Source organism: Streptopelia decaocto (assembly GCF_964273445.1).
Source record: "Streptopelia decaocto genome assembly, chromosome: Z".
Taxonomy (NCBI): Eukaryota; Metazoa; Chordata; class Aves; order Columbiformes; family Columbidae; genus Streptopelia; species Streptopelia decaocto.
The window spans coordinates 60649880-60938237 of NC_138657.1; the positions used below are offsets into that span (position 1 = coordinate 60649880).

Here is a 288358-nt window from a genome sequence, read left to right on the forward strand (position 1 = left end):
TTTTTGGAGGCTTTTTTTCTCAAATTACATTTGTTTATTGATCTACATTACAACGTAGATCAACGTAGATTGCAGAGACAGTAGGGTTAGCACAATAAGGAGAGCTTTGTGTCATGGCATGGGGCAAGGGACAGGAATCTGTTAAGCAAATATTTCTGCTAAAATTTGTGTTAGGAGAGAAAGCGTGAAGGACTGGTTTGGCATACAGCTGTTACAAGCTGAATGAATTTACTTCATCAGTAAAATAAGCAGAGTAGATGTCCATCTGCTGCATACACAACTGGCTAGAATGTTAGAGGGCATCCCCCATGAGGAGCTAAACAATCTATGTAATGTAAATGTTCACATTTCAGTAGCATCTACACTGACCACAGTTTTGCACAACATAAGGCGCATGTCTGAGATTCTTAGCACAGTTTGGGTTGAAATAATGCAGAGAAAATGTCTGGTGACATGAGCCTGGTTACACATCTTCTGCTTATTTATACACACAGATAGGGACACAGGTGAACCACAGGGATTTCCTGAGGATACCCAGATTCACCCTACCTAGCTTCAGATGCTCAGATGCCCAAGTCACAAGTCTAGCTGTCTTAACTCACTGTGGAGTTAGTGGAGAGAGAGAAGGAGGAACCCCCAGAGACCAATTCAGATTTGGATTTAAATCGCTCTCAATAGGTCCCTCTCTACACTGACTATAGAAGGATTCTAGAATAACTGAGCACCAAATGTAGATGCTCTGGTTAAATGGATGAATATAGATGCTATTTCTGTCAGCGTCCTAGTAGTCCTGATATTTGTAGGATCCACAGCAAGTCTAGATTCAGCTCTGCATTTGGTATTTCAAGGGAACAGCATATTTTTCCCTAGTTACTCAAGCACTGATATATCAGTCAGCAGCATGTCGCTGTGTTTGCTGATAATCTCAAGACCTCTTTCCTGACAGTGCTGACAGAGGAGTACGTGGTGTAGATTTTCAGGCTGTACTAGCTAGAGAGAACAGTACTTACAAACAGTTTATTAACTCCACTTGCATTAGGTATTTACACAGAGGGTGTTTACTGGCTGTCTTGGATGGAGTTGTTATGGCAAGTGGTTGCTAGGAGGCAGGAATGGATTAATCCTAAACAGAAATAACATGACATGCAAGTACACTGTCCTCTGAAAAAAAGCCCAAGATATCCAGCTAACCAGACCAAACCTGATGGAGATACTACAGAAAATTTGAAAGTGTAACACTGGGAATGTGTAGATCAAGGCTGCAGGATCCTGGATTTTTGCTTCTAGTTTTGATGATGCAATGCAAAAAACAAAGATAATGCTGCCCTGGATAACGTTGCAAAGAACAAATGGAGATTCTGTGACATCTACCAGACTGACTAGTGAAACATGGTACATTGGCAGGACTTAATGTGTTGGCCCTAGGAACATGTATTTCCCCTTTTGATAAATGCTATAACCAGTGTCAAACAAAAGGCTAAGGTATCCTCCTTGGAAACATGCACTATGTTTTCTCTGTTATTCTTAGAGATTTTGTAAGGAACATTTATAATGAGGAAGTATGTGAAATTTCTGCAAAACAGCCTTTTCATAGCATAAATATTCTCAGAGGTAATTTTTTGAGGGTTTTTTTGATGGGGTTGTTTGGGCGGAGGTGTTGGTTTGTTTATTTCTTAAAGGGGATCTAAAGTGCTGGAGAGCAGGCCACTCCATCAGGGATTGGAAGGCACTTTCACCCTCTTTTCCACCATTTAGTTGAATTAAGAGGGACTTCTAGAAACCTTTCCTCATCTAGCATGTTTGTGATGGGAAATAGTATTTCACTGACCACAGAGGGTGCTCTTTGCTATTGTTGAAAATAAAAAGAAGCCTTGTGCAGTAGGTAGTAGAACGTACATGGAGCTACTGGAGAGAGTTCAGAGAAGGGCCATGAAGGTGATTAAGGGATTAGAGCATCTCTTCTATGAGGAAAGGCTGAGAGCTGGGGCTGTTAAGGCTGGAGAAGAGAAGGATCAGGGAGTGATCTCACTGATGTCTATAAAAATCTGAAGGAAGGATGTAAAGAAGATGGAGCCAGACTCTTTCCAGAGTCACCCAGTGACAGAACCAGAGGCAATGGGCACAAACTGAAACACAGGAGGTTCCATCAGAACATGAGGAAACAGTGAAGTGTTTTACTGTGCTGGTGACTGAGCTAAGGAACAGGTTCCCGAGAGAGGTGGTAAAGTCTCCAGCCTTGGAGACTTTAATAGCCATCTGGACATGGTCCTGGGCATCTGGTGACCTGCTTGAGCAGAAGGTTGAACCAGGTGGCCTCCAGAGGTCCTTTCCAAACTCAGTCATTCTGAAATTCTGTGTATGTGGGCCTGGAGAGCATCTATGGATTTGTAATTGTTGAAGCTCAAGGGAAGGAAGCTGCCCTTGCACGTGTGAGAGATTGACAGCTGGGACATGGTAGCCCTGGCTGTACATACAGACTGGTGGACAAGATGCTGGAAAGCAGCTCTGCAGAGAGGGATCTGGGGGTTCTGGTTGATGTCAAGTTGAACATGAGCCAACAGTGTGTCCTGGCAGCCAAGAGGGCAACCGCGTCCTGCGTGCATCCAGCACAGCATTGCCAGCCAGGCAGGGAGGTGAGTGTCCCGCTCTGCTCTGCACTGGTGTGGCCTCACCTGGAGCACTGTGTGCAGTTCTGGGTGCCACAGCATCAAAAGGATATAAAGCTACTGCAGAGTGTCCAGAGGAGGGCCATTATGTTGGTGAAGGGTTTGTAGAGGAAGCCGTATGAGGAGCAGCTAAAGTCACTTGGTTTGTTCAGCCTGGAGAAGAGGAGACTGAGAGGAGATCTCATGGTGGCTACAGCTTCCTTACAAGGGAGGAGGACAGGCAGGCGCTGATCTCTTCTCTTTAGTGACCAGCTGAGGGAATGGCAGGAAGATGTGCCAGGGGAGGTTTAGGTTGGACATTAGGAAAAGGTTCTTCCCCCAGAGGATGGTGGAGCACTGGAACAGGCTCCCCACGGAGGTGTCACAGCCTCAAGCCTGACAGCATTGACGAAGAGACTGGACAACACCTTCAGACACATGGTGTGAACTGTGGGTTGTCACGTGCAGGGACAGGAGTTGGACTCGATCCTAGTGGATCCTTTCCAACTCAGGACATTCTGTGATTCTGTTATTGTATGTTAGTGGGAAAGAGATAACTTCCAGCTTATCCTTGGATGTCGCTGTCCTTGCAAATTCTTGTTATCACACACGGTAGCATCAGCTCTTGCAGGAGGACCAAGTTGAGCCACATGCCTGCTACACAAGAGGAATAGCTGAGAAAAATTGTTTCACTGTTACCAATGTTGGGTTATTTGTTTGCACTACCATGAGCCAGCTTTCTTTGGCTTCTTTCCAACTTTGGGACCCAGCTGCCAGCGAGCTGGTTTGGGTTCTGCAGATCATTTGTTTTCTTTTTATTTTAAATGTTGCAGACCCAGAAGGTTAAAAAACGTAAAGGAGAAAACAAATTCAATAGCAATAATTCATAACAGTTAAGTAGAATAAGAATTTCTTTCATATGTGGGATGTTCATAACGAAGTGTGTTTGGTAAACACCTGGCCTATATCCTCCTATTGCACCATGCTTGAAAGAAATCCTGTGCTGCTCCTCTTTCTCAAAAGAAGAAGGCTGTGATCCAGGACACGTACCACTAAGGAGTCCTGCTGGCTTTTGCAAAGTACCCTAGATCCTTTCCATAGCCTTTCCCTTGCAAATTCATCAGATAAATAAGCCATAATTCTGCTTATTTGATGGGAAAAAGTTTTCATAAAACTTTCAAATAAGTTGAGATTCTATTTGTTTAGACTCAACAGGAGAAAAGAGGTCATGTGAAAATGACCTAGGGCTAAATCATTTTTGGGGCCCTTGTATGAGAGAGCAACAGTCTTCTTACTGAGCAGAAGCAGAATAAATGTGGTAAAAGATCTCATGCATATGGATGAAATAATTCTAGAAGTGTTGGACCCAAACAGTCCTGGCAAAACACAACTGCACTTTTGCAGTCAGTTGCTCTCAGAAGTTACAGTTTTTGTGCACCTCAATCATGGCTTTTGTCAGGCATTGGAACAGGTGGCCCAGGTAAGTGGTGGAGTCACTCTCCCTAGAGGTGTTTAAAAAGTTTTTAGATGAGGTTTTTAGGGACATGGCTTAGTGCTAGAGTTAGGTTATGTTTGGACTCAATGATGCTGAGGGTCTCTTCCAACTGAGATGATTCTATGGTCTACATCCCTTGCAATAACAGGATCTTTCCTGCATCATGCAAATGCCACATCCCAAGTTGTATCCAAAGACCTACACAAACAGTTGCGGTAGGGCTCCCTAATACAGAAAGGCTGTTTGAAGAGTAGGCAGAAAATCACAGAATCACAGAATGTCAGGGATTGGAAGGGACCTCAAAAGATCATCTAGTCCAATCCCCCTGCTGGAGCAGGAACACTTAGATGAGGTTACACAGGAATGTGTCCAGATGGGTTTTGAATGTCTCCAGAGAAGGAGACTCCACAACCCCCCTGGGCAGCCTGTGAAATGAAAATGTTATATGGTCCAGAGTCCTCTGTTTTCAAACTCTATCTTTTTTATATACAGAACATGGCAAATATGGTCTCTGTGTATGAACTGAGAACTGTAAAGCTACCGGGGTTTGTGTAGCGTAAATGCTTCCTGATGGTATTTTAAAGCACATGGAGGCAGCCTTAAAATAATATAGCCACTCAAGAAGTTCTTTAAATAGCTCAGGAAGTATGATGAACTCTGAGTCTGCCAGTGACAACACAGGAAAAGGAAAGCCAGAGATTAAATAAGACTTTGGTAGCAGGAATGATGGTGGGATAATTTATTTTTGCAGAGGTTATCACATGCTTGACTCTCATAGAGGTAGACTCTCACTAATAAAGAGGAGATTCTACCTTGATGAGTTACGTTCTTCTAATATGGAGCTGTTTCTGTGGTAACAGATAGAAGACACATTTACCTTGGTTTTGATGGCTTACTGCATGTGCATCTTTAATAGTATTTTTCCAGAGAAAGAAGAAGAAAATGAACAGTGATTTGTAGGAAACAGACAACATAGGAACATTGTTTGTCCTGCTGTCTTACATGAACACACTGACAAAATAAAACTTGGTAAAAAGATAATTCTGGCTACTTTTTAAAGAAGTTTCCCTTACACACTCAGAGCTTTGAGCTCCAATGTCCTTCTTATGCTGGGTAGAAAAACTCTTGCTATCAGACACCATATTTAATTATAGTCCTATAAATAGAACAGTATTCCATATTATGGGGGGAAAAAGCCTTATTCTTATTAGTAGTACATTGTTGCTATTAACGACTGCAGACTCCAGATCCCTCTCCTTTGTCTGTTGATTTATGTGGGTGTTGCCTCACAGAATTAGCTGATAATCTCATTATAGCTAATCCTGTTTGCTCCTTCTGCAAAACAATCTTGCCATGACTGGCAGAGCTCCCTTTTCCTCCTATTTCTCTTTTCCCTTAGTTATTTTCAGAGACATTCTCTAGAACACGTGGACTTTCAGGGTGAACGTTTATCCTGTTTACTAGCTATAATTCCAGCCTAATCAAATTCACCTCTCTGCCCTATCCCTTTCAATAGATATTTTCTTTGAGCCAAACAGCATATGAATATTAGCTGTAGCTCTTTCATGTTCAGTTCACATAACTGCACTATTCTGAAGCAATTAAAGCTTCTCAAATGACATTTTGGGTTTACATTATCTTTTAGGCCTTTGAAAAGTGATATCCATTACAAGGCTTCTTTTGGGGCAACAAAGTAAAGAAGACTCATAAAACTGAATATATTTTTGGTAACTGGATGCTAAGATGTTTAATAAGGTAGATTCACTTAATCCTGGATATTTCTAAAGTATTACTAATCACAAGTATATTTTTGGTGACCAGCAGCTCTTGATGAGGTTACTAAAAGTAACTAAGGGTTGTTGAGGAGAATACAAGAATTAGAACCATACACATAGTAAAGAAAGGTGAGAAGCAAAACCACATCTACCTATTTACCTTCTTAAGTGCTCATTGTATTCAACAATAGCATATCTGATTTGATGTGGATTTGCATAGATACACTTTGTATTTAGTGCTTGTGAAACATGCTAAAGAAAATGAAGACTTCATGACTATTTGTATGACCTAGGCAGTGAATAAATACAGAAAATAAATAAAATAAAATAAAATAAAATAAAATAAAATAAAATAAAATAAAATAAAATAAAATAAAATAGACAGTGAATAAACGCCACGCTTCCCCTGCAGTTACATCAGACAGTATTTCCAGGCTGAGACAAACCAAAATATCCTTCAGGAAAGGTCTGAATATAATACTTGCGTCCCTGCACTGTTCGGCAGCTCTGCTTCTCTGCATGTGAGGAGCAAGATGTCTTAGGTAACAGCTAACAGGAGACAGACTTACCTGCCTTTTCCCTAAGTTAGTGCTTTTAGCATCAACCTCATAGTTGTTACCTGCCCTGTGATGAAACAACATGCTGTCACCTCTGTTAGCAGCATGCCTGTGATAACGTTTATTACCCAAGACTGGCAAACCAGGAAATTTAACATTTTGAGGTGTTAGTGTTTTATCTACTTTTCTATTTGAAGCTAGTAGGACTTGTTGACTCCTCTTCATATTTATAATCGCTCTTGTGCCTTTAAACAGTAAAAGCTTATACTATCTGCTCAGGTTTTCCGGCCCACTCAACAAAACTGCACTTTTTTATTCATTAATATTGGGTTGTATTTATCTCAAGAATATAAAACCAGTAGAGACAACAGAGAGATTCTTTCTGAAGAAACTTTCATTTGGTCAGGCAATAAATTATCTGGTCTTCCACTGAAGTCTTTGAAATTGTTTGACAGTTCCAATACAGAAGTACTGGAGGTAGGTGAGCATCTTCTGCAATAGCAACATTCTTTTTTTTTTCTCCAGTCTCGAGCACCTACGAGCTGGGTAAACGTGCGGCTGCAGAAGTCGTTGCCCATTTTACACAGGGAACAGGATTAAGTAGTTCTGAGTTGTTTTCATGTTGAAAAATACATGAATAGAAATAGACCAAATATGATGTTGTAAATATAGAAAATCTGAAAAGTAACACTGTTATTTTAGGATTTATAACATACTTTTCTTGTGTAATGCATCTGTTTTGCAGATGGTATCTATTGTTCTTGAAAACCATTTTGCATACTTGAGAGAAAACAAGTTTCACTCACCATTGTGTTTGGGTTTAGACAGAGGATTTAGAACACAGAAGGCACAGGTTTACCATTATGCTTGGCTGCATATGACCAAACTAATAAATGTAGATATTCGAAGTATGTATGAAAGTGTTTGGGGTTGTGCTATGCAGGGACAAGAGTTGGACTCGATCATCCTTGTGGGTCCCTTTCAGCTTAGGACATTCTATGATTCTATGACATTCTATGATTCCTGAGATTATTTTAATCAGATATTCTTATTCTGGAATTATGATTTTCAAAAGTAAAGAAGATATTTCAGTACACCCTGTTTAGCACAACAGATTTTGGAGGTAATGAAGGCTCACGAATTCCCTAATGACTTCTTTCATACAATTGTAAAATCTATAATATAGCTAGTTATACTGTAATTCTTCATCTACACTGAATGGGGAAAGAATTATTGGGGAAAGAACTGTTCCATTTTGATTCAGCCCAGAAAAAAGTAGATAAGATTTTGAGGCATTTAATAAGAATAGTTCCACTCAAAAAATCTTACCTTCAAACTTTTGGACCAAAAAGTGTGATATAAGACTACTTACAGCTTTAACACTATGTATGTTTTAGGCATATTGGTCATGAGAAAATAATTTCAGCCTAGTTATACAAGCTGCAGTTTTGTTATTAAACAGCATCTCAAGATCCCCTGCTCAGAGCTGCCATGCAAGGCAATGAGTGTTTTTTATTCCTTATGATTATTTTGTATGCAGAAATATCCTGAGGCTTTGATCAGGATCTACTGAACACACAAGCCTCACCAGGAAAATTTTCAGTCTAAATAGGAAAGATCATCCAGTTGTGACAATGCAGAATCTCACTGAGAGAGAAGAGAAAAGGTCTCAGCACAGCCTCCAAAGTCACAGTAACTTATGAGGACCATTAAGTGCCTGTGTATTAGGGCCCATATTTCAGTACAAATTCACCAGTAAGAACTTCCACAGCAGAGTCAGTTGCCATGCAGCTGTCTAGCTGCTTAAAATCTTTGTGCTTGTCTTCCTGCATTTAACATTTCTGAAGTTTCTACTGTTAGGCCTCTGCATTTGGCTTCATTCAGAAGTCAGACAGCAAGAGTGGGTCCCTGTAAGTGGAAGAATTTGTTTTAAAACCTTACTCCAAATTATTTAAAGAAGAAAGAATTTAAATCTAGTCCTGCCATCTCCCATTTGAGCACTCTAGTCACTGCACTTGAAAGCAAATAATTTAGGCTGCTAGATATTTTAGGCTGTTCAAGTTTTTCTGCTTCTCATAAAATGCTGAAATACTGCTTGGAGCACAGACAGGAATCCCAGTGCTCCAGAATAGTGTCCTAAACATCAAGAGACAGAAACAGTTCTATTTTTATAGCCCAAAGACTATTTCAATAATTTATATGAAGAGGGATAACATGGAGAAATTTTGCCCCATTTGACATAAGAAAGATCTGCTCTCAAATTTGAACCAGAGGAGATGTCAGGTCACAGGTTGTGTGCTTTAATTAACAGGCTATTAAGTTATTAATGGAGGCCATTTTTCCTTGAGAACAGCTGATCTGGCTACAAATGGATCCAGCTGAGAAGCTGATGAGCAGAAACAGGAGGAACACATACACAGACTCCCCCATCATGTGATGGGAAACATGTCCTACTAGATGGTACCAGTGTGGGGAGAAGGGAGATTGTGACCCATGTAAGTACACATCCTCTTATTGTTTCCCTCTTGGTCAGCTCTAAGCAGATTCACTACTCCTAGGTCTGTGTGTTGGCTTCTGGGCCTCCAGTTCTTAGGTCTGTTGTAGGCAAAATACGTTGGATGTTCAACCAAAGCCCGTTATTTCTGTCTAAGTGAAGAAGTTACACATTCTCAATTATGAGACTTGTAGTATTCACCATCAGTGATGTTCTCAGAGATTAACAGCTTCGGATGTATGTAAAACTGAGCCCAGACCTGATTTCCATGCTAGTGTCTTGCACTTTACAAGGTCTCTTTTACTCTACTCATCTCTGGCCCTATGGAAATGATTCTTAAGCTAGAGGTAACAGATTTGCAATCAAGTATATCCTGTGGTTGTATTAATGTGTAATAATTTACAATAAGAATCCATTAGAAATGCATCTATTAAAATGGCACAGGAAGTGTCCCAAGTACTTATCCATTTCAGAATTTTCATCAGTTTCACTTGTTTCTCCCCTTTAAAATCTGAGAGCTTTTGAAGTGCAGAGCATCATCAGAGAATATTCCCTGGGTACTTCAGGATGTTGGCATGTGAGGTAAAGGCTTTTTCAGACAGCTGCTCTTCCTTCTGCTGCCCTCTAGCTAATGCCAGACTGTTTATCTCATGTCTGTTCACTTGTACCTGTAGGAGTCTTGCAAAACTCCGCACAGTTGGGCAGACTGGGGAAGGAGACAAAGAAACACTTGTATATCCTCTCCAATTCAAGCCTGGGAGACAAACACATAGAGATACTCTCTATGTGTAACTTTGGGGTATAACTTGGTTTAGGCTGCTGAGAGCTCTGTAGGGGGACTTTGTAAAGTCTTCTCTACCCCACAGAATCATTATTGGTTTTGAGATGACGACTCAACAGAGCATTTCAGAATAGAGCTATGTTTTAATTCTATTCTCAAATCCACCTGTGTTCAACAAAAAAACCCTAATTATACACTTGAATTAAAACTTGCTTATATAATTTGCTGAATCAGTCCTCTACAGGCAGCCTTCTTTTTATTCACAGTGTTTTACTTCCTACTTCATTGTAGCTGTGATCCTGGTATCTCAACAGCAGGAAAGTATGGCCCTGAGGCTGTGCCCTAGTATTACAAACAATGGAATTTGAGATAAAAACATTCTGAGGAGAAATTCTAAGTCATGGTTTCCTTTTAATAGTTAAACTGGACCTGCAGTGGCAATACCATCCTGCAGATATGCACAATCAGACATAGATATATAGATATACACAGAGAAAGGGCATTCATGCTGTTATTACTTAAAAGGACACATAGGGTTTTTTTTGCTTTACGGGAATTCCCACAGACTTCTAGACGCGACATTGATGAGAGCATGCTGTCTCTTGCCTAAACAATTTCAACTGATTTTATTAAGAAAAAGAAATCTTGGAATAACATCTGCTTTAAAAGATGATTTCTTTCTTATTCTGACATAATAAGTGCTGACAGAAAAGAGCATAGATATATATCTTCTGTGAGATGTCTCAAAGTCTCTGACAGCTGCATTCAGTGCTGTATTTGGGCTGTGATTTTCAAAAGAGTGCAAGGATGTAGGTACTCACATTCTGTGTGAGTTGGGGCGTTTGTTCTTTAGGTGCCTTTGAAGCTTAGACGTAACATTTGCTGCAAGAAATACTCTTTGCTGAACAGTAATCTTTGCTAGACATACGAGTAACACTGTTACCCAGGCTAGGAGCACTCCAAACAAATATAGAATGACATGCACATGATATCCTTGCTAATAAAGTTTGTGAAATCTATGCTGGTTTACTCAGACAAGGAAATCAACAGTGTCATGGAAATAAACTTTATAGTGAGTGGTGCCATGGCCATGGAAAGAGAGGTATTATACCCAGGTGGTCTATAAGGGCTTATCGTACCAGCAAGGGTGCTGGAAGAAGGTCAAGGAAGAGGATATTGTATCTCCACTGATATATTGTCAACCCACTGAAATGATATTCTCAACTTTTGTAAGGTTTGAAAGCAAACAGGAGCATACTGTCTCAATCTCAAGCTGGTAGAACATCGAGTACATTAGGGATGAAGAAATGTGCTCCCAGCAAAGAAATACTTAACAACATAAAAGATTAACTCTGTGCTGATTGTGATAGTAGTTTTCAAGAATCCTGCAAAGTGTAGCAGCAAAGTAGTGGTGGATGGCTGCAATACTGAAGTAGAAAAGGAAGATGTGGAAGACAGTGAGAGGCATCTTAATGTTTATCATGTAACAATTAACAACTCTACATGAGATTAATTTGTTTTGTCAAAGGTAAAGATACAGTTGGATAACACAGAAAGTTTCTTAATAAAAATGTTCTCAAGCATATCCATTTGTCTACAAAAGTGGCTCCTACTAATGAGATTCCATGTTTTGTCTCAAGATGCAAACCAAAGATTGGAAGCATAAGAGCTGATCATAGAGTGATAGCATGAAAGTGATAAGAAAATTCAATAGACAAGTTACAGATACAACACAACATTCTGGACGTATATGAAAAATAGGCTAGAATAAGTAGGCTTCAGGAGACATCATGACAGACTGATGTCTGTCCTCCAAGTAGGAAGAACAGTTCATGGGAATGTAAATGGAGACAGACATGCAACAGGGAGAATATAGCTTCCACGTTGGTCTCATGCTGCATGTGATAAGCTCAAAAAAAGACCTAAAAGATTGTAGGACCATGCAGAATTTGGTCGACCAAATGGAGCAAGAGGAAAATGCATATATGTGGGAGTATTTTATGAGAGCTACAACACAGGGAGACAAGAAGACCAACTGTAAATGTGATAAAGGAGAAAATGTAAGAATGCAGTTAAGGACAGAGGAAGGGAGATATTTGAGCTAATGTTACATATAGCTGAGCTGTTTGTAGGAGAGAAATTTATAAGAGATTTAAGAGGCATTTTGAACTCTCAGCAACAATGAAGAACAAAGTGTTGGGAATTTTAGAACTGGCTTATTGAAACCAGAAAAATGATGGAAAGGACTTTGTGGGATGGTAGGATTAGATAGCTTAAAGACTGTGCAAACTGACTGTGTTGGACTGAGAATAGCATTTCTCCAGCATTTTTAAAGAAGCATTGAAGTAGACAGTAATAAGTATCACAAAACTTCCTGCTCATTACAGTTTATAAATTCCTGTTTGTGACATTTTTTATACCCAGCCCTTACACAGAAGAGATAACAGCTGAATAGCAATGTAGTTGCTGGAAAATAGGAGTGGGAGTAGACAGAAAGATTGACTCCATGTCTTCTTAATGTGTCCTGGGAGTCATAGCACACTTATAAAATTTGCTGGAGAGACTGAAATTAGATGAACTTCACCAGTCCTTCTGATGTGACTAATAATTTTGGTGACTACAGAAGAAAGAAAGCATGATACACAGGATAATTGGAGACTTGAAGGAAGTAGAAAGAAAAATGGGACTTGAGATAAAGATAAAACCAACTATGAGCTTTAACCTGACAAGAGGATTTTAGACCAGCTTCTCTAGCAGCTGTTAACTGTAAATATCAAAACTTTGGTCACTGAATTAACTCAGAGCATTGACAATCAGAATATCAGTGAGAACACTGATATTACGGCAAATCTGAGGAGGTAAATGTGTGTTCCTTTATTTTAAAATCAGAAAAACAGAATTTAGGACATACTAGACCATTGTCATGTATTTCGTTTTTTGCAGAAGTGACACTTGGTCACTTACTAAAAAGACAGAGAAAGAAACTAAATAACTTCAGAAATAAAATGCTGCTAAAGGATGTGTGGGTAAGATTTAATTAGGAATGATGAGGGGTCAATAAACAACACAACTAGTTGTCTAATCCCCATAGCTTCTGAGGGCTAAGTGTGTCTTCAGAGTGATACAAGACAGCCCAAGAAGCATGTGGGGAAGGCCCTTCCACTGCTGCTTGAGGCTGGTCAATCAAAGTGAAGTGGAAACAGTAAGTTGAAACTATGTTCTTAATGTCTGTGATGAGCTATGCAAAAAAAACCCCCATGCTCTAACAGAAAGGGTTTTGGGTAAACTGAGAAACAATGGGTCCTTATGTTCTCTGAAACTGTGGATGAAGCAAGTAAATAGGAATGAATGGACCATCAGCAGGGACTTGTGCTTTGCAGGCATAGCCACACACAGTAAGAGACAGTCATATAACAGATAGAGACATCATTATTATGGTCTGCCAAATGATAAGCAAACCAAATTTTAAGCCATCATCACCGTTTACAACATTCCTGAGTTCATTCATCTGGATCTCAAAATAAACAAAAGATGACCATCATATTGTAAGAGGTTCAACTTCAGCTTAAGCAAAAGTTTGAACATATTCGTTAAGTCCAAAAAGATGTGGAGAATGTCCAGCTGCCACTGATGCCAATGCCTCTGAGGTGACAGTGAAGTTGCGTTGTAGGTGCTTATGATGCACACTGTACTGCAGGACTGGCCACACACAATATTGAAAGTAACAACAAAAACTGAAATGTAGCTTACTGCTCATTTATAATATGGTGCAGAAGATGCACAAGGAGATAATATGTCCAGAATTATCAAGCAGGCTGTGGATTGCAAGACAGATTTAATGGCCATTATGGAAGAAAAATCTTTCCCACTTATTTTCTGGAGACTCTATCTTTTTTTCCTAAGTATTTGAAAATGCACCCACTGCTGCCCTGGAATACACAGTTGTGAATAATAATGCTCCTGATTCTTGCATTTAAAACATTATCCCCGGAGCCAAACAATACCTCTGCAGCAATTTGAACTATTACAGAAGCAGTTACATTGTGGCTTTCCTCATACAACAGCGCCACATTCCCGAAATCAGGACATATAGGTTTTTTTTTTTCCTTGAAGAGTGTGTCTAAGTCCTGGATGCTCATGCTTGAGGATGCTCCCCAATGTATCTAAAGCAGGTACACATAAGTTGTTGTTGTCCACTCTAACACAGCTAACCACCAGCAATTCCCGAACTCTTATTCCATGTGATTTCATGGAACCACAAAGGGAGCACCACCTTTGGAGAGAAGGGTATTTTCCTTCTGTGAGTGATTTTATTAAAAAAATTATTTCTAACTAGCAGTTTTCTTCTAAGTTCTATCTACAACTGATAACAGAAATAAAAGATACATCAATGCCTTCTGGGAAGATTTGGTAGAACAGAGAGAAGATAAATTATTTTACAAATACCCTCCAGATTTGAAGACAGAGTACAGCAAATGTGACCTTACAAGCTGAAATGAATTTGAAGCTAAATCTGTATTTTAAGAATACAAAAACAACTTAGAGTGAGTCACTGGAGAGGCAAAAGTAACCACAAAGTTTGTGCACAGTCTATACAGTGAGAGTGACATGGTTTCTAAAACCTTCAATTTTTGTTGGTTTAGGGGAACTAAACACATCCTTTAAACAAAACGTTTTATTTTTGCAAAGTTCATGCTTTGAAAAAATGAAAAAATTACTGAAGACAATAACTCTTCAGTGCTGTAATCATAACAACTGTGGGAAGGGTATATACTTCTGAAAAGCTTACACACAGGTCACCCTGGAAATGAGTATCTGAACCACGGACCTGGCCTGAAAATTATTAGTTGAAGAGAAATAATACTTTTTGGTACAGTTGCTTTTATAGTTCAGAGAATCTCCTCTGGATGGATTTCAAGATACAGTATGACAGAGAAGATACAATTTTATTAATTTCATAAAAATTAGGATCCTAGTTTTTGCCACATAATGTTGAGCTCTAGTGTGGCCACAGGCTTGCTATCTAGACTTATCTTCAAGAAATCACTAAAATTTCTCTTCATGCAACTTTTTTTACCTACTGAGAACACATCACGCCTCTTTCACAAGTGGAAAGTCTGTATAAATTTTTCTCAACAACTCACCATGACAGAGTGAACTGCAGCTTATGTTTCAGCATTTTTTATTGAGAATATTCTGAATATGTATTGTGTTTTCATTGCCACAGGTAGTTAAAAGTCTAATAGTATCTCTCTTCTGTATAGACTGAAAAATTGTTACTTAAAGTGTCCTATGCATTTGGCTCAGAACTCTGCATACTTGAGGCAAATAATTCCTTAAGTAGTGTGTGTGACAGAGGCACTGTATGTCTTTTGCACCTGTCTGTGAAAGCCAAGTCACTTTGTAGAAAGGCTTCAAGTCTCATCCAGCAGCAAAAAGACTGCAGGAGCCTGAATCCTTAATGCAGTAATTGACGCACTTTCATGGACTAACGGAAACTCAGGTTCTGGTCCTATTTAAAGGGCCATTTATGTGAAAGAGTACCTGGATTCAGTTCTTGGAGCAAGGGTTAGAATTCAGATCTCCCCTTCTCTTCAGAAGTACCCAACTTAACATACTTTAAATGTCATTCTTATAATCTTCCCCTGTTTTAGTAGGAATCTGGATTAATCTGTGTCATTCGTATTTTGTATTTGCTCTCTCTAGGCATCTTTTGCAATGAGAACACTGATGTAAGGCAGTTCCCTGCACCTGAAGATCAGAGAATCAGTTATGAAAGCCAAATGCACAAGGGCGAGGCAATGTGTGACTTTGAAGTACCTAACCAAGAAGCAGATATTGGAAGCCAGGCTTTCCAAAAATTTGTTCAAAGACTTTTCTAGCCTCAGGTCTGTTTATGTCAGTAGGCATCTGAAAATAGCTTACAGCATCTGGAACAGAGTAATTTCCTGCAAACTAATATTCAAAATTGTAAACCTCCACTCATGTAATGTTACTACATGTATGGCCTTCTTGCTTGTAAAGTACTATGTGTTAAGGATAAGACTGAAAAAGATACAGATGCTGTTTAGAGCACGGGAGGAAATATGCTGAAATAGCTCATTATTTGGCTATTATCTATGTAATGCAGGGGCCAAAAATGTTGAAAACAGATTATTTTTCCCTGTGTATATTGACAAAGAAGAGGTTACCCAAGGTTTTCTATGCATTTGGCTCAAGGATGCTGCAATATGAGAACATGTGATTTGTTAGGGAAATCCTATGTGACTCTTCTACAGCAGCTAACCAAGTAAACAAGAAGTGAGCTGGAACTTTCTGTACAAGGACTTTTACTGGAATTGTTCAGAAGCTTTTGAATATACTCAGGTTTCCTTGGGAGGTTCCCTCTGTGTTAGATCTGTTGCTGCAGGCATCATCAGTCAAACAAATTAACTTTGAACAACTTAAGATTTTGGACTTCAGAAAAGGTTTTTCACCCCTTTAGAAGTTCATGGTCATTGTAGTGGTTTCTATGTGAGTTGATAGGCTTTTAAAAATATGGCCTATACTTCTATGTTTTTATAGGAAAGAAATAGCATAAACAGAAATTAATTAACCTTTGACCATAACAATCTTGCTGATAATCTTAATGTATAATATGAGTATCTTTACAAGGCCACAGTTCACCTTTGTGCATATATCCACGTGTGGGTTTTCAGACATTGAAGGTGGCATCTATCTATGTCATTAAATCTAAAATAATTCAAAACTTCCTTTCTCATTCTAAGCTTTCATCTATGAAAACCACCAGTGTAATTCTTTTCTTGACTCTAATGGAAAGTATATGGACACCCCTGAATGATGAAAGCATCAAGTCCATCATGATCAAATTACACCCCTCAAAAGTCAATGGCAAATTCTTCTTATAAGTTCAAATGAAGACAACATGAAGAGTGTGATTATTGCTGAAAAAGTTAACTGAGCAAAGCACCTCAGCTCATTATTATAAATTATTTTTAGCCCTCATTCGGCACTGATATTTCCAGAGGTACATTAAGATCTGCACAGTTTCTGTAACAGAATTTGGACATTGATTTTTTAAATTATTTAAAAATTTCACTTCTTCTAATATGAAAGTGTTTGTGTGTATTTATTGGTGGTATACATTTGTGTATATTTACCCCTCTCTTTTTCCCTGTCTGTTTCTTCTCACTTAGTTTTCTTGTGCAAGCACTTCCATATAATTTCAGAGGCGGGATCTGTACTCTGAACTGTTGGTTTGCGCTTGCAGAAACAAATATGAATGGTGGGCTCCTTTACCTTTAAAATTCATCTCCTTGACTTTACACTGACTATGCCTGTTGGGTTATGCTCAGTGACAGGAACACAGTAATATTTTATGCCAAAATCTGGGAACTACTGGGTTTGCAAAGCCCTGTCCATTGTCCTCAGAGTAATCCTCCATTTCCACCTTAACCACCCCATGATTTCCATTAGTTTCCAATAAAGAAATTGCCTGTGAAAATTATTTCTCATGCCATATATACTGACACTTCTAATTTGTTTGAGTGAAGAACAAAAAATCCCCAAACTCCAACCTCTTCAAAAATGCATACTTATCCAAGATTTATTTGTAAATGCACACCAGACACTGATATCTACATTTTCAGGTTTGTTGCCTCCTCTTTAGGCTGTAGTGGTAACCATTCAGGATTAAAGTGAAACGTCACCTTGGACACTGAGCAACTCAGTTCTCAGTTCAGTACTCAGTAGTTATACTTTATATCTAGGATATTTCTAAGATGCATGTCTCCTGTCATTTTGGGTAGTTTTATAGGAACCTTCCAAGCAGTATTTCTTCTCCTACCCCTATTTCACTTGAGCAACTAACAAAATGCAGGCTATTGTAGAGGATTCCCATTCAGAGAATGCAGCAGTGACAGAGTCAGACCTTTTGTGAGGTATTTTAGTTTACTGGCAAAGAACCTAATAACCCTGTAACCTTGGGTACTCTGGGCTCTAAGAGCTGGAGTCTCTTTCACTACTCATAATTCCCTCTTTCAGCCAGCAGTCTCAGGAGCTGTCATCTAACTTTCTCAGGTGCTCATCACAAGTGCTTCTGCACTGACATCTGTTTTTTTCCACGCTACTTGCTCTTCCCGCTCATTTATTTGTCTGTTGGCTATACAGACCTTCACAAATATATACTAGAAGAGTCCTCCTACAAACCTTTGGGGTAGGAAAACATATCTTAGTTGAAGTCAGTTTCTGCTCTTTTCTACAAAATAACAGTAGACTCACACTTTCCCTGGACTATTTTTGTTTTCAGTTGTGCTATTCTGAAGTGGTGGGAAACTGGACAAATGTCTTAGAGATGCTGGGACACCCCAAGACAGTGCTGTGGCTTCACCTGGAAATAGCATAGCCTATTACGTCTTTATATGTCTTTTGTAAATCTGTGAGATCAGTGCTGAAGGATGTGCTTTGTAGGGATTCCAAGCTCTTGTCATCAAAATCATGTCAATATAATCACACTCAAAAGAGCACTGAGGAAGCAGAGACTGCTGATGGCTAAGGTAGCTCTACACATTTTCTTTTCTCTAGGTCTGAATCTGCACATCTTCTCTTGCTTTTCACAAGCCATCAGCACCTCAGGTTTTGCTGGGTGAATGAGTCACACAAAAAGAGTGTAACGGAGGTCCTCTTCTGCTCATGGAACATCACAGATTCTTCACTATCTAAGTAATTTTGTATTATTTTAGATGCTATATATTCATTCTTCTGAAGCAATTAAGCTCAAACAGGAGATTGTGAAGGTCACAAAAACCGCAGACTGTAAAGGTAAAATTTTGTGGAATATATTCCCTTGACAGAGTTAATTATTGCCTCACTTTCTGAGGACTGTAGAACCAAATTGAATACTTTTATTATAATAATTTTTAAAAATATGAAAAATGTACCAGGATGGAACTAAAGGAAATCTAACTTTGTAAATAAAGGAACACGCACAATTTAGATAGTGATTGTTCACAGATTGGTCAGCAATTAATACTAATGTACTAAGATTATTCAAGAGATGCCCAATGTTGTTTCTCTTTTGCCTAAAAAAGAGGATTTCAAGGACAAAATCCTTCCTTCAGAAAAAGCAAAATACATTGACCTTGAAACTTGAAAAAATTATTCAGTGCTCCATTAATTTCAGAAGTAAAATTGTAAAATCACAAATTATGTATTAATTACATTTGTTTGCAAGAGCAAGCATTAACACACATCTTTTAAACATCATTAATTGGCTTTTAGAAATAAAATTATGGGGGGGAAGAATGAGTCATAGTGGTAAAGAATCAATCTTTCTAATGATCATGTCATTAAAGTTATCCCCTCAGCTCCATTCATCTTTTTTCAGGAGAAGGTTTGTAAGGGCATAGGTCATACTATAGAGAGTTCAATTCTTTTCTCACTAAAACTGACAGCACATGTTTGCATAGACTTGATCTGTTCCTGCATCCATCAAAGACAAGGGATTCATACTCACTTTGCTGAGCCAGGTTTGATATTAAACATTTATGCTAGTAAATATGTAGCTGTTTTATGTCCCTTAACAAAATGTAACAGTTACATAGCTTTATCTTTCCAGATTGCTGGAAGCAGCAAATGACTAGCTAAACACAAAGATAACCCTTCCTCTCTAATCTTGAGAGTCCTATGCTTCCCATTTGTTTCCAGTACAGAGATTTCCTGTGAAAGATATTTCTCTGTACAGAGCTGCAATTAGAGGAGAAAATTTAAGGCATCTCTGTGAGGATATTTAGCGGGTTGGTTCTGCAGCTTGTGGTTTATCTCAAAAGGTAGGAGCAGTGTCACGTTCAGTCAATGACTGCCGCAATATGAAATGAGGGCTAGCTCTCCAGAAATTTCTGTGACACTTGGGGCCCCAGAGGGTAGTCCTCTGCAATAAAGTGCATGAGTATCCCTTTAGCCAGCTTCAGAATAATAAAAGGAAAGAGCAATAGAAAGGGGAAGAACAAAAAGGAAAAAGCAAAAACAAGGAGAGAGAGAAAGAGAGAAAGAAGCAACAGCATTTGTAGAGCCATAGCAAGACATTTTTTGGTGTTTGAGGTAATACTGTACCCCAGACTTTCTCTTCTCAAACTGAAGTGCTTGCTCCTGGGTTGGTCTGAGACTGTGCTGAGTAGTTCCTATTGGAAGCACACCTTATTCTTGTTCTTCCTCTTACCAGCTCTGGGAACCCATCCCACAGGTGAGCTGGTACAAATTCCCCCTGAAGCCTTTGGTAAACTCTCTCTTTCTGTAGCCAGAGCCAGCTGCACTACCAGGACAGACTTCACACCCATGTGAAATAGTAACAGCCAGCCTGCAGTCTCTCTGGCAACCACTTCTTGAAAAAAAACAGTCATTTATGCAACCACCTGTGGAGCATATAAATTTATCTCCTAATCCGAGATTCTCATTCTGGAGCTGTGGACATGGAGGCAGTGAGATACCTGCTTTCGTATCACTGCGGGACAGTGCTGCTCTGTACTCCCAGCTCAAACCAGTAGCATCAGTCCCTGCTTCCTGAGAGTCGCATTTTCTCACTGCTGCTGAGCTCTGGTCGGCACTCACTAATGGCTACTGTAGCTCCTGCCTCCTTCAGATGTGGAAGGTCTGGGGTAAATTTTTACCACTTGGACACTAAAGAAAAACCTGTCACTGGCATAGCTGATGTTAAAGTGTAGAAGGAGTGGAAACTTCAGCAAGTCTTTCTGTCAAGGCTTTCTTGTGTGGGTTTCTCTGTGGCAGAGATCAGGCCATTCTGGAATAGAGCAACATAACGAGTTGTGTTCCTCTGAAGTCTGGGAAAGTGATAGGATTGCACAAGATGGGTCAAGTCTGCTGCCTGTAATAAGGCACAGGGTGAACCATTGTGTGACTGTCATAGGTAAATACAAGTGTCTTTCCAACTTCTTCAACAAGTCTAAGTATTCTGTGTGAAAAATACATGGCTTCTGCACCTGAATACACAAAAAAATGCATACCCTGGAATGGGGACCAGAAGTTTGAACTTCCCCCTCCCTGCCCAGACACTATTGTTTGCACAATCACCTTCACTTCTGCTCCAGCTTTTTCTGCCCCTCTAGTTTCACTTTTGTGTTTTTTTACCGGATGTCCATGCTTCAAAAGCAGAGTGGACAGTGCCCTCTAGCCTGATGAGGTGGTCAGAGCACCCTGTGGAAATGGGGAACGTCCTCCGGAGCACCCTTACTCATTGCACCCAAGCTCTTCCACTTCCCAAGCAAACCTTTAACTGCCATTGTAGCTGGAGGTGATATTTTCACCAACATCTGATGGCATCTGTTGTTTCTCTCATGTGACTTCAGAGGGAGAAAGTTCTCTGGTGTTTACATCCAAAAGAGGATTTCAGGCCACAAAGGCCATTTGAGGAGGCCTGAGGACTGTGACTAGGTAGCACAAGACGTAACACAGAAGACTGATGTTAGTGTCATCATCTCCAAAGCCAGGAGAGACTCCATCTAAATGCAACTCTACACAGTGTGTATATTCTACATTTTAAAGGTCAAGAGAGTTTTCCTTGGCGTCGGTCTTGCTAATTACATGCATAAGAAGAAAGACTACATGTAAGGCCAGGGGTCTGGAACAAGGTATGGTGAAACTTGTGCCTGTGTATTAAAAGATGGGAGACAACAATACCTCGGTTTACAGAGCTGTGTAGGAAAGCAAAACTGAAAAAAAGAAATAGGACAACAGGAATTTCCTTTTGGCTAGAACAAGTGCCCTGTGCTCAGCAGGTTGCTTCCTGTGAGCCTTTTCCCCTGTTCACTAGATGTCTCTAAGGATCTGTAATTATATATTTTAAGTTCAGCAAAGACTGTATCTGGGTTTTGATTTTTTGAGTTCTCAATTTTCCTTTAAATGAAGGAGAACTAGCAACCTAACCAAAGTGTGAGTGCTGCAATGCCCATAACTTGCACATGTTCCTCTCCAGGCTGCATTCCACAGCAGCACCATGCATAAAACAGGGAAGACGCACAGGCTGAAGAGGCATTCAGCACTTGAAACTTCCAAAAGCCAGCATGCCAGAACCAAACACCTTTACTGGGGCTTCAGTGAAGTACTTCTAAAATTGGAACTAGGACCCTAAAAAAGGCTTCCTGAATATATGTTATCCTAAAGGCAGGTACTCCTCCCAGGAAAGGTAGTTTCTGTGTTCCAGGGGGTACCCAAATTACTTGGTTATAGAGGTTTGTGGAAGATGAACATTACTCTAGTGCTGAGATATGGGGTCACAAAGAGCAGAGTCCAGATGATCTTTGCAATGGCACAGCTCTGCTCCCTCAATTGTGTCTATGTTGCTTCAGACAATGGACAAAAGGCAAGTTCCCTGTTTTCCTCAGGTCCCTACTGTAAGTTCATCCCGGCTATTGCAAGTGTGCTTGAGTCCCTGGCCATGCCTGAAATACTCCAGTCTAGTGGCTAAGGCACATAACTGAAGGCTGAACTCATCACTTCTCCCAGTCTAAGGATAGCCTAGAGCCCAGGACTGTAGTTTGACACACGGCAGGAGTGCTCCTTCAACTTTTGCCCTCAGCTATTTATTCCAGACCTATAGTCCTTCAACTTTTGCCCTTGGCTGTTTATTCCTGTTTATTCCTACCTCCTACCAGCCTTCCAGTGGCTCAATGTTTGTCTTCAGTGTAATTCACAGCAGCAGAACTATTCAGTTAAAAATACCTTGAGGGAATTTTAATTAAAAAAAAAAAAAAAAAAAAAAGAATTGTTTCCTTGATCTGTCTTACTGTGTGGAGGTATGCAAAGATTTATGCTACAATGCAGTAGAGGATCATAGGGGAAGCAATACAATGGATGCTGGAGTTCATACTGCTGTCAGAAAAAGTACCTGCCAAACCCTAATCTAGGCCCATAGATGTGTTAACTCAGCCTGTGCCTCCTGCATTCACAGTGTCTGCCTCAAGAACGTGCTTTGCAGCCTCCCTGGTGAGCTATGCTTCAGAACAGGGAGCACCGAACACAGACAAATGTGAATCAGTTGTAGCTCAGTGGTGACAAATGGGATTCTATAACACAGGGATGGTTTTTCTCCACATCTTAGGTGACCCAAGCGGGGAAGGAAGTTGACCAGACATCCAGCTTGACAAAGATGGGGAACAGGACAGAGCATGCTCAGTCGCACAATTTTCAGCATGTATGTATTATACATTTCTGGTACCCCCAGTGCTGTCTGCACATGTTCCTTAGAAGTGTTCTAAAGAAAATAGTTTTCTGCCTGAATAAGCTTAATCTTACAGCCTTGATGCTACAACAAATCATTCCCTGGGTGGGCAGCTCCTTTGCTTTACTAGCGATGTGCAGAGGCAGATTGAGATTGCAACCAATCTGCAAACTAGTGAAAGCAACGGTGCTTGTTATACCAGAAGGGAGGACCTAAGGATGTACGCAGATATGTAATTGAGTACTAGGTTAGGATCTTACATCATTGGTAGAGATGTTTTTGTATAAAAAGAAAAACACAATGGAGGACGAAAATAGGTCCCCCTTGATGGAAACTCCTGGAACAGTTACAGAATTTGCCACAATATTTAACGTAGTGTAACCACCTACTTTTATGAAAGCGTCTTTCAGCCTGACTTTCAAATGTGGGGGGACTGTCTTCTTCACTAGAATTAGAATTTCTGTTCACGTACAAATACAAACCTCTTAATAGCCTGCAAGAGAACTGTGTTTAACCAGGGCAACTGAGACACATTAAACAATAATATTTCTGAAGTCAGGCCCAGAAAGGATAAAATTGCTTCTAATACATTGATTTTGCTGTTGTGTCTTCAGTATATACCTTAAGGTATTTGCACATTATTTAATGCTATAGTAACCCAAACTCTGATACACTGTGCTGAGCAGTACTGAAACCCACATCTGAAAAATTACATGGAAAGACTGACAAGATGATTGCCATGAACCATGCAAATATAGATCTTCATACTCTCCTGAAAAGCATTTGTTACATATCCCCACCTCCTCTCTGGCAGAGCTGTCTTTGTCTTGCTACTTCATGCTGATGCATAGAAATTTTGTTCCAAACAGTGAATGGGCTTACAGCTCAGTCCAAGGATAGTATGGGAGAAGGCATATTCCTCTCCCTGGATATGGTTCAGCAGAGGGAGAGGGTGTTGCTGCCTGGAAACTTTGTGAAGGGAGAATTTGAAAATTCTAGCCACTTATTCAGGGTTTGCTGAAGCTAGCAGCTCAGCTGAGCTACATGAATTCTGGTTGAATGGCTCCTGTTGATGTAGAGATCAGCTCTGGAGTGCATGCAAAGTTCATAACAGCTTAGGGTGCTTCAAATTCATCTGACATTCATCAGACATGTTCAGACCATGTACCAGAGCACAGAAAATCTGAAGCATCAACTTCCTAAGCTTTGTCGTACAGGGTATATTTCTTTGTGGGATTCATAGAAATAGAGAAAGCATAGCAATATTTAGCTGATAAATTGGTGAGCATAAAGATAGGACTAACAGGAATAGCACTGCACTGGAAACAGAGCCAACACCACAGTGACAAGAATTACTAAATAAGGAGCACAGCTGAAAGTTGCACAGAGCAAGGCAGTATGTTTGAATGTAATAAACGGATGTTGGGGAACCAGTGGAGGGCCTTGCGATATTAAGAGTTTATGAATGTCTGAGATACTCTCAGTATCTTCTGTTTGCAGATTTCCATGCTTCTATGGCTATTACGAATCTAAATTAGCTTCTGATTCTCATAAATCCTATTTTTTGTGATGTAATTAGGCCTTGCGACTACTGTGCAAAGTAAGCCTCTTAAATTTCATACCCATAAATCAGACTTAGTTCTAGGACTGGTTCCACCAATCCTTCCACAGTTAGTAAGATTGTTACCATTTGTTGGTGTTTCTTCAGAAATGTATATTTAGCTTCATTTCTTTCCAACAACTATGTCGTATCTTATTTCACTGACTTGAAGTCTGACCTCTCATGCTACTGTATGAGACTCAGCAGTGAGATGCATCCAACATGATTAAGCATGTGCTGAACTTTACACCGCCAGTATAATCAACTGCAGGATGGCACAAATGCTTAGACTGGGGAGGAATCAGTTTACAGCATGTACGTTGTTTCAGCAGAGTAACTTCAGCAGTACATCCCTTCTTGGGCATTATTTCACAAGTAGCCACTGTAGACGTTTGTAACTGAGGAATTAAGACTCATCTGAATGAAGTATGAATGGAAATGCCTGTATGTGAAAGCATCAGAAGATGCACTAGAGCAAGGGTGGAAAGAATAAGCATTAATCGACATGATGGACATGAACATGAACAACAGCAGTCAAATGAAGGAATGGTGAAAAGTACAGTTTTTTACATCCAGCCCACAAGATAAGACCAAAAATTCAGTCCCCTTGCTCTGATAAAGCCACTAGTCACAAAAAAAAATACACAAAACCATGCTCTGACAACAGACAGTAGCCATAAAGATGGCAAAATGAGGGAATAAGGCAATGGGCAGAAATTTTTCCAAAGATTCCTGGAGGATAAGGCAAGCAAGGTTATGAAGCAACATCATTGCCTAACAATCGCTTGGCTCAGGCAAATATAAAAATGTGTTCAAAAAAATGGTTTGTTGTTGCCAGTGAAGAGAGATACAACACACTTACTGAGGACTCAGCAGTTTGTGCCCCTTGTCCTCTGCCCTACGCACAAATAACCTTGGTCAGACCATTTGGAGAGGAAGATCTTGACACTTGGCAGTGTGTGGCAATGAGATCCACCTGCTAGCGCATGGGAAAAGCTTTACCTTCAGTGCTGACCATAAGGGTCTTATTACTGGTAGTGCATCCAGACATCCAGTATTTCCACACCGTGTATTTTCGAGGCATTTTATGTAGAATTTTTCCAGTGAAAGGAATGCAAGTGTCTTCAATTTAATTATTTTTGGCAAGTAAGGTTTTTCTTTCCATTTCTTTTTAAATTCAAAGCACTATCTAAGTTAGCACAGGTCAGTAAATCAAAGTCCTTAATTGCTTCTCCCTGCAAACACAAAAACCACAGTAGACCATATGGTTTCCCTGTTCACAAGGGAGACCAAGGAATTTTTTGAAGCCATTTAGCAATATATTGCCAACATGTCACTGGGTTTACAGGCATAGGTCCCTAATGATGGAGAAAATTCTCTGTATTTGAAAAAGATTAATTACAAAGAGTTTATAGCTCTGGGGTCAGTGTACTAATTTCCAAGAACAGCTCTGTGCCAGCTTAACAACACAGGGATGCTTCCACTGAGACCTCATAGGAAAGAGCTGTTGCTTTGTGAGTGCACCAAAACACACGCACTATCCATGGTACGCAACGTTATTCTTGGCATGAACAGAGGCAACTCCGGCTCTTATCTCAGCCAGTGTGAGTTTTCTTATTGGCTTTCCTGAATACTTTTGTTCAGACCCAAATTTGCTTTGTTGGTTGTATTATACAATAACCTTTTTTTAAAGAAAGCAAGAATAGATAGTCCATAAAAAAGAATCACTGTCAGACCTTTGCTGGTAATATTATGTATTTACAATGTATGGTGTTTGTAAATGCTGGTAGATGTACTACCTCACACATTTCTGCTTAAACTGTATGGTTTGTAAAATGTGCACACAACTTCTCAGAAAAGGAAGTTTTTTAATATTCTTTATTGGCTGGAGAAAAGCTGGTGCCAAATACAACTGTGAAATGGGAAACAATGCACAAAGGAAAAGTTCCAGAACATCAACACATCCGTTTCTTTCCTCTGCCATAAATAACCAACACACCCTTAAATACAAGACTAAATGGCTCCAGGAAACTCTCATTAACGAAAATGTTCTAGTTGGGCTTCTCACTTTCATTTGGAATTTACACGCTCCAAGAAGTTTTTTCTCACCTAGACAGCAGATATGTTGTTCTCTAAGTAATACTAAGCTCTGAGAGAAACTAAGATAAACTAAAACTAGCCTACTATCTGGAGACACTTAAACCTTCCTCTCTCACTGTCCAAAAAATTAATGTTGAAAGGCGCATCCCTGCTGCTATTAAAATCAATGACAAAATACAACACTGAGAGTATAAAGGCACAGTGTGTGTTCCAGCATCTGTCCTTCAGTTTTCTGGAAACTAGAGATAAGGCAGGAAACAAAATAAATGGCCTGCATATATGTACTATGTTCAGATAAGTTTCATTATAAAGTATAGCAGCTATTATATTTTATAAGAAAAGTCTCATGATGGGACAGGATGCATAGATAGCGTATTTTCTGCAGATCAGAAGTTGTAGGGTAATTAGACCAGTCATTTGTCTAGAGGATACTTATAATAAATTAGCATATTTCACTGTATAAAAAAGATTTAACTGATACCAACCATCTGTAGCTTTATCACGTTAAAATTTGTCCTATACAGACTTGTCTTAGCATCAGATCTAGAAGTTTCTTAACTTCCAACTGACTCATTAGAATTTGAGTCATTAGTACAATATCAAAACCTTAACATAACTTCAGAAACTACCTCTACCTCTGATTTCTCCTGGCAGTTCCTTCTAATTTCACAATCACATTTTTCAAATAAAAAAATACAAACCCACACTTCTTTCCCCAGTTCCTGTATGGAGTGCCTGTGAGTTACAGGGAAAATGCCTTGCTAGTTAAAAAGAGAAAAGAACAAAATCTACTATAACTTGATTTCATCATATAGAAAATGAGACAGATCTTCCAAAATTACTCATGGTACACATGGTACAGGGTTTTCTGACAAGTGAGATGCCTATGAGCCATTACTAAATATGAAAAAACATGAGCTGTAGAAAAAAAAATGTTCTACAATTTCATTTAACATTTTCAAGGCCTTGGAAAGAAAGTCCTTCTGTAGCTTTCATGGCTGGAAACCTGCATTTGTGCATCTGTCATCCATGGCACAGGTGCAAGTCGCATCCTTCTGAGCCTGGGATGCAGACTCTAGGGAGGGCACCAGGCTGCAATTTATGAGATTTAGAAACAGAAAGGCAGAGGCAGTCCTCCCTTGGATGGGTCATGTACCATGAAAGGGTCATGTTCTCCCCAGCCTTCTGGTGGTATGGATACTCCCAGTTTCATTGTGATTTGCCAGCTGTTGCACAGAAAGAGGGCAGGAGGGCTTCTGGGCTAGAATGGGAACAGGGTACTAAATGCAAACAGTCTTAGGCAGCTGACATACCAAACCTCTTGGTCCTTGGAATGAAGTCCAGACCACAAAATTAGTGATCCAGCAGACATTGCCAGTGGAGCAAGATTTGGGACTGTGAAGAGCTGACTGATGTGCTGGAAAGGTAAATGCTTAAACCTAGTGGATAGAAGACCCTAAAAGAACTCCCTTAAAGTCCGCCTGTCCTTGGAGTTTTAATGTGCATCAGGAGAAAACTTCAGCTTCTGCTTGGAATTCACCACCAAGGGCTTCTCTCCAAATGCTGTTTAAAAAAACCCATACAAACCAAAACAAACAGCCTTTTTTGCCAAGAATAGTATGTGTATAAGGAGACGACCCTTTCTCTTGAGAAGGTGACACAGGTCAACACATGGACAACTCTCAGGGTACAAGGCCTGAAGTCAAGCATGCTCTTGAGCCAGAAGATATCTGAATTTACATTCATATGCATGACCTAAACACAGGTTCACGCATCTCTTGCTGGCCTACTGAAGATTCAATGCTCTTTGCACAAGCAATAACACTGGAAAGGGAAGGAAATTCTGGAAGGTTTCTTCTCTACAAAATTGCTTGTATTCACTTACTCTAATCAGAGAATGTGCAGGATGGCAGGAGACTCTGGCTTTGGGAACCTGAAATAATCTACTTAGCCAAGATGGTGCACAAGTCTGGCCCAGGACCTTCATACAAGTATTTGCAGTTCTTTATCATCTAGGTTCTGAGAAAAACAATCTACAGTAACTTGGAAAACCACTATAGCAAAATGTTGGCAGAAAAATGCAAGGAAAACTGAACAGTTACTTTTTCTCCCCATTCTGCTGTGGTTTACTGGGGAACAAAAGAGGAGCCACAGGCTTTCCAACACTTCTGATTTTATGGGCCTCGTGGTATATATTTTTTTAATTGCTGGCCTCTTGAGGCCGTGGGATTGTGGGGATTTCGAGTTTAATTTAAAAGAGAGGCTGGCATGTAGTTGTTGTGGCTTGGAAGAAATGTTGGAGGTCAAGTCTCACATTTCAAAAAACAGAGGCAAATACAAAAATAAAATTTACCAAAAATCTTACGGATTTGGAGGGCCAGCCCCACTGCTTCAAACCCTGGAGGGCTGGCAGCACTGGAGGTATTTAAAATACGTTTCTAGGAAGGATATTTGACTCGTGTCACAGAGAGAACCTGAAACGATCAGGTCAGATCCGTGACTTCATCCACCCCCGCAGCACGTTCTCAACAGCCCACTGGGGACTCATAGGAACCATCGGTCACTGGAGGATCTGCCACAACTTAGTCCCCATGACACCTCGGCAACACAGCTAAAGGCGAGCGTCAGACTGAAAGCCTGGATGGCTTCGGCCCGGTGAAACCAGGACTACCGGCGGCGCTTCTCCGGCGGAGCGCGGTCCCCGCAGCAGGGCCGACCCGTGCCCCGCCGGGCTGCTGCGGCGCCCCGGGGCCAGGGTCGGGGGTGGTGGCAGCGGGCGGTGCGCGGCGCAGGCTCCTCCCGCGGGCAGCCCGCCAGCCCCCTCTCCTCTATCCCTCCCCCCCTCCCTCCCGCCCCGGCTCCATCCCTCCTTCCTGTCGGCGCTGCGCACTGCTGCCGGCCGGAGCTGGGCCGCCCGGGACCGCGCCGCGGGAGCCCCGCGCACCCCCCGCGGCATGAGGCTGCCGCAGGGCACGGTCAGGCGGCGGCGGGTGAGTGCCGGGCCCCGGGCCGGGCGGCTTCTCTGAGGGCGGCCCCGCGGTAGGGCTCCGCTCGCACCTGGGAGGGGAGCGGCCGGGGGGGCCGAGATGAGAGATGCACCCTCCATCCCTCCCTCTGACCGTCCCGGGGAGGTGCCGGCGAGGAGGGGCGAAGGGGCGTTGACAGCTTCGCCAGCACCCGGCGGGGCCGCAGGGGGTTTCCAAGCCCCCTGCCTGGCTCCATGCTTTCCTGCTGCCGCGGGCGCTGCGGCTCGGGGCTCGGCCGGGGGGAGAACAGGCGGCGGCTCTGGGGGCGCGGCCAGGGGTCGCAGCCGGTGCGGGCGCGGAGCGCGGCAGCCTCCCCCGGGGTCACGGGGGAGAGACCGGCGGCTCTGCTCTGCTGCTGCCTGGAGCCTGCGGCTTAAATACAGGCTGCGTTTTGTCAACAGCTCATTCTGGCCGGCAGGTTGGTTGGTGCAACGACTGAACAGCGGGTAAATAATATGTATGCCTATTTTTCTGCCTTTTTTTTTTCTTTTTTTTTTTTTAATAAGTAGCACCCTTCCAAAAAAGGAGAGCTTGGGATACAAATCTGGAGCCCCTTTTGCGTTTGAGGAGCATCCAGACATGCTGTGAACCTTGCAGCATGCCAGTTGTGCAGACACACCAGTGCAGTGACAGCTTGCCGTGTCTGCTTTGAGTGATTGAATTTCTAATGTGTTTAGAGAGTGCGTTTAAAAAAGATCTCTCTAAGCTTCTGAGGTAGTTCTGGAAAGAACGTCATTCCCTTGTTAAAATTCAGCATGTATAAGTAAATTTGAACTGGGCATATGGTGCTGGCATTTTGTGTGTTGCTTTAGTAGGAACTGGTGATATATGTGGTTGGTTTGTTTTTTATTTGTAATCGGTGGTGCATGACGGGGAACTTTGCTATAAATGGGAGTAAAGCTTTGGATAGATTTTACACTATCTTCTAGTGCCAGGGAGAGTTAGGCTGGGAGCTGTTGTTTAGGAATTGTCACTCTGATTCTTTTCCACAGACTTTCACACTTGAAATCTCCATTGCAAAAATAGTCAAATATTCATATTCCGTAACAAAGCTTGTGGTGTCCTGTCAAATTCCCTTAAATGAAACATGGGCATTCGGTAGCTTTCTGCTGTATTTGAAACCCAGCTTGTGACCTGAGTAAGGCAGCCTGACTTAACCTTGACATCTCACCTGGAAGTCCATTCTGCCCTTTTTTTTTTTTTTCCCCTCATTATAAAAGAATTCTTTAAATTTTTCTTAAGCCCTTGGTTCGACTCCACAGCATGAATCCAAATTGTTAATCAGACTTAGCAGCTGTGGGGAAGATTAAAGTCCATGCCATGCCATGTTTCCTCTCAAATCAAAATGTGTCAATGCTGGCTGAGGCAGTAGATCCATCACCACACATGTGATTTTTATATAAAGCTTTGCACATCCTGTAGGGAAGAATGCATGAATGCCTTGATCTGCAGAAAATCTGTCCTTGTGCTTAACTTCTTTGTCATTGTACGGTGTGTGGTTTTGGTGATAAAGGTAAGCTTTGATTTCTGTACGGTTTTAGTAATAAAGGTAAACATGCATAGAGGTCTCCTGGATCAGTCCCTAGTGTGAATCAAGATCAGGAAAAAAATATGTTTGATCAGGGGAAGGATTAGGATGTGGAAGAGACAGAAGCAAATGCTGGGAGTGTATCCACAGGATAAGTAGTACCATATCTGCAGTTGGCTGTTATTGCTCAGCATCAGTTGCCTGCCATTAGCTGGATGGGGAACTGCAGGTCACTTCTGAGAGGTGTGCTGAGGCTACTAGGAAAAGACAGTGCAGTATCAGTAGGCTGCAAAGCTATACAACTAAACTGCAAAATGTTGCAGAAGTCCACAACTGGAAAGCGTAAAAATCACTAACTTGGCGCTGGTTTGGAGTATAGCTTTTAGGCAGTCAGTATATCACCTGATTTTGTTTGATTTTGCTTTCTGTTTACTTAGTCTTCCCATCGTTTCATCTTATCACTATTTCACCAATTCAAACTTTTATCAGTGTTATTAAGTGATAACAGTTTCCATTGTGCACTCTCCAAAGATATCGCTTTAGTCACTTAGAACAACCAGTGGCAAGCACTATCTATGAGTTAGATTGTGCAAAATCCTTTTACAGGTCTGCTGAGGAAAGGGACAGGCTTAACCTTTAGATGAGGGCATTCTTGCAAACTTGCTGAAAGTGGGAAGAGCCATATGAGTGGAGATGCTTTCCAAGAAAGAAAGAGAAACATATATTCACAGGTGGCAAATCTGCTGCTGCTACTTTAGCAGGTCATTCATGGAGCTTTAATTTTCAAGTGCTTGGTGAGTATGATCTATGGCTATAAGGTCATATCTGTTTCAACATCATGCGGCTCAGGGCTTTAGTAAATATTAAGAAAAAACCTAAATTCTGAATTTATTGAAATGCATAGATAATGCTAGAACTGATGCTTTAAATCTATTAGAACAACTCTTTAAGAGCATGAATATTAGACTGTTTAATCCAGTGGTGACTGACAGCAAGGTTTGTGCCTTTGGAGAAGATGTATTTAAACTGGCTATGTTGGTAAATATTCCACATGAAAGGTGAAATTGTATCTCAAAAAGAAAGTGTCTGGCAGTCTTAAACAATAAAGATATTTATAAATACTGAGTCTGTCTTGCAGAGTGCAGTGCATCACGAGGCTGATGCAGATGTATTATGTTTTTCTGCAAATGACTCAACAAATGATGTGACCAGGTAGATGAGATTCTTTTCCACTTCTGCTATACGCTAATGCTCAGAGGAATGCAAAGAACACTAAATTCAGCAGTTCCTGTTGTGTTGATATGTTGGTTGGATAAAAGCAAAATTGTCTGATACAGTTTTAAATGATGGTTGCTATTGTCTTGTAATGAGCTTATTAAGCTGTTGAAAGTCAGCTTTTGGATAATGGAAGGGAAAACAGAAGAAATAGTGAAACTTCTCGGAGTTAGTTTTGTTCCATGTTCAATAACACACATTGATCTAGAGCACAGTTAAAATAGAAACACCAGGATGTTAGATTCAGACTGATGCTGAAACATAGAGGTGATTCAAGTGAAGGGATATTAATTAGCAGTACAAGGAAAGGTCTGATGAGGGGAGGTTAAAGTTAGGTGGAAGAGTTGAGAATTTGAACCAGATACTGGTGACTCTCTGAGAGGGGATACTGTTGCGCTGAATCAGACATCGAGTAGCATGCAGGGAGACATGGAGAAAGAGGTATGAAAGACAGTTTTAGTCCTGTTCCCATAATTCGCTAGAATTAGTTGAAATGATTTCATATTTTGCTGAGTCTTTTCCTCTGAGATTTAGTAATGAATCCGTTTTGACTGTTAGCCATCACATTTCTGTCTAAAAATAGGAGAAATAAATTACTTCTAGATAAGGCTTGAGAGGTGATTGTACTCTGTGCCACAAGGCTGGTTGATGTATCTCATTCCATAAACATTTTAATGTAAAATATATGAACAAACCTTGGGAGCAGGACCTAAAGCGTGTGGTCCCTCGATTCCAGTGAGTGCCCTCTCACAAAGACATGGAGTCTCGTGCTGATTCAGTGGTTTCTTAAACCTCAGGGAGAAATGCCATCTACAGAAAGGCTGGAGAAGTCTCTGTCCTAAGTTGTCTGTTACTTTGGATAGCCTCTGGCCTGGTCAGAGGTCTTTCCCATACCCTACCAAGTGCTGCAGTGGCTGCCTTAGAAAAGGGAGCACCACTGCTGCTTTCTTTTTCTGTGTCTTTTAAACAAAAGTGATTGCTGCTGCTTTTTCTGGAGAACCTGATTCTGTGGTTCTGCACACATTTTATCAGCAGACATAGAGTAGGGAAACAGTTGCTTTGTGAATCTTGAGTGTATAAGCATCAGACAGGTGTTGTTGCCTTGTCAAAGATGAGACTCTGTATTTATGCATGCTGATGCCTACAAAATTTATCATTACCGGTCTTTTTTTCTTTTTTTTTTTTTTTGTCTTCCTTCCCCCCCCCCTTCTTTTTTCCTACTAATACTTAGTTGCAGCTAAATGGGATTTTGAAACATTTGGTTTAGGTTTAGGCAGATTGTTTTTTGTAGATATTTAAATGCCTTCAGGGATCTCTTCCAGAATCCTACAGATCTCTTCCAGAGTCATTAGCATGGCAATGATGGGGGCCACATAAATTCCTAGATGGCCAGAGGCGTTTTCTTCCCTGCCTTTTGCGGGGTGGAGGGGCAGCTAGAATACCGATCACCAGCAAACAGCAGGGGTTCCTGTGTTCTTTGCCTGCCTTACTTAAGTGACTTATAAACTAGCAGATATTAATTAGAATGAGTGATATCTGGAGGTTCTGACCCTGAGAAGAATTGCCAGGGACTGTTTTTCATATGCACCAACAGATTGTTGCTGATCATCACTGTCACTCTTCCCTGGAAAATTTGCAGTCCCTGAATTTGTGGGAGCCCCCTGCTGTGTGTCTGTAAAGTCCTTGCACTTCCTGCAAGTGCCAGGGGCTCTCAGCAGGGACTTTTGCCACTTTACTGCTCTCTGCCTTTCCGTGCTGCAGTCTCTTGGAATCACCCCTCGTAGTGGGTTTCACTGCAAAGAGAGAACGCCTAAACTAAAAATAACTCCTAACCCATCGGCATGAATGTTGGTCAGGGTGTATGGTTTTGCAGGGCATATGTCTCCCGACCTTTCCATGCACGGTCTGGAGCTGGCATTGGAGTGAGGTCAAAGACTGTTGCTACAACAAAAGCAGCTTTCCCTTATCCCACAGGCAGAGAACTGCTGAGTTGTCAGCTGTTGAGTCCAAATTATGCCTTTTACCTCAGGGAGCACAAGTTATAAAAGCACGTGCCATGGAGACAAGAACAGCACTCCAGCAATTCCCTGCTCCTTGTACCTCACTTCCTACCCTGCCAAAATTGAGACCCACAGCACAGCCCGCAGCAGGGAATGGGAAGCCTGTGTTGCCAGCTTGGTGTTAGGGGAGTATTTGGGAGCAGGACATCTTCCCCCCTTTCTTGGGCTGGGTGTTGTCAGGGAATAGAGTCTCCTTTCTCACCTGTAAACCCAGCAATTTAGAATCAGCTCCTGCAAAACTAAGGAGCACAGCCTTTCAGCCAGACTTGGCCTCCTGAAATTTCCTGAAGTCCTAAATAGCTAAAGTAGCACTTTCTTTGACTTACTTTTATGCTGCAGCGTTTTCCTCACCAGCCAAAGAGTTTCACTGATATAGTAACATTGATTAGAGAATTATTGTGAGTTTTTGACTTTTGTGGGGGGATGTTTCTATATTGATGAGCAATGTTATACCAGTGTTCTTTCCCAGTATAGCTTACTGCATTTTAATCATCAGTCAAAAGCACTTTCTTTTGGAACATACATATATTCCTAAAATAGAGGTATATATTTTTGCTTGCTGCATACCTATAGCTGCACTGGTAATAGTGTTGTAATATTGACTGAACCTTCATTGCTTCCTATCAAGGTAGCCTGGTAATTTGTAGTGCATGATCATGACATTTCAATAAAGCAATGTATTTGTATGATTTCTTTAGGTGATAGACACTGTCTGAAAAGTATGCTGGAATGCTTCTTATGCTTACATAATTTTGTCATTATTGCACAAGCTCCTTGTAGGTATAATAAAATTACAAGTAATGGGTGGTTCAAGGTGGTTTACACTGTCAGTCTGGCTCAGAAATGGTCCATGTTTTCCTTCTGGTCCTCAACCATCCATCTAAGCTAGTTTTGCTCCTTGAATAAGTCAATTACTTCCCTCCAAGAGGAAATGTAGGGTCGTTGACTAGTGAGCATGGTTAAAAGTTTGTTTTGGATGGTGTGGGTATGGCCTATGGCAAATTTGGCTAGCATGGTGAGCTGGCTTTGTGCCCTCAAATGCCCCCTACGTTATACCCTTGGGCATACCATACATTTCAGCCCAAAGCTTTAAAAACTATGTTCTCTTCATTTCAAGTGCTGTGAACATAGAAGCACAGAAAAAGCTGTTTTGGAGCCAGATGGTGACATGGGCCACTTGCTGCAGAGTGGTCTAATCCAGACTTGGGCATGTGGGTCCCAAACAGGGTGAAGTTCAGCCCATCTGCAGCATTTAGGTTGGGGTGAAGATATCTCCATGTTGCAGTCCACCAGGGTGGTTTGAGCATCTCTGATATTCATGCTTTCTGTAACTTTACAATCAGCATTTCTAATTACTGTCATGTTTGAGAGTTCACAGCACATCCCATTGTATCTTGGAGACCCCAGAGGAGAAGGTGATTTGCACAAGTGGGAGATGAGGCACAGCTCTGCCCAGTGTGGGGCTGGCCTGGGCAGGCGGTTGCCTTTTGGGGCTGTCTGGTGGTATCTGCCTTAGCCTGGCAGCCCTTCTCTGTTCCAAACAGGGCTTACTTGGTCCCCCAGAAGCTCGTGTGCCAAGACAGCCATGCTGCTCATCATGTGATGTAACCCTGTTTCTATGGATGACCATGGATTTGCCCGTCTTGGACTGGGTGATCTAATGGCCTCTTGCAACTATAAAATCAGTGAGGACAGAGCTTCAAAGTATCTTTCTCAAATAATTGATCTTAATATTACTGCAGGGCAAAAATGCCGCTTAAATCAAATGAACTTCAGAAGAAAATTATAGTGGTCAGTATTATAGGTGGGGCTTCTGCAGACTCTGAAGCCCAAAGGTCAATGTAAGTTATAATACAGCTAATTTTTACAATATTTCGTTATTTGGATCAAGTTCAGCACTTGTGGCAAAAGAGATGTTTGACCTCTGAGGTTTTACAGCTCACTCTGAAGCTAAAACCAAGACGATAAGCTTTTAATCTTTAATCCTAGGCAGAGAGAGGGGGAGAGAGGAAAAACAAACAAACAAAAAAACCAAAAAAGCCCAAAACAAAACAAAAACAACCAAAAAAAAGCTGAAAAGAGCCCCCCAAATGCGATTTATTTCTATCACAGAAGTTAGTGTTGTCTTATATGCGACAAGCACTAAAGTACTGTGTGTATGAGGTGGACATAAACATCAAACTCTTCTACTTTTGCTACATTTTCTGATGGTTCTGAGGATAATAATATCTGTTCCCTAGAGTCCACCTGTTCCTCTTCCTTTTCCCCTCCTTCCCCATGGTCCCTACTCTTCCAAAGGTCATGGCTATGAGAAATCTTTAGTGCACAGGTCTCCAGGCACGTAACTCATAATTCATCTGCTCGAACAGCATTGTCATGATTCCCAATATAGAAAAGCATCTCCTCCAAATTAAATGCAATTTGCCTGTTTCTTTTTCAAAATGTTAGGAAATTTTTGAAAGAAGATATTTTTGACCAAATGTTGCCTCATGTTTCAAATGACAGGATCAGTCTGGATGTAAATCCAGCAAGCCAAATGGCCCTTATTTTAAATCCTACCTCAAAATCTGTAGTTTATCCCATGTATATTGTCTTCTTTCACCATTAAAATGTATATTAATGTGAGATCTGTGCAAGACTTATGTCAGTCTAGACTGACGTTGGTGTAATGTGAACCCAGGACTTTAATCTGGGTAGACTTGTATTGAGCCCACATTTAGAACTTTTTTAGGAATGCATACAGTCTTATTTTTTACTTCGATCAGTTCACCCCATTCTTGAAGAGCTTTACCAATACTTAATTAGCTTTTCTTTTCACGGTATGCACTTTTCAGTGGAGGTCTACTAAATGGTATTGACTCTTGTATCTCATACATTTTGCATTATATTTAAATCCTTTTTCTGTGTAGGTAATTGAGAGCTGTGATCAAGTAACCTTATTGAACTAAATGGTTGCATTGTTTTAGGCTTTGCATCAATGGATGATTTCTCAGACTCAAACTGCTCTAAGTAATCGCTTAGTTCTGTGTATAAATCGACTTTGTACTGGATTAAACCATTTCCACTGCTAGTGGATAGCTTGTTTTTCTCTTGTACTGTTTGATCAAGAGCTTTTGTGAGGTAGCCTTACCTGTACAGAATAAGTTGTGAGGACTCTTATTTTCAGTATCTTTTGTGTATTTATTTACTTGAACTGTGGGAACTGAAACTTTGAATATTTCCAGTTGCTTTCCCATATTTCAACTAATGAGTGGTGCAGCTGGCATTAGTATGAGAAGAATGTATCATTGAAAACATTAGATTCTTGTGTATTATCCTTTTGTCCTGCTGTATGCATGCTTGTTAATCAGTAGGTAACCCTGGGTTGGAGTTGGGGCAGTGATTGCTGCAGAGAAATTGCAGCAAGCACTCAGCATTACAATAGGTGCCTGTAGAATTATGCCACTAATAGGCTTTCAGAAAAATAGCCTTGATTTTCTTCTCTATATACTTAAACAAGGAAAGTATGTTTTTACTTTCACATATTTTCTGAGCGATCCTCCAGTGTAGCATTCTTCCTGATGGATTATATATGAATCTTTTAACTTCAGGTACCTAATGTGACTGCCCAGTTCTGCATTTGGCTCTCCCATACTGAAGGCTAAGGACCGAGCCTGTCACAGGCTCCTGCAGCTGGGCTTCTGCCAACCCAACAGTGCAAATGTGAGTTTATGCATACCTTTATTCATAAGATAGGATTAGTCATACTTAGGTGTTTGCAAATTCAAGGGCAATATGTGTATATATGTGGTTACTGAGGCTTATTATCTTTCATAAATCAGCAGTCACAAGCAGCACTCCACAGCTTTGGAATACCTTCTTGTCAGAAGGCACAGGTGATCTTATGACGTATTGAGGGGCATCTTTCAGGGGACTTGAGAAATAAGATGAACGAGATGCTGCAATCTAAACTCAGATATTTGATTAACTGATCACTTTAATAAGAATTTAGCAGGTATTGATAATAATCACCTTCAGTTGATCTTTTTAAGTAATGTGCATTTGTTTTTACCATCTTTAATTATACTTGATTGGTTTTTGGTTTGGTTTTTATTTTCTTATTTTGAAAAAAAGATACTTGTCACTTGCATTCTTAATATGTATATCTACCTCGGATTTTTTCATGTCTTCTTCCACAGCTTAAAAATACTTTCTGCAGATAGTATTCTAAAGTCAAATATTTATGTCCGTGAGGCATATGCATTATTATCTAAATATGTTCTGCAAATATGATCATTGTACAGATCCAGTGTATAGCTCTTTAATATGGAAAACTGGGAAAAGCAGAGTATTCTCCAAAGATGTTTGAGGTGGTGTTATTTTTAAATGCTATGTTCTAATGACTTGCCTTTGGGTTGAGGTAGGTTGGCAAAAGCTTTTGTAGAAGAGGATTTCACACACACACACACACACACACACACACACACACAAAAGATGTTTACATTAGAGGTTTTGCAGGTCTCTGGATTTAGACAGGTAAACTTATAAGAACATGCTTGACCTTGTGAGTCATGCACTGTGTATCTGGATGGACCTGATTAGATGCATAAAGAGCAGAAATTTTCCTAAGGAACATATTACTGGAAAAGAAATGCAAAACGAACTGAAGCAGAACACACCATTCCTATAAAGTACACCGAAAGCTCAGCTGTCCAATTAACTCTCTCATCTCTGCAGTTAGGTTTCCCCTCACCCTAGCCTTCTCCCCGCCTGCCTGGGCACCTCAATCTGCAGCTACCAGAGAGACCACTGAGAATTGTCGCACGTCTCTTGTTCCCACAGTCAGACTTGCTCAGCACTTTGGAAACAATAGCTGCTTCATTGCTGAGTCGTGAAACAGAAAGTTAAATATATCAGCAGCAATGCATGAAAAATGCGATGAACAGCCTTCTGTGGGAAGAGATTTTTCCATGCCAGTGTGTAGGTATACAGGATTTGTTGGTGGTAGAAACTAGTAAGTAAGAAATCCTTCTTTTGTACATCATCTGCCAGAGCAATACTGTGAGAAGTGAACCGTGAGATTTACTAATAATAGCAGGAAGGAAGAACCCTGTTAAACAGAGATAGCAAAGTTGGAATGACTTGTGAGTGTAAATTCCAAGGTTATTTTTCCCCCGCCACAGCCTTTTTTATAGTCACCCTTGAGAAGAGAAAGGAAAAAAAAAAAAGGACCTTCAGGAGAAGAATCTTGCTTTCAAGAGAGCATTGACAGAGAAGAGGCAGATGCAAGTTACAAATGATGTAGTGTTGGTCATGTGAAAATGATGCAAAGATGTGAGATGAAGTGCAGTTGTGGCTTTGAAAATTTCTGTTTTGTGTTCTTATTCTAAGTGTGAATCACGTCAGGAGAGACTTATGGAACTGACTCACTGTATGTCCTATTAGTAGCAGTCGCAATTTTCTATGAGCTGCTTTCAGTTTTAAATGAGGAGAGGCATTGTTAGCCTTACAGGCACTGCTGTCTCAGCACTTGCTGATGGATTATTTACAGGGACTCAATTCACTGCTTTTGCTAAGTTCTAAAGGGAAAGACAGAAAAGCATTGCTTTATTTCACGGCAATAAAAATGATACATATGGGTACTAGCCATCTTACATATTTTAAAATGTTCAGCTCTTCATTGCTTTTCTCCTTTTTCTGAGAATTTTAATGGCACAAAGTATGCTCAAGTGTTTTATCCCCCTGCAAAGTACTTCATAGCAGTATTTTCCATTCTGAGACCCTCCATTAAACAGTTGAAGAGCTGCTAGCTTATTTACATCATGCAAAATCAAGAAATATTCTAAGATCCAACCAACAGACAAGATGGAAACTTCTCATTTTGACTATTATGAGCAAATTCAGGATTTTTTTTAGTATCTTTTTCACTCTCATGGGCTGAGATCTCAATCTGTTTGAACCAGATTTGAAGTCATTTAGCAGAACCTGAAAACAACATTTTAACTTTTCTATACAATTTGTTTTATAACAATGTTCTTCCTAAACTGAGTATTCAGCCTGAGATATTTGAAATTGAAAGGCAGGTGTTAATTTAATTGTAAGACAACTACATCTTGTGCCTTTGGCAGTGCTGTCAGTGATTTCAGTTAGGGCAATGCAGTTAAGGAAGTGCTACCTGCTTGTAATGCTGGGGATAACATGCAGGAGTACACTAGAACTAGGCTGGTGAGGCTGTCTCTATTTTGGGGGTGTGAAAGTCTATTAGAGGGGTGGAAAGGATAACATGAATGAATCAGTTCATGTTGAGGCACTGAGTTGCTAGCTCTGCTGCTATGAGAAAGGATCCACAACTGGACCATAAGTCCCTTGCAGGGACCTGGAGACCTTTGTGAGAGGAGCAGAGTGGACAAAGGGGAGCAGTATTGGCTTCAGACAGCTGGATTAGGTCTGCCTGTACGTCTTTCGGGTCCATGACTCCCACGAAGTCTGTGATCAGCAAGAGAATGAGATGGTGCCGATACCATGAGCAGGTATGCATGTGGGAGAGAGAGTGAGTCTCAGTTTCCAGTAGCTGTGCCCGTGTACATGCATGCACAAGTGCAAGAGTTAATATTTATTCTTCATATCCTGGCAATGGTCTCTCTTGGGTCTCCAAAAGTTAATTAGGAAAGAGACCAGCTCTGATGCATATCAGCTGTAGAAGACAATATTTCTGTTTCTGAGTACTTAGGATTAATTCCTACGTTTTGCCTCCTTAAAAGGAGGATATGCATGTATATGCATACATGAAAGGCTGGAGGGGAATTATGTACAACTAAAACAGTATGTGAAAGAAATAAATGCCAACTGCTATGTAATTGTGCATGGACAGACTTGTTCTGATAATTTCATACTATATTGTAGACCTTCCTTCTTTGGAGAAGTTGGAAGGGGATGGCAACACATGAGCATTCTCTTGGGAATGGAGCAGAGAAAAAAGCATTTGCTCATTGCAGTGGAAGGGTAGCCTATTCATGATAACATGCTGCAGTATGTCTTCATGTGACATGTCTGGTACTTACTAAGAGTGGAAATACAGCTTTTAAAGTCTCAAGAAAGATTAATACAATAATAATTTATCAGAAAATATAGATCTGTAGTTTCAGGAACTGCCCATTCCCTCGATTACTAAAAAATCAATTTATTTCTCGTAAGTGACTTTCATTCCTTACATTCACTCTAAAAGGATATTGCATAACTGTTGCTAGTTATTCTCAATATATTATTTAATGTGAAAGCCACATTTCAGTATTTGATCTATTTATATGTTGTTTGTACACATGAAGACAGACTTTCTTTGGACTTAGTTCATTGTACCTTAAAAATAATTTGAATACCACAGGTTTTATTGTAAACAATGAAGGATTCCAACCCTCAGGTCATTGCCGGTTGTTCAAAAAAGCACACTTGGGATTGCTTCAGTGATTATCAGTGTTCTCTTATAAAACTAAATAGGCTTTTCCTGTGATGGAAAGAAGATTAAAGGTCACATAGTTCAAAATAAGTTTTTGGACATTGCCAGATTAAGGAAAATAAACTCTTTCATTAATAAGGTCAACTTCTTTAATGTTTATTAGTTCATAAGGACATAAGAGCTGAAGAGAACTGGCAGGGACAGAATTATGTAGATAATATTACTTTTCTGAGGAACAGCGATTTCTTTCTGCAGCCCTTTTGGTAAAGTCCGAGTGATGTGGTCGAGCCCTTGAGCCTCACGTTGAGGTTCACACAGTTGACAATGTGGGCAAATGGTGTTTTCCTCTGAAGATATGCTTCCTTGAGAACTACACAGAGACTGACAGTACCCCCTAAAAATGAAATGTACTTTGGAATAGTTTGTGTTTTATTTCAGTTATGTGTCAGCAACATTCAGCAAGCACTGAAGAAGCGGGAGACCTCTTTGTAATTTCATTTGATTCTAGGTTTATGGACTGCAAAAAATGTGCGTATATTTGTTTCTATGATTTGTACCTGTATTGAGTATTGAAAAGGCATGGTGTTTAGCCACAGCATTCATGATGCAGTGTTTTTTATAAATGCAAAGTAGTTGGACTCGTGTGCCTTTGCTCGGTGTACTTGTTCCATACTACTCTGTGAAGTGCAAGAATTCAAGGAAGTGTGTCAACCATGAGGTCACCAAATTCAAGCATATCAGGAAATGTGTGTAGTTGTATCAGATTTACGCAAATACGTAAGTTTAATCCTTTGTCTTACGCAGTATTAATTTGCCAGTTGTAGTAAGTATCAAGAAAATTTTTGAATGGGTTAAAATACTAGTGTATTTTGCGGCTCTGAGCCGTTTCCTTCCCCTGCACAGCACAATAGCCTAAATTTCTCTTTTGGCTGGTAGCGTCCCTTAACCTTCACCCCTTTGCTTTTTCCTTTGTTCAGATGATTAGGTGTTTTCCATCTGCACCTCTACAGGAGAAGATTCTGTGCTTGTTAATTTGCCCTGACTTCCTAAGGATGTTGGGCTTATCTGATAATACTTTGTCTGTCCTCTTACCCCTGGAATAACCTTTGAACATGCTGCCCAGGTTCAGTTCACTCAGAATGAGGAGGTGACATCCAGCATACTGCGTCCTTACAAGCTGGATGAAACTCTGCAGCTGGATAGAAAGACCCCACCGAGGAAATAGCTGCACAGTGAAGTCAACCTTTACTCGACTGCAATCCAGGCCTCTCTAGCATGCCTTCTCTGATGTCTAATAAGGCTTAGGGAGTAATCTGTAATAGCATTTGCCTAATATGTAACAACGATAAATTGTGAACAGGCTTGCAGATATTCCAAAACATATTTAATCTGGTTTTGGTAGTAGTAGGATTCACTGTGTTTCTCAGAATAGTTTGTTTTCTCTGGTTACCATCTGGACAGCAGTATTATGTTCCTAGTAGTGATGAATGTGCTTGTATCTAACCACATGCTTGGTGGCTAATTGATATGGGCAAAGACTTCCAGACTCGGAATTAGACACTCAATTTTCTTTTGTCAGTGTCTTTGTTCTTCCAAAAATCTCATGCTAGGAACATCAGATGCAATGACCATGGTGTACCCTGGGCAATGTGTGGCAAATGACTCCAGTAGGACTAACAATTTGCAAACTTGCGTATGATTTAGCTGAAAACAGGCATAATTCAGTGAAAACAAAAGGCAAAGTGTGCAAAATGCATTTTTAGCTTGGAAAAACAAACTAACAAACAACAAAAGTCATCTGATAAGTTCAATTTTAATTGTGGTAAAAATTAATCATAATTTACTACAGCATCTCTGCTTCATTCTGCCCTTTCATTCCACTGCTCTGCCTCTTCAGTATCACTGTGCCTCTTTTTTATCTCCAGCCCAGCTGTCCCAGCAGGCATATTCTTCCCAATTCTCTCTATAAACCACCTGGCATGTTCTTGTTTGATAGGTTGTTCTTTGTTTAACATGAGTAACCTGAAGGAATCTTCCATTGTACTTTCCAAATCCTTCTCAAAATTGATTCCGTTTCTATGATTAAACTAATTGACATCTACTTCTTCTGTATGAGGGGACGCCTAAGAGTCTCAGTTTCTTTCTGTGTGCATATGTGTATTGTGCTCTCTAACAGGGACAAAATGCTTTCATAATATCACCCTTGAATGACCTCAAACCTTTCTGATCCCTGTCCTGTGTGTAGTCTTCATCCATCACCCTCCCGAAGTCAAGAAATCCCATGCAAAGAGATTTCTCTCATCTCTTTGCCAGGTGAGGGTGCTTCTCATGCTCATCGCTACCTGGAAGTATCCACCAGCTTTCCCAGTCTGCAGCTTGATTATTTACATTTCCATAATGTTTAACAGTCCTGGGATTAGAAGAAAGGAAGAACTGGAAATACTGGAAAACAGTTGCAGCTGCATATTGGCCTTAGACTCTGAGCCAGGTGAAATATTTACTCCAGCTAGGGTGCACCTTTACTGTCGTTGGTAACACTTTTGGCGAAAATGGTTGCCTTTGTAGATGGCGCTTGTGACCAGGAACTTTGAAAACGAATTTGTGAAAGTGTCGATCCTTGTGTTGAGCTTGTGTGTTGTGTCCTGACATCTCACTTCACCTTGCAGAGCAGAAGCAGGCTGAGGTGGGGGCCAGGTAACTGTGGTGGCTTCCCAGCATCTCAGAGGTGGTGCTGCTGTTTGGCAGCTAGAGGAAGCAGTGAGGAGGGAATGTTTCTCCTCGTGCTTAACAGGAAAAAAATAAAACAAAACGAAATTTGTCTCAAAGGACTGAAATTTTGGCCTTGTGCACCCCTGCCCATTTACTATACGATGTCTTGACACCTTGTATTTGTTTCCTTTTCCTCCGCTGCAGATTAGGAGAGTGCAGATAGGCAACTTGAATTATTTTATCAGCTTCCGGAAAGAGAAATAGCAGATCCTTAAATTAATTCCTCAGAACCGGGGAAAGCCGGATTCCCAAATGGGATTCAGCCTTCATTTATAAACGAGTTTTAGTGATTCATGTCCTGTGAATCTTTTATAACGTGGAATGTTGCCATGTTATAAAACAGAGAGGGAAAGCCTGAATTTAGATTACCAAAGAGAGATTTTTGTCTCAACTTTGGAAATTTTTTTGAGGAGGTGGAAGAATGTACTGTATTGAAAAACAGCCAGACCCCCTCAAATGAATCTTATTAATTCTACTTTCATTTCTTTTTATTACTCAGTTAGCTTTAAAGTCAAAGACTGAAGGCTATGGGATCAGCAAAGCTGTTCGAAAGAAAGCCAGTTCATCTTCTGTTTCTGTGTTTGTTGTCTTTACTGTCAGCTGTATTGGCATTTTGCTTGGTTTCCCAGAAATGTGTACTTCTGGCATGGTCTTTCAGATAGGGGATTTTTTTGGAAGCTTTCTGTTGGCAATAGTAGGATATGTAATGTGATGTATTCATTTTTAGCTGGATATAGGCGTGTTTGCTTTCACGTTGAGGGTTAAATTAGTATCTTTGGGCAGAGACAAGTAAAATGAGTGTTTTCCACCTGCTAAGCAGCATAATTTTTCTTCCATCAATAAGGTTTTGATCTAGGCACATGCTTAGCACCTGCTTTTCTGACTGGCTGTATTTGGCATGATGGCTGTTCATTATTGCAAAAAATAGAGCCTGCTGTCAGTCTCTAGAATTTTTTGGTGGTGTGCTTTGGTGTCGTTTCCTTGAGACCTTTTATTGTTCTATTTGCTGGTAAATTATTATGACTATACCCTTAACTGTGGAGAAACAAACAAGTTGTAACTTGAGAAAATTTGTCAACAAACAGATTTCTTCTACTATGATTAATACATATGTTTTTACTGGTTTCATGCTTTCATTTCGTATTCTCCACTTACAGTTTCTCTAAACTTTTTGTATAAGCTACCTTTTTAACCGTTTCTTTTCTGGTATCTGCTTGTGGAGTGCAAAAAAAAAAAAAAAAATATCATAAAAAATGTGGCCACTGATCCTCAATTCATAGATTATTTATTCATTAGAGCCAAACCTGGAAGTTTGTGATTGTCAGATCAGATTGCAGGCAGAAAGCAGGCCAGAAAGAGTTTTGATTTTTTAATCTGTTTTGTTTGTTTGTTTTCAAAGTGGTTTCCATGCACTTGACAATGAAATACATTGAGCGACCAGAAAACTCAAAAGTAGAACAGAGCTTTGGAGAACTTCTATGCTCAGAGAACTGAGCTGTTACAACTAAGAAAATGCTTTTTTTTTTTTTTTTTTTCTTCCTTTGATGATAACTGAGCATTTGGTCAGCTATGCTTTAAAAAAAGATACGCAGAACCAGTTGAGCCAAGAAATACATAATATGAAACACAGTCAGTAGGAGAGATACCAGCTATCTGTTTTTCTCTTTGAGAGGTTAAGTCTAAAGAGACTGGTAATGTCATAGGATGTCAGTGTCAAACAGCTGGTGCTGCCCTCGTTTTCTCACCTTGTCACAGAACCTTTAACCTTTTTTACAGCTGTGAAGGTTTTGAAGGAAAGCAGTCCACAGATATTTTCCCAGGTGCACTTTAATGTCTCAAACATACTTTTCCTTTCTTCTCTATCTGATCATCCATAGGTGCACTATGTATCAAAATGTCTTTAAATATAATCTAAAAATGCACAGTTGGTATTCAGCTGTTTTAAATAAGGGCCACCCTCCTTTAGCTTCAGTGATTAAGAATCTGAACCTAATTGTTCCTTCATGAGTTTATCTGCATAAAATACACTTCAAAGTTACTTCTTCCTAACCACAGGCACAGGGATAGTTCCTCTGCACAACATAAAGCCCTGAGCAAAGCCAGGACATCTCCATGTACTGTGACTTCCAGCAGTTAATGTGGAATCCTGCACTTAGTTGCAGCTCTTAAATACAGGTACACATATCTTGAAGCCTGCTGTGCCTTTGCTCTTGGTATGTGTCAATGATTTTTGGATAAATACACAATGATGTTCCTTAGCATAGATTTATGGGAGGCTTTTTCCTTATTTTAAAATTTTAAAGTGAAAGAACTTTTGGGGCAAGATCTTTAAGATTAATTTGCTGTGCAAATATACTCATGCTAAGTCAGGAGGTTTGCAGTCCGTTTGAGGATGAGATTGGAGTCTGAAGTACTAGATAAACAGCTACGTGGCAGCTTTATACAGTAGTATCCGGGGCTGGAGCACACGCTGTAATTGAGTCAACAAGGTCTGAATGTTGACAGAAAAGCAAATATAGCATGGACTGTGTAAACACGTGCCACGCATAGGTTTGCCTTAGAAAAGTTCCTTCATTGTGCGTTGTAATTCTCAGGCCGCAGGGAACAGAAATATTTCAAAACCAAGGATGCAGCAGATTTGGTCCACAGAGAAATAGTAATCCCAGAAAATACCAGAAATCTAGAAACAGACTGAGAAAGGGTAAAAAACATACGGAGTTTTTAAGGGAGTAGCTAGTAGAGACCTGGTATCAGCCACCTTCTATGTAAGAGGTTGCTGCAAGGCAGAAGATAAACCATTCTTTGTCTGCTGAAGATAGGACAAAGTAATGTGCTTAAAATGGAGCAAGAGATAGTTGTATAGCACATTGGGAACACTAATAATAGTCCCAGTGAAGTGACACAAATAGATTGCCCAGGGAAATGAGGTTGTTATGGGATGTGCTATTGCTCGTGTTTTTTAAGCTGAATGTGTTAAAAATGCGTTACTTGCAGTTGCTCTTTCTGGAGGAGACAATGGGCTGATCCCTCTTTGTCTCATTTAAAAAAAATATTTACAATGTAAAGACATTTACACTTCGTAGCAGCTACTCTTGTTACATTCCAGCTAGGCCTGGTCAAGGTTCTGCCTTCCTCTGACAACATTGAGCTTTCTTGTCCTAAAAAAGTATCTCTGACTCTTACATTGTCCTATCCATTTTAAGAGAATATCTGCCTAGAGGATAACGTGCTTTCATATCTATCCAGGGTAAAGAAAAACCTCCATGCCGTGTTTGAATGAGCCTTGGAACTGATTGAAGGCAGCTTTCATCCGAAGAAAGTGAACTTCGTATTTATAATTACTTGAATTATTTTGTAACTTTATGATTAAAATAAGCCTATAAACGGGGATATTTTCTTCTGACTAATGACATTTAATTATGCAACATGAGGCTTCAAATTGCCAACTTTTCAGCAAGCTATAAAATGTGTATAAGAAGACAGAGTCAGGGAGTCTACGTTTCTTACGAAAGATTGTGGTTTACAAGACACTCATCATGCTCTGCATGAGAATACATAGGTTCACTTCAATGCCTGACTCTGAAACAGAAATTAAAACCATGCTTGAGTTAGGAGAATTTGGTATGACTCAAATTTCTTGTAATTCACAGCTATGATGTTACTCTTAAAACTTCTGCAGTACGGGGGACTACTCAGTAAGCTATATATTGGAAGAGTATGCAGACAACCAGAAGATTTTCTTGAAACACGTGTAGTTGCTGAATCAACCTTGTAAATCTGGCATGAGCCAACAGATTTTGCACAATCCTGTACAGATAATGTGTTTAGAAAGTGAGAGGCTTGGGATTTAATTAACTTCACAATGCAGGGTTTTTTTTCCTTCTAGTGGCACCAGTGCTTTCCTTTTTTCCTTTATTTCCTTGGCTTCTGATAGGTGATAGGGGACTGTCAACTAATTTTGATTTAAAAATTGAGATTTTGATTTGGGTTTTTTCTACAAACCAGAAATGGCCTTTGAAGAAGTACTGAAAACAAACATATAATTGACAAGTACATTCACAGTTAGAAAATGGTCATTTTATTCTTGTAACTTCCAGGTCTGCCTGAGTGGTCTTCATGTTTTTTATGAAGTTAGAGGTTTGTAAGCAAAGTTTAAAGCTGGAGGTAACATCCCATATTTTCATTAGTAACGTGGACAAATACTATATAAACACACTGAGTGACACCAAAACGCAGTGGGGGGATCCTGGGGTAGATATTATTATATTTTATGTGCTGGTGGGTTCTTGATGAACATGGATTTGTCAGACTTCTTTCTTGATTTGGCCTCTAACAAGTTACATGGCATGGATATTGCAGTTTAGGGATATATAAAAAGAACTGAATGTGTGTTGGGGTAGTATAGCTTAAATCAGTATGTTTTTAGTGAGGTCTTCAGGTAGCTTGAGAACATGGTGAAAATAAAATAATTGTTAAGTTTTAAGGGTGTTTCTTCCCTGCAGATTTAACACTGACCTTTACCATTTCTCAGGTCCTGTGCTGCCTGTGCCTTTCCCTCATTCTGTTTATTGCAGACCTAGAGAAAAAAAGTGGCTGCTTGTGAACAACTCAGGATTATTTGACATAGTGCTGAAATGTTTGTCCTTGCACAGAGGAGATTGGTGAGAGCCAGAACAGCATTTTGGGCATTCCCAGATGTCCCCCGAGAGAGAATTCCTTAAAAAAGAATAATAAAAAATATACAGTTGTATTGCAGGGAAGAGGGAGCATACTCCTGGTGTCACAGAGGACTTCAGTGAATAGATTTTTCTTTAAAAATTTCAGAGGCTTTTAGGCAAGGTCTGTTATCTGACAGTGATGTCGTCTAGCTTCAGAAGAGACTTCTAAGACAAGGTCAGGAGTCTTTCCACTGGAGATGTGGAAGAAGTAGCCTGGACAAAATGTTTTGAGTTCTACAAAACTGCTCTGTAGGAGGGGCTGGCTCAGCTGTATTCTTACATGAAGATGTCCCTTCTGCTGTTGTTCACCAAGGGAAGGCCTTTTGCTATCTGGAAGTGATGGTCTCTGGGAGGGTGCTCAAGCCCTCAGAGCTTTCAGGTGGCAGGGAAACAATGCACCAGGGATTGACTGGGCTTTAAGACAAGCTTTCCTGCAGTTTTCTTTTTGAGAACAAAAGTTGATGGTGGCTGATATGTGGGAACTGAATGTGTTTCCCAGATCCTGTTGAACAGTTGAACTTCTCTTTGGAAAACATGTAACCCATTAATCTTCAAATAACACATTAAATGGAGTATTCTAGATAATTCTCACCTTAAGATTAATATTTATAGCAACAAGTGTCTTTCAGTAGAGAAATGCCTCTTTTTTTTTTTTTTTTCCCCTCTAGAAATTATTACTTAACACCATATTGAACCTCTGATCCTGGGTGATCAGATCTGGTTCTGCAGTGTCTTGAGCATCCCGTAACTTCAAGGAGGAGCAAATGTGAGCAGAGGAGAGAGGAAAACAGATGTACTGTCCCCTTGAACCCATATCCAAAACAGAAGACATTTCCATTCATGGTACACAGGACGCTTTGGGAATGTGACATTTAATCTAAGTTGAAGTGACCTGTTCTAGGGGAATACCCTGCCGTGTCTTTTCTCTTCTGGAATCATAGAATCATAGAACAGTTTGGGTTGGAAGGGACCTCTAAAGCTCATCTAGTCCAACCACCCCTGCAATGAAAAGGGACATTTTCAAACAGATCAGGTTGCTCAGAGCCCCATCCAGCCTGCCCTTGAATGTCTCCAGGGATGAGGCATCTACCACCTCTCTGGGCAACCTGTTCCAGTGTTTCACCACCCTCATTGTAAAAAATTTCTTCCGCATGTCTAACCTGAATCTCTCTTCCTTTAAAACCATTACACTTCGTCCTGTCATAACAGGACCTGCTTAAAAGTCTGTCCCCATCTTTCTTAGAGGCCCCTTTTAAATACTGAATGGCCGCAATAAGGTCTCCCTGGAACCTTCTCTTCTCCAGGCTGAACAACCCCAACTCTCTCAGCCTGTACTCACAGCAGAGCTGTTCATTTCTGATCATTTCTGTGGCTCCTCTGGCCCCCTCTCCAACAGGTCCATGTGTTTCCTGTGCTGAGGGCTCCAGATCTGGACACCGGACTCCAGGTAAGGACTCAGGTAGTCCTGCAGGAGGCCTGTGGATAACTGGGTTTTACATGTCTTGATTTTTGAGGTTATCTTTGAAACACCTCTCTGAAAACATGTTAATCAAGGAGTGGTTGGGGCAGTGAAAAGGTTTATTTGCCAGACAAAGAAAGGGAAGGAGTTGCTATGCCTGGGAGCAGTACTGAAGAGGAAAAACAAATGGAACAAGAAGTGGTGTTTGCAGAGTATCAGCTCTGGAATTTCAAAGGGTTTTTTTGTTTTTGTTTTTAATTTTAGATCTGACTAGCTTGTTGGAAGATGACATTTATTCCTGCCTGAAGCTGCTGTTCTGAAAACAACAGTTGAAGAATGTGGAAGAATTCAAGCCTCCGCTGCCTTTTAGTACTAGCTATTTTATGTTTAAGCTTAATATATAGCCAAGAGATAGGTAAGTTTATTGCAATGCAGTTCACTAGTTACTTTTTTTTGTATCTTCTGCCCTGACAGCATTTATGTTGCTTTCCTACGATTTGTATGTTCTAAGACTGTCACCTTTGTGGTCCTACACCATCCTAGAGATGGAGGTACTACCAGTCCTGGTCTCTGCTTTCCAGCAACCAGTGGCATCTGGTAAACCAGTGCGAAGTTGGCACAATGCAACTGTGATAGTCTGCATATGCAGTTGATGTAAATGTCCACATTGAGACCTTCTTGCTGTGTGTCCGGTATCTGCAACAATTTCACACATTATCTTCAATTGCCCTTCTGTCATTAATTGCCTTCTATGTGAGACAACAGAGGAGAGCAAAAAACTCATTAAGTTTATCATCAAAGCTTGTGGTTTTGCCATTGGCCCAAAGCCTGCTTATTAGGCTAGGCTCGGAATGGCTGTTGTGGAAAGAGACAGCTGCCTGTGTCATTGGACACAAGTATAAACCCAGATTTTAGGTACTTCTAGAAATCTGACAGTCTGTGGTTGTCTGTAATCAGGCACACAAATAATTCAACAGTTTTAAAATAGTGGCCAGACATGCATGCAATGAAAATATAAAAAGAATGGCTCTAGATGTGAACAGCAGCAGGTGTTTTACAGTTGGTAATTTTTGACCTGCAGTTTGTGTCTGTATTTCTTACATGACTTCAGGTTCTCTGGGGCACTCTCAGAATTTAAAATGCGTAACGCACAATTTACGTAAAATGATCTGTACTTGGGATGTCTCGTCTAAAGGAAGACATGGACAAACTGACTTTTGCTACACTACCAAGTAAGTCTGCTGTATACCTGATTGAAAACTGCCTAATTGTGATGAAAGTGTACTTATTCCTCAGTCACTGCCCATGGAATTTGTGATGCTGTTGTTTCCGAGCATCTCCCCATCAGTTTTCCTTGGGTGGTGCTCCCTCCAGGCACTGTTAGCTCAGGCAATGGCAGGGTTTCTGGCAAAGTCTTGTTTCATGCTAACAATTCTGCCAAAATCTCCTGCTTGGTCTCTTCAAAGGGCTGGAAGAGCTCATTTACTCAGACTTCATTTACTCAGACTTCTCTGTGTGTCTGCCTAGCCCTTGCTCAGAGTTTTCATGAGGGACATCTTCATACCAGGTTCAATCCAAAAGGAAATTATAGTTGGAACAACTGAATCCTGATGCTACGGGCCAAAGTGGTAGAATATATGACATAAGTGTTGAGATTCACATGTGGAAAAACATGAAAAATCTCTTGGTGGCTGTCTTACAGCCTTTATAAATTTTAAGCTGTCTGGAGAACACAGTATTAGAGGAAACATAAGCATTATTCCACAACTACAATAGCTTTCTCGAAGTGAAAGCAAGTTGAAAATTTTGAGAAAAGTTAAAAAAGTTGAATCTTCAGTGTGTTTTTCACTAATGAGAACTACATGTGCAATTCCCCATGCTGTGGGTCTGCCAAATACTTATCATGTGCTAGGGATGAGTTCAAATCCTTTTTGCATCTCAATCCTGCCCCCAATCCAGATATTAGTACTGTCTTTTTTCCTGTAAATTCTGCAGTCAGCCTAGACTTGTCCTTGGGGTCCCGGGGCTTGGCTGCACTTCTTCCACCTACATGTTTGATTTTCTGCATCTAGTTATTCCTCCTGCATTGCCAGATATCATTTCTACACAAAAGAAAACCAAAACACATTTGTGTGACATTGCAGCCAGGGTTCAAGAATGTAGAGTTCATGAGGTACTGCCCTCTAAACAAGAACAGTTGTGTAGCTGCTGCTGTTTCTCCTTAGCAAAGCAGAACAGGCTTTGGTCCCTGAAGCAGAGAGGCTGAGGACTGAGCTTAATGCAGATCTCCCTGAGGGAAAGAGATTTTGTTTTTCAGTTACCCAAACATCCTCTAATAATATCTCAGTACAGAAGAGGAATAGCCTTTCTGAGCACTCAAGTCTCAGCTGGCCTCCACTAGCCCAGAGTCTTGCATGAATCTTAAAAGTTCAGCCCAAGCTCTTGACTCCGGTTGATGTGAGCTCCAGGATCTTGTTCCAGTTCATAAGTGAGTAACTCCCTCAGCAGGAAGTCTGGCATTGTTCTCTTTGCTTGCCTTCCTCCCATCATTCCCCCAAGAGGAAGGTCTGGATTTTTCCAAACTTTTTGCCTTTCTAGTTGCACATCAGTGATAATGAGCAAAGGGACTTGACCCATCCATTATTGTTTCCTGTATGTATCTATGACCTGCAGACAAACACCAGATCACATTGTGCTGAGCACTGCACAAACAATATGCACAGCCTGTATTTCCATCTGGGATCTTAGCAGTTCTCTCTACTGCCCTCAGCGCTTTCCCTGTGAGCTGAGCAGCAGAAGGGAGCTAAAAGATTTGCTCTGAGATGGGGACACAAATGGATGAACCTGCTCTTTGCACCCGTATGCCATCAGTTTGAGAAGTAATGGAGGGAGAGAGAGTCAGGAAACATAAGGGGAGGGGGAGGTACTTTTGGATTAATTTGCTTATTTTGAAATATTGATTCATGGTGACTAAAGGTTTCAAAAATGTGTCTTTTGGTTAAAAAGTCAATTTTTCAGTTCAAGGCTTAACACCTAGCTAGCTGCATTATACAACTGCTACACAGGGAATGCCTGTTAATCTGATACTAACCAAAGCCTATGAAAGTCTTACTGCTTCACAGACTTGCCATGGAGCTCTGTTATATTACAGAGAATTTGTGTTTTATTAGTGTCCTAGGAACAGGACTTAGCTTGCCTTAGCTTCCTTCAGCTGAAATATCTGCTTAATCCTCTCTGTCTTTTCAGTGACCTTCCGCCTTCAATGTGTTTTAAAACTAAGGAGAAAAGGGTTGAGATTCCAGTCCCAGAGAGCTCCACCACGGTGACAATAACCACGAACAGCATTTCTGGAACTCCTTTGACTACCAAAGAATTTGAAATTCAGAAGAAGGACATCTGTATGTATGAGGTTTTATGTGTGTATGTAAGGCCTTTATACAGTGATTAACAATGCTCCAGAATTGTATATACTTGAAGTTTTCTTTAGTAGTGTTCCTGTATGTAGAATATTTGTGTGCTGAGTCCATATGAATCTGCCATACCTAACAGGTTGTTTTCTCTCCCCTTCAGGGGAAAGAAAACGCCTCTATCCATAGATCATAGCAATCAAGAGCAGAATATGAGGAAAAAAACAAAGTTCAACACTGTTACATCTTCCTCTGCTTGTTTGTTCATAATTGTAAGTTAGGAAGGATTTGTAAATAAGTTCCTAATCTACATACCCAAATACCTGCATCAAGCATAAAGTGCATTAGCTCAGACCTGACCCAGTAAAGGAAGAATGAACTTCTTAGTGCCTGTTCTCCAACTTTAAATGCTGAACTGCTGCAGAATTAAGTAGTTTATTTTTGGAGTATCACAAAATTTTAAGGGCAGCTATGTCACTCCTGACAGGATCATGTTTTCTTAATATATGCACAACTTACCCATTCTGTTCAAAAGTATATGAAACTGAGCAAACGCACTTATGCTTGAGAGGTAGGCTGCATTATATTGCAGTCATAGATAAATTTGACTTTTCCGCACTTCCTTCCTCCCAAGGGATGAAGTTGTAAGCTGAAGACAGTGTTGGCACCATCTGCTATACTTGCTCATAATTTCTTCTTTGGTTTCAGTTTTCCTGGTTATTTCTTTAGTGTAGTGCAGTCAAAATCTAAAGTCAGTAGCACTTCTTATCCGTGGCTCAGTGTTCTCTTCAGCTGAGAGCAGCTCAAGAACTTTAACTAAACTGAACTCAAAAATATGTGGGCAACACACTGGCTTCTTCAGCATCTTGCTGATGTTGGGCAGGGTGGGTCTCTCTGGTTCTGGTTATCACAGGTAGTGTGTTGACCGTGCTTTGCAGGCTTTCAGAGCCTTGGCCAGACCAAAGTTGCATAAATCACACATTTTAAAACTAGAATTTATCCTGCACCAGGCCCAATTAACTGCCATAACCCTTGTACTACCATAACCCTTGCCTGGTACTCAGGCTCTTTCTTGCTTCACCATGACCCATTCATAGAAGAGATGCTTCTGTTTAAGCTCCGTGTCCTGTCGTCATCACCATGTCATGCCTTTGATATTTCTTGTAGCGTAAAATCACATTCCTCATGTTTTTCTTCAGAGGCACATGTGAGCTTCTTCCACCCTGTGCTTCTGCTTTCCTTTCTCCCTACTCTAGCTTCTGTTGCATGTCCCCTTTTTCCTGCTGGTTGCCAAGCCCCAGTTCTTCCTTTGGGAGATTTTCCATCATCCTCCCTAGATGTGTTCTCATGTACACTTCAAAGACTGATGCCATGTTTCCTTTAGCCCTGCAGCACTGAATGAAGATTGTGAAAGATATGTCTTCCTTACTATGCATTATGGAGAGTCATATTCGTGATCAGTTACTCACACATCTGCATGTTGATGTGTTAGAAGAAAATGCTACCTGATGACTCACTAGCACCTGTCCTTTCCTGGGAACTTTCATGTTCAAGTAATGACAGAGCCTATCTTATTCTAATTACAGAGGTTGAATTACATGTTTGCATGGCTATTAGCCAGTTGAGAGCAGAGACATGTGGCTGTTAAACACCTGCAGGGCTGGTATTGCTGACTAATGACTTGGATGTGGCTTTTTTCCCTCTCTCCTTTTCAAGCATTTGTTCCTCTCACTCCACGCATTCTTAGTTTAACACCTGACTTTTCAACTTCCACGTTAAATCTGAAGTGGAGTGATAATGGATCAGTCTTCCCGTATGGACTGGATGCCTTTTGGCAGATTCAGATACTTCGTAAAGAAGCAATGGAAAAAGTCACACAAGTAAGTCCTTTACTTTGTTTATGAAAAACATATGTATGATGTGTGCCCTTGGTAATATTCTGGGAGGTGATTTGAAGGAAGCTGAGAATAATGAAGATAGTAGAGCTTTGCAGAACCTGAGTGTAGTCATGCTTCTGGTAGGTAATTGCTTGTTAAGTTTCGAAGTTTTGAAGACAGTGGCCACCATACTGTCAGTACTTAGTCACAGGTATGTGTTTGTTGTTGTTGGTTTGGCTTTTGTTTGTTTGTTATTTTGTTTGGGGTTTTGTGGGTTTTTGTTGTTGTTGTTTTGGTCTGTTTTGCGTACATGTGTTTAAATTAGTACAGGTTTTGCATGTTTGGGATTTTTGGGGGGTCTTTTTGGGGGTTTTTGTTTGGTTTTTGCTTTTTGTTTTTGTTTGGGTTTGGTTGTTTGGTTGTTTTGTTTTGATTTTAATTAGTATTTGCATATGACTTTGGCAGATATTTTACACCATTATCTCTGCTTTGCTTTTACAACAGTGTCTGAAGTCTTAGTGATCTTTGAATGTTCAGTTTTTTGGGTTTTTTTTTTGGCAATAACAGTTATTTCAGGCTAATTTATAGCTCTGTCCTCTAAGTTTTAGGAATGGAGAAGAGGTAATATGTGTGGCCTGGGACTAATACTGGGAGAGGCCCAGGCTACTGCATTGCAATATTTACCTTTTCAAATGCTTGGCGAGTTTCCTGCTCTCCTTCAAATGTCTGCCCTCTGGTATTTCTGGCTGGCAGTCTACCTGGCTGGTGGCATCTTAGGCTTCTGTCCAAGTAGATTCACAACACAACTAAGTTAGGTGGGACATTCCTAATATGTATTAGGATTTTGTGTTTTACTTCACTTAATTTGCCATTCTGTTGACACCTGGAAGATGGTAACTAATTGCTAACAGGTGTTCATAAACTCTCTCTTTTTTGGGGGAAAACTTTGTAGGTAACTTACTATTCAAAACTGACTCATGAAGACATCATTCTTTCTTGGAACTGGACATCAGATATGCCTTTGGAGTGTACATCGCATTATGTGAAGATTCGCTGCTATATTAATATAACACAGTTTGTTGGCCCCAAGGATTGGAGTGACTGGAGCCCTGTAGCAGAGGTGCCTGGTATGTTTGTTCCCTTGCCACCATGTGGACTTTGATTGCTTTATGAAAAGTAAGCCAAAATCAGAGGGAAAACATTAGGCAGCAATGGGCTGCTGTTTCTAGTTGTGTTTTGATGAGAGAAATAATGCAATCCTTAGTTAATGAAACCTAGTAAACATTGACTTGTATGCATTGGAGTGCTCCTAAGTCACATTTCAGCTGATCAGCAACATGTTTATGGCAAATTGTTCATGTGAGGATTTTTTGGTTTTATTTTCTGTTCTTTCTTCTCTGCTAGGAAAAGATACTGAGCCCCATGGGAGTGGAGTGTTTCCTGAGGACACTGTGGTGGCAGTAGGTTCAGATGTGACAATTTGTTGTGTCCATGAAGAAGGACAGCAGATACAACGGATGACTTATGGACCAGAAATATACCCAATGATACATCTGAGCAGTCGGAGCAGTGCAATCAGAGTACTAAATGCCAGTGCTTCAGATACCAGTGGGACAAATGTAGTGTGCATACTGTCTGGAGATGAGATGGATGGAACTGTCTTGTTTGTAGGATGTATGTACTGTTATGTTTACTAACCTTAGGAAAGTCAAAATCATTTTGACACTTTTTTGGTTCTGGTAGGAAACAAATAATATTGTGTCCTTTTTCCCCTGGTCTTTGTTTTCTGAGGATGAACTGGGATTGAACTTGTTTGATTTCACTGTAGAAACTCTATCCCAGGGGTGTCAAATTCATTTTCACCAGGGGCCACATCAGACTCGCGGTTGCCTTCAAAGGGTCGAACGTAATTTTAGGTCTGTATAAAAGTAGGAGTAGTTACACTTAATACAGTCCAAAAATTACATTCGGCCCTTTGAAGGCAACCATGAGTCTCATGTGGCCCCCAGTTGACACCCCTGCTCTAGCGCATGGAGAAGACACCAAGACTTTGAGAATGAGGAGATATCCTTGTAAATCCCCTTCTCTGAGAACCTGGTCCAGTGCTTCACTCCTTGATCTTTTTATCTAAGGCACTTCTTCATGATCTGGAATACTTAGTAGCTTATTTCCATATGAAGATTCATCCTTGGTCTCTTTCACTTTAGGTTTACATCTGTTCTAGTTTGGTCCATGACAAGGTGAGAGTAAGGGCAAGTGAAAACATCGATTTAGCAACCAGTCAGACGAAGACAATAAAACAGTTAAAGTAACAACAGGTGCTCACCAGGGCAGTAGCTCCCTTGGAACTGATCACAGCAAAGGAACCCAGCTGACAGCTCCTCTTTCCTGGAAAATCTTCTAAACATTCTTTGAGTATTTTCTTTAAAGATACTGAATAACTGTGTATCTTCTCTGTGTTATCATACCAGCCCCAGAAATCTCTTCCAGATACAGATGCCTCTTAAACTACTGGAAGTACTTGGTTCTTCTTTCATATAAAGGGTCACTTCAGAGCTTTGCTTGGTTTCCTCACGGGGGTTTGTTGAGTTATCATCTTCCGATAGCTGCCCATTAGAATCCTGTTCCCCATTACAAATGCCTGCCTTTGAACTTAGGGTCCTTGGGGCTGAGGAGACGAGAGGAGAGGAGACTGGGATTACTTTGAAAGTGTGTACCTGACTCCAGACTGTGCCTCCTGTCACAGACTTTCTGTATTAAGTGTGTGATAGCAAATGAAAAACAACATTCAACCTTTTACAGCTTCTCAGTGAGATGCCATTTTTACATTGTTTGTGCAGTATTTTTTTTTTGTGGGAGAATCTTATAGGTAACTAAGTCAGTGGTTCATGAACAAAGGCTGTGATAATCCTATAAGTTTTTCCCATACAGTGGTTTTTGAAGAGCTGGGATCTAGTGAAGTCTATTCCTGATAGGGCTGCTTCTTTTGGTACCTACTTAGTGGGAGGGGAGAGAACTTGTCATGATGCTTTTGCTTACAAGAGGCATTTGGAGAAGAAAAGGTAGAGGAAGTAAATATGGATGCACACCACCTTGGTTAAGTCTAGGTCTGGCATATAAGTGTTCTTTTTGGTCTGCTGCTCATAGTCTGAACAAAGCCTGCCAATGTTGCCTCTTCTGTTAGTGCCCCTTCTCTAGGGCAGCTGTGTGGATATTTTTGTATTACCTCTTGGAGAACAGTGTATCAGACTGGAAATAAGTTCCCTGCTTAGTTTTGCCTTAGCATGGTTACCCTCTCTGTTGGGAACACTGCCCATCTTCTTCAGGAAGGCTTTCAACACTGTTCTACTATGGGAGCAAAGAAAAAGCTTTACGAACAAGCTTTACAAGAAAAAGATGGGCACTTTCAAAGCAATGGTGAAGAGAACAAGCCATTCAGGCCTTGCTTTAACTTTAAAATTCAGCATGAAATTCGTGCTAAAGGCAACATCTCCTTGACATGACTTGCTTGGACGATTCAAAGAGGTGGTGGGGCTGGCATGTCAGAAAATGTGATGCACGGCTGACAGCATTCCTATGTTGCTCAGCGGCTAAACTGATGCTCAGAATTTTGTAAGTGTTTGGCAGAGTTTCAGTGAAACACTTCCAGGTCAGAGCCTGGAGTTTGTGAACATATCTGCATGTGATTTACCAAATTACCCACTGAGTTAGAAGCCTAGAGTCAAATGTTAGTCAGATGGGGTTGACAACAATTATCCATCTGTTTTATTGGGGGTTTTTTAAAGCATATTACTTATATGGTTGGAGCGTAACTATTACCATGTATTTGTGAGACATGCAGTCTAGACCCAGGAGAAGGAATGGTGATGCTTTCAGGAAGCTGATGACCCACTAGGATGCCGAAACATTGGCTAACTGTTTTGGCTTTCTTTCGTGCCACAGATGCCCCTGATATTCCCCAAAACCTCAGCTGTGAAACATCCAACTTCCTGATAATAAAATGCACCTGGAAACCAGGCAGACCCAGTGGACTATATGGAAAACGAAGAACAAAATACAGTTTATTTGAAAGGTAAAACAATTCAGCCCTAAAAGGAGTAAAAGGGTAGAACTGGAATACGTCTATCGCTGTCTGTGACTTACTGCCCTATGCCTATTTAAATGAGATAGCCTCCATATTTACAGCCTAAAATACTTTTCAAGAGTTTTTGGAGAACCCTTGTTTAGCTCTGCAAAATTCCAATTGGGGTTAAGGATGACTTTTCCCAAAGATTTATGCCATCATGGACTCATGACAAAATAAAGGCCTTAGTGTGTCAGGCTACTGCCAACATGTAGATAAGACCACTATGAAAATACAGGGAGATAGTAGGAGTCATTCACTTTTTTTTTTTTTTTTTTTTTTATATGCAACCTGTTTCTGATCATCTGTCAGCCATTTACTGAGCTTCTGCTATGCCGAATGACAGAAACTCGCTGAGAAACAAACATAAGACAGGGCATGGGGCATTTCCCAAATGCTACTAGGGAAAATAGCAACATACCCATTCTCTTCCCAGCATTAAAACCTAGCTAGTGCTGACCAGGCGAAGTGCATGTTACCTGGAAAACACTGAAAGAGATTAATAACACTGGCATCATCCACAGAAAAATTGAAGACTGGTGTCCCACCAGTTTGTCTTGCATCACAGGCCATGTGAAACCTTACAAACTAAAAGCCATTGTTTTCGAATAGCACTTGCAAATGGGATTCTTTGGTGATTATGGTTAGAAGTTAGTGAGGAGTTAACAAGATTCCCGTGGCAAGGAGGCTCCCCTGTAATGCCAAAGGAGCAGTCAGGGAAAGGAGCCAGGAAAGGCCTGAGTCACACAAATTGATGGGAAATGGAGTCTCATGGTGGCTTTGAAGCAAGTCAGAGGCAATGAGGATTTAGTTATGGTCACAGATGTCATCCACGATGCTAGTGCTAAAAAAGTCATTGGGAAGGGTGCAAAGAGGTGGACAAAACAGAGCAGGTATTCAAAGGAATTGAGCTCCAGTCACTGGCTGCCCATATTCAGCTCATAAACGAGGACGTAGTTCAGACTTGTTTTGCTCAGCCCAAAGCTGTGAGAAGATTAATGTGATGTATTTCAGGGTAAATATTCTCATCCTTGTTCTCAGCCCACACCGAGCTATTGAAATAGGGAGTGTGGTGTGGAGAGAGCTCAAAACTCAACTAAAACACAATAAAAATGCCTGAAGGAAGAAGTTAAACTTCTGCTACTCAGTGAGAGATTTACACAGATTGTACTTAAAGCAGCTTCTATATACATGCATATATACAGAAACACAGTTTAGATTTTACCCCTAATGATGCAGCTCTGGTCTTGGCCATTAACAGACTGGCTCTCCTGCTTTTGATTTAAAACCAGCCAAGACTAGTGGATGTATCCCAGGTAACAAACCTTAGTTTGGATTTGGCAGGGCTGACAGAAAGACGTAATGTGTGTCACATTTCCCAGTTCAGAAAGCAATTAAGAACACTATTTAAATGCAAATGTATGCTGATCCGAACAAAGATACTTTAAATCAGAATCTTAGTTGTGACTTGTGAGGTGGTTTTACAGGACCTACCTGTTTTCCAGGCTTTTGAGAAGTGAGAGGATGGAAATGTTATGCTAGTGGAAGAGGAGAGTTTCACGTGAGAACAGGGCAAGTCATGACTGATGCCACTTTAACCTGTGTTGTGGTGTTAGCTATGCCTCTGCAATCAAATCACTCTGTAAGCCATGTGTCAGCGAAACCATCATTCTTTACTGTGTTTTTGGTCTAGACTTCTGACTGTTGCTAAAAATAGTTCAAAAATTAAGTTGTTCCCCTGCCATTTTACTTTGTAGAATATCTGGTAAAAATGTTTCATGCGAAGTCAATGAAATGAACAGAGAGCGTGTCTGTGGCTTTCCAGTACTGGCTGATCAAAAAACCTACGATTTCATATTAGGCGTCTCCAATCCTATTGGGCAAACAGAGTCATCGCTCATGGTTGATTTAACTCAAAGAGGTAAGACTTAAGATCTATGAAGGCAGACAGATATATTTACTGCATCCTAGCCATTTGTTTGTTTTGGGTTTGAAGAACTCTGACATGGTAAACTTGTCATTATTTTGCTTTACTGTCACCAGTATTTCGCTGCATTCAATAATTTGAACTTGAAAAGAAAATAGGTTAAGACATGTCCTGAGGCAATGATTAGGTGTACAGGGAGATGCCAGTTCTTAGCAGCAATCCTACCAGTTTGGATACACAGCTGTACGGCTAAATGCTACTTGTGATGTAATAATTATCCAGTTACTCTTTATGTATTACTTCATATTCTATTACACATCAATAATTAAAAATTTAGGTGCATAAAAGCCATGATCATCTGCTGTCACAGTTTGTGGAAAGAAATAACTTCTTTCATTAGACCTTCAGTTTAAACAAGGAAAGGGAGAAGATGACCACCTTTCTAGTGCTGTCTTCCCTGCCAGTTTTTTTTTTTTTTCTCTGATTGGTATGAATAGTAGTAATGAATATTATTGAAAAATTATGTGAAGGGACTTCTGGTGAGGGAGGGGTCATTTAGGAGCCCTACCCTGTCCTAGTCTGCAGATTTCAAGTTCCAACTTAAAAAGTTCCCAGAAGGTGAGCAAAATCAAGTGCATTTCATCCATCACTGTGGTCATCTGAAATAGCTCCTGTTTCACTTTTTTGATAAAGTAAGGAGAAATGTTTTTCTGTGTTTTGAACTTGTTATCACACTTGCCAGTACGCTCTGCCGTAAGTAAATCTGTTTACAGAGAAGACCATCAGGAATGAGACTGCTTGCGGATACCTTCCCAGCACCAGCTGTCCTAGTTGCTGATCAGATCACTTATTTATCCGTATGATTCTCCTTGATCTTTTAAATTATGATTTTTCTGAACTAAAGTGAATGTTTTTTTCTTAGAACTGAAGGTTTTTTCTTTATTTTTCAAGTTCATCCAAAAACTCCAGAAAAGTTAACTGTTTCTGGGAACAGCTCTACAAGCATCCGTCTGCACTGGTTTATAAATGGCAGCTTTGCTGAGATCAGGCTTTTGTGTCAAATTGAAATTAGCAGTGGTCACTCTGAGCGAAAACTGGTAAGTATTACTTTTGATGGAATTTTTTTTTTTTTTTTCGGCTCAAATGTTGGTCTTTTTCATTGAACTAATCACATTTTAAGGTTTTTTTTTTTTTCTGTAAGAGTTTCATTCTGGTCCTCTTATTAAATGATTAATGCAGTAATGACTAGAAGTTCATCTACTAAAATCATAAAAGTTCTGCTCATCTCTGTTGTTGCCTGCTTTCTCTTTTTTTGGGTTGGTTTTAAAGAATTTTGAGGAAAGTCAAATTACCCATCATGTTATTTGGTACTTGGGGAAGGTGCAAAGTGCTTTATGCTGACCCTTTAGGTAACAGTCCTTGAGCTTTGTCCTTCCTGGTGCAAACTTCATTAGAACATGCTTCTTCCAGGATGAGTTTCTGCCCTGCAGACTTCCACAGTGGCTGTTTCAGATTGTCTGTTGCAGTCTGTAGTTGAACTTTTTTTTTTTTTTTCCCTCAGAGAACAGTTCATTTGCTTACTGTCAGCAATTGACTTGCATGTGGCTGTAATACGGAGCTGCTAAGCCTTCTTGAACGTCAGTGATGCAGAGAGGTTAGGGAAGGATTCTCCCACTGAGTGTATCAGTAGGAAATCCCGAGAGAGAACCTCTGGAGCAAGGTGGTATTTCTGAGTGGGGTTCAGATTTTCCAGCATAAGGCTTCCAGCTGCTGCCTAGCTTTGGTACTCAGTATCATGGGCTGGAGCTGCATATTTACTCTGCTGACTGTCAGAGGACCTTAGGATACTATGATAATTTAGACACCAGCATCAGATAACTGAGTGTAGGTGGTGGGAAAATATCTTCATCTTCCGTATTGCCTAACTTAGTGAGGGGTGTCATGTGTCCCTGGGGAAGCCTGATGGCAGAACTGCATATTCATTTGGCTTGAGATTTACTCCCAAATTCTTTGTTTCAGCATTCAGAGGGAGTATCTCAGAACAGCTTGGGTAGACTCAATTACCAGGTCTTGGTGCACAGAGCCTGCATTTGTAATTTGGGCACAGTAACCTCAGAAGCTGCTTTTTTACAACACTTGTTTGATTTTCAGTAGTGTTCTATTACCCATTGTGTTTAATTGCCTGTTGGACAGATTTGTTGGGCACAGCCTTGAATGAAGTCACTAAAGCCACAGAAGTGATGCAGCCAAGACTGAAGATAATAATTATATATATTGTCTCTAAAATAATAGGGTAGAAGTTATTGCATGGTCTATAAGAGTATTTTTTAAATACTTTCAAAGCACTTTAAGGGTGTGGAAGCTTTAAGCATTTCTGTTTCTTCCATAATGATGTGTTCAGTAGTACCCAGAGATTAGGTACTGCAAAGAAAATCAGAGATATCTTTGGAATTTACGGGAGAAGGGTCTGGCTTTTAGATGTGCATAACAGTTCTGACCGATGCGCTGTGTTGGATTTTGGTGTATAGTCTGAGATACCGTCACCTGCAGTTGTCTGCATTTCTCTGCTCCCAGCAGTTACTGCTTCTGGAGCAGTCAGCAGGGGAAACAAGCACCCGAGCATCACCCATCCCCAGCTCAGTTAGCTTAAACTACTAAAAGAGCAGGTTTTCACAGTTCTATCTAGCCAGAGTTCTGCCACTCTAAGCTTGGGGCACAGATTTGCTTATGAGCTCTGCTACCAGCTCAGCCATCTGGGGCAGCGGGAGATGGAATGGTCTTATGCTGCCAAAGCAGTCTGATTCACTGCACCTGTATAAGAGCCTGCAGATACAGATACTTTGAAATGCCACAGACAGCCTGGTAGAAGCTTCGAAGCCTTGTTATGTTGTCTCTGGTTGCTTAATAAAAAACCTCTGAGAGTTTGCTGTAATAAACGAAAGTAGCTGTGAAATTGTTATGGGGTTTACATGGCATTTTGAGGATGTTTTCAGAAGCTTTTTCATCCGTATGAGAGATTGTTTGCTATTTTTTTTGTATTTTTCAAGTTGTCATTTGGCTTTAGAAATGCACAATTAATTGCATTTTAAAGTCACTTGGAGTCCAGTTTTTGGCAGCTGTGGTGCACATGTGTTATAATTAGTTTCAGTAAAAAATATTCCCAAGCTTAGGGTTTCTTTCAGTAATCATGAAACCAAAATACTACCTAGACTCACACCATTTTAGGAATAATAGGAGAGACTAGTCCTGTTATAAGAGCTGTGAACAGAGATCACATGGATAAGACTTGGATTCTATCTTTAGAAGGAAAAATGACTGCTGAGAAGGCTGCATGACAAACATCTTGCTCAGACAGATAGTCTCTACCGTGCTTCTGTGCATGTGTCTTAGGAAAAAGGCCACTGTCCACCCAGTTTGATGTGCATGTGCACAGTGGAAGTAGAGGTTCTGAAGACTAGGGGAGAAGTCGTGGCCTGCCTCATATGCCTCTGCATATGAGAGAGAGGGAGACCGGCCAGGATAGATGGGAAGCAACAGCCTTCTACTGTGTGCGGAACTCATCCCATTAAAGTCTCATCAGTGTTACCTCTCCTTTTCATGCTTTACATCTCAAAGGTGCTACCTACTGTTATAGTTCAATTTCTGAGCTATATATCTGCCTTTATATTGTCAGAGCTCTGAAAAATTTTCCTTTGTTTAAGGTAATAGATTTTTCTTTTTCATTAATTTATTTGTAAGGCTGGACTGCAGCTTTTCTTCACACTGTTGGTATCCCTAGGGAAAAATATCACCTTTTTAGGTGTTAACTTTCAGCATAACCTAGGAGAAAATAAAATATATGTAACATGTCGATTTCTGTAAATTTTTAACAGCACAATGTCTCTATGCCTGGTGGAAAATTTTCGGTTTACACAGCTCAGCTGAACACATTGCACCCATATACCAAATACCAGTTCAGGGTGCGCTGTGCAGCTGCTGACCACTTCTGGAGGTGGAGTGACTGGAGCAGGGTAGAGGAACACAGAACACTGGAAGCTCGTAAGTTTAATTATTTGATGATAAAATGTCAAACTTGTGAAGCCATGTATTTTAAAATTAGCCATCTAAAAAGCTAATTTTTTCATAGAGGTTAAATTGTCTACTATGCAACTTGGAAAAAAACCCAATGAAACAAAACAACTTTTTTTTTTCCTTAGCTCCTGCAAGAGGACCAGATATCTGGAGAGAGAGAAGTCCTTCTGGAAAAAGTCTAAAAATCTTCTGGAAGGTAGATAGAACACTTAAACTTTTAAAATATTATGTAATGTAAATATGAAAAAACACTTCCTTACATATTTGTAAATGAGTTAAGTTTATAGTCAATTAATTAGACTGCTTTTCTCAAATCCATAAACAAATATTTTTCCTCAAATAAGAATCTTATTAAAGTTTTATAAACATTGCATTGAAAAGCATTTCATATGAAGAATTAAATTTTTACACATCCCAGCTGAAAATTAAAAACTTACAAACTTATGTGTTAATTCTCTAAGTCACACTTGAGTAACTGTCTTTTATGCCTTGTAGACCTGTGCGTTCATCAAACTAGATCAGGACATTAAAATCAGCTTATCTTACATCTTGTTTTGTTTACTCCATTTTGGTTTTAATGCACTCTTTATCTGTTTGTAGCCCTTATCCCTTTCTGAAGCCAATGGAAAAATAGTGTCTCATGAAGTGTCCTGCTACCTGCTGGAGTCGCCACTGGAGTATAAAGAAGTCACTGAACCCTCAAACAGTACAGAGATAAAACTTGGGAAAAATGACTGTGTAATTAGTGTTGTGGCCAAAAACCATGCAGGCTCATCTCCTCCTTCAAGGATAACAAGCATGGAACTTCCAAGTGGTGAGTACCCCCAATAGAGTGCTAAACACCTTCAAAACTTGGGAAATAGCTAAGCAGGTTTGTTTATTGAAAAATTAGATTATATGTGCTTTGTTTGTGTTTGGTTTTTGATTTATCTCCCCACCCAAATATACTGTGTGGGGGAAAAAAAAATTACTGATTTGCTTTTAGGGTAGCCACTTGCTAATTAATTGTGCTCTGTGTATAAAAGGAGGGCGATAGTGTGCAGTCTCTGCAGCTCTGTTGCACTTTTTTGGAGACCTCCTAGGAACAACAAGGGTGGGGCTTCAAAGCGTTAGTGTGGATCTCTGATGTTTAGGGAGCTCAATTTGTTTCTGTGTGTTCTTGTTGAGACACCAAACAGTGTTACATATTAAAGAGAATCAGAATGAAGTTTTGAGGGTGTTGTGTGGCTTTGTAAGGGGAGAATTGTGAGTTCAATGCTTGAAAGCTCTGCAGGAGAATATTAATTGGGCTGGTTGGTGAAGTGTTGGCATCCTTGTATTAGGAGCTGGTGTTTGAAAAGGAGATGGAACTTTGGCTTCCCAATTAAAACACTCCCTCTCTTGCTGTGGGCTTTTGTAAAGAGAAATAGCTGAGCCAGATAATGATTCTCTGCGCCTAACACTGAGTTTGGGGAGAAGATAATATTGCCTGTGGCTGTTGAGAGTCCATGCTTCCCTGCACACCAGGAGGAGTGTAATTTCCCAAAGCCCAAACCTTTAGCTCTAGATCTGGCCAGTGCTCTGCAGGGAGGACAGATTTACACAGCGAGACCCCTCTTATTTGCCAGGAGCATTTATGTTGCTGCTTCTCCTCCCCCACCCAGAGAACAAGTATCACAGTTGCCTGTCTTGCAACTCAGGTTCTGATAAGACAGGGCCATCTCTTGTAGGCAGAGATGTGCTTTGACTGAGATTCACAGTGAGAGAAAAAACAGATTTGCTTCTATGTGAAGGAAAACCATTGCTCATAATGTTTCTTGTGCTTCTCCAAAACACCAATACCTAAAATTATATTAGTCTGCTCCTTGGAGGGAAAAGCAATTGCATGGGGCAGCTGAATGAATGAAAATGTTTTTATAGCTCTCCTTCAGCAGTGAAAGAACAAGAATCTGGGAGTCAGGGAGGTCTGTGTGATAAGTTTGTGGTGTGGCACAGCTGATGGCAGATGGAGCTTTGCATTCATTTATAGCTTTCTCTTGGATGTCTGAGGTTCCCTTTGGTGTTACCCAACTTGTACTCGTTGAAGATTTGGTCCCAAGTTGGTATAGGAATTGTCTGAGTCACTGACTGGAGTCATGAAAGATGACTCACTCACTGAACTGGATGACATTTCTGCCCAAACATCTTTTCTGGCTGCTTCCTGTGTACAGTCTGTAAGTGCTTTTAATGTCCATAAGAGAGCAGTGGCTCTGAAGCTCGAGATCTGCTGAGGTTTTGTGAAAGGTGAAAACACAAACAAAGGGTCCTCTGCCTTAATTAATTTGTCACTGTCTCTGAAAAGTGGTCTGTAGAGAGTTGAGGCATATCATCTAGCTGTTACAGGCTTCCCTACCAGACTACTACTGTAGTGTTAGTAGTTGTTTCTACTAGTCTAGGTTGCAGCTATAAATACACCAAAATAAGCAGTATTGCCCTGGGTGAATTTCTAGTCATTTGGCTCAGGAAATAAAACTGAATGTGATGTATTTAAGCATTTTGTATAGAGTATGTGCTCACTGTCAATAAGAAGTCTTTCCTGTAAATAGGAAAATTAAAGCAGTCTAATTAGAAACATGCTCTCTTCCAGGATCATAGATGTGTTGTTACACCAGATGCATAGTAATTTTTTAGGGAAAAGACTTCAAGAATTGACTTGCTTTTTCTAATTGTGTGTCTTTCTTGCCATGAGCAAGCAGGAAAAGGATTGTACAGTTAGCTGTATGTTAAAATTATTTCAAAATAGGCAGTTTCAAAATTCACAGCACATCTGTGAGAGTGAAGTTTTCGCAGCACTGGTTCTTAAAAACTGCCCTTGCCCTTCAGCCTTCCATCGTTTATGGCTTTAATAACATGAAATAATAGACTCCATAGGGCGCATAAATGAGAACACTGAGAAAGCAAAAACTGGAACCCTGAGATTGTTTTTGCAGATCTGTCGTGGGGCCACTGCTGTTGTGGTGGCCTTTGGAAAACATCCCTTAGCTCAGCAGGGTCCCATCTGATGGACAGCCATGGAGGGAAGCTGCAGGAATCAGAAGTCGTTCCCAGATCTGAACACTTCAAGGGCAGCTGAACTTTTAATAATCAGGAACAAGAAAAATAGACTGACTAAAGGCAAAGTTGTGGGTTTTTTTTGTTTTGGTTTGTGGGTTTTTTTTTTTTGTTTATTTGGGGTTTTTTTGTTTGGTTTGGTGTTGGGTTTTTTTGTTTGGTTTGGTGTTGGGTTTTTTTGTTTGGTTTGTTTGTTTTCATTTTTGTTGTGGCTTTTTTGTTGCTCTTGTTTGGGGTGGGGGGGTGGTGTTCGGTTGGTTTGGTTTGTTTTTTTCAATTTACTCTTGGTGTACTGAGGCCTCCATAAAGTTCACCCAGGACTTGACTTCTGCTGTTGATTCTTGGTGAAAAATGGTTGTCTATGGTCAGGTGAGCAATAGCAAAGCACTATGAAAGAAGCACAAAGCAAAACGATGAAATGACAGCAGGAATTTATAGCTGGAGGCTCCTGCCAAATTGGTGTCAAGTCAGATTTGAACCGACATTTGCTGTAAATCTTTACCTTGAAAAAGTGCTTCTTAAGCCAGTCCTGAGCTGCAGCACTTCTCATCGTCATACTTAAGGCTGGCTGAGGGATTTGCTGCAGGCTATGTCTGATTTCCAGCACGTCAGATAGCATAACTGAGTTCACTGCTTCGAATTTCACAGTACCGGGAGTGCGCCCCTCATTCTTATAAATGACTGCAGTTTATAAAACCTTTGTGCTGTGGCTGGAAGGCTTTCTTTCAGCTCGGACTACAGATAAGTGTCTGCTCTCTGATGAATTTTTGTGTCGTCTTTGTTGCAGACAATGTCAAAACGGATCGGGCCGTGGCAATGGGGAATGGAATTTATATTTCTTGGAATTCTTACCCCAATGTGACCTGTGGCTATGTAGTAAAATGGTGTCATTCATCTGGGTCTGAACCCTGTAGTGTGGACTGGCAGAAATTTCCTTCAAATACAACAGATGCAGTGATAAAGTCTGGTAAGTGAGAAATAATTTTTTGTGAGTCTTTCTGGATGAGAGCCTAAGCAGTGAGTGGCATAAGAGTGGCACCAATGCTATAGGTTGAAGATTTTTGCATTGCTATCTGCTTGTGTATATAGCTTCTTAGTACTGTTTTTGTTTTAATTTCTTACACAGCCTGGCAAAATCCAAGTATCAGTCTTGACTTAACTGTTACTATCCTATGTTTATTAATGGTTTTGAAATTATTTCTTCCAGCTGCTCCCAACAATTTCCTAACTCAACCTAATGCATAATGGTTAATCTAGGGTTTGGGACTTTATTTGGATTTGAAACATAAACAGCACTGCTCAGGATGGAAGAAAGACTAATCCATTGTTTTTACATGAGGCAGATTTTTTTAAGTGTGACCTCCATGTGCTGGCTTGCTATCAGCAATTGAAATTTCCTGGAACAGGACACATTCCAGCTCTCTAGATGCCGGTGGGCAGACCAAGGAAGTGAAACTCAGCTGTGGTGGGACTAGTAGGAGCAGAAGAGGAAAGAGAAGACCACAAAAATATATAGGAGTTTTCTATGCTGTCTTAAAGGGTATATATTTGCTTTTTTAAAGAGTTTAGTATAAAAAGTCTCTATTAGAGAAAACAACTTGGAGCTGTGTACATAGGAAAGTTGAGGGGGAGTGAGACCAGGAAGGTGAGGCAGTGTGTATTCCTGCCTGTAATTACAACACTGTGTTTGTGTGGTTATCATTTGTGCTGGCTAGAGCTTGCTTATTCTAAGCATACAATACAATATCTGTCCAACAATGCACCTCTACTCCTGAGCTCTTCCCAGGGTTGCTTCTTGCAGCACGTCATGGGAGTTACCAGGCTGCTAGAGCTGGGCTCAAGCTGGCAAATCCACCTCTGTCTGCACTCAGTCCTGCCAGGTGAATCTCACAGGCTGGACCTGAGCTCTTGCAAACTCAAGACTTCTGTGGAGTTTAACAGTGGTTTCTTGTTTAGAAAAGATCTTGAAAGTAGTGTACAGCCCTGAGTTGAGGAAATCCCAGGAAGTGGTCAATTACCTACATATTGTAGTATCAAACATCTATGCCTCCACCAAAGACATGTGAAATGGAAATTTGATGGCTGTGTTTTGTAGCATCAGTTCACAGTTCAGGCCTGGAGCTCATCACTAAAGTGCTTCACTATCACTTTTGAGTTTTCTCTGAATTTGTTTTCTACTGTTGCTTTAATAAGCCTGGGTATTTCAAAATGTGTTTGTATTTCTGAGGAGGAGGCAGGTTCTCCATGGCTGCTGTGGGAGGAAAGGAATTGTTTCTGGTAACTTCAGTTTGTGTTTCCCCAATGAAGGAGCAATTTATGCAATTTGAGTAGCTTGTTTTGAATCCTATTTGTTTAGAACCAAACTTTCTCCAGGAGCTAGATTTGCTTACTGCTTCTAAACCATATCTGATATAGGAAAAGTATTTACACCTAACACTGTGGTCTAAGATTTTGTAATTTTTTAATATGTATTTATGTAAATCTGCATCTCGTGAAAGCTAAAACTATCACTCTTTATAAGTGAAATATTCTTACAGTGATTTTCTCTTGCAGCTCTGTTTAGACCTGGCGTGAGATACAACTTTTCACTATACGGCTGCAAATCCAGTGGATATCAGTTATTGAAAAACATAACTGGGTATACGAAAGAGCTGCGTAAGTGCACTTTATCCTTCAGGAAAGTGAATTTAGACTGTGTCTATTTTTAGCTCAGTGTTGGCAGAAGATTGAGACCAGAATCCTCATGCAGTACTGACTTGTGCTTGTATTGCAATTACATGCAAAGAACATTTCTCCAACCACTTCCAGTTCCCAGTATGCAATAACCTTGTGTTCTCCTGCTTGTGTGGTGCCCCACGGTGTCACAGAAGTTTGCTCTGAAGACAGTGTTTGTCAGAGTTGAAAGCACAGGCGTAAATTGAACCACAGGGCTGGGGTAATTTCTGCACGAGAGGAGGCGACTTGTTCTGATTTGTCAAGTCAAAGTAAACTTCTGAGCACATTTGGTACAGCTCAGCAAATATGAAAAGTGTCCACAACATTTCTGTTTAAAAACACTTCTTAGACCAGAACCAGATGACACCAAGTTGGGTTGGAGTGTTGATCTTCTGGTGGGCAGGAAGGCCATACAGAGGGATCTGGACCAGCTGGATCAATGGGCTGAGGTCAATTGTATGAGGTTTAACAAGGCCAAGTGCTGGATCCTTCACTTGGGTCACAACAAACCCAGGCAGTGCTACAGGCTCAGGGAAGAGTGGCTGGAAAGCTGCCTGGCAGAGAGGGATCTGGGAATGTTGGTCAACAGTGGCTGAACATGAGCCAGCACTGTGCCCAGGTGGCCAAAATGGCCAGAAACACCCTGGCTTGTATCGGAACTACTGTGGCCAGCAGGACCAGGGCAGTGATTGTCCCCTGGTACTCAGCAGTGGTGACCCTACCTTGAATACTTTGTTCAGTTTTGGGCCCCTCACTACAAGAAAGACACTGAGGTACTGGAACAAGTTCAGGTAAGGACGACGAAGCTGGTGAATGGTCTGGAGCACAAGTTTGATGAGAAGCAGCTGAGGGAACTGGCGCTGTTTAGCCTGGAGAAAAGGAGGCTGAGGGGAGACCTTCTTGCTGTCTACAACTACCTGAAAGGAGGCTGTAGCATAGAGGCTGTTGGTCTCTTGTCGCAAGTAACAAGTTATAGGATGAGAGGAAATAGCCTCAAGTTGTGCCAGGGAAGGTTCAGGTTGGATATTAGGAAAATTTCTTCACGGAAAGGGTTGTAAAGCACTGGAACAGGCTGCCCAGGGAAGTGGTGGAGTCACCGTCCCTGGAGGTTCTTAGGGACATGGTTTAGTGCCAGTGTTAGGTTAATGGTTGGACTCGATGATCCTAAGGGTCTTTTCCAACCAAAACGATTTTATGATTCTAGAGCCTAGAGGACAAGGCACTTTGAGAATTGCACTCGTACTCCCTGCAGTACCAACCCTGTCTGGGTAACTGCATTTTCCCCCAGGGCTGGGCTTTGCTTGCCTGGAGATGCATTAGTGTCCCAATGCTTTCTGTTCCCAGGAATCCAAGCATGGCTTTACCCTATAACATCACAACTATATTTTATTGTAACTACAGCACCCATTTCACTTTGAAGTGTAATGTGTTTTCTGCTAAAATAATTTGCTTGGAAAACTGAGCTGCTGACATAATCTGAACCCTTAGAAATGCTGTTTATTTCATTGCTAAGTTCAAAGGTGAGGTTAAGGCCATTTTATCAGAAACTCAGCTTTCAACCATTTGTATCTCTGTAAAAATCCTGAATGGTTTCCCAGAAGGGTTTTCCATATGTGATCTCAACAGACTGGAAGCTTTCAAGGTAAAAGGCTAAAGACTTTGAGGGATGAAAAATGCATCAAATATGCAGAAGAAACTTATTAGGAACTGAGAAATATATTCACTTTACATGGGAGCATAGATTCATTCTAAAACTTCAGAGTTGCCTTTGGACAGATAACCATCAAGACAAAAATAGATGCATTCTTAAATGGCACTGATAGATCAAATGTCAAAGTCCTCATGCTCATGACCTTACACAAGATCTGATGTAACACTTTCAGCGGGGTACAGGTATTGAAATGACAACTTGTGATGCCTGCTAAGAGTAGTTCTTTTGAGCTGAGATAGACTTGGTAGGAATGTAGAGTTTGTTTAATTTGAAGTTAAGACATGAAGGCAAAGAGTTAAAGCCTTTGAAAGCTAAGTGATTTTTATGCTCTGAATGTTTATACAATCTTTGGGGGTTTGTTGCAGGAAGAAGGATATTTATGTGTATGGGTCTGTAAGAACGCTACCCAAGAAGATTTTGTTTTCAGCTTCTGTTAGGAGATAATACTGCAATAATTAATAACAATGAGACCAACATACTTGTATTTTTGTAGTATCACCTGCTAAGTCTTTTCACATGTTCTTGACAGTGAGGGAAGAGTTGTCAGGAAAAAGCTGAAAATGCCAGCCCTGAAATGAAACTGATGAAGCGCTGACATGGATTCAGCATTTAGTGATAAGGTGGTTTCTTACTAGCTTTTTCCTTTGTGATTCTCCCTACAGCTCCAAAACGTGCACCAAATTTTACTGTAGAAGAAACTTCTTCAGATTCTATATTGGTAAAATGGGAAGACATTCCTATTGAAGATTGCCAGGGATTTTTAGAGGGATATCGTCTTTCCTTTGCAAAAGGTGAAAAAGATGCTTTAAAGCCTAGGCTTTCGGAATCAGGTAAATGAAATTTATAGATTACTCACTCAAGCTTCTTTTTTTTAGTAATTTCACTTTAGAAAAAGACGCTTTTATCATCATTCAGTTGCATTACCCATTGGTATAATTGGCCCATGATATATGACAGAGACATTTGAAATAATCAGCTCCTTGTGTGGTTACTACAGTTATTTTTTAATATAAGGCAGAAGTTGGAGAAAACTCTGGCTCACTGAGGCCATAAAGCTATGCAGTGACTAAGTGGCAATATGACACACTGCCTTGTGTACAAATACCCTGAGTGGACAAGACGTGGGGGAGGTTACATGGCTATATTTTATTGCCTGTATTCTTCCTGTACCCATCTTATAAGGAGATCTCTGTACAGAACTGGAGCCTGACTCACATTAACATAAGAGGATAAGCAGGGGTGTACAAAACTAAAGTCAACCTGCAACAAAAACATATGCCTGTGTTGGTTGGTGCTGTGTAAGTATTGCTAGGACTCTTTATTTCAGTTTTTCTTTACACAGATTGTTCTTCAGGTTTCATATGCTGACTTCAAGAAGGGCTTGCTAAAGCCGAGGCTGTCTTTGTGAATCCTTTCTTATAGTTATGCTTTTCTTACTGCTTCCAAACAAACAGGAAATCCGGAACTTAAAGTTAAGAATATCACTGACTTAACAAAGAAGTCTTTGAAAATACTTGATCTTCAAGGCAAAACAAGTTACCAGCTGGACCTACAAGCCTATACTGCTGGTGGGTTGAGCCCTCCAAACAGCCTCTATGTGGTGACAAAGGAGGACTGTAAGTTGAAAATCCCTGTTCATTAATAGTCTTCAACACAGGGGCTGCACAATGTATATAAAGCTGGCCTTGTTTTTCTTCTGGTCCCCTTAGGTAGTTTGAGCCTACAGTCTAATTTTTAATTTATTTAGTTAGTTATTTTTAAATACAAAACCTGGTGTAGTTCAGGGTGAGGAAAAGTTCCTTTCCTATTATAACTACCTTGTAGATCATGGTAATGTATGCAAGAAAAATAACTTCTAAACTACTACTAAATATGGTGGAGTCTGAACTTGGTCTTCTCAAGCAGCTAGTTGTTTTTGTCATGTTTCCCAAGATGAATGTCTGCTAATACATGGTGGGAAGAAAGACATTCTGGAGATATTTACTAGTTTCAGAATTATAAACAGATGCCTTTCTGCTTTGAATTCAGTTTTATCGATCCCCTGACAGAAACAAATCCAGAAGGACAGTTAAAAAAAATACTGACTTCAGGGAATGAGAAAAAAAAAAAAAAAAAAGTATTTAATACGAAAGACCTAACACTTGCGTGCAGCTAAAATACATGAAAAATCAAACTTGAGGCACTTAGCATCAATGGAGGAAGGCAGCAGGAATGCATCAGAGCTAAACCGTGGGGATTAGAAGCATTGTAAACCATATAAAAGGCAGTGCAGTTTGTGCAATGAGTTGTTGGCCTGTAAGAGCCATTACCAGGGATTTGGCCAGCTCAAGTAACCTGAAAGTGCAATTCCAGTGCTTGCTGAGAACAGAATTACAGTGGCAAGCAAGCAGTCTGCGTTGCACATTAAGCCTTTTGCAAATAAGCAGTCAAAAACAAATATCTGCAGATTCCTGTAGTTACCATTGAATCAGCTCTGTTTATGGATGGACTGTTGCCCTTCCAGCAAGGGGGAAACGTATGGTATATATATGCTTCGTCGTCACTGTTTGCAAACCACTGTTAGATGAGTTTGATGAAACAGTCTCTATTCTGTGGGAATGTTAGAGAAGGTATAAAACTTGCTAGTAACTTTGGATATGTATTTACTGTCTTTTCTTGGTTTTTTTGTCCACCAGCTGTAGGGTTAATCATTGCAATTCTCATTCCTGTGGCAGTGGTTGTGCTGCTTGGAGTGGTGGCCAGCATCTTCTGCTACCGAAAGAGGGAATGGTAAGTGCCTTCATTCAGTCATGATCTTTTTCTGGATGTGTTTGCTTCCATGCTAGAGTTTTCCATGATCTTAGTTAGTCTTTGTTTTCTCCAAGTAACCAAAGATGTCAGTGGGCTTTGTTCAAAGGTGGGTGGCAAAAAACACAACGGAGAAGGTGAGGGAGAAATTGAGTTGAGGAGAGGTCCAAGTGTGGAATGCAAAAAGGTTTTGTTAGGAGCTTGTCTCCCAGTGCACACTGCTTACAAATAACTCCCAAGTGAAAATAAGCTAGAGACATACTATAAACTGTTAGCCATCCACAAACATTCAGGTAGACATCCCATCGTCAACTTCTCATAAACATGGCATATCAAGTTCTCCAGTTTAAAAAATAAAAATAAAAGTGTGCTGTTTTTTTCATTAAATACTCAGTGAAAGTGGAACACACTTAATCTTTGTGCCAGATGTCTTCAGTGTTCTGGTTTAAAGGGAAATGTCTTAACTCCTTTTGTGTATTGCCAATCTGTTTTGGGGTTTGGTAACTTTTAAAGTTTGTTCTTTCCTCTTCAAAGGATTAAAGAAACATTTTATCCAGAGATCCCGAATCCTGAGAACAGTAAGGCACTGCAGTTTCAGAAGAATATCTGTGAGGTAACACTCATTTTATATCTAGCATTTTAAACTATTAAAAGGTATTGCGAGTAAAGAATTGTTTTGCAATCTTTGAGCATTCTGCTCCAGTTGTAGGAAAAACTATGGCAGGGGGAACAGCACAAGTGACTGAGTAACTTTTTGCAGGTCCTATCTAGAGCTTTCTTGTTCTTTGTGTAGTTGCTTGCAATTTTTGAATTAGGAAAGGACTGCTCTATTTCTCTCCTCCTGCACTAATGGGAAATGTCAATACACAATAACGATGCGGGAATAACCTACTTGTCTTTGTCATAGTGTTAGGAGAAGTAGAAAGTGTGGAGAAGTGTACATGACATTTCCCCATCCTCCTGGTAGACAGAGTAGCTGGAACTGGGTGTAACATTTAAGTAACTTCCTGGAATGGGCTATACAGAGCCAGAATTTGGGGAAAGAGTTCTCAAACATTGACTGCAAGATCTAGAGTCTCTTTAAGTTGGCTAAAAACTTTTAACATTAACAGAAATATGCAATAAGCCACAAAATGAAAACTAAACCACTTCTTTTATATTATACTAATGTCAGTGGGATGAGTGCAAGCCACAAGCCAACACACTGGTTTAACTTGAGCACGTTATTGCTTTCAGAATTTCCAGGTGTTTTGGCTTAGTCTCTCCTCCTTCTCCGTTTTTTCGCTTCAGGGGAACAAGACACTTAAAACACTGGAAATGAACCCCTGCACCCCCAATAGTGTTGAAGTGGTGGAAACACGGTCTGCAGCTCCCAAGATTGAAGACACAGAAATTATGTCCCCAGCAGCGGACACTACTGCGCCTGAAGATGGCTGTGACTCAGAAACGGAGAACCATGTGGTTGTGTCCTACTGCCCCCCTATCATTGAAGAGGAAATCTCAAATCACCCTATGGATGAACCTGTGGTGTCATCTCAGGTGGTTTACATTGACATCCAGTCAATGTATCAGCCTCAAATTAAACCAGAGGAGGAGCCAGAAATAGACTTAGTAACTACAGCAGGCTATAAACCACAAATGCAGCTGCCTATCAGTGTTCTGAAAATAGAGAGTCGCTCGTCTGCAGAGGAAGAATTGGACAAAACTGCAGGCTACAGACCTCAAGCAAACACAAATGCCTGGAACATGGACACTCCAGACTCTCCTGGATCAGTTGAAAGCAACAATGAAAATGCATCTTTTGGGAGCCCATGCTCCATTAATTCCCGACAGTTTCTGCTTCCTCCAAAAGATGATGAAGACTCTCCCAAACCCAGTAACATAGGGTGGTCTTTCACACACTTTTTTCAGAACAAACCAAATGATTAACAGTGATTCCTCATTGCACCTGAACCTGCCTTCAAAATAAGCTCTTATTCCCTATGTTGTAAAGAAAGGAGGAAAGAAAGCGCAAAAGGCATGAATTATTCTTGGAGACCGTCAGCACAGGTTCTAGTGAGCTGAATGTTATGTTTAAGTTAGTGAAAGTGTTAATGTTCCATTTTAATAGATGCTGAGAGGCCAAAGTTATAGCAATTTAGTTATTACTCAAGTAAAATATACTGGTTATAAGGGGTATTGAGTTTAGAGCTCCTGATAATCATAGTTAAAGAATGCTGCCTACCTTCACATAGTGCTCCAAGATTAATATGGTCTTATGCAACTTATAACTGGGAAAGATTGCCTCGCTTTGTAGTAGTTGTTCTCAACCATGCATACTCAAATGATACTACCGCTCCAACAGATTTCCTTACTGAAGCTGTCATTATCACAAACCTTAGCCTAACACATGGAAAGGATGTGTTTGAAAACTGTTGAGATATTTTACTTAGGTATAATATAACAACAGATGAGAGTACTATTTTTTTTCTTCTCCCATACAGAAGGGTATTGTCACAGTTTAACATTTCTGAAGCAACAGCCATTCAAATCTGTTGCTTTTAAACTAGATACTAGTTTCTGTACCTACTGTACAATGTTTATTCAATGTTTGACTCAGGGGTACAAACTTGGGGAAAAAAAGTGTAACACTGATTTAAACCTCAACAAGAACTGCATGAAGTTTAAAACTTTTCTTTAAAAAAACAAAACAAAACAAAACAAAAAAACAACAAACCAACCTTAGAATGCCCTATATTTTTTCTATTCTTTGGTTAAGGACTTAATCTTTCCTAATGTATTGCACTAATGCATTTTGTATTTCATAGCTTCAGCTCCAGATCTTCTTCAAAGTGGTACAGCACTCCATTCGCCCCCAGTTTTCAGCAGTCTTTGCACTATGCAGTAATGTAAGCCATGGGGAAATCTCTGTCTACTAACATTAGCTGTCCAAGCAGTTTGGCATGTAAAATTAGAAGCAGTAGTACTAGCTCTTTGAGAACAAATTGCTCTTTGGATAGTCTTTATTGTATAAGCTTTGCCACTTGCTGCCTGACTGTTCTCAGTGTCTATCCAACAGGACCTTCTCTACAAATCCTAGTGGGGAGTTCAGGGTGGGACTTCTCTAGTGGCAGGAGAAATCCAAGGAGGTTTTAGTGCCACTAATTCTACCTCTCCTTTACCAGATGTGATGCGAAAAAGCTTAAATGATGTACGTCTGTGTGCTTAAAGAAGTATTCAGAACAATCATCTTTGAAAATGCTTGTATTCACATATGCGTCTCCAGGCAGCTGTAATTGTAACATTTCACTGTGTAAACTTCAGACTGTGGCACACATGAATTTCACTAGCATACAGGAGAAAGTGCTTTCTACCTTACCTGTTCCTTAACATAAAACACAGTGGTGAGAGGTTAAATGGTAAACAGCTTGATCAAAAAGAGTCTCCATAAAGTCCTAACCAAATTTTTTTTTCAGATTTCAATTTCCCTAGCTACTTTGTGGTTTGTTGAATAAATAAGATGGGGGAATGTTTTTTTAAACAAGATCCCAAAATGGATAAGGAGGCTGAATTGGCTAAGCTGCTGGTTGTAAAGATGTGAGAGCAGGCTAGGAAGATGGCTAGTTTGGCAGACGTTTGGTCTCCAAAACATATGATCTGGCCATCAAAATAAAGCCAACCATAAGGTTAAACCTAATTGCAGCAATGGATGATGCAGTTTCAGATGGTGGTATGTCTCTACCATCTATGTAGAATGAAAATACAGAGGAATTTCAAAACTGACAAAAAGGCAAACCACTAAGTAGCATTCAAATCATCATCAGTAACAACTAACAGTGTGTGACTCCTGGAAGAGTGAAATGTGAAGAAAGTAAAACCATACCTGTCTGCAGACCTGACAGACTGCAAGGTGTGTCTGAAAGATGAGAAAAATGCAGATAGAGTTCTGCTTTTGAGGTTGAATCTTGGAATTAGCAGAGCTGTGAGTGAAAAGACAGGCAGTGCAAAGAGCTGGTGTCCATCTGTCACCAGACATCACCGCAAGAGAAAGTTTCATGCCTAAGCTATTACTGCCTATTATTGAGAACACTATGTATAGATAAAAGGAAGCATTTCTGCCCTTTGTGCTCAATAGCTGGGAGGTGGCTATATCCTGATAGTAACAACCCTTTCTTACAATAACTTTTAGAGCAGATTTCTTTTCACTAGTGCAGATTTGGCTTAATGTGTTTATCTCCTAAGATGGATTTTAGATTGTGCTGTCATATGCTTTTAACTGAAAGCAGAAGATGTCAAGGACAGAGTGTATGGATAGTGGTTAGTGTTTTTAATGGAGCAGATTCTCAATGTAGAGATGCAATCAATATTGTATGGTGATCCAAACAAAAAAAAAACCTCTGTAGTGGAACAGTTGATCATGAAGAATAACTGTGCTTTCAGATGGCTGTGTATTGCAAGAAACAAAACCAAACTGAAGTTTGAGAGTATTAACAATTTTCAATTTGGCAGACTGGAATCCAGGGCAGCTGCAGAGAACATGTAGAACTCACAGGCAGCAGCCTAACACCCTTCACAGTGGTTCCATGATGAATCAAACACAACCATCACATACTCAGGTTTTCCTTTGTGCTGCTCTTCCTATTCAGTAAAGGCAACAGCATTTTAAATTGCTTCATTTCTTAGTGATTAGGTAGGGGAAAGGTCTACAAATATAGGGAATGCCTCAGTGTTATTAAAGCATTCTCATCTAATTTTCCATCACTTTTTTTTTAAAAAAAAAAACTTTGAATACATATTTTGACGGGTGTTCTGACTTCCAGGATGTAAGGCAGAAGAGTCCTGTTAATAGCAGTGGTTTACCATACACAGCAGAAGAGTGAAGCAAATGGAGTAGAGGCACAGACTTGTGCTTCATATGTAGCACCGCTTAGTGTTGCTTAATGCTTATGAATGACTAAGTAGTTTTCATTCCAGCACTTGAAAGCTCAGCTGTTTCACCTCTGTGGTTTCGTTTGAGCCTATTCGATGCTGCCAGTGAGGACTCCTTTCAAATGCCTATCTCAGATCTTCAGCAGTGAATCCAAATACCAGATGGGTAGTGAGAGGTTGTGTGCTAATTCAGTGATCAAGCGAAAAAACCCCTAGGTGCATGGAGTAGTAAGGATGACTGACAAGGACTGTCAGGGAATGGACTTGATTTCTGAGCCCAAGTGCTATGCTAAAAAAGTGAAACGTCTTTAGCAATACCTTCATACCAAATTCACCTTTGAAGCACGATGCTGTTTAGCCTCTAAATGCATTGATAACAATTGCAAGAGCAAAACTTTGGGTTTCAGAGAGGATCAGACTCGTTCTGCTAGTGCCTTTGAGCTTCCTGGTGAGCCTCTTCAGTCAAATTGTTTCTAAAAAAATTTAAATTGATTTAAAAATATTTTTTTAAAATAAAATAAATTAAAAAAATAAAACTAACTTCTCAAAGGAGTATGACCAGAAGGGATTGTGTCCAAAACACTGTTACTCCTAACTCAGTACTTCTATCCTCCAGTTGGATTAGTGCTTAGAGATGTAGGGTGTTAACACTAATCAATTTCTTTCTGAAGCAAATTATCGGTGCTGCTACTTTTTAATTTTGAGCCATGCCTGTCATATGTGACAACTGGGGATTTGTGATGGGTTTTTGTACTGTTCACTGTACGCATGGAATATAGTCATGTTTGATGGAACATCGTGCACTCTCCTGTTTGACACATTCATTATTTTTTGTTGTTCTGACATGCAGGGGGATCTGGGACCTTGGTTTTGTGTGTTAAATTTTGGGATGGTAGATCTGCATGTGATATACCTCACAGAACTACTAGTTACATATATCAACAAAATAGTAAGCTAATACTACAAGCAGGCAGTGAATTACCTGCCCTGCTATGCAGTGCCTGCGTAGACAGACTTAGGACCCAAGGACTGACACCTGCTGTGGTAGCTGTCTTTGTTATCTGTAGTTGCTGTTACCATGGGTAAACCATTTCCAAAGGGAACCAGTAGCCAAGTTGTCTGTCACGGCACAATTGGCAGATGCGCCGTGTTTCTTTGTCTTTGGTTTATGTGGGGGACCAGAGCTTTCTTCTGCTGGGAACATGGCAGCTTCTGCTGACCTCGAGTTCTAGGCTGCTCTGAAGAGGCATGTTTTTGAGGTTTTTTTTAATATGTTCAGTGGGTAAAGCTTAGGGCTGTGGTGTTTCCTGTGATCTTGTCCTTCAGGACATGAACATGAATAGTAGTGAAAAAGAAGGTAATTGTATGCATTGGAGGGGGAAGGTGTTTAGACATCACTCTGAAAAGGAAATGAGAAATTGTGTGCTCTATTTTTAGACAAATATTGCTTTGTAAATAGAATATTTGTATACCTGCAAGTAGATGGGAAAATACATAGGAAAAATGTAACACTTAAAGAATTGGATTGCTAACAAGCCTCCATGTACTATAAATCTATCAAGAGCTTTCCATGTAAATAGCATCCTGTTCCACCACAGACTTTGAAGAAGACTTCAGTGCAAATGGCATTAATCTTTTTAACACTAGGAGAAGTCCTAACCTGTTATGCACATATGTGCTTACACGTTATGTACCTAGGTGCATATTGCAGAGGAAGTTGGCCTGCCATTCCCAAAACGATTTTTTTCAGAGCCTTGTACTTGAATATATCCCTTTTGAGATGCAGTTTTCATCGAGAGGAAACAGCTGCCATCTGTGCTTCTCCCAACACAGCACATAGAGTTTGTGCCGCTGTGCATGAAGTGGTGCCTTGTGTGGCTGATGCTCAGAGATGCTGTCAACAGTTCACAAGATCTGTGGTTGGCTTTTTCTTTGCCTTTTCCTTAGCAAACCTGGAAACAGTCCCAGACCATAAATGGCAGACATGGATTCAGAAATGCCAGAGTTTCTAAATTCTGATTTCCTCATGCTTATGCCTGTCTTAAATTTTTAAATATTTCCTTAGAAGCTGGAAAACAGTTTCTTCTGTAACAATTTTCTTTCCTCTCCTCCCGCGTTTATATAACTTTGGATTTTCCCCAGTGTTTCTAAGATAGCCAGTGTTTGTTTCCTTTTTGCGTGTTATGCAAACAAACTTTAGATGATATTGGCAGGGGTTTCTGTAACTTCTTAAGTTGTCCCAGGGTGCATAACAATACTTTTTCCCCACAAAAATGTCTATTAATTCCTTCTGGTTTTACAACAAAAAAGTCTGCAGAGAGCTATTGTACTTCAGAAGGCAGAGGCTCAGCATCCCAGTGCAGGTGAGCGGGTCTAATGGCAGGGTGCTGCAGGACAGGATGGGGCTAATCCTTCTCCAGTCTTACCGTCTCCTTGTGACAGTGCTGCCCAAGTGACTTCATGGGGCACCAGAGCAGATGGCATCCCTAGTTGTGACACCCAGTGTGATATCCAGCAGAACTAGGTGGCTTTTTGGACGATCCCAAATCTGCATTTCAACTGTTGTTACATGAAAGGAAGCTCCATGCACAACTTATACAAGAAGGTTCAGTACCTTTGCAACTCATTTGTTCTCATGTTGTGCAAAATGTAATAACTAAAACTTACCCATGGACAAAAGAAAACATGAGATGTTATCATTTTCATTATTTGGGCTGAGAAAAAGTCAAAAATGAAATAGCTTAAGCAGGGCAAAATAAAATATAAACTGGTAAGGTCTTGCACATTTTAGTACTAATGCAAAAAAAAATCCTGTAACATCGTTTTGTCAATGTTTCCTTAATGTGATTCCAGAGTGGCTTGGGATGAACAACATTTTGTGCTTCATATTGTTTCTGAAACATTTTTAAAGATGGGGATAGCAAAAAAATAACTGAACTGACTTGTGTCTGAAATCCTACCCGAAGGTAACAGTAATTTGAGCTTTGATCCTGTTGTGGCCCACAAAATAGCAGAGCTGGTGGAGTCCTACAGGTCACTGAAAAAAAAGTGTGTTGTACTATAATGCTGTAACTTTTAAAATATATACTGTGAACAAGTTCAATGTTTTTTTAGCTCTTTTTATACCATACTTTTTACAGCGTAAATAATTTGTTTAGAGATGTTTTTATGTTCTGTTTTCACAAAGATTTTTATGGATTTTTGTTTAACACTAGTGAAAGTATTGTTTGCCAATTTGAAATAGTTATCTATAGAAATTAATGCTGAGAATAAATCAATAAATCAAGCTGACAAAATAGTCTTCCTAACACTCTAAATTTAATCAATCATTTAACATATTTCTGTTGCTGAATGATACTGAAGTTTTCCAGCTTCCAAATCTGCTTCCAAATCCAAATCTGCCACTGAAAAAATATTTCTATCACAGTTTAAGCAAAATCATCACAAGGCACTTTAATTAAGTTGTAGTATACCAGTAATGTACTGATTCAGCAAAGTCTATCAACATAAAAATTTATGAGCTAATCAATTAAACAAATGCATGCTTGAAAAAGGAAGCGTGGGATCATGTTGGGGATATAATATTCCAGTGTGGTAGATGACATTTAAGACTAACCTAACACTAAAATAACAAATTTGCATACATTTTAAACCTAGTTTGCTTGGCTGTTGAAAGTCCTGTTGTATTGCTTGGATGTCTAAAAATACGCATGTATTTAACAATTTTACGATAGTATTGCCATGGAATTTAATAAATATATTTTCTTACACTCTTACATGTTTTTGTATTCCTTGCTTGCATGTTTATTTTTAAGTAAAAGTTAAATTCTGCTCATGCTCCAGTGCAGAATTATTTTAATTTTGTGCCAGAGAAAATAACCACAGGATCTGGCAAGTGCACCTTACCTTCTTGATTGAGATGGTGGGTAGTAACAAGAGTGTTCTCTGAGCAGCCTCTCCTGAGCACAGCATGTTGTTGTGTGTACTTACATAGGTCACTGCAGCCCTCCCGTTCCTGCCATGTGATGTGATGATAGGAGGAAGGCCAGCTGTCTTACCTGTGCCCTCCTTGCCTTATGGCTCTAACACAGCTGGGCTTTTAAGATGCGATGTACCTGCAGGCTTGGGCTAAGGGTTTGCAGAGCTGGACAGCCAGAGACTCTCCATGGTGGACAGGTCTGTGTCATGGACATCCCTATTTCAGCACCAAGGATGTAGTGGAAGCAAAGTTTTTACAATGATGGTGGTGAAACACTGGAACAGTTTGACCAGAGAGGTGGTAGGTGCTTCATCCCTGGAGACATCCAAGGCCAGACTGAACAGGACTCTGAGCAACCTGATCGAGGTCCCTGCTCATTGCAATGGGTTTGGACTAGATGATCTTTGAGTGTCCCTTCCAACTCAAACAATTATATGATTCTAGGAAGAAGAGGCCAAGGCTGCACACTGTGGGGTTGGTTTGGATGATCTAAGACACCTTCTCAATGTGTTTTAGTGGAATGGAGATGATTAGCTTCTATAGTGACTGTAACATGGGCCCTATGTTTGAGGCCATTTGTGTCACAGCACACATTTGTCCCAGTGGTAGCCAAGGAATTTTGTGGCTCATCTAACCACAGCTTCTGAACTAGGGAGTGGCACACAGGCTTACCTGTGTGCAGACAGACAGGTGCCACATCACATCTCATGAAGCCTTCCATGGTGGCACTGTGCTTTTTACACCTCTTCGGAGGCAGTCTGAAAAGTCAGAGAGTCGATTCCTTGTACTTGCTATAGCTGTTTTGTGCAGCCTACTGCAATGACAGCAACTAGGTAGGATGTGTGGTAGAGTGGTGGAAATGAGGAAAGGCTTTAATTGTTCCACAGGTGAAACCCCACAGCTGCGCTCTTATGCCCTGCAACTTCTCTGGCCAGTGTAAGAACACCAGGGTTGAGTTCAGGATGGGTCTCACTCCATCATCTGCACCTAAGGACTAAATTAAGTAAAAGGATGATGGTTTTGCCATATCTTCTGAAGGTATTGCAGGTTGTTCAGACATAGCTCATTTGAACCTTGTCAAGACTGGACTTACCCTGTTGGGTTTGGTGTTTAACACAGCTCAGGGACAGCTAGAGCTCCCTGTCCATTGGCACAGAGGTACTCATGTGACAGCAGCATCAGAAGAACATGAAAGTAGCGAGTTTGCAGAGACGGGGCATATCCTGTCCGCAGTAAGTGCAGACCAGATAGCCCGGGCTGTGCTCTGCCACCACAGATTGAACATGTGAGAGCACCAGAGAGCTCCAGCCCTGGGAGAGGTGAGGAGGGTTTGTCCCCACCGCAAACATCACCAGTGGGCTGCTGTCAGTGGTCCCACCACCTACTGTGCCCATGGGCAGGGTGTGCCTGTGGGGTGTGTGGGTCTGCAGACCCACAACTGTGCCAACTCACCCCCAGGGCAAATCCAGGGGATTCTGGTCACTAAGCCAGCACAGAAATCACTTACTGATGATACCCTACCATGTCATATTTACAAAATACAGCCAATATAGATGAAATATCCCCAGACAGTTGTGAGATGGAGCTTATAATTTCGGGTGCATTTATGAGGTACCTGGGAACTACAAATACAGCACTTCTACAAAGTAATTAAAATCACAGGGTCTGAGTTTCATGTAGCATTGTGGCCATTCAAAGAAAATATTATAATTTGTGCTACGAAATCACAGCAATTGACTTTGACGGTTAAGTAATGATGGAGCACAGGGACTGCCCCATTTTTCACCATCAGGAAAAGGCTGGGGAGAGGGACTCAAAATGTCCATGTTTCCTGGCTCTGTTCCAGCATGCATCCTTACCTTCTGCTTGGCTCTCCCTGTGCTGTCAACACTGACTGCCCTTAACATGACTCTGGCTGTAGCATCAGCATCCAACATTTCTCCATGTTTCAAACTGCAAAAAGTTACTCTCAACACATAAATGAACATTACAGAGTCCATGTGTATGAAGCATTTCTTAGTGCTTAGAAAAAACACTGTGTTTTGGTAAGACCAGTGAAAAGTTCAAATGAGAACTGCCTAAACAGGATGATAAATCAGTGATTTCTGCTGCAAATTCTGCTTTGCTGACACCAACATTAAAAGTTTTAGTGAGGAAAAAAAATGGAAGCAAGAGAAATTATAAAGCAAATATTAAATATTGCCTTTCAAGTGCCTTCAAGAGACAGGAAAACAGGAAAATTCCACTGTGTCTACAAAAGTGACTACGCACAATGCTGCTTTTGCCACTAGAAACTATTTAAGAGTCTACAAAACAAAACAAAAAAAAGGTTGGAATGCTGTCCCCATATGTCATATTAAAGTACAGTGCTGGAAAATACAACATGTGGGGATGGTTGTTGAGAGAAGCAGCACCACTGTGTTCATAGAAAGGAAGGCTGAGGGAAGCTTAAAAAAGAAATAGTGGTGGGAGAGGAATAATGTCGCCTTTGTCCTGGGCACAATAAACAAAGAAAACTGCTCTGACAGTGGACAGATATTCAAGAGAAATAAGAGCAGTCGGTTGCAGCACTGGCAGACAGTCGCCATCACAGGGGTTTGGGAAGAGGGCGCTCACAGATGAGTTGGGTCATGTCCCTGGGGGCAGAAAGCCAGGACCTGGCAGAGCTCCAGTGGCTGCAGGTGCTCCGGCTTGGCTGTTACTCATGTTGTGAGATACCACAGTGCAGGGCAGCAACACATCATCACCCAGTGAGGGGCCCAGGGGTGCCCATGGTGACTCAAATGGGATGGGAGGGAAGGATGAGCTCATCAGAGCAGGCGATGCCCCACAAGGTGTTGCTTTGGAGAGTGGAAAACCCCACTGTGTGCACACACACCAAGAAATAAAATGCTGATAAAAACATGCATCCAGCTGATGGGATGTGGCTGCTGCTTTCCATGGGTCAACCATGGCTGCATTTTGCCTGATCCTTCAAAGTGAGGAGGTTTTCCCCTTGAGGAGTGATGCCGCTGTGGAGGGAGCTGCACTTGCAGAGTTGGGACAATACATTTCCAACCTGGCTTATTTTACCTCATCAACAGAACAAAAATAGTTTCTCAAAAGCAAAACCTGACTGACAAAATAGTAACTTTTAATAGGCACCTGTGGCAGGCTAATGCACCAGTGGGGAATGGGCAGCTTCCCAACCCTGACAGCCCTCCTGCTCTTCTCCTCTTTGCTCCCCCAGGCCAGGAGGACTGGGGTGGAAAAGAGCTTCTGGCCCATCACCTTTGATGACCCAGGACACACTAGTGCAACAAGAATTTGCATATCGTAAGGACCATTGCTAAGTCTCATCTGGCTTTAATTCTCCTTGACACTTCTTTTTATTTTTATTTTTTCTTCTTTTTCTTTTATTTTTCCTTTTTTAAAAATTATATTTTCTTTTTTTTTTCTTCCTTGTTTTTCTTTAGGATGACCTGAATAAACTCAGCTGATGATTCCCAAGCAGCTGGTCCCCAGAGAGATGGAGGAGTGGTAGAGAGCAGCAAGACAGGCCGTGCCCTGGGCCGGGTGAGGGGCAGGCAGGGAACAGCTCTGCCCAACTGCCAGTGCCCAGCACAAAGCCTGACTTGACCCAGCCAAGGTTGGCACCAGCGGTGTTGCTTAGCCCTAGAAAGCAGAGGGGGATACATTTTGGAATTAATATGGAAAATTAAGAAGAAAGCTAACAACTTGCAGGAGGTTGTAGCATGGAGGGTGTTGGGCTCTTCTCCCAAGTAGCAAGTGATAGGACAAGAGGAAATGGCCTCAAGTTGCACATCAGGCTGTGCCAGGGTAGGTTCAGATTGGATATTAGGAGAACCTTCTGCACAGAAAGGGTTGTGAAACACTGGAACAGGCTGCCCAGGGATTTGGTTGAGCCACTATCCCTGGAGGTGTTTAAAAGATGTATAGATGAGGTTCTTACGGACATGGTTTAGTTGCAGTGTTAGATTAACGGCTGGACTTGATGATCTTGAGGGTCTCTTCCAGCTGAAATGATTCTGTGATTCTATGGTTCTAACCACATTTTTAGGAAGAGTATTAAATTGCAGAGAGTCACAAGCACCTGGGGCTGCTGCTTTCATTGCCAGTTTGCACAGGTACCTGTGGCAAAAAAATGTGGCTCTGTCAATGGGCAAGAGCTCATCCTGCAGCAGCATCATGGTGATGCTGAGCATGTGATACGGCCCAAGAAAAATATTGGTATTAAGAAACAGCCTTGGAAACAATGAGCAGCGCATCCAGGACAGTTCCTGGGAAAATGACTAAGTACTCTGCCACACCCTGTCCGCCTTTCACCTCTCCTTCCCTGGCCCAGCAGCAGGGGGTAGGAGGGGTGGCCAAGCCTCAACATCTGGTCACATGTTTCTGACCTACATAGTGCCCAGCTGCTTGAATGGAGACCATTGCCTCTCACACAATCCCAAGCTTCACCAGGGAGACTGGAGATGTGGATGCAGGATACTTCCCTCTTTGGAAGTTTCTGAGACTATCTTTAAAAAGATGCAGAAAAGACTTTTTTTTTTTTTCTTTAAAAGATTCAAGCTCCACAGTGTCCTTGCTATTCTTCCTGGCCTGACTGGCATCATGCAGCTGTGCCACTCATGCTTGGTCTGTGCCGCAGTGGGGTAATGTTGCCAGCTCCGAATTCCCATATGGTGATATGCATAATTGGAAAAAGGCATTTGTGGAGCTGCCGTTTGTTGCTCTTCATTTTCCACAGCAACAGAATTGTTTCCTACCAGCTATCCCCTACATTGTGTTTCAAAAAACAGCTTTTGTTCTGGAGAAGTATCACTTTGTACCAAAACGCCTGTTGCACTGCAGTAAATTGTCTTAAATAGAGATCTCTCCTGCCAGATGTTTGTCTTGGAGCCATTGTCCAAACCCTGTGACAGAAATGAAAGGATGGGGAACGTGAGGCACATGTGACAGAGCTGACACTGTTTTTGGACCAGTGTTATCCTCCATCACTAGCAGCACAGCAGGTCCCCAGGACTTGGCGTACAGTCAGCCAGATGTCCCTACCATGCACCAGGTCAGAAGAGGTCACTATTGCTTGGGAAACCCCCTTGAGCCCATAAAATGTGATTCTTTCCTCTCCAGCAGCAGTGACTGAGATGCAGCCCAGGCACAGGTTCTGTCCTACCACCACCACCGGGCTGCTGCAGTGAGCAGCCAGCAATATCTTCAGCTCCAGAGGTTTTAGTTTTTCCCCTCTTTCAAACTCTGCACATTGCCCCTTTACACCCTGTGGCACCAAATCCCATTTACTCTCATTTTAAAGCCATATCTAGATCATACATACTTTATCCTGTTATGTTTTGTTTTTTTTTCCCAGCGATGCACAGATTTCTCTCTCCCCGTGGGGCTCCCCAAGCCAAACAAAACTTCACTTTCTCCTCTGAGGACAGCTGTGAGCATCTCCAGGTCCTCTGCAAGTTGCCCATGTCTACTACAGTTTTTCTAAGTGTGATTTGAACAGGAGGCAGAGCACAGGTGCACATTACAGGCTGACACCATCATGTATTTTTCCAATTCCTCCTATTTCTAACAAGTACCTGTTTTTGAACACTGCTGCCATATTTTTGAGGAGCACAAGATCTTTCACCTGAGTGATCAGGGTGTCCTTTTCAGCGTGCGTGAGAGGAGCTGGGTTTTCCTTGGCATTTATTTTGCATGTGCTGTTATCTAGTACTATTAGTTTTTCCAGCCAAGCCTGCAGCTGCTCAAGGTCAGCTATAGTCAGGACAAGTCTCAGCAACATGTTTTGGCTCCCAGGGAGCTGAGAGCACCCTGGCCACGGTAAAAATGCAGCAGAAACCTCCTGATCTCCATTGCTTTTGCCACATCAGGTCCTTTTATCTCTTAGGCCTTCAGACAAGCCTATGCTGCTGAGGAGGTTTATGCTTCTGTTGCCTGCACTGGGCAAGCTATGGGGCGCCCTACTGTGTGGTGGGTCTCTTTTCTCCCCTCCCACCATGATGGCTCATTGATCCACTTTGAACAAAGAGTTAAGGAAGAAAAACCTCCAAACTATTAAATTCTGAACCATTTCCTTAGTGTCTTGACAGCACTCTGCTCGTCTGCTTAAATTACAGTTTGGCAATCAAGGTTGCATAAGTATTGGTCCAGTGCCCAGAAAACATTTTATTTTAAGAGGACTATGACCTACCAAGATCTCTTGCACATCCCTTTTCTCATCTTTCAAAAAAAAAAAAAAAAGTAGTGATTTATAATACCACAGTAGCAAGCATTTACTCTTTTTTTTTTCCTAATCTTTTAATCTGTTTAAGCCAGGAAAGCTTCATAATGTACAATTTTAAACTGTCAAAATTTACAAAACGAAAAGAGTCAGATTTAAAACTGGTCACAACGCACAAATATCCCCATCAAAACTGTATCATACAGACATTAAGCTTCTTGTATAACAAATTTAAACCACAGGTCACTTTGCTATTTTAAGGAAAGTATGCAAAGAGCTAATTGTATAGTACACCTAACTGTTAAAAGTTACGCCATGTTAGCAGGTTTGTTCCTGCTGCTATAAAAATATACAAATATAAAATTACTTCTACAAAATTGTTTCATTGGTTCTGTTGCTTGTCATAAAAAAGTAGACTTTAAGAACTTTCCTTCTCAACAAACAACAATATTTTGAAACCAGTAACTGTAGCTGTTATTTACACTGGATCAAACATAATTTAGCTACATAATTTAGAGATGGTAAGGAGAACTGCTTCTTCTGGGACATAGATTTGAATGCATAGGTACACTGCCCGGTGGCATACTTATTGAAAAGCACAGTGATTATACTACTGCAGGGTGGGATGAATGCAGGTGTTTCACGACTGCTTTCTCTGATGTTACAAAAGACAACCTAAGGACCACAACACAGTCATTGAGCTACTCAAAACATCACACCTTTCTTTGCCATTTGCACTGATGCATGAACTTTGGTATCCACTAAACACTTAATGGGTAGAGGGGATGGTTCCTACATAAAATACTCAGTTTGGTTTGGTCAGCAGAGAAACGAGAGGAAAAATGTTCTTTTTTTTGGGGGGGTGAAGGGGCATCCCTTTGGCTCTGTCACCTTCCCAGATGGCAAACATAGGCCAGCCATGTGCTTAGCCACACACACAAGCACATGATGCATCTTCAGCACCACGATTCCTCTCCTGTCACTTGGTCCCACATGTGTTGATGTTCTTCCCATCAGCAGCATCCTCCACCAGCGAGATGTGGTAATCAGTTGACAGCGTGAAGTGGGAGATGCAGCCCACCAGGCCCCGCAGGTACTGCCTGTTTGTGTGCAGGGCAATTTCCTTCATGCCACCTGTGGGAAAGGTAGCGATGAGAAGCTCTCCATGGACACGGGTGTCTGCTCCAGCCTGGCAGACTGCACGCCTGGTAATGCCATTAGCCTTCCTAGCACACCTCAGAAGTGAATTTTAATTTACAGATTGCTCTGTGTTTTGTTTTGTTTTGTTTTAATACAGCTTTTAAACACTGGAAAGTACAGAGGGGATAAGCAGGAGATAATAGACTAGGATGATAATTATTTATTGCAGAAATTATAGCTTCAGTAAGAGCTGAATAAGCTTGTGCCCAGACTCCCGTTAAGGTGCAGGGTTTGCAGATGACTTTTCCTGTTTCTGTGTGTACCTACCACAGTGCGCCCCATAGTGCTGCTCCCTTCTCATGGCAGTTGTCCCCATCCCACCCAGAGAGGCCTCCACACAAAAACCAGGCTGTGGAGGACCAGAGGCTGACACATGAAGCCTTCACCTTGAGGTGGATGGAGCTGGGGTGCCCTGCCTTGCAGCCAACCTCTCAAACAAAAATGCACATGGGTCCTGAACAGGAATGGTGAGCACTCACCTACATAGAGATCTCCGTTAATGTTTAGCTGCCTCATCTTCCCAGGGGATTTACCAGTCCTGGCACCATAATCATCCACAGTTACTTTGCCAGACTGTCCATCCCTGAAAGGAAAAACAAACTGTTCTCATGTGTCCAACATATAACTGGGCAGGAGGACAAGCAGCAGCATCTCCCCCTCACCAGGAGAGCATGGAGATAGAGTGTTCAGGAGGGTTCATGGCGAAGGCTTGGGACTGATGCTGGGCAGCAGCAGTGTGCTACGGCAATTCAGACCCTACAGGGTGTTTAATTTCCAAGGGCTAGGATGCCAGAGTTCCACAAAGGCTGGAGGACATATTTGCAGAGGAGGAAAAAAAAATGGAAAAGAAGTAAATTGCAGAGCTAGGGCAGAAGATGTACAGGTTCTAACATGTTAAAAAATCAAATGTAATATAAAAAGTAAACAGCAGAAGCTTCAACAGAAGGGAAGAAATAGGCAAGCTAAAGCAGGACATATTTATTAGCAGTTTTGTTTCTTACTAGAGTGTTTATGCCACTTTCATTTTATGTATGGTCAATAATTGCATTAACAGAAGAGCCACTTGATGGACTCCTCACTGAATTTGGTGACAAGTTGTGCTAATGTTAGCCTGCGATTTCCAGGGAACTGACATCCATGAAAAGAGGGACGCATGCTTTCCCTGCTGGGCACACTTGCCTCCCATGAGGTAGTGAGTTATAAATATGAGTTATATATACACTGCAAGATGTCTGCACCTCCTCCAAATAGAAAAAGTAGGCATATACGGTCCGCATTCCAGTGCTTGCGCCAGCCCACAAAGTGCTCACTAGGGAATTTCAAAATGCAGACATTAAAGAAAAATACTCTTAACCCAAATGGTATGGGTTTAAGAGAATGTCTGTCACAGCCCAGAATAGCCCTGTGTGACTTTGGCAGCCTGCCTTGAGCTGTGCAGAGTTTCAGAGTTGGCACTGTCAACTCTAATACAATAATCTTTGTGTCTATCGTCCTGAAACAGCCAAGTTGCTGACAGTTCAACTCCTAAGCAATGTGAGAGTGTGGAGCCACGGTGATTCACACCCAGCCAACATCCAGACGCACCAGCCAGCACCTTTAGCAGCAGGATGGCTCCAAAACATCTCCCAGATGAAGCATGGCAACTTACCGAACAGCCTTGACTCTGTGCCACCGGCCATCACTGAAAGAGCCATTCACCATGATGGAAGCAAGGCCGCTGCCCAAATTGTAGCTACAATTACAAAAAAAAAAAAAAAAAAAAAAAAGTTATTGCCTCCCTTGCAAGGACTGTCTTCCTGCCAAATTGCTCAGGCATCCTTACGCTGTGCCCTATTCACCTGCTCAGCCCCCAGAGGCAAAGCTTACGGCTCAGATTTTTGGGGGAACCAGTGGATCCTTTGGAAGTCCAGCAGTGATGCACTTATTTTGCAAAGTCAGGCTCACAGAGGAACAGGCAAAACTCCTTCCTGCCCAGGCCAGAGTAGCTACCATCACCATGATCCCATGGGAGCAAGGAGGGCCTTTCTGCATGGCAGTTCCTCCAAGAAACAGGAGGTTATGAAGGTCAGTGACCTACAGACCTTTGGCCAAATGGGAGAGAGCAGTGGGAGGTTGCAAATAATGGTTACTAAATAAACTATTGCAAGAGGAAATAAACATGTGACCTATAACAGAACCACAAATCATCTGAATTATAGGGAAGGTTGAGACCTGTGATGTTAGAAAGGATGAAGCCTAATAAATAAATGCAGAGATAATAATGAAGTTCCCTGCTTCAGCTGCAGCGCTGATTATTTCTTTGTGTTTGCTGCTACTAGAATTACTCAGCAGATATAATGTTCTTATTATGTTTACACTTCGGGCATCTTAATTTCTAGGTCCCAGAAACCTGGTTCAACCTTCACAAAGGTGAAGTAGATGCCACAACACAGCCAGCTTTTAGGTGCTCAGATGCCTAAATAATCAGGATGAACCAGCCTGAGCTGCTGGCCTTCTGTCTGTACTGAGCTTGAGAGTTTAGAGCAAACATCATTGTCTCTTCAGAAAAGACTGAACCAGGAATTAATTCATGGCCAGGGTTAGGTGCTTGAGAAAAGCATGTTGTCAGCTGCACAGAGTAATATGGCTGTTCTGAATTTCACTCCTCACCCAGAGGCTTCAGTGAGTCTCAAGCAAGCATCCCCTTCAGCTCAGGATGCAGATACTAGTCTCGATTGAAAGGTCCAGAAGGATGTGGGTGTTCAGGATTGTGTCCAAGTGTTAGACCTTTGGTTACAAAATTGAGATTCATGTCCCTAATGAATGGGGATCACCTACAATAGTGACAGAACCTTCTACAGAAGCAGGGAGCAACAGAAAGACTTAACAGCAGCAGCTGCACTGTACATAGAATTTACTCTGCTAGGCCAAAGGAAATGAGAAAGAAATGGTGCGGTTTTAACTTTAAACTGGACCAGAGCACAGATTATCTAATTTTGTGTTGCAAGAAAATATTTCTGATCAATTCACGGTCCTGGATATTATCCTGACCAGACTAAAAGTTACAAAAGTAGCATGAGGGTCAATCTTTGTGAAAGAACATGATGCTTTTTTTCTGCATTTATTTTTTCAGTCTTCTTCAGTGCTTCCTTTCAGTATGCAGTAAGTGTCTATGAGAGTTTTTATTTGGGATTTTAGATTTTGCGCCTTCCTAAATGCATGTGGAAGGTGCAGATGCCTGAATAAAAATTGGCAGTTTCAACCTAAAACCTATGTGTATCTTCATCTTTCGGGGATAGCAACAACCCTAGTAAAAATGCACTTTGCCTAGAAAAGAGACAGAACAGAATGACCAGTCATTACTCAGCATTCTGGAAAGACAGTCTCTCCCAGAGACATTTAAAAAATGCACCATTTCTGCAGAGTCGGTAAGGAAGCTAAGAGTTTTTTCAAAGTTAACCACAGAAAACCACATTTAAAAAAGCTTTAAAGAAATTAATTTAAACAGAAATGTGCAACTTTGTCTGTGTGTCCATGGTAGGTAGCAAACAACAAACGGGTAAAAGATAGCTTCAAATTAGCTTAAATGATTAACAAGATCTTTGTTATTTAATCAACAGTATATCACGAAAGTCCATAATAATGATGGCATTTGTAGTTTGGTGTTTCAATATTTGTATTACACAACTGGAAAGGCTGTCATGAGGAAAGACAAGGTCTTTCAAAAAGGAGTTCCAAAAAGAACCATGCACAAAGTTGCAAGGAGTCCTCCCAAGTATCTGCATGGAAAAAAATTATTCTGGAGGGAGACAATATGAGTTCAGCCATTTCGCAACACTCCCCAGTTTCAGCTTTTTGATGCTAATATTATTTGTTTCTCAAACAAGTGGTTCTGTGGGTGTTGGCAGTAGCAATGCCTGGTGCTACCTGGGTTGGTGTCACAGGGTTTTGAGAAGGTGGGATGGATAAAGATGGATATTGGTTGAAGACTGAGCCTGTGGGGAGCACGGGCATCAGCAGATTTCCTTCCTTGAACCCTGCTCTCTCTGCAAGCCACGCATCTGCTCTAATTAACTGACATGGCAAGGGCTTCAAGAGGCATGGAGGAGTCACTGACAGCACTTGCACCCTCACAGGGTGGCTTTTAGAAAACCATGCTACCTATCTCATGTTTCAAGAACTGAGAGGGAGGTGGTGGGAATGATGCAAAGCTTGCAGCATATTACCTCTTCAACTCACAACCTTTCCCAGAGAAAAACAGCACACAGCACTGAACAAAACCTGGAGGATATAATTGTCTCACACTATTCTGAAGGACAAGTGGTTGTGTTGTGGCAGCTCCTTCAAGCCTTGAGTGTACTGCATGCAACATAAATAAGGGAATGATAGTTTACCTGAATATTAATGCTCCTTCTTGAAGGCCTAGAGAAATGAAATCACTGTTAGGTCGCATGGGGCTGTCACCTCTCCACATCAAAAGACCTTCCTTCATAGTGGTTTTAAACCTCATGAACACATTTGTTCTTGATCCTGACACCCTGTTTAATGCAGAAGAAGGAAATAATAGTAAAATATTTAACTGGAAAAGTCTTCTTTCAAACACACCTAAAAGATGGTGCGGTATTTCTTCTCCACTGGTCTTGCTGGTTACTGTCTTACAACTTGCCTACATGCTGATGTATGAGTGACTCTGATTCACATCCCCATTTCCAGCATTTTCGAGTGAGGAAATTTAACTTGTCTGTCCAGAATCCCAAATGCAATAGCTACTGGGCTCCTTCATGCAAATAAGAGGAAATTCTTTTTCTCCTCAAACCTAGTGTGAAATCCAGTCCAGCAGGCAAATTTTGAGAAAGTCCAGTAGATGGTACCCTCAGAGGCCAGTGGAAGAACTATAATAAGGGAAAATCATAAAGTCCTTGTAGAGAAGAGGTACCAAGCTGCAGGTGAGGACATCTGCAAAGCCTCCCATATGCCAGTGGCTAAAATACAGGCATATTTGTTGAAATAACACAAATTTACAGGAATTTGGGCATCTTCTAGGGTACAGAACAGCCAAAAATAAGTTCGAGGACCTACATTTTAGGGGACAGAAGGTGCTAAAATCCTTAGTTCCTCTACAGATACAGGCTCTGTGTATCTTTCTTTGTTCTCAGAAAGCGCACACCAGTCCTTCTCCGTGTCAGACATATGTTGTTCGTTCCATTTCTCTAAAGGTTGCAAGATGCCCAGATATTGTAACAAACTAAACCATAAGCATGCACACAAAAAAATGGATTTTTTCCTAAAATTCAGAAATATGTCAAGTATATCTTAAAACACCTAAATACACAACATCCATGTGAGGCTCCTAGCATTACAATGGCGAACAAACAGCACAATCATTTATGTTCACAGGAGAAAAATTACCTTTTCAGGATATCTGGATTATCATATGTGAGGTAGCTGCGACCAATAAACTGTGGGATTTCAATTGCTTCTGTGATGGCTGAAAAGCATATAAACAAACAAAACAAAACAAAACAAAACAAAACAACAAAAACCCAAAAAACAAACAAATAAAACAAACCCCACAAACAAAACCCCAAAAAACCACAAACAACAAAAACAACAACAAACACAAAACCAAAACAAACCAAAACAAAACAAAACAAAGAAAAGAGAAGTCTGTCAGATAGCTTACATGTATATGGAAGGAATAAAAGACAAAACTATTTTATTGATTTACTCCTGCAATGGTAGGTACCAGCTGGTGGCACAAAACTGAGCTGAACTCACAGCCAGTTTGTATCTAAGTGTCAGGGCAGTAGTTAAGGCAGTTTAAGCAGCTAGCAGTCCCTCTGCTTATGGCCTTCGTGCCACAGGCCTAACATATTGCCCCACCATAAACGTTAGCACAGCAAAATATGAAGTATTGGGAAAATGTAGCAAATTTTATTTTTGTTCCTGTTTCCACATCCCTTGATTCTCCGTGTGGTTCAAGCCACACTCCTGCCAAATCTTATGCATTAACCACCCTTTGTTCTTCATTTAAGAAACTCCTCCACAGCTCCTAATGGAGCACCATGTGGAGAGCACGTGCTGGGACCTCTCAGCCCTGCAAAGCAAAGCTGGGAAGCGGCACAGGCAGCCTGTGAGCTCCCCATTTTTTCCTTCAGAGTATGTGACTTTGCACAGAGCAGCTGCTGCCACACAGGGCTTACCCCTGGGGAGTAGTGCAGGGGAAGGTTAACTCTGGGGAGGCCATACAGGGTGCCCCTAATCATGTTAGATCTATTAAAAGCAAATGAGACTATGCTAAAGGCTGTATGTCAAAGGCTGCAAAGCCTCATGGCACATGTATTCCACATGCTGCATGCAGTGCTGCCTCGGGGGTGTTTTGCTCAGAGCCTGCCCATTGTTCCCCACACAGCTTCTCCCATTTCTCTAGGCACAGCCCCTGATACAGCTGTGGTGTACAGTTGCTGGGATGGCAGCACGCACTGCAAACAGACCTGGAGCTGGAGTACTGCTGATGGAGGAAACTTCAGCAAAATAACTCACATGTGTGATGTAAATCACTGAACATCCCTGATACACAGCCTTTGGTAGGTTATGAGCACTGGCATGAGCAAATTTTTTTCTGAGTGAACATCCTACAGTTTGCTGCTGAACACTCATAACTGACTGCTGCATTAATAAAAGCTAGTTTTATAAATTCCTTAAAATAGCTGCCTTCATCCAATTTTCTTCCTGAGAACTAATCCCTTCAACCCACAGCTAATCCCATCTATATAAATGTCAAGCTTTTCAGTGCATGGATGCTTGCTTTCTTTGTGCAATGCAGAGAATGGCTTGGCTTTAAGAGCTCACTGTAACATAGATATGCAACAATTGGTGTAGTCTGCCAGCCAAAGCCAGCAATATGAAATTTAGCTTCAGTTGCCAAGACTGAGAATTTTAGATAGTGTCAAATGCCTGTTTCCATCTGTGCTGAAATCAGGAAAGCTGCCTAATGTGTCTAAAGAAACCACCACAGGCGGTCTCCGGCCTGCAGCCTGCCAGCATCACTGGAAGACTGCAAAAGTCATGTTACACTAGCAAGGACATTCCTCACCGGGTCTGATGCTTTATCCACTGGGCAGTCTCTGACCACGGTGGATGGTGGCGGAGTGTGAAAGGAGCCATTCTTCCCCATGACATCCCACACCAGCCCCAGAGCCCCGCTGCACCTGCCTTTGGCAGGAGAAGGTGTCCTTGCCCTTGCTGTAGCACTTTGATTTCTTCTACAGTGCTTGATGGGCATTTATCTCTGCTTGGTTTTTTCTTATGCCCTTCACTTGCTGCATGGAATTTGACCAGAGAAAACCAAGTACATTTTAGCAGCACCCTTGATGCATGTAGGGTCTTTCCAACAGGCAGGGCACAGGGTCAGTAAGGAGATCTAGGACTAAACACCTTCACTCTCTGCTCGTCGCAGTTCGGTGGAGAGGCACCTAAGCTCTCATGACAAGGGAGAGTGAGGTCTGAACTGGAGGAAAGCCTGCCCTACCCCTACAAAGCACTCAGCTGGCTCCTGTCCCCGCTATGTGAATGTGGGGACCACCTCTACAGCCACTGCTCTGCACTTGACAGGTGCTCTGGATACAGTTTAAAATATCAACAGAACAAGGTTTAAGGAAGTACTGTATAATCCCAGAAAATATTTTCACTTATTGACCGAAGCTTGCCAGGCTGAACAAAAATCCAGCATCCAGTTTGCTGGAGCAGGCACAGACACACAATGACAGAGCAGTTTTCTTATCATTTGCAGTACTTACTGTTTAGGCAGTAGCTTCCACACTCTGCAGTGAGTCAGCACAAAACAAAAGAAGAACATACTGGTTTTATTCTTCTATAGCACAGAAGCTTCCTTTCCAATGACTGTCCAGTTTCATGCCCACCTTTCTGCAAATGTGTGATGCCTGCTTCCCTGTTGCATAGGCAATTATAACCACCTATGAAGGTAGCACTCTTTTATTAGTGGTTTTCCCAAGTATTTGTATTTGCCCAGTCAAAAGACAGGAAGGTGTAGACAGGCACGACCAGCACCAAACCCCTTTACTAGTCCTAGTTTTCAAATCCCAGGAACTGTCCGCGGTTTCTGTGGGGATCTGCTCTAATGAGGGCAAAGCAACAGCCTTCTGTTCCACTCCATCTTACAACTAAGTATAAAAATACCTTTAAGCCTCCCCACAGCTTGGACAGAAGATTTAAAACCCAGCAATGCCAGCAAAAACTCTATTGAATCCTCAGCCAATGAGCCATGTTATGTTATAGATCAATATCTCATATACCTCATAATAACACCATTTAAGTTGCATAACTTTGGAGAATGAGGTGCAGTCCCTCACAAGGACTTTGGTTTTGCAGAGTATGGCATTACAGAAGCCCACCAGCAAACAAGATGGAGACAGCACCTTCAGCCTGTCACAGACCCTCTGGATGTGCAAACCAAAACCCTGTTCTGACAGAAGAGCAGACGCACACATGTATTCTGCCTTAACTGTGCCTACACCCTACTGAAGTTACCTGAGGACTATTTTAAGAAATCTACTACAGGTTTATCTGAGCTGTCTTGGACTGACGTTCAGGGAGAGGAAAGGAGGGACATTCATGCTCTCTGTGCATCCATCAGCAAAACCTTGGATTTTCAGTGCTAGCTGAGGCTGCTCAAATGCAGAGGGGCATTGAGGAACAGCAGTCACAGGCAGCAGGAACAGAAGACAGAAGACTCGTGCTTTTGGACACTCTTAAAAATGAATTAACGTTGGATTCACATAGGAAGCAACACCCAGGATCCAGCCTAAGCCAAAGGCCCTTCAGACTGTCTCTGCAAGCCTGGGCACTCATTCAGGTTATGACAGGGAGGAGAGCAGCAGCACACCAGCTGAGCAGCAGCTCTCCCAGTCCCACTGGGCAGCTCCAGTGATGGGCAGCTCAGCCCACTGCCTCTGGGGATTAGCACAGGTCAGGAGCAGACCAGCAGTGAGGAGCTGAGGTCCAACCAACATGCCAAGGCTCATTGAATAGGCCAGAAGCCACACACCCAAGCTGCAAAGTATTAACTTGTTTTGACTGAAGAACTTAAAGCAGCCTTCCAATACCAAAAGGTGACTTGCAGGAAACCCCGAGAGGGACTTTTTACCAGGGCATGTAGTGATAGGACAAGGGTTAATGGCTTTAAATTGAAGGAGGGGATATTTAGGTTAAAGAAGAAATTCTTCACCATGAGGGTAGGGAGGCACTGACACAGGCTGCCCAGGGAAGCTTTGGATGTCCCATCCCTGGAAATGAAGTGCTCAAGGTCAGGTTGGAGGGAGCTTTGAGCAACCTGGTCTACTGAAAGGTGTCCCCCTGCCCTGGCAGGGGGGCTGGAACTAGATGATCTTTAAGGTCTCTTCTAGCCCAAACCATTCTGTGATTCTATGATTTTACAAGTCCCCCTGGAGATCTCAGTGTTGCTGTAGATACCATCTTGAAGTCAGGATTTAGCAGCCTGCACGTACCTAGAAAGCCAAAATTTTAATTCTGCCTCCTCCCCACAGAGAAGCCAAAATAAATGACGTTGCTCCAACTATTAGTTAGACCGCAAAAACGTAAGCAAAGGGCTTTATTGCATTGTATTTTAATAAAATGGTTTTGTTCTAAGATATTTTATATTTTGGAAGAAAAGGCAAATCTATTCATCAACCAAAACCACTACTTTTAAGTTTGTGAGAAATGAAGGAGGGGGTGAAGACAATAATGTCAGTCAGCTCTTCTGAGTTCCTGTTACATTACAAACGCTTCCCTTAGGAATTCTTGAAGAACAAGCCTGACAGAAAGGAAACATCTCCATCTAGTGGAATAACCTAAAGTGCATTTCTTTTAAACTCGCGATCTGAACACTTTCCTAAATCTAAAGTTTGAACTATCACAGCAGCTCTGAGGAAAGAAGAATAATGTGCACTTTGGCAGGTTTTCTTCCTTGGTGGTCTCCATTAATGTACCAAGGCACAGTTTTTGCATATGGTGAAATTACCATCAGAGTAGTCAGTGCCTAAAAAAGGACTAGACCTTTCTCTATATGTGAGAACAGTCCTAGGGAGTATAAAATTACAAGGGTTATCAATGCTCATGCTTCAGGATGTAACATACTCACTGGTTGGAGGACGTTGGCAGGAATTCCCCCTTTGTATAACACTGCATAATTAGGGAGGTGTATGAAGTGTTGAGTGTTGGCCACCACAAGCTACCAGATACCAGGCTTCTATCTATAGATCACAGGTCTGTGCTGGGATAAGTTATGATGTTCCTAACTAACAAAATGAATTCTTCCCTGGGTAAGTGGGATGTGCACAGATGCAACGGGAGCTCTGGTTTCTATTTCAAGGAATGTGTACAACAGCAGTTGTAGGTGCTAAATCTCTCTTATTTTTGTGATCAACCCTGGATCTCTGAATTTAAATGCAGTCATTGTTACCTTTTTGGCAATGTTGCCCATCGAAGCCCAGGGGACAGTCACATTCATAGCCGTCCTTCTTGGGAACACAGGTGCCTCCATTTGCACATGGTGAGCTCACACAGGGGTGGGCAGCATTTGCTAGGTTGACTCCAAAAGTAAAATCACGTTTCACATCAATTGTCCGGTCATTCAAGATAATCTAGGTGTTAAAAGAAAAAAAAAAAAAAAGGAAAAATTCATGCTGAAACCTAGTAAATTTTCAGTATTGCAGTGCTAGTCAGAAGACTTCTCGAAAGTTTTAGGCCCTTCAACATAAGAAAGACATTGAGGTACTAGAGAGAGTGCAGAGAAGGGTAATGAAGCTGCTGAAGGGTCTGGAGCACAAGTCTGATGAGGAGCAGCCAAGGGAAATGGGGCTGTTCAGCCTGGAGAAGAGGAGGCTCAGGGGAGACCTTATCACTGTCTACAATTACCTGAAAGGAGGTTGTAGCATGGAGAGTGTTGGTCTCTTCTCCTAGGTACCAAGAGATAGGACTAGAGAAAATGGCCTCAAGTTGCACCAGGGGAGGTTTAGATTGGATATTAGGAAATAATTCTTCCCAGAAAGGGTTGTCGGGCATTGGAACAGGCTGCCCAGGGAAGTGGTAGAGTCACCATCCCTGGAGGTGTTTAAAAAGCATTTAGACAAGGTTCTTAGGGACAGGGTTCAGTGCTAGAATTAGGTTATGCTTGGACTCGATGATCCTGAAGGTCTCTTCCAACTGAAATGGTTCTATGATTCTATGATTCTAAAAGACTTCAGAGAAAGGTAAGCCTCAAAACTTGGTCAAAGCATATATCTTGTGATGAGTGTTTTCCAGTTGCAGAGGCCCAATCTATTCTATTGCTCATCCTGACCCAGTGGAGATGAATTTTTGTGTTTTGTGGCACAGACTTAATCAACCCGCACACAGGATGAAGCTGTGCAGGATTTACCAGTTGTGTCTGAACACCAGCGCAAAGCTTCGTAGCACAGCTGTGAGCTAGGACTGTAAAATTAGATGTGTACTGCTGTGTACTGTTTCTGAGCTCAGGAAACCACCCAGGAGACGCATGTTGACAACAGAAATACTAAACTTTTTCACATTTTCTATTGCTTTCTGGTATGTCGTCTTGCCAGAAAGAGTGAGAGTTAAGAATGGAGAAAAAACATGACTTCACAAAATTGTCTGTATATAAACTGAAGAGAATTGTTAAATGTTGGGGTTTTTCCAATGTGACAGCAACATATGTTTTCCAACACAAACCATAATTTGTATATCTCAGCTGTTGTCTTGGCAGAGAGATTACATGTAGATATGGCTTCTGATCTCAGCCAAATCAAAATAAGAAGCCCATCTTCACCAAAAAAAAATGTTTTTAAGGCCAGAAGTAAGAATGGCAACAGTTACTTTGGCTCCTGCATAACTCAGACAATGTACCCCAGGGGGTGGTCTATTGCGGGGACAAATTGCATTAACCGTATACTCAGTTTGAAACAGCAATAAACAGGTTTATCAGCAGAAAAACATGCAGTCCTATCATAAAGGTGAATCAACAAAGAATCCACTACCTTTTCAGCTTCTTTCTAACTTCTGGCTATATTGTCCCAACTGTTAACAAGCCCTCACTCTTAAAAATGTGTCTCTTATTTCCAGACTTGAACTTACCTTCAGCTTCCAGACATTGTTTCTCATTGGCCTTTCTCTGCATCATTTTGGAGCCAGGTACTCAAAAAAATCTCACCCTCGTGTAGGAACTAGTAGACTACAATAAAGTCACTTAACCTTACCTGTGTAAACTAAATATGTTCTATACATAGTATGTTTTCCAGTACTTGTTGATGTTTGTAGCTTTATTTCTATACAATTACCCAAATCCTACTATGTGTGAACACAGCAGACAACTAGTGCCCAAACGACAAGCAAATACTGCTCCTTGACATCTCATTCACATCTCTGGGAAGGTAAATCCATCTTCTTATCTACATCACAGAAGTAATCAGATCATACTCAGCATTTCCCAATCCTTATCAGTGCCTCTGTACTCTGGGATACTATCCTTTACCTTGCAAGTGTGACCTATGTTAATTGCTCTTAGGCTTCCTCTCTTGCACTCCAAAATGCACTGCATTTAATCAAGCCACCTTTCCAAAGACATTAATGTGACAGACCTGTTCCCATCACTTTTACTCACTCCTCCAGTTTTCTTGAAATTCATGTTTTCTACTAGTCAGCTGACAAAAATAGTAAAAAGTGTTGGACCAAGTGATGAAACCATTTACATTGAATTGTGATTACCTTTCTGCCCTTGATCAATTGTTCTGAGATGCACGATTAATTTTGTTGGGTTTTATATAAATTTGATGCAATAATCCACTAATTTAAAACTCTTTCAGGGCTAGCCTTTCAGCATTATCCAAATTATTTTAAGTATGCCTAATTTATGGAAAGCAAATGTTAGATAAGTTTGAACTTTCTTTTGATTACTTATTAGGACTTATTATGAATTTACAGATCTATTCTCCAGAAAAGAATCATACCCATGCACAGCTGACCCCACTGGAACATCATCCCTAATGTCTGCCAACAATGGAAAAGATCATCTCCATTCATGTGCCCCATATAAAATTGTGAGAGGGGAAGGCAGTGAGGGTGTAACTGCTGTCTGGTATAAGAATACATTAGCTGGACTGAGATCCACTGCAATTTGCAGCTTCTTTTTCACTCACTACTCTATTGGTTAAATCAGACATTCAGCTGCCTCGAATGCATATCTTGAAGTATTTGAACATTTCTTTTGTTCATTTATTCATATATGGTGCTGAAGGGCACTCGGAGGGCTCTCATGTTGATATAACTTCACGTATTATTCTGAACTTGATCCTGTTTGACTCCTGCTCACTTATTTGTACAGTATGAAAATTATGGCAGTGATAATATTTACAGAATCACAGAATGTTAGGGATTGGAAGGGACATTGTAAGATCATCTAGTCCAATCCCCCTGCCAGAGCAGGAACACCCAGATGAGGTTACACAGGAAGGTGTCCAGGCAGGTTTTGAATGTCTCCAGAGAAGCAGACTCCACAACCCCCCTGGGCAGCCTGTTCCAGTGTTCTGTCAACCTCACTGTGAAGTTTCTTCTCAAATTTAAATGAAACCTCCTGTGTTCCAGCTTATACTCACTGCCCCTTGTCTTATCATTGGTTGTCACGGAAAAGAGCCTGGCTCCATCCTTGTGACACTCACCCTTTATATACTTATAAACATTAATGAGGTCGCCCCTCAGTCTCCTCTTCTCTAAGCTAAAGAGCCACAGCTCCCTCAGCCTTTCCTTATACGGCAAATGCTCCACTCCCTTGATCATCTTTGTTGCCCTGTGCTGGACTCTCTCCAGCAGTTCCCTGTCCTTCTTGAACTGAGGGCCCCAGAACTGGACACAATATTCCAGATGTGGTCTCGCCAGGGCAGAGTAGAGGGCAAGGAGAACCTCTCTGGACCTACTAACTACCCCCCTTCTGATACACCCCAGGATGCATTGGCCTTCCTGGCCACAAGGGCACAGTGCTGGCTCATGGTCATCCTGCTGTCCACCAGGATCCCCAGGTCCCTTTCCCCTATGCTGCTCTCTAATAGGTTGTTCCCTGACTTGTACTGGAACCTGGTGTTGTTCCTGCCCAGATGCAAGACTCCACACTTTCCCTTGTTATATTTCATTAAATTTTTCCCTGCCTAATTCTCCAGCCTGTCCAGGTCTCGCTGGATGGCAGCACAGCCTTCCGGCATGTCAGCCACTCCTCCCAGCTTGGTGTCATCAGCAAACTTGCTGACGCTGCACTCTATTCCCTCATCCAAATCATTGATGAATATATTGAATAGTACTGGTATTTACTGGCTATTAAAGTTAGAACGGCTTTTCAGTGTGAAATATGTGTTTAAGAAGTTTGTTGTGGGGTCCTGAGGTGAAATCCTAGATTATTTTGAATATTGCCAGTGGTATAAGGGCAGGTTTCCACCTAAAGTGTACACTGGATGAGATGGAAATAAATGCCTCCATTGCATTACTCTGGGCACATACCTTCTGGATGCTCCCACTGAAGGGCCGGAGGATCCCTGAATTCTTCTTCACAGCATCATAACTAGGGACTCCACCAATAAATATTTCAGAGCTGCACTTTATCTGTGTGAAAGCCCCCTGCAAGAAACATAGGAACAAGATTTTATGAGAGTAGCTGCAACCACGCTTGTATCTTCAGATTAGTTTACATTAGATGTTATAGCTTACTTTGATCCCTCATTACTTCTGTTAATTGCATTTCTTTGTACAATGCTCTCAAGAAAGCCACTGTAGGACACTCTCTACTCACTGTGTTTTATCCTAATCACAACTAGCTGAAAAATCTCAAGTATTTCAAAATGGGAATACTGAAGGAAGAAAGAAAGGAGACAAACTCATTCTGACTTCTAGCTCTATTTGCAATGACTTGAGGGACATTGATGTGAATCTAGAACCAGAATGAGGTTCATAAATTTAAAATCAGAGCAAAGTCCATGGAACAGTGACTCATTTATTGCTTACAACATCTGAAAGTTTTAACCCATAGCAAGATATGGGGCCAAATGGAAAAAAACCTGAGCTTGCATCAGTTACCAGAAGCAGTTGCTCAGGATACCTATGGAACCAGTCAGGATCCTGGAGTAAACTGGAATAGGTTTAACAGCTAAGGATGGGAACTGGAAGACATTTAACAGCTAAAGGTGGGATAGCTGTGTAATTTCAGTCCTGTAGAAGCTCCTGTGTTTTATTAGTCAGCAGCTCCCAGTCAATCTCCATTGCAGCACTTAGAGAAAAAAAAATGAGTCTTCTACATTGATCCAGTTATCTAAAGAAGTCTCAACTGCTCAGTTTGAATGTTTACCACTCAAATCTGTTTCTTGACAGACAACTGGAATATCAATTTATTTAGATTTTTCAACACTTCAAACACTTTCCTAGTTTGCAGAAAAAGCTGCGGATTCTTCTGCTAACAGAATCTGGAGTTGGGGTTTCTGGCCAGACTTTCCACTAGGAAAGAGTAAAACACATTTTCTAAGCAGTTCTAACCTCAGGTTCTTGGGATTAAAAAAGCATGTCTGTGTATGCATTTGAATGTTTAGAGTGAATACCCCGCTCTGTACAAGCAAAATTTCACATCATTAAAAACTTGACCTCTTGGTGAGTGAAGAATAAAATAATAAGAATAAAATAATAAAACTATCTGGCTATTCCAGCCGTTACTCTGTCCTGAAAATTACTTTTGGAAGGAAAAGACAAAGAAACTACTATCTCTTGGCCTCCTTTTTCCGCACAATATCCAGAGAAATGTAAACCCAAGACTTTCAGTGCATAATGTCTGATTTCATCCTTCTCCAGATGATGCATTTAATAGTGCATACGTTGTTCAACGGACTTAGCCACAACCAGCAAATACCATGAAAAGAACCGCAAGAGCATGTATGAACCAAACATGAAAATGTGATTCTACATACGTGGCAAAAGCAGGTAAATTGTGGTTTCTGCTGCTTTTACAGGATCCCTGTCCTCAAAGGGAAGACTACATGTGCAAATTTCCAGTTTGAGGCTCAATAAAAGGTTGTTCTAATGTATACACTTTTTTTGAGCTTATAAGAGCTTTAAAAGCAGCCTGTGTAGTTTTCTACTAAATCATTTTATAGTCTTAGCAGCTGTACTCATGACAACCCATGTGGTATGCTCACCTCTGCCATTCCTTCCACAGGCTTTTGTTTGTCCACTTGTAAGATACCATTCTTCGCTGTGCGAGACACTCGCAACTCATGCCATTGACCCAGACTGACAGGTTCTTCACTCCTGTTTTAAGGGGAAGAAAACTGTCAAGCATTTCATGCTTTCCCTTTCTGATATTTTCAAATATTGTTGTTTGTCAAAAACTCAGGTCCTCTGGGATGATTTTCTAAATAAAAAACTAAAAATAAATCACTGTGTTTCTTTCCTTATGAGGAAGTAACAATTTCTGAGTCCAGTCAACAAAGGAAAATAACACCATGTTCCTGTAGCAAATAACAAGCACTCTGCTTTTACATGTAAATGAAAAATTTCTATAAACAGCATGTGTTGCATCTACCCCTGAACTATTTTTTTCGCTCAGTCATTTATAATGCATAAAGACAAAATTTTTGTCTCAGCTGTACAACCTTATTTCACAATGACATAAGTCTAGAGATAAAGCTTCTCACTTAGTGGTCAGTCTAGTCTCACATTCTTTGTCCTCTTTAAAATCCAACTTTGTTTTGGCTTTATCAGCTCTATTTATGCATCCTGTTTCACTGACATTGTGCACATACACACACAAACACACAGCCTGTCTGCTGTACGTTAAGAGGAAGTAACTAAAATATGATCCTAATGATGTGATGAGATTCTGGCTAGGAACAATAATCACCAGTTATGCAAAGTATTCACCAGTCTCAAAGGAAGCATTTTAAAACTGTTCTTACAATCTATATTAGTTCAGCACTAATATGAATCGCAATCGGTATAAAGGAAAAAAGCAAATTCCACTTTATAAGTTCTACAGAAGTTTGTATCTTGTTTTCAAAGGTCATTTACTACACTGGTTAAAAGATTTTGTGACTAAATGTTATCTTGCAGCCTTTCTACCAGGAGTAATGAAAACTTGTGTTTGATTCACTGGTTAAGCTGGAAAAATCAGAAACTGCCTTATCTGGGATACCCAGAGACTTTCTAGCTTTCAATCAAAAAATACAAAATTGTTTTGAGTGAAAAAAAGTTTTGTATTTTCAGTCTACTTACATATAAAACTGAAAAAATATATATTTCAAAATGAAATAAATCTTTAAAAATGTGATCTGAAAGAGTAAATCAATAGTGATTCAAATGCTGATTAGAAAAGCTGTGTCATTTTTTCTTTTTTTCTGAACAACCAACACGAGCTTTGAAATCTTTTTGTTGTATCTATTTTGCTCCTCAAAACTTTTTCAAAGCCCATTTTAAACTGTTCGGGCAATGCTGGCAATATTACTTTGTCACCTGTTACAGAAAAGCCCATCAAAAAATTTTGCAGAGCAATGCCATTCACTTATCCTTTTCCACATGTAGTGGCATTTAGGGTTTAACTACCTTGGCTAAATCAATAGGTAACAGAATTTAATAACCTTGAAAGAGTCAATATATACATATAAAGGAAACAGATAGTTTGGGCTACCTAATAAGTGGTAATACATACATTTTATCTCCTCTGCTGAAGAGGTCATCATCATGCTAACCCTCCAACTCTGCTATATTTAATTACAATTAGGGATGATGAAGTCATAAGCATAGTCATCAGTTCTGAATTGCACACTGTTTCTCGATTCCCCAGGTTTTTTGAAACCAGCCTAAGCTTGGTGGATGTTTGAATGCTTCTGGCTCTTCAGGTGCTGTAGGTTAAGGGCATAAACTTTCTGTGCATAAACTGAACCTTAAAAAATACACCAAATGGTGAATATCTTGATCCTGTGAATGCTTGGCCAAGGGAAATCCCAGGAGACAACAAATTCTTCTCTGATGTATCTTGGTAAATAGCTCAGGTTTTGCATCCACCTGTCCATCCACTTGGCATTCCTGCTTCTCTCTCTTGTGCACAGTCCCAGGACACTTCAGGCAAAAGCTTCAACAGTGTCAGATTTCCTACTGTGCTGCTGACACAGGTGAATGAGCTTGCCTCATCCTTAATTATAAAGACATTATAATTGTGTTCTGATCATATTATCATATTTAACAGCCTGGTCCTATGGAAGAGATAGTCAGGATGACCAGAGTTCTATCCCTATTTAGGACAAAGGGTAGGCATGAAGTAGTATGGTGAAGATCAAGGCAGACTCTTAAGTGGATATTGGCTAAGCAGGCATGAAAAACAGGGTATCTACCTATCTTATTTAATCACTGACAGAGCTGATGACAGAGTGCAAGATGCACACCTTATCTAGAAAAAGGACCTGAACAGGACATCCCAACAACTTTCAGTGAAGCCTGCCAGACTCATGGGTCTCCTCCATGACCCAGCTATCACACCACACTTTTTCCACAACGCACGATATCCAATTACAAATAGAAAGGCGCATTTTCCACTTTCCAGGCACATGCTTGTGGCTCTTGACACTTTTCACAAGCCAACATGTCAGTTAAACTTTAGTCCAGGGTGTTCTGAAACATTATAATATTGTTGGGGGGTGGAGGGAGGGACATTAGGTCTACTTTAATGTCTTACAGTTGCTAGTAATAGGAATTAGACAGCTGTAATCAGAAAATGATTGAAGGCTGTTGTAAGAAGAGCCATCTTGGGTCAGAGCAAAGGTCTTTGACATTAGCTATTTCTGCTTCTTTTCAGCAAGAGAAAAGAAAAGAGCAAGTATGGAGTGATTCTTCCCTTGATATATCCTCCCAGCTTCTGGCAACTCATCATTTAGCAATTTCCTGAGTCAGAGGCTGCATCCGTACAATTGTGTTTGATCTCCCTCAATGGAGCTTTCTTCAAATTTGTCTGATTTTTTTGACCTATTTATAGTTCTGGCATCTGTAACATACTGTGACAATTAGTTTCCACAACCTATTTTTATGGTGGCTGGAAAAAAAAAACAAAGTCTTATGTTCTTAATCTGCTGGTTTTTTGGTTTGTAATTTCACTGGGTTGCTCCTAATTCTTCCATATTGAAAAATACAGAATAATCATTATATCCCTGTCATTCACAATTTAAAAATCTTTATCATACTTCTACTGAACACTTTATTGTCCAGGTTGTATTTGTGGAAGATGTTTCTTTCCCTCTTCTGTGTATCAACAGTACTTTTTTTTTTTTTTTTTTTTTTTTTTAATTCTGAAATGAAGTGACCAGAATAGCAGAATTTTTCAAGATAGGGTGCATTGTGGATTTTTGAAGTGGCATTGTGCCTTATTCCATTCCTGATAATTCTCTGCATTGTACTTGCATTTCTGTATTCTTCTCCAAGCCATTAGCTGTTGCTTCCATAGAACCATTTGTGATGACTCTAGGATCTTTGTCCGACAACACTAGCTGTATTGCCACAGCTGTGGATTGATAGGTTTGTGTATTATTTTGCATTTGCTCCCTTGAAATTTCATCTCTCACTTCGTCATCTGAAAGGGTTTATTTGCTTGAGTCCTCATTTAGTGGAAAATCAGTACATTTCTCCTAATCACAATATAGGCAAAATTCCTGACATCCATCCACAGGGAACATAAGGCATGCAAGACTTGCAGGCACTGTACACATTTTCCAAAAGCTTTACATAGATTATTTATAAATATTATGTCAGCCTGCTCAAACCAACAGTGTCTTGGACCACATCCAAGGTGCTGAGTGCCTCTGTTCAGCCCACTGCCTTTCCAGAAGAGCCCAGAGGACAGCAGCCTGGAAACTGGGCAGTCTGTTACACAGAGAGAGAGAGTGAGCGTGCTTTTTGAGGTATTTCATTGCTCCTATACTAGGCATCAATTTTAGGGTGTGATGAACCTTTCTCAGAATGTCTGCCTTTGTCTGGGAGCCTGGATGACTTGTTTAAACCATATATTTGTTTCTTAGGCTGCTTAAGTTAGGTAATTTGGATATTAGCCTCAGATGCCCTCAAAAAAACAGTGCTATGAGGAAAGAGGGGACCTAGCGATATACCTTCCAGTGACACCTCCAGCCTGGAACTGGACACCAGGCAGGAGGATGCTCACAGCAGTGCCAATATTGTGCAATCCTGTGGCTAGAAAGTATATACATAAAATATTTATAGATCCCCTAATAAGCAGTGATACCATGTTGTGGAGGCAAGAAGGGAATTTCTGCAATGTCATACAGAAACAAAAGTAGTATCTGCAGTAAGCTGGTGGTATGACATGGTAACACTGATAGTAAAGCTTTGAAACACCAATTTATGTAGGGGGAAAAACCTGTCCCCTTGAATACAGTTCTAGTGTTCCTGTGCTTCCTTAGAAGAAGTGGGCATAAGAGATGGATGGGCTCCCATCCCTCATTATAGGCTATTACTCTTTCCAGCCCACTCCTCTGCTGGATCAGTACCGTGACACTGTTGGAAAGGAAATACAAGCAATGCTGTTTACCTGATAACAGCCGTTCCTGAGCCACAGTCGAACCTGAACTCCACGTAACCAGCCACCATGTTAATAGAGAGGAAGTCCTTGCTGTCTGTGTCATAGCTGTACAAAAGGACACCAGTCTCTAAATCTGGACGAAATGTCATCTCAAACTCCATGAAGGACAGGTAATTTTGCGGTTCCAAGGGCCAGGGTGTGCTAGCAAATGACTTTAAGGACTCGTTGAACTGAGGTATGGCCAAGGTGAGTGCTGGAAATACAGAATACACAAGAAGGTCACACGAGGCTCCAAGGTAAGGGATTGACTCCTACCAACCAGTGTCAATTCCCTTCAATAGGTGTTTGAAGCTAATGTTAAGAAATAACAACCAAAAAATTTCACCTTCTAAATTAAAATTATTTTTTTATCCTAACCAACAGTGCTTCCCTTCTTAATCCCTTCTTTTTCCAGGAATCCATTTGTATTATAAAGCTTTGTGCTCTTTTTCTTTAGTGACTCACCACGGTGTTTTCAAAGTAGCAAGCACACACACAATGGGTAGTGGCATGAAAAGTTTTGCAGCACAGAAAATAATGCTGTATGTATTTGACTATTTGTTTGTACCTCTGTGATTTCACCAGGAATTTGAGATTGGATCCCTTACATTTCAGAATACAGAACTGACATCAGCTTTAAGAGAGAAGTGGGGAAATTTTTAGAGTTAATGTGTAGTTGTGGAGGGGTACATTACTTTAACTTCTGAAAACTAAGTTTAGGATGCTTAATTATAGTTAGTTTAAATAAGTTAAGAGGCTTGAGAATCACTGATTATGTAGGAGCTGCATGTAGCCCCAAAGCAAATGGTGGGGAAAGGTTTCACTATGTGATTTTAAAAAGATTAAGAAAAAGTAGTCTTTTCAGTCAGTGTAATAGCGTAAGACCTCCTTGTATATTGTTATGTGGAAAACACATTGAACATTAAATAACACATGCAAACAAATATAAGCATTCTCTCACCTTCTTCACAATGATGACCTTTAAATCCCAGAGGACAAAGGCAAATGTATGAATCCGCTTTGTTTGCAGTACAGGTACCACTGTTGATGCAGGCAGCCTCGTCACAGATGCCACTGCTACACTCACCTAAACACAGAGCCACAACACTGGTTCATCAGAGAAGTTTGGCAAAGAAGAAATCTGGCTGTTGATCATTGCTACTAACTAACAGAATTTGCTCTCCTGCCTAGATTATTTCCCAGTTTTTTAAATGGTGTGCAATTTAGAAAAGACAACATTATTTTTAGGGTTGTTTTTTTTTTTGTTTGTTTGTTTTTTTTTTTTAGTAACAGACCAGGAAGATACCTTAAAACCAGCAAAAATTAGTCCTTCTCAGCAAACCGTGACAGTTGTAGCTTTCAATCATTCCATGGATTACTTTTTTCCCGCTCTTGTTCCTGTCTTTATTTTCTCATAAAATAGAAATCTCTCCATCTTGTTTACAAGCACTGTGACGTGTTTAATTTCAATTACCGTAAGTGCTTCTTTGTTCACTCCAAGTTCACACCGTTGTAAGCATGGAAGGTGTTAATCACCATCAACTAATCCTATTAACTGAAATGAGGTTGCCAGCCCTCTTGTCTGCATTAAAAGGGATCCGTATCATCAGCATATGGCTTTTTTAGGAGGCATTTCTACCATGCTGGCACATCAACTAAAATAACAAGGAGATGATTTCTTCTTGCTGGAATTAAGCTGAAATTGTTGTAGAAAACTGATTTTCTTATTTACTTCTTAAAAATTATATCTGTAAAGTTAGGCTATGCAGTAGTCAAATGAATACAGCAGTCATAACACAGAGCTAACCCAAGGAGCACAAGTCCGCTGAAAGGCCATACATACTCTTTCTACATGGTAGGGAACAATTAGCCCTTCAGATGGCTGCCCCATGCCCAGCCATAGGAGCAGAGGTGCTCGCAGTGCTCACGGAGACATCTTTTTCCCTTTGGGGCTACACTGTAATGGCCATGGAGAACCAGAGAAGGACAGGTTATCTAGTCTCTGAGATCCTTCACATATTCATGAATTATTGTGATGGTGACAGAAAGAGCACTAGGTCTGCTTTATAGAGGAGGAAACAGAGTCAAGACGTGGATAAACAAGGACCTAGTGTATCGACTTTGAGATGTAAACAGAAAACTAAGACAAGGCTCATCTTTACTGCATCTACTGTGCTGTTGGTCAATGGGGGCAGTATGTTCAAACAGATCAAAGTTAAACAAAGTCTTTGAGAAACAGAAAAGTACAAGGAAGATGACAATAACAGGACAAGTCAGAGGCTCACTGGTTTGAGGGATAGCTTGAACTGCAGAAGTCTTGGTATTTAAGGACAGGCTGCTCTCATAATATCTCAGTGACTTATTGCTGCCTTTAGGCTAGCACAGGTGACTACACTGAAAAGGCAAATCACAGGTCTGACGGCTGCATCTGCTTTGGTGCAGTGGCAGATGAGGAAGGAGGGAAGGGGCCACAGGAGCACAGGGTTCTGCTGTCCCTCCTCCAAACCACGAGCACTGCCTCATTCATCAGAGCTCGCAATCTGGTGGGACTTCTGCAGCTGGTAGTGGTGGAGCAGGGGTAGGATGGACCCTTCCCCTCCCCACCCTCAATTCTGCAGTCCATGTACCAGAGCACCCCTAGTTTATACACTACGCTAATAGAAAAGAAACAAAAGACTAGCCAGTAAAAAACATCCCTAAATCATAGTATAGTTCACATGCAATCTATTTATTTTAAGCTTGAATTATACGGCATATTGTTTGCAAGTCTCTCCTGGTATAGTTTCATATAAGCATGTGCAGCCAGGTAAGGACACTAAGTTTCTATCATTCAGTTTTGAATCACACATGGCAGAACCCAGCACTTATTTTTGTTGATGTTGATTGTTAATGCAGTAGTAAATAGAGCATTCATGGATGGGAATGAAGCTAGCTGTAACCCAAAAGGCAATAGAGATTAGGGTTTGGAGAACTTCAGCAGGGCTTTCATCTATCTATCTAAACTCCACAGATTCTCACTCTATCGTGAAATTACTCTCTGCTTCCAAAGTCTGATTCTTTTCAGCATCTGTTTCTTGGGCCACTTTTTTCTCCCCTATATGGCACAGAAGTTTGTTCATATTATCTAGAGAGTACAGAGCAATTGTTAGGAATTTTCCCATTAATCGGTTCCTTCTTGAGATGCCAAATGCCCAGCTATCGAAAAGAAGAAATATGACTTTGTGGCTTAAGCACGGCATGGAGTGTTCAGTGATATGGCATCTATTTCCTGCCTTTACCACTTGCTTTCTGACTTGGGTTTACTCTTAGTCTTAAACTGTTTACAAAGGGAGGTCATTAAAGCAAGGATTTTTATGCCCTACCTTTTTTTCAATGCCCATTGCATGGATGAAATTGAGCTTAATGAATAAGAAAAGACTAGTTAATTAACTCCCCTACTTCTCTATCTTTTTATCTGTGAAGGGGAGATAATGTTATAATACCACTTCGTAGATTTATTCCATGGTATTTTTCAAATGTACTGAAAATGAAAATGGATGGTCAACAGGAAAGCTTATTTGCCTCACCAGTAACAGGGTTTCATGGTGTAAAGCCCTGTGTAATGGCCACAGCACTGCTGTGGGTCTGAAAGATCTCTGTGTTGCTTTAGACAAATGCAATGATGCCTTTAGGCCAAACACATTTTGTTGTGTGCATAGTGTTTTAAATACAAACATAGTGAACGTACTATTGATTTCTGATGATATGACTGTGTCAGTCAGAAGAATGAAGAGGCATCCTGAGAGACGCTGGCAGAAATACTGGCACAGACGTAATAATACCGGCAACAATGTCTGCTCATGGGAACTGGTTTTGGTATTGTGCTGGATAACTGTGTCCACAAGCTGTTTTGGTATACTTCAGGGATGTTCACTTGTACAATGTGATAAAACTCTCCTACTACAGACCCAGCAAAAGCAACGTTCAAAGGCACAGAGACATACCATGCTAAAAATAGAGACCACACCTTTCATCTCTCACACCTGGACCACTGCTCAGTTTTTTTCAACAGGCAAAAAAAGTAACCCCAGTTTATCACTGATTAAAGACCCTATGCCCCTGCACTTACCGACATCAGCACCACTGAGAGCTTTCCCCAAAGGCCAAGGTCTCATATCAATTATCTTTCCGTTGATGCTCAGTGACTGAACGCAGCCCTGAAAGCCACGGTTGGTGCCTGCAGCTCTGACCAGCCAGTACACACTGGGGGCACCACCAACATAGAAGGGAGTCCAGAATGTAATTTTACTATATTGGCCCTGAAGGGAAAACAGAGGATGACATGATGTAGAACAGATATAACACAGGACAACTAATTAAGCCACACTGTGTATAATCAATTTTTTTTCTCCACAAAGAATTGTGTCAGAGGATACGCAGGTTGCTCATCAGTAATTCCTTTCCATTAGTCATTCCTCTACTCAGTCTGCCATTTTAAATGTTACTTTTTGCACCCAAAATCCATCATGATAATATAGACTATTTCATGCAAAATGAAAAGCTTAAAAATCACTATGATCTGAGGAGGGATAGTGATCTGTCTTTTCCTGCAATTTCTTCCTTTACTTTTGCAAAATTTGTTTGTCTTCTAAACTCTAAGTACTAAGGGACACAGACCAAAGCAATCGTGCCTTTTGGAGAAAACCCAGCAAGTGCTTAGTGTTGAATAATATAATAATGAAAAGACAAAAAGCAACAGTAAAAAACATGTCACAACTACAGTTTCAGTGGGTTTCTGCTCACTTTGCTGGCATGAAATTTATTTCCCATCTTTTTTTTTTTTTTAAACCTTAACCTGCCTATATAAATATACATGTATGAATTTACTAACACTGCTATATTGCACAGGAAAGGAACCAAAAAAACCACCCAAAATTAAACAGTATGTTCTGGACCATTGGGTCAAACTGCGTGTTATTGTATGCAATGGAGTCATAATTCCTTCCATAAATTGATCAAAATATGTCTTTTGTCTCTGACTCATAGGCTGTTTCATAACCCCACTGCCCTTTAGAAGAAAATATTCAGAACTCCCACATTTACCAATGTGTCCTTCTGCCAGCAATGACCTTGAGCCTGAAAGCTCTCCAGATTTTTCTCCCCTGCCCTGCCTCCCTGGTATTTGTAACAATAAATTATATCCACATAGCCTATATTTTGCCAGGATAAATAAGCCAAGGTTATTGAGTCTACAGGTGTTCACTGCACAGTGCACTGCAGAAATATATTGAACATCTCCATTTCAGCAGGGAAAAATAATTCAGGTGGAGCCTTTGGTGAAAGAAAGTTCAGATGTCCACAGGATTTCATGGTGAGCTTATGCCAGGGCCGTGAGCACACAGTTCTCCAGCCTTCTTGGTCTATCAAGCTCCACTTCTCTTGTGGGCACTCTCTAAGACTGTTTAAGTCAAAATGAAGCAGGTCAGAAAGGACTACCACTCTGCTGAGACTAACCCAGGTCATTCTAACTAGGAGGGGCTGAGGAGAACTCACAGGAGCAACAGTACTACAGGAGCAGCAAGTTCTGGTGAAGAGCAGCACCTAGAGCAAGTAACAGATTTTTCTGGCATTTCTGCAGCTAGAAAAATGTGTGTCCACTGTCAAACTCTTCTTTTAATAGACTCTGTGGACCATAACCCCCGTACCAGCCCTTTGTTGCACCTTCTTTGACTTCATCTTTCTTGGCTATGGGTGATCATGGTCATCCATAATCAGATGAAGTCTTACCAAAGTGCTGCACAATGGCATTAGTCTTTACTGGACATATGTCTCCTGATTCACATTTGCCTTTTGTGTGGCCTCATAGCACTGGTAACACAGCAACATGTGACAAGACATTGAAATCTTTTCCTTTGTCTTTTTCAACTGACGAGAACAAAATATGCAGCATTTTTTTTTTTCCCTTCAGTGACTGCACGTGTATGTGTAAAGTAATAAGATGTCTGAAGCCACTTTTTTCAGGGCTAGGGATGGCACGCTTATTGTGGCTATCAAAGGGAAGAAAAAAGACATCTGAAACAATTTGCAACTGTCTTTTTTTCCAGTGCCTTAATTTCACTTGTGTTTTCCGGCCTGGCAACAGATGATCAAGTCAAGACATCTTCCTTTATTATATTTTATCCTGTCATCCTTATATGAAATTTGTTGATGTTAACATAAGACAGGGCAGAATGTCTATCTCCATTACTGTGCTTAAATCTATGTCCATGGTGTACATGTAATTACACTTCTGTATACAGACCTTTTGTAGCTACGGGCATGTTAAACATAAGCATCTACACATTCACACATATGCATCTAATTTTCTGGCAGAACAGCTCTGTGAGGGTTGGAAAAGCAGCAATCAGGGACAGCAGGTGTAAAACCTGGCAAACTTTTAACAGCAGCCTGCATCTAAGACTAAGCAAGTGTAGCAGAAGGGCAACAGAGCAAGCATGGAGGATGATAGGAAAACTGTGATGGGATTCAGCACTGGGATATTCCTCTAAGAGATTTCTAGACTACACATGTGGAAGCATGATCTGTACACTGAGAGTGATCCTGGTTCAATGAAAGCCCCAACACTGATAATTAAAAATGTACCTTTTAAATCTGATCAGACTTTCGCTGGTAAGAAAAAAAGTCATCATAACTTTGAGAAGCCCAAGTTCAAGCTGCAGGGAGAGGACCACCTACCTGAGATTTTCCTGTCACTGGAGCATCATTGTCCATTCTGAGCCAGCCTTCCATCCCATCTCTGAACAATGTGACACTGTGCCAGTTCCCCAGTTTGATTTTGTTTTCACTTGTTATGACTGCAACTCCAGTGCCACAGTTGAACCTGGGAGCATGAAACAGAGAGGGCAAGATGACAATATTACATTAACCAAATAACTGAATGTTGTTCTTAGAGTCCAAATATTCCCTTCAGTCCTGGGAACCTCTCTGTTTCACATTGCATATTAGCAGACCACAGGAAAATTAGGCAGCAGGTCTACACATGATCTATTCTAAGTTTCAAACATCATTATCTGGTTTTCTCCCATGGAGAAGATTTTGCATCCTCTGGCTGTACCAAGTGTATTGCAAAGCTTACCAACAGCTGAAACTGTTTCAAGATGGAGGCTATTACAATTCCTGCTATCACAGTAATTTCTCTTGGGAATTCTTCTAGCTCCTTGGTGAAAGGCAATGTCACATTAATAACACACTGATTCTACATGAAACTTAATACTGATTGACTAAGACACCTCCAGGAGAGTCTCTGTTCAGCAGAATATGCATAAAAAGTGCCATTTTCTCCGACTGCCATTCAGTTCAGGTGAAGAGAACCACAACTAAGGCAAATCACCCACTTTGTTGTTTATCATTTTGAAAGGACTCAGTCTCCCAAGTAAGGAGATTCTTGAGATATTCTTTCACATGCTTCATATCTATGGGATTGCAAGAAACATCCTCCATCTTCATTTAAAAAACGTACAAATCCCATTTAAACAAGCGATATAAGATGAAGTTCCAAAGCCCTTATTGGCATTAAATGCTTTCTTTTGCTACATTATCTACAGGTCCTTTTGCTGTGAAGCAAAAACATTGACTATGCACAGCTAAATATAGCATAAGCTTAGCAAATGTAATGGCTCACTAGCATTTCTGATATCATAGCAATGAACCCCAGACTAATGCCTTGACAAAAACTGGTCATTTTGTCTTTTAACCAAGGTCTGACTAAAAAGAGTTCAATAAGGCACATGTCCAAACACTAAAGAAGGATAAGAGAAAAAAAAATTGAAGAACTATTAAATGAAGTAATACTGTCCAGTTTGTGCACTGCATGCAGCAGAAGTCAAAGACACAACAGTTATTCATCACACATAGCAAGACCTAGGAGGCGACAATGGCCTCTTCTCTTTGCATTAGATTTAGGCTGTAGGTTTTACCTGAACTGGATGCTACGTCGGATGATTGCTAGTGACATAAAATCACCACGACCGTGTTCATTTTCTCCACAGTATAGCAGCAAACCATCTTCTGATTCAGCCTGCAATCACAGCACCAACATGAAAAATCAAAGTCTAAGCCTCACAGTGACAGATAAATGCAAACAGCACTGGGTGATTTTTCTCCAGAAAAGGGACAGCATTTTTTAGATTGAGTTTTTAACTTGCAGAATCAGAAATTGTTTGATCTATTTTGAATCCTGCATTTGAAGAACCTAGAAAAACAATGCCTCAATTCTTAAATTATTTAAGATGATCTCTTCTACTTACAGTATGTTACTAACTGGTCTGAAGACAAGCCTGAAAGCATTATATACTGTCAGACATGTCCCATATGAGAAATCTGAGCACAAAGCCTAGCAAAAATGTCCTAGCAAGCCTGTTATGTGTAGACACATCAGACTTATTGCATGTAAGTTCACACACTCTGCTTCACACGTTCAGTCAGCCTGACACTTTCCAAGCCGAACAACCTGTGCAGGCAGGACTCCTCCATATGTGCATAGCAGCTCACACAGTGGCTTTTCACAGCCATCCTGCATTTCAAACTGATAAAGTGCCAAAGGAGTGTCAGATCACCACGTGAGGCAACAGACTGTTGATGCTCTAGTGACAGTCTTGTACTTCAGCTGTGAGGTTGGCAAGTCTGCCTTACATGGGGGCAGGGGTGCATCTGAGAGCTCGGCCACCATCTCTGTAGGCAGCCCTATCAGTTCTCTCCTTAATACACAGGCAGCATTAAGACAAGTCACTGTGGGATGTACCCCATCACTTGAGACCTCTGGTTTGAGTAGTCCAGTATCTTGCACGCATTAATAGCCAGTGTCCCAAACTTCAGAGCTGTAAAATAATGCCTACTTAAATTCTGCAAGGTCAGAAAGGAACTCTGATTATAGGGCAGTATTTTGCTCGCTGAAAATGACCACATTTTCTTATATGCAAAGCTACTGCATGCCACTTCTAACCTGTAATTCACAAAAATTCCAGGTGAACCTGTTGCTCATTCACACAGCCATAACCTTGCCAACTTACAGTGCTGCTAGTCTGCAACATCAGTATTACTAGCCCCGAGGATTCACTCATGCACTGCCTACCAATAATGGATGCAAACAATTTAGCTTAACTTACCAACTTCATGTGCATTCATTGAAGGTGAGACTAAATCTTTAGAAAAGGCTATGTATAGGCTCACCACAATTACATTATAAGCTATATTGAAGCTAAATTATTGTTCCATTGTCCACTGCATCAAAATCAGATTAAAAAAATTAAAGGCTCCCAGGTGAGCTTGGAATTGCTTAAACTTACTCTGAATTCAAGGGTAATTTGAAATGTCTGATAGGAGTTCTTCAGTGGTTCAAAGGTGAGGTATGAGTAGCCAGAGAACTGAGGATACTGGATAATAATATCTGAAAAACAAAAACAGAAGCATGTTATTTAGCAGTTTTCTCCCATATAAAAATCAATATACACATTTAGCACTAAATAATACCAAGTGAAAATGCAAGGCAGAGGTCATCCAGAGACAACCATTAGTCAGCAGCAGTCAACAATCAGTTGTCTTGTCCTCCCACTACTTTTCCCAACTAATTCCTTTATACCAAAGGACCTAGTGAACTCGTAAAGGAACAGGATACTGAGGGCCAAACAGTTTAACTGCTGGCTTCAGTGGAAATTTCTCTAGATTTTCACGTGTCTTAGAGAAGACAGAACCCAACGACTTTATATTTATTTCCTTTTAAGAATTAATTTAACACAAAGACAAAAAAGTAATTTTCCATTTTGCAGGATTATAAAAACACATGCGGGATGGCTCGTAAGAGCCCAGGAGCTTCCAGTGCTTCCCTCAAGTCAGTTCAGGGCAGAAAGTAGGGAGTGATGGAGAGAAGTGAGTCCCTGAAGGCATTCCCCTCTTGCAACCCTGGCTGCAAGTCACGCTTCATATTGTTCTTGTCAGCTGGCGTTACCAATCCATACTCTTTGTTGTCTTATGTTAGAGGACCATACTGTCTTCAGCACAGAAAATCAGAGAGATGGCTTACTGCTACATTTGCAGATCATTTTTTCTAAGCATCACTGTGGACAGACGTGGTTTCAGGCCTGAATTTTTATTTTTGCAGTGGATCTAAGTCTAGCGAGGAAGGAAGGATGTGGCATAGTATTCTTCTTTACTATTTGAACACTGAGTGACTTTTTCTTGTGTATTTGGATCTGGATACAGCTCTCTCAGCATTTTTGTTTGCCAGGTGTACATTTTAGGCTGAGGGGAAGAGAAGTGGTGCCATAAACCTGAATGCAACTGCAGCAGACAGCAATTAACTCATGCCCTGATCACAAGCAAAACTGACTGGACCAGAGCCCCATGCAGCTGTTGATTGCAAAGAATAGTCTATTTTCATTCAGATTAATATACTGTTTAACAATATTGGCTGCTGTGAAGAAATTCAGTACAAGGCAATATCGGTACATGATGCTACTGCTTACTCCCTTGTGAAAACAGTGGTTTTGGACCGACATTAACAAGCCCAGTCTACAAGTTGTATACAGTTATGTCAGTTCAAATGAATCCTTGACTCTTCACACTTGATTAAGGCAAAAAATCACATCTGCAGATGTTCCATGTGGCTGAGTCACAACAGATTATTTTCAGAATGAGCTCTCTACTCCATCAGCAGGAGGAGATCAAACACCCTTAGTGTCTGTATCCTCAATGCATGACATTGTGCATCACGAATGTCTAACACGAGCCTGCAGAAGAAATGTGTGTCTCCAATGCTCTGCTGTGCAGAGGGATGCATCAGCTTTTTCTTAGCTGGTGGGACACCACTACAAGCAAAGGGACACTAACTTTGCATTAGCTCTGGCATTCATTTGACCTTTCACTCAGCAAAACAGATGAAAAATAAGTACAAAGGGAAAAAAATTATCTGCTTAAGGCCTGGTAAGGGAGCTGGTCTGGCTCACCAGGTGATCAGCTCAATGTCAGGCTCAGCAAAAGGGCAAGGTTAGGTCTGCAGAGGGAAAGGACAAGGAGGTGGCAAGGAGAAGCAGGACAGCTTCCTTCAGCTCAGTGAGCTCTTGCCCTGGCTCAGCTGCCCTGCAGAGAGGCGAGAGAACATGTGGCAAGTCCTGACTGGGACAACCACATCTCCTCACATTAACCCAGGCTTCAGGTCATGCTTTCTTAACCTGGGAGGGGGTTTTGTTCCTCCATTGACCCAGGCTGGCTGACACAAGTGCTGGGGCTACTACTTCTGCCCTGTAGTTCTGCCCTGCAGACCATGGGCAAAGCCTCTTCTGGAGATGGTTTTACAATGGATGCTCTGTCTCACATCTGTGCTGCAGGATCAGCACCATCTGGAGCACCATCTGATGGACCACACTGGAAACATGGGTGGTTCAGGTCTTCAGTTGCAGGCAAAAGGCAAAGGGGCATGAATGTTGCTGCTGGAAGGTGTAGATGTCATGGCTGGACCCTGTCAGGCCTGGGTGCCAGCCAGCATACCTTGCTTCATCACCTACCCACTCCTAGATGGGGGAAGGAGCATTAACCTCCCCCATGTACCTTCACATGAGTTCTGCATTCAGCTTTAGTAGAGAATAACTTCTTCAAACCTAGTTGAGGAAAGACAAGCCAAGAGGATGATGTCTGAACTGGGATGTGGAAGCTGCTTCTGTTCTTAGGGATCCATTAAGCCCACACTGCCATTCCCAAAGCGCACTTTAGATGGTTTACCATGAAGCTGCTTCTTGCTCCAGAGAAAGAGAAACCAGTATCAGCACACACACATAAACCTACCTTCTGCACATGTTTCTCCTCCTTTTCCCAAGTTGCAGTGACAGCGTGAGCCGCCCCGGTCGTAGTCATTGACACAAAAGCTGTCTGCAGAACAGATGGCCTCATCACAGGAGAGATCAAACAGACGCGCTGCAGAAGACATGCCACCCCTTCTTGCTGACCGAGCTGTAGTCACCCTTGTTGTGGTGGAAGGTCGTGTAGTGGTGGGAGTGGAAGGGGTGGGTTCAGAAGTGGTTGTAAGGACCCGTGAGAGGAGCCTGGAACTAGACCCTGGCGCGACCTTAGTTTCAACCAGAAATTTTCTGTTGCCTCCTTTGATAGCAGGCAGTGGTCTGAGCTGAAAATAAATAAAGGAACACAAATTCAGTAAAACCTAAAATGCTACCTGGAAATCAAACAAATACTTTCCAAGGTTCAGATCTGAGGCAACACTCGTCGTCACTGAGGAAAAAGAAACCACCACATTATTATGCTTCGGCATATAATATCAGATATTAAAATTCCTGACAAGACTGGACACTTTAAAATATCAAGACTATAAAGAAAACAGGAATGCCAGAATGTAATCTTGAAATTTACCTCTTCTATGTAAATGTCGTAGTCTGAGTCATCGATATCAAATCCATCATCATCACCAGTCACTGTGTCTGTGATATACCGATGCCCATAGCTTCCACTTCCTAACTCCTCAGAGCCTACAAAGACACAACTGGTATATTCAGTTCATGTTCTTTGTTTTGTTTTGTTTTTTTCTTTGTACATTAGCTCAGATCTTACCACCCCTGATTCAACACACCAAAATCTGAAGTGGTGTTAATGTTCATCCTGTACAGACAATGCAAGTGTCAGCCTGAAGATGGTAGATTCTGGCCAAGTGATACACATGCAAGTTAAAACAAAGTGAAGACCTTAATTTAATCACTTACTGTGATGCCCAAACAAAGCAGGTAAAACTCAGTTCTCCCACTGGAAACCAACTTTTTATCCACCATTCTTTCAGTAGAACAGACCTGAATGTTTTCAGCATGGATAACATTTTAATAACTGTATTGATAAAAGATCAAACTTTTCCTTTCTAAAAATACGGAGTCCTGTATCCTCCCTACTGGTGACCAAAAAACTGGAACAGCAAAAGAGATGCTTCTAGGTAAGGTTTTTCTGGCACACCTTGCTTAGGACTTTTTCTGCCTCCACTGGCTCTAATGCTCCTCAAATTAGCATCCTAAGTATATTTTAGACTATTTTTTAAAACACAATTTAGAACCTCAAAAAAAGGAATGTGCACAAAGTTCATGTGTTTTTTAGGTGTGTGGAGCGCCGAAGGACTCCAGACTGGGAACGTCCAGTTTAAACAGTAAGAGGGTCCTTGTAGAAAACATCCACGCTTTTCTGCACTTTACACAGCAAATTCTGCTTAAAAAAATGGTTTATGCTTTTTAGGTATTACAATTTAACAGAAATCTTGAAGAAAGATAATATGAGTAACTTCATCACTATTATTACTTGTCATTTAAGCAAGAACTGATGAACATTTGATAAATATTAAAACAACAGACTTCATAAATTTGCCTTTACCATAAAATATTTTGCAGTCACTTAAAAGGAGCATAGGTAGTCCTTGCTTTACAAAACCTCTGTACAGGTTGACCATGTGTGCTTTATTTCAGCAGCTGCAAGCTGTCTGTATTTTCTCCCAAGTTAGCAGGTCCTCTGCATTGCAACATGGAGAGACACAAAGTCTTGCTGGGCAGTGGCTGTTGGGGGAAAGGAGACCTGACAATCCAGAAAATGCCACCTGATGGTAGTGAGAGCTTCACTGCCACCACTGAACAACCCAATGGAGCCAGACAACACTAAGGAAGCTCAGCAGGCTTCAGAGGGAGCAGGGTGGGCACAGTGCTGTCGGACCCTTTGAGCCTGTCTCACTGGGGTCAGCCATCTCCCACCCCAGTGGAGCATAAAGAAAAAACATCTCACTGACCTGATTCAGGCAGAAGAGCACTTGTCTAAATCTTATTGTACTCTCTTCTCCTTTGCCGTGACTGCAATCCAGAAATCCTGGCAGAGAGTTATGAAACCAAGTATATGTGCAGCAGATACAAATGCAAGTCTGGCTAATTGGTTACCCACCATACACTCTGTCACAGTTACGGCTTTACATGTTACATGAGCATACAGAAAAAAAAGAAGCAGATGAGTAGAGGTAATGAAGTATACATATTTGAAACCAAAACAACACGGGAGGTTGGGAAAGAAAGTGTATAAACTTTTCCACTCTAATAGGTATACCTAATAATCTGTAAATAATACACTTTAACTGTATATTAAACATAATTATTCAGCACAGAATTCTATCAGCTGTGGCAAGCAGAGAACTCATGGCTTTGTCACTGGTAATGAGAGGAGGCTAACTGGATAAACTACATCCTGATAACTTCTGTGGGTGACTGTGAATGCATAGGCGAAGCTTTACTACTGGAGAAACAGACCACAGGTTTATGAACTGTTTGCAATCCTGCATTCAATATGGAAAACAATAGGTATTATCCAAGTGTGGGCAAAATATCTTCCTCTTAGTATTCACCTGTATAGTCACTCAAGTTCATCAGGACCACAGGATAATTTTAGTCCAAGTAGGAAAGATGAATAGAATAGAATAGAATAGAATAGAATAGAATAGAATAGAATAGAATAGAATAGAATAGAATAGAATAGAATAGAATAGAATAGAATAGAATAGAATAGAATAGAATAGAATAGAATAGAATAGAATAGAATAGAATAGAATAGAATAGAATAGTTACATTGGAAGGTACTTATAGCAATCATCTAGTCCAACTGCAAGGCTGACCTCTTCCATCCATCACTGAATCAGAAGCTCCTTCTTTGGCAACATTGCTTTTAGAAGACATGCATTTTTACAAAAGAATTTCAGTGTGCAAAACCTCAAACATAAACATTATAAATGTGACTTGCAGTTTAACAGAAATTATATGAACAAAACAGAGCCCAGCACTAACTCCCAACAGATGCAGAAATTTTTAGCTCACTACAATACTGCTGCTTTTAAGTCACATGCATAATATTACTTATTGCCTTTATACTGTGTGTCTGAAACTATTTCAGAACTAATTCAGTCCTTCTAATACATTAAACTGTAATTTCCCTAGGAGTAACAGAAGCCATAAAGCTAAACTGGGAAAAGGAAAGGAAAAATCACAGTCCCGTGTCAGGAAAAGAAATATAATCTATACTTGTACGAGCTGTGATATGCAAACTCCCCTTTCTAATTTAGAAGTAACAAGCTACAAAATAAACATCTATTGTATCCTGTTTCCCCAAAAACAAGACCCACCCCAAAAATAAGCCCTAGCATGATTTTTCAGGATTTTTGAGGATGCTCGAAATACAAGCCTTAATCCAAAAATAAGCCCTAGTTACAGTTCATTTAAAAAAGTGAATTTAAGTAGTTCAGGCAGATATACGTGTAGAAAAGTAAGCATCTTTTGGAGCAAAAACTAATGTAAGACCCTGCCTTATTTTCAGGGAAACAATGCAGACCAAATTCTGCCACACTTTTTCTCTTCTAAAGGAAACTTTCTGTTGGTTTAATGGGATTTAGGTTCAAGAAGAACAGCAGGAATGAAGCAATAGAGAGCATGAAGTATATCCATATACACATGTAGGAAAATGTTAGGCCTCAAATTCACATTCAGGTGTGCACACCTGCTTTACATGTATATATATAATTTTAATGCCATGCCAGTTTTACAGAAGAGTTAACTCTCCTGTTTTGAGTGGACTTATCACCAAACTACATCAATAACCACCAGCAAGCAGTGAGATCTGGTAATTTAGGAGAGACAGGCAGCTCCCCAAACAGAAGATGTGTCTCTTTCATCTAGCAGACCAAAATGTTACATGCCTTTGCAACAGAAGATCTAGGGAGACTAAATGTACCTACTATTTTAAACCAGATAATGATTCCTTTCACCTTGTTGCACTGGTACAACATTTAGAGCCTGGAGAGAGCAAAGAAAGTATCTCTTATTGTTGCTGGTAGAAAAGACTGCTTTGAGGCTCTTCTTCAAAGACCTTCTGGACATAAGTGGCATCACTACGAAAAGTATAACTTCAGAAGGTGTCCTAATATCCATACTCTCAAATATTAGGTCTCAAATCTCCACTTTGACTCCCTCTGGCTCTGAGTTTCAGCCAGCACATGCTGCATTACTTGATGATCTGTGAGCAGTTTTGGTAACACATAGCACATGTGGGAGCAATGAAGACATGCAGCAGTACTCTCTTCTAACTATGCCTGAATTTATACAGGTGAGTACACACACCAATGATGAGACCATCTAACAGCCCACTGGCTTCTCAGTCACCTTGCTCTGCCCTACATTTAGTGTTTGCTCACTGGATGTGACAGGATACCCACATGTGACATGATGCAACAAAACTGCAAAATAACAGAAAGCAGAGAAGCTAACATGACTTTTTGTAGACAAACCCCCGTGCAAGCCCATATCTTGAATGCATTGTGTGGCTTTGGTGGAGAGCTCATCTCACAATAGGTGGCAAATCAGGGACAATTAGGCAAAGTGATACTCTGCAAATATCAAAACAATGGCTACAGAGATTGTAAGTGTGCTATATTTAATTAAATCAGTGTTTCACTGTACAAGGAGATGAAGCCTGTCCTGTTTTATAATTAATTGTAAAACCTGTGTTGGGTCATGAACTTCAGACAGCTTATTTTCCAATAATCAGGGGTTAAGTTCTACCAAAGAAATCTTTCTCAAAACAAAGAGAAAGCCACACAAACTTTTGTTTTTCCTATTAGGTGGCCACCAGTGTACTGATGAGGAGACACCAGAGAGCATAGCAGGTACATTACTGGTCACTGCAACGCAGGCAGATTGAATGGAGGTGTTAACAGACTGATTGCCTTAAGCAAAACCTCTCACAGGTCTAAATCCAAAATACATTAGAGACATTTTAATCTGAGTTTTATTTTTGTCAGTGACTCACAGTGAAGGACTGCACGTTGCTTGGCCTGTCTCTTGCTTTTTGTCCCTGTCTGTATAAATATGAACGCTGCCTTTGTAAAGCTTTTTGAGACCTGCAGGAAGCAGTTCTGTGGAAACCTTCTCCATTTGCTATCTCCAAGGCACATCATCACCATCTACATCAAGGTTTGGGCCCAAGGGACTGTTCTTTTGCTGTTCCTGAGCCTCAGCAGACACATTCAAGCACTATGCAGATATTTAAGCACCTGTGCAAATGCCTCACTCAGTATGAGCCTGGTGGTAACGGCTAGGGCCAGAGGAAGGGATGTACCCAGATTAAGCAGCCACTTCTTTCACATTTGCTGTGGAGACAAGCAGAAGGGTATTTTTAACAGAAGACACTTCCTCTGTTGGTCTGGCAAAGCTCAAGGCTGGTGACCTTCCAGGCACAGAGCAAACCCCATCTGTTTCCCCAGGAGATGAAGGGTATTTAAGCGATGCAGGTGATGACACTTTGTTTGATTCTTTGGGATGGTTTATTTTGTTGTTACTAAATTTGATATTTGAAAACTTTTTTTTCAAGTAAATTGCCAATGACACATGGACAGATTTGATACAGGAAAAAAAAAATAAGTGAAATACCTGCAAACTCCATCTGTAATTAAGAAAGGAAACTAACATTTATTTATTACAACTTTTCCCTCTAGAAAAAAAAAAAAAAAAACAAACCAAATCACCAAGCAATTAGGACCCTTGGGGAAACTTGCCCTTGCTTTCCTCCCTCAAAACGGAGCGATGTAACATAAACAAAGCATACATCTTTTACCAAGTAAGGGGGTAACTGCTTATAATTAAGGCCACATGTGCTACTTGCACAGACCTTGGGAGGTCTGTCACATAGATGATACTGTCAGCAACCCTTCTGAGGAACTTTTTAGCAAAGGCGAGTTCCCTATGCTGACCTGAAACGATGCAGACAAGAGTACTGCAAAGCCAGCCACCTTCTAAAACCAAAATGGAAGAATTACATGTGTGATTGAGATAAACCCTAGTGGCAAACTCTCTCAAGTAGCATGGACTCAGTGTCTGCAAGACTCATCTCTGCTTCAGCCTGCCTAGAAGAGCTGCAAGAGACCCTACACAATGCAACACAGACCCTGAAGTTCCACTGCATTTGAGGTAATTCTGGGAACTTGTTCTTCAGTTAAAATAATAATCAGAAAAGTATTAATTATTTCAAAACAAGCATAAAATCCAGGATATACAAACATAATACTACAATTTTTTAAAATGCAGACACACTAAGGACCTTAGTGCCAGCACTATTTGGACTAAGTGTAATGCAAAGGAGCCAGACATCATGTGCACTTCTGCCAGCTGCCTAAGATATTTCAGGTATTTCTGAGGAATATACAGGCACTCAGAAAATAGCATCAAATATTGGTGGCACGTTTCACTGTTCATATGGAAGAAGGCACCATTTTAATAGTGATGGTAGTAACTTCTACAATGCACACCCCAAAGAGCAAAAGTGCATCGTTTTCAGACATGTCAGCTGAATGTCCAGTAGCCACAGGTGGCTAAGAGGTATCTGCTGGCACTTTGAGAAATTCAGGCATCCGGTGCCATTTGAGATGCATTACGGTACCTGAGACATCCCCAGAGGACTGTCAGGTATCTGGGAGATGTCTGGGAGGCACTTGTCTTCCTGCAGTGACAGCTGAAAACCCACCAGACCTAGGAGACCCCAGTGCCAATTAATATCTATACCTGAGCAACCAAAGTGGATTATTAATGTAACCATTGGCTTTCTGGCTACTAGAAGGGAGAAGATACCCATAGGTACATAATGTGAACAAGGAGTGAGTTTCACTTGGTTGCTCTTAAGCTTAGCATGCACTTTTTGTTACATTAAACTTGTCAACAGTTTAAATCACTCTTCAGAGTATTTTAGTGTTTGGGGGGAAAAAAATGTTCAGCCTATGCATGGCTTTAATCAGGGACATTTTTTCACAACAGAAGTTTAGCTTTTCTATTAATGCACAATGTAGTTGTGTATCTGGTTTATATCAAACCAGTTTCTCACACAGACATCACCACTAAAGTCAAGTGAGAACTCCGATACTCAGCTACACTCCTGATTCCAGAAAGTCACAGAACTTATTTCTGAAAGCATGCAAATTTTGCTGTCTTTGAACACCACTCCTTGCTCTGCAAAAAAATGGTTGTTATGAAGACAGGTGTCCAAAAGATAACACAGGTTTTCACGGATAGTGGCTATATAAAGTTTTAAGCCTATTTGCAAAATCCACCCTGGAAACTAAGAGCAGACTGGCAAAAGAACAACATTTGCATTTGCCAAATGACCCAGAGTTTGCTGAAGTAGCCTGAAGTACAAGTGGCCAGGTGCAGGGCTGGAGCACATCACGGACATGACGTGGGCCCAGGCTGTGGGAGATCTGCACTCTCACGAGGGTCTTCCTGAAACATTGCCAGCCCCTTGGTGCAGGGAGACCAGCCTTTCAACCACAGTGCCCACCAGGGACTGGCACAGAGTTTTTGAGCCTATTCAGAGAGCAGTGCAACATACATAACATATTCAATTTTCAGATCTGATCCAGGCACAAAGTTCATGTCCCCTATGAACCTCTCTAGAAATCGATGTTTATAAACATCAGGCATGGATTTGATTCCCAGCTCTACTCACCAAAATCTATGTTTTAGAGCTATCTTGACAGGTCTCTGCAGAACAGGTGGTTTCCAAAGGCAAAGTGGCTATCCCATAGTGCCACATTAATAAGCACAGCATGAAGACTACTCCACCCTGATTAACAAAGCTGAAAAACTTGATCTTTTCTGACCAAAGAATGTAGCTATTCACATCCAAAGATAAACAGGATACCAAGGAGCATACAAGTGTGCCTGAGGCAGCAGGAGCTGGCCCTTGAGGATCCCGGGGCCAAGGAACCACAGAGCATGCCACACCTTTGTAGTTTTCACAAACATTTGCTTCAGAGGTTAAACTTACGAGTTCAGCAGTCATAACAAACTTCATGCAAACTGCTCATGGGACTGAATTTATGACAGCGGGGAAAAAATGGTAACTGCCATAGAAGAGTCAATGAAAAGAAGGAATTCCGAGATAGGGAAGCAGTTTAGAAATAAGTCCTTAGCAGGTTAAACTGGTGGATGTGGTCCCCATTTCCGCAGCATGCAAATTCTTCTTGCAGAACTCACACTCCTACCTGAATATCAGTTGCTCATTTTCTACCTGTTAACTAAAGATGATTTGCAATTGAGCATTCAGGTGAGAAAAGAAGTCAGTTTGGTTGTTCTTTTTTATAGATCATTAATCTACTATAATTATATCCAGGCATTTTCTTGCATGGTATTCTGTCCCCTATAAATGCCTTCAAAACGAGAACTTAGAAGTACCGACACCATTTAAACAAGTTTGGCACATTAAGGATACATCTCAGTTAGTGCCCATACCCTGCCAGCCTTGGGTCTGCTTCCTGCATTGACTCTCTTTGTGACACTGGGTTTTTGCTCTGCAAGAGATGTGATTTGCATGAATCTCAATGTGTTCTGCATCATGTTGTTTTAGATTCTCACACACAACTATGGCTTTGGGGGTGATGAGAAGAAACAGCACCTCAAAGTCAGCCCACAGAGACATGAGCACTGACAGAGGATTACATCTCAAGGAAGGACATCAGAAGTTGTGTGCAGGACCTACCTCTTATTGCAATGTGCATGGCCTACATTGTTAGACAAATGTGAATACAATTGTTAACAAGTTCTGATTATTCAAGTATGAATGCACTTTCAACTATGCAGCTTCTGATCAAAAAGAGATGCTTGTTTGTTTATATCATTTTCATGACTGTGCCTAATAGTTTAAGTGTCTTAATCTTCAGAAAATAGTACAGATTTGCTTTGGTCTTTCTGAGTTCTTTCAATTATAAATGTAATATTTACAGTTCAGTTTCCAAGAACATAAAGAAAGGTGAACAACAGACTTGTCTCTCTCATTTCTCCACACTTATCAATTCTGCATGAAGCCAGCACAAAAGTCAGTAAGTAGTGATTCAAAAATATCTGGCAATGATCTCCAGCGCAGAGAAACAGCATGAAGGTGCTTCTGCCTGGAGCTTTTCAAATCTTTGCTTGTGGCTTGACTTTCACAGGATGCTGCAAGCTCCACAGACAGGACCAAGACGTGTCAAACAGGGGGTGCCTGTGCTTGGAGAGTGATCCTTTCCACCAGAAGCCTTCCACAGGTCACCCCAATATCCTTTAATTACAGATATACTTTATTTTTATGTGGCTTTAATTACAAAAGGCATTTCTACTCACGGAATGTTCGAATGACATCACTTGGTGCACTGGCGGGGCTTGATCCATAGGAGTTTGCTGCTCTGACGGCAAACTGATACTTGGTGTTTGGGAGAAGTCCCTTGAGAACCATGGACTCCATCTGGATCTGCTCTCTTATTACTGTCCAATTGCTGTCAAGGTCTGGCCTTCAGGATCAAAAAAAGCCAAGATCATAAATAATTAAAGCTGGCTGTAAAAATTAATTGCCTTTAAACTTCCCTGGGAAATGCACAAATAAATGAGATATAAGCCTGCTAAATCATCACTGAAATCCTTCACTCTTAAGGGGCCAGACTGTGCAAACATTACTAAGCTGTGGAGCCTGTGATATCAAAACTACACAGTGAGGCAAAAACAATACTCTGATTTTCCTTATACAGCCAAGGAGGAGGTTTAGAGGACAATTTGACAAATCAAGTTCTGTTTATCTGTTTTCATGGATTTTGGGTTCACGGTTTTCAAGTGGAGACGCATTTCTGGCAGTTCCTGATGCCCTGTTTGGCTGTGTACTTTGCAATAGAGGAAAAGATCCTGGTTTACTACTAAGAGTTTGTGCTGTAATGTCATTAAGTCTCTTCAAACATATACAAATACTAGGAGGATGAGAATCTAACATTTGATCTCACAATCCACCCACACTGGATAATCTGGATCCAAGTTCACTTCAGAAAACAAGCACACACTACAAAACAAACAAACAAGCCAAAAAATAACAAAAAAACCCAGAACAATAGTTCAGAGAACCTGGTCTATGTATGTGGATTTTGTAACAGAATTCCTATGTATACCTTTGGACAATGTCTGGTTAACTCCTGATTCATACTTGAAGTGAACTGCCAATAAATGCTTGCTTAAAGTGTGCTATAATCCATCTGAAATCAGTACAACCATTCACATGGCAGTTTGGTCTCAATGTTGAAGTTCATATGCAGAGGGACTTCAGAAAGGGGGGGCTGCTTCAAATATTCAAGTATTCTGATGCTTTCACACTATATTCACTCTCTCTAAAAGTAGTCTCTTCCTATCAAAGAGACAAAGGAGTGAGGAGGTAAACAATACAAACAAAATAAAAATATAAACATTAGGAAACCTATGAAAGATAATAGGGACAAAAATTACTTTCAGAGAAAATTATTCCAGTGTCCTTTTCTAAGATGTCCTTGTGATATTTATTACAGGAAATAACCTCCAAGTGCTCCCTGAATCTACCAATGTTTACACAGGACTAGCTGCAAACGTCTCCAACAGACTTGCAATGAAAATTATAGCACAAGCCAGGGGTTCTGTATGTGTTTATTTGCAGCTGGAAGGAAATGCCAAAGTTAATGTATGTTTTCTTTTACCAGTCAATACAAGATTTATTGATCACTGAGGTTTCATCGCTTTATGCCAGCAGGGCAAATGCTGCGAGAAAGCAGCAGCTCCCAGCTGCCGTGCTCCTATGCATGAAGGCACACCGGGTGTGAATATTTTGTTGGCTCACTAAAAATAAAATCAGACAAATGCAGAAGATGTAATGACAGCAAAACAGACCATCTTAAGTCACCCTCCACCACCATTTCCTGGTAGACAGGAGGGCATTTATTTTGGCTACTCTTTCATTGTTTCCCTTCTCTGAGCTTTTGATGCCTGGGCCAAAATGAAAACATATAGTGTTTTCCAAATGAAAGCTCTTAACACTGCTTCCTTGCTCTCTTTGGAGTGTCTTTTTTTGGCTCTCATTCCAGCCCAAGGAATTCCTGTTAGCTCTAGAGCTGCCACACCAGTCCCTTTGCACCAGATCCTGCTGATGCCTGCACCCAAATGGAAACATATATCTAATAAATCGACTCAAACCAGGTACTGGACCCTACAAAGATTTAGGAGATAACACAAACTGTAGGCTAGCCTTCAACTCCACTGTATTTTGCAGGATTTCCTCTGCAGAAGTGAATATTAAAGGAAATGCCTGCAGGCCCTTAAGTATCTGCAGCTGAAGGAAAGAGGGAGATTTATCACTTGACCTTTGCTATTTCTCCAGAATGCTCCGTGTACAAGCAAATCGGTACAAGATGAAAAAATGGCAAACAGATGGGGAGAGGAACACAACAAACTCAGCTGGTGACTGTGTCCAGGGACAGCCAGCTCCCATGTTTTCTAAGCTGTGAACATTTTGTTGAAAACTGTCTCCATGGTCCTTTTTGCATAAAATTTCAGTTTGTGTCAGCTCTTACATCAGAGGGGGTCATTTTGATACCACTTTTCCCATCTTTTTGCAGTGCTACATTTCCTGGTCTGGCACAGGTCTCTCTGTCTCTAGCTGAGACCTCTAGGACCCCTCCAGCCGTTTTATCTGTGCACAGGGAGATCAGACAAATTCCATGGGCACTTTCTGCTCTTGAAGTTACACCTGTGTATATCCAACACAGAAATGCCATGTAGTAAGGATCTGGCCTGTGACAAAGTCAGAGCATTTTTAAGATAATAAACATACATGCAAAGTCAATAGGACTGCATGAATATAAATTGAGGGCAGAATTCTGACCCAAATGTACTCAAACATTTGGATTATTGCTTTACGTTGTAACCTGGGGACTGATTCAACTTAAGAAAGGAAATCTTTCTGATGTAAAGAACAATTTTATACTCACTTGAACTTCTTAAAATCACCTGAAAATGATTTATGAGTGAAGCACCTGCTAGAAATCAAATTTTTATAAGGTTTTTGATTGCTCTCATCTCAAGTGGCAAATTCATCCCTACATTATTTTTTAATATTCTTAGAAATAATAAATATGGTGTACAATGCCTTCTTATCTGCTATGGAAAATAGTAATTGTAGAAAATAACACACTACAGGGTACTATTTTTAGTAATTATTATTATTTAGTTTTATTGTGACACTTTATACAAAATGTATCAACCAATATGCCAGGTTGACTCTGAGGAAAGGAAAAGTAGACAATTTTCTAACCTCATTCTTTTGTTAAATATTATTCTGATGCTGTCTAAAATTGTTAAGCACTTCTTCCCTAATTTCCACATCTTTCACTCTCTTTCTTCATTAATTTCCTTTTCAAGGATTTAACTTCCACAAACAGTGAGGTAAATGTTGCAGAAGATGTATCTGTTTAATACATTAATCAGGAAAACAGTATTAAAGTTACTTTTGTTGGGCATTACAAGGTGTCTCATTGGTCAGATCTGTTGTTTCAGGCTCCTTGCAAAAAAAACTGAATATGATTGCACAGTTCAAGTACAGCATCAGGGACAGATCGTTCAAGAGGGAATGGATTCAGGGATAAACCTTTCTGGGGGGGGAATGGCAGGAAAATGTGCCAGGGGAGGTTTAGGTTTGACAATAGGAAAAGATTCTTCCCCCAGAGGGTGGTGGAGCACTGGAACAGGCTCCCCAGGGAGGTGACACGGCCCTAAGCCTGACAGTGTTCAAGAAGAGACTGGACAAACATCCTCAGACACATGGTGTGAGCTGTGGAGTTGTCATGTGCAGGAACAGGAGTTGGACTCTGATCCTTGTGGGTCCCTTCCAGCTCAGGGCATTCTATGATGTGATGATGCTATGATAGTATGTTTAAGTCCAGGGTCTCACTTTAGGAGCTTTCATAAGAATACCATTTGTAATAAACCATTTCTCAGCATAAATCAACAAACTATTTACAACGAGCCTGCAAGCTTTCACAGACACCATTAACTAATTTGAGTTTAGCATATTTTTTCACACATTCCCTATGAACCATGCCATGACCAGTGGGCCTAGATTTGCCCTCCTGCTTTTCAGTATTTAGCCAAGTTGGGATTATGGTCTCCTTAGTGGCCTCTTACAGTCAACAGCAGAGCAGAGCCTGAGTTAGACCAGCTCATCTGAAACCATCTTCAGCCCTCCACTGCATACAGCAAACAAAAATGTTCCCCAATAAACCCATGAAAGTGCCTAAATTAAGGCCCAAATTTAGACCCCAAGCAGAAACAGACTGCAGGTTAGCTCTGGTTCCAATTAGATTCTGCTATATGCAAACAACTAATATGTAGTGAATTTTCATGAGGTTTTAATCCCCAATATCAGAGCTGAGAAAATGAAATTACTATTTTTCCCTCATCTCAGTCTTCCAGCATGGCTCTTCTAGGGTTAAAGCCATGAAGTTAGTTCTAAGAGAACTGAAATGATGTAAACAATGCCATAGTTTAAAGGTTTTTGCTTCACCCAAGAGAAAGTACAGATTTGCATAATAAAGTCATTAATTTTGCAAAAGCACAGGATAATATTCTATTTCTTTTACATAAGAGGATTTAATTATAAATTTACTTGCACTGTTTTGTTTTGGTTTTATATTGGTTTAATTGAACAGCTTTAACTCATGTTAATACATTTTATAGTAATTAAAACTATATGCAGCAAAAGACAATGGAGCTTAAAGTTAAATCTTTACCTCTAACTGCTGTTAGGGCTTGTGGCTCATTGAACTTTCTTCCAATATATAATCAAGTTTCCAAGTCTAAGAGAGCATAATCCCAAAATTAACAAATACACTTCCATCTTAGCTTTAAACCTCAAACTAAACAGTGTAATCCAAATATTGTGCTGTTATCAAATTCTTTCCTTAAGTCTGAAAACAATGAAACACTGAGATTTCAATTACTCTCATCTTTCGACTTCAGCAGTGAAGGCAGCTTTCCACTCCCTGGCTGAACAAAAGCATTCAAGGGTGCACTTTCAGTGTGTCAGATGGAGATGATGGTGCTCACTTCTTCCGTTAGCAGTTTCCCAGTGCTATGAAGAGGTGTACATAAACCTGCAGGATCCAACTTCCAGCAAAAGCACGGGGGCAGAAGTGCAGTCAACCAGAACCCAAGAAAATCCCTTCCCCATCCACCAAGCTAACAAGCTTGAAGATATGGAGAGAAGAGATAAGGGTTCAGATAACTATTGTGCTCAAAAAATAGATACTGGAGAAATTCCATAGTAATGCTACAGTAGAGTTTACATGATGGCCATAATGTATCTTCAGCATCATGTCCTGTCTCCCAATACAATGAACATTGTATGGCTTCCCACTAAATATGGAGCATTTTGATTCAAACACAAAACTGCAACAAAAGTTCACAAGCAGGCTTTCAGCCTGGGAATTCTTTTCGTTATATCAATTTCTTCTAGATTGCAACCAGACTTTCAGTACTGAAAACCAATAGATCTTTCTGTCTGCTTTAATAATTATTATTTTAAAAAATGAATGTGTGTTTCTGGAGAACAATTTTTTTTACATTTACAGCTCAGAGTAGTTAAAGAAGCAATTCTCCTGACCCTACATATGCATCTTATAAAAGCAACCTGATTGGCAACTTTTCACAGTTCAGTTCTATTACTGCAAATTTTACAGAGTGCAACATAAAAGAAAAACAAACAAACAAACAAAACACCAACATTCCACCTTCCCCTGAAAAATCTAAACAGTAAGGTCAGTGTTTCATTTAAACTTGATTAGCATTAGGACAGCAAAACAAGTCTGAGTCCTGCAAGCTCCAGACCCAAAAGACTTTCGCCAGCTAAAACTGCCTAACATATGAGTTTGCAATTTGTGGATTATTTCTTATAGCAGCCCAAGGTACTCCTGCTCAAGGGAACTGCTCTGCCACAGACTGTTCTCTGTGTTTGATGACAGGAGAAACTTAAAACTTCATTCACCCATTCCTTTATGAGAGGGAACAGATCAAATTAGACCTTATTTTCTTCAATCGGAAGGTATGAATTATTGGTGATTTTATAAAAAATTAGATTATTTCTAGTTTTGTCTTTAAATTTTCATGGTAATGCATCGAAAGGAAAACTAAGTGTACTATACACAATAAGTAAATAAATCATAAGAAGACTCTATACGCAGTTTAGTAGTGCAGTTTAAGCAAAAAAACCCTGTACTGCACAAACACTGAAATTCAGACTTCACTGGCAAACTTGCCTGATAAACTCCACCATGTAGTACTGGATGGGAGAACTTCCTTCACTCACTCCAGGCTTCCAGGACAATGCAACTTCTGAATCAGAAACTACCACAATCTGAGGCTGATAGGGTGGCGCAGGGGGCATGCACTTATCTAAGCCAGAAGAAATGCAAAGGAATAGCATTAGAGCAGCTGATGGACTAATACACAAAATAACCCAGTACCCACAGACTTGGGAATCAAAGTCATAGACTCCTCCCCTCAACTCTTGCCCCTCCAATACCCCACACTTGCGGAAAAGTAATAGTAAAATATTACAATACTGCACACGACAGAGATTGGGGTGCAAGTGACCTGCTGTGTTACAGATATGTGCCCTGGCATTTTCACAGGAGAAAGCCATGTGTGCAGTGTTACCTTGGGATAAGGTTGTCACGTCTCTGGGCATGCTGGGTCGTCCTTTCCCTGCCCAGCCGTATGCTCCAACACTAACGCGGTGAGGAGTACCTGGCTTTAGGTCACCAATAACAACTTCCTACAAGAGTCAAGAGAGCAGAAGATAAGAACATTGTGAAACCTGTTCCATGTAACTGGGGACAGCACTGTGAGCTGGGATTCATGGATCTTAGACAGCATTTTCCATGTAACCTCCTAGGAGGATTGTCCCCAGTCCAGCTCAGAAGCAACAAACACAAACACAGCACCACATGTTTCCTCTCAGGCTGCAGCTTCACCCCAGGGGAATCCACAGGGATGACCTGGGCCCATTTCTCAGTGTAACTCACAAGGTTGCAGACTGTGTGCATTTGCTGGCGAAGTCAAAGTCACATACTATTCCCTCCCTTGAGCCTATTGCTGACATTTGGTATCAGTCTGGTGCATTTTTATTTTTTAATCGTTTTTTTGTTTGTTTGTTTATTAGTTTCTTTGTTTTTCTTTTAAATCCAGAAACTGTAGAAACTCCTGAGAAAGAAGCAAGTTGCTGTAGTGTGAACTGATAATATTTCATTTCTCATGGAGCAGAAACCAGCCCGATTACCTCTCACAATTTTCCTAATCTAGCTAACTGTTGTGACCTGAAGTATTTCCTTTATTTGTCCTTCTGACATAAACACAGAAAGAGCAACCCACAGACAACTACTATAAGGGAGGCCATGCAGACCTCCACTTGAAGAGCTTGTGCTGCTGAATACTGTTCAGAGGAGCCTGCTCAAATCTCCCAGAAATTAGCAAATGTCACCAAACCATTTTATCACTTGTTGGGTGGACATATCATGGATCAATTTCAGAAATTTAGATCTGATCTTTAATGGACAATGTGTACATTTATATAGAAATTCAGAATTCTTTACTGCAGCCTATCTGTAGAGAGATGCAAATTCCAGATTTATAAATTCTGACAGCATATACAAGTAAACAGAGATACTGCGATCCACACCACAGACTGTTTTGGTGTGGAAAAAAAAAACACAAAAAACTCTTCTGCAGAGATTTTTCTTCTGTTTTTCATTCTCTGATATTAAAAACATTATTCACAGTGCATGTGAAAATGCAGAAATCTCCTTTCTCTTCATGCTGGAATAGACCTTAAATCTGCATTTCCAGTTGCAGTAAAAATAGTAAACAATCCCAAAATTTTATTAACTGCTAAATTTCCTTATGACTGTCTTTTGGAAAAACTTTCTCTATTCTTTGGGGAACTTATGTTATTACTACAACATTGTCTGGCAACACCCTGCCATCTGTCTTTTCTCTAACCACGGTTTTGGATCTCCATCACTGATTTCCTATTAACATGGACCACGTGACCATTATCCTGTTTTTCCATCATTCACCCATGATCTGTTTGAATGATTTGGATTCATCTGAGAGAGAGGATAACAATGCTGTAAAAGTAACTGCCCAGAGAGAGACAGCAAGAACACTCACACCAAAAGATTTAGTGGCTTTAAACTGGAAGAGGGTTGATTTAAATTAGATATAAGGAAGAAATTCTTCACAATGGCAGGGGTATTGGAACTAGATGATCTGTTAGGGCCCTTCAAACCCAAACCATTCTGTGATTCTATAATATGATTTACTTGAGTCTTTCAGTCTTGCAGCTGAGAGACTGAGTTCTTTCAAAATGTGATCTGAAAAGCCAGTTGCTGAAAACCCAGCATCTCCTCCCAAAAACAGCACTGATGATCCTGCTCCTGCCATTCCCTCCTCTATGCCATAAATACTGTCTGTCTGTATTTAAACTGTGTGCATTTTTTCCTGCCAGCATCCCTCTTTATTACATGCATCCTTATGAGAAAAAGTCCTTCATTAGATGTCTTATTGCTTTCACACTATTCAGGAACTTGGCTGCTGCAGAGACTGGGATATTGATGTACTTGCCTCATATTATTACTTCCAGACTCAAGTCTACAATAAACTAAGCAGAACAAATCTCATTGACTACAAGTCCAATTAAGATCAAAGTCTTAATATCTACTTAGCTTTAAAGTTCAACATATGTACCCTTCAAACCTCAGCAAGGTGCCCTCTTGCCTTATACACATGGCTATCTGCTGCTTTCTTCTGACAATGACATCTCCATGAACACAGCTGTTGGACATACAGTATCTTTGAGATCAAGTGTCTTGTAACCTTCTAGGATCAAGACATTGGTGAACAGGTAAAGATTCAGGACATTATCAAGCTAACCTGACCCATGGCAATCTTAAGGAATACCCACATCACACTAGAACACTTTCAAATGAGATTCTGGAGAAGAAACACCTTCCCTTGTACCCCACTGTCCACAGGCCTGCGAGTACATATTTAATCTCTCTTTTTGCATGTATTTGGGAGAAGGGTCTTAAACCCAAGCTTCTCCATCCCAGAAGAAAGATAATGGCCCCAGAGCTAAGGAATTTAGGTGGTATGTGAAACAGTTAGCTCCCCATAATTTCTGTAGTCTTTCTCCCCGCTTGGATTGCCTCTATATTTTGAAAAACGGTACCCCAAACTGGACATTACATTGCCAATGAGGCTTTACTGCCCACCAACCTCACTTTCTTCTCTTACACAACACTCTTGCTAAAACCCTGCAAAATTACGTTCGTTATTTTCATTACAGTCTCACATTCCTGAATGGGGTGAAGCAACACGATGCCTTTCCTGTGGTAGAGGAGTCAGGTGTACATAGAAACCATATACCCCTCCCTGCCCTGCCACACAGCTTGCTCTCCGCCCAAGTGTGCTGGAACTGTTTGTGAGGCTGTTTGTAAGCCGACTCACAGAAACATGGATTATAAATTATTTTCCAAAGAAAATCTCTTCTCTGTTTTGGTTTGGTTTAATTAAAAAAAAAAATAAATAAAAAAATAAATTAAAAAAAAGCACAAACACAAAAAACCCCAAACTAACAAACAAACAAAAGAAACTTGATAATAGCACAGCTGCAGAAACTGAGACAGGTTTAATGACACTTGATCCCTTGACAACTCCTTCCCTGCACTACTGGTCTCAGCTGGTCACTCCCCAGTTTGTACTGGTGATTTGATAGGGAGCACTACTGCTTTCCAGGGCTCTATGCCTGACCTAAAAGCTGCCACCTCTAAAGCCTGCTAATTTTTCTTGCTTTCTATTTTTTTAAATATTTATGCTCAGCTTCATGAATATTATGCCCAGTAGAACAACTGCCGTATTAAGTTGTACTACATCTGCACTTCTCCTGGCTACTCTCAATGAACATGTTCTCTATTATAAGATGACATAATACAACTATAATAGATTATCAACTTTGGTAAAGCACAGGCACATGCACACACGCACATACACAGAAACAGGTGACCCAGTTCAGCTCTTGCTCTGTCAGTCTCACATGGTCCAGAGAAGCCTCTAAGAAAGCAGCAGGGTCATACCTAGCACCAGCAGAGGAGGCTTAGGGATGGAAACACAAATTGTGCACACTTAACCACAAAACTCTTGCAGATTTCTGTTGAGTTTGGTATGAATATGACAGAAAACAGTTCAGCTAGAACATGACTTCCTGAGGATTAATGACAGCTGGGAGCTGATTAATCCCAGTCAGTCATACTTCTCCACAAGTACTCCTCAGAAGTGTTATTTTTATCAGCAGAAAGAAAGGGCCCAGCATGGAATTTCAACTCTAAAATGTCATAATCCAGACTCAGCCCAGCTGCAATCAAACCAGATAGTCCTGGTTCAAGTGCATCCTGAGGTCTCATCTGAACATCAGATTCTGACAGTCCAGCCAAAGTTCCCTTAACACAGACCATGAAAGTAATGTGAGATCCACCAACTTTGTGGGATTCCTTCATTCCTAGAACAGACCTCAGAGAAAAGAAGTTTGCAGGAGGTTCCTGATGTTAGAGACTTCACTTAAACACTGAAATCACTGCCTTCATCCTACCCAAACCCAAGCACCTCCTGCTTGTTTCGCCCCTCACAAAACGCCTGATCTGTTTACTGCTCATAGGAAGCAGGCTGGACTGAGTGCATGACTGGAAATAATTATTCTGAATAATTCACCAGCTGCAAAGCCATTAAGAGAGTTGGTATTTCTTTCAAACCTGTTTTATACAGTTGTTCGCCTCCCCCTCCTTCCTCCGGAGCATTTTGTGGCTGGTCTCTTCCTGCGTTCCTCCTCCTAGGCTTTTGCAAGTCTGGCTCAGGTTTTTCCTCTCTGTCCCCTCTCCCACTGCCAGACTGTTTTGTTCTTCCCTGTCACTCTGTGTCTGCCCTGTCCCCTGCAAGTCCTCACTGCCTGGATATAGCTCATTTTTTACACAAACTTCCTCCAGCAAAACAAGCCATTCATAAACACATTTGATGAACAATAGAAAAAATTATCCATTGCTAAAAAGGGAGAAGCTACTCGTGTCTGCCTTTTTAGCCTCTGGATTTTGAGATTCAGCTACTATTTGTAACATTTTGACTACAAAAGATCCTGCATAAGTGCCAAGTAGAATCAACATTTGAGATCAACTTCTGTGTGTGAAGCTGTGGAAAGACCAGGTCAGAAACATTCAATTTCATTGTAAAACACAGCCACGACCAAGTTTCATGTCAAGCAATACTTACAAAAATTGCTTGTCCTTCAAGTTGACCCTGGGAAAAAGCAAAATAGGACTTGTTAATGAAGTAACATACTAAAAAGTGATGCAAAACCACATAAATAACAGGTTAGAGAATTAAATCAAGGCCAGTGTGGCAGCATATAGTAGACTATGTGGCTATTATCCATCTGTGTGAATACGGGGACACAGACTCTATTCTCCCCGTGACTAAGAATTACTGCTGTCGTGATTAAGATAAAAAAACCCATGTGCTGTTTGATGTTAGTTGGCACTATTAGGAAGAATGGTTTTTCAGGGAGAGGAAAAAAAAAAAAAGCAGCAAGTGAGGAATAGAGAGATAAAGGTCATAAGGGAGAAAATAATGCATAAGTAAAGAAATAATATAACCTTAGCAACAGGCTTATTTCATTTGCCATGATCCCAGAAACCTGCAGGAGTCAGAACTGGCAACGAGAGTGATGGAAAACTGCAGGGAACCTGAGCATCCCTCTCATTTACACTTCTCCCAGAGAAGGTTTCTGAGCACTACCAAGCAGAGATGAGGAAACATCAGTGAATGCAAGCCATTGAACACATTGAACATCAGGTGGGGATGCTGAAGGAAGGCTGAGGAAATTAAGGAAAATTAAGAAGAGTATAAGGAGGAAAAAAAAAAAAAAAAAAGAATTGTGAAAACAGATCACCAAATAAAGATTGTAAAGCCTGCAACATTCCTCTGTGAACATATGTAAGCCTTTTTTTCCTGTGCCGGTAACATTGCTGTCTCATGGACAGACTGCCCTTTGCAGAGCGTACTATGAAAGTGCTTCCCTTACAGCACCCAGCCTGCAATACTCCTTCACTTTCTGCCCAAGCAGAGGATTGAAAATCTCCATTTCTGTCGTGCTGAACTCAAAAAGTAACTTCCCCACACTGTGGAAGCAGCAGCATGTTTTGAGAATACCCTTTAAACGCTGACAGTATTTAAACCATCCAGAAGCACAGAGGAATTGCTTTAATCTCAGGACTAATTGCTCAGCTGTGCAGCTGAAAAGGATGAGCGGTGTTGATTTGCAAATGGAAAAGGAAGGGGAAATGAGACAGAAAAAGGGAAGGAGGAAAGAGAAGGGGAGATTGAAATAAAGCAAAGTAAGAAAGCAAATGAATGATAAAAGAGAAAATGGAACTAAAGGAAAGGGAGGAAATGGGAAACAAGGAGTGGTGCTTTCAAGAACAAAAAAAAAAAACAAAAACAAACAAAAAAACCCCACACACAACCAACCAAACAAAAAAAACCAAAACAGAAGTTGAGGGAATTTTCTAGGAGATGGACTCACACAACTGCAACTAAGGCAGTGCTATTAAACTTTAAATTCCATATCTCAGGAGGCTATAGACTCCCATAGAGACAAAAATACACTGAAAACTGTGTCTCTTTTAACTCACACACTTACCTGTCTCAGACACTGCAATACACATACACTGATACTGTGACTCTGTGCACAGTCTTGTAATTCCCTTTCAATGTGTTGAAGTCCACAGAAAATGCATACTCAAAATAAAAAAGTTCTATTTTAGTAGATGCCAAAGATCAGCAGTAGAAAGATGCAAGTAAGTCCCAATAGCTTTACATGCTAAAACTAGTCAGACAACAAGGAAAAAATGGACAGGATTACAGACAAACATTGTGATTTCCTTTTGCTCAATACTCAGAGCAGATCTGGGGCTTGGATCCTTGGCATAATTCACAAACCAGCAGCAAGCAGACAGTTGCAAGTTCCCACTTGCAAGCTCTGCTCCGGTGCTGTGACTGTTGATGAAAAGAAATACTTACCATGCTAAGCATATCCAAACTTAGGGGAACATCGTGCGACAGCTGTTTAACTGCTTTGTCATCTTCAACCTCTGAGTAAAAGACCTTTGGAAGAAGATATAGTCAAATGGGTTAAAGCAATAAATCGGTGCTTCAGAATTACTCAAAAACAAGTGCATTATCACATTGTAGACAGCATTTGAACCTATGACCCCCTACCTTTCCCAAAGCCCTTTAACATTCCCTTCATCTTTGCTAAAAGTTGCCAGTATGACCAGAGGACAATAGTGTATACACTGAACCAAGGTGAAACACAGCCTAGCTTTCAGGGAAGTCTTGAGCTGACAACTTTAATTGTGCATCATTCACGCACGGTCAGCTTGGACAGCTGAAGATTTGTGGGACTGGCCTGCACAAGTTGGTAATTTTACTTCATATAAGGAAGATATCAACATCACATGATTATGTCATTATAAAAACTGCTGTATCACAAATGTCTCTCCATGCCTTTTTCTGTGTACTGTAGACTAATGAGCCAGGGAGGGTTTGATTTCCTGTGCACAGAGATCCTGAGATGCCAGAGGGTCAAAAGCTAACACGAAGTGAAAACGGTTCAGGTACAGCATTATCAATGCTGTTTGTCATAGGTTTTACCATCACGACACACATGATATCAGGGCTTAAAAACACACCGGGGCTTGGATGCTTGATGCACTGGATGAGCAGTGAAAACTGTTTATGACTTCTGACTATAAAGTATTGCAAGTGCTTGAAAAATATCATGACCTATAGAAAGGCCACTTACTCACTGCACCTTTTTTTTCACACAAGAATGGACTCAACTAAAGACAGAGCCCAGCTGAGGCAGGTTCTGGACACAGCAAGTACTTCTCAATGTCCGAGACTAGAACCACTTTAATAACAATAAAACAACCCTGCAGCTGGGCTGCATTAGTGTCATTTACAAGTCCATGGGATGAAGGGGTACGCATACCAGAAATACTTGTTGCATGAATTTTCTCCTTTAGCACACGCTAATAATAAAGGTAGTCAGGAACTTTCTGCTCCCACCTTTTTATGTAAAATCTAATTTTGGATTATTTTTTTTTTCTGGAAAAATCAAATCCTTCCACAGAAAATGGTAAGAAAAACTGCTGTCTTTTGCTGAAGGGCAAAACAATGAATTCTTAATCGATTTCCCACATCTGTGTTGCTAATTCCTCACTGACTAACTTCCACTTTGGGACTGAGTTTCATTGCCAGGGAATACCTGTTAAAGCAATACCTAACAGAAATGAATGAATGGCAAATTAGTGCTCTCTGTTTTTCTGCTTGCACACTAAAACACAGCATCTAGCTTAGGCTAGCTGCTTTGTTTTGCCCGAAAGGCAGAAGGTAACATGGCAGAGGATTGTAGGGGGTCAGATACTTGCCCATGAAATTTCTAGGTAAAACAGGAAAATTACACAACTTCTTTAAGGTAAATTCACCACTGAGGTAGGGGAAAACAAAGTCAAGTCCCTTTTGATATTTAAGGCTGTGGCTGGGCTCACAGATATGCTATGCAGCACAGTAGCTATCGGGGAAGAGACACCACGAAACTCTCCTTCCCCTGTAACTGCTGCCAGTCTGGGGAAGTTTAGAGGTGTAGCTGAGAAAAACTATTCCTGCTAAAACAATCCTCGGGCTGGAAGTACAAGTCAAAGGATCTGAACAGCTCTGCAATCACCATGCATGTCCCCGCCCTTGCAGAGCGTAATATTGACCTGCACTGCTCAACTGTTTTATCAGCTGTAGGGAGAGTCAAGATCCTTGTATGAAAACCACAATAGAAAAGCAATCTATGTCCACTGCAAGCCCTTGGCATCCAACCCAAATTCCTATCATAGTTTGCTTCTAACAAATTAACTGCTTACTTCTTAAAGTTACAGCTCAATCTGTTCAAGCCCACTGTCCCTTGACCACTTTCTGGGCAATGGTACCATTTGTTCCAAGAGTGGTCTCTCCTGCTTACTTCACCATGCTATGTGCACAGTCTGAGGCCACATAGGGTATTGCAATCCCCTGCTAGCAGCATAGAGGATCACTTACTGTATATCCTGTGATGGTGCTCGCATGCTGCTTTGGCATCCTCCATTGCACACTGAGCGCTGTACAGTTCAGTGAATCCAGCAGTATATCAAGAGGAGGCCCCAGTCTATCTGCTTAAAACAAAATGACATTGTATAAGAAGCCACAGGCCGTAAAACCTCTCCTTTAGCCATCTGGCAGGTATGTATTTGAAGAAGAATAAACATGTGCTGCCCTCATTACAAACCATCAAACATAGCCCACTACTCATTTACTTGGATGTACCTTTTCTCTCTCCACCTTGTCCTCCAAGGCAGCAGTGGGATCTCAGGAGAGAGGGAGCGAAGGGGGAAATTCCTGCTCTCAGTGCCAAGGAGCTGTTGATCAGCTCACCTGAGGACATCTCATGGACATCTTCAGCCTCTTCCTTACCTGCTACCCCACACCATGTTCCACATCCAACATCAACATCCCAGTGTGAGGAGGACCAGACCAAACCCAAAATATGCCTTCTTCTCCTCAGCTCTTTGCAGCTTTGGCACAAGCCAAGAAAATGCCTTGATGGGCCACCTAAGTAATCACCACTAACCTCTGCAACCTCAGTTCCTGCATGACAGCTATGGATGGGAAGGACAACGACTTAAGACAAAAAATCTAGCCTGATGAGAAAAGCATGAAGAACCCCTCATTTCCTGCCCACCCCTCTCTGGACCCAAGTTATGGTGATCAGATCTTGTCCCGCCATCCTGCTCCTGAACAGACTCTTGGTGCCACCATGATCAACGCCGTATCTCACCAGCTGCAACAGGAGGAGGGCATTTTCACTCCACTATACTGGTCTCACTGACCTACCTGTCTCCTTCTCTTCCCATGGCGCAGGTTGGTGTTCCACTACAATGGCTTATTCAACTACTGCTAAAAAAATTTGGAGAAGGAAATCCTGAGCTCCATGTCTCCAGTAACATGCTAGCAATTGCATTTACTGTCCGAGAAATGGGCAGGCAGAGAAGTATGTCTTCTGGAGAGAAGCCAGAGAGTGGTAGTCAATGGTGCAGCGTCTAGTTGGAGGCCTGTATCTAGTGGAGTGCCTCAGGAGTCAGTACTGGGGCCAATATTATTCAGTATATACATTAACAATTTGGACGAGGGAATTGAGTGTACTATCAGCAAGTTTGCTGATGACACCAAGCTGGGAGGAGTGGCTGACATGCCAGAAAGCTGTGCTGCCATCCAGCGGGACCTGGACAGGCTGGAGAGATGGGCAGGGAATAACCTGATGAAATTTAACAAGGGAAAGCGTAGAGTCCTGCATCTGGGCAGGAACAACCCCAGGTTCCAGTATCGGTTGGGAAATTACATATTAGAGAGCAGTGTAGGGGAAAGGGAGTTGGGGGTCCTGGTGGACAGCAGGATGACCATGAGCCAGCACTGTGCCCTTGTGGCCAGGAAGGCCAATGGCATCCTGGGGTGTATTAGAAGGGGGGTGGTTAGTAGAACGAGAGAGGTCCTCCTTCCCCTCTACTCCACCCTGGTGAGACCCCATCTAGAATATTGTGTCCAGTTCTGGGCCCCTCAGTTCAAGAAGGACAGGGAACTGCTGGAGAGGGTCCAGCGTAGGGCAACAAAGATGATTAAGGGAGTGGAGCACCTCCCTTATGAAGAAAGACTGAGGGAGCTGGGTCTCTTTAGCTTGGAGAAGAGGAGACTGAGGGGTGACCTTATTAATGTTTATAAATATATAAAGGGTGAGTGCCACGAGGATGGAGCCAGGCTCTTCTCGGTGGCAAACAATGATAGGACAAGAGGTAATGGGATCAAGCTGGAACACAAGAGGTTCCACTTAAATTTGAGAAAAAACTTCTTCTCACTGAGGGTGACAGACACTGGAACAGGCTGCCCAGGGAGGTTGTGGAGTCTCCTTCTCTGGAAACATTCAAAACCCACCTGGACATGTTCCTGTGCGACCTCACCTAGGTGTTCCTGCTCCAGCAGGGGGATTGGACTAGATGATCTTCTGAGGTCCCTTCCAATCCCAACCATACTGTGATACTGTGATACTGTAATCCAAGCAAGATTTTTAACACAAATTCACCAAACCACCAATGTTTGTCCTCTTGAAACCAAACCCACCCAATGAAAAACTGCAACAGAGAACTGATTCAAACACTTTAAAAACAACTTCATTTTTAAGTTTTACTATATTTAGGTTTTCACATGCCCTTAGCTATGAAAATTTTAAGTAATGGCTAAGAAAACCCTTTTTTCCTCCTCCTTTTTTTCCACTACGTCTGACAAAATATCGAGTGAAAACAAGCTACTGTAAAGGTAATTTTTAACTGCGAAGCAAGCCTACATCAGATTTATACTTGTCACGTCCACCAACATATTTGATTTGAAGCTAAATACAAAACTTAATAGGTCACAAATTCTGCACAGTATCTATCAGCATCAATACCTGAGTATTTAAAATAAGAGCAGAACTGATATTGTGGTTCATTTCTAATTGACCCTGCATTTTTACACTGCTGGAAACTTCTTGGTTTATGTTTCTTAATTTGAGCAAGCAAGTGTGGCCGATCGGGCTCCATGCTTCTTGGTTAACACTGATGATTCCGTGTTTTGCACTTCTTTTTATTTATTTATTTCTCTTCAAGGCCAAAAGAATTCCTGGGCAGTGCTAGCTGGAATCATTCAAGGAAAAATACAAAATAAGTTTAAGAGATGCTAACTTCTCTCAACATTTGGTCCCTACACCTAAAGCTTCAGCCACCCTCCCCTAAAAAAATTCCCAGCATGGAGAGGCTAAGCACATCCTAAGTGGATCCTCCCGTAAACAAACAACCACCTACTACTTTGACCAATGCCATTGAGCAACCTATAGGCTTTTAAACATGTTCCTGAGATGCTGGAAACTACCCTGCACCCAAAGACAAGGACATTCACACATCCATAGTGCCTGTGCAGTCTGTGGCACAGGTTCAGCCTCCCAGGAGGGTCTCCCAGGCATGGTTTGGAACATAGTACAGTTCACAAACCATGCCCTTAAGTCAGTATGGACATCTTTTGGGAAGGAAAGGAGTTCAGCCATACAGATAAGAGCCAAACCATGCCATGCTACTTGCTTTCTGGACCCTCAAACATTTTATTTATTATTATAGCACAGACTTAGTCTCATGGTTCCCTGCTTGGTTCAGGGGTGCTGAGCACAGCAGAGTACCACCTTGTGCTTGCTCAGCTCCTGCCCTATGTTCAGCAGTAGTTGTACCATACACCACCACATACTACTTACTACCGAAAAGAGAAGAAGGAAAGAGCAGCCAGGGCTGGAATGTCACTGTCTACTTAGGCAGCATTTCACATTCAAAAAACACCTTTCCAATCTTCACAATATCCAGTGAGGCAGATTAGTATTAGACCTGCAACAATAGTAAAGGAAAAAAAATACCCCCTAAACATTAATTCTTAACATATTTGTGCCATCCTTGTATTACTTCCTGGGGTGACTCTATAAGACAACTTTGCTGGGAATCGTAGTTGCTGAAATAAAAATTTTAACCAGCAATGACAAATATACGGCATGTTTCAAATTCATATTCTAAATGCACTATAGCCCAATAAAGTTATTTACATAAAGTATTTGCTGAATAATTTGGAACAAACAAATTTGAAAAAAACACACTCCATTTGCAGACTATCTGTAAACAGAGAGGCAATATCTGTTTAACAAGGAGCTACACCATAAATTTTTTACCCAGTCCTACTAAACACTATTCTCTCCAGTTCACAGATGATGAAAGAGATACAGAAAGCCAAACACCGACCTCAGATACATTGGCTTATAGATTACCACTGGAGGAGTAAATACTAACTTTAGCCATGGAAAATGAGAGCATGGAGCCAGAGATGTTGATATCTCCACCACCCTTGTTTAATTCTCCCTAAAAGTAAGGGAATTTCCTTAACACTACAAAGACAGTGGCAAGAGGCATGCTTGGGAACCAGGTATACGCTCCAGCAACACCTGGCACTGTCTTCATGGGCAGACTCAGATGATGCTCAGCGGTCAAGCGATGGTTTGGGGGCTGCACAGGATCTGCTCGCTGTACCACTGCATCCTTTCCCATGACAAAACTGCATGACGAGCAAGCACATGGTGCTCACCCTGCAGGGTCCACACCGCTGCCTGCTCAAACCAGGAGTGAAGAGAAAAAGGAAAACCCGGGCCAGCCCTTTCTCCACACACCGAGTTATTTCTTGGGGAGTATAGAGGGCAAGGCACAGAGGAGCATCTCAAGCAGTGTGGCCGTCCCCACAGTTCAGTGTCACTGCTCTTGACCTTGCAGCTTATTGATGTGCATCTGGGGATTGAGAGTCATTTCTGGTCGCCAGAATCTGAATTTCACACAAGCCCACAGAAAGCAAAAAATTTCCATTTTTGGACTGAATGTTCCCTTTGCAACTATGAGGAAGTGGCTGTGCGATCTGATATAAGCAATGTTTATACCATAGAGAGGCAGAAGATAACATGGCTTTGAAATGGTTTGCCAGCTGATCACAACTTTTGCAATACATATTGCTGTTCTACTAACAAATTTTTTTGAGATAAACATGTGCTTGAGGTATTTTGCAAGATTTTGCAGATCATGTATTAGGCACACTAAAAATGGGTATTAAAACTGGTTGAAACATTTATGTCTTTATGTCAAAGGTCATGTTTAGACTATAAGAAATAAAAATAGTTTTTGAGGGTAAAAACTCTTTGGGTTTTTGTAGTTTCCCCTACAGTTCAGGTCAGAAATACCTCTTTTCTCAAAATTCAGCAAGAAATCTCTGTTAATTTGGTAGCACCATGCACATTGCAAACCCACAATGGAGCCTGTTATCCCCTGCAGCCTGCTGGATAAGAGTCTGTAAACAAAAGAGGTGCAATATATCTACCACTTTAACATACTCTTTAGATCTGCCTCACTGATGATCCCACATGCAGATGTCCTATGCAGTTGGATCTGCAAATGCCTAAAAAGGTATGGACATTAGCTCTCGTTATAAAAACAAGGAGCCAATTTATAATAAAAATACCACATTTTGTACGAACACAGTCATTCTTCTATCTGACCTGTTAGACAAAAATTTTGACATTGTCTAAAATTCTTTGATGAAACTGGTAATAGAGGCAATTACTTTGGTCCCATTCAAAGAAAGCCATTAATCAAGGGGGAGCACTCTTACACATGACTGTATATTGTAAAAGTATATCAAATACAAGCAGTTATTGAGGATTCCGCTGTAGATAAACAACGCTGAGCTGGCAACACTTTGTTTACTTTTCTGTAAAAACTGCTAAACAGTAAAGAAGTCACAAAACAAGCTCTCAAGGTGAGCTGAAGAATAGATGAGCCCTTTCCCTAGGCTGGGGTTAATTTTACCATTTTAAAATAATTAACATTATTTAATTTTTTGCTTCACAAAAGCAACTCATATAAAAAATGGTGAAAAAGCTTATTCCATCAAAACAAGTACAATTTCTGTTGTGGTTCTCACTGTGCATACAACAGCCTCTGCCCATATATGAAACACCCACAGGCTACCATCAGGGTGTCCACAGGCAAAGTGCCTCCTGGGAACAATCCCAAGCTTGTGACAGTCAATGACGTAGTACTGCCTCAGGATAATCCTTGTCATCACCGAATCTACAAGCAGAGGTGTCACTTCCATGTCTACCTTTGCGGTTTTAAGCAGAGCTTGCTTGAGTACCTAATGGGAACACTTCAAACTAACCCACCCATTGTTCCCAGCCTAACCCTGCTGGCCTCATGCAGAGCTCAGGAGGAACCACTTAAACTTGATTCTTTACTCCAGCTACTGCAAGAAAACTGCCACTGCAGACACAGGCAAATTCCTTCCTCCTTCCAGTCATGAAATGGCCCCAAAATCTTTCTACAGTGATGAATAGTTATCGAAAAAAACTCAACTTCAAAACAAATATATTTTTTTATGTTCTCAAGCTTCAAATCTGAAGCACTTTGGATGAGCTGGGTAAAGCTCATCACAGTTGGTACTTCTATTTTGAGGAAATTTCAAAATTGATTTAAATTTTAAATTATACAAAACTGACTGAAAACAGGATTTTTAAAAACTATTCATGGACAGAATATCTGAAAGGATTTGGGTTGAAATATTTTATTTTAGACTTGTAATTATATTTTGCATTTCATATTATTGTTCCTTTTTAGATGTTTATAACATTTCAAAGCATACAGTAATCACAGGTACTTACAGGTCCTGAAATAATACACGAATAATACAACTGGTACAATCCACATGCAATAATATTGTAATTCATTTAAGGGAAACCAGATTATTCATTTCATCTGCACTAATTTATGGTTTGGAAAACTAAAATATTTATACTACTTATTGTGTATTACAACTAACAATGAATAAGGCATAGGTCAACAAAATTAGAAAACTATTTCATTGTTTTACTTCTAAATCTTTGTGGGTAACAGCTAGGAGGTACTAACTGAAGGGCTGCTTATTTTTCCTCTTGATAAGTCTCCTATTTGTGTCCCATAGAACAAGAGAAATTTGTTGATGAAATGCCAGCTGTCACTACTAACATGTCACAGTATAAGGAAATAGGAATAAAAACTTCAAGAAAGACAACTCAAACTGATTCTAAATTGAAGTTTTCAGAAAAAAAGTCTTCCAGAAAGAGAAATTCCTTTGAATTTCGTTTGTTTCAAACGTTATTTGATTCAATTCACTAATCTATTAAAAAAAAAAAAAAAAAAAGAAACAGGATTATATCCTTGAAAAAGCTGTTTTCAATAAATAAAGTCTGTCCACTCAGTGGAAACTCAGGTGAAACAAAGTTTATTATGGCACAGTAATCCTCTCACTGAAATATGGGTGAAATTTGCAGTTGTAAAACAATAAACAGTGACAGGGTCTTTTCTTGTTTCCCTTCTTTTTACAGGCTGAATGATGTTATGCATACACCACAGTGGAATGAAGACAACATGACAAATTGAAAGAGGTCAGGAAATCTTAAATAAAAAACAGTCTCTTTGAAGCATTTTCCAACTCCACCTGCTCAGCAGTGGTACATAAGACAGCAAGAATCTCCCAGCTGCAGCAACTACAAAGGACAATGGCTTGAAACTGGAAAATCTCAGCTTCTTGAGTAGCAACATCAACATGGAAAACAACAAAAAATTGAGAAATCTTGATAGTTATTGCCCTGAATGAAGCACCTACCACTGCTAGGACACTAGATCCTGACAAGAGGAAATCCACTGGATCACCTGCATGCTGCCACAAGGAGCATGGGTGCAGAGACTGCAGGTAGTATGGCCCTATAGAGGCATCACAGTTTGTGACCCAGATCGCAGTGCACAAACCTTTGGAAAGGCTAGCAAAGAGTCCACTAGTCCTTTAAAAATACTACAATAAACACAATTAAAAACAAACAAACAAACAAACCCTCAATATTATAATAATAGTGGGCTCGGACCCACGTGCTGTCTTTCTGATGCAGTATATAGCATGTGTTATATGTCCCGGGTACATCTGAGGTGACAGTCACTGGGGTATTTATAGCCCAAGGAAGAGGAATAAAGGAGGCAAAGCTCAGCATTTAAGCTAGAGTGCAACACAGTGAATCCCATTAAAAATAGGCACAATGTCCGTGGTGACTTTATCACGGCTTTTCCTGCTTTGCCTTGGCCCTGCAGATCGCAGAAGAGAAGGACAGAGGCAGGAAGCCCCGTTCTCCTCCCCACACTCCCCTACAGCAAGGCTCTGCACGTGGGGAAGGCTCTGACTCTACACAGAAGGAAGGGAGCAAGGAGGAGAGCTCTGCACAGTGGCTTCAAGTTGTGAGAAAGCAGAAACTGTTTGCTTTTTTTTTTTTAAGACCTAGATACAGAAAAAAGCTTAAAGCTGTGGATTGTTACACACTGGAACTACTTTTGGGGAAATCCTGGTGTTGAAGGTTATTTAAAGCAGAGGATGTCATTGTCTCTGAGCAAAGGTCTAGTTTATACCTGTCCTACCTTTGTCAAGAAGAACAGATAAGGAAAATCTGGGTAAGTCTTACAGGCTTGTGTTTTCAGTAATTACTGATCAGAGGCCAGTCTGACTAACACAAGTGCTGTACACTGTACCTGAGATAACTTGGTGAAATATTTCTCCTCATGGAAGCTCTTTCCACTTCCAGTACAAATGTTGTACAGATGCCTGTAAAAAGCCACACCAAGACACTCCACCTGCATAATCTCGGGTGCACTCCTGGAAGCCTGAATCAAAATCTCATGCTCGCATCCCTAAAACTAGGCTTGTGCTTCACCTGTTGAGGCCCCAGTGCTGGGTCATGGCTGCCCTAATTCCTGACATCTCCTCAGCATTTTGGCCTGGCAGAGGGAAACAGTAGCCAGGCCATTATTCCCAGAGAAGAGGAAGCACTAGGGCTCCCTGCTCCAGCCTACAGCCTGCTTTGGCGCAACATTTTCCTGGTTTGGGATTTCCTGGCTGGGCTCAGACCTGCAGATGTGTCCAGTGGCTGGCAGACTGCAGCTGGCCCTGCCTGCTGCCACATCCATGCCTGCCTTCTCATCGGCTACTTCCCCAGTTTTCAAATAATATTAAAAAAATAAAAATATCTCTGGGATGTTTAAAGTAGGTATTAGAAAGCTGCTGAAAACAAGAAACAGCATGTTAGCATGTCTGTGCAGCAGACTTCAATCATCAGTAGGACAGTGTGGATATGAACCAGCGTGCCAAGCGCATTTCCTGGCATACCCTCCAACCCTGTCTCCCTCCATGGTTTTCCATACTGGGAATACACTGGGAACAGCAATAAGTTAAAAAGCCACTCAGCTGACATCCAGCAGCAGCTTTCCAGCCAGGCACCCCCGTGGGTTTGCACATGCTGCCCAGGTGAGACAGATCCAGTGAGTCATGAAGAAAACTCTGCACCAAAGGAAAACTGTGCCATCCAGAGGTGCAATTTCATCCTACTACTGAGCAAAAGCAGAAGCTCACTGTGAACAGCAAGGGCAAGGTCTCATGCCTTCTCCTGCCCTGCCACCTCACCACTCTTCCATCCCTCTCCCTCCAGCCATTTACCTCTGCCTTCCTACCCCGGGGCTTCTCCCTCCCCTTTTGCACCGATTTGGGTGTCACGTAAGAGAATTAAACCCACTTCCACCAGGAAAAAAAATTAAAAAGGCTGTTCTCTTTCCTCTCGTACATTATGCATCTGAAATGTTAGGAAGCACAAACACTGGAGGAGCTCCAGAAAACATGATACTCCAAACACTACTGGAAGCAGAAACAGGAAAACATTAACCAAGTTGATCACATAGTGCTTAAAGTTCCTAACTGAGTCTTTAGGCATTGTTGGTGAAAATAAACTCTACTAAGCAAGCTATTATGATTCTGAAATGAAATTATAAAAAAGAGGATAAAAGCCAGCGTTGTGTATTTTCTGAACATCTATAACATGGGTAAAATACATTAAAAAAAACACATATTGAAGACTTTATATTTATTATAAAAAAATACAGATCATTATATATATATAAAATATATAAATAAAAAGGGCAGTTAAGATTTAAAAATACCAAATAAGCAAATTCAATCAATAAAACTTAGGTATATATTTTCCAGATGTTCACTTTCCAAAGCTTATTGTCTTCAATGGGAATCACAGCTAAATTTTTCATGCTACTTGAAAAATGTTGTCCTTGAAGTCTCTGAATCTCTCTGCTTTATCTAGTACAAATCTATTTCTTACTGATACACAATGCAAAACTGAGGTCTTGAAGAAATAGCTTACTTGGTATAAGAAAAAAAATTCAAGAGGAGCTTCTGAAAAAGCAGTAATATAGAAAAACCTGACAATCACACATATATTACAGACACACACCAAAAAAATAAAGTATAAGGAGGACAAAGCTGGCCATGTGACAAGCAACAAATGTGCAGGGTGAGGACAGGACACGCAGCATCTTAGGTTCCCACAGTTCCTACAAGTCCTGAGTAATTGTTTTGAAGCTCATTATTGTTGGACACAAATGATCCAGTCATGCTCCAGAGAGTACCACACAAATAAATGTGCGGGTTGGTTATCCTGAAGGTTTTGGCACAGGCCTCCTATGGCTACACCACATAAAATGGTAGCGACCTCCCACCAAATACTCAGTTTCAAAAGATACACGTGGTACTTTGCAAAATCACAGAGAGGATGAGATTTGAAGGCACCTCTCAAGATCACAAAGTCCAAATCCATGCTCAGAGCAGGCTCAACTACAGCAGATTGCTCAAGACTTCACCCAGCTGGGGTTTGAATGTGTCTAAAGACGGGGACTCCACAACTTCTTCGGGCAAGTGCTCAGTCATCCTCACTGTAAAAAATATTTTTCTTACGTTTAAAAGGAATTTCCTGTCTTTCAGTTTGTGCCCACTGTCTCCAGTTCTGTCACAGGGCAGCACTGAGAAACACCTGGCTCCATCTTCATTACTCCCCCCATCAGATATTTACATGCGTTGATAAGATCACCTCAACTCTTTTACTCTCCAGGCTCAACTGTCCCTCTCTGCCCATCCTTGTCCCTGAGATGCTCTAGTGTTTAATTATCTTTGTGGCCCTTTGCTGTACTTGCTCCAGCATGTCCATGTCTTTCTCATACTGGGAAGCCAAGAACTGGACCAGATCCTCCAGGTGTGTCTCATCAGTGCTCAATAGAGAGGTAGGATCACCTGCCTCAACCTGCTGGCAACACTTCTCCTAATGCAGCCCAGGATGCTGCTGACCTTTTTGCTGCAAAGTGACATTCACCAGGGCTGCCCCTGCACAGCGATCCTGACTTGACTGGAGAAACCAGTCCACTTGCAACTGTGATTTTACTGAAGGCTGCTGAAGACCAGGTCAGGGAGGAAATCTAGCATCTTCTCAAGTAGCAAGAAATTCTTCTCTGACTCAGTTCCTCTGTAAGAAATGGGATAATTTCACTACCTTCTGCAGTCAGCAGGTCTCTCCATTCACCAGTAGTACCAGTAAAAACCACAGAGGAAATTATTTTTCTCTATTAAGTGACAGAAATAGATGTGGTTTTTAAACCTGAATCCCCACACTAATGTAGTGTGGGACATGGGCTTGTGTCTCCAAAGAGCCAGGAGCAAGCAGTGGGATGCGAACGCTGGGGGAGTGACTGGGAGGGATGAAAGCTTCTCTGCTGCAAGAAGCAATGAGACATAGAAATATATCTCAGCATAAATAAAGACCCAATATGTAAGGGAACAAGCAGCAAATGACACAGGTGGAGTTATGATGTCCACAAAGCTAGCATGTAATACTCCCAAATCCACCAAAGCACTCCCTGATCCATTTCAGTTTGCAGAGTTCAACCCTTTGGCCCAAACCCTTACCAGGGCTGCCTCACCATGCAAGCCATGCCCTCCTCTTGGCATCTGCTGGTAAAACATCTCTTTCCTGTCCCCTTTCGGCACATTTTAGGTGCTGCCTGGTCCTTTGTCCAGCAGTGGCTTTCTTCCCCTTATATTCTGCAGGTTTCTTCCATTCTCCCTATGATCACAAATGATCCCTTATGACTCCACAGAGGTAAATGGCTTGAATGCTCTCATCTCAGCCTACTGAGTCCCTTAGCATATACATGGAGAGAAGCGCAGTTCTTGACTGTACAGTTCACTACACGATAGCGCTGTGATTATAATTGTTCAATTAAGATGAGAACAGTAGCAACCCACACACAATGGGTTCATGCAGGAATAGGACTGTCATGAAATGGGAACAGGAATTAAAAATGTCAGCAGGACATTGGTCTCTGTATTCATGGCTGGAGTATGAGCTGCGATGTCACCATCTCTGTAAATAGTCATCTTCATTAAAAGTCTGTCTATTTTTAGAAACATGTTTTATTTTCCTGTGATTATCCAGAAAGCAGAATATAAAACAGAGATGAAACATTTCTGTTCCAAGTAACAAATTCTGGCTTCTGCTGTCTCTAGTTTAACCACAAAAGTTCTGGTCCTAGATGCTTACTTTCCATTGTTTGCAGTTTGACAGGTTTTGTTCCGTTTCTTTTTCCTAAATGATCTTCTACTTGAAGTTTCTCATGCTCGAAATAATTTAATTTGAGTAAAATTCTCTATAATCATTACCCTTAGGATTTTTTCAGAAGATTTTTGAGCTCGGCAACACAGTATTGGTTTAAACCTTTGTATGTGCAATAATACCTCTGACACATTAGAAGAATCAGAATTATTTCTCTATTATTTCTCTATTATTTCTCTATTTCTCTATTTTAAAGAAGCATGCTCAGCATTCACAAGATGCTCGTTTCCCCTCATTTTAGAATGATTATTCAAATTGCAAATTTCAAATGTACACAGGTGTTGATATTTGATTGTACCATCATTTTCACAGGTGCCAACAATTTTAAGTGAGAGGTGCAAAGAACAATTTGACTTGGCATTCTTCCAGCTTTGGAGATCTCTCTGTGTGAGTTACACCAGTGACTATCCTCTGAGGACACAAGGAAACCCAGAACCCCTCAGCGCCTTTTTATCAGAACAGATACTCCTGACATGGCTGCTATCTACACTGTTATTTTAAAAGTGTTTATTAACTACAAGGTTAATATATATAAATGGAAAAACACCCCATCACCACTTGGTGATACACAGAGAAAACCAGGTGCAGAGTGTGTTAGAGCCTGCACATAGTCTATCTCTTCTAGGTCTAAAAATTATCAAGCGTAACTTTTGGGAAGGCTTGAATGAAAGATCTTTTTAAGAAAACAAAGTCAGTGTATTTTGACCATCCAATTACATGGCCAGCTTCTCACTAACAGAACAAAGAGTTTCTCACATGGCATCATAGCTGCACTCTTCTTTTTGAATAAAAGGCTTCCTGGGTCAATATTCTGTGAATTTCTCTTTCATTGGAGGTTGACATAATGAACTTGCCTCATGAGTAGCCCTTACTCCTGGGTGTAGTTACCCTGTGCTCAGTAGAACTGGTGTGGACTTTCACACTATACACCTCTCACCTGGAGAGTTTTATGGATCACCACACACCATATCATTACCTAGGTTTCAGTTAGCCACCTTGTTGTGATAGAGCTTTTCCTCTAAGCCTCCAATTTTCAGTCATTCGTGCCCTCCTACAGCAGTTACTTTCAAAGATGAATTCAGCCATGCTTGTTTTCAGCTCAGCAACTCTGCAAAGTCTGAAAAAATAATGTTCATATTTTGCTGTGGTTTGGATGTTCACGTTGTATGAAATAACTATTTTGATTCTCATGTCTAAGCGTCTTCACTAAAAGTACAAAATAAAAGGAAATAAAATCTTGCCTATTCTTATACAAAAGTATTTCCCTTCGGTTGGAATTAATTATGAAGAACAGGTTTTGGATTTTGTCTGTTATGTGGGGGTTTTTTTAGGCAGATCATTCATTTGCACAGAAAACCACTAGGAAATTTTATTCAAGATCACATCTCTAATAGTCTCCTGTGTGCCTATGGTTTAGAAAGTCTTTTATTACATGATCACAGACCACTGTTGCACATTCACTGATAAATAAAGCACCAAAGTGTACACATTTTAATATAAGAAATAATAAAGTCTGCAAAGATCTCTTCATGGTAAATTACTCAGATGTCAGGCACCTTTTATATATTTTGATAAATTTTTAATATTATAAAAACTTTCTATAACCTTTTATTTTAGTATTTCACTTCATTGTGACACAAAAGCTGTGTAAAGGTCATTTAAATCCTAAATATCCATCATGACGCAACAATGTCAGCCACCTATTATATTTTTTTGTTGTTTCATTTTGGTTTCATTTGTTTGGTGGGTTTTTTTAGTTTGTTTCGGGTTTTATTTTGGGGTGGGTTGGTTGTTTTCAGTAAGACCACATGAAAGGGGTAGAAGCAGAATCAGGCATAAGGTTGAGTACCAATATAAGCATGATTTGAGGAACAGAAAACTCCTAAGTGTACTTTCAGCTAACTGATGAGATTGTGGGGCACTGAAGAGAACCCATCCACTGACATTTTCTGGTACTGACCTGCTCCTCAGGGTGTCTTTTGGGTGACTGATGCTCAAAATCCCTGCCACTCACAGAAGCCTTGACTAAAATTGGGGTAGAGCTGTCTTGAGTACCCTACAGAAGTCCTCGTACTGTCTAGTATGGCATGGTTGGAGAAGGACAAAAGCATAAAACCACTCTAACCCCACTGTGAAAACTGAAAATCTGGTCAGGGAAGGACTGGCAAAACCTCAAAGCAAGTCTCTGACAGCCTCAGAACACAAAAATTTCCCAAGGTTCACTCTAGTGCCTTAACTGCAAAACAATCCCTCTTCTCTGAAGCATCACTGGCAACCCCAATATCTGCTATAGATATAATTCCACCAATTTTTTGAAACTTCTTGGCTAATTGTACCTTTCTGAACACTGGTGGAAGTCTGTGTAGTAGTTTTAGAGAGGGCATTGGAAAAATGCTGCCCAAGAAAAACATTTAGGGCAAGTTTCTTTTTACAGAGGAAGATAACGACTTCAGCATGGAAAGGACACAACTTGTTTTGCTGAGAGTAAGTCTAACTAAAATCGAAAACATACTTGCAAATGAGTGACTAACAGTGACATAATAGGTAACATGCTGAAGTGAAATAATTTAGTCCATTCCCATTGCTGCTCCAGAAGGCATTATGGGAATGCTTGTATCTGCACGAGGTGGTGATGGCACTGAGTGGTGATCTCAGGATTTACCAGAGTACGGACCCTAGAGGTGCAAGAGTGAGTCCAATCTAAATGAAAATGTCATATAACGTTGTGGCACAACTTAAACCCAAATTTGATAAACACCAAATGCAAATGTAATCAGTGTTTAGTTGATTTTATTGTCATTTAAGGCATCAAACATCTGATAGCCCATGTCTGGCCTGTGTCTGAAACAATTAAAAAAAAAAATTTAACCGTCCCCAAAATAAATTATTCACATCTCTATGTTAGTTTTACCTCACTGATACACACCATCTCTGTCAGCCTGGCAACCCTTGCATTAGAAATCATTCAGCTTCAGACTCATTCAATTTCTCACACACTTCATATTCAGCAGCAGATCAACCTCACTGTTGCACACTTTACATATGGGATTTATTATGGCAGTGAATTACAATTTACTCTATTGTTCAAAAAAACTCTATTAAGCACCTTCTTTCCCAAAGACGGCTGCATTTTCCATATGTGTAGTCCTGATTTTCAAGGTAGTTTGTCCTATTTTGACACCTAGAGAGGTCTAGACTTTCAAAAGTGTTCCGTATCCAGCAGCTCTTATTATGTTCAGATTTTCTAAAGAATTCAAGTATTGCAGTGCCAAGTTATTTGGAAAAAAGAAGAAAATTACTGTAGTGCTGACCAGGGAGCTGGGCTGTTCCAAAAATCTAGCCCTGATATTGAGTGCTACACTCTTGTAAACTCTTCATACTTTAACAGGTCTGATTCCTCCTGCATTTACACACAAAGCCAGTGAAGTCTACTATTATGGACATCTGGGAAACAGAATAGAATACAAGCCAAATTCTTTTTTTATATTAGTTGACAAGCATTATATACATCTACATCTACATCTACATCTACATCTACATCTACATCTACATCTACATCTACATCTACATCTACATCTACATCTACATCTACATCTACATCTACATATACATATACATATACATATACATATACATATACATATACATAAATGAAGACGATTCCTAAGCATGAGATATGAATATTTTATTTTCTCTGTGCAGACCAGCTCAACAGTTTCAATTTTTTACAGGGCATTGGAACTTTACACTGATACTAAAACTGGAACAATGCAATATAGTGCAACAAGTTCACAACATGAACATCCATGGGAAAATGGCTAAGTGGTCATCTCTTTCTCCTATAATTCTCTAAAATCACAGAACAATTAAAATGCAACATTATTGTGTTTACTTTAGCGTTAGTATTGCACACTGGGACCTAGGTTTAGGTTTTCCAACCTTCAATGAATTGACTGAAATTTGAAATAGAAGTGGCAAAAATCTGTGTCTTTGCAGAAGACAAAAGCAAAAAAACAATGTGGAAGCAGCAACACAAGTGCCAGCTTCTGGGAGTACAAGATTTAGAGAATCCCAGCCTAATCTGTTCCCAACTACGCAATTTACCACACAGTGTCTAAGGATTTGTTTTAAGCCCTTCCTAAAGTGTCTGTCATCCTGTTTTCTTGTCTCCAGCAAATGTAACTGTAAATAAATGTTCAAATGAGCTTAGTAGTCATCAGGATGTTTGAAATTTGAGCATGATGGCTTTTTTCCCCCTGATATTTAATTTAAGAAGTTGTATTTGTGGGCATTTTACTACTTATTTTTAACTTTGCAGACATATTTCTCACTTTGCTGCTTTCTTGGGATTACAAAAATGATCCTTGTAAGGTGAGCTCTGGACAAAAAACTGGGAAAAATGGAGATGCATTTGACAGGTTTTTTTTCTTCAGACCCAGAAGACCTCCCCATCAGCTCCCATTATTGAAGATGAACTGGTTTTATCAATTCTGTCTCAATATAGCCTTTTGATTTCACCTCAGTAACAATTTCTGTACAAGTCTGACTTCTATTAAAAGGGAAAAATGAAAGAAAAAAAAAATCTTAATGAACTTTTTAGTATGTTATCTCTTCTTCACCCATTAATTTTGGATGTGTGAGTAAATGACAGTTCCCTTTCACTCTTAACCACCTGGCATGTGATACACTGCAGAACAAGGGAGAGCTGTGAACTACCTGGAACTATACCTGTTCTCAGTGTTCTGACAGCAACATTTCACAGTAGGGACCCAGACATGGGATTATTGGAAGCCCTGCAGCTTCAATAGCCGCTGGCAGAATGTAGATAGGATTTAAATCATATACCACTGCACATAAACTCTCTGGGGGATTTCCCTCTTCAAATCTCACTACAAGTGGATTTTCAAATGTTTTCACAGTTTCTGAAAAAATTGTTCCCATATAAAAGTGGTTACTTCTTACAGAGCCAAAGAAGTACAAAAGAAATTATTGAATCCATCAGTGAACTTGAAATAACATAAGTTTTATATATATAAGAACATAAAATATGCAACTAACAAAAGTAAGGTAAATGTAACGTTAGCATATTAATTTATCTCCTCCACAATACTACAAACAATTTGTTTCCAAGCTTTAAACTCTTTTAATTTAATGCACAGAAATACATTTTCCCTAGGTCTGTCATTCTGCCATGATTAGGAGAAACAAGGATGCCAGTATGGTACAGGAATCTTTAAAAAATGTTTACAGATTTCCATGTCCAACTTCACATATCTAGTATTTTAATGCAAGTTACTGATCACCTCATTCACAACGACCTGTCTGCCCAGTTTTCTCCAGTACTTAATGGTAGCTATTATGATAACCAAGGATCATGGGACTAGATCCCTAAGAGACAAGGTCAAACCTGTAAAATTAGCCATCTGTCCAGTAAGGGCTTTAAGCTCAGGCTGTATTTAAGTATTAAGTTTCCAACTGTACAGGCATTTGTGTTTTTTACTCACAAGAGCAAGAGAATGAACAACACTGATTAAAAACAAACAAGCAAACAAACCAACCACCACCACCACCACCAATAAAAATGCAGAAATACAAATAGATTAACACTTTGGAATATATAGAAAAAGGGTCTGAAGCTGCAAACACTTTGTGAACTGACATAGTTTACTAAACTTGTTATATTTTTTTTTCCATTTATCTGATCCTGGTGAAGTTAGGGATAAAAATCAGTGTTGGCCTCAAAGACTCCAGGACACTCCCAGTGTTTGAGATAGTTTTGGGCCTGTATTTCTCTTAGCACAATTTTTTAAGTATGCAGGATGTCAAACTTCACCATGCACTGCATCCCATCTCACTGTTTACATTTTACTGTTTCATACACTGCAGACTGCAATGCCTGCAAAAGCTGCTTAGAGTCCCAGTTTTTAACTTCCAACCACTAAGGACCACCTTGATCAATGTGTAAAACCCCTGACAGTAGTAGGAACTCTCCTGCAGATCAGGGGTAATTCTCAGACAGAAGCAGGACCTTGAAGCATCCCATGTCACACTTGGTACAGAATAACTACATTTTTGGATGAAAGTTTTGCTTCCCTAGCCACTTTTTCTTTCACATTTACTACTCTATGTCTTACACTATTCACTACCACACACACAACTTGTCACAGCCAAAGCACAGCCTTGCTGATCAGAAACCTTTTGATTGGCACAGAGGTCCACCTGGCTTCTAACTCTGCTCACACAGCACCACAGGTTACGGGCTCCAAGGAAAAAAAGGATTAAATGCTTGCCAGTTCCTTCCGCAGCAGCACTCGGGTCCTGGTCTGTAACGTGAGTGAACCCACGGGCATCGGGTGGAAAATGGCAGAAAAAAATGGATCGCACACCGATTTTGCAACTTGACGGCTGCCAATGGCACATTCCCTGCCACTGCCTGGACATCCTCTCCCACCCGCGGGTGGGAGGACGAAGCACGGGCTTGCAGGGAAGAGCAGGGGGCAGCGACCACCTCGCTGGGCACCTCGGCCGCCCCGGGAGCTCACGGGCGAGTTCACTTCCCACGGCAGAACGCCGAGGAGCGGCCGGCGTCGGGCACTGCCCCCCCCACACACTGCCCGGACAGCCGAGCTCCCCCTGCCCCACTGAAGCCTTCACCCACCCCGCAGCAACACCAGTTATAAAGGGACGAGAAACTTTGCGGGGTGCAAGCGTGGCGCTGAAAGGGTGTCTTCCCACCCTGGCACAGCCGCCCGCCCTACCTTGCCGGCGAGGGATGCTCCTCCGCGGCGCCGCGGCGCACCCGATGCACGAAGCCAGGAGCAGCAGCCAGGCGAGGCAGTGGCGGTGACAGCCGCCCAGCACCTCCATGTGCGCCACGATCCCCGCCGCCGCCCGAGCGGGGGAGGTGGGGGCCGGTGGCCGCGGGCGAGGGCGAGGGACGCCGCCGCGCGTCCCGTCTGGGCGGCAGGCGGGCGGGGAGCTGGGCTGGGGCCGGCGCGGTCCGGAGCGGCTGGGCTTGTACCCGCGCCGGGCAGGGCCGGGGAGGGAAGGAAGAGAAGGGAGGAGGAGGCTGGGTCCGGCCTTTGATGGGATTACCACCGCCCGTGGGGCGGCCGCGGCGGCGCGGGCCACTGCTCGGCACCTCCCCCGCGGGGCGCTGCCCCCGGCCCCGGCCCGGCACTGGTGGAGGCGTCAGGGCGTCCCCTGCCGGGTGACACCCGTGCCGGCCGGTGCCGCCTCGGCAGACCGGCCCTATCCGAGGGCTGGACACTCGAGACCCCCGCGGGCGCCCTGGGGCGATGCGTTCCCCCGTCCTCAGCGGAGACCTCTTGCCATCCCTGCCCACCCCCTGCACAAGTTGATGTCCTCGGGTCCCTCCCGTGCTACGGGAGCCAAACTCTACCTCTCTACCCAGGCGACACTGGGTTCAACACTTGGGTTCATGGTTTCTTCCTTTTTTTTTTTCCCTGGTTTCCCTGAGAGGGACAGGGATGAAGTGGTAGCCAAGTGCAGGGGCGAAGGCGAAGCTAGGGAGAGGATTCAGTGAGGAAGTTGTTGCTGAATTAAGAGGATAAATTAAATCTAATCCCCCCAGATGGAGGCTGAGACCAATCCAGCCACTCAGACTAATATAGAAACTCCTGGGGCGATTAGAGGGGATAGGGAGGGTTGGGGGAGGAAGGCAAGGAGAAGCCACGGAGTTTGAGGATCCCATGGAAAAACAGGAAAGGATGAGCAAGAAGGAGTCCAAACCATCCCTTCAGAGCAATATAGCATTGGTGGGAAAAGAGGCCAGATCTGTTTTGTCCGGTATCCCGTCCTCAAAATTCAACAGACAGAACAAGGTGTGAGAAACTTCTTATGAGGCAAATGTGGGATTATCTACCCTCTGCTTTAGGTCTCATCCTAATCTTTGTTGGTTAGAGATCAGTTTAAACCCTGAAACATCAGAGTTGTTATGTCTCAAGGGTTTGTGTGGGCTTTGTTTTGGAAATGAGGTTCATTTGTTTGTTTTGCTGTTCACTTTGATAACTTTGAGTAGTTTTGATGTCCATATAAATTATGTATGTTTATACAGTCCCTTTTTGAATTTTATTAAATCCGTAATACTAATACTCTGCTCATTTATTTCCAGGCTGTAATTTTATGACATGTGGGGGAAAAAACAGGAGGAGATCAGAGGAAAAGCTGTCTCTCTGTGGAAACAATGCTGAGACAGTAAAATAAGGAAGGCTATACCGTTTTGCAGTAGGAGACAAGACAAGGAAATGGTACTGAAGTCCTTTTGGACAGAAGATAAGAGGAAGGGAGTTGGAGCCCATATGCTGTAAAAGCACTGCAAGTAACGCAGAAGGTAGTTAAAGGGGGAAACCAAAATCCTCACAGGAGATGGTGGACAGGACAGTCCTTACGTTCCTCAGAGCCAAGACAAGGAAACAGGAATCTGGTTCCCTCAGAAAGGGCAGCATGTGAGTTTCAGGGTGATCTCTGCCAGGAGAGCACACTCAAGGCTCTAGGAATTAGAGATGAAGAGTAGTACTGTTGGCGTATTTGAGATGCCAGTGGTGTCTCTCTCACACCCTGTCAGACTGATTTGCAGAGCAGTAGGAATTGCAGTACATGTGGGAGAAGTACAGAGCCCATGGAAGGAATTCCTGGTGGGGTCTGGGGCTGCAGTGCATTGCGTAACTGCAGTTAAGGCAGAGAATGAACTCTGGACTCCACATTTGCCCACAAGTCACATGGGACTGCTGTCTCTTCAGTAAAAGATGGCTAAAAGATCATGGCAAGGTGAGGAGAAAAGCTACGTCCTTCCTTTATATATGGTCCAAGCAATTGTTATTTGTACAGCATGCTGTCATCACATACATTGCTGCTTCTGATTTTCTTCTTCCTTGATCTCCTTTCTTCCTTTTTTCATTCCTGTATCTCTAGTGTCTTCTCTCCCCTGACTTTTTTTTCTGGCAATACTCATATTGGCCACTGTTGCAGTTCGTCTTTTCCTTCACCTATCAACCAAGAGTAATCTCTGATTAAGTACTAGTTGGACATATTGAGGCCAAACTGATTGGATCACAAAAGTTGGTACTGCTGAGTTTCAGGCAGTTGTAAGATTCAGACAGATTTTGAAAATTTAATTACAGTTTTGGAAGATTATCTGTGCAGCCATGCAAGCTGAAAGCTTGCCTTCTGTTAGGATGGAGTGAGATTTTCAGTTCTGGGCACATGGACAGGTGCTCTTCTTGAAAATTCTACCAGCAAAGGTAATCCATCACAAGCCCATTGAACTCTCTCTAAATGAGAGATGAATCCCAGCGGCTTTCTCACTGTTAAGGTTTTTACAATCTTCTCACTGGCATAGTCTCCAGTTATCTTCCAGTAGCATACTGTTTAACATGAATAACTCTTGGCAAACATTTATTATTGCAACCTCTCTCCAGAGGGAAAGGCATTTTAGTGGAGTTTCTAGAATTAAAACTTAGAAGAACATTTAAAAGATAAATGTATGCCTTGCTGTTCATTGATCTAGGACAAGGTATGAGAAGTGAAGTGTACTACATACTTCTGACAGCCCTGAGTTTTGGGAAGGATTAATCTGCCAGTCTCAGACCAGCCTGAGATACATCATCCTCTCACAGATGAAAAAATTAACTTTATCATGGAGTACTCTGTGTGCCAGAGTAGCACAGTTGTTACTAATGACACACCATGGCTGCACAGTCATCAGGTTACTTCTCCTTGTCCTCGCCTGAAACATTCTTTGTCTGGATTCAGCTTTAATCAGTGGTCTGTGATTTGATCCAGTCCCAGAGCTGTCTCTATGCTAGTGATGAGAATTCTTTGCCATCGAGAGTAAGTATAATAGATCTGTAAACTATTCATCATGTTTCTGGTTCAGCAGTGGATGTATATAATTGTTGATAAGGACTGAGATGCAATCTTTTGGAAGTCCATAAGTCCAGGTGTTTAGTGATGGTGGGAGCAGTTTTCCATCATTATCTGCTGAATGTTCTCCACTGGAGAAGACACTAAGCCAGCACATGAATTTACATGTACTAGACCTGTGTTCAGGTCAAATATCCCATCCTTTCATCACATACTGTAGCTGTGGGTTGGAATTGGGCTCCAGTCCACATAGTTTCTTACTCTGGGAAGCAAAGAGATACAACACAGAGCACAGACTTTTTCCTTCATATCTCTTCTCTAAGAGGCAACACACGGCCCTTCTCTGCATGCAGGAACAGGAATGCTAGGAATGATGTTCGGGGAAAGCAGGAGAAACAGTCCCATACTTCGGAGTACCCAGACCATTCTAAAAGCTCTACATGCAGAAGGGTTGTCTCTATTCAGCTTGCAACTGCATTACGCTGGTATGTCACGCATGGTTTGCAAGTGCTGAAATCAAGAGCCACCCCTTTTCTTTGCAGAAGCAACAGATAAAAATAGAATGAATGTAAGGCACCAAATGTTCAAACATGGCCATAGGCTCCCTTTCAGGTTTTGGAGGTCCAGCATAACATGAATTCATTTTGGGGCTAAACTTCACAGCTGGTACATCAAGTCTCATGATGAAACAAATTGTTTTTAGCAGATATCTAGACTGCTATTCAGTCATAGTAAAAAAATCAATCCCTACAATTGTTTTCAACACTTCATTTTACAATAAATCACTGAGGAAGCAGTTTGCTGTTAAAGGAGCTGAAGCACAATATTTACCCCAAAACCATTTGGTAAAAATGAGGAAGCTTTTACTGTGGTCAGTTAAGTGAGCAGACGGAGGAACTGGAGAGTGTAGGAGCCTGGCCAGTGGGGTTAGCAGGCTTTTCCACTGTGATTCATGGCAGGGGAGGAGAAAGCCACATCTTTGCCTTGGGGCTTGCCTTCACTTAAAAGATATTTGGGATAAAAGAAGAGTTTGAATTTATAACATTTTTCAGAGTAGCTCCATATGTGGACATATTTAGTCCAGAATAAGTTTAAAAGAAAACCAGTGAAGAAGTCTTTTGAGGTAGAAGTATAAAAATAGAGGCAAATATGATGAAATGGGTATTTTACATCTTCATAGGTTTTTTTTATGACAACACTGTAGGGCTCCATTTAGGAAATAAGGTATCAGTACATTTTCAAAATTATGAAGAATGGATTTTTATCTCTTTAAATAGAGGCTCAAAATTTCTGTTTTTCTCCCTCTTTTTCTCCTTAATAATCCACAACTTTTTAAAAGAAAAATTCTGAATACATGGCATTGTGCCAATTTGTCCATAATCCACTATAGACTATTTTCAGCAATTTTCCTCTTGAAAGAAGTGCATGAAGACTTGACCTTTTAAGGTCCTCTTAGTATGCCAAGGTCATCCTACCTATTTTACCATCCTGATATTCATTCCAACATAAAATACTGACTACAAGTTATACCAATCTACATATGTGATATATAGAATTATAGAGAAGTGAAGGTATTTTTATTGACTCTGGTAACTTCATAAATTTGCTGAAAATATGAACGACCATTAACTTACTAGTTTTCAAATACAAACCTCATAAATGTAAACGTAACTGAAAGGCAGCAAACTTTATTTTGTCAGGTCACATTTAGTTTTATAGAAATACCAAAAAAGTCACAGTAATTTGTATCTTATTGTAATTTAATTAGAAAAGAGTAATGTTTCATGAATGTATGTATTTGTCACTTCTACTAATCACTGTAATTAATAATTGTCTAACTAGTAACAAAAAACAGATAATTAATTACATTGCAGTATAATAGCTGTTTACATTCCTTATATCATTTATCGCTTACAAAATGACATAGATGTGCAAAGAGTGCATATTACAACATGCCATCTAAAGTCATAACTCTTGTGCATACGCTGTTTCTTTCTGTCTTAACTGAGTAGAGTGTCTTGGACAGGACTGTTTCTGATTTGAACAGAAGATGGTAATGGAGAATTTTGTTGCCTAGGGCACCCAGGAAGTCTACAACACATACTTAGAGCACCCTCATAATTAGTATTTATACGCATGAAAACGTGGCCTTACAGCCAGCATACATTTGAACAGGTCAGGAAGGGAGTTCAGTCTGCCCAATGAACTCAAGGAGAGTTCACTAGTTTCCCTGCAGAGTTGGTAGGGTTTGTTCTTTAGGATATTATTAGGAAACACATAAAAGTTAATGTAAATTTAAACTACTTTGAAACAGTGAAGGGATGACTGTAAACTATTAGGTTCTTAACTTTTCACACTATTTACTTGTTTTGGATCTGAGTCTGAGCTGAGCCTTTGAGGCTCTTGTCCTCTCCTTTTTTTCCATCAGACAATCTGTAGAGCCAAGATTTTATTCACTCATATTTAAATACAGAAACAACAACTAAAGATCAGAGGCATACAACATGTGTAAACATGTTTTAAATGTATTAAATGCTGAAAATACAAACCCAAACAAAGTAGCATTGGTTTTCTGTCTTGTCACACCAATAAATATTTGCCATATATTTTTTTTCACCAAACTGACCATTTAAACCCATTACACTTTCCAAGGACTCACAGTCTTAGTCTCCTCTGTTGTGTCTCACATGGACTGGCTGTGGCATAGCCAAGCAGTCAATACATATGAGCAGCTCATATATTTGCAAGCAACAGCTGTGCTAGAAAAAGTGCCTCTGCTGACCACATCTGCATCAGAGTCTTTACAGCCTTCTTTCTTCGTTCTGTCTGCTCTAATCCCCAGTCTCCCATCTTCCTACTGCATTCCAGGTTATTTTTATTAATTACATTTCACTCATTACTAGTACTATATCAGAACTCACAAACCCCAGTCATGACCAGTATTCTACACACAAATGGATTACATAGAAGTCCTTGTTCTGCCAAAAGCTTTTGAGCATGCAACAAGTAAACGCTTCAAACAAAACAGAGGAATGGGAGGATTATGAGCAGCCACATAAATAATAGTCATAGCCCTACAGTTACCTGGCCAGTATAAATAATTATATTCCTCATTGTTGTCTCACTCTTTTGCCCTCACTCATTTTCACTTTTTTGACATCACATTAGTATTTATCATGTTACAAACTGCTCTTTCCTAACACTTTATATATTTTAGTTACTAACAGGATAACATTTTGCCAAGCATCAGCAGTATATTTATAATTAAGAATTAGTATGCATTACACTGTTAGAACAATAGGATTATATTGGAAAAACATTTAATGTCGCTTTCTTCCACTTCTGGGCCAACTTTATTACTTTGTTTAAAATAAATGTGATTAGCAATAAGCACAATCATTCCTTTGTGCCAATACTCCAAAATGGATGGTTTTGTTTATGTGTTCAAATCCTGAAGTTTAGTACTGTTTATTACTTGTATAGCAAATAATTTAACAGCATTTTGGCCATGGGTTATGTCACTATTCTACAAATGCCCAAGATAAGCTCCAAAGATCACTTAATCTGAGTAAATTTAACCTCTTGATGGACAGATTCATAAGCACAAGGAGTCACTTGGAAAAAAAGGCTAGAAATGTGAGTGGTAGCTTATAAAAGCCAAACCTTACACTTGTGGTTTATGAAAAAGTTTTTAAGTTATTCTATCAGAGTTGTTTGTGGATTTGAAAGTTCTAGTTTTAATAACTTTGTTTTCCTTATCCTCTAATTTTCTATGGCTAGGATTTGGTAAGGTGGAGAAGGTATTGTTTTGAGCTCAGAGAGTGCTTTCTATTGGAGAACAGAGGAATCAACACCCAAAATAAAAAAAATTGTCACCTAAGAATCTGAGTACATTGTTATGCATCTCTCTTATCTCTTGCTTCTCACCTTCCTATCTCAGATATATCAATATTTGCCAGTTTTGTTCCTGGTGATTTAATGAAGCATATTCTTTTCTTCTTGTTAACAAGTCAGTTCTTGCCAGACTCAGAACCTATAGTAAATGTAAGGCAAAAGAGTGGAAGGGAGATCTTCTACAAACCTGAGTGTTGCTTTAGACACTCATAAAGTTTGTTTGCACCAAGTATTACATCTTCAGCATTTACAAGTGTGAGTGGCATTGGGGAAATTATGTATTATGCAATTAAGACCTATTTTTTTCTTTCTTTTCAGTTTATTATGATGGTATAAAGAAAAATGAATGATCCACAGTGCTCTGGATTGCTCAGGACACTGTCTTCATGTTCATTTTCCCATTTCTGTCTTTCTGCTGCTCTCAAAAAATGTGACTTCAAAGACTGACTTTCTTTGGTTTTCTATTTAATGTAATATGTATGCTCTTCCCATACCCTCATCTGTTAATCTCACAGACTGGTACATTGCTAATATTTATTGTACAATCTGCTGGGGTATTTCCTCCACTTTCTTGATCAGGATTTCAGAATGAGGAAAAAAGAGATCAGAAAGAACCATCCAGATTTAAGGGTGAACTCCATGCATCTTTGGACTTGCATAGTTTATTTACAGGGAATAAGAGGGAGAGGAGATGAATTCTGCAGAAATAACACATAAAAAGTACCACAATTCATGTTTTTTTCAAACCTGCTGATAATTCCCACTCTGTTGGAAGGAGTACACACACACTAGAGACAGGTGCACAATTGTCTGCTTCTGCTATACGTGCAGAAGGAATGTGATTTTCATTCAAGCTGCCTTTGAGTTGATAAGCCTCTAAGAAGCTTTTGAAAAATCATAAAACTTTTAAAAGATCTTTAAAAGCAGTTTTCATGTTTGCCCTAGCAGAGAAATAATACTTCTTTAAAAATACCAGTAGCAAGATCCAATCAATAGACCACTGAGATACTGACAGCACCAAGATAGGATTACATGGTGAAGAAATTGTGAAACCTTTAGCTTTTTAGTTTTTGGCCTAGAAAACACAAGAAAATTGCTTTATTTGTTTCATAAGCCTAAACTGAAATAATCTTATCTCTTTCTTGTCATCAGAAAAAGCCCCTGCTTGCAAAAATATGAAACTAGTGTGTTAGTGAGCCACTCATTTTATCATAGAGTGATGATTCTTATTCTTTGGGCTTAAAGTTGTTTTACACAATATGGCAACTTGGCTTTGTTTCACCTGCATAGGGTAACACCAAAGTTCCACCAGATTCTTGAGAGGCAAATTCATCTGTGGTTATTAAGAACAATTGTTTGGAGGCAACTGCTGGCACTTGAACTGCCCAGACTGTTAACATATAGGAGCTGGGAGGCTCTTTGTTTCCCAAAGAGCACAAGACCAGATGAACTTATGTGTAGTCATAGAGCGACATATTTTATGGACTATTCATGCATCTCAATTTCCTTTGTCTTTGACATAAAAGACCAGATGTTTTCTAGCACAGTTGTCTAACACCAAGGATCAGTTTTGACACATGCATTTCCACTCAATGTTCCCATCATGGTGGGGAGAGGGTAGGGTGTAGGACAATATGCCACTAACCCCCTATCCATCTGGAGCTCATTTGGCCAAAATTAACACCCCAGTTGCAATGTTGACCATCTTAACCTTGGCTTCTCTGCTGCCCACTACGGAGACACATGACATCCCAAGCGAACATCCCAAGTTGTTGGGAGAGAGAGGTTTTGGACTCAAAGTTATGTATTAAATTCCTGGAGAAGACCATGCTGTGTCCTCCCAGTATCAACTTGCTGCCCACCCTCATGTTGCACAGCAGAGCATGATGCCACCAAGTGCAGATGAAAACCTACTCACCTAGTGAGGATATGAACAAGGGCACAAAGAACCAGTTGTCCCCTTGCCATGGACCTACTAACTTCATTTTTGTCAGAGAAAGTGAAAAGAAAGGTATATTCAGCTTGCAATTCGAATGTGAATTCTTCCCTTATCTGAGTTAGCATCTGTTATCATTTATTTGACATGAATAGACAAATTGTAACTTGGAGCGCATAGTTCTGCAAACTTAATAAATGCAATTGCCTTACTGGGCTTGACCCAAAGCTGGTAAAGTCTACTGAAAGACTTTTAGTGACCTTAGTGGACTTTCCATTTTTCAGGTGAATGTTGAGGTGTTTAGGCATAATTTATAGAATCTCTCTGCCTGGAGCTTCATGAAACTGCAACCACGCTGCTTCTATCGCAGTTGAACTCAAGGCAGAAAGTGCAGCTGCTACAGCCAGAAAACTTCCTTTCCTATGTTTTGATCCATGTGTATATGTAGGACTTTCTGTTCAGCTAACAAACAGTATGAAGGCCTCTAAGCTACACTGCTCTCAACACAGCAAAGTAGCAAAACTCTTTGTAGTCTCAGTAAGTCCAGAAATCTCATGTGTACACAGGAAGAAGAACCCATCAATTTTACTTTCTAATAGAAAGTTTGGAAGCAACAAATTATGCTTTGGCTTATCAAGACGATAGAGAGGCAGCTATTCACCCTGGAGACAGCTCCCTTAGTTCTTCGGGTGCACATGCTACAGATTAATAGTGTTTCCTATGTAGTCTTAATATCTGCACAGATACAATGCAACAAGGACGGTAAAGTTAAGGATGACCTAAATAAGCTGTAATATTGACAATAGAGAGCTAAAGGGAAAAATAAAATTAAGTTCCTCTTTTTTAAGAGTCTGTGTTGTAAGAGTTGAGAACTTCACATTTTTTAGGGACTTTACAGTATGCCACATATTTTTAAAAATGTTTTAGCTTACAATATTCTGTGCTATTATAATTTCATTAGTACTGCTATGGGTTTGTCCAGGTTTTCCTTTCAGAAACACATTTGCACATGCATCGTGTAGTGCTGCTCTGTTTGTATAAAGAGCATGTGTGCTAGATGGATGGAATGTGGTTACCTAATCAGCGTTGTCAGACATGCTGCTGCATTTGTGCTGAAACCCAGCAATCCTAGAAAATGTGCAGAAGTTCTTAAATTCTGTCCAGACAAAATTTTCAGACAGAACAAGAAAATGCAGACAAACAGTTGCTCTAACTGCATCGGATAGCAGCCTACTTTACATTTATGTTCTAGTAAGTGATGAGTTCTATCAAAAATTAGATAAACTACCTTCTTTGAAGAAGAAAGTAAATATTGACCTTTACACAGCTTGAAAAATGAAAATACAACAGCTTATACTCAGAGTAATCTATCCATCTCTACCCATGCCAATGAAGATATTCTGGGTTTATACCACTCTTTTTCAGATCAGAATCAGGCTCTAGACAGAGCAGTGATAAAGGGCATATAAATAACTATAGATAAAGTAGAATGAACTGGGCTATTTTCAATATTCTACTTACTAAGTGACAATATTTTATTTTTTTTATTTGTATTTTTTTCGCAAAAGGACCCTCCACATAAAAGAGTCAAATTTCATAACCACTGGCTGCAAGAAAACCAAAGATGTTATTAAGAGGAAATACTGAGTCATTTTTTGCTATTTCACTCTATACTCATGGCTTCATCTGGACCTGCCATAGCAACAAATGCCCCCAGTGCCTTTCTTTTGTAGACACCTTTCCTGATTTCAACATTGCCGCTGACAAAGAGACAGATGGCCAATAAGGATATAAATGTATGTCCTCTTTACCTCAACCATATTATCTCTTGTAATATATTGGGTGAGATCCTCTGTAGGTTTAAGTCAGGACAGCTCCTTGGAGACAGCATCATCTCCAGAAATACAAAGCCTCCTGCAGTGACCAAGGGTCTGGCTCCAGCACATTACCCTACAGCAGAACGGGAAGTGGAGACAAACAGCCTACTCATCAAATGAGATTCCACTGATAATGTTGCTTGAGTTTTCCAAGCCCTTCCTCAAAATCTTCAAGGCTATTTTTTTCTCACCTTATCCAGGTCAAAGACAATGATGATCAAGTCTTCCCACTAATTAAAAATAACCTAACATAATATTTAACATTACAAACTATTTTTGCTTTTTATTTTACACAGAGAAGATATGTGTGTGTTTGTTCTACCTTTTGCTGCATTCAGAAAAAAAAAAATTCAAAAGAAAGAAGCACAGAACAAACTTAAGCCCATAAAAACTTGTCAGATCTTCACAGGCTTCCAGATGCACTATGTTAACAGAAATAATAGAAGCTTGCATCCACTGTATTGTATCTGTGAGACATCATGATGTGCCTTGGATTAAACCAATTTAAAATGCATTGAACCCTGTTTTGGTGGTGTCATACTTAGGTCTCTTTCCCCAAGAATACAGTTCTGTATATTTCTGGGAATAATTTTTATTTAATTTATTTGTATTTCTGCACCAATCTCAGTTGTAAGCCACGCTATTTTCTGTTAAGACAGTCACTTGAATACATCTAATGCTGTCTTCTTTACATGCAATAAGATTTCACTTTCTCCAGGCTCACACTTTCAACTTCCTTGCCCAATAAACTATGTGTTTTACTCCTCATAGCCTGTCAGTTTGCCAAGACTTTGATTAACTAAATATATTCTGTGATGCCCATGTGGCACATAATTCGGAACTTTAAATGGTTTCATCTTAATTTTGAGAAGTATTACATCAATATTTACTGCTGAAAACCAATACTGTAACCTTCCCTTTCACTATTAGACTGATACTGACTTGATGAAGACTTTAATTTTTAAATAACTGCTATTTTCTCTGACCAGCACAGCCAAAAAGCCACAGCAGGAGGAGTGTGTCTGCAGTGCCTTCTTTTCTCTGATGTCCCTAGGATGCTCTGGCTTTCAGACTGCAGCTTACAGCCACACTGCAGCTCTGCTCGCTGCCAGAGACCAGAACCCACACCAGAAAATCCACAGCTTGCACGCAAGCACACCCACGCAATAGTAAACTATTTTGCAACCAGGACACTGACTTTGAAGCAGTTGTGATTAGAACAGACACCTGAACCATTGGCAGATCTCTCACCTTCGAGTGCAAAAGATTTGGTGTCACTATGGCTGTGTCAGTCCTTCCAGACACACTCAGCTGCTGGTTGTAATCACATGCTGTAACCACTTATCCTGCTATTTCCAGACTCATTGTTCATGAACTCTAGAAAAACAAAAAGCAAAATTGTTTTAGGGGGTAAAAAAATTGCCAAATTGTCTCCTTATGAACAAGAAGGATTTCAGACAAAATCTGGGACTCAGAAATGCAACCATGCACTGGGGGCTTGGGCTCACAGACTCTGTTTCTTTTTAAACACTTGCAAGTACCTGGCCATTTTAAAAGCATTTAAATTCCTTGCCCGTGTTTTATGTGCACAAAATAGTTTGCATGTCATGCAGAGCACTTAGAAACAAGATGTAAACAGACCTTTTCAATTAGCTGCAGTGGGAGCCTCAGAAATCAAATGCTAAAGTGTAGGCCTGTGAAAGCTGTAGGGGATCATTTGGGTTATTTATTTATTTATTTGCTAGTGTGGCATGTTGTCTGAGAACTAAATCGACACTGCTTCAATTTAGTCAGCAAAGGGAATAAAAAGACTTTCATTCTCTGCTTTACTTACATAAGGAAGTGGGCAGTGGTAGAGTGGAGAAACACAAGTTCCTCCTGTTCCTGCAGAATCCAGCCATTGTTGGGGGCTGATGGCAAGCAGGGAAGTGGGGAGGCATCATATAGGCTAGAGATACGAGCTTTTCCAGAACAAGGGAGGGAGCAGGAAGTAGAGCTAAAGTCTATACTTCGGTTTCCACCAAAGTAGATGCTGCTCCTCTTGTCTAACACAGCTTAGATTGGAGATTCACAATCCAGCCCTAAGGGACTGCTCTCTTTTCTTAAATGTGATGTTAGTGTCTACCTTGGAAGATGTTGGAAAGATCAAAAGGCTGGAAAACTCTGAGGAAATAACCCCCAGAAAATAAGTAGCACAGAAGGGGAAAATGCACGTGCATAATCAGCAAAATTGAAGGACAGTTGTAGACAACCGGGACATTTGCCTTTTCAAGAGCTGTTCTCATAAACAGAGGGACTGAAAACTTTCATTCACACCTATCTATGTAAATAAAACAAAGAGATGGCTATAGGTCTCCCTCTCCCTCATGGTCTGGCACTATCTGGTACACACAGCTGGTGGTGTCCTTCCTGACCTTCACCCTGGAGATCTGCAGCCCAGTCTGAGATATGAAACTATTACCTGTGATGTTTGCTTCTCTTCCCATGCAACTAGGCAGAGAAAGGATGGGTAGAGACAGGGTACCACAGCTAAACTTTTTCACTTTGAAATGAATCAAGGGCTAAGGAGAAAGACTGTATTGTTCCTCCCTTTCTTCCCAGAAAAAGATAGAGCAATGACTTAGGCTAGACGGACTATTGCAATTTTTGTCGTGCTTGCATGGTATTATGTCTATGAGATGTGCTTGACCTCAGTCAGATGACCTAGCTCTCCATTTCTTCCCTTGTAAGCCTGTATAGCTCAGTAACTACTGTTTAGGTAATAACTGACATATTTTCAGATGGTGGAGATGTGAAATGCATAACTTCTAGTGACTGAATGACATGATCTTCAGTGTAACTAGTTAAACTATTAAATATTGAGAGCCATCATTTCAAAGCAAGATTAATATTGTGCAGTTGCCAAAATTGTATATGCAAATATGCTTAATCAACCATGTGCATAGTTAATGTATAATCAAGGTAATTGCATACCCAACATGAATCACTAGGATGAAAGGACAAAAAAAATACTAGTGAGGGTTGCATGCAAGGAACTGGTTCTAGCATTTGAAACATAATAATATGGCTTATCATCCAAAGAGTCAGAAAATATTTGGTCAGATGGAAGGGCAAGATAGTTTAGCATAGCCTTGCCTGTAAACAGGGAAACTGTACTAATAGAGAGGTTAAAAGAAAAGAGGAAAGAAACTAACAGAGAAGACAAAAAATACTCTGTCTGCAAGGCAAAGATGAAAGTACTTGGATACAGTCCTGAAATGCGTTCAGCATAACTGCAAATAGGAAGATTTGAGAAGCACATTCAATAAGAGGATGCATCTTGATAGACAGAGGAAACAAATGCCAGATGGAGCAGGACCAGCAAAGAGCAAAATCCAGGGGGAAAAACTAGAGCCAAGTCTGTAAGCACGCAGGGTATGCAAGGTCAGAGGACATGGAACAAGACTAAGAAGAGTGCTAAAGATAGGAAGTCAAAGAGAAGGGTAAAGAAACCAGCAAAGGACTACAGTTCTTTTGAGAAGCTATAGAAGCTCTGGATCCCTCAATTTTTAAAGGAAAAATGTGGGGTGACCATAAAACCTTGGTATCAAAGTGATTTAAGGTGTAGACTTAATACCTTTTTCAGCAAAGGAATACCTGCAGTGCAGTGAATTAATCTTTCTGTGAAATATTTTCTTTGAAGTGATTTTTTTCTGCATACTAACAAAATCGGAATCCAGCAGTTGACCTGAGATCGATATGGATGGGAAGAGAGAGCGGCATGTTCAGGACAGGAGGGTGAGCATCAACCACCCAAAAGACAGCTACTTTGATACAGTGAAAGGTTCAATGCTAGTCTACACTCGAATATTCAGGTTGAGAGGCAACAAACCCTTTGTGGGAGACTTTTCTAACATTCTTCATGCTTTGACCTAATAACAACACTCTTAAGACACCAGTTTTTGGGATACATTTTACTATCCCTCTATCCTGGGCAAGGAGAACAAGACCAGCTTGTTACCCAGGGCTGAGTCCCAGCTCTGCTGCTGCCTGGCCAGGAAAGGAGGGAAGAGATTTTCCTTTTTTTCAATGAAATACACCATATGTGTTTGTTAGGCTACCCAGCTTGTTCATGTGCATTGTAAAGCTTCAGCTTTCAGTTGCATGACCATGTGAAGAAGGGTTTCATTTTAAAACACATTTGTCATAGTTTAAATTGGAGGAAAAAAAGTGTTCTGCACAAATCCTGAGGAATCCAACAGCAAAAGCCAATCAGTGGGAAGAAAATCGATTCTTCTGGGTATTTGAAAAATAACTTTCAAGCCAATAATATTATATCTGAACATTCATAGTCCCCCTGCCTCCTGAGTCCCACTTTAAGGACAGCCATTCAGGAGAGCCAGGAGAAACCTCTCCAGTCCTGTTTATAACCCCTCACAGCCCAGTGATGGATGCAGCATTCTCACCTGATGTTATAAAGATAAGTGTTATTGTGTTTTACATTGGAAGCAGAAAATACCCATTTTAAAGCCTGGTAAGAATCATAAAGTCATAGAATCCTTTGGATTGGAGGGCACCTTGAAAGCTCATCTAGTCCAACCCCTCTGCAATGAGCAGGGACATCTTCAACCAGATCAGGTTGCTCAGAGCCTTGTCCAGCCTGACCTTGAATGTCTCCAGGGATGGGGCATCTACCACCTCTCTGGGTAATGGTTCCAGTGTTTCACCACCCTCAAATTAAAAATGTCTTTCTTATGTCTAGTCTAAATCTGCCCTCTTTTAGTTTAAAACAATTACCCCATGTCCTATGTCGACAAGCCCTACTAAAAAAACCCTCTGAACATAACATCCATGTAAGAATCTATGTTCCTGAGGTTTTGCCACTTTTCCAGTGTGAGGAGGGGCATACCATAATGGAAATCACACACAGACCCCTTTGAGGCCTGGTGGGGGGAAGTGAGAGGTAGTAAAAGTTTGGGTTCTCCCTTATCCAGTACAACTTAGTGCTTACCAGAAAGTCAGGAGTCCTTATGGCTTCATCAGCAGGTGTTTGTCTTACCACAACACCACTGAAAGAGAATGAGCAAAGAAAAAAGGGGATGTCCAAGTGCCCTACTGAGCTCATGCAAGGGTGCCTTGCAATCTGGAGTACTCTGTCTGGCACCTGCACAGCTGGATGTGGCTGAACTCACTCTGCTTTTGCTCACAGGGCAAGATGACAGCCACATGCTTAAAAATGAACCTTCTCCCATTCCCTGAGAAAATGAGAGGCTAACTTGGGGTGTCTGCAGCAACTGTCGATTCAATTTGCTTCTCACTGTATTCCAGGATAACAGTCTGATTTTCTACCCGGCTACCAGCATCAACCAGCTACTAATAAAAAAATCAAAATAAGGTCCAAAGTTGTGATTTCATGCTGTGAAATTTAGGTTTTCCTCTGCACCAGAGAGTCTGTACTGGTTTCTTGGCTGTAGCGCACAGCAAAGCACAGCAGACTGTAACATACAGAGACAGTCTGTGCTTTTCTACTAGCATGTTCATGTTTAGGGGTCAGAGAGCTTAAAAGCAGAGCAAGAACACATGTTGTTTGCACTGTGGTCTAGGCCTCATGCAGATCCCCACACAGCATGTGGGAAGGACATTTGAGCGGGCTGGAAAGCCAGGTTTTTTTGGTTACCCGCATCTCTTTGCTAGGCCAAGACTAGGAAGAGGTGAGGCACAGGGCACTGTAGTTTGGGAAGGGTTGCGTTAGCCTGTCATTTATTTATTTATTTTGTAACAGTAAGCCCTTGTGCAGTCATAGAATCATTTTGATTAGAAAAGACCTTTAAGATCATCCAGTCCAACTGTTAACCTATCATTGCCAAGTCCTTACTACAAGGGTAATCCCAGTGTGTTACCGTTACCACTGAGGCTGGGAGGCACAGCTCTGTCTGCCAGTCATTAACAATCTTGTCTTGCTGCTCTTGCTCATCTCAGGTGTGTCCTTAGTGTGTCCAGCTGTCTAAAACAACATTTTGAAACTAATTGAAGTGCTTAATGTCAAAATGTCAATGCTCAGTTTTGAATTGCTGGTTTAACTCCAACTGTCATTTAAATATCACTGTGCAATAAAATATCAATTTAAATTAGAATGTTTCCATCCAAAGTAGCAGTTGTGGAGGAGAGTTGATACCAACTGGAAGGAAATGCATACCCTTCAAAGGACAGGTTTACCAGCACTAGTCTAAAATTTGATGGCATTGTTGCAAAACTTGGAAAACTTTCAAGACTCAAAATCATGTTAATCAGTTGTCTTAACTTTCTTTAATGCAAGAGGGGAATTCCTAGAAAGAAAATGTCTTTTCTTGATCTTTGGTTTTAAGAAATCTACTAAAGGGTATAAACTGCAAGGGTATATTACAGTTCAAGAACATACTCTTTCTGTAACATACAATGATTAGATTTCAGGTTAAAATTTGTGTCCTTGTTATTTCTTTTTTTCCTTCTAACATTTCTATGAGACACCATTAAGTTAATAATCTTTTATCCAGCCTGTCAGACAAACACAGATTTAGATTAAAGCCAATGGGAACTTTGCTATCAGCACTGATAAGGACAAGGTACAGCCTCAGGTTCATTGCTGTTATATTTTTACCTTACCAGTGTGGTTCAGCTGAGTGTTTGCACACCACCAACCTCACAAACTGTTGATGCAGGATATGTTGATTCCATCATTCTCCTAAATTCAGGGCATCAAACTGTGAATTCATCAGTGAAGAGCAGGTGAAGTTATGACTGGATTTAAATTACTGTAAAAACTTGTGTAATTTTGTACTAGCAATTAATCAGAAGAGTACGCCTAGGAATACATTCTATTTCCACATTTTATTAGAACATTTATATCATTGTTTTCTGCTTTTCTGTTTTATCTCCCCCTTTCCAGAAACGAACTCTTTTCTTTTTTGCTCTGAGGTATTAATGCCATATAAATCTCATCTTTCTCATACCATTGATTGTCAATTCTTTTATTATTGCACTGTATTTTATATACCAGATTCTCCAATTCCCACATACATTAGGTGAGACAGAGACAAAAGAGTGAATCCTAGCTACAGAGAAACTTTTTCATTGAGTGCAAAGGGCCACAAATATGTGGGTGGTGTAATCATATAAATAATTTTGAAAGCAAAGAAAGTAGATCAGGAATGCAATTGCTGAATATGTACTTTCTGTCACAGATGTTTAATATTTTTCTTCAAGGGAATTAAATTAGTTTTATTCTACCCCCAAGCTGTTAAAAATACACAGGCAAACATAAACACACACAACAGCTTGTGATAGCAATAAAGGATGAAAGTACTTTCCCATATCAGCAGTACTAGCTCCAGCTGACTCAATGTATCTTTGGTCACTGTCTTTGTGGGTGCATCATCGTTATAGTCTCTGAATTTCTGCTCATTAAATACATTATGCTAACAGGTAATGTTACTACTGGCAAATGTATGTGAAAAACATCTTCAGTACCTAGGGAAACATCTTTCCTCCCTTCTGCTGCTCTCCTAAAGATACAGGCCATGAGCCTGGAGCTGCATCCCTCTGTGGCCTCCTGCCCTCCTGTACAGAGATGCTGGGAGGCTGAATTTATTGCTGTGTGCAACTGTTTCTGCACTGTAATTATGAGCAATGAAGAGAAACCTTCATGTAAAGCCCAGGATATGGAAATGGGAGTTTATTTTGCAGACTGGGAGAGCCAGCAGGGATTTGGACACACAAGTGATGTGGCTCTTTTCTGCCCAGAGGACCCGAGATGTTGAAGATGAGCAAAAAAACTGCACAGCCACATTATACCAGGAGTCCCAAGAGAGGTCACCTTGCAACCCACACTTGTCCGTACATGGACCCTCTTTAGCCAATCTCAAGTAATTTGCTCTGTGGACACTTGTATTTCAGTGTAGGACAGGGTTGTTCCATGGAAGCCACTAAAGCAGTCCTCATTTAGTGGAACGACAGACACAACTGGTTTAAAGCAAAGCATTCCTAAGCACAAATTTCACTGCACTGGTTTAAGATCACACTGTGAAGAAGACTTGCCTGCCTGGAGGGGTGACTGCCTGGTGAGAGAATTTCAGTATCTTGGTTATCTCATGTTACTCCACCTGGAGATGCTCATTTCATCTACTCCCCATGGAGGAGATAGAGCACCTTATAACCACAATGTAACCATGCAGGGCAGAGAAACTCACACAGCACGCAGCTGGGTGTGCTGCCATCATCAGCAGAGGACATCTCACAATCACTCTGCACCTCCCACCTTGGGCCTTTAGAGAACTAGATCAGTTTTGAGAGGAAGCATGGGATCTACTGGACTGATTCGCATGTGGAAAGTGAATTAGCAAATAATAACTGGAATTTAGTAGCATTTATTATGAAGGATGGTCTGTCTGAGGTCTTTAGTCTCAGACTTCTGCCCAGACTGAGAGGAAAAAAAGGAGACTCCCAAATACATCTTGTTTCTCACACTTTATGTGGCACTGGTGTAGAGACAAAAAGATATTTCTGTGGGATATGTGTGGAAACCTGCTGTTGAATATGGACATTATATTACACATCTACACGTCCCATGGATCGATTGCCTTTGCTGAGATCTGTGACTTTCCAAAATTCCAGAGCTGATATCTCAGAAATCTCTGCACAGGCATTACTTGATGATCCTTTCTGCTATAGCACAGTGCCTTCCTACTGCAAAAGGACTGAAAGCTGTGCTGTATTCAATTTATCATGTAGTAAATAAGATTTCTGTGTCAGAACATTTTCTGTAATGTATCTTCGGGAGGATTGCTTTTACTGAACGGGTCTTTGCATGACGAGCTTAGCTGCTATGAGATTTGGACTCTGTATCTAAGAACTAAGTTTTGTTCTCAGTCTGACTTTCCATGCCCCACTCCCCTTTCCGCTGTCGCCTGTAGTTGGTGAAGTGCATAGTGTTGTTCTGTTAAACAGCTCCTGCACACAGTCTGACTTTGTATTCTGCACATCCATAGGCATCGCCTGATGAGAGGGGGCATTGTGCTGTCAAGAGCTGCTCGTTGGAAAAATACTTCTGATGATGTATAGAGCTATTGTTGTTCAATACGACTGCTTGACCAGCAAAGATGTATCCTAACTTCTGCTACAACATTCAGGGGAAAACATGTATGTCAGCGAGGGAACCTGGCATTAAATCCCTAAAGGCTTCAGAGCTGGTGAGTGGCAGAGTCCTGTATGAGCTGTGAAGTTCACCCCCTTCCAAGGAAAAGATGTACAGGAAGATGCACATAGAAGAATTCAGAGGTTTAATTTCCTTTTCTGTGAACATCATGTCAAATGCTGCCTAGTGCAGTTTAATACTGATTAAGCCTGTAGAAGTAAGCCTTCTGCAAGAGATGAGAAAAAGACAGCAGCTGAACACAGCAGTGGGCTGTGGAAGTAATTGAGAGGTCAGAAGAGCAGCAGAGCACAAGGACACAGAAGCTGTGAGGCAAGAGCTGAGATCTGAATTTATTTTCAAGTGGGACTGAGATGTTTAAAATTACTAATTGTGGTGAACAAGAAGGAACCTTTGGAAGAGTAGTTAAGCTTAGCAAGGAATGATCATGGGCAGAGGAGCTACATCAATAAAAACACAACTCACTGTAATTTCTTGCCCCCAAATTAAACAGCAATTATTCTGATCTTCATTTGTCCTCCAAGAGTATCTGGTACAACCCATATTATAAATATCACAGTCCCACACTGAGAGACCCGTGTACCAGAGTCATGAGATTAAACCAGCAGTGAAAATCGAAATAAGTAGGTTTCTAGCCTTTGCAGTAAGAAGAAAAGCTTATGAACATGACCAAATGTCACCGATACAAATAGCTGGAAACAGTAGTAATGAAGCATATGAGCTACCGTTGTATTTCAGTGACAGCCCTTACTTCAGCCTACTGGTTGTGGCAGGAAAGATCAACCTGGGGTATTGTAGGACAAAAAGAGTTCTCAGGGGCCTCCAGGACGGTGGCTCATAGGACTGCGAGAGGTGTCCTGTATCATTCTTCCTGGGGGAAGGCAACCATTGAAGGAAACTTCGATGTGATGACACTAACCCTCCTTGGCTACCTGAGGGGAACGGGCTACCAAGAGTCCAGCTCTGCCTTGTCAGCATAAGAGATGATAAACACAAAGTCAAGTCTTTCAAAGAAATGGAATTGTTACAGACTTTATGTTGTGTTTAGAACAGCCTTTTTGCTTGCTCTCTCTTCATTGTAGAAGAAAACTCACTCAGATCAGTATGAACATGAAGTTATTGGTGAATGTTTTTTATTATTTTTGCAGAGTTGTTTTATATACAGTGTCTACCTGCAATGTCACAAGAATATGGTGGAAACACCCTCATGCTGCTTTACAGTATTGACATTCCCCAGCTCTGAGACCCCCATCAGTGGAGCTGAAATACTTTTATTAGGCAGTGGTTACACCTGCATAGCTGATGAGAAAACTGAGCCATAGAGAAGTGACTTTCAAAAGCCTCTCAGCCATGCAGGGTTCAAACTACTCAGCAGAGTCCAGACCTCTGTGGTCTTGTAGGTCTGGGCGGTGTCTCTACCCCATCTGTGCCAGAGGAGCAGTCATAGGCATTGCAAAGGCCATCTTGGTATCTGTCTTATGTTGCAGTGGGTTCCCCATCTTCAGCATAGAAGAACACAGTGCAAAACAGGCACTGGAAGGCGTGAATATAAGAATTTGGGTTAGTACAAGCATTTGTCTGTACCTTAGTGGAAGGGCTCTGCTGCCCGAAAAGCTGCCACAACAGTGCTTCTGTTTGTTATCATGATGCTCTGCCTGTTCCCTTTTCTGTCTTGTTACTCCTTTAAAACAGACTGTGAAACTATTTTGATAAAAACTCCTTGTCGTTTTTCAACCCTAGCTAGCAATGCAACCACGATAGCTGATCACTCACCCCCTCTCTACCCCTAATAGGGGAGAGAATTGAAAGGGAAGGGAGAAACTTGTATTGAGATAAACACAGTTTAATAAAATAACAAAACACTAATACACTACTAGTAAATATATATATAAAATAGAAATAAAAGATACTCAAGGCAATTCCTCACAAACTCTGTCCATAACTAAGCAGCCAGTCCCAGCAAGCCACACCTGGTCCTTAAATCAATCCCAGAGAGAGAAAAAGAGGAAAAAAGGCAGAAAGGCTCAGAGGCCTCTGCAAAATGGCAAAATGTCAAACTAAACGTCCTGACCAAAACTCCCCCAGCTCGAGAGAAAAATGGAGGAGTGGAGAGAAGAAGACAGAGAATAGCCAGAGAGATCAGAAGACCCCAGATCCAGAAGTTTCCGACTCCCAACTCTCCTTAAGTAATTAGCATGACACTAATGGGATGGAATACTCTTATTGATCAATCTGGATGTCAGTCAAGCTCTGCCTCACCTCTGCCTTGCTGTCTCACACCTGTGGGCAGAGCACTCAGAATGTCCTTGGCTCTCAGACCAGAGTAATTAAAAACTTTAACTCTGTGCTGGGGTGTTATCCACTTGTTCTCAAACTAAGCCCAAATAATGAGCATGCTGTCTGTGAGAAAGAAAAGTTTCTAACCGCATGAAGAAATTTTACCCATTTTCAGTCAAACCAGCACACTCCTCAAATCAACAGAGACAGCAAAGTACAGACAAGACTATGTCTGTTGGAAAAAAACAGCTAAAATTATCCTTAGGTTGTTCTGCTAGCAAGAATGGAGGGAAAAAAAAAAAGGAGAAGAAGGATTAATTGGAAAGGGAGTGTACCAGAGAATTATACTTCATTTTACTAACTTTCAGATAGCAATCTGAGTGCTGGCAAGACACTCACATTGAATTCTTAAGGCTTCTGTGGTACATGTGTTTGATGATCATTGTAAGAATAAGCAAGAGGCTGTTCTAACATTTGTGTATCATCTGCAAAGAAGTCACATCAACCCTATTGTCAAAGCTAGTTAATTTGTATACCGAAATCAATGGTCTGGCTATCCAAAACCATTTCATTAGTTGTCTAAATACAATTTAATTTCATTTAATCCACCTCCACTTGAACATATAACTCATCATACTTGTCTGAGATCTCTGGGTAAAAACTGAAGTAACGGCTGTATTCAATGGTAATGCAGTTCTCAGGTTTTTTGTTTGTTTGTTTTTTAATGCAACAATACAAATATGTTATTTACTCTGTGGTAGATTATGGATGTGAAACTGCTAGCTAGACAGTGTAATAAAAATTAAAGCTTTGCCCGATGGGCTTAGATGGAACTTGCAGGAAGCAATATAAATAAAATGTATTATTCATTTCTTTCTTGCTTATTTGCTGTAAGGATGTGAAAGTTTGCTGTTGAAGTTGCTTATGATTTCAGAGAGCAATAAAAATGAAATCAATGGCCAATATGTCCAACATTTAGAAACAATTCTTCATGCTATAAAACTTTATTTCCTATGGTGCCTTTCATACCAACTATATCCCAACAGGTTATGTGTACTGAAAGAATACAATTACAGAGATAAATAATAAATAGTAAAGGGGAAGTGCAATTAAAGAGGTGCTGGCAAGGGGAAAAACATAACTAGTATACTACAGAACAAATGTTTCTCTTATTTAGCTTTGTAAAAGAATATTGGTGCATAATTATTAACTTGGTGAGTTCCTGTTGGAAGTGTTGAAACTCCCAGCATACTCCATTTTCAGAGGCCACAGTCAGCAGCAGTTTATCAACTGCTGCACTGGAGGATATGTTAATGTTTAAAGGGCATCAAATCAGGACCATAAAAGCTATTGGAAGTCTTTTTCTTTCACTGTGTTTTGGATCAGGCTTAAGTGTACTTATTAAACCAATAATATACCTCTGTTTTTTTCATCTAGATCTCTACACCAAGAAAAAAAAGCCCCTAAAGACCTTTTGCAACAATGACAACAACTCATCAACGGAAGAGAAAAACAGGATTGGACTAGACATATTAAGAAAATGAAGGCTGAGAGAATTATTTCTGTCTATGATTGTTTTCTGATATTAAAACAAAGGAATTAAAAAACTTATTTAAAATAAAGGGTAGTGCTGACATTTTAAAAAATGGTTGCAAACAGGCTCATGGTGAATTTAATCTGTAAATCACAACATTAGTGATCAGCAAAGGAGTAACTATCTGAGCAAGTCCTCCAACACAACTACTCAAGGGGCAAGAATAAATTAGTTGCCAGATGCAGCTGGACTGGGTGTAGGTGAGTGGTGTCCCACAGGAGGTCAGACCTACGACCCAGGAAAGCCCCTTCCAGGCATTGTCCCACCTTCCTAAAATACTACTGAACTAAACAGCTGATTTGGGTCTATTCAAAATCTTCCCAACTTAGAGAAAATCTTCTTTCTATTCCTGTCTCAACCATCTTTCACAAACTCTTTTCTTCCTCAGTTTCCCAAATTTTCTTCTGCTATCCCAGATTCAGCTCCTTCCTAACTCAAAAGTCAGTATCTAAAGCATTTCCTCAGCTGCTTTCTTATCACTGCATGGCAAATCTCCCCTCAGTACACATTGTGCAGCCAGAGTTTCTAGTGCCTCTTTCACCCTAGGACTGCTAGAAAGTCTCCCCTGAGACACGGTAGAAGTAGAAGAATGAAGTCAAAGAACTCCAGATTTTAGCAGCAGCTGCTGAGAACGTGTTGAAAATACAAAAGGTTTTTCATTCTGCAGAAGGATGACAACTTTGTGATAAGTTTGGATTAAAAAAGGAGCACTAAAAAACTTGTTACCAACAAGGAAGATAAATCTTATTATTCTGTTTTAACACTGCAAGAGCCATAAAAGTTCGGATCGTCTGACCCACCCCCCCAAAAGATACTGTGATTTCAGAGAAACATTAGCCATAGAAGGCAGCTCTCACTCCCCATTTGAACTTTATCAAAGGATCTGCCAGGCAGGGCTGTGAAAACACAGAGGTTTCCCCTCCCAGCAAAAGGCACTTCTAAAACATGCTACTCTACATAATTTCTATATTATTTTCTCAAGCTCTAGCCGAGCAGATAGGTGGAGGGAGAACCATTCCAAAGGATGTAATAGTGAAGACTCTTGAACATAAGCTTCTTCCAATTAATCTGAATCTGGTTCCTGCAGTCTCTCTTCTACATCTCTCTATAAACTTGTACCGTGTAGACACCATGACAGGCCTTAAAGTGTATTACCATATGTAACAAATACAGTAACCTTGTTCCTAGGCCTTGGTATCAGTCCGGTAGTCCTTAGCTGAACATGGAAAGGTATAATAAGGTCCAGCGTTTTAGTAAAGCTAGACAAATTCAATGTGAAGAAACATGCACCTTTTTAACTATGAAAGCAATTACATATCAGAACAACACACCTATTATCATAGTAGATTTTCAGTCTGTCATTGAAGATTGGGTGTCTTTCTAGAAACTATGCTACTCTGGGCAAAGAAACATTCCACTCAACAGCTCTAGAGACCTTTCCAAACGTGTGTTTTAGCCACTGTACGGTCTGTATCTCTGGTCTCTGTTGTAAAGGAAAGGATGTCAGATTTAGTCTGCATTTAGTAAAAAAAAAAAAAATAAAAATAATCTTAGTAAGCCATTTCGTGAGCAGTATTACTACTGCAAAAGTAACAAAACTCATATTTTCACTGTGAATGTAGTTTATCAACTTCTAGAGCAGGGGCTCCAAAATTTAGCTGCCTAGATATCACAGAAAGGGAATTCCAGAGAACAGTGCTATCTGTAGAGTCAGTAACTGCAACAGCTTTCAGCTCATGCATCAAGCACTGTTGTCTCTCCTGAAGCAGGAGCAGCAGTTCTTGGCTGTGTGTAGAAAAACAAAAATATACTAATACTCAGGCAATTAGAACTCCATATCTTCAGTGAAATAGTTAAAAAGCAGATCTTCCTACATTAAGCAGAGTTAACTTGAATGCATGTGGCGACCTCTATATTAGATCTTATATATGTTTAGAGAGGGAAGAGCTGGAAATTTGAAAGCAAAAGCTTTCCTTACAAAGGCTTTTCCCTGCACCAAAACAAACAAAGAAACAAACAAGTAAACAAAAGCCACCATGAATAACAAGATATTGTGACCAACTCTGAAAAGAAGCCCTGTGTTGTGAACTGTGCAGAGAAGCACCAGTTCCCAAGGTGGTTTGTTCACTCGTTGTCCCCTGTGGTCCACTTAGGTATTTACAACTTGATTGAAGTTACAACTTTAAGAGAGACCAGCTTGTAAAAATAAATTCACACTGAAGTCTAGATTAATAAATGTTGTTTGAAATATTAAGTTTATTATACAGTACTATCTCAAGCATCAGCATACAGATGAATAAAGCATTTATATTTAGCAAAACTATTTATTTTAAAGACAATAAACTTCTATAGGTGAAAGAAGTGCAAGTTGAGCAGGATGGCTGCTATCACTGGCTTTGTGAGACATCTAGTGGAAAAAAAGGCTATTGTAGTGGATTTTCAGTTGCTCGTACACACACTAATACAGGAGACAGACGATCCCACATTAAAGAAAATTGTGAGAAACACAAGGGAGCTTGCACTCGAGTGCCTGATAGGAAGGTCATCTGCTACTTCGAGTGTGTTTCCTAGAGCACGAACTCTGTCTGCCCTTCCATTGCAGCCTGGCACCACCAGTGCAGCAGAAAAGGCAATCCCTCTGGCTAGTTATCATATCATCTGGCATGTTGATACAGGGTAAAAACTGCAGCGAAAGTAGAGCAGCCCAGGTCTCAGCATGGCACCTTCAGCATGTTCCTGGGGTCGTGTACAACCCATACTCTCTGCTTACCTTTTACTCTTCATTCCCATTGCTACTTCTCCTGGCCATAAGGATGTATGTAGGCTATAGTGGGTCACAGTGTAGATTTAACCAGTTCAGCATTCCTCTCCAGAAACAGCCCCTGAAGAGTTACAGGCAGTCCCACAGTACTTTCCCAGCCTCCAGCAGTTTCTGCTTCAGAAACTCCTCTGCCAGAAATGTTACCTTTGTGTCAAGCAGGATTTTCTTTCTCTCTCCATTCAACTAATTAATCATATTTTCTAATCCATGCTAACTCTTGGTATTCATAAACCTATGCCAATGTTTCCACACTTCAGTGTCTGTGATGAAATACCTCCTTTTGACTGACACTACCTTGTTTTATTTAACATCTCCCAGTTCTGGTATTATTATGAAAAAGAATGGACCCTCTTTCTAAACACCTTCTCTATATCACTCGCAGTTGTATAGCCACCTTTTCTGTTCTCCCCTGTAATGTATGTTTTTTTGCAGGCAGTAGAAACCTTGCCTGTTTAGTTGATTCTTGTACACACGCTGTTGCAAGTATTTGCTCATCTTTGTCACCCTTCGAAATATCTTTTTTTCTTTTTTCTTTTTTTTTTTTTTTTAAGTTCTGCTATGTTCTCTCAGCAACACGAGTTCTGAACTGGAAACAGTGGTCAGGATACACTTACATCACAAATTTTTGTAGTAACATAACAGTATTTCCTTTTTGCCTGCTTTTTCCTAGTAACTCTTGCTATTCTATGCTTAAGTAATTCTGCAAAGTAAGATGGCATTTTCAGGGAAATACGTTATGAATCTCCTTCCAGGGAAATAATAACTAGTGTTGATTCCATCACTGTGTCTGGTTTTTTTTTTTTCTCCAAATGCATAATATCATGTTTGGCAGCACTGGATCTCACTGGGTATTGCACCCTCCAGCATACCAGCAGGAGGAAATCTTTTTGCAAGGCAAGTAATCCTTCATAGCATTTTCTGGGGTTTAGGCTCTGACTAATTTACTACCACATGCAAAAATTGTAATCTCCTTCTCACTCGTTTTTTCTACATCATTTATGAATATGTCAAATAGTACAGATCCTAGGACAGATCTGCAGAGGACTGAAAAAACTGACTTCTTGTTACTCTTTCTTTTTACCTGTAATCAGGTATGAATCCATGGAGGACCTTTAATCTCATTCTGTCATAAACGAGGGTTGGGCTTATTTTGTCACTTTGAGAAATCTTGTCAAAAGCATTCTGCAGATGAGCATGTGTCCACACAACCAAGAGATTTTTCAAAGAGTTCCAACACATTCCTGAGGTGTTATTTTCTTCCAGTAAAGGCAGGCTGCACTTTCTCCACTATGGCATGTAAATCCAGGTCTCTACCAGACCTAAGTTTTTAACCCAGCATCTACCAGCTTTTCAAATAAGACTTATTTAGGCTCACTAGTCTGTTATTTGATACCTGTGCTGCTAGCATGCCTCCTAAATGCCAGATGCAACCACTTCACAAGCACAATCAAGTGTAAGTTTTGTGCCCATTATCCTAAAATGACTTTTACATGAATATGAGTGACATAATTAAGACGAAAAAGCCCTAGTTTTATAGCATCATTCTTGTGAGGAAGAAATAAGATGAAGGCCATTTTGTAGTGGTGTCATGGAGCCCAGACTGGGCTCCCCTGCACTCTCTGTTCCATCATGCTCTTTTGTATTATCCCTCATCCCCAGCACTTGCCCCAGGGAAGAGAATACGCACGCTTGGGGTACATAACAATCCAAGAACAGAGGGCAAATGACAACCAGCTTCTACAGCCCTGGGACTAGGCTATATTAAATATGGGTATTCCTGTCTGAATGTATACTTCATATCTCTGGTTCTTTTAAGGCCCATATCACTTGCCTCTTAGAAATAACTTACCATTAGATCAATGACCACTGGGAACAATGCCAGCTTGGGACAGGAGCCTTTCCTCTGATTTCAGTGAGGTCATAAAACATGTGTCAGGTTAAACACAGGTAAATGAGAGCAACCTAAAATGAGGGAGAGCAGTTTCTGGTTTTGACTTTGCACAAATCAGTCTTGTATATCCCAGTTCTCCTTTCCCAGTTTTTCTGACCCTAAATCTCTCTTCAAACACAATTCTTTTAGAATAAGCTCAAGGTTAATTTCTGCAAAATTTTTTTAGTTCCCCAGGGTAACATACATATTGGGATGCTCACCTGTCTTCATGAAACAACTAATAACTGAGGACAGAGCCCTTAATTTTGTGTATATTGTCAAGTCAAGTAAAAACAGGCAAGTAATTTATTTCATTCTTATTTGAACAATATGTCCTGCAAAGACCTTCCTCCTCCTCTTTAAAATGCAGTTCATTAAAGAATAGAGTTTACCTCATTTTTAATTATCACTTCACTATCGAGGTTCACTAATAAACACTCATGTATTAAGACTAAGCAAGAGCACAGCCTGAAAGATCAGCTTTGTATCCTGCTTTGAAGGTTAAAAACATCTGGCTTTGAGGGACTGCCAGAGAAATTCTGGGATGGTTAACAAAGGCTACACTGCCTCCAGTTTTGTAAAAGATTAATTTACACGCAGCTAGCAGAAGAAGAGAAGAACGAAGCTTGTTACATCTGCCTTCCTGATACTGGTCACCAAAAAAATTGTTTGAGAGATGTATTAAAGAATTTAACGGAGTGCTGCTTGTAATAAGAAGAGACATAAGACGGTTCCTTTAATGCTAGAAGTTAGCCATGCTGCTGCTAGCGAAGGGGAATTCAGAACATGCCCTCATACATCAAATCTCTGCTATGTTGTTTATGAGCAGCAATTTGAGATTGGGATTGAATTTGCAGAGGTATGTGAATTGTAAACAGTTTGCAGAAATGGCAACCAAGATTCCAGCAAGCTTATTGTAGGTCTGGAGAGGTTTGTGAGGCATTATTGTTCTTTAAACTTAATTACCAGGTACAGTTAAATCCTAGGCCAGATTTTTATCTTATACCATGCAAGTAAGGCTGAATTTGATCTTTTGAAGGCACGTCAATCAGTTGCTGGGGATATCACATGCATGGTCAGCATCAGATATGCCCACTTATGCTATTTCAACACTGCTGAAGGAATCCATCTAATATTCTATGTTCGACTCTGAGATTAATTCAAATAACTGTGACAAGGTCCTTGTGTAAAGCCCTGTGCAGGCGACACTTCTTGCTAATAAAACTTCAGCAAGAATGTGAAAAAGAGCTCGCTTACAATGCTGTGGAAGAAACTGAAAAGGTTTTATGCACTACTACAATATCAAAACTTGTAAACTCACAAAGTATATGATCTGGAGAAGCAACAAGATAACTTTAATTATAGTAAGTGCAGGAGTTCAGACTTAGAGTTCATTGAAAGACTACTAAGGAAATCAGGCCTGTTGCCAGTGGGTTTAAGTTGCAAGTGAGAGGTTCCACATATCAGAAAAGTCTGAAAACACCCGTGTTAACATATTACCAGGCTAAGCAGCCCAGGAGCAAAACTCCATATTGAGGTCAGCATTTCCCAAGTTTTGGCTCAACACAAGCTGGCAGCAATTCCTAAAGATGTGAGCTGCCCAAGAAATTCGAATCAGGATTCAGAATTTGGGTTGCACTAGGAACAGCTTTGGCCAGAGACCCTCTCAACACTTCCTCTCTCTCTAAAAATCTAACAGAAGCATGCTAGGGCAAGAATATTTTGCCAATAGATGGGGATTTGTAAGTTTAAAATAGCGTTAGCTGGAATAGCAAGCTAGCATCATGTAAACATTTTTGCACTTTAAATTGTAATGTCAGGCATTTGGCCGCTAATACAGCCAACATTTTTCAAGTCACTTATATAATGCAGGGTAAGTACAGAACTTAATGAAGAAGTGGAAGATGAATTTGACAACTGAAAATCGTTACAGAATCACAAAATTGTTGGGGCTGGAAGGGATCTCTGGAGATCACCCAGTCCAACCCACCTGCTAAAGCAAGTTCACCCAGAGCAGACCCCACAGGAATGTGTCCAGGTGGATTTTTAATGTCTCCAGAGAAGGAGGCTCCACAACCTCTCTGGGCAGCCTGTTCCAGCGCTCTGTCACCCTCAGAGTAAAGATGTTTCTTCTCATCTTTAGATGGAACCTCCTGTGTCTCTGCCTGTTGTCCCTCATCCTAACGCTGGGTATCACGGAAAGGAGTCTGGTCCCATCCCCTTGACACCCATCCTTGGGATATTTATAAACATCAATGAAATCCCCTCCCAGCCTTCTCTTCTCCAGGTTCGAGGTTGCGCTTCCCGCTCGCACGGTCCCGCTCGCAGGGAGAGGCGGCGGCGGGGGTGGTGCGCGGTAGCGGCCGCCAGGGGGCGCTGCCGGCCCGCGTCCTGCGGGCCCCTCTCCGGCCCTTCTCCGGCCTCCGCTCACCCCGGGGGCTCCCGCGGTTGTTTCCCCGCAAAACTCCCTCTCCTGAGCGTTCGTTACTGAGCAGGGAGGATCTGTTCGTGCTGGTTTCAAACGCCAGGTCGTTGTCTCAGAAACCGGAAGGCTGGATGAGGCGGGAGAAGCCGTATAAAAAAGTCCATGGGAGAAAAGTGCGAAGGTAGACCCTGAAATTAAACAGCCAAAATGAGTAAGAAGTCCGAGGGCATATCCAGAATGGGGGTGAGGGGTGAACAGCTCAGCAGCAGTTTAGCCTAGAGTGCTGATTTTTCCACTCCTATTAGAAATAGAGACAAAACTAGAAGAAAATCTGAGCAGGAGTATTATCACAGAATTCTTGCAGTTGTTAAGTTTTAGGATGCCTGTTTTCAGCTACTTGTAAAAATGTTACCCTTTGTTCTCATTTTTCTTATGTTAATTAGGAGAATTTTTTCTAAGAATCTTATGAATTGCTGCTGACTATTAGATGGGAGTACTTTGCAGATATTACATATAAGGCTGAATAATTTCAAGATGGTTTGGGGTTTGGCTTCCCATGGTTGAGATTCTCATATTACCGACAGGGGCTTTATTTTCATTATAACTTGTTTGAAATGAATGGAGGTTTTCCAAATTCAAATGAGTATGTTTGGAAAGAAAATTAGATCTTTAGATCAGAAAAACAGAGTTAAAAGTTATTAGCAGGATTTTGTGTATTCTGGTCTGATGTTCTACTTATGGAGCAGTCTGTTTGAGTCACAAAAGTATGCCCTTCATGGTCCAATGTTTTTTAAATGTTATGCTAATATACAAAACTTGCAGTTCCCAGGAAAATATAGTGAAGATCAGAGCTGAGTAATGCAATGATGTCTTCTGAAGTTCTTAAGTTTTTTCCCCACAAGTGAACTTAAAAATCAGTTATCAAAGGTGTTAATTGTCCTATTTACTTCAACAGGCTGAGTCTGAAATCTGCTGTCAACACTTGACTTCATGAACTAATTTCAGTGCTGGCTGTTTTAGATGAAACAGTTTGCAACTGCACTTATCTCACAGTGCCTGAAGTGCCAGAAGCACTACCTGCCAAAATTTCTCCAGCTTCACCTCTTTGTCTTTGATGTTCTAGTTACTGCCTTCTAATACAGAAATACCTGGGTTTACTACTACAGCCAGACTAGTCTGGTGAAACATTGTGGAGAACCTACCTTATATATAGTATTTCCATCAGGGATAAAGCTGAGTAAAGTATGAAGGATTATGCTTAATTTGAAAGCCTGCATGTACTCTCACAGTAGTTTATAATACAATTAGGTGCTTCCTAAACCTGTTTCTAATTTAAGAGCTCTGGACTTCTTACATTTTTGCAGAGATTGACGTTGCAATAAAGACTGAAAGGAGTGTAAAAGCACAGTACTAAATATATCAGGAACGTCAATAATGCAGTATGCAATTCCTTCAGTTAATACTGCCTTTCACAGATATTTGTGGTACCCATGCAGCAGAAGTCTCGTTTAACAGACAACAGAAGAAACACTGGATACAGCTTTGCATGCATTGTCTTTCTTAACCACACTGCCCACTTCAGTCAGTTTCAATTTTTTCGAATGACAATTAACAGGTGTGAGAAATGCTACTTCTTATCCAGAGACCGATGTCAGCATAACAGCAATACTATTTTGGCAATCCAGTCTGCAGCATAAATATCATGGTGTCTGAGCCCTTGGGGCCTGTGGAGTTTACAACTATGCTGTCAAGATCGCTTCGTTGGGATAGTCCTTGAAGTCCTGCCAAGATGTAGGGGACTCCAGTGCTTTTATGTTCTCCCAAACACAGCTCTGGCTCCAGGAGTCAACACTCTCGTCAGGCTGAGTGATGGTGTGAATCTCAACCCGCGAGATGAGATTCCAGCGGGGAGTGTGACAGTGCATGCTTGTATGATGATGCCAGAGAAGCAGGTGACACTGGCAGATAGCGCGAGGAATAGAAACTGGGTGGCTTCTTGTTACATATCCTCAGAACTTCACAGGATGGAATTAGAGAGAGAGGAACAGTTATAAAATGAGGTTACAAAATCCGGATGTCCTGATCAATTCGAGACAGTTGTAAGGTACCTAACACTGCATGCACAGGCAAGAACAACATTCAGCACTGGGTCAGGATCTGTTTGCATCATATTTTGACTAATCCAAGGATTAATCACATTGCAAGTCAATGAGCTATTATGCTCTTCCAGGCTCTCCAGAAACTGCCTGGAGAGAAAAGAAGGGGTTGGTGTGTCAAAATGGTGACACAAAGAAGCGCAGAGCAAGTATGTTTTCCTTGTAATAAAAAAACTAAACAGGACCAAAGTATTTCAACACAGTTTGGAAAGAAAAAGCCAGAGTTAAAAGGGCAAAGTTTATCTCAGCCACATTCCAAAAAATCAGGAGAGTTACAAATTTAGCCATCCTTATATACAATAAATGGAGAGAAAGAGCAGCAGTTCAGAGTCTGAAGCACTTCACTTTTGGTAGTTCTCAGGAATCCCCAAAGACTTCAAAAATGAACCCATTCTTGCAATACATGGCATCACTAACAGGTTTCTGTGCATCACCTGCATTTCTGCTGCTGTTAAGCCATGAATATTGAGATAGCATACCTGCTTTTAACTTGGGCCAGAATTTAAAGGCAGGTCCAACAGAGCATTTAAATGGCAGTGTTCATTCTGCTGACAGCTGGGGCTGATTTTGTAGCTATCCTCAATCTCTACTACCAACCACAAATAAATGAGCTAAAATCTTTTAGCTTAGCCACGGAAGCTCTGCTGAGCATCAAATGGCTCTGTCATTGTCTCAGGTTTTAGACTATTTATCCAAGGGTAACATTTAACCCTGTGACAATCTTTGCAGATGCCTGTGTCAGCACCAGCAACAAGCCTTGCAGTCCCAGAACGGCTGCAAGACCACTCACTGCTGCTGAAAAGCTTTTATCCTGTGGTTCACCACTAATACAAGACACAGTATCCAGATGAAGCAAAAATCAACAGCAGAAACCATATCTGAGAGATATCCTTAATGGACATATTGTTCCTTTCCCTGTGCTGACCTTCAGGAACAAATGCATTTAGATAAGTGTTCGTTTGAAACAGTTTTTGCAGTAAACAAGGCTGTTAAGTGTCAGCAATCTCTTTTAAGACTCTATGAAATAAATCCATGTTCAGGGTCACTTCTGCAATTTACTGAGTATCCTTAACCCCTGCTAAAGAAAGACCATTTAATCAAACACTTGCGACAGGATTGTCCAGACTCTTCTTTAATGTTCGATACTCGAAGGTGCTGCACATCCTTCTGTTCACTGAAAGTAGCAAAATTTCACATAAATTACAGCTTCAGAGACAACATGCTGTGTTCCCTGATAAGAATAATTTTGAGCTGGATTCTACAAGGTGTTGTCTATTTACTGGAAACCTATAGTTAAAATGCAGATTTGATGGTATTCAGTAGCTTGGCCTTGTAGAATTGAGCTCCTATGAAAAACACTTTAAGTGCTGATCTCTTTATAAAAATTGAATAAAGTAAAACTTAATTCACCTGTCAAAGTGGTTCCTCCATACAGCATCATGAATATTATTCAGTTAAGTTAAACCTGTGAACTGAATTTGGTGTTGTACTACTCAAGAATAATGAAAGTTACACCAGGATTGTGTCTAGACACCTTTAAATTGCATTTACAACTTCAAAGGACTGGTTTGTGTCTAATCACAGGGCTCCTAATGAAACAGTCACATACTGTTAGACCCAAGATGGAGAGAAACATACTCCCTGCAGAGGCAAAGGAGGTTCATACTATAACATCCTGTATTTGTAACATTTTAGTTGATGTTCGCAGTAAATACACATAGGCTGGTTGTTAAATATCAGCTTTTCCCAGTGACTATCATTCAATGCATGGCACTTATAGGACTCCAAAGAGTGACTGCAGCACTCTGAGAGATGGAAGGATGAGTTTACAAGTTGACAGATTTAGCTAAACCGAGATCTTCTGTGAAGTCATGTGAACAGAAGATTTAGCCTCACAAAAATCCCTGGTCAGGTGGTCCTGGAGTTACAGCAGTGATGCCCACGGTGAGGAGCTGCTGCACCACCAGGCAGCACGGCCTTTTCTGCTGTCACTTGCTCGTGGGCTACCTCCATGCCTGCCCAGCACAGCCCCAGGGCCAAGCCACCAGATTTGCTTTTACATCTGCAGTCAATAGAAGATTGCATTGTGCTGAAACATATGGAACAGAGCTCCTTCCTGCGGGAAAGAAGTATTTAATTTCTTCCTTCCAATCTTTAAAGAATTTTATATGGAAAATATATTCAGGTTTAGTTTCCATAAAGGTGTTTGTAGAGCAATCTCTGCTGGCCCTGAAATTGCTTTTATTTCATCTTCAGGGTATATGTATTTATTAGCACATTAAAAGCATGTCCTTAAGTTTCTTCGTTGCTACCAGCTTGTGTTCTGCTGTGTTGTGCTAAGTAAAGCATACTGAATACAAATATTTTTAGACAGAAGGCAAAACCAGCAGCCCACTTTCTAGCCCCCTTCACGTTTGAGCAGCTTATGGACTCAGGCGGCTGTGACCAGCAATCTGCTCTAATCCCATGCCTGTGTGGATCACAATCTTGGGCAGACAACTGCTACTGACACTGCTCACTGTATGGTGTGGTGACTCCATTCTGATGGCAGTGGGTAAATGATACTTCCACCCACAACCACCTGTTCTGCCCACATGGCAGCCTGCTACTAAGGTGGTCTGTAGAGACATGGCAGCAACCTCCAAACACAGAACAATGTGCCCTCGGAGACTCGGGTATGTCTGTCTGTTGTTATGCAGTCGGACATGCCAGTGTGAATCTCAGTTCAGACATCCAGTCGCTAATGCAACCAGGCCATTAAAAACGTGTGCACCACAGTCTTGGAAATGCAGATGAGTTCTCTGCAGCAATGCCTGCAGGGCTCAAGGAGCCATGGCTAATCTCCATCTAGGGTCCTAGTTAGGTCTTGTAAATCTTGGTTTCCTTCTCAAGCAGTCCTAGGACTTCAGAGGCTGCTTTACAAAAAGTTGTTTAGAATTGCTGTGTTCAAGCCTGCCAGGACAGAATTAAGTGTGCCAGGGCACACCACTGAGCAAGGTGAAGCTGCACCACAGGCACGTGGCTCCTTGCCTTAAGAACCTTCAGGTATTCCTTCTGCCAAGGGAACTGGAAAAGCTATTTTCTTAGAGACATGAGAGTACTGTGACAGTCTCACCACATCATTCTAGATGTTTCCAAACACAGGGCAAACCTGTTCTCAACATTAAGGCGTGACCCAGAAGAGTATTAATACTCATCTTTATGCCTGCTATCATTTAATGCACTTCTGAACCTAAGTGAAAAGACCACATTATTAAGAATTTATTCCTATAGAAGTTTGCAGGTTTCTCTTTAGTTAGGTCCTATATTCAGAAAAGTGAATACTGTGAGATAACAATTGTGGTTTTTTGTGCAGCTTCATTCATTCAATATCATAGTTTGCACCACTATGTTGGAAAGGCAAGGAACATGCAACTATATGAACTTCCAAAATGAGCAAGTTTTACCATCAGATACTTCAGGCTGTGGTTCCACCATTACCAGAGACAAGCATACAGGTTTTCTAGCACTGGCATTGGGTGACATGTGGATATGGAGAAGAAAGCTGAAAGGTGAAGGCGAATGAGAAAGCAGAGAGGAGGAGTTAAGGACATCAGAATTTACCTCTGATGATTACTGACACTGCACTGTACTCACTGAAGGGAAGTAAAGTATTTTGGGATGTCTTTTATTCAGCAAGTATTCCCGAAGTTTCAAATGGTATGCCTAGTCAAAATCACTTTTCATCCAGCTGTGACTGAACTTCTGTAAGACGGTATTAACCAGGGAGGATCACATTACTGTAATTACAGTAGCTGACATTACTTCCTCCTTGCAGGTTGTGCAAGGTGGTCCTTCGAACCTGTTCGACCCAGTTTGGTCTAAGCCTCAGCTCTCAGGGACACTGCCTTCCCTAAAGAGCTGGAGCAGTCCCAAAATTTAACCTTTCCTAAGAGTAAGTTAGGACTAGAAGATTTTCTGGACTAGGAATTTGATTCTGAAAACAGCCAAGCAGCTACCAAGTCTGGGATCTTCAGGCCATATCAGCTTGTATTGGACATCATAGAGGAATGGTGAGCTGATAGATGAGTAAGAGTTTGCTTTAGGGTACTGTGACAGGGAACAGTTGCTTTTTTCTTACTGAGAAAAGAAAATCATCCCTGCAGTTGCCAACATAAGGAAATTCCTTTACTTTCAAAGCCTAATGATGTTTGACACTTTCAGAGTAGAGTTGTTCTCCATACCATCTGCTCACTGAGCACATTTCCACGGACAGCTAGTTCAGAGCAGGAATACAACATAAATCACACACTACCTCAATACAAAGTATCTTCCCCACCAACACCAGCCCTCTGCTGAAGTGGATGCTTTGCTGCAGTCAGCCTCAGCAGTTAGCTTAGGTTAGAAAAGGTGATCAGGTCAGGAAAACAAACTAGCTGACTACAGAGCTGGCAAGAATAGCTGGAGACAGGTCTAGGTAGAGCTTTATGCTTATAATGCAAGTTTATTCCTTACTAAATAAATATATATATATATATACACACAACAATGTCCCAGACTATTGGAGAGAAAACCAGGTACCATATGCACAGTTCAAAAAAGCCCTCAAAAAATCCATTACTTCAGTGAGAAGATGGGTCTTTGACTCATTCTGTGCATCCAAAAATAAATGTAAATCAAGCCTTATTTTTATCTAGTTCTGAATTATTACTATGTGTTGCCTACTGTGTGTTGTCTTACTGCAGTAGAACATTTAACTCCCATTTCTTAGAACCTGAAAAAAAAACCCTCCTAATCCAATTTTCTTCCTAATTCAATTCAGAAATTTGCATTCAGTTCCCAGAAGTGTTCTACCTTTGAGCTTTAGGAAATGAAGAAAGTGTTTGAACTTCAGAAATTCCTTGCATCATTAGTTTTAGCAGATGCACAATACAGTAATCATCATGAGTGCTGAAACACTCATGTAGCTGGCATTCTATTAAAAAATGGAAAGATACAGATGGGCTAATCCCTGCAAAGTGCACATGCATCACCACAGATGACTTTTTATTCTTAGGCCGTGGTGCCCAACAGAACAAATGTGTGGGCATTAATGATTTCCCCTGCAGTGTGCTCTACTAGGTCATCATCCCAGCAGAGTGTTTATTCTGGTTGAATAAAATGCTCTGGGCAAGGAACAGCAAGAATCTACAAGGCCGGTAGTTGGAGCTTTTTTCCATTCTAAAATGCACCCAAAGGATCATTATTATCTGTACACATGCTTGTGTGGGATAGCCCCTGGTAAAGTTAATGCACAGGCACTGAATGAATGCTTAGATCTCTTATAGAACTGCTGCTGTGATTTTCACACATGCCTCCTGACTCTTCCTAAGATATGGAGCAGATATCAGATGTACTTAAGGATATCTGGTCTGTGAAAAATGCAAACATGAGTTAAACAGAGGTGCTGACTTTTTGTCTGACATTGTGGATGACACAAGCAGCCAGATCACTAAGTGAATAAACAGATCTTTTTATTTTCCCTGCAGTTATATGAGCTCTGGTTATTCCTGACACACCTGCAAAGCCTCTGTGGAGCTTAAAATAAGTGTCTCACAGGAAAGTTTGACTTAAACACACTTTTGCCTGTGGGATCTGATTTTGGAAGAGATGGGCCAACAGTGCTATTAGAAAGACATGCCAAAGAACTGTAAGCTTGAATATGTACCAGTTAACATCAAATCCTTTGTTCATCAGGGAAAGTGCTTGTGTGTACTCCTCATAAAAAAGCAGGGCTGCATATTAAAGTAGACAAAACCCATGTATAGCTTCATTTGCTTTCTATTTCTGAGAACATTTGGATTAGAAGAGAGAATCTCCAGTTTACCGTGTTGTCTATTCCACAAATAAAATAACCACTGCTTGCATGAAGGCCAGTTATAAAGCAGTCATTTCATTTCTCATTAAGAGTCTTTGGAAAATGTTTGCACCATAACCTATGGATAAGATGCTGCTTCTGCCCAGAGCCATAAGCCTGCACGGTGCACTGCTCTTTACAGCACAGTTCCTGATCCAAGAAAGGGAGTGGGTTGACCCCAGCTGGGGAAGAGTTTTTTCTTCTGCTTCACTAGAGGTTAGTCTGAAGGAGTAAACAGAGCCAAAAACAGCTGAGCTTCTCAGGTTGGACTGCCTGTTCCTGTGTATGCCAGAGAACATACCAGAGGGGCCTTCTGTCTAAGGAAAGACTATCATCCCAGTATATCAAAAAGATTTGGTGTCAGACAAACTTTCCACCTCCCCACTCGTAAGGGAAAAAATTTCCTTTGAATTTGCTTATTACTAAGAGATCAATTATTTTGGCTTGTAGTAAAAGGCAGAAGCAGTTCCAGTTCCTTTTTCCATCCAGAGAGAAACAGGCTTTTTAATGAGGTAAGAGTTAACTAAAATTCGTTTACTCATTAAAGTTTGTGGGAAGCAGTTTGAGCAGGCAGGAGGATTTAGGTTCATTCGGGCTCAGGTGCAAATGCTGCTAACTCTTCTCTCGTCAGATAAGGACGTCAGCCAGGAATTTCAGATGTGTGGTTTCTCAATTTTTTAATTCATACCCTGGAGAATAGGCTATGGGTATTTTCAGAACCCGGGGCAAGGGGGGCTCCCAAGCCTAGAGGTGGTGTTAGCTGCAAAAACACAGCCCTGTCACTGGGCAGCCTGTGATTTGGACCCGTGCTCACCCTTATAACTATAACCAGTGTGTGTAATAAATGTCAGGATGTCAGGTCCCTGAGAGTTTAATCTAGTGCCAGTGAAGCCAATGAGAGCTCTGCTGTCATCATAGCCCTGCGTAACAGTACTGACTATGTCATTATTTAACAGAAAAAAAAAAAAAAGAAAAAGAAAAAAAAAGGAAAAAAAAAGTTACAAACTGTCTCTTTATCTTCCCTTTTATATACAGCCTGGCAATGACCTCTCTCCATGGGAGGCAGGCAGCTCTGCCTGCAAGATAAAACTGGTTGTGACTGAAGCTGAACAAGAAAAGAGAGGATTGATCCAACTGCAATATTCATTCCCCAGCACTTCTGCCTCTCTTCCAACATGTCTGTTATTAAGAACTTGGTATTTTCATAACAGCTGGATAATGGGCAGCGGGTGTTTCTGTGGCGACATATTGAGAACTCAAAGATTAATGTGTCATTTTACAATTTCCATTCTGATATCTCTATGCTGATAAATGCTTGGTGATCTTACCATCCCATTAGTAATATTAAATACTGTAAACCTGGGGTTTGGGGAGATCTAAACCACTTTTAAATTGAATGTGACCAATAAAATGCTCTCTGGGCAGTTTTCCAATGCAAACATTCTCCAAGCTTACTATAAAAGTGTGGCATAGAGAAGAGCTACTAGATACTTCTTTCAAAATCGAGGGTAAGAGATGTGAGCTTTGGGATAGTCTGTTATGAAAATGCACAGAGATGAAGATGGAGATATATCTGGTTTCCAATAATATTACAGTATGAATCAGTAACATTTGGAGGAGCTTCTTTTAGATTTTCCCATCAATGTTGGATTGAATCTTTGGCAGACGGAAACCTCTCTATTATATCACTCTGTTCAGACAAACTCTGCTCCTTCCATACATAAAAGATGGTACTGTTTTTCTTCAAAGAAAACTCACAGTGAAGTCCAACAGTGAAAAGAGCTGAATAGGGTCCGGGGTGGGGGTATCTTTTGACACAGAAACCCTTTTACCAATACAAGGCTGAGATGAGTTAGTCACCAGCCTGATGAAGTCAATCCCTGTTCCAGTACACTTTCCCCGAGGTCATCCAATGAGTCAATGAGCACACTGGACTGAGAACACAGAGGTCCTGTCCTACGAAAGTAATAGTTCTACTATATTTACCAATGCCCTTGTGATTCTTAAAGTTGTTTTTTGGGGGTTTTGGTTTTTTGTTTTTGTTTTTTTTTATGTTTGACATCAGCAGGCAGTCCAAATCAGGCATTATTTGAAATCTCATACAAAATAAGTTATATAGCAGGTCAGCATCAGCAGACAGGGAGCAGGGAGGTGGGAGTGCTGCAGAGGGCTTTAGGAAGGGCACAGAAATTCATCCAAGACTCACAGTGAACTTCAACGTTTAAACATTTGCTGAAGGGAGAAAGAAAAAAAAGGATTCAATCCTCAAATGAATGGCACTAGAAACTGACCCCAGGAAAGGTCATTAAATCACAGAGGCACTTTTCCTCTCTGTTTGGTTTAGGCACTAGAATGCAATGAGGATGCTTGACAGCTCTGAGCTTCTACAAGCACCTTGGTAGCATTACATTTAGATGTATATATCCCGCTGCCTTATGTCTCAGCCATAGCAGGATCTTTTCTCTGCCCTGAATAAACAAAGCCTGATCTTTTCCCACATAATTTCTATTTCAGTAGAAATACAGAGGTCTGGTTATTGGTCTTGACTTCAGTAAGCTTCTTTCCTCTATACATGGGCTGAGGCACAAAAAAATGCTGAGCTGCTTCTGGACACAATCTGAACCTAGACTCAAGATGACACAAGTAGAAGCAGATTTGTTTAAACTCACTTTATAAGGAGACTTCCAAGAAAAATTCAAAGAGAAAAGCAAGTGTTTTGAAGCAGACCAGGAAGAACCCTGCAGAGCAATGGCCACCACCACCACCTGTGAGGTCTGACAGTGAGAGCGAAGGTGATGGGCAAGGAGGTGAAACGGAGATGGCTTAGCAACTCAACTGTTCTTAAGTTTAGCTAGCCAATACTTACCTTGTGCTCTCATTTACCTTACCTTATAGTCATGAAAGGTCTTTACTTGAATGCGAAATAGAGCTTGTTGCATTAAGCCTTCAACAAATGCAGTTTAAGAAACATCACTGGTGAGAATCAGAAAACATGATGTAACAAGAAATCTTTCACGCAGACTCTAAGGCCACATAAAGAAAACTTAGAAGTTTGTAGATTGTCACAGGATATTAAAAGAAGGAAAAATATCACAGTAATGTGAGTATTAACAAAGGTAGCATAGCTTCAAACCTCAAATACCTTCAGAAGAGCCGCCAGTCTGGAAAACCATTACAATAAAACTGAAGGACATGTGGACAGTAACACATGGGTCCTGACTCACCTGTGTCTCCAGATGACTGCCTAAATGTGGAGCTTCTGAACAGTTAGATACAGTTAAATATCAATCAAATTGGCTGATTTCTTAAAGCTACAAGGTTCTAGATGACCAGACATCTTCATGTCCAAGCATTACTCTTTAGGAAGGTCTCTTTACAGAGGCTTGTGGGAAAGGGTTATGGGGTGAGAAGCAGAGCTGCTTACTCTTCTCCTACACATAAACTTTCTCTAGGACACTCTGCCATCCTCTGAAGATCACCACTGGGTTTTACCTATTTGAACAGCAGAGTAACCTGACTTTGGATCTGCTGTTGCCATTCAATAACTGTTTCATCTCCTGTGTCCATTAGTCATCGTTAATTGAAGATGTGAACAAGGTGGATTCCTATTTCTGTCCTTCTTCATGACCCACAAATATGAATTGCTTTGATAACTGACTCAGCATTTCTCCAGTAAAAGGTGTCGCCTGTGCTGGCCTCTCCCAGCCTCTTCCTGCCTTCTCTTAGGGTAGGACTGTGGGAAGAGGTTGTGGGAGCTGGGTGACCTCAGTGCACACAGAAGAGAACACACAAGGAGGCTTCTTGCCTTACCCTTCGCTCCTGAAGGCAAAAGTGCCCAGGAGCCAGGTGAGCTCAGACACAAGCCAGGCTCAGCCTGTTCTGCAAAACCATCTCATGGCAGAATACATTCAATTAAAAACTGTGCAACACACACTGAACTGCCCATGAGTTGGCTGGGACTCAGGAAGTCCTGAAGCTGGACTTAAAAGCATGTTCTCACATCTTGAATGTAATGCTCCTAAACCTAAAGACAGTGTCAAATGGGGACTGATTAGCAGAAGTTCATTGCTGATTTTGGAACCTAATTGCCTCGTATCAGTAGAGGTTAAATTCAGTTAAATAGATCATAGCAATATCCTTTGAGACCGGGTAAGATGATCTAAGATGAAGCTGCCAGTTCAGTGATTTAAAATTAGAGCAATTCTCTCCCTCCTTCAGCCCCCCCCCAGCATCATTCTTGCTACCACATGCTAACTCCACTGCAATCTGATGCTGTACCCGACAGAGAATTGCTATGCTCAAGTGGGAGGCAACAAGAACACCAGATAGAATTTGCTTTATTGCAAAAAACATGAGGGTCTGTTTCTGTGGCACATGATGGCCCTGTGCGCATCTCTTATGTACTACCATTTCTTTGTCAGACAGGGATGTGCCATCTCTTGAGGAAAAGGAGAACTCCCCAAAGACAGTGAAATACAACAGTTGTGAAGGGCTCCTTACCATCTGGAAAACAGGAAAAGGCAGACAGCAATAAAGGGCTGATAGAGGAAAAACACCCCTTCATTTAAAACAGATAGCTAAAGAAAGTGAGGAGAAATTATTAGAAATCATTAATAATCTACCTGGTTGAAAAGCAAGTGTTGCTCAGGCTTGTGGTGGTCTGATCCTCAAGGAAGGACAGCACTGGTACCTTCCTCCAACACGTCAAAGCCCTCATCGCCTGCTCCCCAGGGTTTGCTCAGCTCTGCCTGGTGAGGCCAACTCTGCTCATCCACCGGCAAAATAACAATGTCATGACTGGTCATCTGGACTTGCAGACAGCCCTTAAAACCTAAAAGCTGAATTTCAGCCAGGAGAGGACAAGAGAATCTGGCTCTTGCACAGAATTTGGGTGGTTCCTCATAGAGACAAAACATTTTTCCTTTGGACACTGGAGCTCCACATCACCTATATATGTATGTGGACGTAGTACAGCAGATCCATATCCAAATGCCTCTCAGGTATGTTAGACCCCTTTAATACAGATTCTACTGGCTTTTATGGCCCCTTTCCATTTCCTGCTGTCCTGTTATATGATTAGAGTTAAACTCTCCATACGGTCTAAGCCAGATGTTACTCCAGAACACAAAAGGTGCCTGTGAGAAACCATGTCACACACAGAGCTAGGTTTGGAATCAGAAAACTGTCACTCACATACCGCTCATATGGAGTCAGTCTCTGGATTAACACATACCCAAAAAGCCCATCCAGCTTTTAAATTTATGAATAGTAGCCCATTTTCAATTACCACAGCTAGCAGCCCACTAGCAATCCTACTTAAATCACTTCCATTCTCCCTGTTCCCTACTTGGAACTTGTAAACTACAAGCACTTGCTTTTATGCTCTGCATCATTTTTAAGGATGTAGTTTTATCTTGTTTTATACTGACTTAATTCTGGATCCATGAAACAACTATTCATTTTTCTCTGCCTAGCTAATGTTTGCCTCTTTGCTCAAACTTCTTCCTTAACTTCCTTGAAAATGCTAATTTTCAGATGCTTTCCTGTCACCTAGTCTCACTGTAAACTTTACAAAGTTCATCTTGAAGTCTCTTTACTCAGTTCTACTCTCATGAAGATCTGAGCAGAGAGGTATATGCACCACAGTCAGTAGAACAATATGAAACTGTTCTGAGAGAAGAGCCAGATGGAGAGAGATGCATGAATCCTGGGCATATGAGGACACACTTACAGGACTGACCCTGAGGGGTTTCAGTAGAGTTAATGCTGTCATTGGACTGAAAACTCTGTTTCATGCTAGTAGCACATAAAGCTTTTCACTCCTCTCTGTGGTCGCCTGCAACTTATCAATAAGTATCTACCATGCATTTTTCACATAAATGACCTTCATACTCTCAGTTCAGTATGCACAGTAATGCCTTGTGTTGTGACATGTATCTGTTGTTTAATAAAACTGTTGTTAGCAGCAATCTGAGAAATGTGTGTTCATGTCCTTTCCTTGTGGATCATGTCCTTTTGTCTTGCTCTGTGCTGTAGAGGCTGAAGAGGATCCAGCTAGGATGATGGGTAAACTTTCCCCACAACCTGCGTCAGAACAGTTTAATCTGTGATCTTAATTTTACATTATAACACTTTGGTTTTTCTGCTCCCTCCACCTACAAACCAAAGTATCTGCTCTCACCAAGAGGAAATTTGGCCCTCCCAGCCTCATGTCATTCTAATGTCACATGGAAAAGTTTCACCAGAGGAAGCAGCCAGAAATCTTCATATTGCATCTAAAATGATACCACTCATAGTTTAGCTGGGTATTTCTCTTGCATCCTGAAAGCAGTGAGGGGAAAAAGGTTTTTGCTTTCTCCAAACTGTATCAGCTGAAAAGTACGTGCTGCTGAAGGCATCTTTGATGGGAAAAAGCTTTCATACTGAGAATGAAAGACAGGCTGGCCACATGTATGGGCCATCAGCAGTGCTGGAAACATGAACTATCAGCTACACATGGCACAGACTTGGGCTGCAGACTGGGTCCACTTTCTTGGACAGCTTCCCCTAGGACTAGCCCTTCTGATAAGCCATTTACGATTTGAAGAGCAGCCCAACAAGGTACCATGAGGCAGACCCAAGTACCTGCTGACTGACCTCAGAAAATCTCATGATGCGACACTCCTGCCCTACACCCTAGAGCAGCTCCTTTCCCTGATGCTGGCGTCACATTTACCTAAGGGGATCCCCAGTCAAACAGTACAGCTCTGCCAACCTCAAAAGGATGTTTATTGTGTACTGTCAGCTCCCAGCAGGACCTTCGTGATGTGCGGCTTTTCTGTTGTTCCTTTCTCCTGGCTATGGGTGTACAAGACATTAGGAGGGAAAGATAGATTGCCCACAGGCCCAGCTTTTACCCATCAGTCCTCTAGAAGAGAGAAGGAGACACACCTCTCTGTTCTCCTCTCCTTGGCCTATTTCTGGGCAGCGGACAACTCTGACCACAGCTTATTGTGATGGGGGTGTTTGAACTCAAAGTACGAATATGTCAGAGCCCATCTTACCCCAGTAACATCTGTGAAAATTCTTTATCAAGTTTTGAACTTCAGTGCACAAGTAAGCATGCTAAAATCCATGAAGCAACAGATCACACACTTCTGAGATGACTGAAGAGAAAACGGGACGTCCGCTCACTTGAAAGAAGCAGTCCAAGCACATGCACAGGAGAAGGGATGAGGACATTGAAGAGTTAATACATATCAGTTAGAATACTATTTTTGGAGTGCCCTCTGTGAAGAGACAGATTTTCCCAGCATATCAGCAACCTTCTCTTGCCTACACATATCTACGGCTGTGCACAAGTCTTTGCTCATGAGTGTTATCACTGGTGCCTTTACAAAGCCCATATACCCAAACACCGCATGGAAGATGGGACACTAAAGGACAGGGTGAAGGATTTTGCTAACTGATTCATCACTAACACCATTTTGGCATGTACTAGTGACATAAGATAATAAAATTAACTTGGCGCTGTTTTATATCAGAGGAATTTACTGTTTGGGAAAGCTGCCATGAGAAGAGCTCTGAGGAGGCCCAGCCCGGCAGGGTGATGGCTGCCTCCTGCCAGAAACAAGGTGCTGCTTTTGAGGAACAGGCAGGCATTGACGACTGGGTTAATAATTAAGTAACTAATATAATTGTTCAAGTACTACTGGACATGAATGATTTTAAGTCATTACCCAAATATGACGGTTTGAGGAGAAAAGTCCTGGGTCTCCACACATTGAAGAGCAGTGACTTACATCAGGTCTCCTTGGAGCAGGGACGACTAACAGAATTTTAACACAGGATGACATTTGCAAAGGTGCCTATGCTATTTCAGAGACTAATGTAAGAAAAAGCTGGCCCCAGTCTCTATTTCCAGAGATCATCATTCAAGCTCAGTTTAGCAGGTTTCAAATTCTGCTTCTACAGGATTTAAGCTGTATCATCCAGCAACCCCTCCGAAGGCAAATAGACCTTTAAAATATTTGAAGATGTACTTGTTTACAGAAAAACAATTATTTCATTGCAAATTACTGCATACTGAGTTAATCACATTGTTGGTCGATTCATTTTGCAATTTGTCTGGATAACAGATACAGAAGACTTCCAGCTGACCACATGCCTGGAGCTTCTCCTCTGCAACCCACGGTGGGTGGCAGCAGAGGCCTGGCAGACAGGGCAGAAGTAGCCTGAGTCACAAAGATTTTTATCTATTAAATAGACATGCAGATGTTGCAAAGAGTGATTTCTCATGCTGTTTTGTCCTGTTTATAGAAAAAAAATGTAGAACAAGAGACAGAACACATTGACTAATACATTCCTGCTAAGCATCCTGTCTAAAAGTGTTCATCTACTTGTAGCAATATGCATAACAGTGTCTGATGTGTTTGATTCTGAGCACAAGTAGAGCCTTTAGAGGCTTGAAAGACATTGTACCTGATAGGTAATGGCAAGTATCTGCTTTTAAGCTACTTGCTCTTTGATGCAGCCTGCAAAGGGTTCAGTGTTGAAAATAAATGTTGTAGGTGTAAATGACAATAATTGTCTCAGTGGGGACAACTGATTGACAGTTACTAGAGATCAGGATGTTAGACTGTTAGGAAACTATTTCCAGGTCTTTTCAGCATGGTACTGAGATTTTAATGAAAGTCCTTCCCAAGACATCCCCAAAACACAGCACTTGTTAGAGGGAAACCTTCATTAAAGTTAGTATCCATCAAAGCCAAAGTCTTTAAAATTCCACTTACCAGGGCTAAAAGCACAGAGGTGACTGCTGTTGTCTCACATGTGTGTTCAGCTTTCAGGCTCTAAAGGTTTTGGCTGTTTAAACATTTCTTTGTTCCAAACAATACCTGGCCTCACCCGTCTTGTGGGAAGTGCAGTGAAAACCTTCTGCGTTTTCACAAAAGATGAGGTAAAGTCACAGTCATTTCCTTCTAATTCATCTTCCAATGCAGAGACTCAGCAGGCTGTTTTGAAATAAGAACTTGCAATATTCAGATCCTTCTACTGAAAACTGGCTTCAACGAGAAGTAGAATGGAACTGTCTCCCAAGCATGTCTCCTGTTCCCAAAACACGGTGGCACACCTAGGACTAGGCACGCACAAAGGAAAACTGGTGACTCAATGAGCCACAGGGAGATCAGTCAGGCCCTAAACCAGCTTGTATACAGAACTGGCTCAAGCTTACCAATATTTTGATACATATTTTAGCGAATTATTTCCATATGATTAGCATGCTCTTTTTTTTTTTTTTCAGAATTGTCAATGCGATTTTCTTTTATTTTCATGGATAAAAGTTCCTAAAATCATATGAAAAACACAATCTCCTCTGCCCTGAGCTAGAGAAATTTCCTATTGTAACTCCTCCTTACTGGTGTACATGATCAAAACCAGCTTTAGAAAACATATACTATAAGAACACTAGAAAGATAAATAGAAGTAGAAAGCAGTAATTATCAAGCATTAGCAGTAATCCAAAGAGAAATACAGTAAGACTTCATCAAAACTATTTTTAAATTAAAAATCTATTAGAATACATTGCAGCTTGCACAGATTTGGGTCAATTAAAATCCACTGGAGTGAAAAAGGACAAAAGAAATGTGTATCTGAATTCACTAAACTTCTGTCTTTCTGTGTGGATACCCAGCCTACACTAGTAGATTTATCCTGATCCCAGGATCAAGCACATTTTATTATTTTAATTATATAACAATAACAAACTTATCAGGAGAGGAAAAAAAAAAAAAAAAAAAAAAAAAAAAAAAAAAAGAAGAAGTATTATCATTTACTTTAGATTCTGTAGGGCAACTCCCAATACCCAAGTATCTGGTGAACAGAGTTTTACTTCAAATGGTGCTTTTGGAGGTGACTTTGTAGAAATCATACTGTCAACATGATTAGAGGGGAAAAGAGGTTTAAAATGATTGACATTCTGACTGTTCCTCTGGCTTTGGGGACCACAACTCACAACAGAAGTTCAATGCATTTATAAGGGTAGAAACTTTGAACATTGTTTTCCCCCACTCCCTGCCTTTTTTTTTCTTTTTAGAATCTCATATTGAAAGTTTTTTAGTGAAATGAATAAAAAGCAACTCCCAGTCTGTTTCTTGACTATTTAGGACAGATGTACTGCCAAAGTCAAGCATTCTTTTTTAACTGCTTACACATGTACCCCAGATGAGTTTATTGGTGAGACCTAGGTTTTATTCTTGGGGATGTGGCTATAAATTAAAAATACAAAATAAAATGACAGCTTCCTCCTGCTCTTTCATGTTAACTTAATCTACTAGCTAAACTATTTTCCTTTTGAGCCTCTCTGTTTAAATTTGGCCACATAGGCTAAAAGTCCAAAGCTGATGGAGATAAGGGAACATTAGGAAAGAGTTTCAGTTAAGACTCAGTCAAATTAGAGTAGAGATCAATTGATGACAAACGAGTTAACAAATGGATTTTTTTGAAAACATATATATTTTTAAGCTGTCTCCCAACTGCAAGATCCTTGGCACTTGACAATGTGAGGAATCTTGGGCTCTGCTCTTTCTGGAGGTTCTGCAACCTTGTGAACTTTGTGCTCAATCAAAGGAGGAGTGAAGTTTTTAAAAACTAAACAATGGCTAAAATTTATTCACAGTGCACTTCCATTTACTTGTCTGAAGTTATCCTAGTAGTGAATTGTACCCGTATATTTCACCTAGAGGATTTATTGAGTGAAACGGAAAAGGCGGCTTTAAAACAAAGTCAGTCAGGTCAGGCAACACAGGAGACACCACACAGTATTGGAAACTCAACCATGCTCTCCTCAGCCTACTGTTCACATATACCTAATAACACAAAAATATCTCCTCAAAATTAACTATGCGAGTCTACCCAAACCAGCAGTTGTAGTTAAGTCCCTGAATAATTTCTGCAGGAACAATGAATTCCATACTACTTAAAGTTTTTCACCAGGGTCCTTCAGACAGGTACCACTGAGTTGAAACAGAATTTGCATGCTTAAGACAAAAAGGGATTAGTTAAATTCTGTGACTTATGCTAAGTAGGAGTTCACATATGGTCATCATGAGTTTATAAAAGGTCATGAATCCATGATGCACTATGATTTTTTTAAGATAAAGACAGTTCAGGAAAACTGCTAGAGCCTGGCTTCATCTCTCCTATAGCTTGTCCTCTGAATATGTTCATCTGACTCCAGAAGAGATCCCATCTGTGTCGCTGTCTTCTGAATTTTTCAGGGACATATGAGAACTCACAAGATAGGAAATGAAAATGAACTCAGAAAGAATCACATAGGATTCCTACCAGGGTAGCAAGAGAACAAAGCACAGACTCTACCATGACGAGGGAACATCTCCTTCCTGAGCTGGCTCTATCAACAAGGGGTACGTGCAGAGTTTCAGGGAACAGGAGCCAGAAGTTACACCACAGTCTTGTGCAGTAGCAGAATAAAATACTGGAGCCTTATTCTTCCAGAACAGCTACATGTGACCATTGAAATGTCAGCTACTTTTCTAACTCTAAACCATCTATGACATTTAAGTTAAAATAAAGTGTATTGACATCCATATCACGAAGTCACGATTAAACTTTAATAAGAGGCTTAAAATTTACCAGCAGAATGTATTTTTTGAATGGGTCACCCACATCAAAGATGCCATATTCCATCACAGAGATAATATTTTAAAAATAACTTTCTAGATTCGCATTCTTCCAACAGATGATTCAGGAAGGGAGGAAAATTATACAGGGTTCAGTCTTGACAAGGGCAAAGTGTTCCTCATTCTTGTGCTAATAGTACTGTTTGAAGAACAGATTAGATTGTGGAGGAGGACTGAGAAACAGAGGCCAATCAGAAGAAAGAGAAAGCTTACTCCGAGTGAGGACACCTTTTAGATGTGCCAAAATTAACTGAGTAACTAATTAAGACAGTAATTCTAATTAAAATCAACTGGCAGTTTGACATTCCTCAGACCCTTATTCAGCAAAATTTTTGAGCATTTGCCTTGTAGTCATCCCACTAAAGCAAATTAACAATCAAAGAGAAAGTTTGAAACCTGAGAACCATTTCCCCTATTTTTTTGGAGACAGCTAAATTAAAGATTTCTGGGGCTTTATCCTGGTGTTAGCTAGCTGGGTCCTGTGCAACGGTTTTATACAATGAAACCAAACAACCACTACATCTTTTATAGCCTATGTATAAACACAGCAGTACAACACATGAGGAAAGGTTTTGCCTCTGTGAATCATCCATGTCTTGTTTCCAATGGTGACCACAGCCACAACTCGAGTGCAAGAAATCTGTTCTACAGAGACCAAATTGCAGGACTTATCCATTTAAGGACTAGCACTTTACTGACATATGAGACATAATTTTCCTTTAAAAATTTCTATATAATCTCAGCTAAAACCATTGTTTCAGATAATGAATTTTATTCTGCTTCTATGAGAACTTGAGGAAGTGAGTTCTAGTGTTTAATTGCACATCCTGGACCAGTATCTTAAACTTCTGGCTTTGCCCAAGCTGGCCACACCAGCATCAATTCAGGACTCTTTTTACACATCAGTACAATGACCTTTGCTCTTCAGAGATGCACTGAGCCCAGGAAATGGAGAAGGCAAGCAGGTCCAAAAAGCTGCCCTCCACAAATCCCAGCATTAGTGCATAGCAGAAAGTCTCTTCCTCTAACAGAGCCCTTCACAAGAGCCTTCAAGTGAGTCATGAGTTCTTTTTCTTTAACTGTTACCAAGGACACAATGCATCACAGTCACAGAAAAACTGAAGTGGATGGATGTTGGCAATGCCAACAAAATCCAGAAGCTTTAGAAGAAAGTTAAACCCTCTCATACTACAGGGGATGAATAATCTGCATTCCTGCCTGCTGTCTCAGACCAGGTGGAGTCACCTCTTTCTTTGATGGCCTTTTCAGTTTTTATTTGGGGCTTTGGACCTCATGAAGAAGCGTTTGTTGTGGTTTTCTGGCAGTGCTAAACTGCCAGAAATTTAGACACATCTTCATGTTATCTCAGCCAGTTTGGGCATATCCTAAGGAACATGCCTATTCCTGCACTGGAAAGGTTTTATTGCAGCTACTTAGGGGAGAAATCTTGTATTTGCTACAAAGTTGGCTTTTCTGATACATTCACGAAACTGCTGTATGCAAATGCCCTGCTGGATTCTAAATAAAGATACATTGATGAATCTTTTTGACGTGCACAGGTTGCCATCATCTCAGAGTATGAGATAATGAATGTAGCTTGTGGAATATTGTGTTATATATTCGGGAAATAAATCACACCCCGAGTTCCTTAATGTATATTTCACAGTGAGGCATGTGTGTCTTATCTTTTCTTGTACAAATATAGGCAAGATCTGCAAATATTCTTAGAAAAAAGGGGAAAAATATTTGGGGGAGGTAAAATTCCTTCTTGGCTTCCTGAAAAGGTCTGTATGAATTGTTTGGGCAACGATCTGCAACCCAGAAAATGCCTTGCTTTTCCATAAGATTAAGCTCCTCAGGAGCATATTCTATTCTGAGAGCAAGGAGCAAGAAAGAAAATAACCTTGCAGTATCCTTTAAGCCTTATCCAAACAAGAGTCAGGATTTTTTTAAAGTGACTAATGACTGTAGGTGCCTTGAGACTCCATAAAGAGGTCTGATTTCCAGGGCTTAGGGTACTGCCTGAAAACAACAGCATTTCTGGTGCCTCATGTTAGCCAGTCTAATAGGGAGGCACTCACACTCACTAGATTTTTCCCTTATATCAACTTCTCGTGCAACCTACTGGTGATACTGCATGGCAAACAACCTGCAGCCTTGGTGCTTTGAAGACTCCTCCAAGTTTCATCGCCTGCCCAAGACTAATATATTTGTGCTGGGTGTTTGCATCAAAATTGCTGTAATGCAATTTGTCAGGTAGAGAAATTTTGGAGACCTTCTCTACTTCCGAAGTCCAGTTGAGAAGAGGAGTGAATGATGTTCTTTGCCCCTTTAGATGTCAAAGATAACCTCCAAGCTGTAAAACAATCAACTCATATGTTATAGAGGCCTCAAGCAGACAGACGATAGCAAAAACAACCAAGGTGCTATTTTCAGCAGTTGATCTAGAGGCCAGTGTTGACTTCAAAGGATACCCATCATCATTTGAGTGTTAACATTTCCAAACAACTAGTATAAAAAGAAATGTCCCATACTGGGTCAAATGACTTTTTAAGGAGTGCAATTTATTCCAACTGATATACCAGGGAACATATGTTAAAAATAAAACTCTGTGCAGCCTATGAACTGTTACAATTAAAATATTGGAAGCCCACCCTGTAGGGTAAAAATGAATCTGCCTTTACCAATGATAGAAAACAGCAGCACAACTTTTGGAACCAGAAAACTGATGTTCCCCCACCGCATTTTGAAATGCACCCCCAGATCACCTCAAAATAGGATCTCTTGCCCATGAAGATTTCTCTTCCCAGTGTGCTCACCCTCTTTTTTCACAACAGTAAGGGAGCAGGTGACTTGGGACAGCACTGGGTGTGAAAAGTTTTACTGCAAATATTTCCAGATCGCTTGCATGAGCTAGGAGGTCAAGGGATGGGAGACATTCATTGCTGCATCTGGAAAGGTCTATGGTACTAAACTTCATGTACATTGGCCAATATAGCATGATGTCTTGTCTCCTCTCTAACTGTAGAATTAGGACACCGTGTGCTGTAACTGAAACAAACGGAAACACGATCATGTCTCCAGTCAACTGGAGCCTGCATTTCCTGAGCAATGTTCTAGATTTAAACACATCAACTAGGTGTGAATCAGCCACTCATATTCTGGCTATCTATATAGTTTCTTTGGCTTGTCATAGGCATGTGTCCCTGACAGGCTAAAAAAAAAAAGAAGCCTGGAAACACAGCAAGAGTATTATCCACTGATAGGTCAGCACTTGTTCACCGCTTTTACACAGTTTGCTTTTCTGCAGTTGAGCTTTTCACGTGAGAGTCTGTGAAGTCAGACCAGGGAGCAGAAACTGGAGCTGGGTTCCTGTCAAACCCCATTAATAAAGGGCACACTGGCCTGGGAGGAAGCCAGATACAAGACCCACTGGCTGTTCACCAATCAAACCTCTTGCTTTGAGCCAGGTCATGTTTTTGGGCACCTCAGAAAGTTTTCACCTCCCAGGGAACCAAAAACTTGCTAGGCCTGTGAAGAGTACCTAAGCTCTCTTTTCCACTGCTATGTTAATTGTAAGGTGCTCACACGCAGTGGCAAACCACAGAATCACTTGCAAGACAGCTCAGCTGTCTGAGTTATGTTCCAGCTGTCCATTGCCAATTCCGTGCTAAGGCGAAATAACGGACATGTGAGCACTCAGCCCAGTTCAGAAGAAAGTGGGACAGCTTCAAATCAACAGCCAACTGAAGTGACCCTGCTCTGCTTAGCTGTGAACTGAAGTGCTCACGAGAGTCACTGTCTCAGCTGAGAAGGGCTAACCAAAAATCTGGAAGATTCCAGCTGACAGCTTTAGTCACTGTGGTGTTCCCTGCCTTAGGATGGAGGTTTAGAGACCAAATCTGCTTCTAAGTACTTTACACTGTTAGTATGGAAAAATGGCCTGTGCTCAGGCTACTGGACCTGAGTGGACTCACAATTTGTTTTATATGCTAATTCTAGAGCAAAAACACCTCATGATCAGACACATGGCCCCAAGCTATTGGTCAAGCACAAATATAACCACGTGGAGAAGCCTTAAACAAACACATGATCAAGTGTGCAATAGTAAGGACATCATTAAGGTCATAGGAAATATTGTTGACTAATCTCACTAATTGGCTTCCTTTGGCATGGCACACACAACTGCCATGGTATCTCTGGTTCATTTCTCCTCTGTCCTGGGCAACACGCACAGAGCAAAAAGGCTTTTTCTGATTGACAGTGTGAATTCTACACAACAGACCCACCATGTAAAATTACTGCCATCTTTATCTTTCTAAAATCGGCCAGTCAGAAGTTTTTATTCTTGCAGCCCCAAACAAACATTTTGTAGTGTGGTAGTGTTCAGTCTGAGCTTTTCTTTCTGCCTGAGCATGCACTTGCTCTGCACAACTCTCTGTACCAGCATTTCTGCCTTGGACTTCTGAACTTTTTTTTTTTTTTTTTTAATTTATTGGAAGTGTGTTAAATTGTATCCAGGGTCTGTTATATATAATACAGAACATTGCTGACTGACATCATCTGCTGACTGACAGCTCCAAGCTGGCTGGACAATTCAAGCTGTAATTGGCTCCATTTCCAGGGAGGGTGGAAGAGGCTGTGAAACTAATGATCTATTGGTTCCATCACAAACATCCACAGCTGATATCCCTTCACAGACTACCCATAAAAGGCTTTGTGAGCCAAAAAAAGTTGCACATTCAGAACTCCTTTCTGGAAGGAAATGCTGCCTAATTTGCTTAAGAGACCTTCTTTGTTAACCTGGTTCCTATAGCACTGTCTTAGCTGGAAAGTCATGTCTGCATGGTTCTCTCTTCCCTTGCCACTTCCTCTAGACACCACGTCAATGCAAGGTACTATGTTTACTCCTCATAGCACAACTCAAGGACCTCAGGTCACTAATGTAAAAGCAGTGATTGCATCTGTGTGAGTTTCAGGTAAATATTGGCCCTTGTGTCTCTACTCATTCACTTATTAAGTACCCTGCCTCACATTTTAACTATAATACAGTTTGTGCTCCAGGAAAGGTTAAGGGAGGAGCAGGGAGTTTCTCTTGCCCATCTTTGAGTTGCACTGCTCAGTTAACAAAAGAACTCAGACTACAATGAACGTATCTTTCAGGCTATGTTAATTCTCGCTGCTTTGCTTCACATGATTACGACTATCCTTCACACATAGACAAGTTGCACTTGGCACACTGCTTTTGAAATCCAGGGGAGCAGAACACTGGTGTCACCCAAGCAGACAACAGCTCAACACCTTCTGAACCTCTCGTTCACCAACCATCAGCAGAAGTGAGCAACTTTGCTTCCTTTCCTAGGAATCCCACAAGTATGGGATTCATGTACAAGAAAGCTGAATTAAGACCATATCAATTGTCTAACATAAAATACAGGCATGAAGCTGGGAGAAGAAAATGCATATGCCCTCTTCTTCTTGCCTACCTATTAGGCTTTATTCTGGCCATACCATCACTGTTTTAACAGCACAGAATTAAACCTGGCTATTTTTAAAATGTTCAGTTGAAAGCTGCAAATGAATGCACCTGAACTCAAGGCCCTTGTCTTCCTCTTCTTCACACTTCATCATCTTCTCCTCTACTTTCATCTCCACTCCGCTTCTTTCTTCCTCCTCTGCCCCCTCCCAGTCAACTTTTTTGCAGTTTATATCATACTCAACTCTGGCATTTCAGCAATGCACTTGAAAGTTGGTCCTGGAGGCTAAACTTCATTCGCCTATATGAGGTTTTTTGTTTCACTCTTGAACAGCCATTTCTTGGAAGTACTCACAGAACTATAGCACACGACAGTCATGCTACATGTCCAGATGGTATATGTAAATATTAATATTCACACAGCGCTGAAGATTACAAGATAATTAGAAGCTATATAACCATGTAACTCAGTTTATAATGAGTATGACAGTTATAGAACCAAATTTTGTCATTCTTCAGACCTGACTCTTTGGAATCTCTGTTTTTTTCCCTTTGTTTATGAGGAATTAATCATTTGGAACCTGATCCAAAAAGCTCTGGAGTCAGTGCAAGCTTTCCATTTACTGCAGCAAATTTTAGTTGATATCTCCAATTAACTAAACTCCCTTGAGGCCTGGGCAACTCAGATCTGAAGGACATTACAGGCCTCCTGTCACCCCATTCCACAGCAGCAGCATCAAAGTGAGTTGTCAGTAAGCTGCCACATGAGATTCACCCTTCAGGACAGAAGAGAGGGTCAGGCAAAGCCTTTCATTTGGACAGAGGACATGCATGTCCTCAGGTACCCTAGGTCACACGCTGACAGAGTGTCATTAGGCTACTGTGTCTAAGGATCCACTGCCTGGTCCTGCTCCCACCCAGGAACACAAGGCCAGCTCCTGCCAGTTAGTGACTCTCCCACGGACCCCAGGGGATCAGAGGGTCCATGAGGCTGTGCCATAGCAAACTCCCCACAAAAGAAAGATGGCATGGGAGCTGTAACAGTGAAATATGAGCACGCTCAGGCCTTGGCAGGCCTAGCATCAGGAAAGAGTGGTTCCAGCTTCCCTTCCTCCTCCCCAGCCACCATGTTTGATCTGGCCATAACATCTCTCCCTCATTCTGGCTTGCACACAGTTATGGACCTAGTCCATATAGTGATACAAATAAAGTCCTCAGTGGATTTGGACCCTATTGCTCTCTGGGAGCTGTTTGCAGGCAGTCTCTGGTTTTTACAAACTTATTCATTTGACTTTTTCTTCTAGCTGTGGGTAGGTAGCAAACATTGCAAGGAAGACATGCCAGTGGACAGTTTTCATCTCAAGTGTTGTAGGAGTCCTTCACAAAACCAAACTGTCAACAGACTACCTTCCTTGCTGAAAAATGTGTGTGTTTTAAACTAAAAGAAAACTGACTGATGAATAGAAAAAAAAAAAATGCTGCCCATTTTTGTTCTCAGCAAACTGTGGAACATCAGTCCTTAGTTAATTATGTTCACATAAAGGCATTTTAAAGAAGTTTACAGATAAGTAACAAACAACAGCATCACTCTGCTTGAACAATGAAACCTAAAATAACGTTTTATGGCATTGTCCTTAAACACAAAGAACCCACATGGAATACCATTTTATTGAATTTTCTGTGTACATGTTAGGTAAAATCCAGAAATGTTACAGTGAAATGTTTATGAGTCTTTTGAAGTGAAAGTGTTTCTCAGGTAAATACCCATGGTTTAGGTGTTTATTATTACAGTATGTTCCAAAGCTGTCTCCATCCTATGCTGCTAGAAGACTGGATCAAAACATCTTATTTAAAGCCAATATTTCACCATCAGGTTATTCCATGGTACACACAAGAAAGCAATTCATAAGGTAATAAATAAATAGTCCACACTTCACAACAATTCAGTTATCTATTGTTTCTTCCTCTGCCCATATACACTCCGTGCCCTGGGGGCTGAGGCTTCACAATACAACAGCTGCCATGCCCCAGCAGCTTGTTCTCCACACCCTCTGCTGCTCCTCCCTGCTGCTTTGTGTACCCACCAGAGCAAGCTGCCTCTTGTTTTGGGCAAAATTTCTTCAGCAAGTAAATCCTGAGCTGCAAATAGTTTGTAAAGCAATTGGAATCACATTTGTAAATACATAATTTACCATTTGCATACCATTTACCATCTACATAACATTACCATTGACTGCAATTTAATGTGCACTTTTTGCAGTCATTCTAAAAAGGCAAGCCAATGCATTATTAATTCACATGAGTTTTCACAAATAGTAGTCTCCCATTGATGCCTGAAACTAAATACACAAAGCAGGCTGAGCTGGATTTTGACTTTGATGTTGAATTAACATAAACAAAATAGTTTGCTGTTATTAATTTCTACAACTACATTTTTATTTTCACCTAAATGGTTGTGATTCAATTTTGTTATTACTGACTGTTCAAAGGTAAGGAAAGATGTGATCTGAATTATCTCCGTGCTCCCACCAATGGCTTTTACCTCTGCTGTGCAACCAGCGAGGGAGAGGAGGTGGCCATGGACTGCAAGGTCTCTGCTGCGCTCTTAGCAGTGCATGGAGCTGCAGAAATGGTGGTAACTAAACATTTGGAGAAGCACTGCTTGGGCTTCGGGGTTGTAAATTCAAGACTGTTGCGAATTTCCTCTGAAGTGTCTGTAGTTGCATGTTCCCCTGAATAGCAGTATGTCTATGTTTTAAAAAAAAGATCTCTATTCTTGGTCTAAAGAATGGACATGGACACTCTGCATTCTCCCAAAAATTGTACTGCAATACATACCCAATAGGTCACAGCATGTTATCAGGTCATTTCTGCAAATATTTATAAATGAGTAGCTGAATTCGGTCAAAGCCAACAACTGTAGAACAAACTCTAGTTTCAACTGAGAGAGATTTTCTGTTCAAAGCTTACTGTAGAGGACAAGGTGGTTACAGCCTTGCATCTGGAAAAGGAGTCACAGCTTTCCACCATGTAAGGATAGTCCCAACTTCTGAGTCAGATATCAGGACATATGGCAAAGAATATGGGAATGATATCTGGGCAAAGAGGTATCAATGGGCATTTTCACCAACCATATACTAAAAACCTGGAAAAAATACAATACCTCCAAGAATATACATTAAAGCAATAAGCCAACCAAGATGTTTCTTTATCTTGATTTCTTGCAGTTTTTTCATATTTATTAGGCGTATTCAACTAAGAGGAAAACTACTGAATTTGTCTATGGATCTGGACAGTGGATCAAGAAAAGTCATAAATAATGTTTTTGATGGTTTGTTTAATATTCAGTGCAGCTGTCTGATGGTGCCAAACAGGATGATCCAATGCCTTACCCCAAAGAGGTTGCAGCAAGTATCGCCTGCATGAGCATTCTCCAAGAGCATGAATTGCTCTGTCCCTCCACATGCAAGATTATCACAGAATCACTTGGTGACATCCAAGTGTGAAAGGAAAGCTTTTTATCAGCTCTCAACCCCATACAACACAACCTTTTCTAGAGCATTGTCTCTGTATCTTACGTGGCTTTGTACTTTCAGATGTCCAAACATTAATTAATTGAAAATTAATTATCTTCAAATGGAGCTTATCATTTTTGAAAGACCTAGCCACAGACCTTGCTTGAGCAAAAGCGAACATTAGAGTGTATTTTGAGGGTTAGCTTTGGTGCGGTGTCAAACCCACAGAGGACAGCATAACACTGGCACCGCCTGAGACTGAAGGGAAGGGTGATGGTGAAGGGAAGCCTCCCAGAGAGAGCTGGGGCAGGGCTGATCCCTTCACACAGGACAGAGCTGGCCCTGAGCTGCTGATACAAAAGGCAGCAAAGACCCTAACAAGGGTTTTGGGGCATTGACATGTCAGCCAAAATGCAAAATATCCTGGAAGATATGAGCTTGCTGTGATTAGATTAAGTGTTCTCTTTCTGTAATTTCTTTGCCTACCTCTTTTATAAACATTTGTAACTGTGTTACCTATATTGGATGCTGTAAATACTTCTCCTGGCACTCTTCCTAAAACTCTCCTTTAATTTAAACCAAGCTAAAGTAGCTGGGTAAGATCAAAGTGGTTTTCATCAAGACTATGGTGAATTTAAAAAAAAAAATAGTACTAAGAAACTCTATGAAGTATCCAGAGCCCCAACATGATACCTGAACAGAGCCAAAGAGTAATGGACCTGCCCTTAGAGAAGTTACACAGGCTAATTCAAGACTTGGCACTATGGGGAAAGCAGAAGCAGCCCTGTGACCATATCCTTCTCTGGCATACAGCAAGCTGGTGGGAAGCAGTCCTGTGCACAAGGAGCCTCCAGGCAATACAGGAGATTTTTCTAAGTGAAAAGCATTTTTGTTTTCCATACTTGCACACGGCAGAGAGCGTTAGACAGCTTGGCAGACCTGCCAAGCTTTCTAACACTTTCAGAAGTCACACATACCTCTTTACTTGAAAAATCAACCCTGGAAAATCCAAGTGCAGCTGGAGAAAACCTGGGACAATTTTGAGTGTGCAAGACCTTTGGTTTCACAGCCCAGCCACGAAATCAAGCCACTGTTGTGTCAGAGTGGCATGATACCCATTTCAGTCTCATGGGGGGTTTGTTAAGGTTTTCAAATAGGAATTTCAAGTTAAAAAAAAAAAAAAAAAAAAAAAAAAAAAAAAAAGGTGTTTGAATAGTTGTGTTTAATCTGTATGTTGGATCCATGTGATCTGCTACTATCCTAGGGGACTTCCAGTATCAAAGGCAGCAAAATCCTTTGACCACAGAGTTAAGATTTGGCGTGTGTTTAAGCCAGCGTTCTCCATCTACAGTTGGATTCCCAAGACATTATGACAATGCAAAGTTCAGTGTCACTTAAAATTTCATTTCACTTTAGAAACCGTCAGAGAATGAGGCTTTGTGCTAGGTGCCACACCAAGGGAACAGCAACCTGGCCCCACAGAAGGACCTTGTCCAAATAGAGACCTAGTGGTAGGAAACACACAAGCCCTTGGACAGCACAACATAAACAAAACAGTAGTCCTTGGCATTGGAGCGGGGCATTGGCCAGAATGTTTAGCTGATGAAAGGGAGAAAGCTGTCATAAAAAGAGGCAGGCAAAGGGATAGGAGTGGAGTGATACAGAGCTGGAAAAGCTGAACAAAATGGAATGGGAGCATAGAAGCAAACAGGCGATCAGTGTGGGTAGCTGGATTCCAGACAGAACTCTGGAATGTCCTCTGAGTGCCACAAGCCCCAGGCTGGGACTGGCTGCAGTATCTGGCTAGCTCCTCTGTGGGTTTCCCCATGGACAGTGCAGGGGAGCAGGGAGGATGAGGTGTGTAGGCAGGGTCCTCCCCTGCACACTTCTGGGTTCAGAAGGTTTCTGGCAAGCTCCATCTCTCTCCTTCCCCTTCGTGCAGCAGGCCAGTCTTGGCTGCCTTCACAGCTGCAGCTGTTCCTACCAGCTGGATTCAACCGTCCTGGCCCCGTTCCAGCTCAAAAGCAATTACATTCTTGCAAGTGGATATTGCAACTTCCTGTCCTAAACAATCATGTACTGTTCCTCTGCACTATTAACCAGCTGCTGCCTTCTACCCTGAGATGGCTGCAGGCACAGGGTGGGGCCCTGGAAGAAAGGTGGTGGTTAAGATAATTCCTGTGAAGGTTCACCCACAGTTTAGGAAGGTCAGGGAGTGTTTCCTGCCAGCCCTGCATTTCTGCAGATAACACTCAGTGCTCTGGCGCTGTAAGGGTGATGAAGAATAGCATCATCTGGGCTAGACACCGCAGCAGGAGAGTGTTTTTTCTTGGACCAAATCTTCCAGGGGAAATCTTCCTCTATGCCTAAATTTCATAACATAAAGCATCTCCAAGAGCTGATGCAAGAACTCCTTTACTTTTGCCAAGAATTTAAAACCAGAGGCTGGCCCATAGCACCTGGAAGAGACTTTTGTAAAACATCTTAGTGCAAAAGGTGCTGAAGGCATCCAAATGATTAAGTGGGATGACTGGTCCCAAACTAACATATGTAGTTTCCTGCAGTTAGTCTTCCAAAAATGTTTCCCCCAGTCTCTGGCTTCTGCATTGTGTGTACCTGACCAAAAAAAAAAATAATAATAATAATAATAAAGAAGATACGTACATGCCAGAGAAGAACCAGCATATGCCCAAGCACAGCTCAAGGCATGTTGTTCCCTTCTAACTTTGCTATGTGAGTAGCATGGATCTGAAGTCATAAGATTTTTTATCTCTGTAACTCTTTCCACCTCCAAGTTCTTTGGAGGCATTGATTAGTTAAGCTATTCACCACTGTGAAGAAGGTGTGCACATGTTGGTTAATGTGAGCACAGCACAGAATGGCACAGAGAGAGGCAAAGTACCTTGAAAGACAAAGTAAACACAGGGGAAGGCTGTCAAACAGGCTTCCAAGTAAGAGGCCATGACCATGCTGTAAAAGGTCAGGAGGATTTGGGACATAGCAATTCCCTCTCAGAGAGGCACTGTCTCTTGTAACAAACAGTAGATCCACATCCGCTGACCAAGACAGTTAAACCACTCATTTCATCTACGAATAAGTGACTACACATTTGGGAATGGAAGGCTTTTAAATATTGTTGAACTTATCTCCTTAGTCCCTAGTTCCTAGACTCCACTGTCTATAATTACTGGCCTGGTGATGTAGCTGTGAATTACTTCTACACCCATGTCAATAAGACAAAACAGCAAAGCAAGTCACTTAGAGTTTCACTGAAAAATCTGTGCAGGTGTCCTACTGTAAGTCCATCATATCTTGGGGAAACTCCCCCTCATCTCATCTTCATTGTTCTATCAGGTTGTGCTTCAAAAATACTGCTGAGCACTGGGACATTTCACAGTAACAAACAACACATTTGGTGTTGGTGGAAATAGTAAATATTCCAGTAACAGAGCTGCCCCTTTACATGGCTAAAAAAAGTCTGATAGATGTTCTCTGAAGAAAATGCAGTAACAGTATTTCCCATGCATTTTAATTGCACGGTATCGCAATGTACTAACAAAAGAAGCATTTTGAAGAAAAAAAAACTGCCAGTCACATGATCTTTTCACCTAGTGTTTTAGATTTGTGATAGGCTCTGTCTTGGCTGACAGCCAGTCAATCCTAAATATAATGTAAAACCAAATATTTAAGTGTAAGTCTGAACAGACAGATTTTCTTTTAACACATTCCCTTCAAGTGCTATGAATTCTACTGCAGATGCAGCTATAGATAGATACTTGTCCTCCGAAGGAAGTATTATATCTCCTGGATTCCCAAGGTGATGCTACAAGAGAACAAATACTAAAGTACTATTATGTATGGGTTTGAGTGCCATAAGTTATAAAAATGTCTCAAAGTGTTGTACAGTACAGAAAAGCACACAGATAAATCATAGAAACATACACATTAGGTACAGTATATTTTCAGCATGTGCTGTCTGCCAGCTTATAGCATATACACCTGCGTAGGGTAGTGCTAGAAAGCAGTACATTCAACATGATTTATTAGCTGTGGTATCACAAAGCTGCCTGTATCTGCATGTATCACTGGAATACTCTGCTTTACACAACCGTACTCCATTGGCAGTTACCTTACTTATATGATATTACCTGGGCAAAGTCAGTAGAATGAGAGTAAAATAAGTCCACTGAAAAGAAACTATAAACCAGGGTGTTTTACCAAGTTTCTACAGATCCCACAAAATCCAAATCTTACCTGGGATTCTGATTTTTCTTCTATTTTTTTGTCTCATATAACTGCTGTTTCCACTTTCTCCCTCCACAGGCTTTGTGCTGGATGTTGTCCAGACTATTTTGTACATGAGAACACCTCACTTGCCCCTTCACAGAATGACTCACAGAATCACAGAATGGTTGGGGTTGAAAGTGGTCTCTGGAGATCATCTAGTCCAACCCACCTGCTAAAGCAGGTTCACCCAGAGCAGATCGCACAGGAATGTGTCCAGGCAGGTTTTGAATGCCTCCACAGAAGAAGCCTCCACAACCTCTCTGGGCAGCCTGTTCCAGTGCTCTGGCACTCTCAATGTAAAGAAGTTTCTCCTGATATTCAGATGGAACCACCTATGTTTCAGTTTGTCCCCATTGCGCTCATCCTATCTTTGGGCACCACTGGAAAGAGTCTGGTCCATCCTCTTGATGTCCAGTTTTGAAATATTTATAAGCATAATATCCCCTCTTGGCCTTCTCCAGGCTGAAGAGCCAGCTCTCTCAGGCTTTCCTCATAAGCAAGATATTCCAGATCCCTAATCATCTTTAGAGCTCTTTGCAGCCGTTCCTTGAATAAGTTTTGTCATAGAATCGTTGAATCATTTAGGTTGGAAAAGATCTTTAAGATCATCAAGTCCAACTGTAAACCTAACACTGCTAAGTGCACCACTAAACCATGTCCTTAAATGCCACGTCTACACATCTGTTAAATACCTCCAGGGGTGGGGACTCCATGAACATGCATAATACAGGAAGACATACCGTTTTGATTAAACAGAGAAAAAAAAGTCTCACTAACTCTGGAATTATTTCATTCCTTGTAATTTTCCTAAGCAGGAACTTTCTCCAGCTGTAGCTGATGATCGTGCTAAAGCTTTCCTAAATGGGAGGGAATGAACCTTTTTCAACCAGAAAAAGAGGTTTCTTTTTAAAAAGAGGAGAGGTTTTAAACTTTTAAATGCAATTACTTTGTATCATGATCTAGTAGCTGCTGGAGTAATAGTGGTAAGATTCTTAGTGAATGTTATCCTCTCAAGGAACACCCAACATGCTTTATAACAACAGAGAAAGAAAGTATTCAACAGAGAACTGAGTTGACTTCTGCAAACTGGAAAAGCATTTTTGCACTTCAAAATCAGGTGTAGCACTCATAGCCTATTTGTGCATTATTTGAGAATAAAATATAGGTAGAAAGAAAAAATATTTCTACTTTAATCCGTCCTGAGATAAAATACCTTTATAAAATAGCGATAAACAGATTTCACCAGTGTATGACAACATCAGTCTTGCTATATTTTATTGCTTTCACAGGCAACTCAGCAATGGATATGTAAGGAGCAGTATAAAATCAGGGCCAATAGGTAGTAATAGACCTCCAGAACATTTTAATAGCCTACATCAGTTTGCAGCTAGGAGATTTCCTGAGACAGGTATAGAAACATACAGGGGAAGAAATAGATGGAAATGATGCATATTATGCAAGAAAATAAAAAGTGTTTGGGGTTTAGAGCATTGGACTGCAAGATATTGCAGCATGAAGTTCCCCTGGACAGTCAGGCCAATTGCTGGGAAGCTGGAATGAACCTGTACTGTCCAAGGATTCTGCAGGTAGGAGTCAGAGCAGGGAATGTTTATTAGCTTTGTTGGTTTTGGTATGCCCCTTGTGTGGGAGAAATCACAGTTCCGCATAACCCATCACTTTACCAGCTGAAGGGGTGAAGTGGTGGTCAAAAAACAGATATTGTGGGTCACACAGTCAATATCTGTAAGTAATAAACAGAAGGAGGTTTTCTAGAGTATTACAAGCGAAGAAGCCACCATGGGATGTCCTCAGTGGAGACTGCTGTCCTTTATCAGCAGAGACTGGCCATTCAGCATGGTGGTTTGTTGAATTCCCTTTTGCTGGGGGTGCCCACTGTACACCAGATTCAGCGAGTTCCACCTGTCCCAGCTTTACATTCCTTTGTGCAGCAGAGTGACTCAGTCTTGCTATTTTTTTTCAAAGCATTAGTTCATTTTCTGTGTCCTTGATTTTATTTTATGTATAGAGTTTGTATGTGAAAGTCCTGAAGCTCTGCTAATAGGGTCTCAAAAAAGCCATCTTGTCCCAGGAGATTGACTTACTGCACAAAAAGGAAACTATTCTTTGCACTAGTGAGCCAAAGAGGGATCTCCAAGAGCTTGCACTAACCCAAGTCCTGCAGTTCTAAGCCAGGGCTGAGGAAACACCGTCATGTAAAGACTGTTCCTAATGGATTCAAGCAAACTCAGCGTCAACTCCATGATCATCACTAACACATGGGTTTGGTTTTTGTTTGTTTGGTACGTTTTGATTTTGGTTTGGTTTGATTGTGTTTCTTTTTCCTTTCGATTAGAAAGTTTTGGGCTTTTTAAAAATTTAAGTACTGAAAAAATCTAAATGAGCAAAAGAGAATGTCCTTCATTTCCCAATATCAATGGCTTTACACTCCTACACCACTTCTAGTAAGACGTCACCCATACCCTGATTATCAATTTCCTTCCAATCCTCCCCTCTATCTCCTTTCTCACATAAATCCTCCTAGAGTCATTTCCATCACGTTTCCCATCTTAACAACATGTTCACTTTTTTCTTGCCTTAAAGTTCTATCAGAGCTTGGAGTGTGACTTATTCTACAATATGAATGAATGCCGATTTCAAATTGAAGAAACCACCTCAGTAACAACAACAAAACCAAAATATTTAGTGTTGACAGGGTAGCCCAAAGATCTAATCCTTCTAATTCTGCAAGTCCTATTAATCAAATAAAAATAATTATCATGTTATCATAAAAATTAATACAATTGTGGTGGTCATGAAAGGAATTCCTCATGTTCTTACTGTTACCTATGCCTTCCATGTCCCTTGTGCTCCACAGTAATGGTCACACAGACTGAAAAGCTTTTGGTTTGTTTTTGCCCTTGCACATCTATTGCACTGGCTTTATTGAATGCCACATGTGTTATTCTCTTCTGAATTTTTATTGTCTTTATTAATTGCCCATTAGTAACAACAGATGATGTTGATTAACAGATGATGTTGATTAACAGTTTAAAGAAAAACAAACAGACAATCCCATTAGTTTTTAAAGCTTCTCTTTGAGTGTCATATTTAAGTAGTTCCTGTTGATAAGAGTCTGCTACAACATACCAAACATTCAACTGAGCAGAAAAGGATTTAATGGAACTGTGAACCTGCCTAATTTAGGCAGATGCTCCCTTTCTGATGACTGTTGAAGGACATTTTATTTTTCTCCCCACAAAATCTGGTGAGGAAAAAGGAAGGTTCAGGGCATGACATTTTTCAGGCTTATGCGGCTGTGTTAAATTGTTAAGCTGCAGCTAAAACCCCTGTACCTCACTATAAATCAGTAAACACCATACAATGGGAAAGGTATTTTTATAGCCATTGCTTTTACTTTGAGCTGTGAGTTTACAGTTTTTCAGCTTCAGGGAGGAGAAGTTTTGCTCCAAAGTCATGATTTTTCTGTCATTTTATGTGTCAAATATTAATGCTGGGTGCCGCATTACCATTTGAAGCCATCATCATGTACACATTCTCTAGAGCTGCAGATGAAAAACAAGAATGCTTTTAATCCACTACCATTGATAGAGTGATGCCAAGTGAATATCACTTGTTGACCCGGTATCTTTGGTCAGGTGCAGGATAGTGAAGCCCCACTGTACACTTCTTTCCCCAGAAAAGCCAGCTCACTGCATTTCTTGACAGTTTTGTTCTCAGAGCTGAGACGTTCCTTTTTACCACTTCTAACCCTCCTAGATTTGCCTGTAAGATGCAGTATGGTCACATGGTTCGCACACATACCTTGACTTTTCTCTCTTCACCTGCCAGATTTAATATGGGAGAGGCTGATGTTCCCTCTGTAGCCCATGGAGTCCAAGACTAGAACATAGCCAGATGGAGGCTTTACAGGATAACATTCCTGAATACATTGGTGAACCTTCCACAGAATCATAGAATAATTCAGACTGGAAGGGACCTCTGGAGGTCACATAGTTCATCCCTCTGCTCCAAGCAGGGCCAATTTCAAACGTAGATCAGATTTCTCAGGGCGTTCCAAACTCAAAACGGGTTGGTCTCTGACAGTACACAATAGTGACACTTCCCAGAACAATAACTGTATATAGCAGCTTTCCAGTAAACTGGATACAGAATAAATAGGTTTAATTCCAGCCACTACACTTTCACTGTTGAGTACTTCCATTACAACGAATACTCCACGATACATGCATCTTCCTCTCATACCTACAGAAGAGGGGCAATCAGCTCAGGTGGATAGTAGTTACAGACAATCAAAGACTAAAGAGTTTGGTGCCTTGAAGTTACAGAATAGTCACACATTACTATCTTATCTGCAACATGCCCATCAGCTTCAGTCTGTCCCACTCCTGGGACATCCAGCTAGCCTGTCCTCTCTGCAGCCAAACAACTATTTGTATCAATGTGTAATACAGCATTAAGTAAATCAACCCATGACATTTTCTGTTGCAGCTTTTTTTTTCATATATTAAAAAAAAAAAAAAAGCAAAAGCCTATTAGAAAGCAAATATATTTGACAATGCCTGCAGCATTTGAGGCCTCGGGTACAGATAAGTGCCCTGTTGATAAAGCTGTGATTCCCCTGGGACAAGCCATTCTGCATCAAAACCTAGAAGGCTTCCACAACTATGTAGCATTTCCTGTCAACTTCTTACAAAAGACAATTCAAACAGCTTCGGATCTAATCAGCTTTTAGACTAGATAAAAAACATACAGGAAAAATGCAGGAGAAAAAAATAATAAAATCATCACAGTGGTAGAAAAGAGTTGCGTATTTAGAAAAGAGGTTCAAAGGGAAATCTTTTTCTCGCAAATTCATGCTGTCTCATGCGGGATAGGTTGGGCTTTTTCATATCATTGCAGTTGAAGAAGAGAGGAGGAGATTTTTCATTGTTCAAACAGGAGGGAAAATGAAAAATCAAAGCTGATTTGATTTTCAGGATTCCAATACTGCACATTATGAAGATTTGTCCTTTAGTTCCAACAGCAGATTTCACTGGGGAAAAAAAAAAAAAAAATATATATATATATATATATGTGTATGTGTGTGTGTGTGTGTGTATATATATATATATATATATATATATGAATGTAGGCATTTCTATCTCCAGTCTTCATTAAAAGCTTGGAAGATATTTTTATGTATGTGAAAATAAACCTGGATGAAACTTAAGTCAGGGTGATGACTTGAAAGAAGAGAAATGCCAGATCAAGTACCACTTAAATTATTAATGGAGAAATTAGGATTTGTTCCCTTTAAATCCTCCTACTAACATTACTCTTGTTAGTATCGCAGTACAAGAGGTTTTAGACAAAGCAGCACACAGCGTTCACAAAATCCATGCATAAAACCAAGACCAGACACACTTGCATCCTAATACCACTTTTATTATTCTCAATAAAATGGAGTATTAGAAAACCATAAAGGATCAGTGATACTAACAAATACATCTTCCAGCTGTTTTAGGCATAATGACTGTATGACTAATGCACAGGTAAAGCAGTTAGAAATCTGAAAGCAGTTTAATTATATACAGACTAGTGATGGGCAATACCATGCCAATCTCTTACTTATACCAAATAAGGCATCAAAACACCACAGAGGCTCTCGGAGGAGCAAGGCAGTCTGCACAGTTTCCTGCAAGTCTGTCAGTGTCCCTCTTGTCCATGAAACCTGGATCATTTAAGGACACTACACAGCAACAGGGACTGCAGCACAAGGAGGTCTGATATTCCCTCTTGATCTCAAGGACATGCGATCACCTCAAGAAAACTTTTTCATTCCTAGGATACTCTGAGCCTATAGATCTCCCCTTGCATAGCAGTTTTGGTCCAGGGCTTTGCTGGCCAAAGGGAGGATCTTTCTCCAGGGCGGAAGCTGGCAAGCAGGCAGGCAGGGAGGGCAGCTCAGGTGAGGCGGGGGACGGGAAGGGCAGAGGACAGCAGAAAACCAGACCACACCAGGCTACACAGGGCAGCCCAAAGTAGGAGCTGAACAAGCAACCAGGATAATATCATCAGCTCGTCAGTTTGATATCGTTGATAGCGCATGCTATTTGGATCGCAGTACTCCAGTGGTATTGGTAGATCAGCCACTACAAAGAAACTCTCCAAGTATCATGGAGAATTTAGACACACAGTTCCCATGAACTTCAATGAGAATGAGGCATCTGCCTCCTGCGGTAGCTTTGAAGCTCTCGGCCAAAAGTATTCTTAGCCCTACTGTCATGCATGTCCCCAAAGAGACAAAAAAAGAAGGTGCGAGCATGTGAGACCGAGAGCGGACGTGGTTGAGGAAGTGAGAGACCAAGCAGAGCCTGATCTGGGAACCCTGCAGAGACGGATCATGTCCCTCAGGCTTTATGTTATCAACACTTATTTGGAGGTAAAGGACAGGCCTTTTTCTCTTAGCAGAACGAGGGACACAGTCTGGCACACGGGTCTGCTGACACTGAGCTGCTTTCAGTGGCTTTCCCAGGTCATTAAAGTCAGCTCAGGTATCTCTACCTGACACTGTGGACACAAAAACCGGAAAAAAGTGGGGCAGAGAATACAAAGATACAAAGGAAAGAAATTTTTGCAAAAGCTAAATTTGCAAATATTCTAAATCAAGACTCCTCTTAGTTTACAAATCATTTGCATTTTCACAGAAAGTGCTTGGATGTGAAAATGGAGAAAACCAGCTCCTAGATAGATGAAAATAACTCCTTTGCATCAGTACAGCTCAGTATCAGTGTATCCCCTTGCTTCCCCTTGCTTACACATGTTTTTACTCTGACCTGCTGCACAAGGTTGAATTTCCTTCCCCAACAGCACCTGCATTCTTTGTGTGTGGTCTCTTGCCTCGGCACAACACTGATATCCTCTCCTGCTTCTAGTTCAGAGATCTAGAAAGCAGTGGCTAGAGCACATTAATAATAAGTAGAGTGTTTCAGACTCCCTTGGAGAATTTAATTACTAATTTATTGGGTCAGAAAAGATCTGTGTGGAAAAAATGTGCCCTGAAAAGACTTGTTGGAACAATTGTCTGTGATTGACTTCCCGTTCTTGCAGAGCTAATCCAAGCAGTCAGAGCTCCCTGTGCTGAATAGGTGATAAGCAGGGAGCAGTTCCTGCACTTTGGAACAACCCTCTGCACCTCATAAAGGCATTTCACAGAGAGGAGGCAAGAAATACCATATTTTAGATGAAGTTTATACAGACCCTTGAAATAAAAAGACATCTGGAAGTCTGGCAAAAAGTCAAAGTCTGTAATCTTATATGCTGAGTAAGTAATTAACTGACTTTTTTTGTTCTTATCTTCATTGTTTCTCCAAGGGCGGAATGCCAGTCCATAGCCTGGACTCAACTGACCATAGATGTTGCTATTGTATATCCTTTATCTGCTGCAACACCCCTTGGATCTTGACAGTTGGAAATTACATTTTCACCTTAGAGCTGTATTTTCACAAATCCTGGAAGTTAAATAACTCTTGGAATAACAAACGAGATACTAGATTGCCAACTAGAGTTGATATTCGTTTTCATTATTTGTTCCTATAAATAGGTATGATCTTTTTTCTGGAACATAGTTTCATGTAGACCAATACCTTTCCTCAGATGGCATCAAGAGGCACAAAGCAAGCTTAAAATTCTCCCTACTCCACCTCCCTTCAAAGCTGCACTCGCAACAGACAGGGCAGATGTAAGGACAGTAATCATGCTGCTAGATAGACTCCCAAGAAATCTGAATTTTGCAGGTGTAAAAGTTGAACCACAAAGTATCCATCCCGCTTCAGAAGCCATTCCTACAGATTAAGTTGTCCCTAATGTTTTGTCACCTTTCTGCTCTTTTCCAAAAAAAAAGTATACAGTTACTAGGTCCACAAAGGCTGTCTGCGCAGAACAGGGTGATTTACACAGCCCCCCTAATGCCCAAGAGACTGTCGGCTTTGAAAGTTCAGTTAACAACCATTGTGACATGTATTTGTAAGAAATTAAATTAAATTAAATTAAATTAAATTAAATTAAATTAAATTTCTAATCAGGATTTCTTTTTGATGGCATTTCACTCCTTAAATTCCTACCATAGCAAGATAGCAGTATAAGCTTTTGTTGCATGTGTTTTCTTCAGAGCCACAAATCTCAAACATTCAAAAATCACAAGTAAGTTCCTAATACTACAGCTGGTGTCAGTGAACTTTGGGTGCTTCTCAGTTTTGAGCCTGAGAATGCCATTTCCAAGACAGTTTCCCTAATCACATGAACAGAAACTCACTTTTAAAACAGGTACATTTCAATTCTTCTGCAAGCCTGGCTATGAAAAGCATATGATGCCCAGAACTAAATTGGAGGTGAATGAGCTGATAGTAACACTCTACGAACAAGAAGTTTTTAATAACACAGTAAACTCTGAAACAAAGGAAATGAAAAATGAGAAGTTAATCCAGTTTGACAGGATTCTTTAGATTATACATTCTTTAGACCAGAGACTGTCTCTTGATTTGTACAACATTTGGCAGGTCTCAGTCAGGACCATGATGTACTACCAGAATATATGCACATTCAAATGGAGGCCAAAGATGGTTGAATGCCAGGTTTCTGCCACTGAAATGCAAAAATGCAAATACTTATGTATGCACCAGGATTAAGGAAAGTAGACATGGAAACTAAATTCTTTCCACTAAGTTGATTCAAACTGAAATGTGGTTAAATCGTTAATTTCGTTAAAATATACTTAGTATAAGAAAGCCTACAGGAAATACTCAGCATGGCAGCCAGCAATGCAAAATAAAACAGAACATTTCCAGCACTATTGTAAAGGAATTGTGTCAGAGTATTTTCTTTTCAGAAAAAAAAAAAAAATAAAATAAAATGGGCGTGTAAAAATAAGGGCTTACCTAACATGCAGCAGGCCTGCACTTCATCACACCAGATCTGCAGCTTTCTTTGGGAGTTGCCTTTACTACACCAGTTCCTATACGGATCAGCTCCTGTCAGTGCACTCTTCTTTCAAGTATCACACATATTTAAATAACACCTAGCAATTTCATGGTCTCTAAAATTCAATGAAGTGAATATTTCTTTGATTAATTCAGGGTACTATAAAATTTACTGCTTTTACATTCCCTGGGAAATACAAAGGCAGATGGCTATAGCCATTTTTTGCTCTGTGTCCTCCAGAAACAGGCACAACCCAGCGGCTCAGTTGCAACAGGATTTGCTACAACGGATTTGAGGAACATCACACCAAGGCAACTGTCTGCTGTGCCTGTCACATTTCTTGGGATCGCTCCACTGAAAAAGAAATATACTGATTTAAATTCCTCAGTGGTTTAGGGCACCAGTACTACTGGAGGGAAAGAAGTGGTGGGTAGGTTTTCCATCTCATAGAAGCCAGTCACTGGCACTGCGGTAGACCTGGGTCAGGCAGTGGCACCCAGTGCATGAATTAAGAGGACTGGTCTCCTCCCTTCCCGACTGACATTTGCTTAAGCAGATGGAAACTGAGCTCAGGTTATCTTCAAATGGCAGCTGCCATTTCCTCAACATGAGGCCTGTACAAGAGCCTGGGCACAGTCAAAACTACCCTGTCCCACCATGGTTTGGCCTCACAAATGTTGCATTTCAGTTTTCAGAGCAATGAACAGACAAGGTAGGGCTGCAAGCCAGCTTGGTCAAATTTTTATACTCATTTTCTCCGACAGCTTAGCTCACTCAAATGTGTGACTAGATGTATACGTACTTATTAAACTATGAAGATCACTTACTAACCTTCAGGCATACATCACTATTTTCAAAATAACCTCAAGATACTACACAGACAGCCATGGCCACAGTCTCTATGCACTTCTTTAGCCAACGCAGATACTCATATGTCTTTGCCAAAGCAGATAGCACTGTCGTTTTAACATCAATAGATAACCATGGGTTAGCAAAATTTGACAACCTGGGGTAATTTCTTTACATGCTTAAGCTTTCATTCACCTAAACAAGCTTGAAAATAACTCCTAATAGATCAATAGATAACCATGGATTAGCAAAATTTGACAACCTGGGGTAATTTCTTTACATGCTTAAGCTTTCATTCACCTAAACGAGCTTGAAAATAACTCCTAAAACTAAGGCAGTGTAACTTCTGAACTATATTGTAAAATATGAAAACAGACTGCACCTCTGAAGCATTCTGGCCTAGAAATAAGAAAGGATTTGTTGACAGGATGCATCTCTTGAAGAGGAATATGCATCTTCCTTTGAAAGATTTCCATTGCTCCATCAGTTGTGCTTTGTACTTGAAATCTCTCTCAAGGGAAAATAAAATTTGACTTCAGGGATTTCAAGCTTGCCTGGCTGCCAGGTCTGTTTAAATCATCTATACTGGCTGAGAAAACAAGCTCCAAATGTCCTGAGCAGTAAGGAATCATGTAATAGTGTTCACAGTATTTAAGCACCATATCTCTCTTGCAGTCTGGAGCAGTGATCTCAGCTTTCCTGCAGGGGAGAGATACACCCAGGCTGGTATGGACACATACAGAAGATAAGCTGCAGCAGGACAGGTCTCAGTGAGGACTATCCCAAACCCAGAGTATATCCACACATTATTTTTTGCTGATAGCTCAGAAGCAGCCATGCAAGCCAACAGACTTCTGAAGGCAGCATACACCAGTCTTACAAACTCTGCTTCAGTTGAAAACAGCTGTACTCACAGCACCAGTGAATATAAGCATAAGATATGGGCAATAATGCCAAGCTGAAGTTTTACACTTTGGAGAGGCTTTTTAGTGGTGTCCTGGCCCTCCTGGCCACCTGCTTGGAAGTGCAAGGCCAAAGCGTCTCTGTGACTTGGGCATGATTGGTAACTGTGAGGCATTAGCCAGATCACAGAATCATAAAATGTCCTGAGTTGGAAGGGACCCACAAAGATCATCAAGTCCAACTCCTATCCCTTCATATGACAACTTCACAGTTCACACCATGCATCCGAGGGCATTGTCCAGTCTCTTCTTGAATGCTGTCAGACTTGGGGCTGTCACAGCCTCCTTGGGGAGCCTGTTTCAGTGCTCCACCACCCTCTGGGTGAAGAACCTTTTCCTAATGTGCAACCTAAACCTCCCCTGGCACATCTTTCTGCCATTCCCTCAGGTGCCTTGGTCACCAGACAGAAGAGATCGGTGCCTGCCCCTCCTCTTCCCCTTGTGAGGAAGCTGCAGCCACCATTAGGTCTCCCCTCAGTCTCCTCTTCTCCAGACTTAACAAACCCAGTGACTTTAGCCACTTCTTATATGGCTTCCCATCTAAATACTTCACCAACTTCATAGCCCTCTTCTGGACACTCTCCAGTAGCTTTATAATTTTTTTATCTTGTGGCACCCAGAACTGCTCACAGTGGTCCAGGTGAGGCTGCACCAGTGCAGAGCAGAGTGGGACAATCACCTCCTGTGCTGGTTTGACTGAAAATGAGTTAATTTTCTTCATGCAGTTAGAAACCTTTCTTTATCATAGCTAACATGGTCATTATTTGGACCTAGTTTGAGAACAAGAGGTTACACACCAGCACAGAGTTGGTGTTTTTAATTGTTTTGGTCTGAGAGCCAAGGACATTCTGAACGCTCTGCCCACAGGTGTGAGGCATTGAGGAAGGGGGGCATGGATGGGGCAGAGCTTGACTGACATCCAGGCTGATCAACAAGAGTATTCCATCTCATTATCATAATGTTTCGTATTTAAGGAGGGGGTCATCTTCCACTCTCTCTCTCAGGCATTCTCTCTCTGGCTCTTGGGCACTTCCTCTTGCATGTGGGTTTATTTTTCCTCGCTCTTTTTTGCTGGAGCTGGGGGAGTTTTGGTTCAGGATGTTTAGTATGGCCTTTTTGCTGTTTTGCAGAGGCCTCTGAGACTCTCTGCCTTTTTCCTCTTTTTTTGTCTGTTCGTCACCAGGGTGGCGCTTCCTGGGACTTGCTGCTTAGTGTGGATGGAATTGCCTTGAGTATCTTTTATTTCTGTTTTATATATATATTTACTAGTAGTGTATTAGCATTTTGTTATTTTATTAAACTGTGTTTATCACAATCCATGTTTCTCCCTTCCCTTTTAATTCTCTCCCCTATGTGGTGGCACAGGAAGAGGGTGAGCGAGTGGCTATCATGGTTGTATTGCTAGCTCAGATGACACCTCCCTTGCGCAGCTGTCAATGCTGTGCTTGATGAGCCCTGGGATACAGGTGGCCCTCTTAGCTGCCAGGACACACTGTTGGCTCGTAGATGCCACCATTACAGTTAAGTGAACACACTAACTGCAGAGGACACGTGTTTTAGACAGCCATGGAGACAATGATGGTAAGTGGGCATGAAAGGAGGGGTTTTAACTGGCAGAAGTAGGGAAGACACTAACTTTTAGTCACGATATCTGTACTGACAGGTTAAGGCTTCCTCAAAAACCCTGCCAGTATTTACTGTGCACACTCGTGCTGAAGGACAACTATTTAAACAACTGCCTGAGAGTGCTTTTAAGAAATCAGCCAGAACTAATGTCAGTGAAGGGAGAACAACCATTAAAACATACCCAAAGCTTTCTAATATGTCTTGAAATAGCATTCTTGCATATAAGAATGCTAGGAGATTAAGATCCAATATCTTATGATCTACTGTGTCTAGTAACAAGTACTTTAATACTATTGGAAATGTGCCCTCTTGGATTTTTGACTGCATATTGTTTCCATCTCTAGTTGTGGTGAGTGTCAAAGTCCCCTCTCCTAACGCATTATTATTTGCCATACATGGGTATGATTCTGGCTTAGTAGGTCACATTCTGAAGAAAAACAGGTTATTGGTTTGAGTTTTTGGGTTTTTTTGGTTTTAGATTGCACCTTTTAATATCAGTTTAGACAATTAGGGCATATTAGCACACAGCAAGTCACTTCAAAAGTGCTATTTATCACAGGGCTCTCCAGCTCATGGGCGTGACTTACTCAGCCTTCCTAAAATGTGATATCCTGTGGCAGAAATGTTTTTGCCACTCATTTGTTCATCAACACAATACACACGTAGGTCTACTGTTTATGATTAACAGCATCAACCCAACGCAGGCCAATAAGAATTTGCAGTATAACAGCCCATCACAGATTCTGTTTATAGTGCTGTTCATCCTTTTTCCCTACATTCTCTCACTAAACCACATGAGTTAGCATGAAGATATCAGTATATCTGCCACAATTTATTCCCAAACACTGGTTACTTTGAGAAACAAATCAGTAAACACCTAACTGCTAAATTATGCAAGTCTATTTGTCTTTGTGAAAATTGTAATTGAGACAGCTTTCTAAATCCAGTTCTCCCACACAAACATTCTGTGGGATATGTCAATTAGGACTTTCTTCAGTAATATCTTCTTTAGCAATGTCTCTTGATATGCTTTACCACCTTCAGCCACACAGCCCATGCAATGACTTCACAGGACTTCAGTGATGAAAATAACACATCTCAGATATTAGTAACATGAGGACAAATGGTTTTCTACATCAGTGCATCCATTAAGGACCACAGGACCTCAAAGATCACTAACAATGCATTAGACCATATTTTATCACTGTTTTGGTCACATCACCTCTTAAAACTCAACAATGATCTTCACCCGAACAGATACACAAACCCAAACCCCAGCTCTGAAAATCTCCCGAGATATGATTTCGGTTTCAAACTTTTCTACTGGATGCTAACATCAAAATAAGCTGATCGAAACTGAAGATCCAAATTAATATCTTCTCTCATTGTTCCCAGGTTTAACTAAAACCACAGTTTTAATTTTGCCTAATTCAAAGGAGAAAGTGCCATTAATTAGTCATCATAGCTGTCCCATCCCAACAGATGGGATGAGGGTTGAGTTAACTCTAAAAGTGACACGCGCCCTGACTCAACAGATGAGATCAGGTGTAAGTTAACTCTGGGTTAATTCTGCATGGTTACAGGGTCCAATTCAGTTATGAGTTTTACTAAGAGTACGTGTTGGAATATTAGTTACAGCAAATAGTGACTTGGCAAGAGTATAACAGAACTTATCAACACATTAACAGCAAAAGTCCTACTATGGGCGATGTATTGGCAACCATTAGTAGCTATAATATGAAATTTAACCAGAACCCAACAGCAGAGCTTAAAGATAATGTTACCTTTATATGTTCAAAAGGAAAAGAGAGAAAGAGAGTGGTAGAGAGGGAAGGAAAACTAAGGTATAATGGAGAGAGAAAGAGAGTAATATATCACTGAAGGAGAGACAAAGAAGTAGGGATATAGAAAAAAGAGAGAAGAAAAGAGCAGAGAGAAAGGAAGAAAGAAAAAAGTGAGGGATCCAGACACTCTTACAGCCCCACAGTGTGGATGACAGGACTTGTATGATGATGTGTGGTCTCAGTGTTCCACGGCAAGGATGCTGGGGTTTGCAGTTCAGGAGCATCCTCCGATGTCTGGTTCAGTTCCCGAGGCGAGGCTGGTGGGCTAAGAGTCCTGAGAGTGGATTCCCTTCAGCAAAGTTGGTGGGCTGAGGGTCCTCAGGGTGATGGATTCCCTTTGGCAAGGCTGGTGGGCTGAGGGTCTTCAGGGTGATGGATTCCCTGCTAGTGCTGTTTGAGGTGAGCTTTTTTATAGCTCTCTGAGTAGAGAGACGTCTGGCAGGGGAAAGGGTGATTGCGAAAGATTGATGTCTGGACAAGTCCTGGGCCACATTGAAGGGTCTCAGCTTTTTCCCTTTGTTTGCCAAGCTGGGCATATCAGAAGATGGGGCTATGTACCCTCCAGCACATCCTCCACCTCCGGTATCTGGCCAGCTGGCCTGGTCTGTGGCCTATTAGCTTGTGGTTAATATGTAAACTGCAGTTCCCCCTATACTGAATGTGTTATCTCCTGTGGCTGAATGAACCAGTTTCGCCACAATGTTTTCAGCCATGATCCTTATCAATACACAACAATAGCTACCTCCTTCAGTTACATGCACTGACTGCCCATCTTCTGTATAATGACAGCTGATCCCACAGCTCTGCAGTTTCTTTAAGCAACTATATACACACCTAAGGACAAATGGTACTAAACCAAGAGAGGCTGGAGTACAACCCTTTGTGACTGTAAGGAATAAGAAATACTTGGATGCCTGTCATCTTCAGTCACTGTAGCCATCCTGCAGCCACAGATGCAATCAATCACCTGGCTGGAGGTTTCAGGGCAGTCTGCTAATGGTTTCCATATGATCTTCTCTGCTGGCTTTGGGGGATCGACACAGGCACAAGAAAGTCTGGATTTGGTTCTTGTTGCTTTTTCTTAAGCTGCCCGATAATAAACATTATCAATGTCATGCAGATCTTCTCTTACAATCTTTGGTGCTCAACAGAGATAGATAGGTGATAGATAGATAGATAGATAGATAGATAGATAGATAGATAGATAGATAGATAGATAGATAGCAAAAACTTCTCCCATATCTTCCACATTAACTAGAAGATCGGAGATGTCCGTTTTCCCCTAGCATAGCCATTTGGAAAACAAACTGCAAGTCAATTACAAATCAGAAGAATATTTAACATTGGCCCACAGCCCATTCCCTGCTCTTTCCCTTCCTGAGGACCTATAGTACTTTTGCCCCTGCAAATGCTCGGTTTAGTAGGAATCACTTAAATGTGTCCCAGTCATAAATGTGTCACAACAGTTAAGGATGCCTGATTGTCTTTTTGTCAGCCTTACTGCAGTGGGCAAGTATCTCCAAGAAGTTAATAAGAAAAACAGCTGGAGGAAGTAACTTTGTCATTTTCCACACCTAAATTTGGCAGAAATATTAACGATTAGTGTATGCACAGAGTTTTCAGCACAACTCCCAGCTAGAGGGGTTGGGTAGCACTACCACTTATTTTGTTGGATAAGACAACTCAGAAGTTGGAAAGGGTAGGAAGCCACTAGTAGCCAATATCCAAGTAATTTGATACAAATTAACGAATTATCTCATTTCCATATCTGTATGTAATCTGCCAAGAGCAATAAAGAATTTAGACCTCCTGCCATGTGGATAGAGTCGCATAGAGTATGTCGGCTGTGGCTATGGCATGTGAAGGCTGCTTGTTACAGAGGAGCTGTAGCCAGCTGGCCAAACTTGGAGAACAGAAGTTGACCAAAGTGCCAAGAAGGGTGGGCTAGCAGAGGAAGAGTTTATATGGCTAACCCAGGGAACAGGTCAAGGCATCCCAACAGGAAGGAAGAGCCAAAATGATATGCTATACTGACAGTTTAATGGGGTATGTGGAATTTTTAATTAGAAATCTATGCTTTTAACCTGATTGTTCGCACAGAACCCCAAAGCAATTTCTGAGAACCATTCTAAAGTGTGTTTACATCAATCAGCTGAAGAGGTGTCCACAGGACCAAAGGCACTTTCTGTTGCTGCTAATGTTGCCAACCGGTCTGGGACCTTCAAGATGAAAAGGCAAAAAACAGTAACTTGCAAACCATGTATTGCATAAATCCACAGCTTTACTAAGAGTGCGTTTTTAAGAAGAGGGAAGAATAAGAGTCTGTATCTGCAAGTACATCACCCATCTACACAATCTGTTAAAAGCTGGTTCCACCATTAAAGCAGTGGGAATGCTGGTTACTGAAAACACTGGACATTCATCTGTGTTGAAGCAGTTTTGTGCTGCCCAGTTAGTGAATGTAAGAAGCATGGAAAATCAATTTTTATCGTATCTCTAAAATGAAAGCAAAACTGTGCAATTAACTTATATGCCTATTGACTACATAATGAAAAGTGCAATTAGATATATTGCTTGCAAATCCTACCATAGTCAATGGCACCATGTGGAGTCACTGGAAGCATGCGGGTATATTTGAGCATACACTCCAGCTGGAAAACAGCACAGAAGAGGTAATCAAGTTAGTATTAAATGCAGTTACACCACTTCAGTTAGACCACACAAATCATTTCTGAACACAAATAACAACTCCCAAAGTGAATGAGATCACCAAAGCCAATATACTTTTGAAATTTATTTGCTGAAAGCATGGGACTGAAAGCTTTACTTAGAAATGAAAAATCTAACAAATTGGCAACAAAATACAATATAGGAAGGAAATAAAAATAAATTTGGAACAGCAGGCAGGACTGCCACAGATAAGAAACAATAAAAGCTAGAAACTAATCCCTGACAACTAAAAATTTACGGCACTGCAAAATGCACACGACCACCTTCAGACTATTTTCACTTAGCAGAATACTCAAAAGGCTCTTCTGAAAACAATTATCATTTTCAGAATGGATACAATGGTTATGTGGGTACTCACAGATGTATGTATTTTCAGACCCAGGAGTGCTTTTGTGCCAGAAAAGTAACTTCCATAATTTGATGCACTGAAATGAACATACAAAGATAAATACTCAAAAGAAAATAAATTAAAAAGCTAAGTTTCTCAGGCACCCTTTCTTTCAACTGCACAACATAGCATTCTTTATATCCACTTTTACTTTTTAAATGTGTTCATTAATACATTTCTGCTTATATTACATATATACAATAATACACACAGGAAGTGCAAAAGTTTACAGCTTTTACTATCCAGACTTCTGTGTATTTAAATTCATGCAGTTAACATTTTCTTAAATACAGTCAAAAGTAATTCATAACAATCACTTGACGGGACTGTAACAAGAGGATAATGTAATTAGCATGGAAACCATCAAGACTGCAGAACCAGCCAACATTCCTCTTACCAGCTGTAGGAGCATCATCACACTAATAAAGAATCAAGGTTATATTAGATCTCAAATTTCAGAACAACTAAAGCCGAATAAAAATCTTGCCAGTGCCATATCTCCTGTTAACAGTCCTCATTATTTCTGTACTGTAAAATGAATGAGGAAAAGATTTATGCAGATACAATACCACTGCAGTGTAACCTCCCCAGAAGACACTAGGTCATTAGCTTTACTAGGCAGAAGCTGTCACAAGAGAGAAGTATCTGGTCCTGTTTTTATTGTATATACAGATTAGTTTTATAGGGCAGACTAGTAGCTGGTAGTAAGGTTTAACTGGGGGAAAAAAGGGCCTTTTCACTGGGGAATAATATTTACAACAAGAAACTTAAATAAACAAATGTAATTCAAACAGAAAAATAGTGGATTCACCTCTCTAGAATATAGGCTGAGCCCACTGGCTGAGCCCAATACCTTCCTAATTACTTCTCAGAGGCAGAATACAGCCTGTCTCAAACAAACCTGGAAGGAGACCCAGACACAGCAGATAATTAACCCCAGGCTTCTTCCTAAGAAGCTTAGGCAGGGCTGAACACCAAAAAGATGCCAGTGGTCTAGCAGAGGGTGGGATCTTTCTGTCCCATCTCTCAAGGCTCTCCTCATAATACAGCAAGTGTGGAAATGTTGACCATCTGGAGTTGTTCCCCTCCTGCTTCCTCAGGAAAGCAGCACTGCATCTTGCACAGGCTCCAAAGGCAGCAAAAATCTCCTGATTCATTTGACCATGACAGAGAAGCCCTTTGCAGCCCCTTGGCAACTGCCAGAACCAGATGGAAGTGGGAAAGCTAACAGTAACAGGCAAAGCAAAGCCCTGAGAACCACAAGCAAAGCAAAATAAGAAATCTTGGAAGTCCTTGAAGCCTCAGTTTAAGGTTCAATCTCTCCCCAGAGGGAATGAAGAAGAAGAAGAAGGGCAGGAGATGCTTCTGCACTCCGTCAGCACCTGTGAGGTGATGCAGCCAACAAGTCTGAGCCTCTTCTCCAGCTCCTCAGCCTTTCTTGCACCCCAGGAGATGCTCTTCACTAACTAAAGCTTTCCTCTTGCAAGCATGGAAGAACAACAGTGCTCTTCTTTTCACTTGCACGCATTAGCCCCTATTAGACAATCAAGGTGTGATTTTCACTTTTGCCCAGTTCTGTACACTACATAGAGAAGCGACAGTCACACAGCCAAAACTACCTTCTTTTGCCACCATGCCCAGCAGAGGACTGATACCGTAGCTCCTACAACCTGGGCATATCTCACTAACAGATATTCTGCATGTAACTCATGATTGAAAACATGAATGTTTTGTTACAAAAGTGGAGGCACTCTGAAAAGATGTTTTCACCACATTTTCTACTATTTGTTGTGATTTTGAACATTTGTCCTCCTGATTTTGTGTTTCAGAGTATTGTTTTTATATAAATTAGCATTTGAATAAATACAGATCATGAGAATGGACAGTATGTTCACATTTTAGCCCAGGATATGTAAATGCAACAAGCTGAAATTTAAATGTATGTCCTCTTTGCAGAACCATCACTCTGAGATCTTCAAAGTAAGATAAAAGAGATTTTGATGTAATTTATGTGTAAGTAGATGCAAAATAAATCCAGCAGATGCTTATAAAACAAAGATAAGCATTTCCCTTTGTCCTGAGCATGGGGATCTTGACTCAAGAGGGAGCTAGGTAGCCGGTTTAATAAGCAGAGCATTTCATTATTCTTACCCATTTTCTTTTGAAAATTAAGGAACTAATTAAACCTGCTTACTCTCTCAATTGATCTTGTTGACAAGACAACAGCTAAGAGTTTTATTCCCTAGGGTAAAACTGATGACTGCATGCTGATAGTGATTTTCATTGAGAGATTTCAATTGAATACTTAAATACAGTGGAACTGCCTTTTCCTGTAGATTTCAGAAAAGTGTTCAAGAAATCTTTTGTTTTAACCTTTTGTTTTCAGATGAAAGTTCAAAGGATACTGAACTCCTTTCCCAACTAGAAAAAGCAAAAGCAAATACAAGGACTAGTAATGTTACTCAGGTATTCTTCGTTTCTATTAGAAAAGTGTAATGGTATGATATATTTTTTAATTGTAAACATGAATTTTTAATGGACCAAAGATAAGTACCATGACCTGATATTTTGCTGCGTAGTTGAGTCTGCAGTGTGTTTTTATATAGTTTGCTAAGCAGGTGTTTTACTAGATAAAAAATTCCAACACATGCACCAAAAAAAAAAAAAAAAAAGAGAGAGATCTGAATGAACCAATGGACCTAAAGAAGTCTCAGCAGGACACAGGTGTTATCACAAAAGCTGATAGAACCAGGAAGCTGTAGCAATGACAACAATATGAGAAGCCAGATCTGGAAAGGGATGAGTTTTCAGAGGAAGCTATTTTTATGGAATCTCTGTAACTCTTCTTTTAGGGGCTGGAGTTTGTTATTAGTACTCCCGAGGAACTGGAAAACCCCTACTACAATAAAAAATACCCTGAACTATAGGAAAAAAAAACAAAACAAAACAAAACACCAAACAACAACAACAAAAAAACCCACAACTACTTACTGTGGAAAGGATATTGAGGAAAGAAATGCATATGTTTTTGTTTCTGTGTTGTCTGGCAGGGATGCACCTGCCAGCTCCATTTTCTGCTGTAAACAACAAGTGAACTGAGCGCAGCTCTCCAAGCAGGCAGATGGGGAGCCATCTATTATTTCTCCAAAATGAAATTCAACATTTAAAAACAATTTTCAACTTTCAGTTAGGTCTTCTTGCAAAATTATGATGATGTTTCTCATGAGTAATCCCATTCCAGTCAAACTGGTGGTTGTTCCATCTGGGTACCCTTAAAAATGCTGTGAAATTGTGTCCAAAGTTGGGCAAGGTGAGGGATTCACTCTTCTCTGGGGCTACCTGTGTGTCACTGGTAACACACAAACCCCCAGATGGCATTGGGAATGCCCCAAATGTTTTGACACGAGAGTCACCCCATGGGATTACCCCATAGTTTCTGCCTGGCTATATTCTCCAGCGCTAAGACTCTCCCCCCAGCCAAGAACGGAATGGAGCACACTCATCCCTCCAGCCTGATGTTTGTTGCTGTGCCATGACTATTTATTTCTCCTATTTATTTAATAATAGGTGGAAGGAAAAACAAAGCCTTTTCCCAAAGCAGGGCTTGCCTTTACCTGTGTTATGTAAAGCAAAGATGAACATCTGCAGCGGGTTGCCTGGTGGAAGGTGCCTCCCTTTCTCCCTGGCTAATCAGCACCAGGGCTGGGAGGGAGGTAGGGAAGGAGAAGCCTCTCAGCCATCTGACCCTACCCTTTTAGCAGCTGCATTCCCCTTTTTGTCACTGAACTGTAAAATGGGAAACAGTCACACAAGATTTGTTCCTTTCACAAATGAAGAGGGAGCTGGAACTGATTTATTTACGTAAGTTTTACAGTAAAGTCTTTGCTCTCTGAAGTGACAAGGAATGCTAGTATGAACCAGACAAACTGGTGAAACTTCATGTCTGGACTGAGTCTACAAAACCAAACACATGAGCCCATGTCTTATCACCCCCGCTCCTAAATTCAAAGCATGTGACACACAACCACTACAACAAAGTCTACGGAAGTTATGTTTAGTTAATTGCATTAGAGTTTATTTACATATACTCATTCAAAGCAGCAGGGAAGAGTCTTAGCTAGCAAAAATGGGCATTGCTCCATTTTTAAATAATGTTTATATCAAAGCATGTAAAGAAAATACTGTTTAAACTAAGTCAAGGGTTAAACTTTACTACCACACTAGAAAGACATCCAAGTTCATTCACTGCCGTAAATTAATCCTACTGCAGCTTGGTCTGCCTGTAAACAGGCAGTTTTACTGTAACTCTGAGAAAAGTTCTTAAATAACCATATATGCCATGAATCCATAGAATTATACATTATAGTATCAGTGTCTTCCTGTGTCTCTGCAAATGTTGATCAGGCATTTGCCAATTTAAAGCAATACGTCAAAAATTCAGCTAGTCAGTATCAAAACTGTAAACCTCTTGGCAGCAATGAGAGTGACGCCTAGAAATCTCAACCAAATGCAAGTGCACTTTAAAGCATCATGTATTATGAAAAACAACAGGAAAATGTTTAACAGCAGAGATTCCTGTATTATATCTCCTTGTTTGATGCCTGATGAGGAACCACATACACTGTTAAATTATAAATTAAGAAAAAACACTACATATGTGATCTGAGCAGGGAAATACAAGAGGACCCTGGCCTGAGAGGTTCCAGGTGAGCAACTGCTGCTGGCAACACCAGGCATGAGAAGAAAACCCTGGATACTGCAGCTTGGGAGCCAGCCGAGCTAGGAGGGGGAGATGTTGGGAAGAGCAGCCCAGAAGTGCTAACACAACCCACTCACCAGGGCTTTCTGTATCATAATTCTCTTGTTGGTTCTAGTGGGAGAGATGAGGTAAAAAAGCTGGAGAATATATCCCTTCTCCACATCAGCAGAGAAAGGCTGCACAGGAGACCCAAGGAGCAACCACCCTGCTCCACCCTTCCTCTTTCCAGGAGGAAAAGAGCAAAAGGGCATCAGAGGACAGGCCACTGGCAGGAGCCCCTGGGCCATGTGCTAGCTGGCCTTGTAAGGTCCTTTATAGAGCAGCTACAGAATTGCTAATGGATGCTGCTGTGGTTAAGGTTGGTTTTGATCTCAGATAATACCTGTGGGTTTCCCAGTTGGGGGGCTTAGCTATTCAACCATCCAAATTCAACCAAATTGAAGCTTAGCAAAGTAAGAGTTTCCTTAATGGCATCCAAACATTCAAGATACTTTTTTCCTCGCTGTTGTTGAATTATGAGTGGAAAAAGACACATGTGCATTCACTGAACTAAACAGAAGCATGCCAGAACTTCAAAGTCCACTTTTTTAAACCATGTAGTAATCATTTAATTTTGTTTAAAAGTAGTTAGTTACTACAGCTGGAAAAAGGAATTCAGTTAGAACTATGCAGCAGAACTATCTGTTGATTTTGGAAAAATACACATTCATAAACATCACGGGGTTGTCACATTTGAGGGTGATATTGCAGATAACCAATAGATGGCCTGGGCTCAGTTCTGTGTCTGCTTGGTCTCAGCTGAAGTCAGACATGTGTCCTGCAACCATTCAGGCACAGCCCTAGATATTAAGGTTTAAGATTTGGTAATTATATTCTATTTTTTAATATTTATCTTAAGGTTTTCTGTTAATTTGAAACTGGTTTAAATTAAAACTTAACAAGTGTATAATGTCCGATTTAATATGTCACAGGGGACCCAACTCACCCAAAAGAAGGAAGGAGATTATGTGTGTGCATTGTTTGAACCTTACAGAAAAGAGAAGAAACATCTTCCCACATTGCAGACTTACACATATGATATGCAAACCTGTACATGCAACAGCAGGACGAATTGCATCACCTTCAGAAAAAAAAAGAACCACACAACTTATAGGGAACATTTCCATTGTAATCTTGCTTATTTTGAGCAAGCTGTTCAGTTGGCAATGCTACTTTATACCCACCTTGGCACCTGCAGAGGCTGACTCTCACACAAGGACATAGATGTGCTTCCTCTATTCTTTTCCCTCCCTGAAACAATTAAGCAGCTTTCCAATGAGTGAAGCACAAGGGGAAAAGCTCCCTGCATTTAGGACTGAGCTCAGGAAGCTTAGGAAGGAGTCCACATAAGGCAGCGCTCACAGTCTCAGACAGCCCATCAGGTTCTTTCCAGATTTCTCTTCCTAAAACAGGGTTGCCAAACACCTACCTGGATATGCCAGCTCAAGGAAAGTGGTAACAGCTGCTTGGCACAAGACTCACAAAGCAAATACAAATTACCTCCTCAGCTTTCCAAGTGGACTGAAAAAAAAAAAAAAAGAGCCTATCACCAAAGCCACTTGAGTACCATTTTCTCAGCAGCAACATCCCAACTAATGAGACAATAGGTTTGATATCAGCCCTCAAATTCTTATCCCCGTCCCATGGCAACCGCATGGGACCCACTCCCTACCTGTCCCCAGCAAACCCCTCCATCCACTGATAACACTCACCTGATATTTCAGCTGAGCTCTCCCTGCAGAAATACAGGATTCAGATTCTGCTCCTGGTATCCAGAGGCTTAAAAATATATCCACTGCCATAAAAGAGACAAATGGGTCCTCAGGACATATTCTCAGCCAGGCTGCTTGGGCACAGGTGCTGAAGAAGACACAATTTAAAGAGACCGAGAAAATGGATTTTTTTTCATGCTGCTGGTTCACAGTGCTATACATACTGGGACTGCCAAATTACAGACTATACTTTTAAATAACTATCAGGTACCTAAGATACTAAGTGTCTTGGACTTGCAATTGCATTGGGTCTTTTGGTTATGTTTATATTACTGATTGTTCAAAATATTTGACATCCATGCTGCTACGAAGTTAAGTGACATTCAGGCTTTACGTGACCTTCAAAGCAATCCAAAAGACAGGGATAAATAAGCCTATGCTACATGTTAGCATATGTGTACTTACCACCTTACCACCCAGTATCCTTGCAGCATGTGTTTTAACCTGAATAGATGAGAATGAAAGGCCCGGAGCAGGGCTAGCAAGAATGGGGAAAAAAAAACTGGGTGGCTTGGACCAAGTTGCTGAGAACCAGAAGGCCTAAAATCAGCCGAGTATGCAAACTGGAAATGGAGGCCAGCTGGGGAAATATTTGAACCCAGTACCATTACTCACTAAGCAATTCAAAATATATTACTTCAAACTATTCTTTCCTCTAGAAAAGCTCTTTCACTTGAATATCTACAAGAAAAAGCTTAAGAGGAAGAAAAACATATCTGATGCCAACCAATTTTTAAATCACAGTTCATATTGTAGTTCAATATCTTCCAAATTCTAGCTAGGAAATCAAACACAAGGCTATGAGAGAAGGGGATTGTATGCTTCTAAGTAATTCCTCATACGTACTTGAGGTAATTATGTGAATGCTATGCGCTGAAGTCCACATATTTACTTAGAACTATGCACCTTCCAGGAGATCATAGTTAAGTAACAGAAATTCAATTCAGGTAGAGTTTTCAGTTTCCTGTAGCAACTCCTGAACAAGAATCCTTTTCTGTAGACAACAAATTGAATTAGGGTGTTTACTGGAAGAAGTAGATGACCTGCCCCATTAAGACAGTTGACATTTTATTATAATCTCTGACTGAAGGGGCTATTAATGGAATTTTGCTTTCATTTCAGGTTTCTCTTACTTAATCCTCAGTGGTATATTATATGTTCTTCCTGCAGGAAGGTTATGCTACTAGGATTTCTTTTTATGGAACACAGACAGCTGGCATTCACCATCATTTAGTTTTAATATGGTCTCCTCGGCCAAACCTTAATTTAAGATACATTTTTCTGAAATAGAAACACCAAATTCGGTATCTGAGAATCACCTAAATACAACTTCATTTATGAGCAGTACTCTACAGTGAGACTACCAGGATTTCGTATCTTCTTCATTACCTTCTCTGTCAGTATTCCTTGACATAATTAATTAGCACCTTAATCTGGCAAGTGCTATATGTTACTGAGTTCAAATATGTTTTGATTTTACATAGTGTAATAGACATTTGTAATACTCCTTTCCATGCTCATTACATATAAACAGCAATTCACTTGAACTAAGCTTGTAAAACAGGGGTAAATAATCAGATACAGATTGCCTTTAGACTTCATGTTGATCTACAATATATTACTTTTGATTTATGTAACTCCATAATGGTTTTGGAGCTTTCTCTGTCAGACCCATGACCATGTGGTCAATATGACTGTGTCACCCAGATACCTACAAAACATATATAGATAAATAAAGGCACAGAACTGGGGTTGACACAGTACCAGCCTATGTTAAGCATAGTATTTCTTCTTCCGCTTTTGCTGTTAGAAAATGTACTGCCTGATGAAAATCAGAGTCCTTATCAAAAAGGCAGAGCATTAAAACCTTCAGGAAATAAACTGATTGTATTCCTCCTTTATGCTACTAAGAGGGATGGTGGAGCAGAGCAGTGTGATTTATTCTTTAGAAACAAAAAAAACAAAACAAAAAATCCCAAACAAACAAACAAACAAAAACCTGGCAGCATCTGTCTTTGTAAAGGAAACCTGTGTCTGTCCATTATTTGATGTGCTTTTTTTTTTTTTTTTTTACTGTAGTCTCTGTCTCTCTTCAAAGCAAAAAAAGGAAGTTAACCTTGCAACAACATGTCTTAGAATGTCATGGATTATTCTCTTGAATTTGATATGTCAGTTGACTTCAGGCACTGGGCCCCTTGTAATGGTTGAAGGACATCAAAAACAAAACAAAACAAAACAAAAACCTAAAGAATGTGTTATGATTTTATCCTAGTCAGTGGTCTGATAGAAACAAACCTAGTGGAGTTTTATCAGTGAATTAAAACTGCTTCCTGCATCAGGGCTTGGCAGATTTGAGGACACATTCTACACCCACCTCTTTGAACATATTATCTCCTTTTCTTTGATTATTGAAAAAAAAAAAGAAAAGAAAAAAGAAAAGGCACCTAAACTATGAGTTTTCTTATAGATTAATTCTTTAGGCCAGTTATTTTGTCTTTCCCTCTGTTACTCTGATTGCCACCAATGTAGTTCCCCCAGGACAGTGGTTTTGGAGGCCTGAGCACATTGTGCTCTCACGACACCCTGTGGGGAACAGGGGCCCCACTGACTCAGAATCCCGTAAGTGGTGTCTTGGAGGAGGCCCAACACGAGCAGAACTAAGGCCTCTGACAAATGTGTCTGTTCAAAGAGGAGTTGGGAGTGCTGTCAAAGGTTATTCAAGGTTATCCACATCTCAGGATTGGCAAGACTACCACATTTTAAATAAATTGATCCTACATCCATCAAATAGATTTCTGTGCACCTTCGTCATACATCCTACCTACCCAAAATCTCAACAAATTTCTGTCCATTCTACATGGGTTTTGACATGAAGTTTTAGTGAACTGCTGTTATAGTCACCAAGAGACCTGACAGAGAAATAGAAAGGGCTCTGTCTTGCACACCCCTGATGATCACTCCAGCAAAACTTTTAAGCAAATCCTTAAAGAGCGTTTATGAATTTTCCAAACCCAACTGGTTTATTCACATGCCTGGCACTGAGTAATAGCTTCAATATTCTGCAGGATCAGGTGTTTGGAGCTTGGGTTTTTGAGGGCTTTTTTGCAAAACAAAACCCAAACTGGACACATTTATCCCATCATTCTGCATTGTTTTCATACTAGAAATATGAAAACATTTGGGTTTGTGTTTCTAATTGTTGCACAAATTTGGCATGAACTGCACTCAGACAAACTGCTACAATTGTTATTCATTATTCTAGGAATCCTAAATGCTGATGTAATGTAGGAATGCACAGGTTTTTTCAGGAGGAGGTGCTGTGAGAGGGGGAAGAGGGCTTAACCTTGCACTATTTAAAACCAAAGCTGAGTTTCAGTTCTAAAGAGAATTTAGAGGATATCTCCACTAAAAGCAGATACGTACCTACATATATGTTTACACGTGTCCACACACAGTCAAGCTTGCTACAAGACATACAGGAACAGGACTGAACTTGGATAAAAGTCATGCCCTGAAAAGTGGGCAACTGGTCACTCAGGCAGGAGGGTCAAAGGCACTCTCTGTGGTCTGTGCCTCAGAGCTGTGGAAACTGGATAGATTAACCATGCTAGTCAAAAGAGTTATCAGGACAAGGCACATTATCCTTTGTAAATCCTAAAAATAGACGGCAGCATTTCCAGTTCAATTACTGGGGAGTGAATTGTAGCACCTGTGTCAGCTCTATTGCTTGAACAGCAATCTCTGCTCTGCTCCCAGGTAGCCTTTGCTGAATTGACTGCATCTTATGAAATTATCCTTGAGCTAGATTTGAACCTACACCTCAGCTATAGCTGGCAACAAAATCCCAGTAGCAAAGCTGTATCTGGCCAAACAGTTTCTGTATTTACCTAGCTCTTTGGACAAGTTTGATGCAAGTGTGTCAAACACCACAGTAATGTGAATGGGAAGAGCTGGATTTGTAAGAGAACATGTTCATGAATGTTCTGGTGTAGCCAGGTTTAAGTATATTCTGATTCTGAGAAGGCACAAATTAGATCCTAACATTATAGTCTCCCAAAACTTTAAAAGATTAAAGCAACTTCATTTACCTTTTGCAAAAATTCCATTTTAGAATCTGTACTTTGTACTATATAGCCACACAGAAAACTTCTCCCAAATGCTATCAAATGCTATGGTTTCTAAACAGTCAATGGGAACATTAATATTTGTATTCATCTCTGCTCTTCATAGTGCTTTCCTTTCTTAGAGATACTTGGGACTTCCTTCCAAATGATCCAGAAGCCAAATGTACAAGTGCAGGTAAAAAATATGCACCCACAAAAACAACTGGTCCTCACTGAGCTGTATGGTGATTCAGTTTTTACCAGCCTGGAGTGAGAAAGATAGCTCTGCTTAGATACACAGGTACAGATTTATTGCCTTTATATTCAACACCTTTTAGAATTCATGTGGTATGTGCTGTACAAAAAAAGAACCGAGTTCACTGGAGGGGAAGATAATAATGCTAATAGACTTCTGGAAATGTTTTGTCAAATGATGTATAAATTAAGGCTTTTAGTCTAAGGCCAAAAAGAGATGCCAATGGAAGAAGGAACAAGCAAAAGTCAGAAGTGACAGAAGGAACAGATTTACTATTTATACGACTAGAACTAACTGAGGAACAAGATCAAACCTACTAAGGTAACCCAAAATAAAAAAATCTATGGCTGAAGGCTTGGCCAACTATGCCTATAAACAGTTTGATAAATTGAATACATGCACTTGCCATATTTTATACAAGGAACTTTACATTAGAGATGAGATGAGATCAGATAGCAAAAGGGGATATCTTCCTATTTGATGTGGACACCTAGCTTCCCACCTGGAGATGCAATAGATTCTCCCTTTCCATCAATTTCATATTTAGAGGGCCCCCAGTAAGAATTTGTTTATTTTTTTATCATCATAACACATGCAGGAATTTCAATAGTAAGACTATTTTTTTCTGTTTCTTGTAAGCAATTATATTGCTTAGGTATTTATTTCCTGCAATATTTTCATGGTATCAATTGGAATTGTTCATAGAAATCAGTAATTTCAGTGAAGATCTTATCAAACCAGTTCTTTGGAATACTTTGTTTTTCTGAAATTGATCCCTTGAATTCTTCTGTTCTCAGCTCATGTCTGAGGGTCTACAACCTCTGCTTTCCACTCCCACTGCCTGCTCTGCCATATGGTATACCAGCTTATAATGTGATCATGGCTACCCAGCATCTTCCTGTAGACTGGGGTGACTGTGCTACTGACCAAGAGAGATGGAGGAAAATCAGGGCCATAAGTTGGCTCTTCACCAACTTGCAGGCAAACTGCTACCAACCTACAGTTCTTCTGTGCCTGAATATCAGCAATACCACCTGGAAAATGAAGACAGACTTAAAACCAAAACAAAACTATACCCAAATGTTCAGAATTTCTTTATGGAGCTCAGTGACAGAGGTGTATTTTTGTCTCCTATCCTAAAGAAGTCAAGAATATCAAACATGTCTTAGGGTTTTTGTGGCACTAAGTTACGGTTAATATCTTAGTATTGTGTATTTTGGAGCTGCTAGAGTCAGCAGATTGAGTCAGATGCTTCTTTTTCCTCTGTTAAATCTATAGCAATTATACAGGCATCTCGTCTGGGTACATCCAAAATAATCTCCTTCTAAGGTATCTGATACTGACTATAGAGGGAGCCTAACTACTGCCTAAGCCTGGATGCCTCATTTCTGTGTAGCCAAGTTAGGTGAGGAGATAAAACCTACTCATAGTGCCTAAACACAGCTAAAGGCACAGCTTGAATTGGAGGGCTTGAAAATAGAGGATAGGGCATACACAGAGAGGTCCTGATGATTTTCAGTAAAAAAAGGGTATGGGCCTGTTGGAGTGGGTCTAGAGGAGGGCCACAAAGATGATCAGGTGGCTGGAGCACCTCTCCTATGAGGACAGGCTGAGAGAGTTGGGGTTGTTCAGCCTGGAGAAGAAAAGACTCCAGGGAGATCTTCTAGCAGCCTTCCAGTACCTAAAGGAGAACTACAAAAAAGCTGGAGAGGGACTTTTTACAAGGGAATGTAATAGGACAAGGAGGAATGGCTTTAAGTAAAAATAGGGTTGATTTAGTTTAGATGTAAGGAAGAAACTGTTCACCACAAGGGTGGTTAGGCACTGGACCATGGTGTCCAGAGAAGCTGTGGATGCCCCATTCCTGGAAGTGTTCATGGTCATGTTGAACAGGGCTTCGAGCAACCTGGTCTAGTAGAAGGTGGGGTTGGAACTAGATGGACATTAAGGTCCCTTTCAACCCATGTAATTCTATGATTCTGTGATTTTATGAATGTAAAAATTCACAGCCTATGCTGCTTTAGCTGGAGTGGTGTCCAAGCTACCTACCATATAGTTGTTGTAAAAAGTCCTAAAGTCAGAAATAACCCAAAGCAAGCTGAAAAGCATAGATGGAGACACACTCTGGTATTCAGGCAGAGAAAGGCTTATGCATCACAAGACTCGTCTTTTCAACAAAAGTATTGGGGTCACATTCGTGGCAGATGATGGGAATCAGTGGGACTAGCTATTGAAGTATCTCTGAATGCAGGAGCTTGTGTGAGTGAGAAGGTCTGGATTTTTAGCCTGACACCAAATAACTACATAAACAGACTTTCTGAAGTTGTAGTGACTGATGCATTTCTGATTTATGATCTTCCCACAAAGGATTAGAATTAAGCATTCATATAGGTTGTGATGCAGATAAAGATCCTGGACTATAACTTGCCAAAACATAGTTTGGGGTCTTGATGATTCCTTCCTGATCCAAAAGAGAGATTAAACATTATTCTCATCTGCATCATGGCAACTAATTTACAGCACAACCTATGCTTCCTGAGGACTCCTGGGGCAGCTCAACCAATACAGGTAAATCTAACTAAAACAAGACACAAGGGATGTGTAACATTTCCAAGAGACTGATATTCCATGTCAAATAGTTGCATCCCAACCACTGCATGACTGCTCGTCAAAAGCGGCCTGTTTCATTTCCAATTGTACTGCTGTAGGGTTACACTCCTGAGGCACTCAGTCCCACACAAAATGCCTGTGCCTGGCTGGCAATGAAATCAGCTCAAAATGGCTGAAAGGTACAATCTGGTTTTAGAGTGTCATCTTCTCTTAAAATCAAAAAAAGAGCAGCCGTTTTCTCAACAAGAGGCAGAAGGGTTAAGATAAAAGAGAATTAGGTCCTTGACCGCTTAGAACTGACAGCTTCAACATCCCTTAGAGATCACCTATGAAACTTGGCCACTTTGCTGCACTGAACATATTCACAGCCACACAAGGATACCCATGTTTGTGCAGCACAGCCTGCAAACTCCATGGCTGCAGCAAAGATTATTTTCCAATATAAATAAAACCATATTCTAGGACTCCCTCCAGGGCCATTAAACCTTCCTCTGCTCAGTTAGTTTTGTCTTTGGACAACTACAATAAAAACATATGTTAACTGTTGTTCTTCCACTTTCTCAAGCCTGTGGGAATTCTGGGGACTACAAATTTTTAAAAGGAGAAAAAATGTTCTTTAAAATGTTTCACATATACATTCACATGCATATGACATTTAAAGTAACTTTTTTACTTTATATTAAATATTGGTCTACTTATCTATCTCTATATATAGACTAATACAATTCACAACAAACCCAAGACCCAGCCACTTGAAAGCTTCCTCAGCACCAGGTACCAGGCATTTGTAAGACCCCTGAGTGCCTGTTTCAGGCCTGAGACAACAGCTCCACCAGAACTGCCTCTGATGTGTCATGGTTGGACCGATAGGCTACATCTGTAATAGCAATTAAGTGCTCCCCTCTCTAAGCTGAGACAACTGGCATGAAATTACATGCATCTATGCTATCAAACCCACACTGCCACCAAGCTGATCACTGGAGTTATCCTGCTTTGCACTAACTCACAGAGTTTGGGGAAGTTAACCCAGGTAAAAGCCATGCCTGAGGTCATTCTAACAATTTAACAATACAGAAGACCAGGGTCCAGTGCCCAGTGCTCTTTAATCTACTATGTGGACAGAAGATCTCACAGGCAAGTTAGCTCTACACCACTGTTGTTCTGCTAATTGAGTTTCTGTAGCAAAATCATCTCTTAATTGTCATTACTCAGGTTTGGTCATCATAAGATCAAACTGTGAATTTCTGTACCTCTGCCACTGGTTCTCTGGCCTAAGGTCTCTTGTGCAGACCAGCTGACCTAGCTCTCTGTTTTCAATGCAGGTGAAGTGAGTACCCAAAGCAAAGCAGGAATCCAACCCTATTCAGAAAAGTAAGCCCTCTGATTTCTGTAATGGAGACTCTGTCACCCCAGCTAAACCAGAAACCACCAACAATACACTTCAGTTGCAGTACACATCCCAGGGCCAATCTTATACCATTCCTTTCTCTTTTTTGACATTCAGATGCAGTGAGTCTCTAACCACAGTTGTATAGTCACAACATTGACAAATTTCAGCTAGAAAAAAAATAGAGGTGTGATGAACTATGAATGAGAAACAGTCCAGATCCCATAAATGATGCTGACAGGCACTGGCCTTGTTTCTGTCTCACTGCAAGGAAGACTAAAACGTCTATTCTTTGAAGTCCTTCAGTTCATATACAACTAATTAGAGTTCCTTTACAAGCACATAAATTGCTAGAGGGATGCAGGCAGTCAAACCTGAGAGTCTTTCCCTGGCTGGCCTTTCTTTGGAGAGGCATGATGCTGTTAAGTGGGATCTGAACAACATCTGAGCTCACACAGTCAGGTTTCTGATCTTGGCCCACATGCATACCCATGTAACCAAAGCTACCTTGATGTGCATGTGAGATGCACAGCCTGGGCCAGCTACAGGAGACCTGAGAATGGACATTTTGTCCTGGAGCGACAGTAATACAAAGTTTCATACTCATTCCGGTGAGTGAGAAAGCCACTACTGCAAAGAAAAACTGTAGCTCTTGCAAGGAGGTGCAGATTTAACTGTTTTTCCCCATTAGCACTGAGCAATGTAATATGCCGACATGCACCAGGGGATGTATTTATTGTGTCACGTACCCTTTACAGAAAAGACTTGAAGGATCTGTGGTAACAGTTCCCAGATACTGGACTGGTAGTACACTAAAATGAAAAATTGTACTGCTTGTTAGCAATGAGTATTTGAATGCTTTCACAAGCAAACCAGAGGTGCAACTAGCTGCAGACTCTGGAGAAGCAGAAGTATCTAATAGCTTCCCAAACACAGCCTATGAATAAAAAAGAGCCTAGAAAGCAGGAGAAATCCATTCACCATGAAGAAATGCATCCCAAGAACATTAACTTCCTTAGAAAACTAAATACTGTGGATATTTTTGGCACATACTAGAAAGCTAAATATATTTCCTTAACTACAAACAGTTATTACTGTTCCATTACATACAATAGATTATACAAACAGATAAAAAGCCATTTCATAACTAGGTATACCTTTGCTTTTAAAAATATTCCAGTAAAATGAGAGAGACTTCCTTGACAGTGCAACAGGGTTTTAGGGCACCTATGATGCCTTTAAACACTCCAGCAGCCTGATAGTTCGGTGCCAGATAAACAGGAAAGGCACCATTCCCTGCTCTGGTTGTTTAAGTGCAATTTATTTCTGTACAATGCTGAACTGTGTAGTTTCAGAGGAGCACAAATGCAATACTAGCACTGCAGGGGCAGCACTTGCTACACTAGGCTATATTTGACTGCTGACAAAAATCCTCTTGAAATTAGAATCGAACGCATCAACATCAACAGGAAGTATAATGCAGATGGAGCCATTTCCTTGTATTTGAAAAAGAACTAATTATAGAAATATAAAACATGAGGGTCAGACCTTATATTTACTAATAATGATTGATTCAATCTTTACATGTTTCCTGCAAACTGGTTCTCAACCTGAGTGGGAAAAATTGCAAAGACACTATCTTAAGCCATATGTAAACTCTAAACCTCCCAGGGCGTCTTTGATTTTCTGTCATTACTCAAGTTCTACTTGAGAAATTAATGCTTCATTTTGTTGTAATTAATTGCACTACAATGAAGACTGGTGATGACATCCTATTGCAACAAAGTCTCAGCACTGGTACATTCAAGGGTTGGCAGGATCTGATGCCTTTACTTCAATTAGCTAACTGTACCTTTGTGAATTAATTCCCCAAATGCTGTCTGCATTCACCTGTGTGGTTGTGCCCTCCTGACCCAAGTATGGTTGTCCCAAAGCATAGATCTAAGCTGATACCCAAACTAGATAGAAGTACGAAAGTAGGAGCCCTAGCACTGAGGCCACTGATGAGTGAAAGGCCCCGAATATTGCACATTCGAGCGTTTGATCCAACTTTAGCACATAGTGTGCAACTCTTCAAACCTCAGGCCCTCTTCAACCCTTCAGTCAGAAGCAACAATAATGGAATATTTGGAAGTAAAAAAAGAAAAATCATATGCGGAGAGCTGTAAATCACATTCACGTTCTGAGAGGCCACATAAGGAAGGAGCCCAAAATGCTGTATATTCACGTCACTCCACAGGCTTTGACAACAGTTAGTATTTTCCCCATCTTCTATTCCCTATTTCGCTTTTGGCAATAAGCAATAATTCTACTGCCAGAACAGTTTTCATCTTATAAGCTATTGTCTTTAGGAAAAAAGGAGCAGCACAGTTGACAGCCATTTTTCTCCAATTAAGTTGTTCTAGTTTTGTTTCTGAAGAGCCAGGGAAGATTGAGCTGGTGCGATCTCTTTATTTCCCATTGAGGCATGGACATTGGTTTTAGCATATTATTGATTTATTCCTGAGGATATGAACCAATGCAGCTTCTGAGTAGCTTGGGGAAAAAAAAAAATCTCACACCAAAAAACCACAAAACAAACCAAAAATCCTACTCTTAACACAATGTTTTGATCACTTTGCTTTAGAAAGAAAAATAAGAAACATTTACAAGACACCATGAGCCGGATGTAGACGCAATGCATTAGTTGTCATTGGAAACCCATAGTGCCTCCCCTTTGCTGTTTCACCAGTTTAAATCATTTTATGGCTCTCCTACATTCAAATATTGTTCCTTTGGAAGTTCATTCTATTCCTAATTCCATCTCCAAATGCAGCTGGCTAATGCTGTGTGGGTGTTCAGCTGTCTTCTCTGGGAGGGACCTCTCTCTAACCAAGTCATGTGCAAGTTTGACTGGAGGTGTGAAATGGGATCTACTTTGTTAGCATGATGGCTATGCAATATCTTTTGTGACCAGGACAACAAAGATGCAATTACAGTATTAAATGCTTGCATTTCAATCTGTAAATAAATTGAAACACATCACAGAGAGACAGTGTCTTGATTTAAGAAATGGGACTCTGCAGGAAAAATACATCAGAGATTTCCACTGAGTTTCAAGATATAATGTTGCACTAGGCATACTTGATGAATAAGGCTAATGCACTATGAGGGACATAGGTTTCTAAGGATCTTGGTGAACAAAAAGCTACATTCAGCTCATTGCTATCAGGCAATGGAAGTGAACAACGAAGAAAGAAAACAAGAAAAAAAGAAAGGGTAATGTATATTTGGAACTTTTAGATATTCGCATTTCAGTAATATTTATTTTTTAGAGCATCATGTTGAAAAACAGTATTTCAAAACAAATGTTAGAATCACTGCCTGACCCCCTCTGACCAGATTTTTAAGATACAGAAATGAAATTCCTTTCAAAATTAAAATACTAAAAATACAAGTAGACAGGATGATGCTTACAGCCACTTCTCCACTATTCTGGTTTTTCGCTAGTTCCTTTCCACATCTCAGGTTTTTAGGCAGTAAGCTGTTTGTGTTTGTCTGCTGCTCTGCTTACTCAGGGCATAGTACAATCTGAGTTAACAACAAATAGTGGAGCTTGCTTCTCAACATTTCAGGTCCTGTTTGACCTATATTTCACCAAGCTGTGCTTTGCATCAGAAAAAGTCTTGTTAAAGTAGATAGACACAACACCTAGTTAGGCTGCATTAAACAGTATTGGGAAACGACCTTTTAGTGCAGGCAGAAAGATAGAGTCATTGCTCCTCTATTGAACTACCAAACAATGGTAGAAGTATAAATCAAAACTCAATCTATGTTTTGAAATGTTTTGTGTTTGATCTAAAAATTAAAACAAATTGGGATACATAGAATCAAGTTCTAGGCTTCTGTTAAACTATTACAGTCTGCTTGAGTGGGGAAAAGAGAGACAGTGAGTGGTGACCACGTCATTTGGGTTTTACAATCTAGCCTCATGCTTCCCTCACATCCACTTACAGAAATGTCTACATTCTTCTGGCTGTCTTTAAGGCCTTCCAAATGCCTGTTACTCTTCACATCTGTTTAAGTACCAAAACTGGAGATACAATCAGTGAGACAGAAGACAAAAAGTCAATACAACCATGTTTCAAGATCAGAATAAAACATCAAAATGAGGTGAAGTTACTTAAAGCCTTGACCTTTTGATGGTAGGCTTTGGAGCTCATTACATGTGAATTTTCTCCTCTGAAAAAATTATATACTATACACATACACCACTAAATTATCTCATAACAATTTGAAAGAATATGTTTTACAATAGACACCCTTTTAAAAAAAAAATGGAAAGGATTGAAGATCTTGAAAATGTATTTAGTCAACACAGCTAATAGAAATGGTCAAAATATTGGTGTACATTGTGTTGGTGTATCAGATAGAATCATTAAACAGAAAGTGTTTCATTGATAGAGTAAACTGATGTCTGTTTTTATTTAAGAAAAAAAGTCACTCAAATTGTGTCTAGTGTGATTCACAACAGCAACAAAATAAATAGTTCGTATTTGCTTCCAACTTCATCAGAAAACATCTGAATGTATTGTTGGATGAATTTGTGCTGTTGAAACCATTTCGTTCTCACAAAACCAGATACTGGCTGTCTATCACAAAGAGCACATAGAGTTAGACTCCTGCAACACTGAGGTAGAGAAGTGCATGATCCTGAGAATAAAACTGACATATTCATCTGAAAAGGACACTGAATGAGAAAGCAAGTGTTTAATAGCAGCAGATACATCAATGGAAGAATTTCCTCTGCATAGAAAGCAGAGAAGTAAAGCACAACAGCCTTCACATCAGCTCGCCCAGCTCTGGCATGGAGACAGCAACAAAGACTACTCACTTCTCTGTGCAGCACTCTTAATTCTCAAGGTTACAGTTCACTGAGGAGACCTTCCAAGGACTTCCTTCTTAGTAACAATCAGAAAGGTTCACTTTCACCCTAGTTTCTAATTCTATAATTGCAAATGTGTGGAGAACTGCTAAGTTTCATGTGCAGAGCTGCCACCAGGGCTGGATGATGCAACAGCCTTGTGTAGCAAAGTTATGTTTGAAATAGGATCTATGCTCATCAAGAAGATGTTATAAAAAACTGTAACGTATAATACCTCAGTGTTTTGCATGTTCAAAGCACTGTATAAAAAACGGGATCATTCACTCAGTGTAATTGATGCTGCTGTGTTTGTACTGACTCTTTCAATAGTGAAAGTAGAAAATGTCATGATTTAAATCATGGTTTGAGATATCTAAAGAAGCTGCACAAACCTGAGCACACAACAGTGAAATTAATTCTCCATTGAATGCATATGATTGGACATGCATATTTTCAAGCTGGCTTACTTTAAAAAAACAAACAAACAAACAAAAGTATAGAGATACTTGAGGAAGTTTGGCTGCCTGTTCTGGCAGAGAAAAAAAGCATCAAATGGGATCCTTGCACTGTGGCAGTCAGGCTACAGTCTGCCTTTTTCTTTGGACAGGGTAAGAATATCAGCCCTGCCATAAAATTATCTCCAAGACAAACAAACCATCAAAATAGAAACAAACAAACAAAACCTGCCCAGACTGTGTGCACACTGAATTCATATCCACAATGGTATATTAAAATCAATTCAGTGGAATGCCAGTGAAGTCACTGGAATTAATGTGAAAACAAGTGCTGGTGACAGCAGCCGGACCAAAGCTGACTGACCACAGTTCTCTGCACGAACTGCAATGACAGTGCAAGATTCCCTTCCAGCCCAGAGTAACGCAGCTGATGATAGAGTAGACTATTTATCTTCAGAATGAATGCCTGCAGAGCTTCATGATGCAAATATATATTACACGAACAGCTGTAATATGGAAGAAGACCTCATCCCTCCCTTCTCAGTGCAATTTGACTGCACATACCCATGGGACAGTCAAGTTCATGCTCAAAGGACACTGCTCAAGCAGTATGCAGGAAAGCCAGCATGGATGTTTGAGACCTGCTTTCTACATGCTACAGGCCCTAATGTATGTGGAAGAGGATCATGCCAAGCTCAGGGCCTCTAGGTTACTCGATATAGCCTCTTTTCCCTCAGACCTTCTGCCAGTCCCATACTTTACATCATCTTCCTACACACATCTGTCATTGTCATGCCTCCTCTGTAAAAAGCCTGGGACTGTAGGTGACCCAAGAACATGACTCTGTGCACTGGATGGATACCCCCCTTCAGTCTTCTCCCACTTCTCCCTTCACCTTGTAATGAGCAGAATTATTCAGAGGAAAAACCCTTCTACCCTCAGAGCAGTTAAGGAGCAGGAATTCTTGCTTTCACTGCTGATGCAGGAGATATCCCAGACAGCTTGAACCAGGACACAAGTCTGGCCTTGGAAGACAGACTCAATCCCTAGGCCCATGAAAGTAAGTGTACTGTGCTTTACGGTTGCTCTCAATGGAGGTCAAGGCTTCAGTTTTTAATTTAAAATAATCTGTTATCCTCTGAAAATACAAAAGCAGCATCCAGATTTTATGTTCAGACAGTAAGCATCACTTCTTTTTTCTTGCTGTGTCCTACTTGGGAAGTCTGACCTTTCAAGTATTTCTCCTATTTCTACTATGCTTTTTCATCCTGTGGTTTTCAAGGCTCTTATTTGAGGAAACAGGAAGCTTCATTTGCTACATCTGCATTAGACACTACATTCTGTATTATTAACTATTGCCCAATTTTTACATATACGAAATCAAACAATGTGTCTGGAACCCTTCAAGAAAGTGTTTTAGTAAATGTCTGTTTCTGAGCACTAAGTAGTAATGCAGCGGGATCACTCACATATTTCATTGTCTTACTGGACAAATTCCAGTTTTATTGTTGTCCTAATTCTATTTAAAAATAAACAAAAATGTTATTTTTGATCCTAAAAAAATACCATTTGTCAAAAAGATCGCATTTCAATGTGTGAGTCTGAAATGCAGGTCAGTCACCATGATGTTAACCACTAACATTTCAATGCACTTGTCTCCATTCTACCTCAGTTAATAAGCCTGTGTAAGATTAATATCAATGCCTAAATGATAATGCCATTAGAAATATTCTTGTACTATATTAAACATTCAAAGTTACTAAACAGAGAGGTATTAAGAAATAGGATCCACCAGTTTATTCAGACCATGGTGGAACTGGACTATCTTTCAGAAAGAGGGCCAACTCTTTGAATTCCTCATTATTTTCTTCTGCCTTTCAGCAAGTGAGCCCAGTCCAATGCAATCACTCTAAACAATGGGAGGGTCAAATTATTAATGTTTGTCTGTATTTGTGACAAGGTAAGTGGTATGCATGCATATCACTTATGTATTTTCCCACGTGCACTAACAAGCAATAGCAGACTGAATGGATAGCAAGCTGATATGTCAGCCACATTTGTATGTGAACCATAACTCAGGGATTATAGTGCTATTATCAGGTGCATTTTCAGAGAATGCTCAGGCATAAGAGTGTCTTATAAATAAAAAGAATGAAGACAACTGCAAATTCTAAGCAGCATGTACACTCACAGAGACTTGGCAGTTCTACCTCAGTATTACAACCTAACTTTATTTTCTGTTAATTTAAAAGAAAAAACTGCTAGTCAATGATAGGTTCAGTTCAGAAAGAAATCTTTTTAAAAAAAAAAAATAATCTCAGTGGCTGCAGAATGGCATTTAATACAATAAACTTCTAGAAAGTCATTGCATGAGTTCAAATCATGAATGTAAAATACAGAAAAACAAGATGCATGCAGTACCCAATACACTTAGCCTCTGTATTACTGTCTATACTGAAATAGTTTGCAAATTATTATTGTCACTGTAAGCCTTTTTCAGATCAATGCTCTTTACCATGCAATGGTAGGGAACATTTCATTGACCAACCTGGGTTTCAATCTAGGTGCTGTCCCTCTATTCTTCCTCCCAGCTGCTATCTGTACATGCAGCTGGGAAGTTGAAAAAGTCCTTGGTCTCCTTGGCAACAGCCAAAATATCGGTAAGTTCTTACATTGTTTTCATATCTGCTCCAAAACACAGCTTAGCCACTGGAAAGAAATGAGTTCTTTGCAGGCAAAGCATAGGAAGCTTAGCGTGTTCTCACATATTTCTCCAATACTAAATCCAAAACAAAAGACCACGCTAGCTACTAAAAAGAAAATACTCCAGCTGCATAAAGCAAATCTACTCAACTTCAGTGAAACCAGCAAACTAATTCTACCATGAGGGGTTTGTTAGCTGACTCTGTCAGGAATACCTGTTCTATTTGTATGTGTTTCTCTCCTTCTCCAGATATACACATCATGTATAGCAAGAGTTTTCTGAATTTGTAAGAGAACAGTGCTTATAGTTAGAAGCCTAGCAGTTTACACAAAATGGAGCAACTGCTCAAACCCAGGAGTTTTTTGAGTGCAATTAGTTTACAATGCTTCATTTTTGTTCAGGTGACATGGAAGAAACACATGGCTCTTTAGCCCTCTGGGACTGCAGCCAACAAAGCTAACAGATAACTGATTTTGCTACCCCTGCTTTCTTTTGGAGAATGTTTTAACCCTTATATTTTTCTATGAAAGAAGAACTTAAAATCATCTTCACGTGCAGAATCAGAACACATCTACAGTCCCATGAATGGTCCCTCACACTCCCAGCTTGTTCCATAACCAGCTGCAGTCCAGATGCCATGTGACTGCATCAGTGTAAGGCTGAGTCCAGACTATAAATCCTGCCTTCTTGAGAGCAGACATGCAGGTGTCTGCACCATGCATCAGCATCCTTGATGTCTCAGGACTAGCTCATCAGTAAGCGAAGAAGACTGAGAAATCCAGTGAGTGTCAGCACAGCCAGACTTCCCAGGGAGGGAAACAACACCACAGGCAGGGTTAACATCTTGCAAGCAGTTCAGTGACACTGTGTACCTCCAGCTGCAGACATTCCCTGGACACAGATGCCCCTGAGCACACAGCCTGACCACTCTTGCTAGACCCAGGATGATATGTGGTATGCACATCATGTGATGTGCTAACAACTCTGAGATCTGTTTGAGCACAGGACCTGGCACTTCAGCCTCCTGCTTATTCTAGGCCTCCTTGTATACCACGGCTGGGTCATGTCTGGGCTTAGAGTTCTTTGTATCCTTTAAGCAAAGAAGTTTATTTAAGTTACAAAGCCCAGACCTTCTATAATTGTCCTTAAGAGTGCTAGTTCTGTATACATTAACTCCAGAAATATTAATGGCATCACAGGCTGAACTTCAGTGTGTTTGAACACTTGGTTAATTGGAACACTTGGTGTCTCTCTGCTCTGGATCTCACGGATACGTGGGACTCACCACAGCCACATCAGCATGTTGTTCATTTCCAGTATGACTTTCCCTCCAATTCCACAAGCTTAGCTCCAACGGTTAAGCTAATTTCTTTAATGTTAACCTTTAATTCTACACAGTTATTTTCTGTTACTGATTAGAGAGACAACTGATACAACTGGCTCTCTGCCTTCCTTTGGCTCATACTTGGTATCTCCCATAGACCCGTCCCTTTACGGAAAATCCTAAACGCTTCTCAGCTTTGACAAGGCTATTATATTAATCTATGTGCTCTGCTAGAAATGCATTTAAACATTTAATTGCCTTGTTAGCATACATCACATAATCTCACTTAGAACAGTATAAAACATTATCAGCCTGGCTAATCTAAGACACAGTACTTCTGCTGAACATTGCTATGTCTCATAAATGTACAGCTCCCTTGTACGAAAGCTTGCAGTTATTTAGTTTTTGAGGCCTGTTTTAGACTAACAGTAATGAGTTTAGAAAGATGTTTTCAACTGTTCCCCAAAGATGTTTGACCTGCCAAGATCAAATAAAACTCTGCCATAATATAGGCACAATAGGTTAAACATGTTTTCTAGGTTTAAATATTTTTCCGGCAGTGGCATAGTAATCTGCAAGCCAAAAAGCTACGTGAATACCATACACTGAAGTATTCCCAAAAGAAGAACAAAGCAAAATATGCAAAAAACTCACTGAAGCCTATTGCAATCTCACGGTCCTGAAATGAGTATTTCCCTCAGAAGTCAAATCACTAAGCAATGGTAGTATGGTTATTCTGCTTTTTAGTTACAGCTGTTCTTCATTGCCTGTATAATTGTAGAACATAAAAAGGAAGGAAGCAGGGGAGGCATTAAAGTCTGAATGGTTTTGATGGGGTCTTTTTCTGTCCCAGGCGTGGGAGGTGAGAAACCGTCAGAACTTTCAGTGCAGTAAGGGCAGCTAATGACACTCAACTGGATGTGAAACGTCCTTTATGAAGAGGATGAAAATATGGCCAGGGCAAAATGCTTCATGGACAGATGGGCAAAAACTTCTTGGAAAAAATCCATGGCAGCAGAGTCATGCTTTAAAAATAGTGCTAGTGGGGTTTAGTTTTCATTTTAGCTTTAGTGTCTTCTCCATCCAGAGTTTGTCACTGCAGCAAAATCATTAGGAATACAGACTTCAGTGCACAGGAATGTAAAAGAAGGTTTTCTGTACTTTTTCAAAGCCTGCTGAAGTGACTGAGAATTTTGTCTGGGATTCCTGAAACTTCTATGAGACCCCAGTGAGAAAAGGGTGCTTTTCCACAGAAACACATCATACTTCTGCTCTATGATAGACATCAGTTTGTTGGACAGCAAATGAATACCTTCATTTCTCTGTCAGCACCATCAAAAAGGGCTTCAGAGTTTCTCTGAGAGGTTCCTTCCTCCTATCTTTGTATGAATGGCATTGAATTCTGTTAGCATGGGTACATTTACTCCTGCCATTTGTATTTTTGCACATCCCCTGTTATCGCAAGTTCAGTAAATTATGGTTATTATTGGTTCAAGTACTTTATAATATTAATCAAACAGGTGTCTGAATAACATAGCTCATAAAATACTGTCTTATTATTTTGCATGGATAAATGATGTTTATGTGGCTATGATATCTGTATGAACATGATCCTATCATCTCCCAGGTCTCCCCTAATAGTACCCAAATCCCTTTACCACTTTGAGCTGAATGAGATCCCTGGCCCATCCCTGCTCTCACTACCTGCTGCCAGGCCAGTGGGATGGAGATGTGAGAGGGTGCTGAGGACATTGTGTTGTTATGAGGGACCTGAGGGACTGCAGGGCCCAAAGAAGTGAAGGTCCAGACGTGTGGCTATTAAAGGAGGAGAGAGACCAGGGAACTGGGTAAAACTGAGGATATGCCAGTAATGTTGTAGGAGAGCACACAAGGAGAGAGACAGCTGGGGCTGGGGCAGGGACAGAGAACCAAAGGTCTTGCAGGAGACCCTGCATTGTACAGACAACAGATCAGGCATGCATAGGAACTCTCCATTTCTCTGTTCATGGAACAAGTTGTTATGAACACTCCTGATTGGATATTTGGTGTAAATCTGCTTAACTGGCACCATAATAAAACTGTGGTTTTGCTGGTATTCTCTGAATCCAAGGGTAGGCTGACCTTCTATTTCCCATCTTTTCCTTTGTACAAATTCAGATGTACCAAGACTCCAATTTATGGGAAAAAGTTGATCTTCTTAGTAAAACCAGAAATTCTCACATAAACATTAGAAATTGCTTCAAAACAAACCCATTCTAATAGTTTCTGAGAAATTCTGCTTCTTTTCAGCTAATGTTAGTCTCTGCTTTTCTGAACAAGGAAACTTTTTTAAATTAAAGAAACATTAATAATTTTATCTACATATTTTTAAAGTTATGATTTTGTAAGTAAAGTTCAAAGTTCTGGTTTTTTTTTTTTAAGCTGTTGCTTTTCTCAAAACCGGGAAGCAGTTAGGGGAGAGAGCTTCTGTTCCCAGCTCTGCCAATGATTCTTCATGGGGCCTAGCCATTTAAATGTCATTCTTTCTCAATTTAACCTATCTGTAAAGTGGAATGCAATAAGCAACTTCATCAAGTTGTTGGGAGGCCTCTTTAATGCCTGAAAAGTGTTTTAGTGTCATCCCACAGTTGCTTGCATAAGTAGAGTATGGTTATCATAAGTGCTTTTTAATTCCTATTTCACTTTCTAGCCCAATCTTGTTTTCATGTGTTTTCACTGCAGCTCTGTCACAAAACACTCTGATTTCATCCTGTGGAATCTGTTGAATTTATGCTAGATGCAGATCAGAAACGAGTTTGCCTTTTAAAGCACAGATATCATATTCTGCATTTTCTAGGGATGTATCTCTCTCTCAACTAACTTCTTCTGGCATCTTACCAGATTTTAGTACTGTAAAACTTAAAGAATCTGGAATCCGCATTGTACATGTATACAAGGTTCGTTTAATTAAATGCAAAATATGCTGCATTGACTATTTTTCTCTTAAAAACTATTGCTTCTCCACTTCATGTTTCAAAAACTACATGAAAAACAGTCTTAAGGTATATTGAAAATAGGTTCGTGTTCTATGCGGAGTACTTCAGAGATTATATCCTCAAACCTTTTCCTGTACAACTTCAACTGCGTATTAGCTTCTGCAGTTGAGCCATCTTTATTAAATTAGATTTGAAATTAAAACCAAAGCATACGGTATGTTAGCTGAACATAGTGTAATTTTGCATCCTCATATCAAGAATAAAAGTAATATTTCTGACATATTCAATACAAAAGCTATCCATGACTAATACTAAATCTGTGACAACCAGAGAAATACAAGAAAGTATGAAGTTAATGCTGACATTTTCATCTCAGTACTTTTCAATGCATCATTCTTCTAGGAAATTATTCTTTGATTTCAATGAAAAACAGATTTCCAGGTGTCAAGGTGAACTGAGACCTTAAACATGCAGTGAGAACAACTCCTCATTCCTCTCCATGCAAGTTGGACCACAGGTTAAGCCATGAGTCTTATCAGAAAGACAGTATTTGCCCATTCAGAGTACAGCTGATATGGATTTGATTAGACGACTGTGATTTAACGTATTAATAAAGTGGTGGGAAACACTGGCCCTATCCTCTTGAACTGGGAGTTCTAATCCCAAGGCATTCAATGTACTCTACATTATGGTATTTCTTATTAGCTTCTTGCACAATACACTGCCTTCAATGAAACCTATCTTAAATCTCAAAAGTGAAAACAGTACTAAGGCAATAACCTAATACGTACTGCACAGTCACCTTAGATAAGATGCCATACAAGCACTTCTAATTTTGTTTGTTCTACATGGTTAAATATTGAAACAAATGGAACAAGACCACAGGAGATCCATACTGAAAATTCCCTTTAATATCCTTTAGGTACCATCTCTTTCACTATCAAGACATCTCCAAATCACCCAGATTGTCAGACAGTATGATTTGCTTGTTAACATTTCTAAGGTTTCTGGGCTAACCCCAATAGTACATCTCATACACACTGCAAGTACCAGAAAAATAACTCATTTTTCCTACCTCAGTTCACTGCATGTTCCAGATCACAGAACTACAGAATCCCACAACATTAGGGATTGGAAGGGATCTCAAGGGATCTTCTAGTCCAATCCCCCTGCTGGAGCAACAACACCTAGATGAGGTCACACAGGAATGTGTCCAGGTGGGTTTTGAATGTCTCCAGAGAAGGAGACTCCACAACCCTCCTGGGCAGCCTGTTCCGGTGTCTGTCACCCTCACTGTGAAGTTTCTTCTCAAATTTAAGTGGAACCTCTTGTGTTCCAGTTTCAACCCATTACTTCTTGTCTTACCATTGGTTGTCACTGAGAAGAACATTAACATTAACATTAATGTAAACATTAACAAGGTCACCCCTCAGTCTCCTCTTCTCCAGGCTAAAGAGACCCAGCTCCCTCAGCCTTTCTTCATAAGGGAGATGCTCCACTCCCTTAACCATCTTTGTTGCCCTGCGCTGGACCCTCTCCAGCAGTTCCCTGCCCTTCTTGAACTGAGGGGCCCAGAACTTGACACAATATTGCAGGTGTGGTCTCACCAGGGCAGAGTAGAGGGGAAGGAGAACATCTCTTGACCTACTAACCACCCCCCTTCTAATACACCAATAAGGCTTAGGCCATCTAGTGTGGTAGGACCATAATTACCAAGTTTCTCTTTGTTTTCATCCTGTATTTAAATTTTACATTTCTTTGGTGCAGAGAGGTTTTTTCTGCTTTTGTAGTATGTAATAAGTTCCTACTGCTTGACTATGCATTCCAGATCTTGAATATTAATAACACCAAATCCTACTCTGACATGTTTAAAGAAATTGCTCAGAACCAACAGGAACACTACAATATAACACATTCACATTCACATTCACATTCACATTCGAAAGACTTAGAGATGGGTACCTACATGTAAAATTTAAGTCTTCAGAGCTCTGCTTACCTCTACAGGTAAGCTTTGCTCAAGCAGACAGCCCTGTTGCTGCAACTACACTGTTCCAGTACACAAATCGTATCAACTACCACAACAGAGTCTGGAAGAGATGCATGTCTCTCCTGGCCAGTCTACACTTCACCCTAAATTTTTCACCAAAACAACTCTTAGGTAAATCCAGTTTTGCTGCTAGCCATACACACAGCTGCAGAGATCATGATTGGGCTGTGCAGCTCGGTTCCTGACCCAGATTTAAACCACAGTTTAAAATTTCATGCATTAGGTGATCTCTGTATTTTAAGGAAGAAAGAGTACTGTAAGCACTCCTCATCATTCACAAAATGACCAACTTCATGCCAAAACAACCTTTTCATTTTTATTTAGAAGCCTAAAGCTGTGGGATAGACCAAAGTGATCTATAAGTAAAGTACTAAAGTATTTGGATGTAAATGAACCAAGTTCTAGACCAGGTAAGGTACAAATTGAAGCAGAGATCTGAAGAAAATTTTCGAAGAAAAAGCTTTAACTACCAGGCTATTGAGCATTTGAAGGAATGCTGTCTCTCCTGTTGAAGCTGTTGTGATACTGGAGTGAATAAGAACTGTGTGAATAACTGATTTTGGATGGTTTGCTGAACTGAAAGAACACCAGACTAAAGCTAGATAATGACCTATTTTTGCATAGATAATTAAATATTCACTGGAGTAGGAGCTTGAACATAACCCTCCTTTATTTCAGACAGATCTCTGCTGACCGAGCTGTTTGCCAGAAGTGCAAATGCATCACACGCTTCTTCCCCTCCTCCTATTACAGCTGCACTCTATGGGAGAAAGGCTTGACCACCCACCTACTTGCAGGAAAGGATTCATGGCTGCGAATGCCAAGAGGAAACAGAGGCACTTTCCTTTGGAGTTAGCTGCCTAAGCTTCTTCAGGAGACAGAGTAGGATGAAAGTCTTCCCACATCCTCAGCGTCTCTGATCAGCCACTTGTGTAGTGTCCCGGGTTAACGTTCCTCTCCTTTCCTTGGGTGCTGGGCAGGCACCCCTCCCTGACTACACCAGGACTGTGAATTTTGTCATTCAGGACAATGGCTAAAAGGCAGGCACCACAACATAAGCCCAACAAGCTTCAGGTTGACATCAGAGGCTCCTCAGCACTGCACATTTCTGAACTCATTTTATTCGGGTCATAAGGATTGCAGTGTATGAACAAGAAAATTTTGACTGCTTCCTGACATATTTGAAACTCCTCCTGAACAAATATGAATTTGCAAGACTGAATGTGGCTCCAATGCTCCATTTTGGCTAAGCATTTTAAATAACAACACTTCATCACCAAATGGAAAGTGAGATTACAGAATTGCTATCCACTCACAAACTTATTTTGCTACATTTACATTTAAACCACCTCTGGCTAATCAAATTCTTATTGGGGAAAGAGAAAAGAATAAATAAAAAGAAATAAAGAACAGATTAACAAATCAAGATAACCTGTTCTTTAATGGTCATCTTTTTCATTGTCAGCCAAGTTCTCTGACCTATGTCATGGACCTGCTGTAGAACTTACAAAGTCTTAATCAAAACCAAAAATATTTGTGTGAAATCAAAATGAAAATCAGGCTGAAGATAAGTAACGCCCATTCAATTGCTGAATTCTAGATGAATGTATAAATAATTTCTAGGCAACCAAAACACATGAATTTCACAAAGAAACACCAGTGATGGTGAACATGTCCCATGAGCTAAACCAGAGGAACCTAAAGGTGTTGAGAACCTCCCCAAGTCATTTGGTTCTGTACAGACTCAGGCTGCTACAGTGGCAGCCTGAACTTTATGTCTTCATGAATGAACTGTGTTCCAGAGTGCCCAAAGAGATTAGTGATTAAAGACCCAGTTCCATCGCTGGTGTATGTGGCAAATACCCATGTAGCCTACCAGAAAAATCAAACAAAGGCTTGCTTGGGCAGTGAAAATCATGAGTAGAGTTTCCAAAGTTATTATAACCAAGTTCAACCAACGTGTATATTTTTATCACTTCGTGCTAAAATGGTGTGATCATATTTCTGTGATTTTTTTTAAAGAGTATAAGATCTCTAATTTTTCTATCAAAAATACTATTTTCAAATATGAAGAGATATAAAATGAGACCATATCCCTTATTCATGAGAGACAGATGTTATTTTTGGCTGCACAGTTTAATGAATACCATATTATGCTCTTTTTAACCTTACACCAGAAATAACATACTTCTGGTATTCAGGAACTTCAAGCCATTATCAGTAAAAGCTTCTATTAACATCCAGAACTTTTCTCAGTTCTCACTGCAAAAGCTTTAGGCTGTCAGCTACAGTCCCTGTCATGGAAGGATTTTTTTTTTTTTTCTACCCATCAGAAGATCTTCATGCAAAAGATATAATCCTTAGTAGTCAGCTAGCTGATGCTGAAGACACTGCTGTGTTTTCCTGATGTCTTCTTTACAGTATTGATTTTACACATTTGATACCTTGCTGTGTTTTTGCATTTGTGTTTTCTTTTCTGGCCTTCTAAAAACAAAAACAATGAACCCTTTTAAAAATGTTATTATACTTCTGTTTATTTTCACTGATTTGGAGAAATTCCTGTTAGTAAGTATGAGCTGAAACTAATTATCATCAGTACAAAATCTCCAAACTGAACGGTGATACTGACAGAAATGCAACCAAAAAAAAAAAGAATAAAATGTTTATTGGGAAGCAGAGACCAGTTTTGCCAGTCAGTGACTACAATGCAAAATAAAACCCTGCATAAAAACAGTTATTATTATAATTTCATTTTTGTATGGATAACTTTCTTCATAGAGTAAAGGTTGTGGCTTATTCAAACTGCTGAATTTAAGCCAACTATAAAAGATTTTTAGATGACTGCATGGCAACTGTGTAAGTGTGCACAATAGAATTTTTCCCACGACATCTAATATGATGGCTTGAAACAAATGAGGTTGTTCTAAAACCCTTAAAGCCTGAAGACTTGGGTATCTGTCTCAGTGTCATATGTGATAATACAGCAGGATATCTTCCAAAGAGGTAAGCATAAAACCACCCTTATGTGACGGTTCCTGGGCTTGAAGTACAAATGTACAAAGCTCAGGAGTTAGGACATTGAGAAGCTAAGATATGTTTGTGGCCTACCACAAGCTCAGACTGTATGAAGAAGTGCCCTTTGAAGGTAGGTGTAAAAGTGTCCAAACTAACACCAATGTCCTCATGGCCACAAGGAGCCATACTAGCAATTGCAGACATTTCCGCTACAGCAACCTGCTGTTCTAGGCTTTACCTAGGAATTCACCGAGTGCCAAAATCACAAGCTGATCCAAAAGCTTTACTAAGGAAATACCGAGCTGATAAGAAACAAGGAACAAGAGCAACACAAGATTAAACAAAAACAACAAACTCATGAGCAGACTGTGCTTCATATTGCACAGCTGGGCTGAGGGGGAACAGAGCAGCACTTCTATGGCAGCAGGGAAAGACAAGGTTCTGGCACTCCAATTCACCTCATGATTAGCTTTGCTACAGCACCAGTCAGCAAGTCACAAAGCAAAGTGGATGTGGTCAGAGCAGGCCACATGTAATTACTGTTCCCACAGAAGCTGACATATTCTGTTGAGATAACAAAAAAGTGCCCAACAACACACACTGCCCAGGGCAAACAGAGCCTCAAGCTGTGTGGAGCACACCCAGTGACAAAAGCCATTTGCGAAGACCAAGAACAGTCCACACAAGATATATTCTGGGAACGGTAAGGAAAGACTCAGTTTACACAAGCAGTATAAGTGTAGGATGTGCCACATTTGTCCTGGGCATCTCACTGTTCTTTAATTTTTTTCTGGAAAAAGAATGGTCAGGACTCAAGCCAAAAGTTCTTTCATCTCTGTATCTTGTCTCTGACAGTAGCTTGGCAATCAAGTAAAATAAATTACAGCAGTAATACAAGTAATCTTTTGCATTTACCATATTGTTAGTGGGAAAAGGGAATCAAATGTGAAGTCTCTCCTACCGTTAGGCAGTCCACACACTTACCATAATTGACTGGCAAAATAACATATCATTGAATGTGTAAGTGAAACTCAGCAAGAGAAAGTAATGTACTGTTGGCAGTAACAAACAGAGCTCGCTGGTTAATGCTGTAGTAAAGCAACTTTAATGCAGCTGAACAGAAGACAATTTATGGTGTTTAGACTACACCAGTGCTGGCATTTACAAATACTCTGAACAGGCCAAAAAACCTCAAAACTTTTGGGTAAATTTAAATATGTCTGCACATGCACATGAATGACTGTGAATGTTTTATTATAATTCCTTCCTTTCATTTTTATTTTTAATATTTCAGTCATAGTATGATTCGCCCTCCTGACCACTGACCTGGAAATTTGAACAATAAAATTCCTCGAAATCCTTTGAAGTTATAGATGTTAATGAAAAGTGCTCATAAAATGCCTTTGACTTTTATTATTGTTTGTACTCTTTTATCTTAAAAATCATCAAATTGCCTTTTTCAGATGTCCTAAGACTTCCTTGTGTTTCCTGCACTCAGCTGCTGATGGCCAAGTTTTATCTGAAAAAAAACCTTTTACAGTTCCATTAAAATTAGGAAAAAAGTCAGAAATATAGGTTTAGGGTTTGCTGGTACAGAAAGGTTCTAGTCTTGTAAAAGGGAAAAACAACACATTTCTGTGGAACAATACTACTAAGAAAGGGCAAGATACTGAACAGAGAACAGAAGTATTGTTCCTTCATGGTGCTGATTTCCATTAAATGAGCATTTATCCCCTCTTTGGGTTGGGGGGGTGGGGGGTGGGGTTATTTGTTTGTTTTTGGTGGTGGTGGTGGTTGGTTTTGTGTTGTTTTGTGAGTTGTTGGGGTTTTTTTTCCTACTAAATATTTTCCTTTTATCCAAGTGTTCTGAATTTTTGAGGGAAAAATGCAAGTTGTGGGAGCCAAAACACCTTCTGGAAAGCTGGCAGTTCCTTAAACCATTTCATCACACTGTCTCCACTTGGGAGACTTCATTTAAAATACCTCCCTGGTTGACTGTGATGATGCAAGGGTTAATCTATCAGTATTTAAAGTATTTTCAAAAGGACAAGTTCTGTACAGATTACAGTTCAGAAGAAATCCAGTTCTTGGTCCTGTCATTTTTATTCCTTGGGTTATATTATGTAAACAGTCTAATACAGGTGCTCTGCAACCTTAGATGACTGCATATCCATAAGGCCTATAGTGTGAGGGCAATACCTTGTTATAAACCACTGGGAGCCCCCTTTCATTGAGACCAGGCTGTAACGGATGGGAGAACAGCTGCAGGACAGACAGATTCTGCACATAGTTAAGCTCTTAATTCTCAGTCATTTCAGGAAAACGGGGATTACATCTACATGGTGCAACAGAGAATGAGGTAGAGAGCTCCAAATTAGAGCCAAACGTTAGCATGTATCACAAAATGGGGCAAAGATGTGCAGAAAATGTATTTTGGACCCTCAAACCAGACATGTCCTCAGCACAGCATAAGCCTGGTACTAATTAGACTGCTTATAAGGCTTATAGGTTACACACACTGCATCAGGACAGCCATATTGTTACTAGTTGCGAAGTTTCTTAGTCTCTGGATGCTTCTTTCACTGCCTTAGGCACTCAAAATCTTTTACAAATGCTTCCCAACATCTCTAAGCAGACCCACATATCCAGGTTTTAACCCAGAAGTAGTTCCAGGGTTTCCATTAATGCCACTCCTTGAACTTAAGTCACTCAATCAACCGAGTGTTTCACTGATGCAAAACAGCTGGGGCCACACCTGAGGCCGGAAGGAGAGGTAAGGATGGAATGTGCCGGACAAAAAGGAGAAAGCCAAGTCAGTTTTAGCATCTGACAGGAATTAGAGACTGTATAATAGTCACCTGCATCTTTGGAGAAATATTTTTTAAGCCCAGAAGCTGTCCTTGATGGATCAACAGTTATAACAGCTGGAAATGCATCCCACAACAGCAGTTTCGTACCCTCCCTTGGCAGCTGTCTTTTTTGTTCCAGTTATCTATCAAGCCCTCCTTGCTCACTTTATATTTTAATTTCTGCTCTATCAAGAGCAGAAACTACTTTTACCATCCTCCTGGATTAACATGAACAATGTTGCTGCTTCTCCTTGTAAGATTGTTTTGATGTGAGATATTGAGGTCCCGTGTTCCAAACAGTCATCTCTGCATTACATATTCTCACTTCTTTCCACATAGGTCTTCATTTCCAAAACATCTATCACATTAGCTCTCTCCTCTGATCTCTCTCCAGCTTGTCTGGGTCTCTTTTAAAACATGTTGCCCAGAACTGAGCAGAGTACTACAAATCATGTGTTGACTACAGCAAGCTAAGAACACTTGCCTCACATACAATACCCTTGGTATTTCAATGAAATACAATAGTAGCTATTTTTTTCATCAGTGCTGTGCTGTTTACCAACTCATATTCAAATCGCCATCAACTATAATCCCCAGATACTTCTCTATGAATTAAATACATGTCCTGAAAGATTTCCCATATTCTATATTTATTCTTTCTTATGTGAAACAGACTATGTTTGCATTTGAAACTTTACTTGATTGACTTCAGTCTTTTTCTACAGTTATAACTCACATGGTATTTTTAAGCCCTCTTCTCCCAATAATTTCTGACTCTTCTCAGACTGCTGTTAAAAAAAATTAATAATGAAGGTTCTGAGAAACACCCCCAAGTACACGCTCTGCATACATCAGCTGAATTTATTGAATAAATAATATTATTATTTATTCATATATATTATTCATATATATTATTATTGAATAATAAATATTTATTGAATAAATAGCAATTACTGATTATGTTTGTTTTAACTAACCTTAGTCAGAAAAGTCTAGAGTCTCACTATGGCAGCTACACCTGTAGCACATCCATGAGCTTCTCAGAGGAAAATTTTACACAAGCAAAAACACACTGCACTTCATTTCTTTACTTCATTAAGATAACCACCAAACACATAATTTAGCTTGCCATGAGTCATTCATAACAAACACACCTACATTACCTTCTCTTCATTGTCTTATTTTCCTTTGTTAAGATTTCCCCCTGGTCTCAGTGACTGTAGTAGTTAGGACATCAATGAGTGAGAAATAACATCTATGAGATTTCTTTCTTGTGTCCAAGCCAACAAGAAATCAATTAACTATCTGATCGAGACTTCCATCTTTTGATCTCTTTCGGTACCTGAGCTGGCATGTGCAAAGCTACTTTCATATCTCTACACTGCACTCCAGTCTGGAACATGTACAGAAAAGCTGTTGTTATCCTGAAGAACAGACGTTGAACACAGAATAAAGCAGATTTCTTGCCATCACTGATGGGTAACTGAGTATCCCATAACAGTAGCGGGGAAAAGGACATCCCCCTTTACACACCAAATATCTTATATGGGGAAAATAAGACTACAATTAGACACACCTCCAGTTCCTCTGTCTTCCCATTATGACCACCACCAAGTTAACAATCTCCACAAAAGGAGAAACTTTCGGAAAGCATTTATAACATTTCATTCTGTATCTGCCAGCAGAGACGTCCAACAGAAGGCAGACTTCAGAGAGCAGCAGCTTCTGAAGCACTTGTATTCATGAATTTTCATTTATTTCTGGCAAAGCAGACTATGAAACTATGCCTAAGAAATGATAAGAGTTCTGCATGACCTATAAAAATGAAACATGAGCGATGTCCTCTTAAACAGAGTGTAGAAAACAGGACAACCTATAGAAGAGTTTGGGGGTGTTGTAAACATGAAAAACAACTGTCTCACATAGACAAATGAAGAGGACAAAGGATAACAAACTGGGTTCATAACACAAATTAGATTGTCATTAGGATCGAAGTCAAAAACTCTAAGAGCCAGATGGTTGAAGCCTTTGACAAACAACCCTTAACAAAGCAGATATAAATTGCAAAGTGAATGAAAGTATCCACTCTGGAATGAGGTGAACATGGCTATTGTACAATAGACATGCTGGACAATCAAAGACACTAAAACCGAGCAGAGTCTGCACATCAAATCAGATGGATATTCTTGGGCTTTGCTGGGGTGGAAAACAAAGTCACTAAAAAGCAACACACCCTCACCAAGGTTTTACTAAATATTAGGCCATACACTCCCCATATCTTCAAAGAAAGAAAGCACCAAGGCTTTTATCCAGTAAGATGCCAGGCAGGCAGAACTTTGGCCATTAAAGACAAAAGATCCTTAGGATACAGAATAACTCTGACAAATTAACTCATTGTTTTTGAAAACCAGCAGTGTTGATAGCGCAGACACCAGCTCCTTGCATACATGCAAATTTTCATTGGATCCCATAAGAACCTAACTAAGGCTGTGTGATGAATGGAGTCAACCCGCCACATCCCTGAGCCAAACCTAAGGAGCTAAAGGTCTGAGCTGCAGCTGGGCCAGGAACTCCTTCTAGGAAACTCACAAGGAAGAAGAACGACGCACTGAACACTGATAAGTTTTGGGTGCAAGGAGTCTGGTGCAGACCTTGCCCACTGTATGCAATTTGACTTTGAGCCAACCATTTTATTCCATAAATACGATGCCTGGGTGAGCCTACATTGAGCTCCTTCTACTAGACAGGCATGGCTGTAGGACAATGATCTTTTACAAATCACACATCAATGGATGAACCCAATTTCAGTTTTATTTTAGTTGTTTAGCTCCAATAAGTATGTTTTAAATAGAATTAATCACTTAGAATTATAAGGACCTGTGACTTTTAGTTTGCTGTCTGCTTAGTGTTTCTTAGTAGCTAAATTTACTGAAATCTTAAACAGTGTGTTGTAAAGTTCTGCTCATATTAACCAAACTTGTATCTACTTAATGAAAACAAAGCAGCTACAACCTATCAACAACACCTGCAAGGTAACCTTGGTTTGTACTTTTTTGATCAAAACATGACCAACTTGAGCAAAATGGCCTCCTTCAAGGCCAGCACAAAGCAGCTACAAACTACCAACAAAGATATCAAAGCACCTAAACAAAACAAGGGCCTGTCTGAAGACAGTGAGA

At 40.7% G+C, this 288358-nt stretch overlaps 2 protein-coding genes across 11 annotated transcripts; one reads left to right on the forward strand and one right to left on the reverse strand.

Moving 5' to 3' along the window:
• The first annotated feature begins 29168 nt into the window (after window positions 1-29168).
• LIFR (LIF receptor subunit alpha) lies at window positions 29169-85316 on the forward strand. 9 transcript variants are annotated; one of them, XM_082075808.1, is made up of 21 exons: window positions 29169-29668; window positions 38158-38269; window positions 51210-51360; window positions 52057-52177; window positions 54192-54343; window positions 56069-56232; window positions 57182-57356; window positions 57634-57903; window positions 60172-60301; window positions 62110-62273; window positions 63231-63376; window positions 66152-66317; window positions 66476-66546; window positions 66951-67164; window positions 70207-70386; window positions 71973-72074; window positions 74508-74675; window positions 75300-75461; window positions 76521-76614; window positions 77167-77245; window positions 77923-85316. In XM_082075808.1, exons 3-21 carry the CDS (start codon window positions 51282-51284, stop codon window positions 78559-78561), a joined length of 3276 nt encoding a protein of 1091 aa, XP_081931934.1. In that variant the 5' UTR covers window positions 29169-29668; window positions 38158-38269; window positions 51210-51281; the 3' UTR covers window positions 78562-85316. The 9 variants fall into 9 exon arrangements, with proteins under 9 accessions (XP_081931934.1, XP_081931935.1, XP_081931936.1 ...); XM_082075810.1 differs by lacking the exon at window positions 29169-29668 and adding an exon at window positions 29879-30150; XM_082075809.1 differs by lacking the exon at window positions 38158-38269.
• EGFLAM (EGF like, fibronectin type III and laminin G domains) lies at window positions 84704-168798 on the reverse strand. Of its 2 annotated transcripts, XM_082075817.1 has the most exons (24): window positions 168564-168798; window positions 149688-149797; window positions 147618-147701; window positions 145809-145835; window positions 141150-141267; window positions 140750-140885; window positions 134778-134944; window positions 125986-126101; window positions 125407-125743; window positions 122916-123016; window positions 121548-121648; window positions 120307-120451; window positions 117701-117890; window positions 114554-114679; window positions 113563-113806; window positions 109172-109283; window positions 107493-107609; window positions 103414-103594; window positions 100730-100753; window positions 98340-98418; window positions 97325-97468; window positions 94600-94683; window positions 93431-93534; window positions 84704-92885 (listed from the first exon to the last, which is right to left on the reverse strand). In XM_082075817.1, the coding sequence occupies exons 1-24, from the start codon at window positions 168670-168672 to the stop codon at window positions 92731-92733; spliced, it is 3111 nt and encodes a 1036-aa protein (XP_081931943.1). In that variant the 5' UTR covers window positions 168673-168798; the 3' UTR covers window positions 84704-92730. The 2 variants fall into 2 exon arrangements, with proteins under 2 accessions (XP_081931943.1, XP_081931944.1); XM_082075818.1 differs by lacking the exon at window positions 100730-100753.
• Window positions 168799-288358: the final 119560 nt, after the last annotated feature.

Excerpts from the sequence above, each read along its gene's own strand:
- LIFR (XM_082075808.1), top strand. The coding sequence starts at position 51,282 with ATGTGGAAGAATTCAAGCCTCCGCTGCCTTTTAGTACTAGCTATTTTA. Across the intron at positions 54,344-56,068 it reads AATTCAGAAGAAGGACATCT|CATTTGTTCCTCTCACTCCA; the intron begins GTATGTATGAGG and ends CTCCTTTTCAAG. Across the intron at positions 66,318-66,475 it reads ACACAGAACACTGGAAGCTC|CTCCTGCAAGAGGACCAGAT; the intron begins GTAAGTTTAATT and ends TTTTTTCCTTAG.
- EGFLAM (XM_082075817.1), bottom strand. The coding sequence starts at position 168,672 with ATGGAGGTGCTGGGCGGCTGTCACCGCCACTGCCTCGCCTGGCTGCTG. Across the intron at positions 121,649-122,915 it reads AAATTACCCTTGAATTCAGA|GCTGAATCAGAAGATGGTTT; the intron begins GTAAGTTTAAGC and ends CTGTGATTGCAG. Across the intron at positions 97,469-98,339 it reads AATCCAGATATCCTGAAAAG|GGTGTCAGGATCAAGAACAA; the intron begins GTAATTTTTCTC and ends TGCATTAAACAG.